The sequence below is a fragment of the Talpa europaea genome (assembly GCF_964194135.1).
Source record: "Talpa europaea genome assembly, chromosome: 7".
Lineage (NCBI taxonomy): Eukaryota > Metazoa > Chordata > Mammalia > Eulipotyphla > Talpidae > Talpa > Talpa europaea.
Genome location: NC_140074.1, coordinates 50,977,448 through 51,265,805, shown reverse-complemented (window position 1 = coordinate 51,265,805; position 288,358 = coordinate 50,977,448). Strand labels below are relative to the sequence as shown.

General features: G+C 40.3%; 3 protein-coding genes and 1 pseudogene across 11 annotated transcripts; 2 read left to right on the top strand and 2 right to left on the bottom strand.

The window, feature by feature from the left end:
* Positions 1 to 17,406: 17,406 nt before the first annotated feature.
* Positions 17,407 to 71,357, bottom strand: MELK (maternal embryonic leucine zipper kinase; the record flags this gene model as incomplete). 7 transcript variants are annotated; one of them, XM_084236607.1, is made up of 17 exons in its annotated part: positions 17,407 to 17,584; positions 19,927 to 20,030; positions 23,385 to 23,553; positions 24,546 to 24,642; positions 27,129 to 27,360; positions 32,140 to 32,262; positions 33,540 to 33,671; positions 38,369 to 38,455; positions 46,152 to 46,250; positions 47,969 to 48,037; positions 57,932 to 58,030; positions 60,463 to 60,555; positions 62,939 to 63,007; positions 63,930 to 64,073; positions 65,183 to 65,299; positions 70,199 to 70,284; positions 71,300 to 71,357. In XM_084236607.1, the coding sequence occupies 17 exons, from the start codon at positions 71,355 to 71,357 to the stop codon at positions 17,407 to 17,409; spliced, it is 1,956 nt and encodes a 651-aa protein (XP_084092733.1). The 7 variants fall into 7 exon arrangements, with proteins under 7 accessions (XP_084092733.1, XP_084092735.1, XP_084092736.1 ...); XM_084236609.1 differs by lacking the exon at positions 32,140 to 32,262; XM_084236610.1 differs by lacking the exon at positions 63,930 to 64,073.
* A 36,964-nt stretch (positions 71,358 to 108,321) lies between these two features.
* LOC311173704 (eukaryotic translation initiation factor 3 subunit K-like) lies at positions 108,322 to 108,943 on the bottom strand (annotated as a pseudogene). The gene has a single exon. The product of its transcript is annotated as a eukaryotic translation initiation factor 3 subunit K-like (transcript).
* A 25,058-nt stretch (positions 108,944 to 134,001) lies between these two features.
* On the top strand, positions 134,002 to 240,304 carry RNF38 (ring finger protein 38; the record flags this gene model as incomplete). 2 transcript variants are annotated; one of them, XM_084239187.1, is made up of 13 exons in its annotated part: positions 134,002 to 134,251; positions 182,925 to 182,995; positions 205,700 to 205,849; positions 217,129 to 217,322; positions 223,571 to 223,784; positions 226,987 to 227,154; positions 228,424 to 228,594; positions 230,857 to 231,018; positions 231,900 to 232,006; positions 233,514 to 233,598; positions 236,796 to 236,917; positions 238,663 to 238,762; positions 240,242 to 240,304. In XM_084239187.1, 13 exons carry the CDS (start codon positions 134,002 to 134,004, stop codon positions 240,302 to 240,304), a joined length of 1,857 nt encoding a protein of 618 aa, XP_084095313.1. The 2 variants fall into 2 exon arrangements, with proteins under 2 accessions (XP_084095313.1, XP_084095314.1); XM_084239188.1 differs by lacking the exons at positions 134,002 to 134,251; positions 182,925 to 182,995 and having other exon boundaries at positions 205,706 to 205,747.
* A 20,498-nt stretch (positions 240,305 to 260,802) lies between these two features.
* Positions 260,803 to 287,074, top strand: GOLM1 (golgi membrane protein 1; the record flags this gene model as incomplete). The annotated part of the gene is made up of 9 exons (XM_084236606.1): positions 260,803 to 260,931; positions 263,898 to 264,077; positions 271,635 to 271,689; positions 274,285 to 274,387; positions 281,102 to 281,225; positions 283,571 to 283,730; positions 284,287 to 284,556; positions 285,782 to 285,892; positions 287,043 to 287,074. 9 exons carry the CDS (start codon positions 260,803 to 260,805, stop codon positions 287,072 to 287,074), a joined length of 1,164 nt encoding a protein of 387 aa, XP_084092732.1.
* Between the last annotated feature and the right edge of the window lie 1,284 nt (positions 287,075 to 288,358).

The following is a 288,358-nucleotide window of genomic DNA, read 5'->3' as shown; positions in this document are numbered from 1 at the left end:
CCACCTGATCCAGCAATTCCACTCCTGGGTATATGCCCAAAAGAAATGAAAGCAGGGAATCAAACAACTGCATATACGCCAATAGTGATAGCAGCATTATTTACAATAGCCCAAATGTGGAAGTAACCCAAATGCCCATCAACAAAAGTGCTGTAGATATGCAAAGGAATATTATTCAGCCTTAAAAAGGAGGGAAATCCTGATACTCTCTGTAACATGGATGAAACTTGAGAATATTAAGTGAAATAAACAAAAGGACAAACATTATATGATTCCTGCTAATTAAGGTAATTAGAATAGGAAAAACTCTTAGAGACAGAAGGTAAGAAGGTGGTTGCCAACAGCTGAGGAACAAAGTCCTAGGCTCAGTATCATATACACAAAGTAGCTTGTGCCTGCCCTCAAGGAGCTTACAATCTACTAGAGCAAACAGACATATGCATAAGGAGCACAAAGAGCTGCAAAATGCTGCAGAGGTTGGGAAATGGCATAGGAAAGGGACAAGGCATCCTTCACATTCCAAGGAAGGAGAGATGGTGCCCAATAGGGGGTTTCTGGTCCTGGTCATGAAAAAAGCCTTTGAACTGAGGAGTAGAGGATCTGTAAAATTTGTCCAGAAAGACACAGGGAAAAGGTTCTCCTGGTAGAGGAAGGAATAGACACAAAGGGTAAGATTCTGGTCAGCAGGACGTACCTACCCATTTGACTAGAGTAGACGATAGATAAAAGAAAATGATGGAAATGAGGTAGTTGAGGTTGGAGGCAGTCATTCTTTATTCATTCACTCTACAAATATTTGTTAACTCTAATGTGCTAGATACTAGGATCTGTGCAAGAGCTCTCTTATTTACGTATAGTAAATAATTTTTTTTTTAATTTGTCAGTCACTGTATTTGGCTTTATAATATCAGAGTTATAAATCATAACCCAATCCCACAACCTCTCTGGGAAAGAAAGACCCAAGACCACTTGTAGGGTAAATGATTGTCAGGCTTTTCTGCCCTCCTGCCATCAGGATAGATGATGGATCCTTGCGGTCCTGAATGCATGCCTGATGGCGTAGGGTGGGGTGTAGGGTGGAATAGGAGTAGGGTGTGGGCATATGTAGGTGGAATTCGCCTGGGCTGAGAGGGGGCTTATAAGGGTGGCATCGCAGAACAGAACAACCAGAAGGAGAGCAAGTGAGAGTGGAAGGGAACCACGGGAGAACGCCGGAGAGCCCAGAAGAATGAAGATTCGCTGGGGCCTAGGAGGCCTGCCAGCCTTCTGGCCCCTCGACACCCCTGCCTGCTGTGTACCTGGTAAAATGGCAATGAAAGCCTGAAAAAATCACTGAGGGCTCCAGGACTCTCTCCTTTACCAGTCTGCATAGGATCATAGATATCCTGCTCTATGCCTCCCGCTGCTACACCATTTTACCTTGAATGCTAACTTCTGCTTTTCACTCCAAGTGAAAGCCCTGCTCCAACCCCTTGTCATGCCATGTGGCCATAAAACCAATTCAGAGAGAGGAGGAAAGAGAAGAATGGCAGCTGCAGCAGTTAGGATGCTCTCATCTGTAATGAACAGGAAGACTGGCAGAGCCAGCTCCAGGATTGGTTGATTCAGAGGATGTTCTGGCCATCACATTTTCAAGTCCTCTGTGTCTGTAGTGGAGACCAATGCCCACAGACTCATTTTCTTTTCCCATAAGACTCAGCTAAAGCACATTTCCCAGCCTCCCTTGCAGCTGGGTGCGACCATGTGACTGAGTTCTAGCCGATAAAATGTGGGTGTCAGTGTGCATCAAGTCCAAGATGGGCACATGGAAATTCCCACACACAATCCTCCATTATGACTTCCCTTATCTTCTCACCAGAGCCTGAGGACCCCAAGGCCCAAGGGGATGGCAGACCCATCTGGATGGAGGCAGAACCTTGACTTCCTGAATTACCACAGGCATGAGATCGCAAGGGCTGCCATAACAAAATGCCACCACCACCTGGGGGCTTTAAACAATGGAAATTCATTTTCTCACAATCTGGAGGCTGCAAGTCTAAAATCAGGTGGTTTGGCTTCTCCTGAGGCTTCTCTCCTTGTCTTGCAGATGACTCCTTCTTACTGCGCCCCACAGGGACTTTAGCTTGTACACACACACACACACACACACACACACACACACACACCCTATCTGTGTCCAAATTTCCTTATCCTATAAGAACATCAAATAGATTCCACCCTAATAACTTTAATGTAATCACCTCTTTAAGTGTCCTCTCTCCAAATATGGTCATATTCTGAGGTGCTGAGGATTATGGCTTCAACATATGAATGTGGGGCGGGGATGGGATGGAGACACCTTTGAGACCATAACACCACATGAAAGGCCTTTTCCAGGCTCCTAATAGGAGTTCACAGGATCAAGAAATAGAACTGTTATTTTGAAGCATTGAGACAAGGGGTCTGTTTGTTAAACAGCTGGCGGTGCTTGCCCTGATGAATCCACTAGCGGTCTGCTCCACAACCAACAGTGAGCTTCATCCTCAGGTTGGTGCAAGTTGGAGACCAGGAGAGTTAATTAAGCCTTTGTGCTTTCCTGTTTCCATCCATTGGTAGAGAGCAGGTCGCTTCTAGAGGGCAAGAATTCTCTACCCCACAGAAGCCTCTAGCAAACCTTCCTTCTGTTTTCATCCAGGCATGTGTCGCACATCCATATTCATCCCCATGACTCGGGGAAGAGAGTTATTCTGATTGGCTTGTATAATTAAGGTGAGCCAAGATTACCCCAGGCACATGGCTATGTGAGGAAGGAAGGGATAGCTGAAAAAAATTGAAAGTTTGTTAGACAAGAGGAAGAACAGATGTTGGGGATGCAAGCGACATCAGTTCCAATATTTTATCAAATCCCTTTTTATTCTAGAGCCTCCAGGGGCCAGACATCTGTAAAGCCCAGCCCTTTGTAGGCAATTTTGTAAAGGACGTGTAGAGTATAAGGGCTGGAAAGACTCTTGAGATCATTTATTCCAAGTCAATCCCTTTGTCATATGGATGGGTGTAGGGTAAGGAAAAAGTATCAGGCTTTTCTGCCCTCCCGCCATCAGGATAGATGAGGGAACCCTGTGGTCCTGACTGCATGCCTGATGGCGGGCACCTGAAGTGGGTACACCTGGGCTGAGAGACAGTTTATAAGGGCGGCGGCGTGGGGACACCAGCAGAAGCCGAGAGAAGAAGAGAAGGAGAGAGAATGCAAGAGAGAGCCCAGATAGAGTGAAGATTTGCTAGGGGCTGGGAGAACTGCCAGCCTCCCGGCCCCCCAGCACCCTTGCTGGCCATATGCCTGGTAAATCTAAATAAAAGACCTGCAAAAACTACTGAGGACTCTGACTCCTCCTTTACCCGGTCTGCTGGATCAGAAAACCTGCACTGTGTCCATTCCTGTCCTGCCTCTACAATGGGGAAGGTGAGAATGTAATGGCGAGACCCACACACCTGGCTTCCCTCATCAGAAACGTGGGAGAGACTTCTCAAAACAGGAATTCCCAGACCCCGCCCCAGGATAACTAAATCAGAATCCCTGGAAATAGATCTAGGCATTGTGTTTTTAAAAATCTCCCTACTTAATTCTAGTACAAACACAGTTTGGGGAACCAGAATACCACAGTTTATCTAGAGAAATCATTCTCCTATTCCAATTTGCCTTGTGGACATAAAATCTTGGGAATGTACTCCATGTAGAAATATTTTCTAAGTCTCCCCAGAAGATTGATCTTCACTTGGGCAAGTCAAGCTTTCCTGGGGGAGGGGAAGGAGGTCTCCGTTTTCTTGTCACCAGATGATTAATAACTCCTGGCCCCTCCACCTCCCAGACTTTTTGTGAGACCTAAATGAGATGAATGGACACGAGCATCCTTTGTAAACTGTTAAGCACTGGTGTCAAATTGTTGCTACATACAGACTTCTAGGCTGGCCAGGAGACATTCCAGGAAACCTACTTCAAGAACTTCATCCATATGGACTGAGCCATCAGTCTGAAAGACACCATGGGTGGGAAAGTCAGGTTCCCACATGGAGACCAGACCCCATCCTCAACCTACCACCCACTTCTGAAGCACCCTGTTGGCCACTGCTGGCTTCATGCATTATTCAGTCACCAGAGTCATCCTGCAGTGGCCCTGAGAGTGTCCTTCACACAGCCTGAGAGGGTGTCCAGGTAGGGAAGACAGGAACAAGAGGTAGAATGACTTTGAACATACTTGCCAAGTGCAGATGAGCCAGGTGCTGCGGCAGCGTGGCGCTGAGTGCTCTTGGCAGGGAAGGCATGGAGGTCTGGGCCTTCAAGGGACAATGATGGCAGCGTCATGATGTTGCCTGTGGTTTGGGATTTTTATAGTCTCTCCTCCATTCCCCAAGAATGCTTATTTTCTTTCTTGCAAAGTCATTCTATTGCAGTTTTCAAAGCACATCTATGCCTCTTACCTCATTTGATCCTCAAGACGATCTTGCACATAAGTAGACGGAATATTTCTTCTCCTGAATCTGACATGTTCTGCTTGCAGCCTAGTTTCCCAAGTCTGAATTCAACTCAGTCCCTCTGCTCACTGTTCTGTATACAATCATGAACACAAATGCCCTGTGTCCCATCTGACTCATGCTCAATAATGAATTCATTTAGCAAATTATATTAGTTAGGATTCACAAGAAGCAGAAAACCAACTCAAATGAGATTAAACAAGAAAAAGAAAGTTATTGTTAGAATAAAAAAGAATCTCACAAAATCTGAGAACTGGAATATAACCAGGCCCCAGGTGAAAAACCTAGGAGCTTAGTTTTGGCACACTTTCATTTCCCTTCTCTGCCTGGGAATCTGTTCTCTCTCTTTCTTTCTTTCTTTCTCTCTCCCACCCCTACCCATACCCCAAGGTCACTCTTCTGCACTTTAGTTGAAGAAGAGGAAATACTGTGGCCAATATCTCCTGAGCTTTATGACTTATGTTTCTAATCACTGAGAAGTGATTAAACATTTTGCACATCAACACTAACTGGGGGTTAGCTACCCACTCCCTCACCAGTCACCAGAGGAACCACTATAGAGATAAAATGTGAGAGGGGAGGATCCTGGAAGAAGATGGTTGGGCAATTAATGGTGGGAAACAAAACACAAGTGGCCACTAATAAACACCTTTATTATCCACCCCATGTGAGGCATTCATTCAAAACTATGTTCTGAGCACCTACTATGCACTAGTCTTTATGGCAGGCAGTGGGGATAAAGCAATGAACAAGACAATACCCATGATTACAGGGAGTAAACTATCTGGCAACACAGAAGATATATAATCATACCCGATCATTTATTGCAGTTAGGGTGCTATAAACTGCACACATTTAGAAAGAGTATCTATCTATCATCTGAACTAGTTTGGATGGATGGGACATCTTCCCTGAGGAGTGAAACTGAGGCTCTGACTGAAGGATGAGTGACAATTATCTAGAAACTACTGGGTCTTATAGGAAACTCAGAGATGAAGACCCTGTCTTCAAGAAACTTCAGTCTAACAAGGTGTGTTAATATGCACAAAATGTCATCAAATACATTTTGGAATCACTGAGTTTAAGTGTTAAACTGTTCTCTTTATTGCTGAACTCATTAGAGATTTTTATATGCCAAGCTGCCCTGAAAATTGCAAAGAGATTCTCTTTTCCAATTAAGACAAACCTTTATAAGTAACATCTTCAAATGCAAGCAAATGTGCTCTTAAGGAGGGGAAGAGACTTGCTCAAGGACACAATGCTCATGAATAATAGAATCTGCACTGTATTGGCCTGCCCACTGGCCTTTCCTCTCCCCCAACTTCTTTGCAATACAGAGTATAGCCATAAGATAACTACTTTCCCAGCCTCGCTTATAGCTGTAGACACCCGTGAAACCCATCTCTGCTAGTGAAACACTATTAGAATTCTACCTGAAGACTTGTGACACTTCATGGGTGAATTATCTTACTGCCCTCCCATCCTGCTTTTGAATTAACAGAAGACAATGTGCCATGAGCTGTTGCAGCCACTTTGTGACCACAAAAGTGGACATCACCACCCTTATGCGTCTTAAAGCATCGAGTAGGTGGGAACAGCCAGAGCCCTTAATTATATTAAGTTGCTGGACCAACTCTGTCACCGTCCACCTCTGGACTTCTTGCCATGAATACCCACTTTAAAGAGGGAGGGTGTTAAGTTACTTGCAGGCAAAAAAAAAAAAAAAATCCTTACTAATTCAATCCCAAAGTTGCTCATCTATCATGTCTTCCTATTTAACATTTTCCTGGTAGAATGCCTCTTAGGATGGGAATACCAATATGTCATAGCCCATACAAACTGTTCAATGCAATATTTCAGCACCAAAAAGAAAAATGTTTGAAAGATTAAAAAATTATCATACAACCTCATTGTGACATTACTTAAAAATAAAACAAGGAATAAAAAAACTCAAGTTATAGCCCAACTACAATTGGTAGATCATCAGAACCACATGCAAAATTGTGGCAAGCACAGATGAAGACCACAAGAAGGAGGAGTGTCTCCAATGGAGCTGGCCCCCAAAGAAGTCTCTTCACTGTGCACACACAACTGTCAACAGCCCCGTTTATCATTTAATGACAAAAGGGATCTTGTAAGACTCGTTAGAGCGTATTGTGATAGTTGGTCGTTTAAATTTATAAAGGCATTTCACTGTGTTTTAGTTAATTTTGGTTGAGGAGTTTGGGTTGCACATAATACAATGAATTTTTTTTCCCATTCAAAAGAATGTAAAATGTGTTCCCAGTTAGTTCTGATGTGCAAAATGTTTGATTTTCAGGAATGGATTACTAAAAGTACAGATGCCTTTAATTTTACATGGCAGGAAAACTGAATTTGAATTGCTTTAAAATCACCTTCACTGAACCACAAATCAATATTCTTCTTATATTAAGAATCAATATGATAATTGGTTGTATTAAGAGTTTCTACATCTTCTGTAGGGCAGCAATTACTCACTTGTTTTCCATAAAGTTCTACACCATTGAACCACAGGCCTGGTTGTGCATCAAACACACTGAGGATCTTTTAAAAATATACGGATGCACATGCCCCAGCTCAGACATATTAAACAGAATCTCTAGTAGTAGGTTCATCTATCAATATATTTTTTTAACTCCCTAGATCATTCTAAAGTGTACTTTAGTTTGGAAACCTTTGCTCTAAGCAATAAATTCCTCCAAGAACTTAGGAGTAGGAAGACATTAATATGACAAGAATTATAAAATCCTCTAGTATCTTTTCTTATCTTGGCTACCAGGAAGGTCAAATTAACTTAGAGTAACTCTCTTGTCCCTGGATCTTACTTCAATTAACTCTCTTCTTTCCCCACATGTCCAGATTCTGCTTCTTTTACCTCAATTCACTTGCATAACTATAAAATCCCAAATCTTCTACAACATATCATCAGATCTTCCACCCACTCTGACCAACCATTTTAGCATACAAGGCACACGCACACACACACACACACACATCAGGGTGTAGCTTACACTAGGAAGTCACACCTCTTGCTATTGACTTCATCTTTTTTTTCCCCTCCCAAAGTTTGATTGCCTTAAACATGTTCTACAGTGGTTAAAATCTTGACTAATCCAATTTTCTGTGAATCAGGGCTATCAAATATTAATATCAACCTACTCTATGTGGCTAAAAAAATATTTTACTTTGGGAACAAAATATCTGGTCTCATTTATGCCTGAGTACATCAACCAGTTAAAATTTTTTGTTGTTCTTTTCATCAGCTCTGACAAAGTGATATGGAATTAGACACCCTGTGAACTGTTTCTTTGCTCTAATGTGTGAGCTGCGCTTCAGTAGAGGGAATAAAATAATCCACTGTCATTTCTGTTTTTATCATATTCATTTTTGGCAGAGAATTTATTCACTCTTCACTATATAGTTATTTATGTGCTACAATCTCGCGTTTTTGCATTCCCCAGAGAACGCACCATTAAAACTCTTAATGTGACACCTCATATTTTTAGTAGACTAGAAAATAGTTACAATTTTAATTTAAATTGAAATGACTATGTAATAGCTGGACAAATCAGTTTGAGATCCCCAGAGCTCTTAATTGTAATTCTCCATTGTTTTCTATGCATAAATTTCTCTTTCAAAGTGCTCATTCTGAAATACTCACTCCTTTTTTTTCAGCTGTTCCATGCTCATTCCAAACTCACTTATTTAATAATTTTCTATGGTTAACAACTTCATGATTAAACTTTAATGTTAAGTATAAATGGTTGAAATAATAAGCTTATTAGAATGTTTAGAAAGGAAAGAAGATTCAACATTTAAGGAATGATGAATTTAAGTATCCAGTGTAAAAATGGGAGAGATATTCAGTCTGGCCAACAAAAAAGCAGAGACAGATTTTGATAGTTTAATATATCTGTATATTTTCTTTATTTCCATATATTAACATCGATGTGAGCTATATGGTGTATGCATGCTCCAAGCAATAGACAGAGGAGCCTTAACATGATGGAATGAATTCATGGTAAGAGCTAGACACAGCTGTGAGAGGACCTAGTCAAACCTGCTTACTTTATAAATAGGAACACAAAGTTCAGAGAAGGGAATGAGTTTTTCAAAAATCAAATTATTTTTTAGCCAAGACCAGTGAACTTAAGGGGAAAGGATTCTGCTGAAGAAGTCAAACAGCCTCTTTTCCAGAATCCCTGCATCCACTAACATAAGCGTTAGATCACCATGCAATAAATATTAGCTTCCCGTTACCTGCCATGCTGAGGACATGTTTGATAGCATCTGATTCTTATTTTAAAAACAAAACCAAAACCTGAGTTACTGTCACATCAGATTTTATCTTAACCAGGCCTGCTGATGTTGAGATGGTGAAAATCTCTCCAGCAGAACACTGGTTAAATGGTTTGATGGCTCTCAAGTAAACCTGGAAGGGGTTGCTCAGCTCCTGTGAACATAGTGGGAGGCAAGACTATTCTTCTCTCTCCATGGCACAGCCCAAAACCCCAAACACACACACACACACGCACACACATACATACCCTAATTAAAACAGACTACTGAGTCGTTTTACTTGATGAAGTTCGAATCTATAAAAGAGCCCCAGCTAGATTCTAGCAGGTCTGGGGTCCAATACTGACCCTGCCACTAACTCACTGTGTGACCTTGATCAGGTACATTCACCATGTTGGATCTCAATTTTCGTATCCATAAAATCCACTTCCAGCTCTAATAAGTGTATGGCTCCTAATTCCATCCCTGAATGCCCTCTTCCTATCCTCTACTTGACATAGAGTAAGCATCTTCTATAGGCCAGACTCTGTGCTTGGCACTGAATAACAAACTGCCAGTCTTCCAGGGACTCATGGTCTACTGGCGTGAGACGAACTGTGTGAGTTAAGCAAGAGGAGATCAGGATAACTATGCAGTTTCTGGAGTAGGCATGTAAATGAGTGGTCATGCCATTGACCAAAATGAATAAAGTGACCATATAATGTATCATTCAAACCAGGACACTTTTTGAGATTGAAAGGAAGAATCATTAATAATTATCCTGGGACACTAGGTTTAAACTGAGACTATCCCAGACAACCTGGGATGTCATAAAGATGGGGACTATAGGAAAAAAAATAAGTTTGGATCTAAAGATGTTAACTTTTAGATGGCTATGGAGCAACCAAATGAAACTGTACATGGGAAGGTTGACACGGGGGTGTGGAATTGAGCAGAGAGGTCTGGATCAGAAGACAGAATTTGAAAGCTATCTTGGGTCACAGAACAGATGAGAACATCTAACCAGAGAAATACTGAGACTAGGAAGAGTCAAAACCAGAAACCTGGAATCCTTCACATCTCAGGGGCAGACAGAGGAAGAGGTTGAAAAGGAGACCCAGAAGGTGTGGTAAGAGAAACCAAAGAGAATAAAATTAAAAGCAAAGAGAGTTCCAAAAGACAGAAGAGGTCAACAGTGTTAGGGATCATAAAAAGATAATGTAGCAGCTGAATTCAGCAACGAGCAAAGCAATGGTGTCTTTAGACACTCTTTACTTCTGGACAGTTTTATCCAGTCGCTCTATAATATTCCCTTTAGACCAAAAGATTTCTGATTTTCCCTTTTAACCTAATTCCACCTGCATAGAATCTTTAAGCCTGAAAAATGGAGATGATATCCAGTCTGTAGTGCACTATTTAAAAGATCACATAGCATCTTAGACATGAAATGCATTTTGCAAACAATAAATGCCACTGAAGTTCTCTTCCTCCTACCTCCCTCTCTTCACCCTTATTTTTCTTTCTCCCCTCTCCCACCCAACATCAGCAACTTCTCCCTCTCTTCACTCTCCTTCTCTTCTTCTCTGCAGTCTTCACCTTCATAGGTCTTACCTATCTATCCTCCACCCCATCGTGCTGCAGCCAAATGCATGAACATGTGATCAAAAACTCTTGCTTCTGCTTCTTAGCAATTCTGTTGTCTTCCTGAAGTCAAGCTTCTACCCCACCACATTCTTGGATCCACTCCTGGTTCTCCTTGACTGATCTAATGCCTCCTTCTCATCCCTTAGCCTCCTTGTTGTCTCTAAAGGCCCTTAGCCTTCTTGTCTTCTCTGAAGCATCTACTAGTGTTGTCTAGACCTCCTTCAAGCTTCTCCTTTTGGCTTCAATGACGTATTGTTTCTTCTCTCATCTCTCACTAGACAATGACTGGGTCCAGCTACAGTGTTCCTGTGGCTTAGATGTAGTTATATAAGCCTGGAGCCAGGGGCGGTACTGGGCCATTGGAAAGGAACTGGCTTACCCTTCCTAAAGCCAGATGCTAGACTCAGCTTTCTCTCAAGCAACACTTGGGGCTCCCTTCTACAATGTAAAATTCAGATCCTACATTCTTATGTCAAAAACCTCCTAGAATGACTGTATGTCAGGGTTGGAAGGGAAGCTCAAGAGGTTTAGTTCAAACATCACCTAATCCTGACAACACTCCTCAACAGTCCCGGTCAAGTGTCTTTCCAGCTCTGCTGAGCACTCCAGGGGTAGGGAACTGGTCACTTCCTGGGCAAGCATCTTTCCTTCCTGTTCAACTAAGAAGAAAATTCTACCTCATAGCAAACCAAATCTGGTTTCCTATTATAACCAGATATTTGGCCTTTTTTATACCCACCATTGGGTCTACCAAAAAAAAAGATCAAATCCCTCTTCCACATATCTTCAGGTTTTGAAGATACCCATTACATTTCCTCCTTAGCCTCATCCATCATTTCCTACATCACAATTTCAAATCCCCTCATTACCCTGACTCACATGTCTGAATATAATTATTTCCAATAGTTAAGTCTTGTGTGTGTGTGTGTGTGTGTGTGTGTGTGTGAACAAAGGGAATTTCTTTTAGTTTTCCTTTAAGTAGTTCATTTTTGCAAACATCAGGAAACAATTTCTGAGAGGCAGCATGACATATGATGACATAGGAACAAGGTTATCCAGAGCCCAGCACATCAGACAGTCTGGAAAACCCTTAAGTGAAGAATGCTTCTCTCCATGAAACCTTTATAATTTAAAAGGGACAATGACTATCTGAAGCAGTCAAGGTCTCCGTTAAATCTGGCAAAGCCAGGCAACTGAAAGGGGGGGCTTCGCATGCAAGGGGACCCTTTGGTCTTTAGCGACATCATTATCTGTGGGTTATTATCATTACTACAAATACTAATACACTTTTATTAAGCACTGGCAATGACCCAGGGCAAGTGAGTTTAAGTTCATATTATATCCATTTTCATTATCAAGAGAAAAGAGGAGAATGAACAAAGGACTATAATGTGAAATTCTAAAGTAGGAAAAATGAAAAAAGGTTAATTAAAAAAAAAAAAAACAGAGTAAAGAGAAAGGCTCCAACTGTTCGTGGTCAGGAGCCATGATGGATGGTGGATCTTGTCACCCTGGACTTGTCCCCTATGATTTCTTTCCATCTTCCTCTCTAAAAAAAGATCCTCCTCTCAGCTAAGGACATGGCAGGGACAGGCCGGGGGTGGGAGAAGGGCAACAGACTTTTATCTCAAGGTCCCCTTTGGCTCTGAAATTCTGCAAATTAAGGTTTCCTAATCCCTATAGCTAGCCAAAACAGAATCAAATTTAACATTAAAAATACATTAAAATGTAAAAAAATAAAATTAAATCCTGAGAGAGCCCCTCTCCACCGAAGACCTTTTTTAGTATCTTTGACAATGAAAAATGCAAGTAGACCACTCTCACTTCCAAGTGTCCTGGCCTTCTGTATAGCTTGTCTCTCAGGACAAATGTAAGAAATTTTCCATTAACAACCAAACTTCTTTGAAGGTCTCCTATGGAATTACATCCTCCACTCTATAATTCTGTGCTTAAGTCATTTGAAATATTTTTCTATATTATTTCTTTCCACCAAGCGAATGCCTGAGGTTTTTCAGTGCATAAACCAGAGTGGAGATTCAGAACACCAAGGTCAGCAGAATGGACACCTAAATATAGAGGCAGTGTGTTGTTCAAGTCAGAGTTCCTTTTAGACGGAGTACTGGATTTCAAGTGTATAATTATATCACAAGGTGAGGTGTTTGTAGCTACCTTGTTGAGCTAATTCTCTTGCCTGTAACTTTAGTCCATCATTCCAAATTATATGACAAACCTGATATCATTTGTGGTGTGAGCGAGGACAAACCCTATGTGTGTGTTTGCCTAACTGAGAGTTAGGCAATGATTTACCCAAGGTCACACAGCAGAACCAGGCCTGGAGTCCAACTGTCTGAGTCCGAGTCTCCAGCACTCTTTCTGCTAAAGTGCATGATACAAAATGCCACAAATGTTCCTAGAAAGACTTTACAATGCCTCAAAGTTAGAATAGGAAACTCATTGCTATGAGAGACGGGTGCTTCTTGGAAAATTGACTTAGAAGAGTGAAAATTGTATGACGACACAAAAACAACCCACGTGTGAACTACTACACACCTGTGTAGAAGTTCTCCCCAGTGTTCCTCACTGAGCCCTTGATGGCAAGATCATAAGTGTGTTCTTTCCCACCTACCACCAAGTGCCAAATATGAAGTTCAAATTCAACAAATGTTGGCTTAGTTACTGAATGAAATGGAGTTGGAAAGTGAGTCAAGAATAAATGTTCAGGGCCTCCCCGGTGGCGCAGTGGTTGAGCGCTGGGTTGCGAAGTTCTGCAGCGCCGGTTCAATCCCCGGCCCCTGAGCGAGGGTCCTACATGGCGCACAGACCTCTCCTGCCGCCCACTGCTCCCCTCAGCAGTGTACTTCATCACTCTGCCTGCTCTGTTCTCCCCTCTGGCTCTGGTGAATTCTCTCACCCTCCCAACTCGCGCTTCTGACTGTACCCAGTGCTTGTATAAATAAATAAATCTTTAAAAAAAAAAAAAAAGAATAAATGTTCAGGGGCCTCCCTGGTGGCGCAAGGGGTAAGACGCAACCAACGAAGCTATCTGCAGCCTCTGCAGCAAGAGTTCAATCCCCGGCCAAGGAGCTACCCACATGGCACAGCAGACCTCTCCTGCCTCGCCCGCAGCTCCCCTCAGCAGTGTATTTTAGTCAATCTGCCTGTTCTGCTCCCCACTCTCTGATAAATCCTCTCACACCCCACAACTCTGGCCTATACCCCAGTTCTTGTATGCCTAAATAAATAAATCTTTAAAAGTGGAAGGGCTGGAGGTGGACATACATATCAGATTTGTGTGCTGTGTCAAGACAACACTGCGCTGAGTGACAGAGACTAGTTAAAGGAAACTTTGTGAAATTCATCTTCTGGGGTGACCCTATAGTGAGCTACACACATATTCTGACAGTTCTTACAACCATCCTCTAAGAAGGCCACTATTTTTCTCATTTTTCAGTTGGGAAACTAAATGAGAGGCCAAGCAATTGCTCAGTCTCTCTGCTAGTATGTAACCAAGACTTTACAATAACTGCCATTTCAAACATCTTAAATATTTTAAAAAAATCTGCCAACAACCACAAGTTCTCCAAAGAGCCCTGGTCCATTTTATTGAAGAGTGATATTACAAACCAAGATCTGGGCATTAGGTGTGCATGTTGCTACCGGGTTATCTTTTAGACCTCATCCGGCAAAGAAATAGGTGTACACTAACTTGTGTATATAGACATATCTATAAACATTTCTATATGGAACCATCTATACATATATTAAGGTGAAGATGAGTTCTTAGTGGTCTCCACTCTAATCCATCATCACATGGATCATTCTAGCCTCCTTCCCTTGTATATCTGTAAAAGCTCCCTCCAGGAATGGTTTTTACCATATGCCATCCATTTGCTTCAATTCTAATGTGCAAGCATCAGAAGTGTTAACCTGTACTGCTATGGGAAACATGTTACCATCTAGAGTACAGTGCTTATGCCTGGTTCCTAGTGCCTTGAGTCTCTCCTCATTTCTACAATTACTTAGATAAACAGTTCCCCACCCGCCCCCTCAGTGAGGTTGTTTTGCACTTTTGTAACAGATTCTACTGTCACAATGCACTTCCCTTTCTGGGATACACAAGCTTCTTAAATGATTTTTTTTCCCAATTCATATATACTCTAGACTGAATGTTTGGTCTATCCCCCAAACAATGAATTTCATACAGTGAAACATAATTCCCAAAGTGATGGTTTTTGGAGCGGCACCTTTGGAAGCTGACTAGGTCATGAGAATGGATTCTTCATGAGATCAATGCTCTGACAAGAGATGCCTGAGAGCTCTCTCTCACTCCTCCCGCCATGTGAGGACTCAGTGAGAAGATGGCTGTCTCTGAAGCAGGAAGTGGTCAACTATCTTCCATATTGTTTTTGAACCACAGGTGCTAATTAGACAAGAGTTTTAGGAAGATTTGTCCAGCTCAATTCTTAAACTCCTTTACGACCTACCCCATGAATGGTGTAACATGTCTAAACTTACTTCCAATGGCAGGAAATCACCGTATTTCTAAGCACCCTTTCCCCTGCCAGGGTAGCTGAGAGATCTCCTGAAAGCTCTTTACTATGAATTTAAGTTCAATATGGTTCAACGTTGTAAGTATATACTGTTGGTGGGTGTTGGATCCCAAAGTAAGATGTGCTGCTTACTAGGTTGATGTTCAGAATTTCTGAATCACTGTTCCAGACCATGCCATCCACCAGAGACTGGAGAGTGATTCTTCTCATGTTTTATAAAAATAGATAAATTGGACTTCAGAAAATGTTTAACTTTTGTTCTTCAAAAGATACCATCAAGACTGTAAAGACAACCCACAGCTTAATATTTGCAAATCACATATTTGATAAGGAATTTATAACTAGAATTCTTATAACTCAACAATAAAAAACAACCGCCCACTTAAAAATAAGCAAAAGATCTGAACACATATTTCTCAAAAAAAAAAAGATATACAAATGGCCAACAAGCACATGAAAAGATGCTCATCATTAGGCATTAGGGAAAAACAAATCAAAACTACAATGAGATACTACTTCACATCCACTAGGATGGCTAAAATAGAAAAGACAATAACAAATGTTGGGGTAATAAAATGGTAAGAGATTGGCAGTTCCTCAAAATGGTAAATGATTCAGCAATTCCTCTCCTAGGTATACATACCAGAGGAAACATATGTCCACACAAAATCTTGTAAGCAGCATTGTTTTTAACAACCAAGAAGTGGAGACAACCCAATGTCCATCAACTGATAGATAAAAGGCATTGTGACATATCAACACAATGGAATATTATTCAGCTGTAGAAAGGATGAAGTACTAACACGGGCTATGACATGGGTGAAAAGATGATGCTAAGTGAAGGAAGCCAGGTCCAAAGGCCACATATTATGATTCCATTTAAACAAAAAATCCAGAACAGCCAAGTCCACAGAGAAAGCAAATTTGAAGCTGCCAGGGACCATGGGATAGGATAATTGGAGTAACCACTAATGGGTACAGGGCTTCTCTTTGAGGTGATGGAAATGTTCTAAAATTACAGCGTGGTGACGGTTGCACATTTTCATGCTAAAGAACACATTAAAGGGATGAATTTTTATGGTGAGATACTCACATATATACTCAGCTTATACACTCACAAATAAGCTGTTACAAAAAAATGTAAAATCCTTTGACAGATCTTCTTTGCCAAGACACTTCAGTAAGTGAAACATTCAAATTTTTTCATCACCTATATCCAGCTAAACCTACAACCTTCATCTCCTGCTATTTTTTTCTTTCTGCCCTAAATTTATCATGCCTTTTTATAATACCATGCCTTTGCACACATTATTCTTGCTGTCAAGAATGCTGCCCCTCTTCTCTTCCTGTTGAACTCATATATTCTTCTAGACCAAATAGTGTTTCCTCTAAGAATCATCCCTTACAAGCTGATCATCCCCTCTAGGCTATAAATACTGGTTTGTGCATCTGCCCCTGTTAATAGACTCTGAACTTCCTAAGTTAACTAGACAGCATCATCTTCAGCCCCAGGATCTAATGCTTGTAAACACTTAGTAAATGTTTACTGAATAAATGAATAACAAAATACTCCCTCACTATGGCTAGAAATAGTGCTATTTTTTCCTCCAACTAGTTTAATTGGTAAAAACCATACAAATATAACTTGAGTTCTGGCCTTTGGAGACCAATAAAATGAGATAATAATACAAATTTGAGGCCAACATAGAGACTTAAGGAAAATTACCATAAAGTAACATTTCATGAGGGTTCATAGTTCAGATACTTATCACTGTTGACCGAACACACTTACCGAAGTCAATACTCTTTTATTCAACATATTAAATGTGTTGTTTAACTCTGGTAACCACAGCTGTGACTTAGTTAACGATCTCAATAAATCCTACTTAAATCAGAGACAGGAAAAAATTATGCAAATGAATTCTTATCTGTTTTTCTGCCCAAGGCATATTTGATAACAGATAAAACATACTCCAAATAGTCTCTACTTAATAGTCAGGAAGCCATTTGAGGCTTTATTTGGATCAAAATCAAACACAAAGAATAGGAGACGCCTGTTACATTCATAAACACTTTTATTTCAGAAAGAAATTACACATTAAAAGGAGGCATAGTTAAGAGCTTACAATCACATATGGAAGTGAATCTAGGAAAGTCAACAGTTATTAATATACAAAGCCACGTGATTAAAAAAGACAGAAACAGAGAATGACAGATGGGCTTGTCTTAGACTGATCCACAAAACAATATCTTTTGCTTAAAAACAAGATACTGGTCTTTAAGACAGTTCTTTAAACAAGAATGTGTCATTCCAAGGGACTTTAAAAATCAAACCATCACCCTGGCCTCCATGTAGGCTGGGTCACACCCACACTCCCCCAGCAGGATGGAAATCACCCATCAGTCACACCTGGCAGCTAGACAGGATGTCTTCCACTAATCTCTTGTAAACCCAGGCATCACCCTTAAGCCGCTGCCTCCTGATGCCCACCACATCGGGTTTTTGAAGCTGGCACACTTCTAGTTCAAACTGCATTGTCACTTTGCCAAAATCTGACTGTGTTTGACACTTCAGTGTATAGCTGTGAAAAAACAAGATAAGAAGCCAGTTAGTAAGAGAACCATGAATATTCTGTATGATACAAGAGATTTCTAAGCCTGTAGGAGGTTGGTGAAGAAAATGAACCATTATTTCATGTAAGTAATGTATCACTGCTTACAGTTTCCAAATGACCTAGCTATGCTTTAGTGGTAGCATATGACCGGTGTTTTCTCAGAAGCTAGGATCTTAAGAAAGAATAAGGATGAAAAGGCTTTACCAGAATTTTCCCTTGCTCCAAAGAAAAGTCCCTCTTTCATAGCTATACATGCCATTCATGCTCAAGAAATCTTCTGGCATCCTTTATGCAATTCTTTCAACAGTGTAATCCGAGAACATTAAGCCATTTCCACAATGTTCACAACAAAAGAAGGCACAGGAAAGATTAAGAATATGTTTTGTATGCACCTCATCAGAAACTTCTGTCTTTCAGACAAATAAATCTGAAGCCACTCATCTGCTAGGACACGTGCTTTTCAGTTATTCTAATAGTAATCAGAGGTTTACAAAAGAAAGTCCAGAGACGCTACATTGGGACGTATGGCATTTATAATTAGAACTGCCACCTTATCTACTTTGACAATGGAAAGGCCCAGTCTAAATGAAGCCTTAAACTCATCTTAAGAAATAGGTGTGTTGGTGCTTCCCTGGTGGCACAGGGGGTTAAGCGCCGCACTATGAAGCAATCCGAAGCCAGGGCAGCACGAGTTCGATCCCCGGCCAGGGAACAACCCACATGGCACAGCAGACCTCTCCTGTCTTGCCTGCTGCTCCCCTCAGCAGTGTATTTCAGTACATCTGCCTAGTCTCCTCCCGACTCTGTCTCTGGTGAATCCTCTTACCCCCCACATCTCTGGCCTGTACCCCAGCTCTTGTATGCATAAATAAATAAATCTTTAAAAAAAAGAAAGAAAGAAATAGGTGTGTTTCTGAAAAGTTGCATAAATTGATTTCATGCAAATTAAATTGTTTTTAATTAGTTCACATTATATTAAAGTTTTATTCAGTTGCCTTGCTGTTCTCCAATAAACAAACACTAGAACAACAGAACTAAAACACTAGAAATGATAGAATTGATTTTAAATGACAGATTCCTAAATAATTAGAGGCACATGATTAGGTAGCGTTATCTAAGAAGTGTGGAGAAGTAACTATGTATCTGTTATATAATATGAGGATTCACAAATATCATTCTTTTTTCTTAGTTATGTGTTTGGGGGTTTGATCTCTTAAAAATATTCAGTATCAGAAATGCTAAGGGGGGCACCCTGATAAAGTTCCTGGTGGGAAGATAAAGCATATTACTAATATGGAAGATTGAAAGTCATTCTTCCTGATTGAAAAAAAGATACTAGTGGAATATAAGCAACATTTCTCTAGTGAAAAATCTTTTTGTTGTTGTCCTGCCTTATTACAAAGAAGGTAAAAACATGGGGGTGGGGGGGCAGGAAGGATAAAGGCAGAGACCTGGTTAATCAGGAAGTTCAACATGATAGAGAGATCAGATGCTAAAGGAAATAATTGAAAGTCTTCTAATACAGATTTGGCTAGAGGTTCTGGAACCTAGAAAAGCCCCAAGCACTAAGACCAGGTCATAGTGCATGAAATATGTTCCAGCAATACCTAGTGAAGGGTTCTCCAAGGTGCACTTGCCAACATTCACAGGGAGTGAAAGCAAAATTACTTTTGCAAAAGACTGCTACTTACATGTTTTTGTTAAATCTATTAGCAACTCTTCACAGTTGCTTTAATAATGAATTTTAAAGACACATTACTAAGTGGATTGCTTAAAAATATGAACATTTTAGGTAACCAGAAAGGTATTAGCTAGTCAGACCAGGAGATCATAACTAAGGAAGTCTGGATGGCAGTTCAATCAACAGTGGGAAAGTGTTTAGGTAAAATAACTTCTTAAAGTACTGAAAATTCAATCCTGCAAAATAGCAAGACATAAAGAGAAGGATTCTATATAAATGGTGAATTTGTTTGAAGTACCCCATAAATTGAATTATAATTTGTAAATATTTTTGGAAAGCAGAATATCAGTTGAGGATGTAAAAGAAATCTGGAAGAAGTTTTAATTTTCTTATTTGGAAAATCTAACATTGAAATTGGCAACAATATGGGTGCTTGAAAATATCTATAGTTCATAAAAAACAAAAGAGAATCAATTATAGTAGCATCGCTTACACTACTATAAAAGTTTTTTAGAACACAGTGGGAGAAATTAATTTTTTTAAGTGGAGAAAGGAATCAACCCGTATTTTCTCAAAGCTGAAAAGATAACAAATTATAAATGCAACATCCTTTAAATGAGCTGCTTACCCCTTTTGTACAAAGTCAACGTGCTTCTTTGGAAGAATAGACATGATTTCATTCAGGAGTTGATCTGGATTCACTAATTTGGTTGTAGTCACATTATAGTGAAGCTTAAAAAAAGAAAAAGGAGTGAGAAATAAATCTTTACAAAGATCATCCTAGCTGAAAGAGAATCCAAAAGCTCCTCAATATAGTTTCAAATGGAAATATTTCAAGAAAAATACTGAAAAGATTTACATTGAACTCTTGGTAAAGTAGATTAAGTTTAATCCAGGTGCACAAATACAATGCACTGAGAAAGCTTAGAGAAATCATATATATTAGTAAGTACATGCAGAGAATTCTTTTTATACTTTCATTTTTCTTTTCTACTAATCTAATCTCAAGAAATTAGTAAATGTTGAATAATATCTATGTTTGAACTTCACGTCTTTCTCCCCTATTATTCCACAATAAAGACATTAAGTCCTGAAATGTAGACTGTGGGAAGAGGAAAGAAATATCCTAGAAAATTTGGTTTGTATATAGTTGGGTATGTTTCCTTAATTCCTTCTTTAATGTTTTCTTAATTCTTTCCTTAATATTAGAGAACTCTAGGAACTGGTTCTATGACAACTGTATTAAGAGAATTAATATAAAAATATTCTTTAAAAAGAAAAGCCACTTCGGAGAAGTTTCTTTTTAGCTTTTCTGCCCATTTTATGACTGGATTATTTTCTTTGTTTTTGTTGAGTCTCATCAGCTCTTTAATGGCCAACAGGCATATGAAAAAATGTTCAACATCACTTGCAATCAGGGAAATGCAAATCAAAACTACAATGAGATACCATCTTACACCAGTGAGAATGGCCATATTAAAAAAACTAGCAACAACAAATGTTGGCAAGGATGTGGAGAAAAAAGAACTCTCCTGCACTGCTGGTGGGAGTGCAAACTGGTCCAACCACTATGGAGAGCTGTGTGGAGATTTCTGGACCTGCTAAACATAGAGCTTCCATAGGATCCAGCAATTCCACTCCTAGGTATTTACCCAAAGGACACGGAAACATCCATTCCAAAAAACACCTGCACCCCTATGTTTATAGCAGCACTATTTACAATAGCTAAGCTTTGGAAACAGCCCAAATGCCCAAAAATAGATGACTGGATCAAGAAGATGTAGTACATATACACCATGGAATATTACTCAGCATTCAAAAAAGATAAACACATGCAATTTGCAGCAACATGGATGGCGCTGGAAGGGATCATGCTCAGTGAAATAAGCCAGAAAGAAAAAGAAAAATACCGGATGGTCTCACTCATAGCAGGAATCTAGAAAACCTAAATAAGGGACCAGGAAAAAGAATAACTATAAGAAAGAAAAAAATCAAAATCAACAAACAACTATGAACCAGAGACATACTATGGGGGTGGGGAGAGGGGAAAGGAAGGTTTGGTGTCAAAATAAGGGGGTTGCAATTGTATGGGGAATATAAAAATAAAAATAAAATAAATAAAATAAAATAAAAAGGAAAGCCAAATAATTTTTTTTCTCATTGAGAGGAAGTTTCATTCCTAGTTGGAATATCCCTCCATTCATTATTCAACAACCATTTACTGAAGGCTCACTGTGCATCTGGCGCCATTTTTAATAAGTGAAGAGAGGGACAAAACCCCTGTCTTCCTACTAGTACCTTTGGTGTCAAATAAAATCAGTTCTTTCCAATTTAAGCTCTTTGATACATAGACACAGCTTCCTCTTAAGTAAATCTAGGGGTTTTGTTTTTTTTTTGCTTTTTTTTTTTAATATTAAATTTTATTTTTATATTCCCCCATACAATTGCAAACGCCCCATTCTGACCCCAATCCTTCCCCTCCTGCCCCCCACCCCCCTAAAAGTGTCTCTGATTCATAGTTTTTTGTTGATTTTGATTTTCACTTTCTTATATTCATTTTCCTGGTCCCTTATTTAAGTTTTCTAGATTCCTGCTATGAGTGAGACCATCCGGTATTTTTCTTTTTCTTTTTGGCTTATTTCGCTGAGCATGATCCCTTCCAGTGCCATCCATGTTGCTGCAAATTGCATGTGTTTATCTTTTTTGAATGCTGAGTAATATTCCATGGTATATATGTACCACATCTTCTTGATCCAGTCATCTATTTTTGGGCATTTGGGTTGTTTCCAAAGCTTAGCTATTGTAAACAGTGCTGCTATAAACATAGGAGTGCAGGTGCTCTTTGGAATTGATGTTTCTGTGTCCTTTGGGTAAATACCTAGGAGTGGAATTGCTGGATAATATGGAAGCTCTATGTTTAGTAGGTCCAGAAATCTCCACACAGCTCTCCATAGTGGTTGGACCAGTTTGCACTCCCACCAACAGTGCACAAGAGTTCCTTTTTTTAAAAAAAGATTTTAAAAATTTATTTATGCATACAAGAACTGGGGTGTAAGCCAGAGGTACTGGGGGGAGGGGTGACAGGATTGACCAGAGATAGTGGGGAGCAGAACAGGCAGATCCACTGAAATACACTGCTGAGGGGAGCAGCGGGCAAGATAGGAGAGGGCTGCTGTGCCATATGGTTCAGCCCCCTGGCCAGCTGAGGACTGAACTCATGCTGCAGTGGCTGGCAATAGCTTGATAGCGCTGTCTTTAACCCCTGCGCCACCCAGGAGGCCTTAAATCTAGGTTTTAAACATCTTGATTGTGGTGATGGCTTGTTTCACAGGTACATATATAATGCTAAAGCATATTAATTGTGCACTAAATATGTATAATTTATAGTACGCCAATTATACCTCTGTAAATCTGTAATTTTTTAAAAGTTGCTATAAAGAAAATACTAGATAAATAATAGCACAGGTGAAATCTGATATGGAGGTGAGTTAAATGAATGGAGTTTGGGGATCCCAAGTTCAAGTAATAAAGGAAAAAGTGGCCCAGCTACGACAGGCCCCTCTTTCCCCTGACTCCCAATCCAGGGCTTTCACCAAACTAAACTGGCTTTGTCAAGATAATAATAAACTGAATTTCAAATCAAAATTTAAGTAATTCCTTATATAAAATAATTTATTTAAATTTCAGATTTTTATGGATTGTTTCCTTAAAAGAACTTAACTACGGGCCTCCCCGGTGGCGCAGCGGGTAAGCGCTGGGTTGCGAAGCTGCCCGCAGCCTTTGCAGCGCCAGTTCTATCCCTGGCTGCTCCGGGCCACCGGAGGAGGGTCCCACATGGCGCGCAGACCTCTCCTGCCGCCCGCTGCTCCGCTCAGCAGTGTACTTCGGTCCTTCTGCCTGCTCTGCTCCCCGCTCTGGCTCTGGTGAATTCTCTCGCCCTCCAGCGCTTCTGACTGTACCCAGTGCTTGTATAAACAAACAAATAAATAAATAAATCTTTATTAAACAAAAAAAAAAGAACTTAACTACATATGATTTGTTACCTTAAAAAAACTAAGAGACTTTAAAGAAATCTAGTCCACTCACCTTTCGTTTTCTTATCCCGTCCTTGGCAGGGCCCTTTCTTTTGTTCCTGGTAAGCACCGTGATAACCTTATCCAACCCCCTTTCAAGGCTCCCAAACACTTTAGTTCCTTTTCTTTTTGGCGTGTCCTCTACATGTACTTGGTTGAGATCCAGTTCCACTGAACGGCACCTTAAAAAAGAAAAAAAACTCATGTAAAGCTGGGCTTCCTGGCTGCTGGGGCCCTCACAGGGTTTTCTGTGCTGTTCTTTAGATGTGCCTCATTCAGGTACACCATGACCTGACCATCCACCTCCTCCTCAGGAGCATGGGCACGATCTCCCACTGGAATGCAGCCATCACCTGCAAGTCACTGCCACTGGGCAGAATTATTTACCCCTACCATTTTTTCAATGTGAAATATACAGAAAAGTCAAAAATAGTATGGTGAACAAATGAACCGTCACATACCCTCTTAGATTCAACAACTGTTAATACAGTGCCATACTTGCTTTCTCTAACTGATAGACAACACATGAAGTGCATGTACAACTAAGCCATTGGAAAGTAACCTGTCTGAAGATATTACAACCCTTCACTCTGAAACACTTCAGCATACAAATCCAATACACAGGGACATTTGCCTATGTGAACATAATACCATTATGACTTCAAGAAATTAATAATGCCATAGTATCCTCTAATATCCTGTTTACATTCTAATTCCACCAACTGTCCTCAAAATGGATCCTGCTTTTAAAAAACTTGCTATAAAAGACAACGAAGGGAGACCTTTCCTGCAGAACAGAAGTAGGTTTTCTTTGAAACACCACTTTGTATCTTTGTTTATAGGTAACAGTGTAAGTGGATGTTTATACCCTACTGGCAGAAGAGTAGGGAAAGATGGACATTAGAGAGGGAACTATGTGGCTAGGGGCAGGACCACTGTTGTCCAGCCTGCCATTAAGATGCTGGTCCCACTGCTGGTGAATTTCACAATTCCACGCCATAGGAAGGCAGTGGCATTCCAGTAATGGTGACAGTCCTCATATAGACAGACATTTCTACAGTCTCTGACAGAACCTATGTGATAGTTTACCTTAATCAGATTTGTCCTACATGACAAAAGAAATCTGATTATAGTAACTAAAGATGAGAAAGTCTAAAGAAAAGGGAACACTTACCGCCTCTCAGGACTAATGACACCTGTCATTAGCTTCTCTTCTCCTGCTGAATTTAATGGTGTTTTAATTGGGGTTTCTCTCAGGCACTGGTTTCTAACTATTAGAAAAACAACAAACACAAACCACATGTAGCTGACAGACTATGACATAAAAATTTCTTATCAATAACCCATATACCACCTCATTCATTGACTCAGAAATATTATAATAAAGAAATATTTCCCTGTAATCAATAATAAAAACAAAACCATTTTACTTTTTCCTCACTGTAAAACTGAGGTAATGCTTATGGTTTTATTATAAATACCATATGACAAATCTAAATAGGTCATATGTATGCTGATGATACTGATTCTCCTCTCTATAAATAAAATTCAATCTATATTTATACAAGAACACAATTTATCCCTTTCGTTGACATATATCAAGAGGTGTTAATTCAGTTCTTAGTCCCATTCAACTCCTGTCAGGCAAAGACAACAGTCTCCTGTGAAAGTTTGAAAAAAGTTATTAAAAAGACATGAGCTTTAGCCATTTTTATATTTCCTTTTCCAGAATTTTGTTTTGTTCTAGATTGGGTTTTCGTATCCCAGATAATTTATCATAATCTTATATAAACAAATCTGTTTAACAGTGATTTAATCATTGTTGTACATGATTAAAAAGATATATACCCTCTGGGGATAATATGCACTTAGAATAAATATTTATCAAGTTTTTAAAAAAGATTCAGCATTCTGGTTTTGTTTATGGCTGTTCAGCACTATTATCACTGATTCTACAAGAAAAAAATAAAACCAATCAAAAACATTTGTGAAAACAGTTTTCATCTTTGCATAGTGAGAGGATCTACTGCCTTACATTGTAACTTGTTGACAAATTGTCACTGACTAGATTGTACAGGATTCAGAAAAATGAAATTAATGCTTATGTCAAAAATGACTAGAGCGAAAGTAAAATGCAAAGCGCTAATGGAAGCTATCAATCGGGCTTCAGTCACTTGCCTCCTGTAGGCGGCTCCTACAATTAAAGGAAAATAGCCAATAATAGTTTTTGACCAACATCTTTTCTTACAGGAACAAGATAAGTAAAACAATGACACTTTTATTAATAATTCCTAACTATTCATATTTCAAAACCTCAGAATTACATAAAAGGTAAAAAATATCAGTAAGAGAAGGGACTATTAAAAAAAAAAAAGCCTGAATATGTGTAGGTGAGCTCAGGTCACTCTTACCTCCCTGTCCAACCCACTTATTCACAAGGGATGTTATAGCTGTATTAGGAAAAGCAATGGGAAAAGATGCTGGGGTTCTACTGCGTCTCACTGAACCTTCATAACAACTACAGGCAAACACACACACACACACACACACAAACATCACCACACCAACTAGCCTCACAAATTTGGGAAGAGTCTGAATTGATTAACACAAGGATGCAATTAACACAACAGGACTTTCAGCAAATGTCTTAACAAACCTTTTCATGATAGCTTTAGGTATAAGTAGACTTCTTAAACCAGTTACCAGCCCCGTCAGCAAACTGAAAGAATAATGTCAGGATGTGGCTGAGCAGCCGTTCGCATGGCACTGTTTCAAAGTTCAGGTTTGTTAGCAATACAACAAAGAGTAAGCCACAATTGTACCTTTAGATACAGGTGTCATTTTAAAAGTGACATAGTTTAGATCACGGTAAATAAAGTTCCTTCAGGCTCTGCCTAATTTATTTACCTTTCATTCAACAACTATGGCCCCTACTATAAACAAGCATTGGGCACCTACTATGTACAAGACAACAAAGATGGCCCCTACTATATACTACACCAAGCGGCAATAAACATAGCAGACAGGGTCTCTACTCTCACAGTGCTCTCTTATCCTCAGTGAGACAGCAGAAAAGTGGGTTCAGTTCTAGGTACTATGCTTTAAGAGGCATACTGACAAAATAGAACGTGTCCTGATGAGGCCAGAAAACAACACACTGAGGTGTCGTAAAGTAAATAGCTTAAATAATGGATGATTAGGCTGAAGAGGAAACCAAAGGAAATATGAGTTGTGGTATGCTGACACACATACAGACAGCATACAGAGATTTATCCAGGCTGCTGAAGTACTGGGGGTAAGCAGAACGGTGAATAGCAGAATCCAACACCAGAATGGAGACCCAGACAAATAAAAAGGGCTCACTGGAGTTTTTGGCTTTCATCATTATAAGCAGAGACAACAAAACAAGCAAAATCTAACCCTGGATAGGTCTAAATCTAAACCTTGGGCAGGTCATTGAGAAAAGGGCAAGAGGATTAAATGAACTCTAGCTTGCCTTTCAGTTTTGATATTCTATGAGGCTATCATTCAACTTTATGAATGTGAAAAAGAAAAAAACTTAATATCCTTTGAGAAAAATTAGAGGTTGGCTTATATGCTTTCATTTCAACTAAAGGAAATAACATGATTTTTCAAAAAGCAGTTTGACTTCACGCAATTCCTGAGAGCAACTGCTAATCAATTTTGACTTGTTGTCAACATGGTAAGACTAAAATTTGAAAGTATTTTACCACTACTTAACACAAATAGCAAATACCTTTTGAGGGTGTAGTGCAATGATTCGGTGTAGTGAGTACTTCTCTTTTATGCTGATTCCTATTAACTGGAGTCTTTGGCTCAGGAAATACAAAGTACTTTTCATTCTTTGCAGCAGACTTAGGAGTATATACATTCTCTTTGTTCTTTAATTTATTGGCAGATGCTTTGCATAATACTGGAGTTAATGATTTAGATTCCAGACCATTTGATTCTGTCCAATGCTTGGCAAACTGGAAAAAAAAAAGTTATTGAATAAAGCACACTGAAGAAGAAAAGTCAATTTCTTTACAACATGCTTAATTATTTGCAGATTACCTTGTACCATCTTTATTAAAATTAAATACTATGCAAAGGATATTATTGGCAATACTAGAAAATTTGAAGATATATCCAGTCCTTTTTAATACATGTAGATCATTTTAGTATGTTCTAATGACAGTTAATTTTCAACATGTTTCAGGGCAAGTGTTTAATCAAACACACCCAGATGCTAGAAAATATTGAGAATAACCACAACTCCCTAAGAATGGCTTCCCACACCTTGATTGATATGGTCTGTACCAAAAAATTAAAATTTAGTCAATGATTAGGGTGGAAAACATGCTCAAATACTCTAGCAAAAATATTGGGTAAAAAATATTTTTTAATCCTTTTGAATTTATTTGCACTTTGAGTTGAGCTTGCAAAGAAAGTCTTTAGAGGCCAAAATAAAAACAGGATCCAGAATCCACAGATATAACCAAGAATGAAACTCAGGCATCTGGACAGCCTAACTACTAGGCAATCTGCAACTTCTTGTGGTGCCTGCAAGCAACTCAAGCCCACAGACCCCTGGCCACTGCTCAAGGCTGAAACTCAGAGGAAAGGCACAGTCAGCAAAACCTGCTGAGATCAGAATTGGACTGTAGCTGAAGGGCCAGTTGCAGTTGGGGCTTTTGGAAGAGCACCACTAGCAGAGTACGCCGTCACCTGCCTGGACTGCATGGTGATTGCATCCCTCCCTCAGCTCAAGGGGCTGCAGCACCAAGGGGCTTTATACTCTTGGCAATCTACTGCAGCAACCTTTACAACCCTCCCGCACCAAAGACCCCACACATTGTCTTCCTATGACAATGAGGTTTCAAACAATACAGCACCCAACACCCACACCTTAGGCCAATACCCTGTAATCTCCAATTCTAATGCAAGACAATCACAACAGGATTGGGCAGGAAAGCAGTTGAGCTCAATCCATAAAAATAATCACAGAATAATCCAGTCAAAAAATGGGCAGAAGAGCTAAAAAGAAACTTCTCTGAAGAGGAAATGCAAATGACCAACAGGCATATGAAAAAATGTTCAACATCACTTGTAATCAGGGAAATGCAAATCAAAACTACAATGAGATACCATCTTACACCAGTGAGAATAGCACATATTAAAAAAATAGCAACAACAAATGTTGGCGAGGATGTGGAGAAAAAGGAACTCTTCTGCACTGTTGGTGGGAGTGCAAACTGGCCCAACCACTATGGAGAGCTGTGTGGAGATTTCTGGACCTGCTAAACATAGAGCTTCCATATGATCCAGCAATTCCACTCCTAGGTATTTACCCAAAGGACACAGAAACATCAATTCCAAAGAACACCTGCACCCCTATGTTTATAGCAGCACTGTTTACAATAGCTAAGCTTTGGAAACAACCCAAATGCCCAAAAATAGATGACTGGATCAAGAAGATGTGGTACATATACACCATGGAATATTACTCAGCATTCAAAAAAGATAAACACATGCAATTTGCAGCAACATGGATGGCGCTAGAAGGGATCATGCTCAGCGAAATAAGTCAGAAAGAAAAAGAAAAATACCGGATGGTCTCACTCATACCAGGAATCTAGAAAACTTAAATAAGGAACCAGGAAAATGAATAACTATAAGAAAGTGAAAATCAAAATCAACAAAAAACTATGAACCAGAGACACTCTAAGGGGGGGTGGGGGGCGGGGAGGGGAGGGATTGGGGTCAAAATCGGGGTTGCAATTGTATGGGAAATATAAAAATAAAATTTATTTAAAAAAAAATCACAGAACATCAAACAGAATCAGGTAGTAGAGGAATTGACCCCAATCAATGGATCAAGAAAAACCCTGGGAAAAATATCAAATACAACAGAATTAACCAAAACCCTGAAAGAAGATTTCAGAGCAAGAGTCTTATTGAGGCTTACTGAAATTAAGAGAACAATGGATGGACAAAACAAGAAATATAACAAGAAAAGACCAAGTATGAAAAAGTTCCCAGTAGAAGTCATAAAGAATATAGTAGCGGAACTAAAAAATACAATATAGGGGTGCAACAGTAGACTCACTGGGGCCAAGGAACAAATCAGCAAGATGGAATACAGAGAGTGGAAAGCATCCAAATAAGACCAGCAAAAGTAAAAGAGAATTTAAAAACATAAAGACAACATAAGAGACAGACAATATCAAGAGGAACAACATTTGCATCACAGGAGTTCCAAAAGGAGGAGCGAGAGAAAGAGGCAGAAATCCTATTTGAAGAAATGATAGCTAAGAAATTCCCTTAGTAGGGAAGAAAACAGACATTCAGATCCAGGAAGCTCAAAGAGTTCCAAGCAAAATAAATCCAAACAGATGACTAAGACACATTATAATTAATTTTAATGGCTTTTTATAAGAATTTGAGAGTTTAGAAAAGTTGTTGATAAAAGATTAATATATAAAAATCAATTTCATATACACTAGCACCAAATGGTTAGAAAATGTAGGCTTAAAAAAGACTATTCCCAACAGCAATAAAAAATAAAAGCACCTAAGAATAAATCAAATAATATGATTTGAAAGTTTTTCAAAGATATGAAAGATCTTATTTATACAGAAATTTATACAACTTTATTCAAAGTAATAAATGGAGAGGCATATTACGTAAATAGATGGGGGAGTTGAGAGTCTAGATTTCAATTTTTCCCAAATTGAATCTTAAATCAGTGTAATTTCAATTTTTGAGTGTATGTGGAATTTGTCAAAATGAATCTAAAAATGTATATGGAAATGCAAAGGGGCAAGAATAGCCAAGATATTCCTAAAGAAAAATATGATGGAAATTGTGACCACATATTAGAACTACGAAGAAATTATAGAAATTAAGGTGTGTGGTATTGGTGCAAATAAACCAATCAAACAAAATATAGCAAGAAACAGACACATCCATATGACAACTTAATATATGACAGAAGTGCCAGTAGGTATGTGGGAAAAGAATGAATTTTTCAACTTCACTAGCACTACTGATTATATGAGGGAATAGCTGGCTCCCTGCATTATATAGGAAAATTAATTTCCAATAAATGTGAAAGGAAAAACTTTCAACAAAATATATGTGGACTGCATTTATGTTTAAGTAAGAATCTTTAAGAAGACAATACAAAACAATAATTTTAAACCATAAAGGAAAATACTGACAACTAACTTCTGTCATTAAAGTAAGGGGGAGGTGAGGGAGTAGGATCAAAACAAGGGGGGTGGGAATTGTATGGGGACTATAACCAATATGAAAATGCATACATTGTGCAAAAATGAAAAATGATGTTAAAAATATACAAAATGAAAAAAAAAAGATAAGTGATAAACTCAGACAATACAATTCTACCATATAACCAACTAAGGATCAGAATTAGAGTTAAATGAAGAACTGCTTTTGAAGAAACAATTCAATAGAAAAATAAGTAAAGAACCCAACAAAACTATTTCATAATTAGGAAAAACCAATGACCAAAGAATATATGAAAAGAAGCATAAATCATCAGAAAAGTACAAATTAAAGCCACAGCGAGAAATCACTTTATACTCACCAGATCAGAAAATATTAAATAGCTAAAAATATCAATTATTGCTAAATATGGAATCAATGAGAAAACTCATATATTATTGGCTGCCATATAATCAATACAACTTCTTCAAAGGAAAAGTTGGCATTATCAGTTAAGGTTCCAGATAGTCTTTCCACTCCTAAATCTATACTTGTTATACTCTTGCACACAACACAGGTAGCAGGTTCTGGCCGGAGCCCAGGAGCTCAGCTTTTAAAAACTCCCCAATTGGGGCCTCCCTGGTGGCCCAAGGGGTTAAGATGCAACCTATGAAGCTGTCCGCAGCCACTGCAACATGAGTTTGATCCCCTGCCAAGGAGCTACCCAGATGGTGCAGCAGACCTCTCCTGTCTAGCCCGCTGCTCCCCTCAGCAGTGTATTTCAGTCAGTCTGCCTGTTCTGCCTGTTCTGCTCCCTACTCTGTCCTCTGGTGAATCTTCTCACCCCCCGCACCTCTGGCCTGTACCCCTGCTCCTGTATGCATAAATAAATCTTTTATTTAAAAAAAAAAAAAAGCCCCCAATGCCGATGAGTCTGTTTGTATGGCTGGAGTACAGAACCCTGCTGCACCAGGTTATACAGACTATACAAACCATGTGATGTATGGTGAACACCTGCTTTCCTTCTGGAAATACAGAATTTCTATGACTGTGACTAATCACACCAGCAAAGAATGTCTGTGTAACCAGCCCTCAATAAGCAATTTGGATTCTGAGTCTCTGATGAGTGTCCAGGAGCAGAAACACACACACACCTGCACCTGCCCTCACTGCTGAAGGCAGGAGTACATTCTTTGTGATCCCTCAGAGTGAGGGAGGAAGAACATTAATTATATATCCAATAAGCTCCACAAACTCCATGTAGGATGAAAAGATTACAAAGGGGAAAGAGGATATTACACCTCATGTTTTAAAAGGAAAGGGAACAATAACGTTTTCCAAAATGGAATCTTGATTTTCTTTAACTTGGAGATAATTGGCTTCCATTTCATTCATATCCCAACAATCTCTCATTAGTTTTTTCACTAGCTTAAGAATTCACATTTGCAAATATATCTGAGATCTCATGTTAAGAGTTTAGATTTTTTTTACAATTAAGACAACATGTTCTGTTTTAAATAGTAATAAAAAGAGCCAACCTGTGGTGTTTGGGGAGTAGCCACACCTGTTGATGAACTTTCTTCACACCATTCATGGTCTACTAGCCCATTTGCATCATTTTCATCATTTGTGGTCATATCTTCTAGACTCAGATTCTTTGACTATTAAAAAACAGAAGAACACTGAGACATCACCACCACGACACAAGTATTAAAATAGTATATTCCAGGCACAGGGCAGAGCCCTGGAGGCAGAAACAATGGAGAGATATTATACTGAAGGAGCTCACCATCCAGTACAGAAAACAGGAAGTCAAAAAATTTTAAACTACTAGATAGGAGAAATCTCTGGCTCTGAAACATTATGTCTTGGAACATTCTCATGTTATGTGACATACAACTTAACAGTACCAAATAATCGCCATCATACCAGACAAATAACTGCCTTGTAAATCTATAAGTAAAAACCTTTGTAAATCTAAAAAATAAAAAACATAGAAGATGGAACAGAAGAAGGGAAAGGACTTTGAAAACCAGATTTCTTGGATGTGAGAACATGAGATTTCCAGTACCGATGAATTAGCCTAATAAAAGGTCTCCTAGAGACAGGATCGCCACAACAAAATTACTAGACTTTTCTCTCAATAGTTTCTATAACATTCTTTATAAATAAGGGAAACTGATTCTCAATAAAAAAGGGAAAACTAGATAGACCCTATACCCTAAGGTTTTGAAATGTAACTGGATTTTTTATTTCTTCTTCCTTCCCTTTCCCTCAACATCTAGTTAACCTAGGTAGGCAATCTTACCTGATTTTCTTGTACCTCATCCTTTCTTTTCCAGTCCCAATACCACTGTTCTAATTCAAGGGCAAATGTGCCCAGACCTGAACTATACAGACAATACAGTTTCTGCCACTAATCCTTCTGCTCCTCAACCAGGGAGGACAAGAATTCTCCAGGATTGCCAATTACCATCAATTAGAATTAGCTATATGGAATGCTAGGCTGAGAAAAATACTAAAGCTAATTCTAGGGTCTATGGGCAAAAGCACAGTGTTGCAGGAATGACACTGCTTGGGTACTGCAGTAGAGAGTAACAGTACACACACCCCTCACTGAGCAATCCTATATACTACTGCATGAATTTTTCAAAATTACAGTCATGTCAGTGACTTATTATGTCTTGCTCACAAATCCATAGATTCCATTACCTACAGTATAAAATCTGATCCCTCTGACATGGCATTTCAAGGTTCTCAACAATCTAACTCCACCTATTCTAGCTCACCCCTCCTTCCTCACCCCTTCCTCCGGCTCCTCCTCCCTCCCTTCTTGTCTTGCCTCTGGATCCTTGTCACCATAAAGTTAACTTGACCACTGGTGTTTTCCACTCATGAGCAAGATAGGCACGTGGCAGGAGCAATAATGGGTGTTTACCTTAATGTGTGTGAATGGAGTAGCGTTGGTTTGTTCACAGGAAAAAGAAGGAAGCCTTAAGCGAACCGGTTTTCCCCGAGTCTTCTTGGTTAGAAGCAGAAGATAGGTAGCTGTGAGGTGATCATATTGCCACTGGAAGAAAATAAAGTCGATGTTTTTAAAGTAATGTTCTATTTTAAATTATTTTTTCCCTCAATGTATGAGAGTCAGAATTAAATTTTTTTTTAGATTTACAGGGCATAAAATGAAAAATAATAGTCCCTTCCCCACACCAAAACATAGGATCTCCTATATTTACAATTAGATAGATAGATAGAGATAGATAGATAGATAGATAGATAGATAGATAGATAGATATTAAAAAATATTTTTTAGCTTCAGATATTCAGCTTCAGATTTCCCAGCATGGAAAATAAGAATTTAACTCTACTATAACTCTTTCTCTCTCCACACATTTCCTCTCTGAATTTCCTTACTGTAATTTTCTTAAAATTTTTAGTTAAATCAGTATTTACCTTACTATGATTCTGTAAATAGTATTTACAACTAAGTAAAGGTAATGTTCAAAATATCAACTTGGTGCCCTGACACCAAACAATAGAACAGAGGCCAAGAGGTAAGTGAGTCCTGGGGGAATCCTGCCATGCCAATGATTAACATTTTAATTGCTAGATGGGGGGAAAGATTGAGGGGAGGTACCCAGGGGCCCTAAGGATATACAAGGGCAACAGGAAGAGTACTTGGGGTTGCAGCTCTTTACCAGTCAGTCTGTAAGTATTCTGGTACCTTAACAACAAGTTTGGTGATGCTGTGTAGCCCTACAACTAAACCACACAGGGTGCTATCTTTACATTTCCTCCTTTTTCTTAACTCTTTTCCCTGAAGTTAAAAATAAAACAGGGCAGTTATTCATGTTACTAATTCAACTCTCCAACACTATTCACACCTCCTCTCAACATGTTCACATACATCAGCTAAACTGTTTCCTCTTCCATCTCCCTTTTGGAGACAATCCACCTGATAATTCTCCACTGAACTGGCACCTCAGCCTGCAACTCAACTGTCAGCCTAGGAATTCCCTTCAACTCTATCCTGCCTAGTACACACTCCCATTTTCCAGGATCCTCAGCGTTCCTCTTTCTTAGTTTCCATTGTTTTTTTTTAAAGATTTATTTATTTATTTGTGCAAGCACTGGGTACAGTCGGAAGCGCGGGAGGGTGAGAGAATTCACCAGAGCCAGAGCAGGGAAGAGAACAGGCAGACTGATGAAATACACTGCAGAGGGGCGCAGCAGGTGTGGCAGGAGAGGTCTGTGCGCCATGTGGGACCCTCGCCAGCGGCCAGGAATCGAACCAGCGCTGCAGAGGCTGCGAGCAGCTTCGCAGCCCAGCGCTCAACTGCTGCGCCACCAGGGGAGGCCCAGTTTCCATTGTTGTTTTGGTGAAACATATACTCCAGTAACTTCTAGAAGGTAAGTGAATGGGAGGTAAATTTTTTGAGATCTTGTGTCTGATAGATGACTACATTCTAACCTCACTCTTGATTTTCGTTTTGCTAAGCATAGAATTCTAGGTCTGTAATTGCTTTTAGTTTTTAAGGCTCTGTTCCATGGTCTTGCTTTTAGTATAGCTTACTGAAAAATCTAAAGTCTTTCTGACTTTGCTTGATTACATCCAACCCTTTAGATAAGATCTTTTGGCTTAATTGTATGGGGAATATAAAAATAAAATTTATTAATTAAAAAAAAAAGATCTTTTGGCTTATATCTCAAGAAACTTTTAGGATCATATCCACTCAGACTTCCTGTGGATCTATTTTCAACCATTTTGCTAAGCTTTGGTTAAGTTCCTTCATTTTTAGTTATACTTAGTTCCTTCACTCTTCCTTATACTAATGACAGCCAACAGAAGACTGGAGACATTGGACAAGGGGCACCCCTGTTCCAGTCACAGCTCAGGTGGGGGTGATGAGCCTCTTGGAAATGGATGCATGGGCACATTTAGTCCTTATAATTGATCAGTGAACCACTGCTTCTAAGTGTCTTCCTTATTCAACTCTGAGAATACTGGAATCAGAATTTTGTCCTCTTGGCAGTGGGGATGGGGAAATTCATTCATATCCTTCAATTCTGGAGTATCTCTTTTTTCATTATTTCTCCTACAGTTTCTTCTCATGACTCTCTGTTTTATCATCCTACAACTTGTTTACCTGTTTGTTACACCTTTCTTATCCCTTTTCTATTTGTGCATCTCTGTCTTTAGGGTTCTACTTTTGAAAGATTTGCCTTTAATTTCATTTTCAAACATTTCTACTGAGCTTTTCATTTCTGTGGTTATATTTATAATTTTCAAGAGCTATCTCTTCAAATGTTCCTGTTTAATCATCTTGTTCCTATTTCAAGAAAGAAATAGGTTCTCTTATCTCTGAGAACATTATCGTTTCTTAGCCATTTTCTTTTACTTCCTGCAGTATCTGTTTCTGAGTATTTTCACTCTTTTCCCCCATCTTCCCTCCAACCCATGCCATTTGTTTCGATTCCTGACTTTCATATGTTAAAGAATTTCCTCAAATGTCTTGTGATCTCTGCTGTCTATTTCTATTTAAAAGTGAAGTGAAGTGAAGAATTACACTACCAGCTAACTAAAGTGTGACTTTTGGCACTGCTCAATACCCTGGGAGCTTTTCCTATAGTGAATAGACAGGAACCTGAGTCCCCCACACTGGTATAGTAGGTCTTCTTGACATTTCCCCCTAGAGATGAATCTTCCAATCTTTCCGCATCACCACTGCCAAGAGGACAAAATTCTGATTCCAGTATTCTCAGAGTTGAATAAGGAAAACACTTAGAAGCAGTGGTTCACTGATCAATCATAAGGACTAAAGGTGCCCATGCATCCATTTCCAAGAGGCTCATCACCCCCACCTGAGCTGTGACTGGAACAGGGGTGCCCCTTGTCCAATGTCTCCAGTCTTCTGTTGGCTGTCATTAGTATGAGGAAGAGAAAGGGACCAAGGGTCCTAGCGTTCCAAATCAGACTTCCAACCAATCTTCCTGTTTTCCACGCGACTCACCTCCCTGACTTCAGAGGTTCCTACTATCTCAGATTCCTGAGCCTTCCTAGAGCTCTAGGGTTCTAATCAATTTGCTAATTGCCTTTTCCTACCGTGGGCACGTAGCTTTAAGCTTTCCCCAAAACGCTACAGCAGTTGCCATCTAGCCATTTCATAATTTTCAAAACCATAATGACACAACTTTTGTCTCCCATTCTCTTCATCTTTGTGAGTATTTTGCCTGTTTATTGCTTTGTTGTTATTTTAGTGAGGTTTTAGGAAATGGGGATGTAAAATATCTGTTCAATCTACTGTGATTAACTGAAAGTTTCTAAATAATATACTCATAAGACTGTGAGACTCTGCCCTCCAAAAGTGTTACATTTAATAACACCGCATAATATTCAGTGCTATGTACCTCCTCATAGAGTAGATGATCCAAAGAGGCCTGCTACCACCTGTTTTTATTAATAAGTTTTGTCAGTTAATATTTTAGATGGCCAAAATTACAGTAAATGCTTTGAAATTTATACAACGGGCATATGAAACTAGTGGGAGTAGAAAATACTATGATAAATTATCATAGTATTTTAATCTAGACAGATTGGAGGTAAGGAACAAAAAGGTTTCACGCAGAAGGTGCTTGGGAGCAAGGTGACAATTACGTAGTCATAACCATTTTCTACTTCCCAAAAACTACATTAAAGAATTTTTTTACATCGTCCACACAAACTTTTTTTGCAGACACCATTTTGGAAAGAGATGCATAAAGGGATTAAAGACAATAGTTTAGAAACAAATTGCCACTTGCTTATCAACAATAGCACAACCAGGTATTGTAAAGAACATAGATAGTTTTCTAGCCATATCTGGGAGTTTTACAGCCACCTTCTAAATCCTGTCTTTCCCTAGACTAAAAAGCATCTTCCATAACTTTTTTTTTTTTGCCATAGCCTCTAAATTTACTATTCATTACAATAAGATGCTCAGACGAGATAAATCAGCATATTAGCTGCACTATCAGGTGATGTCAACCCACTATCTAACACTGCCACTCTCTTCCTTCTTTTCTTTCTGAATTCCTTTTCTCTTCTCCTCACTAAAAAAACCTGTGGCTTAACAAAGCTCTTTCCTTTAAAAAAAAAAAAAAAATTTGCTGAAGTCTACCTTGCGAGTTAGAAAACAAAAGAAACATACAAATCATAGGTAATGAAAGATACGGTAATGAGAACCAGGAGCAAAGTATGGTGCAATCCCTGTCCATCACGTTAGATTACACTCAGAGACAGCTGTGAGTGCCTCTGTTTCTGGGGGAAGTGGGAGAATTTGTATGATCAACAGATTATGCATCTGAAAGAACTAAACTGATCAGACACCAGAAACCATGATAATGATTTCATGGTATTTGGTTCATAAGCTTGAGGGTGATATGATGCCACAGGGTTGCTTTTAGGTAAGAAGAAAACTGCTTTTTGTTTACCTTATTTCTACAACAGAATCGTGGCTCATGTTAAAGAATTTAGAGTAATCAAAATCAGAATTCTGCCAATTCTCTAGACTAGTTTGCTCTGTTTCTTTATTTTTTTCTCTGTAGTTCTCCTTAGTAAATGTCATTTTAAAAAAGGATAACCAGCAGACACCTGAAACAAGTTGAGTGGAAATCACACTTCGACATAAAATAAGTGCAATATTTACAGTCATGATAAAATCATGAAAATGCTATACTATTTTTAATGTACACTTAAGTTAAAGAACAAATTCATGTTGTATTTCTTACCAGTGAAATTAAATCCTCCATTGCCTGTCTGGTGTTTCTGTGATGTACAGAAAGTTCTATTACACAGTCTTCATCAAGGTGAATATGCTACAAAAAAAGTTTATGCTTTATTAATGAAAAATTGTAAATTACTGTTTTGAAATCTTTAAATTAGCATGATAACCTTGTAAAATTAAATATCAATATGTAAAAACAACATGAATCTGTCAAACTCTTGGGTAAAATAAGTATCCTCCACCATTTTTTATGACATCAGAAGATGACAACAGCAGTTCAAGAAGATGAGCTCTTCACCAGCCCTTCACACCCTCAGTCATCATCTGCCCCATCATTAAAATTCTATGGTGCAGGGCCTTCCTGGTGGCACACAAGGTTAAATCTCAGCACTATGAAGCTATCAGCAGCCACCGCAGCACGAGTTCAATCCCCAGCCAGGGAGCGAACCCACATGGCGCAGCAGACCTTTCCTGTCTGGCCCACTGCTCCCCTTAGCAATGTATTTCAGTTGGTCTGCCTGTTCTGCTCCCCACTCTGTCTCTGGTGAATCCTCTCACCCTCCCATACCTCTGGCCTGTACCCCAGTTCTTGTATAAAAATAAATAAATCTTGGGCCTCCCCAGTGGCGCAGCGGTTGAGCGCTGGGTTGCGAAGCTGCCTGCAGCCTCTGCAGCGCCAGTTCGATCCCTGGCCACTGCAGGAGGGTCCCACATGGCGTGCAGACCTCTCCTGCCGCCCGCTGCTCCCCTCAGCAGTGTACTTCGGTCCTTCTGCCTGCTCTGCTCCCCGCTCTGGCTCTGGTGAATTCTCTCACCCTCCCACACTTCTGACTGTACCCAGTGTTTGTATAAATAAATAAATAAAAATGAATCTTAAAAAATAAATAAATATTAAAAACTTGACTTAAAAAAAAATAAATCTTAAAAAAAAAGAAAAGGCAACAAGAAAGAAAAAACATCTTCTCTCTCCCCCATAGCTTCCTGGTTGGTACCTTTACCACAATGTATGTGTGGGAAAAGAAGGGATGCTATCTTCTTTGCGCAACTCCTGAACTAGAAACAGTGAAGAGTGGCATGGACAAGCCTGAAAAAAGCCAGCAAAATATGGCTTATCTCATGCCAGGTTTTCCAGAGAGGCTCAATATTTAAGTACTCTGAATTCTTAGCCACACACATGCAAGTTAAATTAAGTACAAAAATGCAAACCAAAAGCTAGCCAATTATTTTGGATTATCCGTGCCTACTACATTTCCTGTTCAGTAGGGCAGAAAATAGAACCGAATATAACTTCTATTTGATACAAAACTTGGGTACTAGAGCTGTGTTTGAAAATGAGAGAGGGAGATCATGCATAGAGTTATAGAATCACATCTATATCTTAAACATCCAAGTAAATCTGAATTACTTTTTATACTTCACTCTTGATGAAACACAACAGAGAGGGGAAAGCAAATACTTCAAAAAGCAACAATAAATCCTTATAGCTCCTAGCATATAACTCATTTGTCCCCTTGCTGTCTCTGTAAGGCAGACAAGGCAGATGAATGATACTACATGCAAAGGCACCCTATAAATGGCAAAACAAAGCCCAAATATACATAAAAAATTGGTATTAGAATACGCATATAGAGGTAAGAAAGTGAATACTCAGAAAAACTTATGCAATGTGCCCAAGACTGGCATTTTTCATTCCGAGCTGAGGGTTTTTTCTACCACACCACAATGCCTCCTCTCCTTGGCGGCTCCAGTAGCTATTCCAACAGAGACTGGATAACCAATGTTCATCGCAAAGGCTACAGCTACTCAGGCTACAAGCCCTGAGTTTCAATTAGTTGCCCTATCAGATTCATCACATCCTGTAGCTCTTCTGTGTGGATTCAAATCCTGGTTCTACATTTACTGATTGTTTGAGCTTGGAAAAGTCACTAGATGATTCTGTGTCAGTTGCTTCAACTGAAAAATGGGGACAATAATATCTATTATCAGGGAGTTGGTATGAAGATTAAATGAATTAAGAGTTAAAAACATAAAGCCTAAAGAACAATGCCTGACTCTTAAAGATATTATCCTAAGGGTTTTAGCCACATGATGTTATAGTGTAAAATATAGAAATGTATATTAGCACACTACTCTATTATAGCAAATATTCAATAAGCATTAGCAATTATACTAAGAAGTAAGGAAAACTATGTGTTTTTGGATATCACTCAAAACTACATATTTCACTTAGATTGTGCACTAATTTAAATTTTAAATAATTTTTGTGTTATTGAAATGAGAGACTTTCTTCATTTTGGCATCTGCTCTACTGCAAACAGTGGGATATCTGATCCTGGCCTATTAGGGTCATGCCTGAGAAGACACGCAAAGCCCTCCCACACATGGAGAAATGATGACCCCCAATGGCTGAACACAGGCATTGACACCACCCACTCTCTCCACCTCAAGAGGGGCACATCACAGCTCCCTCGTCCTGCTGTCACACAGCTCACACAGCTGCAGGCTTGGTTGTCCTTAGGCTCTTGGCAGTCACAATTACTAGAATTAAGTTGCAGTTCTAAGTTGCATTTGCTCAAGACATTAAAGATGTCAGGGAAGGCTGACATGACGAGAAATTTTAGGAACCGACAGTCACAGCAGAATGAGAATGGATTTCAGTTCAGGTTGTAGGGCATTAACAGTGGGGTAGACTATTTAAGAAGGAGCTAAAAACAAACCACGTCTGTTTTTCCAAGACCAGATGGCCCCTGGGAAATGTATTTTTTTTAAATATTTTATTTTATATAATTCTTACATCTTTTTTCATCTTTGCACAATGTATGCATTTTCATTTTGGTTATATTCCCCATACAATTGCACCCCCCTCCCTTATTTTGACTCTAGTCCTTCCTTTCCTCACCCCTCCCCGCCCAGACACACCCTAGTGTGTCTCTGGTTTATAGTAGCTTGTGGATTTTGATTTTTACTCTGTATTGATTAGAAAACCTAAATAAGGGACCAGGAAAAAGACTAAATTCCTGCTATGAGTGAGACCATCCGGTATTTTTCTTTTTCTTTCTGATTTATTTCGCTGAGCATGATCCCTTCTAGCTCCATCCATGTTGCTGCAAACTGCATGTGTTTATCTTTTTGATTGCTGAATAATATTCCATGGTGTATATGTACCACATCTTCTTGATCCAGTCATCTATTTTTGGGCATTTGGGTTGTTTCCAAAGCTTAGCTATTGTAAACAGTGCTGCTATAAATATAGGGGTGCAGGTGCCCTTTGGAATTACTGTTTCTGTGTCATTTGGGTAGGTAAATACCTAGGAGTGGAATTGCTGGATCATATGGAAGTAGGTTTAGTAGGTCTATGTTTAGTAGGTCAAGAAATCTCCACACAGCTCTCCACAGTGGTTGGACCAGTTTGCACTCCCACCAACAGTACAGGAGAGTTCCTTTTTCTCCACACCATCGCCAACATTTGTTGTTGCTAGTTTTTTTTAAATATGTGCCATTCTCATTGGTGTAATATGGTATCTCATTTTAGTTTTGATTTGCATTTCCTTGATTACAAGTGATGTTCAACATTTTTTCATATGCCTGTTGGCCATTTGCATTTCTTCTTCAGAGAAGTTTCTTTTTAGCTCTTCTGCCCATTTTTTGACTGGATTCTTTTCTCTGTTTTTGTTGAGTTTCATCAGCTCTTTGTAGATTTTTGTGATCAGTCCTTTATCATTAGTGTTGTATGCAAAAAATGTTCTCCCAGTCGGTGGGGTTTCTCTTTGTTTTGGTTATTGTCTCTTTTGCTGTGCAGAAGCTCTTTAATTTGATGCAGTCCCAGCTGTTTATCTTTGCCTTCACTATCACTGCTTTGGGTGAAGTGTCTGTAAAGATGTCTTTGATGTGCATGTTATGTAGTGTTTCGCCTATATTTTCTTCTATGTATTTTATGGCTTCAGGTCTTATGTCTAGTTCTTTAATCCATTTTGAGTTGATTTTTGTGCATGGTGTGAGGTAGTGGTCAAGCTTCATTCTTTTGCAAGTAGTGACCCAGTTTTCCCAGCACCATTTATTGAACAAACTTTCTTTGCTCCAGTGCATGTTCTTTTCTCCTTTGTCAAATATTAGTTGACCATAAATCTGTGGGTTTATTTCTGGATTTTCTATTCGATTCCATTGGTCTGTGTGTCTGTTCTTGTTCCAATACGATGCAGTTTTGATGACTATGGCTTTGTAGTATAATTTGAAGTCTGGGAGTGTGATGCCTCCATTCCCTTCTTTTTTTTTTTTTCAGAAGAGCTTTGGCTATTTGGGGGTTTTGGTGATTCCATATGAATTTCATCAATAATTGATTTATTTCTTTGAAGAATGTCATTGAAATTTTTATTGGAATAGCATTGAATCTGTATATTGCTTTTGGTAGGATGGCCATTTTGATAATGTTAATTCTTAGGAAGAGTATTGTTATTTATTGGTATGATTATACCAGAAAGCAAAACCTCCCAGCAGAACCATCTACACTGTGGCATGTCTGAGCCCTAATTCCAAGTTACTCTGCTAACCAATGCATATATTCTACTCCATTGCTGAAGTTTTGGTGAGTTATCAGAAAATACCCCCAATTATCTGGGGAAAAAAACTATTAAAATATTTCTCTTTTATAGTATTAAAATACTTTTCTACTAACATCTGTGTGAGGCTATCTATATTTTCTTCATATGTTTCAATCAATATAACAAATCAAAACAAAATGAATGCAGTAGCAGATGAGAACCATTGTCTTTTACTAAGCCAAACATTAAAGAAATGTGCAAAGATATAAAGTAATGCCATTCTTATTACTAAATTCATTATTTAAATGGTTGTTTTTATTTCTTGATTTCTTTATCTAAAAATGAGGGTTAAGAATTGTTCTGACACTGAAGGGTATGCATTCCAAAGTGGCTCTGGGCTTTCCCGTGTGCTTTTCTTTCACCAATGGGACATTAGTAAACATGATGCAAGCAATGCCTGAAAGACGCTTGAATATCTGGGCTTGCCCACTTTCTTGCTTCTTTTGCAATCCAGCTACCATATCAAGAAGCCCAGAGTAACTGACTGGGACACAATGTGGCCCAAGAGCCATTTGTGCCCCCAAGACACAAATATCCACAAATATCCAGTTAGACCGTTGGGCCACACGAGTGATGCCAAGAAAGACTCACAGAAGAGCTGCCTAGGGCCTTGCTGGTGGTCTAGGGGGTTAAGTCTCAGCGCTATCACTTTTATGGCCTGAGTTCAATCCTGGCCAGGGAGCTGACCCACATGGAGCAGCATACCTCTCCTGTCTTGCTCGCTGCTCCCCTTAGCAGTGTTTTTCAGTAGGTCCACTTTTTCTGCTCCCCATTCTGTCTCTGGGGAATCCTCTCACCCACTGTACTCTGGCCTACACCCGAGTTCTTCTACACAAAAATAATATTAAAAAAAAAAAAAAAAAAACCTGCCTAGTTGAGCCAGCCTGTTGTATTATGTCATTAAATTTGGGCGTGGTTTTTTAACACAGCAATAGTTAACTAATATTACACAACATATACATATCCTTTAGTAATGTTCACATTTTCTACTAAGTTCAAGTTGTCATTTGTCGCAACATTAATGTAGGAATAATTATTCAAATAAGAGCTTAAAGGACCTAGCACTTTATTACTTAAGTTCTTTCATATACATATGAGACCAGTTCTCAAGGTATGTATGGTCCACAGACCCCAGAGGACTCTCCAAGGTCAAAACTTTTTATAATAATATTGTTTTTCATTTTTCAGTGTTGACATTTGCATGGCTAATGCAAAAGCAATGATGAGTAAAACTGCTGATGCCTTAGTACGAATCAATGTAGAAGCACCAAACTGTACTGAGACACTCTATTCTTTGTCATGCACTCACAGCTTAAAATTTTTTAAAAATCAGTTTCAATTAAAAAAATTGAAATTGATTTTGATGAAGCAGTAAAAAGTCCGAATTTTATTCAATTTTGGTCATTGAATATACACGTTTTTGATATGCTGTGTGACAAAATGGGGAGTATGTATGAAACACTTCGGCATACTAAAGTATGATGGCTGTCTGCAGGAAAAGCACCTGTATGACTGAGCTGGGAGCAGATTCAACCACCTTCTTCACAAAAACACCATTTTTACTTGAAAGAACACTGACAGACTATTGTTATCTAGACTTGGATATCTGGCAGAAATTTTCTCAAAAGTGAACTGTAGGGTAAGGAAAAATGTCAGGCTTTTCTGCCCTCCTGCCATCAGGATAGATGATGGATCCTTGCGGTCCTGAATGCATGCCTGATGGCGGGCACCTGGAGTAGGGTGTGGGCATAGGTAGATGGGATTCACCTGGGCTAAGACTGTGCTTTTTAAGGGCGGCGTCACAGTGACGCTAGTAGAAGCCAAAAGAGAAGACGAGAGAGAAGCAGAGATCACCGATCACCGGAGAGCCCAGATAGAGTAAGGATTTGCTGGGGGCTGGGAGGCCTGCCAGCACCCTTGCCTGCTGTCTACCAGGTAAATCCCAATAAAAGACCTGCAAAAACCACTGAGGACTCTGACTTCTCCTTTACCCGGTCTGCTGGATCATAGAAAACCTGCACCGTGTCCATTCCTGCCCTTACATGAACAAAGTGAAATTGTCACTTCAAGGAAAACAACTGACAGTATTTGTTGCTGTGATATAATTTGGGCTTTCAAGCAGAAATTAGAATGTTGGAAAATTTCTATCTGCCACCATGACCTTGACAGCTTTCCAATTCCTAAAGACTTTTCTGATGAGGTCAATTGATTTTAAGGAAGGTGATTTTTTAAATACTGTATAATGAATAGGTTAAGATTTAAAAGATCTGCATAACTGTGTCAGTCAATATTTTCCAAATGACCAATAATTAAGTTTACATGAGGAAAAGAGCTAATGAGCAAACCACTGGAGTTCAGCGTAATTTATACAGTACAAAAAGTTCACATGTGGTTTCAGATTTCACATGTAACTAAATCTTTAAGAAACTACCACTTGTCAATTTTTAATGGAATATCAGAGAATATCCCCAATTACATGAAAAGCTATTAAATTACCCATTTTCCTGATATACATCTATAGGAGGGTGTATTTTCTTTATACATTTCAATCAAAATAACAGATCAGAAGTAGATGAGATCCAAGCGTCCTCTGTTCAACTAGACTTTAGAGAAATTTACAAAAATGCAAAACAACGTTACTATTGTCACTCAAAATTCATTTTCAAAGTTGTTTTTCATAAAGATATTTACTTGTGATAAAATGTAATGATTTTTTATTACTTTTAAATGAGTCAATAAATATTGAGTCTTCAGAGAGAAACATTCAAGGACTCTATCACTTCATTACTGTTCTGGGAAATAGAAAGAAATCATACCTTTCTTTGTATAGACGAATAAATAGGCTTGGCAATATTAAGTAACTTACCCATGATTCCCAGAGCACTAGTCACAATCCTGACTACACATGAGAAACACCTGGGAACTTTTAAAACTATCCTTTAATTATTCTGGGATGAGTCATGAATTACAGGCTTTTTTTTTAAAACAGTCCCAGTTGATTCTCACATGCAGCCAGGTTAAGACCCACTGTCCTAGCAAATGCATAATTAGGTTACAAGTCTCCAAACACTAATCTGGTATGTCTACAAAATACATTTTGCTTTATATTTAAACACATCACTGTAGGTCCTGAATCCACATTAAGATTACACGCTTAAAAAAAATTCTACTGCATTTCATTTTACTTACAGGATTCTTGCTTTGCCACTCTACAGGACAATTGTAATCTTGCATGATCCAGGGATGGCTCAAAAGATTTTTCATAGAAATTCGTTTCTTTGGGTCCACCTAGTGGCCAATGAGAAGCAGCTAGAGATTACCATTTCAAATAGAGAACATAGAACTCCTTTCCTCCTGAGAACTCAAAATTCATCAGAACAGATGTAAACTTTAACATCACAAAAACGCTGTCAAAAACCTTAAAGTGGCCTTGAAATAAATTCTTTAAAAGAGTCAATAGAGGCAAGAAAACTATAGCAACCAACACAGGCTTAGAAGATAAATGTTTAACAAACATGAACTTCATTGGTATGGACATTATTCATGAAGTTCAGTCAATCTATTGTATGATGTAATAGTCTTTTGCTGGAAAACCTATTCACAGGAAATATTCACCAATTTAATATTCAAGCAGCCACAATGGAGGGCATTCATACTGAATATGCAATCTCTAACCTCCGATGAGCTTACAATTACATAGAACAAGTTGAAAAGCACACCTTTCTTTTCCATTTGTAATTTTCAAATGTGAGGATAGAAAAATTAATCAACAAAGATTAAGTTTTTTGGAGCTTAGAAGAAAGGATGAGGTGTTTTCAATCTCATTATGGAGATTTGGTGGTCTAGGGCCCTACTTAATCAAGGTGGGTGAGCCTGAGGTAAATTTTGAATAAAAAGTGGAGATGGCTTAATAGATGGAAAAACTGAAAGATATGCCGAATATATAATAATAAAAAAATATTGCACTAATAATGTACTCATATCTTCAAAGTGTATCCTCTTAATCTCATTTTATCCTCGTAACTGCAAAGCAGTAAGGTCAGGCTCAAATCCCTATTTAATGCGTCAGAACCAGGTTAAAAGGCATGCCTACTGATTGGTAGATACTTAGACTTCAGCACTCCTATTTTTCGCCCTAAAAGGTCACTCTAATAAATTTGTGGTTCTTAGATTGTGAGCCCAAGACCAGCAGCAGCAGCATCATTATCTGAGAGTTTGTTAGAAATGCAAATTCTTTTTTTTAATATACATACAAGAGCTGAGGTGCAGGCCAGAGGAGGGGGGGATGTGTGAGAGGATTCACCAGAGAGAGTGGGGAGCAAAACAGATGGATCTACTGATATACACTGCTGAGGGGAGCAGTAGGCAAGACAGCAGAGGTCTGCTACACCATGTGGGTTAGTTCCCTGGCCGGGAATCAAACTCATGCTGCAGTGGCTGCCAATAGCTTCACAGTGCTGAGACTTAATCCCTTGGGCCACCAGGGAGACCCAGAAATGTAAATTCTTAGTCCTACCCCAGATCTATTAATCAAACACTCTTGGGGTGGTACCCAGCATCTTTGTTTTAACAAGTCCATCTGGAAATTCTGATACACGCTAGTTAGTGTTTGAGGACCACTGTGCTAGATCTTGGGGCCTACTCACTTGTGCATCAGGTCATTCAAGCATTTATTCAGTATCTACACCTAAACAACACCTACTCTGTAAGAGGAGGAGAAGAAAAGATAGTAGAGTAAGAGTTGGTGAGAGAAAACAAAAATGATCAAGAAAAAAGGAAGAAAAACCACATTACCAAAGACATATGGTAGAGATTTTAAAAATACATTTGCAACATAATTAAAAAGCATCCAGCAGAGGATATTTGCCCAGTACATATAGTGAATAGAATATTTAAGCAAATACATAAATGATGCTTTATCCCCAAATGTAGTAGACTACAAATATCTTAAAATTGGATCAAACAATTGCAATGGACTTCTAGTATTTAAAAATAATAAAGTTTACCTGCAACATTTGTTGAAGAAGCAGAATGCTACTGGGAGAGAGCCACTTAGGAACTTCATATTTCCCTCTCTACAAAAAAACAAAGAAGACATTTAAGAGATTTAGGTTCAATGAATTTCTAAGGTAGCAACATGCTGGAAGTTAATTTCCAAGTTTGAAGGCTTCATCAACTATAAGATTTGGTCACCATTATTAGTAACAAAAAATATAGTTCTTGCCTCAAAGAATGAAAGCTAGTGAATTAAATATGATTGTCACCACTAAACTATCCACATATCAGAGTGGGACTAGAGCACAGAGGATTTAACAGTGAAACATAAATGTTATAAAGCTTTGGAATCTGTGGTAAGAACAGAAAGCAAGTACATACTGTAGTCAATTTTTATACTGCTGAAGCAAATTTTAGTTTATAACCTCAGAGCAATTGTCAGAATGACACAGCAGAAAAGCATATTTGGTGGCAGGACATAAGCTGTGGTTAAATACAGGTCACATATCATCCACAAAACAAAATATAATATAGGTCCATGAAGACAAGGACAAGGTCAAGCACATGTGACATGTCTCACACACACACACACAAACACACATATACCACCCCACCCCCACCCCCACCCCCGCCAGCCGACAGTATTTGAAGATTAGAAAGGTGGAGGCAGGTAGGTGGATAAGCTGTCAACTACTAGCACCAGCATTAGGGTTCTCCGCTCTTATGAAATGTCTAGGACTTAATTCTTATAGACGTCATTCCAGCTTAAAGATGAGAGGGGAAACAGACAGGTATGGGTCACTCAGGGTCCTAAGTCTATATGACAGGTTGATTATGCTTATGCTACCAAAGTAATCAAGAAGTGTTATCAACAATGGATTTTAAAAGAAAAGGTGTTGAGATGTTAAAATCACTCAATCACTGACTTAGTCTCTGAGAAGATCAGTCTGACCTAAAGTCTTTTTCTAGAAAGGCAAGACCTTTCCTTTTACAAATGACATCTAATTTTATTAAATTTTTCATTCTTTTTTAACTACTCGATATTACCCAGAGCCCACTCTTATCTACACCTTGTCAAGTACCTAAACACTTGCCAATATCAGGAACTGACAAAATCCACTTCAAAATAGTGATGAAGCCCCTAGTTCCCTTCTCCTTACTGTCTTTCATCCAGTTAACTGAACCCCAAGCTGAAGAATAGGGTTACCTGGGCTCTAGGCCTATCCCCAGAAGGATTTCCACCTGCTTCAGCCAACTCTCTAGGCCTTGGCAATAAATCCCAGTCACTGGAGGACTGGTCCTGACCTAGTTGGCCACAACCTCATATTTAACCTTTTTCTGATTCCTGAGACCAAGGCCCCTTGTGATTCAAATCCTGGGAACCTCACTTGTACTCAGCTAGGCAAACTGAGGATTTACCTGATCTTTCAAACATTTCAGCTTACTCTTGCCAGGGTCCCCTAGGAAGTAGATACCAGTCTGGGTAAGGACCCTGCAAACTGCTTACACTGATCAAAGGTCTCACCCACCTGCATCTGCACTCACAATCTGCTTCAGGGTGTCCTCTGTTATGTTTCACTCACTGATCAGAACATGTCTCCAGCGGACATCCCTGCACGCTGAATGTCTGCAGTCATTTGCTGCTTGCTCTCTGTGTTGAAAAGAGAGCACTGTATTGAAAAGAACCTACCTCCCATTTCATGGCTGCCTGGAACACGTGAAGGGGTGTTTTTCAGATGTAGTCAAGTTAAGATGAGGTCGTATTGGGTTAGGGTGGGCCTAAATTCAATATGACTAGTACTCATACCAGAAGAGGAAAATTTAGACACAGAGATATAAACACATAATGGAGAAAGTCATTTGCAGACAGAAGCAAAGAAGAGAGTAATACATCTACCATCCAAGGAATGTCATAGGTTGCCAGTAAACACCAGAAGCTAAAGAAGAAGAAGGGAAAAAAAAAAAAAAAAAGCCGAACACAGAAACTATTGACTGAATTAGCAAAGAAGGATTCTCCCCTAGAGGCTTCAGAGAGAGCGTGGCCCTGCCAATACATTGATTTTGGAATTCTAGCTTCCTAAGAATAAATTTTGGCTGTTTTGAGGCACCATCTTTTGTAGCAAAAACTCTAAGAAACTTATATACCATCTACAAGGGTTTAATTTCCCTAAATTACCTCTCTCTCACCAGTGCTTGCCTACCCCATGGGAAAGTCTGGTTCCAGGTACTAGTCCTTTCTGGTCTGCCCCAACACACAGATAATCATACCTATCATAATAAAAGAAATATTAAGCCTTTAAATTCAGAAACTACCATCCAAAACAAACGTACTCAACTAAAAGTAGCTGTATTTTATAGAAACCAGATTTGAAAATAAATATTCAAACGAAAGTTCTGAGTAAGAAGAGCACCACCTGAGTGATTTCATGCTCCTTTCTGCCACTTTCTATCACTCCTTTTATCATCACATCTTGAATTCATGAAGAATATGTTAACAGATTCCTGGTGATGTCTTTATGATATAAGCAATCCTATCTAGAAAGGGGCAGAGAAAATAAGTGATTGAGAAATGTGTTTGGAAACAGCAATGAATAGGAGTCATATATTAGGTTTTAGTCCCAGTTCTGCCTTTTGCTAGCTCCATGAACTTGTGCAAATTATTTAATCTCTTTGACCCTGTTTCCTAAGAGATTAGGCTTCTAGAAACAAATTGCTTAGATTCAAATTCAGGATCTACCACTTACTAGCTGAGTGAATGGGTTATTTAGTCTTACTGCAACTCACTTTCCTCAATCATAAAAAGTATAGTAATAACACCCATTCCATAAATGTTGCTAGGATTGAAGGGATTAATACACATAAAGCACTCAGCACAATGCCAGGCGCACATTAAAAACTCCATGTTTCTACTACTGCTGCCTCTATTACTACTATTACTTCAGCTACTGTTGTTCTCTCTGCACAAGCCACTTAGGAGATTATAAAAGGAATAAAAGAAAATGTATTTGAAAGTACTCACCACAGTACATGCACATAAGAGACAATAGATACGTGTTCAATCTGAACTAAATAGAAGAGGGAGAAGTGGACCAAAGATGTGCTTGTTGGCCAAAATCAAGGCATGCCCAAGTGCTAAATACATAGCATAGTAAGAAAAGCTAAAGTCATTCGGAGGAATGCCACGTGCCTCCCAAGGGAGCTGTGCCTCATTGCACCTGCCTTGGGATCTCAGGCTTGCCCAGTAAGAAATACATCAAGTCCTGCTCACATCTGAAATGCACTTCCCACCTTCCCCATTTGGATTTAACAGGTCTGAAGAGGGCCATCCATAAGTCACAGGTCATCATCACTGTGACTTGACATTCTTTGCTTTCTACTCTGCAGTGAAATACTCAGAGTACAGAGCCAACTTCTGCTGCTCACTTAAATAACCCCACCTCTTATTTGTACACAGTACTTTAAAATACACAAAGCACTTATACCTATATTTCACCCTGTGCAGTAGACTGGGATTATTAACCACATTACAACAACACAGATGAGGAAACTATGTCTTGGCCGGGAAAATCAAGAGCTTGTTCAATATTATCAGGCATTGGTTGTCACCCTGGGATGATCTTCCCCACCCCCCCCACCCCCCCGCCAGGAACATCTGACAGTGTCTTGAGATTTTTTTTTTTTTCAATATGGAATCCTTCATGAATTTGCATGTCATCCTTGCTAATCTTCTCTGTATCATTCTAATTTTAGTATATGTGCTGCCGAAGCAAACACTGGAGACATTGTTATAAGGTGTACAACATAATGATTTGATATATGTGTAAATAGCAAAATAATTACCACAGTAAGTTTAATCAATGCCCATTACCAAATATAGTTGCAAACACTGTTTTTCTTGAGATGAAAACTTTCAAGATCCATCATTTTAGAAACCAGACACATTTTTTATTGCCTTGACCAGGGTAAAGGCCACGAAAGCTGTTAAACATTACAAGTCACGTGATAGCACCCCCACAACAAAATATTATCTTGTCCAAAATGTCAATAGTGCTAAAGTTGAGAAACACCATTATAGAGTAAAACAGGGTACAGATAAGGCTAGAAGAGAGATACAGTTCTTTTTCTGTGGCACTGTGCTGGAGGAGTTAAGGAAGCCTAGCAGCAGACAGGAAGACAGGCTCCTTATTAAAGTATATGTCAAAGGGCCAAACAGGGCTTCCCTGGTCGTGCAAGGGTTAAGATGCAATCTATGAAGCTGTCAGCAGCCTCTGGAGCACGAATTCAATCCCCTGCCTGGGAGCTACCCACATGGCGCAGCAGACCTCTCCTGACTTGCCTGCTACTCCCCTCAGCAGTGTATTTTAGTCAGTCGGCCTGTTCTGCTCCCCACTCTGTCTCTGGTGAATCCTATCACCCCCCACACCTCTGGCTTGTACCCCAGCACTTGTACACATAAATAGATCTTTAAGAAAAAAAGTGGGGGGCTGTAGGGGGCAGGAATGACCACAGTGCAGGTTTTCTGATCCCATGCAGACCGGGTAAAGGAGGAATCAGAGTCCTCGGTGGTTTTTTGCAGGCTTTTATTGGGATTTACCCAGTATATGGCAGGCAGGGATGCTGGGGGGCCGGGAGGCTCTCCGGTGATCTCTGCTTCTGCTTCTTTGCTTCTCTCCAGCTTCTCCTCGGCTTTCTTCTGGCGTCCCTGTGACTCCGCCCTTAAAAGCACAGTCTTAGCCCGGGTGAATCCCATCTACCTATGCCCACACCCTATTCCAGGTGCCCGCCATCAGGCATACATTCAGGACCGCAAGGATCCATCATCTATCCTGATGGTGGGAGGGCAGAAAAGCCTGACATTTTTCCTTACCTTACAGTCCACCCCCTCAGGGTTTTCTGCCATACAATCTACATATATACAATTTTGTTTCTTAGCAAACATAAACAATGCAGCCATAGCCCACAAAAACAAATACATCGCAATATAACAACAAAATACAACAGAACACAAGTAAGTCCAGGCAGGGCCCCAACCTAGTGGCAAAAGACAATTATTGGTACCAGCAGATGAGTCACCAAATCTGCTGCTGAAGGCACTGCTCATACGAGGGAGGGGAACCACTCACGGCATCTACTGTAACACACCAGGCGCCGTCAGGCTTCCTGACCTTCTCTGCCTGTAGTCTCGGCTACAAGCCACTCACCGCATCCACCCCCAGGATGCACTCGCTCTGGGATTGGCGATTCTGTTCTGTTGGGGGTAATCGCCAACCCTCAGGGTTTCTGTCTGCTGTCGCTCCAACATTCAGCTTTCATAGCCACCAATGCGACTCGCAGACCCCTGCACTCAGGCCAACCCACTGCACAAGCACATGGGTCAGGGATCCAAACTCTACATTCGGCTTGGGCTCCACCCCAAGCCACGTTTCCCACCCGTCCCCCAAGGACGGGTTCCTCAGCTCCTTACCCTCACTCTACAACAAGCAGGGCATCACCCACAGGTGATTTTACAAGACTCACAGGTCTTCAGCATACTCAAGGCTTCCCAAACTTAGCATCAGCACCAGCTTTTGCCTTCTCAGTTGGCTTTTCTCCTCTGCCTGGCTGCTGGGCATACACAGGCTGCTTTTGGCCATCAAGGCCCACTGGCCACCCCCAGATTCTCAAAAAAAAAAAAAACATAACCTGCCAAGGTCCTCCACCTTCTGGCGGGATTGTCAGTCCAAGTTCATCAGTCCGAGTCCATCAGTCCAATTCCACTAGGCCAAGTCCGTTGGCCTCTCTCTTCGTCGGCGATTCTGCTGCCTCAGGGGTCGTTGGCTGGTCCTCTTGGGCGTCTCCTCCTCCAGGCGTGATCTTATTCTGTAGCTCCTGGACCTTGTCCACCAGTCCCTCCAGGTCTTCGGAGGGCTCCATACCCATCTGCATGGATCATCTTGCCGACTTACACCAATTGTAAAGGCAGGAATGGACACTGAGCAGGTTTTCTGATCCCATGCAGACCAGGTAAAGGAGGAGTCAGAGTACTCGGTGGTTTTTTGCAGGCTTTTAATGCAGGCCTCCCAGCCCCCAGCAGGTCTTCACTCTGGGCTCTCTGGTGATCTCTGCTTCTGCTTATTTGCTTCTCTCTCGGTTTCTCTTTCGGCTTCTCCTCAGCTTTCTGCTGGCGTCCCCGTGACGCTGCCCTTAAAAGCCCAGTCTCAGCCCAGGTGAATCCCATCTACCTATGCCCACACCCTATTCCAGGTGCCCGCCATCAGGCATGCATTCAGGACCACAAGGATCCATCATCTATCCTGATGGCGGGAGGGCAAAAAAGCCTGACATTTTTCCTTTCCCTGCAGGGGGCCAAACAGAAAAGACCTGAGAGGGATAATTCTGCTGGCGAAGAGCATCTTCACAAAATGCCCTGTATTAAACAGGCCTATGCTCCTTAATCCTGGTTTCTGCTCAGGCTTTGGCCCATGCTTGTTTGTTAAGTGATAATTACATTGCAAATGAGAGCAAGAAATTGATAACAGAAGGGAGAAAGCAAGTGAGAGTGGAAAAAAGGTATGTGGGTTAAGCAAGCTAGCCCTGCGAATTATAGTAGACTTGAAATTGTTTATTTTTCACATGGTGAAATAAGATAGGCAGATGATCTCTCCAACACAGAATCACAGTACTATAGCCAATTCTATGTAAGTAAAATATAATCTTATAAGAAAATAATTTATTTTCTTTAAAATTATAAATCATACTTGTTAGAAAGGAATTTTTACTTTCAAGCTACTTAACTTTCATTTATCAATTTATTTATACTTCCCTAATATTTGTGTACTCAGAACTGGAGTACAGTCATGCTTGTCTTTGAATGCAGAGATGGCAAATGAATACAGGTGACATTAATAAGACTAATGCTCAACCTATTAGTAATCATGCTGGAGACTGCAGCTGAGCATTTTGTTTAAAAGTCAACAAATGCAAAAGATAAACGAAGTCAGCCTCTTAAACAAGAGTTACATACAGTGTGTCAAATATTGCTAGGTTTTTCAATCAAATCAAGAAGAACTGAGGGAAGTGTTATTCCCAAGTGAGGAATTTTAGAACATTCTAGGCAAAGATACATACTGCATGCAAGTGATACGACACCTTAATTAGATTCAACCAGCAGACTGTATTACACTGCGACTCGGAACAATAGTTCTGAGCCAAGATTACAATAAATTTCAAAATCTATAATGTGTGAAATTAAATTCCACAATAATGCATAAAAGTCCTAATTTGAATCAATTTTCAACTTGCAAATACATGAAAAACTAAAAAATGAAATTCAGAGTAGAAGAAACAAAGAATATACAGTGTTAGTAAATAATATTAATTAGGAAGGCTAAATCTCTACTGAACAAGAACTAGACACTTTATAGCATATTCATTCCAGTGTAAAAATATGTGATCTACCAAAGATATCAAAAGTTGAATCTAGCATCTTCTATATGTAACACTTTTACATTATTTTAAGGTAATTCCTAAGGATTAATCCAGGATCCCAATGCACTCATGCACCCAATGCACTTTTTTAAAATTAATAAGTAAATTTTTTAAAAATGGAGAATGCTGAAGTTTGTGTATTGATACATTTACCTTGCAATGGTAAAACAATACCATAATTAATCATTAAAAGCCTTAATTTAAGGGGCTCCCCAGTGGCGCAAAGCGTTGAGCGCAGTGCTGTGAAGCTGTCCACAGCCTCTGCAGCATGGGTTTAATTCCCGGCCAGTCAAGAAGATGCCCACACGGCACGGCAGACCTCTCCTGCCTTGCCTGCTGCTCCCCTCAGCAGTGTCTTCAGTCCGTCTGCCTGTTCTGCTCCCCACTCTGTCTCTGGTCAATCCTCTCACCCTCACTGTACCCCAGTTCTTGTATAAAAATAAATTTTAAAAAGCATTAATTTAATGTCTGCTGTATGAGTGTGAACTTGCAGTAACAAAAAAAGCACAAAACACACAAAGAATTAAGTAATTTAAAAATGGTAAAGCAGTAAAGCTTTCTAAACATTCCATTGAAAAAGTACACCAGGGAACATTCCATACAACTGATAAGGGACTGCTCACAAAGATCTACAAATAACTCACATGACTCAACAAAAACAAAGTAAAAATCTAGTCAAAATATGGGCAGAAGAGCTAAAAAGAAACTTCTCCAAAGAGGAAATGCAAATGGCCAACAAGTATATGAAAAAATGTTCAACATCCCTTATAATCAGGGAAATGCAAATCAAAGCCACAATGAGATACCACCTTATACCAGTGAGAATGGCAAATATTAAAAAAACTAGCAACAACAAATGTTGGCGAGGATGTGGAGAAAAAGGAACTCTCCTACACTGCTAGTAGGAGTGCAAACTGGTCCAACCACTACAGAAAGCTATGTGGAAGTTCCTCAAACTACTAAAAATGGAGCTCCCATATCACCCAGCAATTCCTCTCCTAGGAATCTACCCAAAGGACACAAAAACATTAATTGAAAAGGATACCTGCATCCCTATGTTTATTACAGCACTATTTATAATAGGAAGATATGGAAACAACCCAAATGCCCAAAAATAGATGACTGGATCAAGAAGATGTTGTATACATAATGGAATATTACTCAGCAATCAAAAAAGATAAACTCATGCTATTTGCAGCAATATGGATGGAGCTATAAGTGATTATAGTGAAATGAGCCAGAGGAAAAAGAAAAATATTGGATGGTTTCACTTACAGGAGGAATATAGGGGAAGCAAATAAGGGATCAGGGGAAAAAATACCAACAACAACAAAAAAAATAATAGGCAACTATAAATCAGAGACATTCTATGGGGGAGAGAGAAGGATCAAAACAAGGGAGGGAAGAGCACAAGGGACATTTATGTATAAGGCAATGGTGCACGGTGAATTGATGGTGGAATTTTACAGGGACTACACCTGAGAGGAGAAAGCATACATCCTTTAAAAGTATACCAGGGGAAAGCAATCATAGCAGAATAGCCCAGAAAATTCCAGAGGAAACAGTAATAAAAAGAGGTTAATTCTATCAGACACTGAATAAATGCTATCATACATACAGAAATTAAAACATTTATGTATAAGAACAAAAAAATGCAATAAAATAAAGGATTCAAAAAGTGTCTAAATATGTAATTCTGCATATTACCAAAATTGTCATTTCAAACCAGAAGGAAATGATGGATTATTGAATAATTAACGCTCAGCTAACCAAATTACTTAATATTTATTTTCTTATTAAATAGCTAGTTACCTATGTGAGGGTAACTAGTTTTTTATTAAAATATAAAACCAGATCACCACTGTCTAGTTCCAGTACCCCACTCAGAGTCATTGATAAATTCTTAGAAAGAACAACTTTAAGCAGGTCTGGAATAATGTCATTTTATTCAAGGTCCATGACACTAGATGAAATGTTATCTGAGGAACTTATATATTATACTTCTTCAATAAAAAGTTTAACAAAAGGGAAAGTAAACATATAAGATTATTTTCCTGGTAGGAGTTTTTTATTGTATTATGAAATAACTTATTGAGTTGCTGGGTTAAATCACATTTTCCCATTGACTTATGGTAAAATAAAACAAACTGACTTAAAATTTAGAGATTTGACTTTAAGGTGTAAGAAAAATCACAGTAAAGAGTATTATAAGCACCTGCTGATGGCACTGAGGACTTACTGTACACATAGAAAACTAGACAACTCAGAAGGTTACACCTTGATGAGTTTTCAAAATGTGAATACACAGTATAACCAGCACCCGGATCAATCAGCAAAACAGAAGCCTACATGTCCCTCTTTTAGTCACAACCCACCCCCAAAGAGAACCCGCTCTCCTGACATCTACCATCAATAATGACTTTAACCTGCTTTTGTACTTTTATAAATAGACACAATATGCAGTATAAATAATTCTGCAATAATATTCTATGACTTCTAATACTCACCATAATCTTCTTGTATAAAGTCATGACATTATCATCATCAAATGGTAGAAAGCCACACATAAGTACATATAACAGTATGCCCATGCTCCAAACATCTGCCTAAGAAGGAGAAGGGGGAAAGAAGCATCCAAAAAAATTTTAGAACATACCTATATCAGAAAGGCAAGACACTTAATATAATCACAAAATCTTAATAGAGCTGGCAAAAACCTCAGAGATCATTAAATTTAATCTGGTCTTTCTACAGACTGGGAACAGCTCAAAAATGAAAGCTTGTCCAAAGTCAAGCAGCCAATAGTAAGTCTTCTAATTGCCAGTCCAGTGCATCCTCCTCTTAGGCTTAACAATTTCCATTTGGCTGGGTTGGATTGAGCATGATACAGAAGGAGATGAAGCCAGGTCTCTGATTCTGAAAGACAATTCTACGGTGCTACTGAGGATTATGCATGAGATTGTCAAAACAAGTCTTAAAATTTACTACTGATAATCTGCAAATGTGACTAAGCTGCACTGTAAAGTCGTCTATGTAAAGAAAACTTAATAAGCCCAGCAATTGACTTCTCAAACACAGAGGCTAGAAATTAGCCTGCCAGCACAAATAGCCCTGCGAATCTCAAAATCCCAGTAGGTTTAACCTTTATATAAGATATCCATGTGCCCCAGGAGTCCTAAGCACTAACTACTTGTGTAAGCAGTAGTTGATCTTAATCAATAATGATGCCACTATTGGCTGAGGAGAAGTCATAGCTCTCACTCACATTTGAATCTAAGGAAAATTTTGAGAGGTAGGTAGGGCAGCATCTTTTTTATAAAAAATTGAGGAGAGAGGCAGGGAGGGAAGAAACAGCTAAACTAACTTGAGCAGCATCACACATCTAGGTCGTACCTGCTTACATCTAGGTACAGTAAACCAAATCTAACTTCTAGTCCAGTCTACCAAATCAGCCCAATTATTAGGACTCCATTATGATGTCCAAGTAAAGAATTTACTTTCAAGCAGACACCTGATGTTTCTTTGCAGGAAGTCAGAAATTAACATTTATGCATCAGAGATGTCAATACTAATCTATAAATTGAGCTATCATGGCCTGGCACTCCTGAGGAGGGTGTTAAATTCAAAGCAGAGGTTGCACAGGAAAAAGTGAGCTAGCATAGTTCATCAACCCCATAAGAAGTCAACAGATTTTTGTCTTGAGCTAAACTAAAATATGAAGAAATGCCCACAGAAATCTACCAAAATCTACTAGAGGGAAAAAAGCAAAAAAAGTATTCTTCAGTAACTTATCAAAGCACCATCACTTTGTTTTGAGTGGATGAGAATAATTTAATGAACAAAAATCCTATATCCAAGCAAAGGCAACAAGCTACCAACTGCTAAGGGGTTTGAAATCATTTCATGTGACAAATTACTGAAGGAATTACAGATATTTACCAAGGAAAATTCCTTAAAGTATAATCTGAAACATAAGCAATAGAATCACCTAAAATATTTTCTTAAAACAAGATTCTTAAAATCCAACCTTAGAAAGCAAGGCCAAAAATCTCTATTTACAGCTCTGAGCTTGACATTTTTTAACAAGTACCCTAAGGGATTCCTTGGTATGGTGTCCTGAAGACACTGTACTCTAGAGAATGCGAGGGGCTGACAAACTTGAGGTAGCAAATGGTAAAGCAATGTCCAGGCCTTTACGCCTGGGCCTCCTATACAGGACTATTAGCCTCAGAAAGTTAGCTATGGACTGATTACAGGTTCTCCCTGTGCTAACCAGCATCTCTGAAAATTGGGCTTGCAACCCTGGCCTTGTGCTCTACACAGCTGGATTAAGTAATGGAAATTATAACATTGTTAAACATAAAGACAACCACAATAAGGACACAAATATAATCCTGCTTCAAAAGTGCTCTGTGCATTATTATATTTATTGCAGGCTACTCATTGCATTTATTAGTTTATATATCTCACCCTCTGCAAAGACCTTGATTAGCAAGATTATTTCTTACCTCATCATTTTTTTTTTGTTACTGCAAGCAATTTTAATACAAAAGTGTGTCTTGTTTTTAAGCAGTGGAAGAGCGTCCCTTTCTGCCTCAATTAAAACCAACTGATATAATCACCAAGCAACATGAATGAAACTGCAGAGAAACAGCAGTTAAAAAACAGGCGCCCCGGACAATCCCTCTTCATAATCACTTGTTCACTTGACTTTATTATGAGCAAAAAAATAGGGAAACAAACAGGACTTGTTAAGCGTGCAGGTGAACTCCTTTAAATATGAACAAGTGTTTGCCTCATGTCCATATTTTCAGAACAGGATCATGGAATTCATTCCTCAGTTTGTGCAAGGTTGATCGATCATTCGGTAAACAGTAAAAAAATACAGATAAATCTGTAATTCACATTGTCACCAGGGAGTCTCCCCTTGCCAAGGGCCTGGACCTCATCATTATATCCCCAATGCACAGTGTCTGACTCACAGGTCACCAATAAATGTACATTAATTACATATTGAGTTAATCAATGAATAAATTACCTCTGATCCAAGATATGATTTGCCTTGTATTAATTCAGGTGCTGCATAAGCCAGACTTCCACAGCATGTCTGTAGATGGTAATCCTTGTTACCCTGCCAAAAGATAAAAATGGAACACTATTATAGTCCTCAAGAGAATTAAGCTTTGATAAACCTTATTTCAGCGCAAGCAAAGAGAAAGCAGATGAAGAATTAGCCCAAGTATGAGACTTCTGCAGCCAACTCAATACTCTGCAACATGCACGTATGGTTTCCTCGTTCATGGACTTCCAATACCAGTACAACCTGACACAAACAAACTTCTTCTCCCCTTAGCTCAGTCAAGTCAGGTTCACACTTGCCTAGACATCGCTCAGCATAATACTCAGCATACATTGAAGCACCATGTCTTCTCACACCCAAGTATCCAAGGAAAAGCAATTTATTTTTTTACTGAACTGTCTCCAATATCAAATCTTTATGAATATCCCCTTAGAGGAAAGGAAGCAGTAATTATATAAAACAAGGCTGGGGAGACAGTTTTCTAGATAGACATGACTTAGCTTCCAGATCTATTAAAATACAAATTTGCTAATCCTTCTCTGCCCTCCCATAAAAATATCGATAATGAAAATTGTACTCTTGTCCAATACTTACAGAGAGTTCTACAGCAGGCAGGAATTGTGAAATTGTAAGATTTCATTTACAACTATAACTTGCCCAGAAGTGAGATCCTCAGCAAAAAGCTGACGTAATTCTCTCTTAACTATGCCCTGCTTCTTCAGAAGTGTCTGTGTGGATCAACTCCATTAGCCATAAATAAAAGCTAATGGAGTTTGTCACAAATATTCTTCACTGCCTCATGTGAAGAACATGATGTATACTGGTTTATGTGTTCAAAGTATGTCGTATCTTTATATGTCTGCCTATCAAAAAAAAAAAAAAAAAGCCTTCCCAAACAAAAGTCTCCAATGACAATTTCTGAAGAAGCAAGAGGGGAAAAGGAAAATCAGAAACAATCAGATATTCAGCTAAAGGGGGTAAAATCTGCTTCCCTCTCCAACTAGTTCTTTCTAAACCTGGTGCAGGAAATAATCATAGGACTATGAAGGACAGAGACAATGCTGCAATTTCAGGTTTCTTCCCCCCTACATACCCCAATATATCAGTGTACCTTTTATTTATTTTTTATTTTTTCAATATATTTTTTACATCATTTTTCATTTTTGCACAATGTATGCATTTTCATCTTGGTTATAGTCCCCATACAATGCCCACCCCCCTTGTTTTGATTCTACTCCCTCTTCCCCCTCCATCTCCATAGTGTGTCTCTGATTTATAGCTGCTTGTTGATTTTGATTTTTACTTTATTGTAAGTAGTACTATGGTGGCAGTGCAAACTGGTCCAACCACTATGGAGAGCTGGGTGGAGATTCCTCATTCTGCTAAAGATGGAGCTTCCATATGATCCAGCAATTCCACTCCTAGGTATTTACCCAAAGGACACAGAAACATTAATTCAAAAAGGCATCTGCACCCCAATGTTTACAGTGGCACTATTTACAATAGGTAAGCAATGGAAACAACCCAAAAGTCCCAAAATAGATGACTGGATCAAGAAGATGTGGTATATATACACAATGGGATATTATTCAGTTATCAAAAAAGATAAATTCATGCAATTTGCAGCAACATGAATGGAGCTGGAAGGGCTCATGCTCAGTGAAATAAGCCAGAAAGAAAAAGGAAAATACCGGGTGGTCTCACACATAGCAGGAATTAAGAAAACCTAAATAAGGGACCAGGAAAAATTTCAGCATTCTTAATGAGTGCAGACAGCTCATTTTAAAGACTGTAAGTACCCTCATTAGTGAACTCAGGAGGAAACCTCCAACAGGCAGCCATACAGGAACTCTGCAGAGCTGGAAAGTTCAAAGTCATCTCAAAGAAACGGTATGTGGGAGAACAAGAGTACTTGGCTATGGAGTGCATATTAAAAAACATATAACATTATAAAATTTAAAGTGCATGTGGGTTTTTTCCTTCCATCAAAAAAGGGGTCTTCTCTCAAACTGTAACTGTTAAATATATAACTATTTAGATAACAAGAAGATTTGGATAAAGAAAACTAAATAAGGGATTTGCACTAAATCCTCAAAACTCACACCTAAATAAACAAAGACACCGTCTAATGGCAATGCACACAAGCTGCAAACACGTGGTCAACCCAGCATTCGTGCTGCCATGAACTCAGTCGCTCAGTGCCACAGAGGCAGACCCATGGAGTCTTCAACCGGACCCACCCTGACCCATGGCAGTGGTTCACAATATTGCTATAAATTAGAATTATTTAGAGAACTTAGACAGGGATGAAATGTAACATTCTTCTCAATGGATGCACCAAGATCATTAGAGATTAAGTGGAAGTTAGAGTAAGGTAACACATTAGAAGGTACACTTATGAAGGAAATAAATGGAATTTTATTTCTACACTTACCTTGGGTTTCCCACAGAGACCAAAGTCAATCAGTTTTACTTTATGATATTCATCAAACAACAAGTTTTCCTGGAAAAATAGAGAGTTTCATAACTATATATTAACTTCTTTGAATCACATCCCACTTCTAGCCATTTCTAAAAACAGTGCAAGATTGTTTATTTTTAAAAGCCTGAGCAGAGGTATAGATTGAAAAGCATTTTAAAGGAATGAAGTAGCAAGAAGTCTAGAATCGGAGAGAGGAGGGTTGTTGATTTCCATACCACTTCCCCTCAAGATATATTCGCATAAACCATTTTCTCCTTGGTGCTCTGAGGCTCAACTGCAAGCCAACACAATTTATGCCAAAGGCAAGTTAAAACCAAGAGTGAGCTCAGATCAAAGAGCTGGCTATAAACAGAGAGAAAGGGACAGCAACACTGTCATGTCTTGTCAGACCAATTCTAAGTCCCTGACCTGGTACCAAGTAACATTAAAATCTACATTCACCATCATCCATATTAGTCAGAGCAGACTTAAGAGTATTCCCATTTTCATTTTGTCTTCATAAAGTAACTGTCTGTTCCATTCAATAGTTCCTTTCTGAGGCATAATGCAATTAAAATTCAGGGAAAGTGGAATTAGGAAAAGAGAACTAAATGGAAAATGCACAATGATAACACTCTCAAAGAAAACATCCTATACTCTTCTTTCCTAGAGATAAAATCCTAAGGCTTATATTCCACAGATGATTACAGACATTTATAATGTCACACACATTCTGACCAATAAACAGAATGCTAACATGAAGTTATCTCAAAAAGCCTATCAGAAGTCAAAAGAAGGGGGGAAAAGGACACATTCCTAATGGTACCCAAAAAAAAAAAAAAAAAAAAAGAAAGAAGCAAAGCCAAGAAAGATTCTAAACAGAAAGAATGTCTGGAAAGCTGGAAATAACAAGCAATGATGTTGAACTCTCAAGCGAGCATGTAACGAAGATGCAGTCACTTACCGGTTTGAGGTCCCGGTGAGCATAGCCCTGGCTGTGCACATAAGCAACGGCGGATACTATCTGACGGAAGACGACCCGGGTCTCCTCCTCTGACAAGCGGTCCTGGGAGATTATGTAGTCAAACAGCTCCCCGCCAGGGCAGTACTTTAGCAGCAAGAGTTATATAGATATTACTACTTTAAAAAAGTTGCTTCAGAGCCAGTTAAAATATAAAACTGCATTTAACTCAAAGAAAGTATTAATTCAACTTATAGATCAGGGATCTAAGTGAGGCATGCTCAACAATATACTCTCAGGATCAAAAAGGCAACAATTATTCTCTGAAAAAGAACAACTCCTAGTCTCAAGCAGTTTTATTAATAGCAAACAGAAGTAGAATCAACTACCACTGTAATTTTTAAGGGCTCTGTATTTTTAGAATAATGTATTAAAACCCTTTCTTATCTTAATGAGCTCACATTGAATGGTGGGAAACAAAATGGTGTAATGGTGGGAAACAAAACAAGCCCAGCAGCAACTATTACTTCTCCATCCAGAAGACCAAGGACTTTCAATCTGTACCAGAGCCCCATTGTACTGATCAGAGGCTGCAGGAGAATGGGTACTAGAGCACAAACCTTGGGCTTTCCATGGAACCCTCCTCTTCCAAAGCAGCTCCACTTCTCCGTAAACCAGAGTTTCCAGTTAAGATTTCACTTCACTTTACCAATATCAGTTAAAATTATAAATGTATATATATACTGAGTTCCATATTTAGGAATTGTTCCTACAGATATATTCTCACAACAAAAACAATGCACATTCAAGATCATTCCTACAGCAACACTGCATATTACATGTTTTTGCTGTTACAAACAGGTGAGCCATTTAACATTAATTCTAATCTCTCAGGTCAAGTGTACTTTTCTTTTATCTATTGATAAAGTGACTGCTATGGTCTGAATGTTTGTGTGCACTCAAAATTCAAATTGAAATCCTAACCCCAAAAATGATATTAGGAAGTAGGACCAATGAATGGAATGAGTGTTCTAATAAAAAAGGCTCCAGAGAAATCTCTTGTCCCTTCCATGAGAAATAGGGAGAGGACCCTCATACAACCATGCTGGTACCTTCATGTTGGATTTCCCCAAATCCAGAGCTGTGAGAAAAAATTCTGTTGTTCGTAAGTTACCCAGTCTGTGGTATTGTTATAGCTGTCCAAGCGGACTAAGACAGTGACCAAATACTTTTGGTCTCTAGAACATGCTACTAACCTCAAGAACCAGGAATATTTTGTTGGCTGTCTCAAGCACGTGGTAGAGTTGACATATATGCTGATGTCTCAGGTTCTTTAAGGCATCAATCTCTGTTTTGATCCTGGGCAAATCACTCTGTGATCAAACATTACACTGAATGAGCAGTAAGCCTATTTGGGAAATGTTCCAAGCATCAATATCAACAGCTTTAATACTTAGTAGCAAAAGCTATCAAGTCTCAAAACAAATTGTTCTACAGAAAAATATCACAATAAAACTTATTTGTATGTACATTTAAAGTAAGGCCTTGAGGATTTCATGAAAGACAAGTTCAAAGTGGGTCAACAGTATAACATCCAAAAAAAATTAAAACAATCTCAGACTCCTTTAGAAGATCAGCATTCCAAACAAGGAAAATGACAGAAACATACTCAGTGTGCATGCCTGGGCTACAACTTGGGGTCTTAGCAATGCCTCTTAGGCAGCATGCTGAGCAAAAAACTGGAAAATGTAAGTGAAATGCATGCAGGTATTCACTGACTCATTCTTCCAACTTTTCTAGGAACTTGCAGCTTTTCAAAATAAAAGTTATTTGGGAGGGCCTCCCCGGTGGCGCAGCGGTTGAGCGCTGGGTTGCGAAACTGCGCGCGGCCTCTGCGGCGCCGGTTCAATCCCGGGCTGCTCCCCGGCCACCGGAGGAGGATCCCACATGGCGCGCAGACCTCTCCTGCCGCCCGCTGCTCCCCTCAGCAGTGTACTTCGGTCCTTCTGCCTGCTCTGCTCCCCGCTCTGGCTCTGGTGAATTCTCTCACCCTCCCTCCCGCACTTCTGACTGTACCCAGTGCATGTATAAACAAAACAAGCCAACAAAACCAGCAAACAAATAAATAATAAAGCATGCCTCTATTAAAAAAAAAAAAAAAAAAAAAAAGTTATTTGGGAAGGAGGCTAAGCCAAGTTGAAATAATGTTAAGTCCATATTAAAGGTAGAAATCTTGAGAGCTACAAAGTAACAGATAAAACTTTCTTAATAAAAAAGGATTCAGGGCCTCCCTGGTGGCGCTCCTCTGTGGTGCCGGTTCGATCCCTGCCCACTGATCCCCTCAGCAGTGTGTTTTGGTCAGTCTGCCTGTTCTGCTCCCCACTCTGTCTCTGGTGAATCCTCTCACCCTCCCACACATCTGGCCTATACCCCGGTTCTTGTATAAATAAATCTTTAAAAAAAATCAAAAAAGAAAAAAGGATTCAATCTAATGATCAGTGATTTAAGATTCAAGTATACAAGACCATGCAACCACATGTCAGATCCTGACCTAGAATCAACTGTAACTTTGACTATTTTGATATGATAATCTTGCTTACTTCCTTTTGGGGGTAAGTGGTAATCTAATGAATACAACCCTGCAAATAATCAAAATATTATTAAAATCCTAGGTAGTAGCTAAAATAAACATAATAAATATTATACAATTAAAATATAATATTAACTATAGTTAGTAACACTGTGTTGCTATTTGAAGGCTGTTTAAAAGAGTAAATCTTAAAAGTTATCACAAGTTGGGGCCTCCCTGGTGGTGCAAGGGGTTAAGACGCAACCTATGAAGCTGTTCACATGCAGCCTCTGCAGCATGAGTTCGATCCCCCCCAGCCAGCCAGGGAGCAACCCACATGGTGCAGTGGACCTCTCCTAACTCGCCCGATGCTCCCCTCAGCAGTGTACTTCGGTCAATCTACGTGTTCTGTTCCCCACTCTGTCTCTGGTGAATCCTCTCACCCCCCACACCTCTGGCCTGTACCCCAGCTCTTGTATGCATGAATAAATAAATCTTTAAAAATAAATAAATAAATAAGTTATCACAAGAAAAAATTTTGTAACTACGCCAGATGATAGATGTTAACTAGACTTATTATGATGACCTTTTTACAATGTATACAAATATTAAATCATTATGGTATACACCTAAAATTAATATATTACACATTAATTACACTTAACAAAAAGGAATTAAAAAAAGAAACTTAAAAAAATCTTAGAACTGAGTTAATGAACTAATATATTGATGCTTTTAGAATAAGTTCTGAGTATCAGTGTAGTGATACATTTTGTGATAACAGTTCATATTTTGCTTGTTATATAAATGTTAGAAATGGTCAAGTGAATAAGTCATCTTAAAGTTGTAGCAGAAGTATAAATTGTTCAAGGGAATTAATCAAAGTTGTGAGTAATGATTATATGCTCAAAAAAAAGGTATAATGGCACGTAGACCTCTCCTGCCGCCCGCTGCTCCCCTCAGCAGTGTACTTCGGTCCTTCTGCCTGCTCTGCTCCCTACTCTGGCTCTGGCAAATTCTCTCACCCTCCCGCGCTTCTGACTGTACCCAGTGCTTGTATAAATAAATAAATAAATAAATAAATAAATAAATAAATAAATAAATCTTTTTTTTTTTTTAAAAGATTTATTTATTTATTCATACAAGCACTGGGTACAGTCGGAAGCGCAAGAGAATTCACCAGAGCCAGAGCGGGGAGCAGAGCAGGCAGAAGGACCGAAGAACACTGCTGAGGGGAGCAGCGGGCGGCAGGAGAGGTCTATGCGCCATGTGGGACCCTCCTCCGGTGGCCAGGGAGCAGCCAGGGATCGAACCAGCGCTACCGAGGCTGCGGGCAGCTTCACAATCCAGCGCTCAACCGCTGCGCCACTGGAGAGGCCCTATAATGCCTTTTATTATTGAGTCCCAAAAACATAAATATTGAAAGTGAGTCTAAATTGTCAACTGATACAATTCCACTCCTAGGAATCTACCCAAAGAACACAAAAACATTAATTCAAAAGGATATCTGTACTCCTACATTTATTGCAGCACTATTTATAATAGCTAAGATATGGAAACAACTCAAATGCCCCAAAATAGATGACTGGATCAAGACGATGTATATATACACAGTGGAATACTATTCAGCAATCAAAAAGATAAGCTCATACCAATTGCAGCAATGTGGATGGAGCTGGAAGGGATTATGCTCAGTGAAATAAGCCAGAAGGAAAAAGAAAAATATCGGACGGTTTCACTTATAGGAGGAAATATAGGGGAACCAAATAAGGGATTAGGGAAAAAAAAAATTGAGAAAAATAAATAACCAAAATTAACAAGCAACTATGAATCAGAGACATTCTGCAGGGGAAGGCAAAGGAGAGGGATCACAACAGGAGGGAAGAGCACAAGGGACTATGTTGATGGTGTCTGGTGAATGGGTGGTAGGAATTTTATGGGGGCTAAACTTGAGAGAAGAAAGCAAACACTGTAAAAAAGTGAACAATGAGGGCCTCCTTGGTGGTTCAGGGGTTAAAGCCTCAGCATTATTAAGCTATCACCGACTTCTGTCTCGCCCACTGCTCCCCTCAGCTGTATATTTCAGTAGATCTGCCTGCTCTGCTCTGGTGAATGCTCTCACCCTCCACATCTTTGGCCTGTACCCCAGTTCTTCTACGCAAAAATAAATAAATATTTTTTGAAAAACAACAATGATGCAAAATATATATATAAACTATTAAAAATAATACTCAATTGTCATTTGATAGATTACTAAAAACAATTTCAGCTATAGGTAACTGAGTGATTTTGGCAGCTATTTTGGAAGAAGCTGAAAGAATTGGGTGACATAACAAAACTCCTTACATTTCCTTTGACTTATTTCTGTATGTTAATCTGCATTTACATCCTTAAACATAAAAAAGCAAAAACTGAGGTTAAACTGTCTCATCCCAGCAATGAGGAAAACCAAAAAAGTACAATGTGTCTAATTTAAGAATGCATTTTCAGTAACTTGCTACTTTTTTTTATTTTTTTTTAAAGATTTATTTTTATTTATTTATACAAGCACTGGGTACAGTCAGAAGCACGGGAGGATGAGAGAATTCACCAGAGCCAGAGCGGGGAGCAGAGCAGGCAGAAGGACTGAAGTACACTGCTGAGGGGAGCAGCGGGCGGCAGGAGAGGTCTGCGCACCATGTGGGACCCTCCTCTGGTGGCCGGGGAGCAGCAGGGGATCGAACCGGGGCCGCAGAAGCTGCGGGCAGCTTCGCAACCAGGCGCTCAACCGCTGCGCCACCGGGGAGGCCCTATTTTTTATTTTTGATAATTGTCAACATTTATAAAATGTTTGTGCTGTTTCACTCAATTATATACTACTAACAATGTCAGCTCAATCAATTTAAAAAAAAAAAAAACAATTTTTTAACACTTAGAAATTTTTGGTTAGAGGAAATAAAAGATTTTTAAAATTTTTTAAATTTAGCTTCAAAAAGGAAGCAGTCAGATACTTACTGAGAGACTAATCAATTCTCAATAGGAAATTAGAAAAAGACCAGAAAAAGAAAAGCATAGGAACAAAACTGCATCAGGGATGACAGTAAGAATTAGGAAAAAAAGACAACATGGAGTTATTTTCAAACACAGGGAAGGGATCGAAGTCCCAAAAGAACCATCAAATGAGACAGGTCTTCCCTTGAAATAAAAAGAAAAATCTTTATTTACATTATAGTCAAAGCCACAAATTGAATAGACTACTTTGGGAGATAGTAAGCTGTTCAACCTTAGAAGCATTTATGTAGAGGAAAGAGAGTCTAATTAAGGAAAGGATTTCACTGGAAAACTTCTAAGGTTACTTTCAATAAAATTCTGGTACATAAGATATTTCTGTCTACCTAGCAAAATACTACAAAAGAGATCAACCATTTAGCATATGTATCATGAGAATATAAAGGGTGATATTAAAACCCAGAAATATCTACATGACTACGAAACTAGACAAAAATGGATCCTACAGACTTCAAATATATGCCATAGCCCTACATTAAAGACAAAGCAACTCCTTCTCCAGATTACTTTTTAAAACCACGGATTTACTGCCAATAACTGCCATTTTTTAAAATATTATTATAATAAAAGAGAAATAACTGGAATATCAGAGCAAATTGGAGTTTTAATTCACAAAATTGATCTATAAATATTTTTAAAATACTTTTAAACTTACCCCTAGAGCATTTTTATCCATGATTTTTATTGCTACCATTTCTCCAGTGAGGATATGACAGGCAAGTTTGACCTTTGCAAAGCCACCTAAGAATAGGAAAATATATCATAATGAGATAAGCGAGACTAACCTAATAGTATAGCTCTAATTTTGTAATGAAGAGGAATTCAAATTCAGAAATTTGCTTTACAATTAATATTGCAATTAAGCTAGAACACATTATAAAGTTGTTGAGACTAAAGAGAAATAATATCAAGCTTCCATTCAGTTTTAAAACTGTGATGACAAACAACTATGTCTCAAAACTGGAGCAAAAACTCAATAATGTGTACACTTAAGTATCCTATAAAAAATTCTCTAACTTAACATTTCTAAAAACAAGTTGCTGGTAGTCTTCCCCATCTCAGTAAATGACAACTCCAGTAACTGACCAGGTGCTCTGTCCAAAAACCTGCGCGCCCTTAGCCTTCTTATTTAGTCCTACACCCTATATCAAACCATCAACAATCCCTTCAACTCTATCTTCAAAATATATCATGGTTACCCTAGGGGAAAGTGAGCAGGTACTGACTTGAAATGTTCTATCTTGATCTCAGCAGGCAGAACATGGAGGTATATAACAGAAAATTACACTGATACTTAAGACCTTTGCTTATTTGGCTGTGTTATACCTAATAAATAAATTGAAACACACACACACACATACATCATTTACAGAATTCCACCCCTTCCATACCTTCACTACCATCACCCTTGTCCAAGTCATCATCTCTAGCATCACTCACCTGGAATGACTGCAATCACCTCCAAACAGCTCTCTGCTTTTACCTTTGCTCTCCCTCACCCAATCTTCTCACAACTACACAGTCAGACTGACACTTAAAGGTCACTTTAAGGTCACTCCTTAGCTCAAAACTCTCCAGTGATTTTTATTCTAAATAAAATGACCTACAAATCTTCTCTTCCTCTTCTCTCTCAGTTTTTTTTTTTTTCCCCTACTAGAGCAAGAAGAATTTTGAAACTACATAGGTTAGATTTAAAAACTCATGACAGCCCAAATAGTTGATCTATCCTCTGCCTCCAAGAAAAAATAATAATTACCTGTCCCAATAGTTTCATATAATTCATAATATTTGAGAAGTTCATCATAATCTTTCATAGTCCTGGAAGTTTACTCAAAATTACAAAAAGATCCTAGAAGACAGAAACAAAAAACAAGAAACTATGATGACATTATCTCCTACATTCTTATAACTGTAGATAAAAACAAGTATTAGATATATAAGGGATACTAAAAAACTGATTAGTCATGTTAAACTCGTTCCTCACATCATACATAAAAGTCAACTCCAGATCAAGCAAAGACTTACATATGAAAGATAAACCTCTAAAAGTTTTTTTTTAATTTTTTTAAATAACCTCTAAAAGTTTTTTAAAGATATTGTCATGATTCCAGATTAGAAGACAATCTTTTCAATAAATACAGAAAGTACTGATAATAAAAGATTAATGCATACAACATTACAACTGAAAACTTCTGCATGCCCAATGACATTTTTTTAAAAAACCATAAATGTAAAGATATTTGCAACACGTAACTGAATTTCTATGCACTGATTATGTGCATATAGCAAATAAAAAGACAACCAACAGAAATATAAGCAAATGATATAAAAGGGCATTTCACAAAGATGCACAATGACAATAAAAACATGAAAAAAATGCCCAATTTAATTTGTAAATGTAATGCAATTAAGATTCCAATGACATACAATTTTAGGTTACATATGAGAAATACTATAATTATACTTCACAACTTACATGCTATATATAATCAAGTATGTACTGATTAATACCAAAAGTGTTAAGTAGATCTGATTTGATTATCTCCTTCCTGCATTTTAAAATTTAGAAGAATTATAAAAATAATATTTTTTTAAAAGCTCTTAGACAACAGAATGGTAGTTACCAGAGGGAACGGAGGGAGCAAGGTGAGACAGGCTGGTTGTTGGTGGATGGTGACTGGATATTTGGTTGTGGTGTGGTGTGATATGCAGAGTTGCTGAGGTGAGAAACAGGTATACCTGAAACCCACACAGAGCAGTAAAGTTACCTCCATATATATATATATATATATATATATATATATATATATATATAAAGGTTGAAAAAACATGGGATTTAGTGGGGGTCCTTCTATATACATTAATACGTAAGGTCACACTCATAACAGCTCTGTGAAGAATATGCTCTGCCTGGCAAGAGTCTAAGACCTGCTAATGCAGTCGTAGACTATTAACCCTAAAATTTATTTTATTCATTCATTTAATCATGCAGATATATTTACTGGGCACCTATGATGTGCTCTAACCCTACCAGGGCACTAGGATTATAAGAGAGAAAAGTGGTTCCTATTGGCATGGATTTTGCATTCCAGTAAAGGAGACAAAAATAGCAAATAAATAGCAGATGAAAAATTTTTAACTTACAATCAATACTGGGAAAGAAATAAGCAACCATGTTTAAAATGGGACTACCGAGCTTTAAACCAAGATCTAATTCAAAGGATAGTGAGAAAAAGATCAACCCTGTTAGTAATCACGATCTGAGTAATGTTTCCAACAATACAGAGACATCACCATGTAAATAATATTTCTATAAAAGGCTCTTAAAATGATAATGACTTTGCCTTCTCAACAGTGACATCCTCATTCCTCCCACCTCCTGCTTCCTAAGATACCCCAAATATGCTGAAATACTCCCACTCTTTGACAGTTCCCAATCCAAAACTGGTCCCTGCTTCCCTATCCCTTCTTAAATCACCCAGCACAAACCCAAATCCCATAAACCCCTTTCTTTCAAGTCACTTTTACTGAGTCCTAAGGAATGTGGTTCCTCTTGCTGGAGCAAGTTAAATACACCAATTTTGTTTTTTTCCTAACTACACATGTGTCTTTGATTGGTAGGCCCTCAGTGGAGTTATCAATCCAAAAAGAAAGAAAGAGCATTCCAGAAATAGGGAATTTAGGTTCAAAGATCCCAGAGAAAGAAAATCTGAACCTGCTTATAGAGGTAACAACAAATAGAAATGCAGATTTGAAGCTGGGTGAAATGGTTAGACCTATGGGAAAAACAAAAACACTGGATTCTATCTCCTACCATATACAAAATCAATTACAGCTAGACTTAAAAAGTTAAGGGACTGATTCGCACATCTCGTTGGTCCACAGTAGATAAAGGACAGATCCACCGGTATACCAATCCCATGAAGGGACAGAAAGGGTTTTTTGGGTTTTGTTTTGTTTTTTTTTTTTTCTGATTTCTCACACAAAACACGAGAACAGAAACGAAAATACGAACGAAAAGTTAGGAACAGCGATGTCTAAGCAAAATTCCCAGCACCTCTGATGGCCACCACCCTCTTTCTCCTGCAACCTCCACCATTACCAAAGACCAGCGGAGAAGCTCAAAAACTCATCCTAGGTGCTAGCGACCTGATCGCTTTCTTGGGACACCTTTCTTAGGGAGTGCCCCATTTTCCCACAGGTTTCTCGGGAGCTGCTCTTTTTTTTTTTTACGGCTACAACATTCGGAGCTTATCACCTTTTCTGGGTGAGCCTCTTAGGCCACTACTTAGAGAAGATGAAGGTAGAAGCAGGATTTGAATTCTGAAAAGTGGGCATTTGACTGAACTGCTGCAGTAAACTAAGTTGTATCAACAGGAAAAAAAAACAAAAAACAAAACACCTCGAAACTCTATCTAGACTTCTTTGGCGGAAACAGTCGGGCCATGGAAACTGGGGATGAAATTCACATCCACGGCAGCCCCCTTACTGGCCAACAGCACTCCTGCGCACCCCACCGATGGCCCCGAGGTGGATCCTACCATTATCCCACTAACAGAGGCCAAAAGTGGGGGTTCGGAGGAGCTACAAATCCCATCCAGGAAACTGGGCGCACAAGGTGAGGCTCCAGTGAAATTCTCCAGTGTCCGATGAGTCAGGAGCAAACTGGGGCGCACCGCCTCTCCCCCGGACCCCGCACCCCCGGGGCCCCGCCCCTCCCCTACAGCAGCAGACACTGACCTTAGGGGCGGAGGGTCAGGCGGGATGGGGTCGGGCAGGTGGATCGAACGCCTGCCTGCCTGGCTGCGCACCGGAGCCGGGCAGCGGGTACCGGGACACGTAGGAGCCTTTCGGGCTTGGAGCTGCGGCCGCTTCCGCCCGCCAAGGAATCAAACCTCCCGGGCAGGAAGGGGCGGGGCGCCGCGGGGACGCGCGAAGGGAACCCAGGGAGGGGCGTGCGCGGGGGCGCGCGGCCCCACAGCTTGAAGGGGGAGGCGGGGCGAGCGCGCGCGGGGAGCCCGGCTGCTCGGCGCGCCCCAGGTCTGAGGAAAAGGTGACTCAAGGTGTTGATTTTGAGCTTCAGTCTTCAAATACCAGAGGCCCGCGGAGATTTTTCAGGTAGCGTGACCAGGTGACGTGTCCACATAATCAACTTCCTTACATTCTGCTTCCGAAAATTCACCTACAGAGAAGTCATTATTCGTCCTGCTTCTCGGTTTTGACCCCCGCTTTCCCAGTGACTGTTTCCCACACAATATAAATACACTCTATCCTCTTCAAAGCTTATTAAAATGTGTTGCCAGGAGGACTTAAAAAGGAAAAGCCCGGGCCTCCCTGGTGGCGCAAGGGGTTGAGCACAGCACTGTGAAGCTGTCCGCAGCCTCTGCAGCATGAGTTACAGCCCCAGTCGGCCAGGGAGCTACCCACATGGCGCGGCAGACCTCTCCTGTGGCGCCCGCTGCTCCCCTCAGCAGTGTATTTCAGTCAATCTGCCTGTTCTGTTCCCCGCTCTGTCTCTGGTAAATCATCTCGCCCACCCCCACAACTCTGACTTGTACCCCAGTTCTTGTATGCATAAGTAAATAAATATTAAAAAAAAAAAAGAGGGAAAACCCGGTTAAATTAATTATCCATTAGCTAATGCAAGGTATTGCTGAGGTACAGAGGAAATCATTTCATACCCCTCTGGGTTCTTCCAGGATGGCAAAGCACCAGATTGATAAGAGAAAAAAAAAATAAAAGAATTTTGATAACAACATAGATAATTCCTGTATATGTAGGAGGGACCCAGCTGGTCTCACCCACTTGGCTTCAGACACCGTCTTAAGCCTTCAGGGAAGGACTTCAGGGAAGAGAAAGCGAAGGTTAGCTAGGGAAGTTATGGGGAAGGCACAGTAGATAAAGATAAGCAGATTTAGTTCTCCAGTGAAAAGGGATGAGAGTAGGTCTTCAACATGCATGCCCTTACAGTTTACTTGTAAATATCTTTTTCAAAAACAACCCAGCCTTCAGAGCTGTAACCATGAAACAACCTCTTACCAAAAAGACAGATTGTATGCATAAATAAATAAAATAAATCTTTAAAAATGTGAAATGGAAACATGAGTAATGAGAAAAGGGTGGGGAATAAGTGTTTAAATAGATCGTGTATTTTTTTTTAAAGAATTATTCCTTTATTGTAATATTTTTATTTTATTTATTTTTGTGTAGAAGAACTGGGGTGCGGGCCAGAGGGGGGGGGAGGGAGTAAGAGGACTCACCAGAAACACAGTGGAAAGCAGAACAGGCATATACACTAAGATACACTGCTGAGGGGAGCAGCAGGCTGGAGACAGGAGAGGTCAGTGGTGCGATATGGATTAGCTTCCAGGCAGATCTAACTCTGGCAGCTTTGGGGGAGGGCTATAGTGGTGGTAGCCCTGAGACTCAACGCCCAGGCTACTGGGGAGGCCCGATTGTGTATTTTTAAATGGATGATGATGGGTATCAGTGAATTCTGGTGTTCCTAATCCAATGGATATCTTAAAAGGAGTGATGTTGCATTTTGCCTTTAAGATGTTTATAATAATTTTTTAAAATTTACAGTAGTCCAAAAATGACAAACTGTGATTATTCAAAATTATGGTTTTGGAATCATGAGAAAAATTAGGTGTCTACTTAGATTTTCAAAATTATTTTGAGTGTACAGATTCAAAAGAGTTTGGCTATTACTGAATTAAGGAATGTAATTATAACCCAAGGTAAAAACAGTCCAGTTCCAGGAGGTAGGACTCTGAGCTGTGAGGCATAACAGACATCCTGACCCTCGTGGACTCTTTCTTCATGAAACAGTAGAGGGTTAAATTATGCTTCCTCTTCTCTCTTTCATGAGTCAGTAACGAAGTGTGTCAGGCCTTTTGTGATGCAACATCGCTACCAATAATAACACCATTAGCAATAATAAAACCAACTACAGTATTTTGAGTAATTAATGATCACTTACATGCATCATCTCTATAACAAAATAACTGCCCCTCTGACACAAGGTAATTAGTGCTATTCATTGTTTCACCAGCCACCAGAGTCTATCCTGTACCAGAACCTGTTCAGAGCAATGCCAGAAAAAGGAAGAGGTGACCTCTGCCCAAGGTAATTCAAAGATAGAAGAGTTAGATCCATAAACAACCAGCTCCCCTAAAGAACCAAACAGAACTACTAAAGACAATCGCTATGCGGAGCTTTTTAATTTGAATTAATTCATTTGTTCATTTTTGCTTCCATTTCTCTTGCCTCTGGGGTTGACTACCCAAAGACATCTCTAATGCTGGTATCATGGAGCCTATCACCTCTATTTTTCTTTTATGTATTTTATAGTTTCCAGCCTTACCTCCAAGTCTTTAATCCATTTTGAATCTACTTTCATGTGTAGAGTTAGAGTGATCAATGGCTCTATGGATTCTGTGGTGTGAGAAATTGTCATTCTTTTGCATCTGATTGTCCAATTTCCCAAATACCATTTGCTGGAGAGACTTTCCTTTCTCTATTGTACGGTCATGGCTCCTTTGTCATAGATGAAATGTTGATATGTGTGGGTTTGTTTCTGGGCTCTCAATTATATTCCATTGATTGGTGTGTCTGTTTTCATATTTTGGTATGTTTTGAAGGAAGAACCCACAAGACTTGCTGATGGATTGGTTCTTGGGGAGTGAGGAGAAGTGACAAATCAAGAGTAGCTGGGGGAATGGTGATGCCATCAGCAGAAATGGTTGTGATAAGGCTGGAAGTGGGATGAGGTCTGGAATCAAGAATTCTATTTAAGGTTCATTCATTTTCTAGTGGCAAATAGGTAGCTAGATGGATGATTCCGGAACTCTGAACATAGGTTGGGGCTACAGACAGACTGGGGAGTTATAGTGTAGAGATGGCATTTAAGCTGCTTTGGGATTAGGTGAGATGAATAGGGAAAAAGTAAAGATGGAGATTTGTGAATTGAACAATAAGACATGACACTAAGATGCAGTCAGAAAGAGAAGGAGTGACTGAGAAAGTATCAGAACAAGCACAGGATGAATGGGCCTAGGCAGAAAGTGCTTTAAGGAATGTGTCAAAAGGTGACAGGAGATTAAAAGTAAAATGAGAACTGAGCAGTCACCAGTGGCTAGGAAGGTGGGAACTGGTAACCTTTCAGTAAAGTACTCAGGTGCTGGCCTCACTGAAGTGAACTGAGAAAATGAAGGTGATACAGTGAGTGGAGGTTATGAGAGAATCTCAGCTGGGACTTTTTTAGTGACAGCTTAATAAAGGTACTTTTTATTAAGGTAAGTGGAGTAAGGGTACTCAGGGGGAAACTGAGACTCACAGGGAATGGAATGGAGGAAAGCTGTTAAAACCCTGAGGCCTGAGGAGCAAGAGGAGAAAATTGTATTAAGTGAAGCTGAGGAGAAAAACCACAGAAGACAGCCACCTGGAGCAAAGATGAGGCATGTAGCCTTTCAGAAACAGAGCAAAGTAGGGACAAAGCACAAAAAATAAATTGGGGACTAGAAGCCAGCAGGTATGGTAGCCTGTTGACAGAAGCTACAGAGGCCAAATCCCTGAGCAGGGATGGATGGAGAATGGATTGGAGAGACTGTGGGGGAAACAAATGAACAAACAGAAAGGAAAGCAATGCAGCTGTGAGCTGGAGGTGTGCAAATGGATGGGGTGCATAGCAAGTACAGAGAAGGAACAAGGCACAGAAATGGCTCAAAGAACAAGCAAAGGCATCAAATCCCAACCTCACCACTCTTTCACCAGGGACACAATGATTTAATATTGCTTCATGTTGTGAGAATTAAATAAGACCATATATACACAACCTCTGCGCTCAATAAATTGTAGTTATTCTTATGTGCTATAAAACACAGCATTCATTTATTTTTAAAGTAGCCCTGAGGTATGTTTAAGATTTGATGTAGTGATTTGGTGATTTGATGTAGTTTCAATGAGGACATATCCTGACTCTGGGCTCTCTCAGGAGTGTGTTTCTTACAGCTTGAGCCTGTGGCTATGGCATGTTGTTACCACCTGGTGGCAGCATACCCCAATCATGAGTTCCATTGTTTGGAGCGATGACTACTTTCAAAAGATAATGAACGGAAAGACAAGCAGATATTATGTACCTTGTCTTAGAATTCAAAGTACCACCTATGAAGTAGTAACCTTGCAAAGAAAATAAAGCCTGAATCCCATTAAGGCTCTGGATCAAACTACCAAATACAGGAAGTTGTGAGCAGCAAAACCAGAATATGTAATTCTTTACAGAGCAAATACCTTCCTTTCTTTAGGAAAGAAAGCAAGGAAAAGAAAAGGCTGGAAGTGGAATCTTCCAATTAAAAGAGACTAAAGATACAGATTAACTTATCACGAGTAAAAATTTTGTGACGATCAGAGAGATATGACTGGTGACTAGATATTATTGCTATTAAGAAATCTTTGTTAAATTTTTCTGGGGCTGGTGGTGATGGTGTTATGAGTGTTTTTTCAAAGGAAAACTCTTTAGAGATTCATAGTAAAATATAGGTGTAATGATAAAGTGTCTAAGATTTACTTTAATCTTTACAGGGAGGTGGGGAGGAGAGCTGAAAAGACGGTAGAAGCAAAATTGATCATGAATTAATAATTACAATGGTAATTACCCTTGTGTTATGAATTGTGTGTTTATCCAATATTCATATGTTGAAGTCCTAACCTCTAAAGGGATGGTATTAAGAGGTGGAGTCTTTGGCATGTAAATTGGTTACGATGAGATCACGAGTGCCCAATATGGCATTAGTGCCCTTATGAAGAGAAAGGGACATAACAGCTTCCTCTTTCCTCAAACCAAGAGGGTGTTCTCAACTAAACTTGACCATGCTGATCTTAGTCAAGTTCTGGTGAAAACCCTCTTCTTGGCACCTGATCTCAGACTTCCCAGCCCTCAGAACTATGAGAAATAAATGCCAGTCTGTGTATTTTGTACAGTGGTACAAATATGGCATTTGTGGTCAGCAGACCAGTGATATGTTTGTCATTTGGGAAGTTTTCATAAAAATGCAGAATCTCAGGCCCCACCCTAGACCTACTGCGTTGGAACTTCTAGTTTACCAGGCTCCCTAGGGGAATCATAGGCACACTAAAGTTTGAGAATCACCAAGTTACTTTATTCTTCCTACTTTTGTGCATGTTTGACCTTTCCACAATAAAAATATAAAACTAAATCATTGCAAAAATAAAGTTGATAATGTATAGCAAGTAGTACATAAAAGGTAGTTATTAGTTATTGGTTGGAGCAAGTGTGATGCTGCCCAGGTAGCAAATATTTTGAATATTCTATGATAATTGTATCATAATTATAGTATGCTATGAATAAAAATACAGCTCATATCAACCTATTTAGTCTTTGCCAAAAGCCTTTCAAGTACCCGTCTCAGGTTTCAGGCATGAGTACACTCAAGTTTAGAGAGATCAAGTGACTCATCCAAGATCCCACCCCTTTTAAGTGGGAAAAAACGAGAACTCTAAACCTGGATTTCTGACTCCAAAACTCATTCTCTTCTTACCACTACACTTTAATTCTAAGAACTGAAATGTGTCCCAGACACTTATGGTTTGTTTTTATATAATTTGGTTTGGGGTTTAGTCTTCTATATGTCTATTAAAAAGCTCATAACGCAACTTGTTAAGCCACAGTTACTTTTATTTCCCTCTGAGTGCTACTGACATTCTGCTGGGAAAATAATGCAGTTCTGGCTATTAAATCTTAGTTTATTTAGGAGAAAATTATCTCAACCCTTGAATTTATCTCATTTACAGGTTCTTGAAACTTTAGAACTAAAGAGAGACTGAGAATGGTATCAGGGGTTCATGAATTTATTTGTGAGTTGAAACTTCTTGGAGAACTCTAAAAATTCCTGGTGGTCAGATAACCTCCCAAACCAAATAAACTACATGGAATCTCTGAGAGAGGAACTCAGGCATGGATTCCCTGGGCATTCCCTAAGTGCAGTCTAGCTTGAGAACTAGTGACCTAATGATTCTCAATGGAAGCAATGCTACTACCTAGGGAACATTTTGGAAATTTGTGAGGGGATTTTTATAGTCAAAAAATTAAGAATAGCTAAAATGAAAAATTACCATAATGCCAAATCCTGATGAGCATGCAGAGAAACTGGATCACTCACGCATTGCCAGTGAGAATGTAAAATGGTACAGCTGCTCTGAAAACTAGATGGGTGGTTCCTTTTTTTTTTTTTTAAAAAGATTTATTTTTTATTTATACAATAGCTGGGGTACAGCCCAGAGGCACCGGAGGGTACGAGGATTCACCAGAGACAGAGTTGGGAGCAGAACATGCAGACAGACCGAAAGCACTGCTGAGGAGAGCAGTAGCCACGACAGGAGAGGTCAGCCACGTCATGTGGGAATCTCCCTGGCCGGCCGGGAATCGAAACCTCACTGCAGGGGCTGTGGACAGCTTCACAGCGCTGTGCTCAACCCACTGCGCCACTGGGGAGGCCCTGGGTGGTTCCTTTTAAAACCATAAATGGACTTAACATATGACTTGTAATTACAATCTTGGGCATTTATCCCAGAGAAATGTCAATTTGCTTTCAGATAGAAGCATGTCCATGAATGTTCATGGCAGCTTTATTTATAATAACAAAAAACTAGAAACTATCCATGTGTTTTTCAATAGATGAATGTTTAAACAAACTGGTACATTCATACGGTGCGTGATGGTTAACTGTAGGTCCACTCTGCTGGCCACTGAGTGCCCAGATTAAACCTTATTTCTGGGTATATCAAAAGAGGGTATTTCTGGATGAGATTGGCATTTGAATTGGTGTACTCAGTGGATTCTCCACCCCAATGTGGGTGGGTTTATCCCATCCCTTAAAGGGCTGAATAGAACAAAAGGCAAAGGAAAGAATCCACACCCCTGGGCCTCCCCCGTGGCTCAGCGGTTGAGTGCTGGGTTGCGAAGCTGCCCACAGCCTCTGCAGCGCCGGTTCGATCCCCAGCTGCTCCCCGGCCACCGGAGGAGGGGCCCACATGGCGCGCAGACCTCCTCTGCCGCCCACTGCTCCCCTCAGCAGTGTACTTCAGTCCTTCTGCCTGCTCTGCTCCCGAGCTCAGGCTCTGGTGAATTCTCTCACCCTCCCGTACTTCTGACTGTACCCAGTGCATGTATAAACAAAACAAATAAATAAATAAAAAATGCCTCTATTTAAAAAAAAAAAAAGAATTCACCCCCCTTTTTTGCATCACTGCTTACAAATTTGGGGCAGTTTGACTCATCTTGGATGACTGGGTTTTACACCATACTGTTGGCTTTCCTGGTCCCTCAGGTTTTGCCCCTCTGAGTGATCTACTTCTTTGGCTTTCCTGGGTCTTAAGTTTGCTGGTGGCAGATTGTGAAACTTCTCATCCAGCATAAGTGCATGAGTCACATCCTCGGGATAGATGATGGATAGGATGGATGTATGGATGAATGGATGGATGGATGGATGGATGATGGATGGATGGATGGATACATGGATGGCTATCAAGAGAAATCCTATAGCTACTGTTTCTCTGGAGAACCCTGATTTACTGTTCAGCAGTAAAAAGGAATGAACTATTGATATAAACAACTTGAATAAATTTCAAAGGAATTATGCTGAATGAAAAAAGTTAATGTCAAAATAATATGTATTTTATGCTTCCTTTTATTTAACATTCATGAAATATTATAAGTTGGAAAACATTAGTGGTGGCTGCTTGTGGTTAGGGATGAGGGAGGTGATAGTTTTAGCTATAAATTTACATGAGGGAATCCTCATGATGTGTGTGGTGGTACAGTTATATACCCTGATTGTGATGGTAGTTACAAAATTACAGGTGTGATAACATTGTTAGAACTACACATACACACACACACACACAAATGAGTGTAAAATCTGAATAAACTCTTAGATTGTACCATGTTGATTTCCTGGTTTTGATATTATATTGCAGCTATGGAAGATATTAACAGTGAGGAAAGCTGAGTGAAGGGTAAACAGGATCTCCCTGGATAGTTCTTTTCAAGTTCTTGTGAATCCACAATTATTTCATAATAGTTAGGTTTCAAACATTAAGAGATACTACAAGCACCAATTGGGGGAGGGCAGGGATGTCACACTGTCTCCACAAAAGATAATTGCCCTGTGAACTTCATCATTTTCCACTGTGGCACCAGAGATTCTTTTATTTTTTTTTTTTTTTTTTTTATAAATTTTATTGTTATATTCCCCATACAATTGCAGCCCCCCATTCTGACCCCAATCCCTCCCCTCCCGCCCCCGCCCCCCTAAAAGTGTCTCTGGTTCATAGTTTTTTGTTGATTTTGATTTTCACTTTCTTATAGTTATTCATTTTCCTGGTCCATTATTTAAGTTTTCTAGATTCCTGCTATGAGTGAGACCATCCGGTATTTTTCTTTTTCTTTTTGGCTTATTTCGCTGAGCATGATCCCTTCCAGCGCCATCCATGTTGCAGCAAATTGCATGTGTTTATCTTTTTTGAATGCTGAGTAATATTCCATGGTATATATGTACCACATCTTCTTGATCCAGTCATCTATTTTTGGGCATTTGGGTTGTTTCCAAAGCTTAGCTATTGTAAACAGTGCTGCTATAAACATAGGGGTGCAGGTGTTCTTTGGAATTGATGTTTCTGTGTCCTTTGGGTACATACCTAGGAGTGGAATTGCTGGGTCATATGGAAGCTCTATGTTTAGTAGGTCCAGAAATCTCCACACAGCTTTCCACAGTGGTTGGACCAGTTTGCACTCCCACCAACAGTGCAGAAGAGTTCCTTTTTCTCCACACCCTCGCCAACATTTGTTGTTGCTAGTTTTTTTAATATGTGCCATTCTCACTGGTGTAAGATGGTATCTCATGGTAGTTTTGATTTGCATTTCCCTGATGACAAGTGATGTTGAACATTTTTTCATATGCCTGTTGGCCATTTGCATTTCCTCTTCAGAGAAGTTTCTTTTAAGCTCTTCTGCCCATTTTTTGACTGGATTATTTTCTTTGTTGTTGTTGAGTCTCATCAGCTCTTTGCAGATTTTTGTGATCAGTCCTTTATCATTAGTGTTGGGTGCAAAAATGTTCTCCCAGTTGGTGGGGTTTCTCTTTGTTTTTGTTATTGTCTCTTTTGCTGTGCAAAAGCTCTTTAATTTGATATAGTCCCAGCTGTTTATCTTTGCCTTCACTATCACTGCTTTGGGTGATGTGTCTGTAAAGATGTCTTTGATGTGCAAATCATGTAGTGTTTTGCCTATATTTCCTTCTATATATTTTATGGTTTCAGGTCTTATGTCTAGTTCTTTAATCCATTTTGAGTTGATTTTTGTGTATGGTGTGAGGTGGTGGTCAAGCTTCATTCTTTTGCATGTAGCGACCCAGTTTTCCCAGCACCATTTATTGAACAAACTTTCTTTGCTCCAATGCATAGTCTTTGCTCCTTTGTCAAAGATTAGTTGACCATAAATCTGTGGGTTTATTTCTGGATTTTCTATTCGATTCCATTGGTCTGTATGTCTGTTCTTGTTCCAATACCATGCAGTTTTGATGATTATGGCTTTGTAGTATAGTTTAAAGTCTGGGAGTCTGATGCCTCCATTCCCTTCTTTTTTTTTCAGGAGAGCTTTGGCTATTCGGGGTTTTTTGTGATTCCATATGAATTTCATCAATAATTGTTCTATTTCTTTGAAGAATGACATTGAAATTTTGATTGGAATAGCATTGAATCTGTATATTGCTTTTGGAAGGATGGCCATTTTAATAATGTTTATTCTTCCAATCCATGAGCAGGGGATGTCTCTCCATTTCTTTGTGTCTTCTTCTATTTCTTTTAACAGTGTTTTATAGTTTTCTTTGTATAGGTCCTTTACCTCTTTTGTTAGATTTATTCCCAAATATTTGATTTTTTTTGTTTCAATAACAAAAGGGATGGTCTTTTTGATTTCTTCTTCTTCAGATTTATTGTTTGTGTATAGGAAGGCTACTGACTTTTGCGTGTTGATTTTGTATCCTGCCACTTTACTGAACTGATTGATGAGTTGAATTAGCTTTTCTGTGGAGTTTTTGGGGTTCTCTATGTATAATATCATATCGTCTGCAAATAGTGATAGTTTGACTTCTTCTTTTCCTATTTGGATTCCTTGGATGTCTTTCTCTTGTCTTATTGCCCTGGCTAGGACTTCCAGTATTATATTGAAAAGCAATGGTGAGAGTGGACATCCTTGTCTTGTTCCAGATCTTAATGGAATAGCTTTCAGCTTTTCACCATTGAGAATGATACTGGCTGTTGGCTTGTCATAGATGGCCTTTATGATGTTGAGGTATGTTCCTTGTATCCCAAGAACTTCAAGGGCTTTTATCATGAATGGGTGTTGCACTTTGTCGAAAGCTTTCTCAGCATCTATTGATATTATCATATGGTTTTTATATTTCTTTTTGTTGATGTGTTGGATAACGTTGATTGATTTTCGGATGTTAAACCATCCTTGTGCCCCTGGAATGAATCCAACTTGGTCGTGGTGAATTATCTTATGGATACATTGTTGGATTCTGATAGCTAAAATTTTATTGAGGATTTTTGCATCAGTGTTCATTAGGGAGATTGGCCTGTAGTTTTCCTTTTTTGTGTTGTCCTTGTTCGGTTTTGGTATTAGTGTAATGTTGGCTTCATAGAACGTGTTTGGTATTGTCCCTTCCTTCTCAATTTTTTGGAAGAGTTTGTGAAGGATAGGCACTAATTCGTCTCTGAATGTTTGGTAGAATTCATTTGTAAATCCATCAGGTCCTGGGCTTTTGTTTTTGGGGAGGTTTTTGATTACCATTTCAATTTCGCTAATTGTAATTGGTCTGTTTAGGTGTTCTATTTCTTCTTCATCTAGCTTTGGGTGATTGTAGAGTTGTAGGAATTTGTCCATCTCCTCTAGATTGTTAAACTTGTTTCCATATAACTGTTCATAGTAGTTACTGATTATTCTTTTGATTTCTGCTGTGTCCGTTGTGATTTCTCCTCTTTCATTGATGATCCTGTTTATTTGTGCTTTCTCCCTTTTTTCCTTTGTGAGCCTGGCTAGGGGTTTGTCTATTTTATTGATTTTTTCAAAGAACCAGCTCTTGGTTTCATTGATCTTTTGGATTGTTTTTTTAGTTTCAATTTCATTTATTTCTGCTTTGGTTTTTATTATTTCTTTTCTTCTACTGGTTTTGGGGTTTTCTTGTTGTTCTTTTTCTAGATCTTTGAGCTTCGAGATTAGGTTGTTTCTTTGCGTTCTTTCTTGTTTCTTGATGTGAGCTTCTATTGCTATATATTTTCCTCTTATTACTGCTTTTGCTGCATCCCATACATTTAGGATATTGGTGTCCTCCTTGTCGTTCAATTCAAAAAATTTTTTAATTTCTTCTTTGATCTCCTCATTAGTCCAATGGTCTTCCAGTAGTGTGGTTTTTAATCTCCATGAGGTAGGAAAGTTCCTTGCCTTCTTTTTATGGTTTATTTCTAGTTTGATGCCTTCATGGTCAGAAAAGATGGTTGATATGATTTCAATCTTGGTGTATCTGTTGATGTTTGTCTTGTGCCCCAGTATGTGATCGATCCTGGAGAATGATCCGTGTGCGCTTGAGAAAAATGTGTACTCCGTTTTTTTGGGGTTTATTGTTCTATAGATGTCTGTTAAGCCCAATTGCTCTAGGTCTTTATTTAGAGCTTTGGTTTCTTTACTTATTTTTTGTCTTGTTGATCTATCCATTGTTGATAGTGGTGTGTTGAAGTCTCCCACTACGTATGTGTTTTCTCTGATGTCTGTTTTCAGAGAGGACAACAGTTGTCTGATATATTTTGGTGCTCCTTCGTTTGGTGAGTATATGTTAATGAGTGTTATTTCTTCTTGAAGTATTGTCCCCTTGATCATAATGTAGTGACCATTGGGGTCTCTTTTTATCTTTTTGAGTTTGAAATCTGTTTTATCTGATATAAGTATAGCTGTTCCTGCTTTCTTTTTTGGCCCATTTGCTTGTAGGATTGTTTTCCATCCTTTGACTTTGAGCCTATTTTTATCTTTTGTAGCTAAATGTGTTTCCTGGAGACAGCAAAAGGTTGGGTTTTGTTTCTTAATCCAGGCTGCAACTCTGTGTCTTTTTATTGAAGAGTTTAGTCCATTTACATTTAGAGTTAATATTGATATGTTAACATCTGTATTTGCCATTGTGTTTGTCTTTCCTTTGATTTTATTTATTTATTCTTTTAATAACTTTTTTTTTTTTTTGGCCTTCTTTCATTGTTATTCGTCGCTCTGAGGTTCTGGCTTTAGGACTCCTTGTAGTATTTTTTGGAGTGGGGGTTTAGTTGCAATGAAATTCCGGAGTTTCTGTTTGTCTGGGAAGGTCCATATTCTTTCTTCAAAGAGGAAGGAGAGCTTTGCGGGATAGAGTATTCTTGGTTGGCATCTGTTTTCTTGGAGTCTGTTGACTATGTCCCTCCACTCTCTCCTTGCCCGTAGTGTTTCTTCGGAGAAGTCTGATGTCAGCCTGATTGGTTTTCCTTTGAATGTTATCTGTTTCTTCCCTCTTGCCAGCTTCATTATTTTTTCCTTGTCCTGGATTCTTGGGAGCTTTACTATTATGTGTCTTGCTGTATTTTTCCTTTCGTCGTGGAAGTTTGGTGTTCTTCTTGCTTCTTGTATATCAATTTTCAGCTCCTTCTTCATATTTGGGAAGTTCTCTTCAATTATCTCTTTGAATATTTTCTCTGTTCCTACATCTCTCTCCTCTCCTTCTGGTATTCCTATAACTCTTATATTTCCTTTCCTCATGGAGTCAGATAGTTCCCGAAGTCTTTCTTCGTTCTTTTTCCTTCGTACTTCTCTTTCCTTCTCTGTTTTGGTTCTTTTTATTTCTGTGTCTTCAAGATTACTTATTCGTTCTTCCATTTCATCTATTCTGCTTTCATTGCTTTTCCCAGAATTCTTTAGTTCTTCCATTAATTCTTTGATCTCCTGCATTTCTTTTACTTCCCTCTTTAGGGACTCAATTTCTTTCTTCTGACCATTGTTTTCCCTCTCTAGGGACTCAATTGCATTCTTCTGATCGTTGATTATTTTTCCCTTATCATTGTTTTCCTTTATGACTTCTGTCAGTTTTTTAATCACGGCAATTTTAAATTCTCTTTCTGGAAGGCTCAGAAATTCTTCCAAGTTATTGTCGTTGCAATCTGGGGGCTGGCTTTCTTTTTGTGGTGTGCTTTTTCTCTGGAGAGTTGCTAGGTTGCGTGTGGTTCTTCTCCTCCCTACTGTCTGTTTTCTAATTTGCCGTATGCGTTGGGACACTGTGTTGTTGGGACTTGCCGGCATCTTGGGTGGGCTTCTCTGTTCCCCTCTGGTTCTTCCAGGAGTCATCTGTCAGTTTCAAGCAGCCTTTACTGGAGAAAGGTCCCTGTTCTAAAATGCCGATGTGGGGACACACTCCCCTGTGCGCCTGGTCTGCCCCGGCGGTGGGTTCCTGCTCCCCTCTGGGCTTGGACTGCAGGCCAGAGGGGGTCTGGCGTGGGCGAACTTCCCCCGCTCACCTCTGGCTCCTGGGGAAGCCTTCTGCAGGTAGTCTTTACTGAAGAAATGTCCCTGTTCTAAATTGGTGATGTGGGACACACTCCCTGCGCTTCTGGTCTCAGGCACACTATTCTGCGCGCCTGGTCTGCCCCGGCTGTGGGTGCTCGCTCTCCCTGTGGGCTTAGACTACTTGTTCAGAAGGGGCCCTGTGTGGGCTAACTCCCCAGCTGGCCACTAGCTCCTTCAGTAGCCTGTGCTGGGGTCAAGTCGCTAGGTGGCACCAGAGATCTCTCCTAGAGCCCTTGGGGAGCTGATTTTCCACCCCGTGGGACAGGGAGCAGAGCGGGGATGGTAGGGTACACCTCAACGGCTTTGGGGTGCTGTGTCTGCCTTGTGCCCCACCGTCTTGGGGAACCCACGCCCCTAATTTCGTGCCCCGGGTCTCAGTTCCAAAGCCCTCAGTTCCAGGACGCGGGCTGTAGCCCAGATCAGTGGCGCGGGAATGGCGCCTTTTGAATCCCGCTCCCCTGCCTGGGCGCCTTGTTCCTGCTCACTCAGGGAGGGCCTCCGCTGTCTCCCCGCAAGCCTAGGTCGCAGGCGCAGGGCCCTGGGCAGCTGCAATCCGAGCGCTGCTTTCGCACAAGCTTACCGGGCGGCCGGGGCTGTGTGCTGGTGCTGGTCTCCTCCTGGGGGGCGGGGCTCTTTAATGGCGGCTGGCGCTCACCTCCGCGGCGGGTCCTGCAGGGTTCGCCTCAGCTCCCGTTCACGGGGTGTGGTGGCTGAAATAGTTCCTTTCCACTCACAGTCCCGCTTGCTGCATCCGTTTTTCTTGTTGGGCGTTTTGGTTTGTTGTTTCCCTCGTCTCTGCCGGTCGGAGAGTGCCGCCTCTGTGGGCGGGGGAAGGGAGCAGGGTTCTGCGCTTCCCTCCCTTCTCGTCCTCTTTTATGGCAACTTTCTTCTTCGGGCAGTTTGCTGGAGTCGTCCGTTTATCTTCCGTGTCCCAGTTCTCACTGGGACCTGCCGCTTTTCCTCCCTATTAACTTTTTTTAATGGGAGATCTTACTCGCAGCGTCTCCTCGCCGCCATGTTGCTCCGCCCCCCCAGAGATTCTTTTAAATGAAAACCTGTTTAGCATGATCTGAGCCCAGAATCTGTTTTACATACACCCCCAATAAGTATTTTTGCATGGTTTTAACATGCACTGAATTTTCCAGGAACCAAACTACTATGTAAATGGAGAGAAGACAGTATTTTGTCTTATCAGGAGCTCTGCCAAGGATTATTTTCCATTTTGGAAAATCAAACTGTTTTTCGACAAACAACTAGTTGGAATGGGGTGTCAATGCAAGATCCCCAGTCACTATATTTGTAGCTGTAAATGCACATGCAGTTATGTGATAGAGAAAGTTTGAGACTCCTTCTATCAACTTTAAATCACATATAATATTATTAAGTTGACAGATCAATAAAATGCAAGGATCTTATTGAATTTTATTAATAAAGGTTATTTTATGGAAATTTAATGTTTTGCCAGCTTATAATTAAAAACATTTTGAAGCACAATGATAAAGATATATACTTGAAATGTATATATTACATTATTTATTTTAGGTTTTACATGTATTTCAGCTTCACTCTTACACTTTCTTCATTGGTCTCCTCATAGTTCCTCTACAGCAGTGCTATCCAGTGGAAATATAACCCAAGCCACATGCAAACTGTAAATTTTCTAGTCATATTAAAAATTTCTAGCCATGTATTTTAACCATGTTAAACAAGTAAAAAGAAAAGCTGAAACTGTTAATATATTTTATGTAAATTTAGCATCTTTTATTTAACAGCAGTATATAAAAAAATTACCATTTCAACATGTCATCATTTAGTAAAGTTAGTGATATATTTTTACCTTTTTTTATACCAAGTGTTTAAAATTAGATGTGCATTTTACACTACAGCACAACTTAGTTCAGGCTAGTAATTACACTTTGAGTAGTCAATAGCCACATGTGGCTTATTGCTACTGTGTTAGCCAGCAAAGCTCTATAACTTTATGTATTTTCCCATCCTCTTGCTACAGCTATCAAGAAATAGTTTTTAAAATCCTTTTAAATACCAAAGATCAAACATACTCTTCTACATGAGGTGGGATTTAAAAGATGTAGACATGCTGTCCTGATTGGACAATTTTTAAAAATATTTTTTAAATACAATGACCTCAGTGTGTTTGTAAACAATTATACTTACTCATTTTCTCCACTTTGATATCCAGAGTTTGTCTTAGTTTGTGTTACTTCTTCAATAAAGTTTATTTCTCCTTTTATCAGATACAAATAACTTTGGTCTGATATAACCTAATCCTAGCTCTTCATTCCACTGACCATAATTTTCTGAACAGCTTTACTCAAATGGCTTCTAAATCACTTAGTTCTCTTTATTTGAAATGATTCATAATAAACAAGAGGCAGCATCTTATTTCTGCTAGTGTAGCTGTATTGAAGCACTTGCATCTTTATATACATATTATGCTATTAAAAATTATTTTATCTTTATTTTCCCTCCATATTATAATTAAGACATCTTTTATTTTCTTGAAATTGTATACTTTGGTAGGTTATACTTCCTTTGAATTTTATTTCAGGATAGCAAAAGTAGTATTACCAACATTTGTAACTAAAAGAAAGCAGTGAATTTCATACTGATCTAATTCAAGCTTCTTATCTAATACAGAAACCAGGGGTCAGAAGGAAAAGAACTGAGAATTTATGATTCTAAGTGTTTTCCTTTTATTCTCAGTATTAGCAAAAATGTATGAATTTTATCCCTAAGAAAGGCTAAGGAAAGGATCACCAAGTTATGGCCTCAGGGTCCAATTCACTGCTACTAGTAGTAAATAATGTTTTATTTAAACTCAGTCCTGCCCCCTCATTTACATATTAGCACGTAGTTTAGCAATACAGTGACAAAGTTATGGTATGGCACTTGCTATAGAGACCTTTTGACCTAGAAAGTTGAAATACTTATTGTCTGACCTTTGTTAAAAAAAAAAAAGGTCATTAACCCCTAGACTGGGTTGTACGTGTACCCACAATCCTGAGGGTTCAGCAGCTTACAAGAGCAGTTTATATCTCTTACACTTATGTCCATCATGGGCATCTATAATTCTATTCTATTTTAAATTCATTATGGGAATCCAGGCTGATGTATCAGCATTATGTCTAAAATATGGCTAGTCTGCATTGTTTAATAGACTATAGTAGGAAAATTTCAGACTTACAAAGAGAAATTTCTAATCATAGTGGTATACATTTATATTTCTCCCTTAGAAATGGACAAATCAACTATAAAACTATTAGAAAAATAAATGCCACAATTAGTAAGTGTGAATTAAAGGTTAGAATCTTCTAAGAAATGACACATGAGCCTTTTATATAAACTGAAGTCTAAATAAATTACAAAATATTGATTTTATGCAAACCATGAGTATAATTTCCGTAGTTCATTTAAATGATAAACAATAGAAGACAGTCCCTCCAAAGTCCTAAATGTTTTCAAACTAAGAAGTGTACTTTTGAACTGAAAGGGCTACATATTAAAACTTGTGGAAGAAAGTTAACAGAGTGTTATAATTCAGAGCAGTCCTTACCTCTGGGAAAGAGAGAAACTAGAATGAGTGTATCTCCAGATGCTACATTGTTCTAGTTCTTGATTTGTGTGGTGGCTCCTAGGTATAGTCAGTATTTGCTAATTGATCAAGTTGCACAATTATTGCATGTATGTATATGGTTTTGTATGTGTATTATCCTTCAATAATGGATATCTCTCAATAAATGCTTCACGGGCCAAGCATTTAAAATAAAATAAAATAAAATAGGCTAGTCTGACACAGAGGAAAAAGAAGTTGTGAACAAAAGTGGGTTCTTGGAGTTTCTATCTAGTAGTAACATACACATCATTCCTACTCATGTTTCACTGGCCAAAATTATAAGGTTGAGCTATTAGTATGTGACTAAGGAGAGGCAGGGACCCCAGACTGTTAAGGGATGCATGCTCTGAAAGGGTTTTGACCATCCATGCAAACAGGCAAGGAAGTAGACCCCAAGTGTGAAAGATTTTTTAATATAATTGGTATACATAGAGAAAAGATTTCAAATAATAGTTTTCCAATAAAACTCCCAACATTGTCCCATCCCCCTTACCAGCAAACGCCCAGCCAAATAGGCTTGGCCTGAAGCAGGGCAGCTGAGCCCTGAAAGCTTGCCACAAATCTAAGGTAACTTTTGCCAGAAAATTACAAGAAAAAGGCTTAGGCAGTTCCCAGGGACTGGAACAGGAGAGACTCAAAATTCAAAACATACTATATCAAGATAATGGCTGCTATTGTTCTTGCCAAGGACTGGGAGTAGATTCCCCTCAACCACCTGTCTCTTCCAAGCGTCTCTTCCACTTTGACAATGTCCACTTCTAAGACAGACACCAAGTAAGAATGAAACTACCCTGAAACCACCATGCTATGCACTATCCACATGGGGAAAAAGACCAGGTGGTAGAAATTGAGGCACCAATAACCTAGGCCAACTGCCAGCTGGATGTACCTGAGTGACCCAGTCACTGTCATGTGAAAAAAAATATCACCCCCTCGAACTGGACTTATATTTTGACCCACAGAATCATGAAAATAATATATTTGATTGTTTTAAACCACTTCGTTTTGGGGTGTTGTTAGTCAACAAGTAATAATTATTCTCTGGAGGTTCAAGGCATTCCCTTGAAATAATATTACCATTGAAAAGCAAATAAAATTACCTTTGATTAAAAAGAAAGAAAAAGATTATAATGCCTCCCTGGAAAATTTCCCTTAATATTGATTCAGAAAAAGATTCTCATTTTATCAGACAAACTTTCTAACATATCTATAAAAACTTAAACTTTCAAATTTCAACCACATATTCTGTATCACCCCCAAGACTCTGGTAAATAGACTACAAGCAAGGACTGAGCAAACTGCAAAAAGACAGCCTTAAATAGTTGAGCCATTTCCAGTTTTCGTGATGTACATGCAAACCACATTTTAAAGGACCTTGGGCTTCAGCAGACTCCCAGGCCAAGGTTGGATTCTATATCAGCACATCTATTCCAGCTGGGTGAACTGGGTTCTACAAAAGGAATTCTGGAGAAAGACCTGCCAACCCTATTTATTCAGCCTTATGAAATTCTTTTGACCACTCCCCTGGCTGTACTTTTTACAGACCACCCATGTGGATATACACATCTCCTTGCAAGCTTGCTGGAGAAAAGCCATAGCCGTATTAAAAGCACTGAAAACTAAGTACCCCTGAGCCCTCTGCAAATCATATTTTGGACCGCGACAGCCTGAAAGGGAACTTCTAATGGAAAGAGAATTGATGTCCATAATTAATTAAGAGACACCCACAGTGAAGCATTCCTGGAGAACTATGTGAATATACAGGAGAAATAACATGTGAACAGGGAAACCACTGAGTGAATCCTGCCTGTGGAATTCTTTGCAGCATTTACATTGTAATGGTGATTTGCTGCAACCTACTAAGAAGATCGTTCTTCCCCCGACTCACCTTCTCGATCACATAATGATGATAAATAGTAATAATTTGTAGCAAGGACTATTCCTAGTCCAGTGAATGCATAGGTATGAATGTATGGATTTGTCTGTCCACAGCAAGAAGATTACAATGAGGAAAACAGCCTTTCCATGACAAAACACTGCAAAATCTCATGCAGGCAAAATCTCATTCACCAAAAATATATCTTTAATGTTTTATCCCTCTACAAAATTCTGAAATGCTTTTATAATGAGCGCAACATTTTATTGGAGAAATAACTGTAGCTTCTTTTAATGTTATCTCTCTTTCAAAGTCTTTTTTAAAAAATCAAAACAAGACTTTTCATATTGGAAAATATGAAACATATACAAGAGTGGCCATATAGTATAATGAACCCATATATTCATCACCAAGCTGTAAGTTTTACTAACTTACAGTCAGTCTGGTTCCATCTATATCCCTGCCTACCACTCTCCTACCTCATATTATTTGGAAATACAGCCAAATATTAGATCTTTCATGTAAATACTTTAGAATACATCTCTAAAAAAGAGAAAATAATTTTTTCTTTTTCTTAAGATTTATTTTATTATGCATACAAGAACTGGGGTACAGGCCAGAGGTGTGTGTGGGGGAGCTGAGAGGATTCACCAGAGACAGAGTGGGGAACAGAACAGGTGGATTGACTAAAATACACTTCTGAGGGGAGCAGCAGGCGAGTCAGGAGAGGTCTGCTGCACCATGTGGGTAGCTCCAGAGCTGGGGATCGAACTCGTGCTGCAGTGGCTGCAGATAGCGTCATACGTTGCATCTTAACCCCTTGCGCCACCAGGGAGGACAAAAAGTGAAAATTATTTTAAAGACATAACCACAATGCCATTCTTGCATGTAAAAATAAGTTAATAAAGCTTCCTCAATTTAATCAATGATCCAGAGGGAACTTTTCCTCAATTGTCTCGTATCTTCTCAGTCTGCTTAAATCAGGATTCAAGTAAAATCTTCACTTTGCAATTGGTTACAATGTTTCTTCAGTCTATTAATTAATAGGATTTTTCTTATCCCTTTTTTCTTAAAATATTTTAAAAGAAATGGGGATTGTTTGTAGAGTTTTATAATCAACAGCCTTCTTGAAATTGACTACCTTTTGACTACAAGATGTGTCCACTGCAGACTGTGACAATGTCTCAGAGCAGTCACTGCTGATCAGAGGTGGTTTTGGGAGGAGATTCTGTAGTCTTACTCACGGACAGAAGGAAATCTCTATTTTGAATGGTTGAGGAATTGGAATTTGATAGTCCCAACCTGTCTGGTGAGCACTCCCTTCTTCCCTTCCTTCCTACAATGTAGGTATAAGAAATAAAACTGATCTTTTTAAATTCAGAGTCTGGAATCATAGTTCCACAACAGTTTACTACTGGTTGACTACATGGTGTCTTGAACTATTATCCTTACATTTTGTTTCTAAAACAGCCAGCCATTTACTAAAACCACAGCCAGGACAGTTTTCAGCTCACAAGTTTATATTTCAAGAACCGATACTTTATTCCAAACAAGGCTCTTATATTTTAATGGTTGGCAGGTATTTGAAAAGACATTCAACATCACTAATTAGCAGGAAAATGCAAATCAAAATCACAATTAGATTCCATAATATAGCACCTGTTAAAATGGTTATTATCAAAAAGTTAAGAAATACATGTTGGCAAGAGTGTAGAGAAAAGACAACCTTTATACAGTGTTGGTGAGAATGTAAATTGGTGCAGCCATTAGAGAAATCGTTATGGAAGCTCTTCAAAAAATAACTACCATATGATTCAGCAGACCCACTTCTGGGTATATGTCTAGAGAATTGAAATCAGGATCTCAGAGAGATATCTCACTCCCACATTCCTTGCAGCATTTTCCACAATAGACAAAATATGGGAACAATCTCAGTGCCTGTTGACAAATGAATGGATAAAGAAAAGGTGGTATGTTTTAGTGGACTGAGGTGAATATTATTCAGGTATAAAGAAGGAAATCCTGCCATTGTGACAAGGATGAACCAGGAAGACCTGATGCTAAAGACACAAAAAGACAAGTGCTATGTAATCTTACTTACATGTGAAATCTAAAAACATCCAACTCACAGAAACAGAGTAGAATGGGGTTAGCCAAGGGCAGAGAATTGGGAGAAATGGGGAGATGTTGGTTAAAGGATACAAGATTTCAGTTGTAAGATGAAAAAGTTCTGGGAATCTAATGTAAAACATGGTGATTTGCCAAGAGAGTGAATTTTAAATGTTCTCTCCCCCCTCATAAAAGATATCTATAGTCACATGTCACTTAAGGACAACATCTTCTGAGAAATGCCTCATGAAGCAATTATGTTGCATGAATGTCACAGAGAGCGAACTTACATAAAACCGAGATGGGATATTCCACCATGCACCAAGACTGCTAATGCAAACCACCTTCATATATTCTGGCCATCGTTGACCTAAATGCCATTATTTGGCAGGTGGCTGTATGCAGGTGGTGTGTTCACCAGATGAATTGTGATGATTCTTTCACAGTGCATATGTATGTCAAATCATCACATTGTACACCTTACGTAGGTACAATTCTTACTTGCCAGTTATACTTCACTAAAGTTTGGGAGGGGGAAAGAAATCAAACTTTATTTTTCCTGTACCTTAGATTTGGTTATTTCTGTAGTATGGCAGAAACCACTCTCAGGCACTTGGGAATCCTGCCTCTTCACTCAGCCAGGCTTCTGAGTGTTGCACCATCTGTCCACCTTGGCATCACCAAGATGCGCTTCTCCCTCGCCGATTGTCAGTCCCTGTCCCATGCTTTGCTCTCCTATCTTCCGTCGATCCCAACCATGTCATTTCTTTGAGCCCAGCTCTCTTTCGGCTCCTCTGTGCCCCTCTCAGGTACCTAGGGGTCATTTGGCACCTCCAGTACCATGCAGTCATGGAGACTTCAAGCCACTGTCTGAGGCACAGCCTGCCTCACTTCCCAAACTCCTCTGTGCTTCAGCACCACCAGGGCTTTGTGGGCACGGTTGAGAGCGTGCACCAGTGTGCATTTGTGGAGGTCTGAACCTGTAACCCCCAGAGCAAATCCGAATGATGTTTATTTACCTCAATAAACATAATTTGGAAAAAAAATTTAAAATAAAACACCAAATGCTGAGCCCCACTCCTGAAATTTCTGATTCAGTGGGTCAAGCATGGTTTGAGGAATGGGATTCTGCTACAGGTATGAAGACCAGGCTTTGAGAACTGGGCATCTGGGCTCTGCACACAGCCATTTATGCTCTGGTTTTACTCATACCTGGGGCTCTGCTGGGAAGGAGATCAGCCCTCTGCATTTATAGATTACCCGCACAAATTGGAAGTTTGATTATTACTACTATTTCTTCCTTATTCCCCAAGGTTCCGTCTAGCGGGTAGGTAGATGAGGCTCACTCTGAGAAAGACTCCAAAATCTATACACTCCTCATTTCCTTAACCCTCTCTCCTCTCCATCCATAGGATCTTTTTTTTCTTCTCATTTTTCCATCCATAGGATCTTTATCTAAACTAGGGTCAGCATATCTTTTCTGTAAAGACGAGATAATAAGTAATTTAGACTTTGTAAGTCATATAGTTTCTGTCACAGCTACTCAGTTCTGCCATAGGAATGCAGAAGCAGTCATAAACAATATGCAAATGATGGTTGTGTTCATGTAAACCTTTATGGGCCCTGAGATTTCATTTTGTATTTTCTTAATCTCATTTTGAGATTAAGAGTTGACTTTTTTTCAATCATTAAAAAATGTTAAAACTATTCTTAGTGCGATGGCTTTACAAAAACTGGCAGTAGATTGGATTCAGCCCACAGGAAGTGCTTGGCCTAGTGACCCTGGTTTGCTGGCCCTTGCCCTAGATCATAATTCTGCACAATCTTTTCCAGATTTGAAATCTGGCTTTTGGGGGATGGAACTTGGCAAATACATGGGATGTCTCCACGTCAGCTTAGGACCAAAAAATAAAGATGATTCGTACATATTTTAACTGCTGGGTGAATGTGCTTAGAATTACAACGACTACATCTTTATTTATTTCAAACATGATTATTTTAGAGGAGATGAGGCCTTGGGAGAATTATGAAGCCAGGGAAGAGAAGTAACAGATCACGATCCACATTCTGCGGTTTGATGCTTAATATTGATAAAGAAATAAAAATCACCAACTTCCCCAAACAACTTACCTATATACAAAACACACTAAATATTCTGTTTAAATTAGTTGGATGGTCTAGCAAATTAGCATAGCAGATCCTCAGTAATGGATGAATGTCTTTAATTTAAGAAAAATGATTCTCAACATTGAATACATTTTAGAATCAACTGGAAAGGTTTTAAAATTCCAAATGCCCAGGCTATACCTTTACCAGTTAAATCAGAATCTCTGGGGATGAGAACTTCTTAAGTGATTCTAATTTGTGTCCAAGGATGAGCACCACTACTGCAATGTAATATTCAGAATTTCTGCTCTTTGTCCAGGTGCACTGTGACATGTCCAGTGTCAAAAGATACATCAGTTGTGTTACCTTGTGTAGCCTAACTACTAGATTCATATCCTTTGATTATAGACTTCTTGCCTTTCTTTTTGACTTGAACCTATAAGCCAGGTGGGTTTCCATGTCTGTAATGTTGATGACATGATACTACTGATACAAATCAGTTTTTAAAATAGCCAAAGACTCAGATACTTCACAAAGAAAATATATGAATAAGCACATAATAAGGTTCTCAGCAACTTTAGTCATCAGAGAAATGCATATTAAAGCCATAATGAGATACAATTTCACACCCACTGACAATATCAAAAGACTAACAATACCAAATATTGGCAAGGATAGAGCAACCGGAATGCTCAGACATTGCTGGTAAGAATGTAAAATGGCATAACTACTTATGTGAACTATTAAGCAGTTTCTTATAAAGTAAAACATTCACTGATTATTCATTAACTTGGCAATTACACTCTTAGGAAATAAAAACAAATATCCACTATAAATGCTCGAGAATGCTCATAGTAGCTTTATTCTCAGTAGTTTAAAAGTGAAAACTCTGATGTCCATCAGTAGGGAAATAGTCTTAAATTGGTACAATGGAATGCTACTCAGCAAGAAAAAGAAATGAACACAGGATGAATCTCAGAAACATTATGTTGAGTGAATGAAGCATGACATGGTATATACCTTAGGATTCCATTTATATGAGCTTCAAAAAGAGACAAAACTAATCTACAGTAGTAGATTACAGAGCCACTATTTTCTGGGAGATGGGAAAAGGAGATATACAGGCATTGTCTGGAAAGGGGCAGGGCAATATGGAAACTTTTTGGAGTGAAAAATATTCTGAAGCTTCATTGAACTGGTAGGTACTCAGGTGAACACAATGGCCAAAATTCACAGAACTATACATGATGATCTATGCATTTCATTCTATATAAATAACTCCACTTAAAAGTCATGCTAGAAGAGGGGCCTCCCTGGTGGCACAAGGGGTTAAGCATCACACTGTGAAGCAATCCATAGCCTCTGCAGCATGAGTTCAGTCCCTGGCCAGCCAGAGAGAAACCCACAGTCTGCCTCTTCTGTTCCCCACTCTGTCTCCGGTGAATCCTCTCACCCCCCCACCCACCCCACCCCCGCATCTCTGGCCTGTACCCCAGCTCTTGTATGCATAACTAAATAAATATTTAAAAAAAAAAAAGTCATGCAAGAAGAAAGCTGAAGGCCCTATGACCACTCGTCTTTGATGTCTTTCTCCAGGAGATCTCTCAGTCTTGACTGAGGTGAGAATGGGCCTAAGAGCACTCTGGTCCCAGTGGGGTCCTAAGGTTTCCTCTCCATGAGAGCAAAGGCCCAAGGTGGCAAAGTGAAGGAGAGTTTGGAGAACATCAAGCAGTACAGTTTTACAGCACTGCTGTCTGGCTGGAGGGCAGGGTATGGAAAGGGAAGCTAGGAAACAATGGCAAGGAGATCCTGAAAGTCCACATAAAGAACTTGGTCTTCTTGTAGGCATTGGAGTCTGTGGAGGTTTTGAACAGAGAGTGCTTCTCAAATAAATACCTTCTATTTGAGGGTTTCATTGACTTACGTTTGATTCCTTCTTAATGCCTTCTGGAATTCAGAGGAACTCGCAAAACCTATTCAGGACAGTTCTTCCTCCTGGATTTTATGAAACTCGTAACTTCAGTCCCCTGATGATAAGCAGAAACATGGATGCTGCTGTTTGCTTTGGATTCAGAATTGCTTCATCCTTTCCTAATACCAGATACGTTCACGGAGATTTTCTGGCTCCATTTTGCTCATTTCCAACTCACTCCTCACCTTCTGCGAACTTATTTCCCATTCCACTATTCTTCTTAATCTAATTATATTTTCTTTCACTGTGTAAAATCTTTTTAATTTGAGGTAATCCCAATTGTTTATTTTTGCTTTATTTCCTTTGCCATAGGAGTCGAGTTTCCAAAAACATCTTTCTCATTGATGCCATGGAACATAGCCCCAGTGTTGTCTTCTATACATTTTCTTCTTGCAGGTCTTATATATAAATTCTTAATCTTTTGAATTTATTTTTGTGCTTGGGTTATCATCCAGCTTCATTCTTTTACATGTGACCTTCCAATTTTTCAGACTCTCCTTAAATAAAGAGACTCTCCTTTCCCTATTGTATGGTCATGGTTGCTTTATTATAAATTAAGTATTGCTATGCGCTTGTGCTTGTTTTTTGGGTTTTCTATTCCATTGCATTGATCCATGTGTCTACCTTTACAATAACACGATATTATTTTTATTACTGTCACTTCATAGGTAACATTATGCCTTTATTTCTCTCCTTTTTTCTCAGGATTCCTCTTGTTATTTGAGGCCCTTTATGGTTCCATATAAGTTTCTGTATTTTTGTTCAATTTTTAAAGAATTTTTGTTCAATTTTTATTAGTAGTATTTTGATGGGGTTGTATCAAATTTATATATTTATATAACTTAAGTAGCCTAGTCATTTTGATTATATTGATTCTCCCAATCCATTCTACTATCTGTGGAATAGTGAATATAATAATAATCTAATAGAATTCACATCCATTTCACTGCCTATAACCCACTCTCATATAGAACACCAGTTTTATTAATTAGTATTCTGTATTAGTTTACCTGTGACAGTGGGTAAGCTAATTATAGCATAATTTATTTGCACTAAAACAGTAATAATCTTTCATTATCTTTCACAGTTTTTGTGAATTAGGGTTCAGACAGGGGACCACTAGAATGGCTTGTCTATGCTCCTGGATGTCTCAGGTATCAGCTCAACAGTTGAATCATTAGGCTGGAATCATCTGAAGGCTCATTCATCTACATATGGTGATTGATTCTGGCAGTCAGTTAAGACTGTAGCTATGACTGTTGGTTAGAACACCTACACTGGTCTCTCTTTAGGTTTCCTCACAATATAGTGGATGGGTTACAAAGGCAAACAGAAAAAGGAGAGAGATAGAATTCCTGCCTTTTTATGCCTAAGCTCTACTCTTCTGGTTAGTACAGCCACAAGCCCCACCTACACTCAAGGGGTGTGAACACACCTCTCTTGGTGGGAGGAGAATCAGTCACATTGCTAGAGCATATGCCGTGGAATAAATATATTGATGCAGTCATCTGTGGAAAATATAATCTACTATAGACTCAGTTTCTTGATACAAAAAAAAAAAACCAAGACTAACTGTCTTAAATAAATAAAGAGGGAGTTTATTGATTCCCATATGTGAAAACCCTAGGGGTAGGGCTGACTTCAGATAAGACAACTAAATCTCAGGCTATGGCATCAGAACCCAGTTTTTCTTTTTCATCTCTGGACTCAGCTTTTCTCTGTGCTAATGCTAGTGGCAGACAGTTTCTCCCCTCAGGGAGGCAAGGTGCTGCCACAGCTTCACCCACATATCTTTTTCTTGCTCAGTTACTTCAGGAGAGAGAAGTTTATTTCTCTGATATTTTACACAAACATCCTAGAAGTTGCGTTTGGCTCTAATGATCTGATTTGACTTTTGTGCCCACTGCTGAACAAGTCAAGTTCCATATGAATTGGCTTAAGCCTGAGCCATCTATCCACCTCTGGAACTAGGGGCAAGGTCAACATCACTAAAATCACAAGTCTTCTGCAATAGAGATTAATTCAGCTGCAAGGACATAATTTACATCCAGGTGTTACTTTTCTTTTTTTTTAATTTATTATGCATACAAGAACTAGGGTGTAAGCCAGAGCTGTGGGGGCAGTGAGAGGATTCACCCAAGAGAGAGTGGGGAGCAGAACAGGCAGATCTACTGAAATACACTGCTGAGGGGAGCAGCAAGCAAGGCAGGAGCCATGTGGGTTGCTCCCTGGCCAGCCGGGTATCAAACTCATGCTGCAGTGGCTGGTAATAACTTGATAGTGCTGTCTTTAACCCCTGCACCACCAGGGAAGCCCCCAGGTGTTACTTTTCTTATATCACAAAATGTCTGGGGGCACATAGCCTCTGGTGTCCACCAGTGGATCAGTGATTAAGAGCTAGCAGAGCTGTGATGCTCTCAGTCATTGCACTGTTTTCACAAAATGGATGCCCCAGTTCCAGTCATCATTTCTGTCTCTTTTGTGCATACATATTGCCACTGCTTACTACATGGTATCTGGGAAAGTGAGTGCAGTGAGGCAGGCAAGGGAAAAAAAAGTGGGGATGGAGTTAAGATATTCAACCCACAGTTTGCCACCTTCACTTTACCTGAATCTCATGACTGAAAGTAAGGGTGATTTCCCTGTCAAAATTGATATAGATCCTGGATGGCAAACCAGAAAAATGACCACTACATCAATATCCTTTAATCTACAAGTCTTTTCTTTCTGTGGAAAGCTCAGAAGAAATCCTAGTGCCCTCTTACTAATAATTCACCAGTTCTGTAGAAATTTAAGTAATTTTCTAATGGGATCTCTCTTTTGCATTAGATCCTCCTTTCTGCAACTCATTACCTTTTCATTAAAACTTTGTTTCCTTTGCTTCTGTGATACAGAACTCTTGGTTGTCCTTGAACCTCTCTGATTATATGATATGTGCATTTGAGAAGCCCTTCCTCCTTTCCTTATTCCACACTGATGGACCTGACTACTGTCAAATACCTTCATTCTTTCTGTTCCCTTCTATCTTAATTTGAATGCCAGCTTCAGGTATTTCCATTCTTATTTCTATAATAAGGAAATTTAAGGTTGTTAATCCTCTTGTAAGTAGAGCTTTCTATCTTCACTAACTTTGTTATGTAGTGCTCTCCCTTTGGTAAATATCTAAATAGATTTTGCTTTCCTTGAATTTATTTTGTAATATGAATAATGCATATTCTGCTTTCTTTTTGTTTGCACTTGCCTGTTGTCTTTTCCTAAAGGTTATGTTTAATGTTTCTGCTCATTCATATGTTGCACACACTTGACTTAAATGCACACACTTGACTTCCATCTAGTACACATATGGGCCCTCTTGATTCACCATGTTTGTTAGCTTAAATGCCAATGGATGCACACCCAGGGATTTCTGAAATTGTGGCCCACTACTGAAAGCGCTTTGGATGTCCTTGGTAAACTTCATGGAAGAGATATTCAGGGGGTTAAATTAGGTAGGGTTCTCTGGTTGCAAGCAATAGAAACCAACATTGGCCAAATTCAGAAAAATTATATGGACTAGCTTACAGGGAAAAAAAAATAAAGGAAAGGAAGAACCAATCCTCCATCACTTACAGGGGAACATTCAAATTCATTGAACGAAGCTGTCCGCAGCCTCTGCAGTGCTGATCTGATCCTGGCGGGCCAGTGAGGGTCCCACATGGCACAGCTGATCTCTCCTGTCATGTCCGCTGCTCCCCTCAGCAGTGTATTTCTTCAGTCTGCCTGTTCTGTTCCCTGCACTGTCTCTGGTGAATCCTCTCACCCTCCCGCGAATCTGGCCTGTACCCCAGTTTTTGTATAAATAAATAAATAAATCTTTTTTAAAAAAAGGTTCTAGTTTGGGAAACCTGGCTTATGTTTGAGGCCAAGTGACTTATTTTAGGCATTAGGCAGACTTATTTTCCTTAAAATTAAAATTTTTATGTTATCTCTTGAAATCTTTATTTTAACATTATTTTAAATTGCTTTGTTTTTTATCTTTTAGTTATAGGAAACAGTTTTATTATTAATGATAATATTTTAGTGGGTACCCTGTGATTGAATATATTTTTTAAAGTTTTTTTAATATTTTGTCATACAGAAATTTAAAAGTCTGTTCTCATTTCAGCTTTTTTGAGAGCTTTGTTTTGAGGCTGACATAGCTTAAAAGGTATTTCACAGTGATACATAGATTCCAGACTATAGCAAAACCTGATCCTCTTTCAAGTCCATACTCCCATTGCTTTTTGTTGAAATTTAGTAGGTAAATTTCTGTTATATTAACTAATTTTACTTGCCAACTATTTGGAAGTTGTGTTATTATGATAGTAATTTCAGCAAGTAAGTTTTTCAAAACCCAACTAATGCTCTTTATTGGGAAGATTTTGAAACTGGATAACAATTTTTTCCCATTTTTATGTCTGTATAAATTTTATAGCTATCATTGTTTTTTATAATAAAATCATGTAATTATAGGAAGTACATGCTTTCTGCATTTTTTTGTTTAGGTTTTCCCCCCAGCTTTACTATCGTATAATTGACATATAACAAACTGCATGCATTTACAGTGTACAATTTGATAGTTTTGGTCTTCCCATATACCTGCAAGAGCATCAACACAACCAAGGTAATGAACAAGTTCATCACCACTGACCACAGCTCACATTTTTACAAACTACCTGGTTATGGCTGCCTCCCTGATTGGACCTTGGACTCCTGGAACCCTGAGCCTTGGACTTCCTCCTTTAATGCTGTCCCTAATACAGCAGACACATGAAAGGCTTAAAGAAAGTGCATTGGCTGAAGATGAAAGCCTTCTAATTAAATGAATGAATGAATAAGGGAGGGAGACTGCTAAGGGTATTTCTGAAAAGCATAACAGACCTCAGAATAACCAATATCTAAGGGAGAGACTACTTTCATAGACTAAGAAACACTGTCAAAGACCCTAAACTATTGGGAGTGAGGTGGAGTTGGCAGGGAAGGAGTCTTCAAGTATCACTGCAAGAAGAGATCTCACCTTGGGTAACTGTGGATGGCAAAGCAGGATCAGAGTAAAGTAGACAACTCCCCTGTGATCACCTCTTTATAGCTTAAGTTTCCCAGCAGTCTGGTGAGTCATTCAGAGATGGGATTATAGTTCCATTTTGTGGAAGAGAAAAATTGAGAATCAGAGAAGAAAAAACAACTATCCTGAAGTCACACAGGAAGGAAATAGTCATGGATTGTAAACAAAAACATTGTTGTGACAAGATTCTCCAACATCCCATTCAAAAGGTGGTATTCCTCAGAGAGTTGCTTCAAGCCTACACCCACCAAAGACTCCTGGACCGAGGAAAGGAAGGAAAAAGAGTAATTGCTTTCCAGCTGAAAATGCTTTCAGTCTATTTGCGAGGAGATACCAGCAAACTGGGTGTGAAGGTCAGGACTTACGAAAGGGAAGAGAAATGATTGAGGAAGCTTCTAAACTGCAGAATTCTGCCAAATGTCAATAGGGCTACTATCTTCTCTTAGAAACAGCCAAAGATGACCCCTCCTAGTATGTGTTTAAAAAATAATTAAAGTGGGCCTCCCTGGTGGCGCAAGGGGTTAAGCACCTCACTATGAAGCAATCCGCAGCCTCTGCAGCACAAGTTCGATCCCTGGCCGGCCAGGGAGCAACCCACATAGCAAAGCAGACCTCTCCTGTTTTTCCCGCTGCTCCCCTCAGCAATGTACTTCGGTCAATCTGCCTGTTCTGTTCCCCACTTTGTCTCTGGTGAATCCTCTCACCCTCCCACATCTCTGGCCTGTACCCAGCTCTTGTATACATAAATAATTAAAAAATAAATAAAAAATAAAACAGCAGCCCTTGCTCTGTTCTTTTAAAAAAAAATTAAAGTGATACAATTAATACAAGTTAATACAAATTTTAACTCTCCATGAAGGAGGTAGTCTCCATCCAGAGAATTGCAAAATGTGGTAGAAGGCAGGGAACGTTTATAGGATAAAGAATAAAGAACAAGGAAGAGAAAAATAGGAAATATCAGATTTGTGGGGCCACATAGTCAACCTAATTTGGGGTGTGGGATTGACTGACTAAAGACTGAATTTCTGGTCAAGCAGAGCACTTACAAGGTGAGGAAAGTGATCTAAATTTCAATTTGCTCATGTGGCACCTGCGTAGGAGCATTTCTATCTTGGGTCTAGGTATGTACTTCACAACCTGAAACTTCCACTCCTTTTTGCCGAGCTCATTGTGAATGTTGGGGAGTGATTTGAGGAGTGGGGGTAAAGTAGTGGGAGAAAGCGTACATTGTCTGGATTTCACCAATTTACATCCATTTGTGCCCTCATCTCTGTATTCCTCATGTACTTTATACAGGCCTTTATTATGGGTCTCATCAACCCATCCCAGTCTAAATTATATGACATATTTGACAATGAATGATGGATTTCTGCAGTTTCTTGGGAATTATCCTCTAACTATCAATAGTTGAGATTAAAAAGAACTTTAAATGTATTTACAAATATGTTAAGACTTACAAATAATACAAAAATACTTCTGCCTGCTCTCTCTCCCCTCTAGCAAGGAAAATAACAGAAATTGAGAGCAAGCCAGACTGCCTTTCAGGAGAAAGAATGGAAAAAGGGAAAGAGGAGGAAAGAAGTTGGTAGAAGTTGGGGTGGGAAGAGGAGATGATCAAATGACCTGTCACCCTGAAGAGTGGAACTCTAGGGAGAGAGCTTTGTACCGAGGATTTTCATGAAATTGTGTTTTGTGCTATAATTCCCCTCTTGTTTTCAAGGACATTCTGTAAAGATTTAAACTGCTTTCGGTGCTTTTATAGAGTCCTATTAGTGTTTCTCTTGGATGCATCACTGACCTAATTTTGTCTTCAAAGTGACAAGATACATTTCAGTTAAGTAATAACAAGTTTAGTACTACTGCTAATAGCAATTACTCTTTATTGAGTGCCTATGATATGCCAGGTCCAGACACATTCGTAATCTCATTAATTGCACTTAAATTTTTTTCTAATTGAAGGCAAATAATTTCGTAAGATTGTTGATTCACAGATGATTACAGTTACAATCTCTTTCTGGAGTCATATACTCATTTGTCTACAGGGATTAGGCTGTAGTTAAATGGGTTGTGTTTAACAATTTAAAATTGATATTGACCTTGAGGGTCAGGTGATATATGAGAGGAAAAGATACTGCTCAGCTGGATAGTCCATGTCCCAAGGAGGCAGCTGCTGCTCAGTCCCAGTCAATTTTTGCCCTGAGCAAACGTGGCCTCATTGTTACTGATCTTGCATAACTGGATTTTTCCCAGAAAAGTCAGAAATGACTTTTCTTATGTAGTATTGTTAATTTTTTAAATTTGTCTTCTTTTTCAAAAACGGTAATCTTTAGGGTAACGAGTTCATGGTCTCTATTAAAATGGGCCAAAGAAGAAAAGATAAAATTAGCATCGTTTGCTCAGAAAAACTTAAGCAACTTGACTCTTGAGGAAAAAAAAAAAAAAAAGAGGCCAGAATAAGGACACGGCTTATTGCAAGGTTTTTGTGGAAACTTGGTTTCTTTATTACCCAGTTTGCATATTTTTAAGTCTGTAGTTCTCTAACTCAACTGTTAGATTTCCCAAAAAGGAAATTGGGTACAAGATGGGGATGACACAATGAAATCATAAAGAAATGTGCTCAGGGGGAACAGTGAAAAAGAAAAATAAGGAAAGTGCTCAAATTTAAAAGATAAGCAGAACTCGGGTGAAGTGAGGCAACCATATCGATATGTCGTGGATTTCCCTACAGTGATTTCTTGGGCTGGTTCTTACTGGGGGGTCCAGACGAGAAATTCATTTCTTACAATCCTCTGACCTGCATGATGTAATCTTGCTGAGCACCGCGTTCTAAAGCCAGAGGTAGAGGGTAGGATGGGGGGTGGAGGGAGTGGGAGAGGGAAAGAGGGAAGTTTTAGATCCTCAGACTCAAATAATGTCGAAGCAGAGAGGAAACTTAGCATTCCAGTTGTTTTTAAAGTCCTTTATTTCCTTACATTACAAACTTAAGATATACTTGTGATCATGGATTGCTAAAAATAGAAAGTAGACATTCATACTCCTGCCTTCATTTACAGATGGAAAAACAAACTCATAGACGGAAGTAACTATGCAATATTATCTAGTTAGTGAGTGAGGAAGTCTTCCTGGGGACAGATGCAAGGGATGGAGCAGGATTGTTCCCCAGAGAAAGGAAAGAGGCTGGAATATTGATTATCTTGTTTTATATCTGAGAAGAGACTGAGAAGAAAAACAAAAAGATTAGTGGTGTCTTTTAAAAAAAATAGTTGAATGCTTATTATGGTACTGCACTGAAAGCTTTTTTCCCCCCAAATCAACAAATATTTATTAAATACCTGCACAGCTACTAGACAGAGAAGATAATACTGGACACACTGCCAAAAATGATCTTCTCCACCATGTTCTTGGGCTTAATGCCCTGGAAACAGATAAGGATCTGGCCTGACTGGTTGGCACTCCAGCTGTACTTGCTCATCCACCCTTCAGATCCCTGAGCATCTCTGCCAGCAGCCAGCGATCAATATTCTGATAAGTGATGCCCACAACATGGCAGATAAATTTTCAAACAGAGTCTTCCAAGCCAGTTATACCTTCCAAGAGGTGCATATTTTCATCCAGGGCTTGCCAGAAGACCTGAAAGTGGCAGGTCTTCAGCAGGTCTCTGAGGTACAAATTCTGTCAGATGGGCCACTCTTTCTTGGTGTGCCTGGTCGATCATGCACTTGCACAGCGTGAAGTCAGCATGGAACAGGTTGGTGAGGGCCTTTAAGCAAGATCTGGGCAGAGTGAAAGAAGGCTGGGTAGAACTGATACAGCTTCAGGGCAGCCGGTTGGCTGCCAGGTCACAGGCATTCTCCTTGGCTTGCATCTCCACATAGGCCTCAGGGTGGCCAGGTTCTCAGGTTGTACCTGTTGATACCCTTGAACAACCTGCCCAGATTTGCTCTCCTCTGCTCAAACATGGCCATGACTACTGCAGTCTCCCTCTCCTGGGCTGGAGCCAAAGACTCAGCCCGTTGTGGAATCCTCCAGGAGCAGAAGAGCTGAAAGCTCTATAGTTTTGTTTTGTTTTTTTAACTTAAGCCTTACCACTCCCCTGGGAGGGAGGTATAGTTATTTTCATATTAAAAATGAAGCAACTAGGGTTCAAAGAGCTAATTAACTTGGCCAATGCCATACTAGAAAGGTGGACTAACTCAGAGAACCCAGGTTTCTCTGACCCCCAAATTTCAATCTGGTGTCATCTGCATAAATTGAAAATAGGAGCCTCTGCCTCTGGGTGAAACCCTGCACCAGGGCTCATGAGAAGTACATTCTGTTGCATTTGGGCTGTGCATTCTGCTCTAAGCTCATGACCCTAACCACTATGCAATGTGGTTTATCAAAAGAATGATGACATTTTCATTATGATAAATCTGTACTAATTCTTCAAAGGTATTTTTTTTAAAGATTTATTTATTTATGCATATGAGAAATAGGGTACAGGCCAGAAGTGTGTGTGTGGGGGGGGAGAGGATTCACCAGAGACAGAATAGGGAACAGAACAGGCAGATTGAGTGAAATACACTGCTGAGGGGAGCAGCAGGCGAGTCAAGAGAGGTCTCCTGCGCTATGTGGGTAGCTCCCTGGCCGGGGATGGAACTCATGCTGCATTGGCTGCAGATATCTCCATAGGTTGTGTCTTAACCCCTTGTGCCACCAGGGAGGCCCCAAAGTCATTCTTTCAATTTTCATTCTGAAGTGAGAGAATGGGGAATAGAGATGTCTGCTGAAATACTATATGACATATATGTAAGGAAACAAAGAGAGTCATGTTGCGCAAACACAGTGACACTGCGTCTTGGTCAGCAATGAAGAGTATCCTGGAGATCTGGGCTTAGGGCTTTCTTGTACTATAATCTAGTTATTTGAGTTGGGTCTTAGTTTTTTCATCTATAGAATTATCCAAAGGAGGCATTAGACCAAAGGAATTCTGAGGTCCCATCCAGCTGTGAGTTCTGTGGTTCTAAGAATGGATGTAGTTACCCAGTGGAAAGATGTTCTCAATCATCCAGAAACCATAAAAGCAATGGAGAAGAGACTCATATGAGGAGTAGAATACAGGCAGACTACAGATATAATCTAATTCAGTGTCTGAAACATTGAAAAGGGGATCTAGTCGCTGCTGAAATTAACTCTTGCCCCCCTTGAGATAGGCCATGACATTTCTGGCAGTTCTCATTATTAGAATTCCTTATAGTAAGTCAAGACCTACTTTATTAGTCCTTATCTGTGCCTTGGGGACCATATAGAGCCCATTTCAAATACACTTCCCCAAGATTGTCCTACAAGTACTAGAAAACAGTGAGTATGTCTCACCAAAATGATCTCTTCTCTGGGTTAAATATTCCCCAGACCACCCTTTATCTCTCAAAGGACATGGCTTTAAATCCCTTGACCCAGGCTTAGTCACTCAACATTAACCAAACATTCCATATGTTTTGGGTTCCATAGGAGGAGCTAGGAATACAGAAGGTGAATAAGACATGGGGTTTATTATCTAATGGGAATGACAGACAAACAGAAATTCCAAATCATTGCACCAACTCTAGTAGACAGTGTTTAAGTATAGCATAGGGTCCATGGAAGAGACAGTCAATTCTACCCAGAGGTCAGGAAGACTTCCTGGAGGAGGCAAGGATTCTGCCTCCATAGATCCATGCATAAATCACTTTATAGCCTCTTCATCCAAGGACTTTACCTCCTTCTGTCTTCTTTTCTTGGCATTTCTCTAACACATCCTGTTAGAGTGTTATGTTTCAGGAAAATTTTAAAAATATATTCATCTGCCACCTTAGAAATGTTTTCATAAGAAGAAAATCTAGCAGCTTGTGACAAGAATGACTATTTCAGCACATAAAATCTGAGATAATTTCACCAGCTCCCATTCTTCTTACAGTCCCTCCAAGCTGGCCTCCTCTTTCATCATTATTCTTTTTTTCTTTCTCTTTCAATCCTTTACTCTCCTTTCAAGACATTTTTATATTCTTATAGTTATTCCTCACAATACAACTTTTTTTTTTAAATAAATTCAGAGAGCTAAAGTGACTTGGCAGAGAGCAGAAGCTGGGAAGTGGAAGAAGCAGGACTTGAACCCAGCTCTTCTAACAAATATTCACATTCAACTATAGGAAAATTGGTCACAGGATGTCTACCTGATCTTTTGCTAATCTGAGTTCATATTTAAAAATATCACTGTGACATGCCAAAACTCAGGACTAAATGGACTAAATCTTCATCCAGTTGCCTCTATACTTCATAAATAAATATTCTCTCTTGTCCACTTTTAATCTGTTTCTGCTAAATGTATACATATCCAACTATACAATCATCACTTTCATTAAGATGTTTTCTTCTCATAATGTTCTGTGCCAGTAAATTTGTCAAAGTCCTTTATCTGCTCCTGGAAGGATGTAGCATGATAAAGGAAACACAATGTTTCCTAAAGCTTGGTAATTTGCATACTAATTTCATGACTTTCAGCACAATTTTATACCAGTAGCACTACTTTTTAAACTTTTATTTTAATTTATTCACCTTTTTACCTTTAAAAACCTTTAGATCACTATATAATATCCCTATTCATAAAGTTAAAGTTAGATGTGGTTTTTATGTTTCCTAATACAATAAAGACATACTTATTAGTCACTTTAAACATTTCAACTACTTCAAATAATCTCAGGAGCACATAGGTGAAATCAGAGCTGCTGCATGCAAAACTCTAAGGGTGCTGTGCTGTTTGAGCTGTTCAGGGAACAACTTGTGCTTGTACACATTGGCCCTGACTAAGACCTGAGGAATTTTAGAAATAGTGGAAAATAACAGAAGTACTTGATAGGAAACTCTAAACCTGTGCTCTATTCTTGTGACACTGACTTGTGTGACCAGAGGTAGATCCTTCCACTTCTCTAAATTCCAGCTTCCATATCTTAAAAATGTGGGGTTTGGACTGGAACAGTTATAGAGACCCCTTCCAGTTGTTACAAATCTTCTTTCCAGTAGCTTTTGGATGATTTTGGATATTCTAAGTGTTTCCCTACGTTTTGATTCCAGAGGAAAGCCTTGCTGTTGTTGTCAGCCAGATTCAATGGGTGCTTCTAGATGAGGAAAAGAATTTTCGTTGGTTCTGCATCAGAAGCTAAGGTCAGGGAAGTCTTCCAAGATGGGGTTCATGTTGGGTATGAGAGTAGCTCTGGGAAAAATTGTGGGTTTGATGTTATTGTGCAAAATCAGATGTTATCTCTATGGTTAGATAATGCTATTTGTTATTTTATTCCCTCTTAACTAGAAAGTAAACTCTGTGAAGGCAGGGGCTGAGATCCTAATAGTTAATGCAGTAGGATCTCAGTAAATGTTTGAAAATGGGAAGGGAAAGGAAAGAAAGGGGAAAGGAAAGATGGGAGGAAAAGAAAGGGAAAGAGCAGGTACTGGAGCTTACCCTTTCATTCATTAGAATAAGCTGAATCGGGCCTCCCTGGTGGTGCAAGGGGTTAAGCACCACACTATGAAGCAATCCACAGCCTCTGCATTACAAGTTCAATCCCCGGCTGGCCAGGGAGCTACCCACATGGCACAGTAGACCTCTCCTGTCTCGCCCTCTTCTCCCCCCAGCAGTGTATTTCAGTCAGTCTGCCTGTTCTGTTCCCCACTCTGTCTCTGGTGAGTCCTCTCACCCCCTGCATCTCTGGCCTGTACCCCAGCTCTTGGATGCATAAATAAATAAATCTTTTTTTTAAAAAAAGAATCAGCTGAATCATTTTGTCTTGTCACAGGAGTGACTCCTAGATGAGAAGGTGAATGATTTCACTATTTCAGCTTCCTGTTTTAATTTTCAAGAATGTGTAGTTTCCTATAGTGGAAATGGCATGTAGGATATTTTTTTTTTAAATAATAAATTTTATTTTTATATTCCCCATACAATTGCAGCCCCCCCCATTCTGACCCCAATCCCTCCGTTCCCGCCCCCGCCCCCCTAAAAGTGTCTCTGGTTCATAGTTTTTTGTTGATTTTGATTTTCACTTTCTTATAGTTAATCATTTTCCTGGTCCCTTATTTAAGTTTTCTAGATTCCTGCTATGAGTGAGACCATCCGGTATTTTTCTTTTTCTTTCTGGCTTATTTCGCTGAGCATGATCCCTTCCAGCGCCATCGATGTTGCTGCAAATTGCATGTGTTTATCTTTTTTGAATGCTGAGTAATATTCCATGGTATATATGTACCACATCTTCTTGATCCAGTCATCTATTTTTGGGCATTTGGGTTGTTTCCAAAGCTTAGCTATTGTAAACAGTGCTGCTATAAACATAGGGGTGCAGGTGTTCTTTGGAATTGATGTTTCTGTGTCCTTTGGGTAAATACCTAGGAGTGGAATTGCTGGATCATATGGAAGCTCTATGTTTAGTAGGTCCAGAAATCTCCACACAGCTCTCCACAGTGGTTGGACCAGTTTGCACTCCCACCAACAGTGCAGAAGAGTTCCTTTTTCTCCACACCCTCGCCAACATTTGTTGTTGCTAGTTTTTTTAATATGTGCCATTCTCACTGGTGTAAGATGGTATCTCATGGTAGTTTTGATTTGCATTTCCCTGATGACAAGTGATGTTGAACATTTTTTCATATGCCTGTTGGCCATTTGCATTTCCTCTTCAGAGAAGTTTCTTTTTAGCTCTTCTGCCCATTTTTTGACTGGATTATTTTCTTTGTTGTTGTTGAGTCTCATCAGCTCTTTGCAGATTTTTGTAATCAGTCCTTTATCATTAGTGTTGGGTGCAAAAATGTTCTCCCAGTTGGTGGGGTTTCTCTTTGTTTTTGTTATTGTCTCTTTTGCTGTGCAGAAGCTCTTTAATTTGATGTAGTCCCAGCTGTTTATCTTTGCCTTCACTATCACTGCTTTGGGTGATGTGTCTGTAAAGATGTCTTTGATGTGCAAATCACGTAGTGTTTCGCCTATATTTCCTTCTATATATTTTATGGTTTCAGGTCTTATGTCTAGTTCTTTAATCCATTTTGAGTTGATTTTTGTGTATGGTGTGAGGTAGTGGTCAAGCTTCATTCTTTTGCATGTAGCGACCCAGTTTTCCCAGCACCATTTATTGAACAAACTTTCTTTGCTCCAATGCATAGTCTTTGCTCCTTTGTCAAAGATTAGTTGACCATAAATCTGTGGGTTTATTTCTGGATTTTTTATTCGATTCCATTGGTCTGTATGTCTGTTCTTGTTCCAATACCATGCAGTTTGATGATTATGGCTTTGTAGTATAGTTTGAAGTCTGGGAGTGTGATGCCTCCATTCCCTTCTTTTTTTTTTCAGGAGAGCTTTGGCTATTCGGGGTTTTTTGTGATTCCATATGAATTTCATCAATAATTGTTCTATTTCTTTGAAGAATGACATTGAAATTTTGATTGGAATAGCATTGAATCTGTATATTGCTTTTGGAAGGATGGCCATTTTAATAATGTTTATTCTTCCAATCCATGAGCAGGGGATGTCTTTCCATTTCTTTGTGTCTTCTTCTATTTCTTTTAACAGTGTTTTATAGTTTTCTTTGTATAGGTCCTTTACCTCTTTTGTTAGATTTATTCCCAAATATTTGATTTTTTTGTTTCAATAAAAAAGGGATGGTTTTTTTGATTTCTTCTTCTTCAGATTTATTGTTTGTGTATAGGAAGGCTACTGACTTTTGCATGTTGATTTTGTATCCATGTAGGATATTTTCTAATCTTTTCACCACAGTTAAGACTATTCTGAGATTTCCGTAAGTATCTTTGATCTATTATTTCTCATAAATACACCCTATTTAAATGCAATGTATTATACATTTCCATTCATTCATTCATTCATTCCAAAAATACTTTTGAACCCCTACTATGTGTCAGAAGCCATGCTAGATATTATTGAAAATATAGTGATGAATAAGATATGGTTCATGAATTCAAAGCTTTCATAGACTATTTGGGAAGACAGATGAGGTGGAATAGACCCTTGAAATTTGTGATTTACTCCTCATTATTCTGACAATTCAAATTAAAAAACAGCCTCAAAGAACCATGGCATGAATTTTATTGTAATGAGTATAATTATACTGATATTGTGGGTGTTGAAAGGATTAACTGAGATAATGCCTTTTTAAGCACCTAACAATGTATCTGAATCAGGTGCTCTGTCTGAATCTTATGAGGAGGAAATCACTTGGTTAGCCAAGGCACACATAGAGTGAGCAACTGACATAGGTTTCAAGGAGGAGGAAAATATGGGTGCAATAGCCATTCTCCAAGTTTAGGGGGCAGAAAATGTTTCTTGCAACTAGTAAAAACTTGATAGACCATTTTAAAAGTACAAGAAATCAGCTGTATGAATTGTAAAACATTAATCACAGTCCAAATTCTTGTGTGGCACTATTTTAAAAAATCACAAACTATCAATATTGAAAATTCAGAGTAATGTAAATTCCGTAATGAATTTATGTAAATTCAGTGAAGAACATACCTCCTGCCATCTCTACCTGGATGATGTATCTACTTCCGCCTACTTCCCTGTCTGCACAATATAATTGTTCATATCAATATTTTCACAAGTTTGGATCACTTAAAACACAAATTTATGACTTATCTTTCATTGTCAATCTTTATTAATGCTGATGACATTATTTGAATTTGTCAAAATATTTTTTTTTCGTTTTTCCTCCCTGGCTTCCGCTTAGTGGCTGTGCTATGAGTGAACCCTGTTTTCTGTTTGTTTGTCTCTCAACTCTTACTGTTATTTCTTGCTACTGCCTCTTCCTTGCCTCATCAGAATAGTTTGGAGAGATTGGTCAGGTGGAATTAGTGACTCAAAGACTGGAGAAAACAACGGTGTCCTCGTGCGCTTTGAAGGTTCAGGACCTCGGACAGCAACAAAGTGCCCTCCCCATTTAAACACTCTCATAAATGTGCTTGTCCAGAACCTGCCAAAGACACAACTTGGTGGCGTTATCCTAGCTAAATAAACAAACTCCTGTGGAAGAACCAAGGAGGGAGTGATTGAATTTTCCTAAAGAATGTGGGGAAGTTTCACATAGAAATACAACATGCTAGGATAGAGGAGAATAATAGTAATAAATGCCCAACTGGGGCCTCCCCGGTGGCGCATCGGTTGAGCGCTGGGTTGCGAAGCTGCCCCCAGCCTCTGCACCGCCGGTTCGATCCCCGGCTGCTCCCCGGCCATCGCAGGAGGGTCCCACATGGCGCGCAGACCTCTCCTGCCGCCCGCTGCTCCCCTCAGCAGTGTACTTCGGTCCTTCTGCCTGCTCTGCTCCCTGCTCGGGCTCTGGTGAATTCTCTCACCCTCCCGCGCTTCTGACTGTACCCAGTGCTTGTATAAATAAATAAATAAATAAATAAATAAATAAATAAATAAATAAATAAATCTTTAAAAAAAAAATAAGTGCCCAACTGTTTAAGCTAAAAGGGATCTTAATTGTCCTTTTATGCACTTGTAATTTGAAAATACTTTCGTTTAGTATCAGGATTAGGATTGGCTGCATATAACAACAAATACAAATAAATAATTTTTTAAAAGGTGGAAATTTGTTTCCAGAGAAGTCAATATAGAGCTGATATGGAGACCTCATACTTACTAGAGACTCATAATTCTTATATCATTCCCTTCCACTAACCTTAGTGAATTCAGTTCTAAAAGAAACTCATGGTCCAATATGGTTGTTAAAACTCCATAGTCAAAGAAGAAAGAAGGGGAGAGCAATAATGGTACCTCTGTTATCTAAGTCAGCCTTTTTAAAGGAAATTTCCTTGAAGTCAAACCCTGAAACTCACATTTCACTGGTCATCCCTAGCTGCAAGAGAATTTGGAGGCAACATAATATTTTAGCTGAACACATTATAACTCATCACAAAATTGTAATTTTGTCAGTAAGAAAGCAGAGAAGAACAAATATTAGAGAGGCAACCTGCAGCTTTTGCCACACTTAATAAGCTCTGGAAGGGATCTTTTGGGTCATGTTCTCTGTATCCCAGAACCTCGCATAGTGACTGTAAGCATGCATGAATTAACTGCATATTAGGAAAATTTCAATGTCTCTTGATTTCTCATAAAGGGTTCTCCTCATTGCCCTCTATTTCCCAGAATTCCCTCCCACTGGTCCTCACTCCTTTCTGAAGTCACCCTGAGCAATCTGCCTTTTTCCCACATAACAAACCTTCAACTTTCTAATGACACTTCTCATGTCCTATGCCCTTCCCTGGATATTTGCTTTTTCAGGACAGTGGCTTCCATCCTCCATCCTCTCAACTATTTTGCATAAGACATGACTCTTGGATTCTCCCTTTCAGTTTGGTCTTATGGCAGTTGTTTTGTACTAAACTGAAACCAGAAATGAATGAATCCATTTTGACAATGGGCAGGATCTAATTTCATTTATTGTCTGGAATCAAAACTGGCTAAAATAAGGCTTGATAAACTAATTTTTAAAATCTCTCTGTAATTAAACCTCTTACAAAGAAGATAGGGGGAAAAGAGAAATGCATAAAAAGTGAAGCACCATTCCTGATATTCATTTGACAGTACAAACTATTACCTGCCTTCTTTTGTATTAATAACCCCTGACATGGTGTTTTCTCTTTTGGTTGCTACCTCAGACTTCCCTTCTTTTCTTGGGAGATGAATTTCTAGGTCCCATGCCTCTACTTTTTTTGTCCTCAGAATCTTGTGTCTGTCTAAATGAAATAATGTTCACATATCACCCCAGGCAGATCGCACACTCTACCCTGCCAGATCAATGGGAGCTTTCCTAGAAGAGATAACCTCTAGCCCACACCCCCAAATTTGCCTGACCTCCATTTAAGCACCCCACAAACATACTTTTCTGCTGATGAATTCTCTGAATGACTCTGCCTTCATATCTTTTTTGTATATCAACACCCACTTATGTTACCACCACATAGATCAAAATAGAGAATATTTCTAGCTCTCTGGAAGGCTGCTTTCTGTGCCTTCGTATACAATACCCATCCTTCAGTGATAACCATGATTGTGGATAGTTTTGCCTGGTTTTGAAATTCAAATAAGAGGAATTGTCTGTTCTATACTCTTTTTTGTCTGGCTTCTTCGTATTTACCTCAGAGCGATTTATCCATGTTGTATGTAGCAGTATTTTGTTCTTTTCCATTGTTCTGTCCATTGTGGCTTATGATTTCAATATCATTTCAATTTGTCCAATACACGGCTAAGATTGAGAATCATGGTTCTAGAGTCAGAAAAAGCAGGACTGGAGTCCTGTCTTCAAAACTACTTGACCTGGGCCTCTATGGTGGTGCAAGGGGTTGAGCACAGTGCTGTGAAGCTATCCACAGCCTCTGCAGCATGAATTCCACTCCTACCCGGCCAGGGAGCTTCCCACATGGCACAGCAGACCTCTCCTGTTTTACCCACTGCTCCCCTCAGCAGTGTATTTCAGTCAGCCTGCCTGTTCTGTTCCCCACTCTGTGCCTGGTGAATCCTCTCAGCTCCCGCACCTCTGGCTTGTACCCCAGTTCTTTTATGCATAAATAAATAAATCTTTAAAAAGAAAAAAGAATATGTTAAAAAAAATACTTGACCTCGATTTGCTGCTGAAATGTCTACAATCAGTTGGCCCTTGGGCTCAACTAGGTATTACTCAATTACCATGAATCTCACATGGCATTAAATTAACTCACAAGAGTCCAAGCTAATAACATGTCAGTACAATAGCAGTGGTACTTCTTTGCAGCAGGAGTTCTTATAGTCGTCTAGTGATTAGTCATCTTTGGCCCCTCAGGTGAAAGCTCAGGTACAAGAAGGCAAGATCACATCAGTGAATGTGATAACAACCTTAGTTTAGAAACATCCTGTCCAAAATTGGAATCAACATCTTGCATCCCATGAACTAGCTTTCAGGTTCCCTGTGGGAGATAAGCCTATTTATAAGTCACTGCACTTAGGAAGGCCCAAAGCCATGTTTTCCCACCAGGTGCTTATATATCCTGGCTCACATGCACTTTACCTATCAGGGATTATTTTTATCATGAGCAATACTGTCTAATACTACAGTAGACATTGTGCCTCTATAGACTTCTAGGGGGACAGAACTATAAAATTAACCCAAATTTGTCTTAAGAGAAGGAGGAAAGGGAAACCCTTTATTCATACACCCATCAGCTGACATGCTGACCTTTATAGAGTAACTGACAAGATTAGCTCTAAAAATATCCCTGTTCTGTGAGTCAAAAACTGTATATGGCATATGAAGATAGTACATGACATGCCTAATAAATGTTTGGCAAAGAACAAATTAATGACAAGTTATTAAAGGCCCCGTTCAACTAAAACAAAACTTCTTGACTGCTCTTTTACCTGGGACTAGACTTCCTTTCTCTAAAGTTCATATTATCTCTTTTATAAAAAGGGGAATAATAATAGTTCTCATTTCATTGGGAATCTCATAAGGATTATACAAGATAAGGTATGCAAAAGATATTACAGAAAGCTACACTTTAGTGTCATTATTATTGATGGAGGGAGGAGGCCTCAAGAGAGAAAGGAATTTGGACCAGGTCACATATGGTGGCAGAACTATCCATGTCTCTTGACTGTCAGTACATAGCCTGGGATACCATGTGGCCCCCTCACACAAGTTGTCTTCCTAGTAAATGGTTAGGAAATTAGACATTTCAAACCAGTCAGCATTTTTGTCAAGGAAAGAAAATCTTGTAAGGGTTGCTTCAGCCATCCTTCACTGGATACAGTCCATTTAGGCATGCTTCTCCTCACATTAAGGGTGAAATCAAGATTTTTCTCAAGGGCAAAAGAAAAGTGGAAAATTATGTTCTCAGCTTGCTGCTGATTAGCAGATGAAGGGCAAACAGAACCTCTAAGCATTCATTCTCCAAGGCTCTGATTCCTTTTTCCTTCCCAACAGCCTCTACAGGGAGGGGGATGTGAAAAGCAATATGATAAGAATGTGATGAAGGAACAAATCTCACTGGGAGTCAAATACCATTGTTTAAAAAAAAAAAGGCACCATGGGCAGAAACCCAAAAATCAGAGGCTTCCCCCAGTGTTCTTTGAATCCATTTTTTTTAAAGCTGTTAAAAACACCCTTAAAATAAACCTGCCATCTTGTGAGGACAGGAAGAAGGTTACCATCTTTTCACCACCATCTGCAGGGCTAGCTCAGCTTTAGGCTTCCTTGAGCCACTCCCCCGCCTCTAGCCTGTTCTTCACAACATGTCAGGGTAGGGTTGATTATAGTCTCTTTCCCTAACTTAGCAAAATTCAGTCACAAAATTTGAAGAGACTTGAGGAGGGGCTGTAGAGATTGTAGTTCTCTTCGCAATACATTTTATTCTTGTAATGTCACATTCTCTAATAATTTCTACCATTAGGCTGGTCTACTTGTATTTATCAGTTTGACTTGCATTTACCAGTATGAGTTTGGATCAGGTCATTTTGTGAACAGAGCCAGGAGTCAGCTTACATCTAGGATTAGACTTCAATCTGCTGCAGTGTCATGGCTCAGACTATGGCTGGGATCAGGGTCCACCCTGCAGCTGTGATGAGGTCTCAGACTCTGTTAGGTTATGTGGATAATTTATGACTGGGGAGAGACCTGTCAGTGATTAGCATTAAGGTCCCAGTCTGTGATAGAGATCAGATTATTTGTGGTGAGCACTAAGATTCAATCAGGGGTTGGCCTCATGGCAAAATGGGGGTCTATTCCAGGAAGAAGAGGGAGAAAGCATTGGTCAGTAGCCTGAAGGGTTCATTGAGGAGCTGTCAGACCCACAGGACTGAAAAGATGGGGAACTAGGGACCTTAGAGGAGGTCAAAACAGAGTTGACAGTTCTCTCCACAATGACTCAAATTAAAACGACTGACAACACCAAGTGTGGGTGAGGGTATGGAACAATTCAAACTGTTACAGGATGCGTCACCACAAAAGAGGGAAGAGTGTCGCTGTGGCTTCAGGAATGAGTGGCATTTTCCTAGCTGCCACTTCCATGCTACAACATCTCAGATAGTTTGAATTACAACTCCCAGCCATGAAACTGGACTTTCTGAATGGGGGCAGCTGGGAAAGAGGAAAGAGCTAGGTGAATATTTATTTGAAATGGAACTGGGAGGAAAGAGACTCACATGGAGAGGCTGCTTCTGGGACTCTAACACTTTGGCAGATGGGCAGGACAATGACAGCCATCATCTTGACCTTGTGGTGGATTATATGGTACATTGTGAATTTCAGGTCTCTCCTTCTGTCCCATAATTCTGGAACCTGCCTTACCCTTTCTTATGGTTCCCCACCAGGAGGTGACTTGGAATCATGGCAAGCTTGTGGGCCTCAGCCACACCACTCTGTGCCCAGCCTGTTTTGCTGGGCATTTGTCCATAAGGGGATGGGCAAATAACAAATAACAGGAGTCTGCTATTTTAAATTCCCTCTTCTATCTTTTTCTATATTCTTTGAACTTCACACCAATTAAAGGTTTTTGAGCACACTCAGAGTCTGCTTTCTTTGCTTTTGTGTGCATGGATGAGCAAACCCCCTTAGAAAAGGCAAAGTAAATTGTTTTTCCCTTCACACTTCGGGGTTCTGGGCACCCCTTGGTTTCTCCCAGTTTCAGACCATTTTTTATATTGTAGGTAGGAGTATACATTGTGTGATTACATTGGACAACTGTATGGTAGTATATAAAAAGTTAAATATATATGTATCAGTACTTCTACTCCTGGCAGGAACAAACAACTGCCACAAACAACATGAATAAGTGTCATGAAATAGTGTTAAGTAAGAGAAGTCAGACACCAAAGAATAGATACTATATGTTTCCATTTATGTGAAATTCAAAAACAGGTAAGTTAATCTATGATGATAGGAGTTAGGATAGTGTTTACATTAGGAGGTAGTAAATACTAGGGGGGGCTCAAAAGAACTTTCCAGAAAGGTGGTATGATCTATACTTTGAACTCAGTGGAGGTTACTAAGGTGAACATATATAAAAATTCATTGAGATGAACATTTAATATCTATACACTTTAGTGCATATACGTTATATATCTCAATGGAGAGTAAAGAAAGTAGGTGAAACAATATACAAATGTAGTTGATTAAAGACTGGTTGGGGAGTTAATTTCATAGTCATGACTTTTGGATCCTGGGGGGTAGAAGGGTATAGCTCCCAAAGCATCCGCACTGGTCAGTAATAGTACATGAAGAGTCATGGACTTGGAATCAGAAGTCTTGAGTTTGGATCTCAGCCCTCTGTTTAGTATCTCAAGCAGTTGGAAGCACTGATATGCTATGATTGGTAACGAGGTGAGTTACAAATTATTCACTAGTAATTACAAACCACTGAAGCTTTTAATAATTTTCTCTTAATTCATTTGAATTCATAATACATGGATTTGGTTAAAAACAAATTAAATTTTATAAAAGAGTGTAAAATGAATAGTCTATTTTCCTCCCTTCCCTGATTCCAAATACCAGTCCCCCAGTTCCCTCTTGAGAGGCAACCATGGTCATCAGCTTCTTAAATATCCCTCCAGAGATACTCCATACATATTCATGAATGACTTCCTTGAATAAGATCAGAGCAGATTCAAAGTATACCTACAATAATGTTGTTTGCATACTGAATGTTTTATAATATTTTCAAAATTGAATTAAAATTTCATTATAAAAATAATGCATACTTGTTTTAAAATTGTATAAAGTAAATATGAAAGCTCCCTCTACCTACTCTAATACCTCTCATTCTCAGTTCCATACTTAACCACTATTAACAGTTTCTAGGTAGTCTTTCTGACAATTTTATGCAGGTGAAAACATACATAGAATATTGCTATGAGAAGTAAATTTGCAGCCTGACATTTTTCATATACATCAAGGATATCTTTCCGTATCAATTACTTCACCTTTTTTAAAAAAGATTTGTTTATTTATGCATACAAGAACTGGGGTACAGGCCAGAGGTGTGGGGGGTGAGAGAATTCACCAGAGACAGAGTGGGAAACAGAACAGGCAGATTGACTCTTCTGCTGACCGCTGAGGGGAGAAGCGGACGAGTCAGGATAGGTCTGCTGAGCCATGTGGGAAGCTTCCTGGCTGTGGATGGAACTCCTGCTGTAGTGGCTGCGGACAGCTTCACAGTGCTGTGCTTAACCCCTTGCACCACTAGGGAGGCCCCTACTTCACCTTCTTATGGCTGCATAACATCAAATACTTTCCAGTGGGCAAGAAAGGGATGAAGACATGGCAGGAATTAAACTTATGGGAGTGTGTCCGCCTGAACATATCTGTTATGTGTCCAAGAAACAATTGATTTAACCCACCTGTGACTCCATTTCTCACTTGCAAAATAGAGACAATAATGAAAGCCCAGAGTACTCACAAGATTATTGTGAGGGTGACATAGGAAAATGGAGATCAGAGTACTTTGAAGGCTGAAAAGTGCTGTGCAGATGTGAGACACTGTTGTTCCTGGAGGAAAAGAAGATGGGCAATAATTTTAGGGTCTAAAGTCTAACAACTAGCACATCAGTAATTGCTTTCCCTGCCTTCATGAGCCAAATGAACTGTCCTATCTTTGCATAATAATTGTGAACATCTATTGAGTTCTAAATTTGCCAGATATCATTCAGATAGATAGATAGATAGATAGATAGATAGATAGATAGATAGATAGATACTCTTCATTTAATCCCTCTAGCAATTCTGTGAGATGAAAGTACTCCTAATTTTTTTCATTTAACTGATGAGGCAGCTGCAGATGACAAAAATGGCAGGTGGCAGTCTTCGGAACTGCACTGAACTCTGCTATTCACTTTGGAAGCTTTTGCCATGTTTCAACTATGTGGCTTAAATGGGCAGTTGGGGAACTATTGAGAAAGCAGTGGTTTATTCCACTGGCACTAAAAAATAAAAAGCAACCAAAGACAAAACCTCTGAGTATCATAGGAGCTACATACTGCTACCTACTTTGAGACCCTTTATGACCCTCCTTCTGCTAAATAAAAGTTATGCTTCTCACTCGGTGTTCTGGCCTTCACTAGTACAGTCAAATAACCTTTTCAGGCTCTGGTCTTATATTACTGGAACTTTTAAAATCATCTTTCCCATCATTTCATACCTCTCTGGCAGCCTGTTATGAGTTGAATTGTGTCCCGTTATGTCTTTTGTTTGGCCATAACAATGTGACCTTGCTTGGCAAGAGGTACATAGCACATGTAATAAGTTATGATGAAGTCATACTAGAGTAGGATGGGTCCCTAATGCAATATGACTGGTGTCCTTATAGGAAGTTGTTGGCATGAAGAGACAGAAAGGGAGAATTCCACGTGACTGCAAAGATTGGAGTTGCGCAGCTGCAAGTCAAAGAACACTGAGCATTGCCAGTAAACCACAGAAGCTAGGAAGAGGCAGGTTCCCTGCAGGTTTCAAAGGGGAGGAGGGAACGTGCCTGGCCTTGCCAACACCTCGATTTGGGACTTCTAGCCTCCAGAATCGTGGAACAATAAATGTCTATTGTTTTAAGCCATCCAGTTTCTAATATTTCATTACCACAGTCCCAGGAAACTAATACAGAGCCTTAGCCGTTTAACCTTGACACTACAGATCTGAACACCAGACAAATCTGGCTCTCTTTCTGCTGTCCCATTCCCATTCTCTTAGCTGGCCGAGCATCCTTGGCAGTTTGCTTGCACAACACTCAATCACACCCTTGACGTTCCCGTCTCTTCTGCCAGGCAGCACACCAGTGGTCTGTTTACTTCCCAATGCTTACTGCGCTGGGCCAGTCAGGTCCCCTGCCCCCTGCCTCTTCCTGGCTCAGGGCCAGCCCAGCCTCTCTGGGGAGATGGTAGATTGAAGCCCCCTTCTGGGTTGCCTAGGCGACAGTGCCGTCTGAGTGCCCTGGAGCCAGGCAGCTGTGGCTGCAGGGAAGGGAGGGACTAGGGGGAGGGGGACCGCAGGCCAGGGAGAGGGGAAAGACCCAAGGAGAGTCTTTAAAAGTGGCCTCAGTACAAACCTAGAAGGTGAAATTAAAACTGCACCCTCACCATAACCAGCATATTATGTATGTGAGACTTGCGAAGAAAAGACTTGACTCAGGGGATTCTATATGGAGCTCAGCTCTGTGTGTCTTTGAGTCCAAACCCCACTGAAACCTATGCTTTGAGGGCTTTTGACAGAGGGAGACATCAAAAGATAACAAAATTCAGGCAAATGGGGACTGGCATTTTGCACACCAAGGGCAAGTCATCTATAAACTGCCAGAAGGTGCACAGTAAACGAAGAAATAGATGCTTGCAATTTTTTGTTCACAATAAGCAATGCCTGCTATGTGCAGCGATTATGCTGTGTGTGTGTTGGGGTGGGGGGTGGGAGTATAAGGAGTAACAAGATGTTATTCTTGCCCTCAAGCTCACATAGTTCTTCCTTCAATCATTACTTCAGGAATAGATTCCTCCAGTAGCATGATGGAACACTCTGGGGTAATTCTTCTCTTTCTATGAGTTAGGTAGGGCTTGGGAGCAGGACAGGGAATGGAACTCAGTCCTATTTATTCCGGTCATCGTATTTATTGCCCTGGTCACAGATGGGCACAGAGGTAGACACACATCCAGTCTTAGCGAATGAAGAGTAGTGAGTCTTTTGCAAGGATTGCTGAAAGGAGTACAGTCTGAGAGGGATGTTCTCTCTTCTGTGCCAGGAGCTGCCATCACCATCTTGCCACCATATGGAATCTAGTATGGAGCCAACATGGTGGTGAGCACAGCTGAGAGATGGAGGAAGATTGGGAGCTGATGACATCATCTGAACCCCTGAATCAAGATACACCAAATCCACCCCAGACTTGGGGTAACAGGAGTCAGTATATTCTATGTGATTTATGGTACTTCCAGTTCAAAAGATTCAATAAAAAATACATTAGCAAATCTCCTAACTGATCAACTAGATTAACTGATGCTCTCCATTCCCTATGCCAAATATACCAATTTATGCCTCTGTGTATAAAATTCTCACAACTAATAGGCTGCTTCCTGGTACTTTGTTCCTAAACCTGTTTGTGTTGGTTGCATTAATTAATTCAATTTTGTTATTTAACTAAATATTAAACAAACTACCAAAACACAAGTGGAAAAGAAAGGTAGCACCTGAGTCTATGAAAACCAAAACGCTTTTGGGGCTTTCCCTGTGGTGCAGCGGGTTGAGCGCTGCGCTGTGAAGCTGTCTGCAGCCTCTGCAATGCGGGTTGATGGGTGAGAATGGCAAGAATCCCACAGGGCGTGGCAGACCTTTCCTATCTTGCCCGCTGCTCCCCTCAGCAGTGTATTTCCGTCGTCCGCCTGTTCCACTCCCTGCTCTGTCTCTGGTGAATTCTCTCACTCTCTTGTGCCTCTGGCCTGTACCCCAGCTCTTGTATAAAAATAAATAAATCTTTAAAAAAAGAAAAAAAATGCTTTTAAAAGACTTGATAAAGCTATTTCAAAATTGCTTTTGCGTTAAATATGGATTGAATACATAATTAAAAATGAGATAATAAAAACATGGATGTGCTTTACATTTAGATTTGGGAGCGTCTTTCAGTTCTTTTCCCTCCTTAAAGAAACCAATGCTGTAAATAGTGGATATGATGCATTTTGGGTGAAAAAGGGAGTATTACTTGCTACGTAAGAAGTCTTGCAATTTCCACCTAGGACACTTGGAACATTTGCTTTCAGGGAAGCCAGTTAGCCTATAAGAACTGTAACTATCCTGAGATTACCATGCTGTCAGGAAGCCCAAGTCAGCTACATAGAGAGAGGAAGAGCTGCCCTGCTAATTGCTGACTGTTCCAGCCCTCTCAGCTTAACTATCAAATGAGTGAGGAAGTCATCTTGGAAGCCTATGAGTTCTATGGCAAATTAAAGTTAATTAGGCAGCTTCAGGGACAGTACAGGCAGGGACTTAGGGAAGAGTTAAAAAAGCTTGTGAGATAAGGGCAGAAAAATCCAGGAGGGCTGACGAGGGCAATAAACTTTAAGGCTAAAATTTAAGGCTAACTGGGACTGTAAATTTTAAGAGAACTTGGACAGAGGAATTAAAAGGAGAAACTCTAAGATAAGCGATAGGAAAAAGGGCCTTCCTGGTGGCTTAGGGGTTAAGTCTTAGCACTACCACTGCAATGCCCTGAGCTCCATCTGGGGCCAGGGAACCCACATATAGTGCAGTAGACCTCTCCTGTCTTGCTTCTCTGCTCCCTTTAGCAGTGTATTTCAGTAAATCTGCCTGCTCTGCTCCCCAGTCTGTCTTTGGTGAATCCTCTCATCCCCCACACCTCTGGCCTATACCCCAGCTCTTCTACTCAAAAATAAAATAAATAAAATCTTTAAGAAAAAAAAAAGCTGGGCCTCCCCGGTGGCGCAGCGGTTGAGCACTGGGTTGCGAAGCTGCCCGCGGCCTCTGCGGCGCTGGTTTGATCCCCGGCTGCTCCCCGGCCACCAGAGGAGGATCTCACATGGCGCACAGACCTCTCCTGTCGCCCACTGCTCCCCTCAGCAGTGTACTTCGGTCCTTCTGCCTGTTCTGCTCCCTGCTCTGGCTCTGGTGAATTCTCTCACCCTCCCGTGCTTCTGACTGTACCCAGTGCATGTATAAACAAAACAAACAAACAAACAAATAAATAAAACATGCCTCTATAAAATAAAAATAAAAAAATAAAAATAAATAAAAAAATAAAAAAAAGCTGGGAAAATGAGCACATTTGCCTGGAGGAGTGTGGCCAATAGCAGAAAGAGCCAATCACAAAGTAGGATGATGCTATTTTAGAATAGAGAAAAAAGGTTTAAATATCCCTAGACACAGGCCCATAAGGCATCTTCTGCCCCTTCTTGGCATCGCTGCCTTAGAGTCTTTGCCTTTGTTCTTTCTCCTCTAAGTAAACCTTTCTTTACTCTCTAAATAAAGATTTGCTTCTCTCCATTTATTTATCTGAGGGTTTGTCTATGAATTCCTTTTTCACAGGACAAGGCTTTATGGGACAAGCACCTTGTGGTGGTTCAAGGGCTAAATTAACAGCGCACGCCGGCCTCACCTAATCCAGTCGAACTTTCAGATGACTCCTACCAGAGCCACCCTCTCACTGCAACCTCATAAGAGATTGTGAAAACGACTAACTGAGCCAGGTCTACCCACAGAATCATGAGGAAATAATAATAAATTATCATTTGGAGCCGTTAAATATTAGGTTACTTTTTATATAGCTACAGGTAACATGTCTTTTGTGGATAAGAGTTACAAGAAAAGGGAGGTTGGACGGGGCCTCTAAAGTCAAATACCATAAAAAGATCATGGATGAGAAAAGGCTGTTGTATTGAGAAATTGAGAAATCACCGTTGTCCTTCAGGTATTGCAATTTCAATAGATTGGTGGGAGCAGAAGGCAAATTGGAAGTGTTATAGGGCACATGAGTGGTAGAAAATAGATACAAAGGTAGATAGGTCTTTTTTCTTTCTTTTTTAATAGTCTAACATTCACTGATGATCCTTGGCTGAATCAGTTATCTCATTGGAGATTGCAAAATGGTGATTTTCTAATTCTATCAATCCTACATTTATTAGCTGACATTCTTCTGTAATGAAGAGTTTTCTCTTACCAATGGGGATGAACTCATTTCTTCCTAAAATGGCAGGTTAAGTGCTCCATTCTTTCTCTTTAATTACCAATTTCCTGACAAAGAAGCTAGCGTCATGGTATTTTCATTGGTGGCAAATTAGTTTTTTCTCCTTTCTCTCACTGAGTATCATTATAGACTCATGTGGACCCATGTATCACATTTATTCAATGTGTTAACACTCAATTACAGACTAAATTAGTCTTTAAAGAAGCAATGGAGGACAGGGGTAAGATGTGATCATAAAACTTCTGGAAGAAAGTAGTGGTTAAAGAAACACATTTAGCCTTATCAGTAATAAAAAAATTTAAATCTTGGGAATTAGAATTTTGGTGGTGAACGTAATATAGTGTATACAGATTTTGATTTATAATGTTATAAAACTGATCTATCTATCTAATGTTGAAAAGCAATGTTACTCAAGGAGGCCCCTACTTTAATAAAAAATTTTTAATGAAAATGAAAATTATATAAAAGGAAAAAAACTATACATTTTATTCCATTCTATTACTGTACATATAACTCAAAGAAATTCTCACAGTTGTCCCATTAGTATTAGTTGTGGGAAGTTGGGACAATTTGGGTTTCCATTATGAAGTCTTAGTAAAATGTGGTGGATGGCATAATCTGCAATAGTTAGAAGCAATAGACCATTGCTGCAAGTAGGAAAAAAAAAAGAAAAAATGTATATCTTACAGTACTACTTACATAAGAAAAAAAATTCATGTACCTAAACGCACATATAAGTATATACACACAATACTACAATAATAATTAAATATCTACAAACAAAAGAATATTTGCTAAACACATTAGAATGCTTTCTTTTTTTTTTATAAAGAGGCATGTGTTTTTATTTATTTATTCGTTTGTTTTGTTTATACATGCACTGGGTACAGTCAGAAGCACGGGAGGGTGAGAGAATTCACCAGAGCCAGAGCAGGGAGCAGAACAGGCAGAAGGACCGAAGTACACTGCTGAGGGGAGCAGTGGGCGACAGGAGAGGTCTGTGCGCCATGTGGGATCCTCCTCTGGTGGCCGGGGAGCAGCCGGGGATCGAACCGGCGCCTCAGAGGCCGCGGGCAGCTTCGCAACCCAGCGCTCAACCGCTGCGCCACCGGGGAGTCCCTAGAATGCTTTCTTATGGTAGGAAAGGGGAACGAAGTTGGAGAATTTCAATAAAAGAGAAAAATCAATCAGTCAATCAATAAGTGAAAATCATGCCAGAGACCTTGCAAGTAAGGGAAAGGATCAAGTCCATCTCCTATATTTAAGTAAAAACAAACAAATTGCTATGATCTTTCTAGACAGTAAAACCTTTAAAAACATTGACCTAGCAATTCTACTTTTAGGAATCTAAGGAAATACGAAACTCGGGCTAATTCTTGTTACAACAGTGAGAAAAATGGTCAGCATATGTTCTTTTGCCCTAATCCTTGTCCTGCAATATACGTCCCCAAGTGTATCAGGGAAAGTTTAGAGGCTCTCCAAGGTGTTTGTGATGTGTTAGTTGCATGTTATTGGTGGTTAAATTCATCATCTCCTGCTGAGTCCCTTCCCTTTGGCATTGCTACCTTTGCTGGGCATGGCTGTGACTGCTGTTGAGTTCAGCCTTGTCTGGAATTCATTTGCTAAGGCTGAAGAGTGTTAGTCTGTGGTATAGCTGAGACTATCTTGTTCTGGGTTTTACATACTATTAGAAGTGTAATAGTCTCTGAATTTTTTGTAATCCAAACTGGAAGACAGATATAAGTAACAGACATGCTGGGCTTGAAAGTGAAATAGGAAATGCAAATCAAAACCAAACTGAGATACCACTTCATTCCATTAGAATGGCTAATAAGAAAATAATAATAATAATAAATCACAAAATAAATGGGAAAGTGTTCATAAGATGTGGAAAAATACCATATGATGCAGCAATTCCACTTAAGGGGGGAATTTTAAAAAATGAAAGCAAGGACTTTCGTTACACCAGTGTTCATAGAAATATTATTCATGATGTCAAAAAATGGAGCAACATAAATGTCCAATGATGGATGAATGGATAGGCAAAACGTGGTGTGTATATATATATATATATATATATGATGAAATATTAGTCAGCTTTAATTATATGTTACAATATAGATGAGCCTTGAAAACATTGTGCTAAGTGATATAAACCAAATACAAAAAGTCAAACATTAATGAGGTAACTAGATTAGACAAAGTCATAGAGACAGAAAGTAGAATAGAGGTACCAGGGGTTGGGAGAAGGGAAGAAAGAGGGAGTTATTCTTTTAATAGGTCTAGAGTCCTGTTTGAGATGATGAAAAATTTCTGGAAATGGATGGTGGTATTGATGAACAACATTGTGAATGCAGTTGCTCGTACTGAATTGTCCATTGCCATCCCCCGTACCCCCAGATGTTGAAGCCCTAACTGCCCCTTGTGTGATAGTATATGGATTTGGTGCTTTGTGGAGATAATTAGATTTTGAGGACATGAGGATGGGGCCCTCAAGATCAGATAAGTGTTCTTATAGGTAGAGATACTTAGAAGGCTTGTTCTCTCTTTCCCACCATGGGAGGCCACAGTAAGAAATCCATTACCCACATCAGGAAGAGAACTCTCACTAGAAACCAACCATGATGGTACCTTGATCTTGCACTTCTAGCCTCCGGTACTACCAAAAAACCCCCACATTTTAAGCCACCAGACAATTCAGTCTGTGGTATTTTGTTAATGCATCCTGAGCTGACCAAGGCAGCAGTTAATAAATGCCACTGAATGGCACACTTAAAATGAGGGGGAAATAATGTGTACTTTGCTGTAACTAAGAAATTGGGGGTGGGGGAAGAAGGAGGTGAAATGGGCAGCTCTACTGTCTCACCTTTCCTTTGCAAGTCCTTGGAGCCCAATCTAATAATCATATGAATCGTATTATTAGTAGCCCAACTCTCTTGGTCCTTCTGCCATATATGGATGAGGTGAGGGTTACAGAACTGAAAAGCTTTAACTTGAACCCGAGTTTTCTGTCCCTCACCTGTATTTCCTGTATTCAGGAATGGTACCACCATCAATCAGTCGCCCAAGCCAAAAATCTGTATTACCCTTGATTGTCGTCTTCCTCAACAGCTCTGTCTTGTTGATTCTACCACCTTAATAGTGCTCTAGTTGCTGCCATCTCTGCCTCAGTTCGGGCCATTTTCATCTCTTGCCTAACAATTTTTTAGTCAGTTTTATCGCTCTTCTTTTTGTTCCCCTATTTAATCCATTTTCTGTAGAGTAGCCTTTTCAAAATCCAATCCGATTATGTCAATTTCCCACTGAACTCTCTCCCTTTAGTTACTGGAGGGTTAAGCTCAAATGCTTCAGCACTGCATTCAAGACTCTTCATGATCCAGTCTTTTCCTAATTCTCTGTTCTGATCTCTTCTCACCACCCATCACTCAGGCTATGTTCCTGCCCTGTTAAACTTGTGGTTGTCTAAACACACGATGCTCGTTTCTCTTCCTGATCATTGTAGGCAGATGGAAAATTTGAGACCAAGGTCACAGCACACATGGACACAGTGCATTCTTTTGTACACCTTAACTGGCAAAGTGAGGTGGCCCAGGGACTGGCCTGTTTTTTTTCTCTTGTTTCTTCCTAGCCTGCAAAGCAGCCTTAGTGGGTTTCTTTGATTTCTGGAATAAATGGCTTGCCTACTCTTTTTCTTCTGGGCTGGTGGGCAAGGTATTGGATCAAATTGAAGTTGTAAGAAACTGGGGTTTGGTCTTTGGGGTGGGTAATAGGTCTGATTTTACTCCAGGCTGCCAAGATCTGTGGAAACAGTGGACATTGAGACCTAAACCTCAGCTATTAAGGTGATGTTACCTACTTCCTCTGCCATCAGAAAAAGTCAGGACAGGAAATCCGTGGTTTCTGTATTTCCAGTCCAGGACTATATCTACATTATTGAATTTCCATTGCCTAGCACTGCTGATGATTGTAGGAATGAAAGAGCATGCACTTAGTTCAGGGAGGCATCTGAAGTGTTTGTTGCCAAAAATTCAGCCACACCTTTCTCTTGGGACCAGCCTAGCTCTGTAGCCCTGTGTCTTGTCGACTAGTAGTCTTTACCTCTGCTTAAGTCCCCGACTGGTGACTACATGTGTGGCATGACTAAGGATAATGGGTTATTGAAATGATCTAGTCAGCAATTTAGCTGTACCCTCATTCACATGGCTGTACTTAGAGGCACTCCTAGCACGTGGCTGAGTTTATTTTATCTCACTATGCTTCTGACATAAGACTCAGTGAAACCTGAAAAGGAAATAGGTTCAGTGACCAACATCACTTGCAAGGAGATGTGGTCGCAGGGGTCACGAATCTGTAGAATTCTTCTCTCACTGGAAAAATCAACTCAAAAGCCTTTCCTCATCTCAGAGCCTTCCCCTCTTTGGAGACTAGGTCTGGGAGGGTTGAATGGTTTCCTGTAAGTCTCTGAACAACAAGGGCATTTAAAGTATGAAAGAGGAAGAGAGAAAGTCAGAGAAAGGGGCGAGGGGCCCAGGCGGAGCCATGCGGGCCTCTGCTCAGAATTCAACATGGGTTTCTAGTGCAGAGAAGCGGCTCATCTCCATCCCTTTCATGTCTGCTGCTGCTCTCTCTCCCGGGCCCGCGGGGACGGATTTGTCACCGAGACACATCCCACGACGGGGAGCGCGAGCTTCTTTCCTAAGTGTCTGAAAGGGAAAAACTTTGAGGAAACAGTCATGAGGGAGGGGCGGGCGCGGGGGCCGCGGCCACAGCTGGGAGGACCGGAGGCAGGAAGCCGCGGCGAGAGAGGCCGGCGGGCGGACAGTAGCTCCCGGCCGAGCCCCGGCAAACTCCGCGGCACGGAACCACCGCGCCGGAGGCAGCGGCGCAGCGAAGCCTGAGGCGCAGCCGGGCCTGGTCGCGCGAGGCCAGGCCCGGGAGGCCCGCAGCCGCGCCCCGGGGGCGGGCCCGGGGCGGGGCAGCCCCTGGAGCCGGGCGCTCCCGGCGGGGGGCCCTCGGCCGCCCCACCTCCGCGAGCAGCCGGGGCGGAGGGTGCCCCGCGGCGCCGCCCGCCCGGCCCCGGAGCCGCGGCCCGGGAGCCGGCAGCCCATTGGCGGCGGCGGCGCGGCGTCCCCGCCCCCCCCGCGCCCCGCCCCCTCCTCCGCCGCGGCCGCTTCCCGGCTCCGCCTCCTCCCCCTGCGGGAGCCGCCTCCGTCGCCAGCGCCGCCGCCGCCGCCGCCGCCGCCGGCCGGGGCCCAGCCAGCGCCCGCCGCGCCGGAGTCGAGTCGCAGCCGGAGCAGCTGCCTGAGGCTCCGCCATGAGCGGAAGCGCCGCCGCCGCCGCCGCCTCAGCAGCCGCGGCCGCCGCGCACTTCCAGCCTCAGTCTTCGTCTCCCAGGCCGGGCCCCGCCGAGCTCGGGCCCCCGCGCCGCCCGCGCCCCCCGCCGCCGCCGCCGCCGCCGCCCCGGCCCGAGCCCGCCGCCGCCGGCCGCCTCAGCCCTCCCGGCCACGGGCCTCTCCGGGCGGGCGCCCAGGGAGGCGGCGCTTGCGGCCGAGCGCCCGGAGCAGGTACGGGGTCGCGGGGCGGGCCGGGCGGGGAGGGGCGTGGGTGGGCTCGGGGGTGGGGGGCCCCGGGGCGTGCGGTCCGGCCGCCCGGCCCCGCCGAGGGGGTGGAGCGTGGCCCGGGGCGGCTCGGGCGGGCCGCGGGTCCCCGGTGAGCCCCGAGTCCCGCTCGCGCGGAGCGGCTCACAAAGCGTTTCCCATCCGGCGGGGCCCCCACCCGGGGGTGGCGGGGCAGGACCCTTCTGGGTCTCACTTGGTGGACGAGGAAACTGAGGCTGCGGGGGAAAGTGACTTGCCCAAGGTCACATAGCCCGGGAGAGGCGTAGCCTGGCGGGGACCCAGGGGGCACCCCGAGCCGGCGCGGTCCCCGGGCGGGGGGCGCTGGGAGGCGGCGGAGCCCTCAGCCCTCGAGAGCCCCGAGAGGTTCATCGAGGAGGAGGGGGCGCTAGGCCCCGCTCCCAGGCACGCCCACCCGACGCTTTTTGGGGCTGGATGAGGAGAAAGGATCTCTCGCGTGGTGGGACCGAGGAGCAGGGGCCGCTTCGGGGGCTTCATGCAGCCACCCCGGGGAGCCGATTTGAGGAGTCGCGGGGGACAGACTCCTGTGAGGGGTGCGCTCTCGGGGAGAGGGCTTTCTGGAGTGAGTGGTGCAGAGCGACGAAACTTCTTAACATGGGGACCGTTTGGTCTCTGCCAGGCCACCTTCCTCACCACTGCACGGGCTAAACCAATCCAGCTGGAATTAATAGGAGGGAGGCCTCCTACTTTTGTGGAGACGCCCTAGGTGTCTTTTCCCACGAAATGACCCGAGTTTCCTTCATTCCGCAAACAGAAATGCCTGTGTGGCTCTGGTATAGGCATTTCTGTCACAGAAGGCAGAAGGAGTTTTGTTTGGGTTTTTTTTTTTTTTAAGGTGTTCTGGACCTCTTATACTTGGAGAGCCCCTGGGGAAAGAACAGTTACTCCAGGATTGAAGGGGAAGGAAACAGGGAGGCTTGGGACAAGTCCCGGCCCTCCCTTCCACTCCAACCCCCCCTCCCCCCGGCGCCCCCCACATATAATGCAGGGCCATGTGCTGCATGGGTTTTCCGTTTTTCTTTGGAAAGAGTGATTGGATGGGTTGTTCTTACTGTGGATGTATTTTAGAACGGGAAGGAGGAGAGGACTTACAGATCTTCAGAAGTGGGAGAGACAGCAACTGTTATAGGCAATGAAGAGGGTACCGTGGAGCTAGAAAATAGAAGCTCTGGAATGGGGCAAAGAAGAGGATGTTTAGTCATTGTGGGAGAAGGGAGGGGGTTGCCTAAGGGTGTGTAGGTCTAGAGAAAAAGATTGGAGGGAAAAAAGAGGGAGTCACATGTATGAGTCTATTAGAGGTGGATGGTATCTTGTAAGGTTGAGTAATAGGTTTTGGTCTGCAATTTCTTCATTTTCTTTGAGTAAAAATAGTTGCAAGTACTTTTATATAAATGTTTTAGCATTCCTACCCCTATGTTCTACTGTTCTAAGGCTGCAGCCTTTTAGTGCCCATAGTATTGTCTTGTAAGACTTGACAAAAGAGGGGAGGGAAAGATAATTAGCAAATGCATTAATTAGGCCCTTTGTCCAAGAGGATTCCTTGTTTAAGTCAGCTGTTTGCTTGCTGCCCTCATGCACCTCAGCTTTCCAGCTGTGGTGGTTTGGGAAGAACTGCCCTGATTCAGACAAGATGGGTTTGATTTTTCTTAAAAAACTACTAGGAGCACATATTTGACAGATTATATATGTAAAAGCATGAAAATTCACTTGTCAGAGATTTATAATCAGAGAAATGCAAATTAAAACAACAGTGAGATGCCATTTCACACCCATCAAACTGGCAAAAATTAAATGCTGTGATGACCAAGTGTTAGGTTGTAGGGAAATCAACTTTTATATGTTTCTAGTGGGACTGTAAATGGATATGCAGTTTGCAGGGTAGTATAGTGAAGTCTAATTGAGTGAGGGCAAATTATCTACTCAAAATGTCCATTTCCCTGGTGTATATCCCGACAAATTCTTGCACACTTGTCCAAGAAAGTTAGTACAAAAGCAGTACAAGAATGCTCATTGCAGCTTCAGTGTCCACCAATGGGGGGAATACCTAAATTGTTAGATAGTCCTGAATAATGTAGCAGTGTGAAAAATAAACTATAGCCACATGCCTTAAAATGGTTGAATTTCACAAATATAATATGGGGTGGAGGAGCAAATCACAGATTTCTTACAGAATGCTTCCACTTGTATAAAGTCTGAAAACATGTAAAATATTGTTTGTGCCTATTTACATGTGTATTAACAGTATAAAAATGTGCAGTAACAGCTAACAAAAAATTCAGAGTAGTGACTACCTCTGGGACAAGAAGATGAGGAATTGGATTGAACAGGAGGTACCTAGGGCTTTACTTAATTTGTTTTTTTATATCTGTACTCTATTACTAAAAAAATCTGAATCAGTTGTGAGTTAAGATTGTTCATGTTGGGTGCAGGTTATAGAGATAGTCATGTTATTTAAAATATCTTTTAGATGTTTGAGATATTTCTCACTTGAAAAACATTTTCTTATTTATAGAGCACAGGGTTCCTGTCCTGTAATAATGAAACTCTAGCTGCAGACTCTAGCCCAGTACAGCCTGTTAATCACACAGGCTGGTGATCCTTTTCTTACCCCTTTGTAACCTGCAAAGCCTAGTTTTGCCGTGTGTGACTCTTATTTTGGAACTGCTGATGGGGTGGAGGATTTCCCAGTCTATAGTAACCTTTCTGGTGGACCTAGGTTAACAGTTTGAGCTTTGTCAAAATGTAAGTGCTTTTTGGTGATATTTTTGACTTATCTGAGGTGAGGAGGGGCCCAGAAATCTGATTCTGGAAAAAGTTCCCCAGTAAATTCTGATACCCACTAAAGTTTGAGAACCTTTGCCTTAGGATCCTTCTTACTCTGGGCTGCACTGCATCTCAGCTTTGCCCCAACCTAGCCGCAAGGCAGCCTTCTGTTGCCTCTCCTGTGGGTCTGGGACTGGTTTGGACCCAAGTGATACTTAACTCTTTTGTAGGGCATGAAAGAATGATGGGGTTGGAAACCTGCAAATATTAAAACCTTCTTAGTCCAGGTTGTCTGTTACTCTTAATACCGTGCAGGTAGTTAGGGTGCCCACCAACCACAGGGCAGTTTATGAGGTTTTTTAGACTTTAACCACACGGGTCACTACATGTGGTTTTATCGTTAGGATAAAAGCAAAATGGGGTCTAACAGAGAAGGAAAACTTGCAAATTTGGAGAAAACAAACTCCCTGTATCAAATGGGTATGTGATTGTCCCTTCTTTGCAGATGATGGTGATTGTTAAGTATTTTATCTCTTGACACGCAATTTAAGTTCAGCTGTTTGAGCCTGTAGTGAAACATTTAGGTCTTTAGGAAACAACTGATTATCCCTTTCGGTGGCACCGGGGTTAAAGACACAGTGCTATGAAGCTATTGCCAGCTATTACAGCACAGAGTTCCGTCTGGCCTGGGAACTAACCCACATTAGGCAGCAGACCTCTCCTGTCTCGCACACTGCTGCTCCCCTCAGCAGTGTATTTCAGTAGATCTGTTCTGTCTGTTCTGCTCCCCCTGCTCTGTCTCTGGTGAATCCTCTCACCTCACCTCCCCCGCACCTCTGGCCTACACCCTAGTTCTTGTATGCATAAATAAATAATCTTTTTTTAAAAAAGACTTTCCTTTCTCCCAAATTTGCTGGTTTTCCTTCTCTGCTAGAACCTTTTTGCTCTAGTCCTAATGTGTTTAGTAATGAATATGTATTAACAGACACGAGCATTTCTGGTAATATTTGTGAAATACTTGTTTCTTTGGTGAGGTTCTTCTTTTTAGAAGCCTACCCTGGAGGTGCAGTTTTGCATTGGTATACTTTTGCAGAGCTGTCGTATGGGGTGGTACCTCATATGTAACTGTCTCCTCTGAGAGGGCACCCTGGAGGTTTGGAACTGTTGGTTCAACTTTGACTAACTGTGCCATCCACTTCATCGTTTGCTGTGCAAAGAGGCCTGGTCAGTGCTGGGTCTGGTGCGCCAAAAGAGTTTCTCCAGTGAACTTGCCTTGGGAAGGGATCTGACACTCCTACTCTTCATCAACATATTCAGTTAGAGCACCAAGATCAGCAGCTTAAAACTGTAAAATTTGTTCCTGGGCTAGAGAAATATATCCAGAATAAGCTATTTAGAAAAATACCATCATTTGTAGAGAGATAGAATGAGAGAGAAATCATTAAAAAAGACAAAAGCATCTGGTGAGTGAAGGAGAGAAGGTAGATAGCTCTCTGCCATCTTTCTCTCCACTTTGAAGGCGAAGTACCTGTATTTTTCTCTTTCCATTTCCCTCTGCACCATCATTCCTGAATTTCTTAAGACCTGAGGCTTTTTAGCCAATTTTGAAAATATTTACCCATTTGTATTTTCCATTAAGTGGTTGTTTCTGCTTCTTGCTGTTTCATTTTTTTCTTGGGAGTTGGGGGAGTACCTAACCAAGGACAAGACTGGACTTCCTACTGCTTTTGCAAATAATGGCAGTGTGTTTTTCAGAACAGTTGTCATGGAAGAGTGCTGTTCTGTGGGCTCAAGGGAGAGGTACATTTGAAGTGGTTTCTGTTGTCTTTTTTATTATTTTTTAAAACACGTTTGAGGGTGATGGATAGAGAGTTCCATTGTGCTTTTGCCTGCTATCATGAAGGAATTTTATTTTTTGTGAAGAAAATGTATGTAAATAAAATCACAAATGTTAAACAATGATTATATGCCCACACATGGAGAATAAGCAGTTCTCACCTATAGGCCTAGCCCAAAGCAGTTTTTTTTTTTTTTCCCCCTATTTGCTAAAATAGATATTAGTGCTCTTCTAGGGACTATTTATTCTTAGGACAGTGAACTAGAGTGTTGTTGGACTGGTGGGGGAAGAGAATGATGGATCTATACTAGGGCTTATCAGTAATTGCCTCCAGTTCTACTATGGAAAGCTAACACTGCATTTTGATTTTGTGATAAATTGTGTAGAAATGAGAGAGATTGTGAGTTTTGATTTATAATCATTTGGCTTTTTTGAAAGAAAAAAACAGGGAAGAAGTGGTAAGAGAAAGAAATATATACCTGGATAAGAGCTTAGCAGGCAGTTAAGTAATAGGACATTTTGCAGTGCTTTTGGGATGTTCATTGAATTGAGAGTTAGTTACCTGTTTGTGTATCCGTTCTGCTTCAGCACCTTTGCATTCAGTGTCTGCAAATGGTACTCACTGATCTTCAGTTGAACCTCTTTTATTGTCACGGAGCCAGAAAGTGAGTGGTTTTGAAGACTGGCCTGAAGTAGTAGGGTAAAAGTAAAATGAGTATTCATTTCATAACCACTTTTGCAACTAGAACTTGGTACTCTCATAATAAAAATAATTTTTCAGTTGATTTTTAGGCCGTACATATATTCAATAGATTTGTCTTTCTAAACAGATTTTTGTTGCTGCCTCAACACATATTTGAACACCTATTGGATATCAGTTATACCAGTACTGACCACCTATTCATTGTCAGGTCCTGAGAACAGCACAGGAGCATGCTTTACCTCTTGCTTTCTCTTCTCATTTTGTCGTGCTTCCTTTTGCTCCCTGACTTTCTGGACTTGGTGGTAATTTTTGCCCATCTGTCAGGATAACATCCCCTGCCCCCACCCTCCATGGGAAGGCTGCAGAGGCTTCTTAGAACCTTGACTGGGCACACATAAGTAAAACACCTCTAAATAATATCGAGCTCGAAGTCTCCAAGGACCCCATAGTGGCTTCACTCCTTTTCCTTCACTGCTGCCTGTGTTGCCACCACCCACCCTTAGCGGTGGAGCTTGTAAGACACCCCTCTCACCCCCAATCATACAAAGAGGCTTTGTGCTGTGAGGATGTTCTAAAGGCGGGATCACTGTAATTATAATTCCCTGAGCACAACTAAGTAATGGGGGCAGGCAGGGTAAAGATGGTATCCAAGTACTTGTTGGTAGGGAGAAGTCAGGCGGGGATTAAAAATCATCTGGAGACAGTACCAAAATGGATAATGGAGCGTTGTTGGTAATGCTGACGGGAATGTGTTTAAGTGAATATATTTCAGGGCTTTAAATTCTAATACTTGTGAGATACTTGAAGCTTTAAAAAGCACAAGACAGCCGGAATTTTTTTTTTTTCAGTCTAAAATTGTAACTGGAAAGTACTTTGCAAGAAGGTATGTAGAAATCTGGATTTACTTTTTGCTTTGTGTTTGTGTTGCAGAATGAGATTGCCAAAGAAAGCCAAACACATAACTTGCTAACAATCTAGGGGGGTTCCCACTAATCCTTTTTTTAAAGTTTCTATTGATGAAAGTAAGCACTGACATTTTGGGGCAGCTGATTTCCCCTGACCAGCATCAAAAATAAAAATCAATCAATCTGGGGATATTTGCATAATAAACTCACATCAGTTGTCCTATGTCATGATATGTTTTCAAGCTCTCTTGAAATCTTTTAGTGAACACCTTTTTTCTTACTATGTTAACTATTTGTATATTACTCTTACTAGTGTCTCAAACAAACCTTTTTTTTTTTTAAAAACATGCACCAAACAGTTGACAGCAAAGGTTATCTTTAAACTTCAGGATAGTTTTACTCCAGTCTCCCTTTCTCTGGGTGAGCTGAAACGAGCCCTGTTTTTGTTGTAATTAGCATTGACATCTGGTTGAGTAAGGCAGCCAGGTAGTGTACTCCATGGGAGCCCATAGCTACATGAGTCCGCCCTTCCTGCTGTTACTGGTGGTGTCAGATCAGGAGTTGGACTTTTATTTTGACTGTGTAGCATGGTTTTGTCCTGTTTGAGGAAATGTACCTTTTTTATTGACAAAAATTGAGTATTTTTAAAGATTTGATATGCGCTGAAATGATCACTACAGTCAGGTTTTTAATACATATATATCACCTTACATACTTTTTCTTTTTTCTGGTGAGAATGTTTAATATCTACTCTCAGCAGATGTCACTCTCTACTCTCAGAACTTACTCATTTTATAACTGAAGGCTTGTTTTGATCAACATCACCGTTTCCCCCCACCCTCCAGCCTCTGGTTACCACCAGTCTACTCTATTTCTATGAGTTTGAATTTTTAAATTAAAAAAAGAATGCTTTTTAAATCCACATAGAAGTGAAGTTGTGTGTTTTTTCTCTTTCTGGTTTATTTCACTTAGCATAATCTCCAGGTTCATGCAAGTTGTTGTTGATAGCAGAATTTCCTTCTGTCTTATGGCTGGATAGTATTCCATTGTATGTGGATGCTATATCCTCCTCAGCCCTTCAGCTGTCAAACATTTAGATTATTTCTCTCTCTTCACCAGTGTGATTAATGCTACAGTGAACATGGGAGTAGAGCTGTCTTAAGGAAATCTACCTTAAATTTATTTTCACATTGGAATACTGGGCAGTCCGTTACAAAGATATTGCCCAAATAATCCTTTCAAAAGATAACCAATTAGGTAGCTATACTTTGAGATTTAAAAGTATATACAAGGATTCATTTTATCCAGTTTTAATGAAAAGATTGGTCACTTTCCCCCTACTATTTTAGGCAAATTTAGTTTAATTGTAAACTGTTATTTTGGCTACTTCCTTTAGTGACTAACCTTTGTTTATTGTACTCTCTTGGCCTTTGAAAGTAATGATAAAGCATCTGTTGAATGCCTACTGTGTACCAGGCACAGCGAGGATTTCAGATATAATTCAAATATGCAACAGTTCAGCAATAGATTTGGGAAGTATGTGAGCAGATCAAACTCATTTTTGGGTCTGCTTACCCTTAATAAGAGGTCAGAGAACATCAGAGTTAGTAGAAGTGCTGTGATAACTTTGATAATTAACATTATTGAAGCACAATCTGATCAGATAAAATAAAAATAAAATGGCTGTCTTTTGACTAAAAGAAGTCTGGCATTCAGGGCCAGCATATTGGGCCTTCATTATTTCAATTTCTGCTATTTTCCTCATGAATATTATTCTCCAGGGAAATAGAATGTCCTGTTGCCCTTTTGAGTATAATTTACTCACCTCTGTCTGTCCTTCTGTTACTTCAGCTTGGAATGCCTATCGTCCTTCAGTGTTTACAAATCCTACTTATTTCTTTAATATCTGGATAGTGGTCACTTACTGTGTACTTAATATGTGCAAGACTTTGTTCTAAGTGCTTTTCCTGAATTAATTTAATTTTCACTACAGTCCTTTTAGGTTGGTGCTATCATTGTCCTTATTATACAGATGAATAAACTGGAGCACAGAAAGGTTAAATAATTTGCCATAGATGATGGAGCTATTAAGAGTGATTTCTGGGATATAAATCCAAGCCATCCAGTTCCAGAGTCTGTATTTTTAGCTATCCTGCTTTACTGTATCGCACTTTATAGGTACCTTGAGCAAAATTTGTGGTCAGTTTTGGTAACGGAAGAGTAGACTATAAGCACAGTGATCACTGCTTATGCCCCTGAAGGCAATTTGCAGTCTTGAGTTTCATCATCGCTCTTGAAAAATATCCTTTTTTAAAAAAGTTTTGAATTATTGTGTTAATTTATTATTATATTATTTATTTTGTTTTTCTTTTTTTCTTTAAAGTAATATTTTTATAATAATTCATTATTAAAATAAAAAAATTTTAATCATTCATTATTTTTTCATGTCAGGAGTAGGAGTAAAGTGGGTTCGGGCATATTTAAATTGCTTCTTAGAAAATCCCCCATGTTCTATGATTCTTGAACATTAAGATCTTTACCGAGAGCTTGTTTTGGTGCTTAAATAGATACAAAACTTTCCACAGAAAATTTGACCCTACTCAGAAGAACTTCAGAATCCCACCGTTTCTTTGTGGATATGGGTACCCCACCCTTTAATCTGTGCAAAAGTTGATATTAGATTTCTTTTTAGCCTTCTTTATTTCTAAGATAAACTGATATATCACACGCAAAAGCTTAAACAATCTTTTATTCATTAGTATAGAATATGAACTTTTCAGGCATCACTTGGAGAGAGAGGTGTTGTATTGATGCCACTGAGACTGGGTTGTTTGAGGAAGATAATGTAGCCTAGTAGCTCCCAAATAAACTACTTAAAAATTGATAAAAAATTTTATAAAATGGCCTAAAGTTGAGCTCTAAGATTGAGTAAGTCTTCTCATAAGCAATTAGTAGGTAGTTGTCCTGTTATTGTTTCTTGTATATTATGGACTTAGCAGGCAGTGATGGGCCATTCATTTAGAAAATGTTCTATAAGAAAATGGAATTTTAAGGTCAGTACCAGACTTTATGGATACCTGGAAAGGAAAATGAATTATCCAGCTATCAAATTTCTAAACAGTATGGAATTAATTCATAAGAGACAGATATCCTTTTCATCCAGGCATGGTAAAAAGCTAATTAATCTAGATAATTAACAAATTTCCATCCATTTACTGGTTTAGTTTTTTTTTTTTTTTAAAGATTTATTTATGCATACAAGAGCTGGGTTGTAGGCCAAAGGTGCAGGGGAAGGGGGTGAGAGGATTCACCAGAGAAAGGGTGGGGAGACGAACAGGCAGATCTACTGAAATATACTGCTGAAGGGAGCAGCTAGCAAGATAGGAGAGGTCTGCCACATGGGTTAGCTCCCTGGCCGGGGATCAAACTCGTGTTTCAGTGGCTGCCAATAGCTTCATAGCGCTGAGGCTTAACCCCTTGCGCCACCAGGGAGGCCCTCACCCATTATGTGATTTTTAAAAAGAAAACCAAAAAAACAACAAAGGTAACATGTCAAAAGATTTGCTTTCTTAAAATGAATGTTACTCTTGAGGTTGTTGCTGTCTGTGTTGAGCTCAAAACTAAAGTTAGAATTTCACTTTAGAATGTTTAGATAATACTTAGTTTAAGTCTAACTTTTGGCAGAACAGAATCTTTTTTAAAAAATGAACTATATCAGTTGATATTGTTTGATAGAATGGTTGTATTTTTTCCTGCTGCGATATAATTTAAAAGGCAAGGCCCAAATTTATTTCAGGTCCTGACTATGAACTCTTTGTTTCTATGGTGGAAAAAAAGTTGTCAAATTGAAAAGGGTCTTTAGAACTGTTGGTTCCACGATTATCTTATGAAGGGAGACAAGTCAAATTGGGTAGGGGCCCCACAGAATTAACCATGCTACTTCCTTGGTCAGGAAAGCTCAGAAAAGGGGGGCCTGTCTTACATTGGAGCGAGGCGTAAGCCTGGTAGGAACTAGAAGTGAAACTGGAAGTACCTTTAAAAAGCAGATCGTTTGTTGCATTAGGCGGAGTCAGGCTGAATTGAACAGTGAGGCTATGATTCTCTGGCACAAATAAGCATGTAGTTCTCCTGGAAGGTTTCCTGAGAGAGTCATATTTGTAGTTGATTCAAGACAGACCTAAAACTCAGTGGAGGAAAATGACAGAATAGCAAAAGGAGAGGCTGAGGCAGGAGCTTTAAGGTGCTGGTTTTGGAAGATAGTTCTGAGCCTTTGAGGAAAGTAGTAGGAACTCTGGGGACATTTCCCTTCCCCTCAAGCTGTACAGAGTTGGAGTTGCAGCCTGGAAGTGGTAGTAGATGCACTTGTTAGAACAGGAAAGTTGTTGCTCTGTGGTTTGTTTCAAAATGGATTGCCACTACAATATAAGTGATACAAACAAAGGTTAGCTACCCTTATCTAATTTTATTGTGCCTGGGGTTAAAATTGAAATTCACTTATTTTAAAAGGAAAATGAAAACTTATGATGTAACATTGACACTAAGAGCAATCATTTTCCAAAGTAACTTAATGTTACTTACATGCTCTCTATCAGTGCCAAAGATGACACTGCTAACATGCTTTGTGTAACTAGGGCAGCAGTGCTGTTGTTTTTCCCACAGGAATGATAGATTCATATTCAAAGAGATTAAAAGCCTTTCTGCTCTTTCTGTTGGCCTTCCCCTGTCTCATCCCCAGAAACCACTCATCCACAGTGTGTGGATGGGAACTGGGAAATATGAATTGGGGTTGTGTTTGACAGCTTTGTGGTAGACCAGCACTTCTCACACTTCAGTTATTTATGCATCAACTGGGAATCTTAAAACACAGATTTTCTAGCTATAACACTAGATGCTGTAGTTTTGAGTAGCCAAGTGGTAGACTTTTTAACCTGCATGATACTTAAAGTGACTAAAATTCTTAAAAGGAGATTACTGGGCTCCACCTCCTAAGTTTTTGTTCACTTCATTAGGATGGGACCTAATATTTTGTATTTTAAACAATTTTCCATGTGATGTTAATATGCTGAGGGTGGTGTTGGTATATTTTGAGAGCCACTGAGGTAGAGAATCAAGCCTTCTTTCTTGACTTATTGAGCAGTACTTTATAACTGAAGTAAAAATGGTGGAAAAAAGGTTGCAGGGCTTCCCTGCAGCTGTCCTGGTGGTGCAGCCGGTAAAGTCTCAGTGTTATCAAGCTATCTGCAGCCTCTGCAGCACGAGTTCGATCCCTGGCCAGGGAGCTAACCCACATGGTGCAGCAGACCTCTCCTGTCTCGGCCGCTGCTCCCCTCAGTGTATTTCAGTCAGTCTGCCTGTTCTGTTCCCCACTCTGGTGAATCCTCTCACCACCCCACACCTCTGGCCTAAACCCTCGTTCTTATATTCATAAATTAAAAAAAAAAAAAAACAGGTTGCAGAGATCAGCCATATGCAAAAAAATGAAACTGGACCACTTGCTCACCTCTAAACAAAAATCAGCTCAAAGTGGATTAAAGATTTGAATATAAGACCAGAATCCATTAAACAGGGAGAAGAATTTAGGCAAAATACTCCACACATTAGTTTTACTGTTGTCTTTGGGACTCAACTCCAACCACAAGGAAAATGAAAGCAAAAATAAACAAATGGAACATCAAACTATGTACAGCAAAACAAAGCAACTTATCAGTAAAACAAAAAGACACCTAATGAATGGGAGAAAATATGTGCATGTCATACATCCCACCAGGGGCTAATATAGATCTATAAAGAATTCATCCATGGGCCTCCCCGGTGGCGCAGCAGTTGAGCGCAGGGTTGCAAAGCTGTCCGCGGCCTCTGCGGCGCCGGTTCGATCCCCGGCTGCTCCCCGGCCACCAGAGGAGGGTCCCACATGGCGCGCAGACCTCTCCTGCAGCCCGCTGCTCCCCTCAGCAGTGAACTTCGGTCCTTCTGCCTGCTCTGCTCCCCGCTCTGGCTCTGGTGAATTCTCTCACCCTCCCGCGCTTCTGACTGTACCCAGTGCATGTACAAACAAACAAACAAATAAATAAAAATACATGCCTCTTTAAAAAAAAAAAATTCATCCATTTCAATAAAAAGAGAACAAAAACTCCAATCAAAAATTGGACAGAGGAGCTAAGCAGACCCTTCTCCAAAGAAGACATACAAAATGGCCTACAGGCACATGAAAAAAATGTTGACTATCATGGTCCTCCCTGGTGGTGCAAGGGGTTAAGTCTCAGCACTCTGAAGCTCTCTGCAGCCACTGCAGCATGAGTTTGATCCCCAGCCAGGGAGCTAACACACCTGGCACAGCGTACCTCTCCTGTCTTGCCTGCTGCTCCCCTCAGCAGTGTATTTCAGTAGATCTGCCTGTTCTGTTCCCTGCTCTGTCTCTGATGAATCCTCTCATTTCCTGCACCTCTGGCTTGAACTCAAGTTCTTGTATGTATAAATAAATAAATCTTTAAAAAAATGTTAATTATCACCTATCATCAGGAAATGCAAATTAAAAGCATATGGAGATACCACCTCACTCCAATGAGAATGGCTCATATCAAAACCCCAGAAACCACAAATTTTGGCTAGAGTGTGGAGAAAAAGGAACCCTTGTACACTAATGGTGAGAATGCAGACTAGAACAGCCCCTATGGAAAAAAGAATGGAGGTTTCTCAAAATATTAAATATAGATATACCTACCTTATGATCCAGTAATCCCATTCCTTGCCGTTTATCCTAAGAATGCAAAAACGCAATGGAAGAGTATATATACGCCTATGTTCATTGCAGCACTATTTACAACAGCCAAGTTATGGAAGCAACCTAAGTTGCTAAATTTAGGAGATATGGTGACTAAAGTTAGATTTGGTACATATAGTTGATGGAATACTATTCAACTATAGAAAGGATCAGCTGCAGTTTGCTACATGGATGGAAGTGGAGGGGATTATGCTAAATACGTCAAAGGGAGAAAGACATATAGCAGATAATTTCACTCATGTGGAATATAAAACAAAACAAACTGACAAAATTAAACCAATACAAAGTCTGGAAATGAGTGCTGAATTGAGGCCACTAGAGGGGAGGGGAGTCAGTGGTATATGATACAGGGGTGCTGGTGCTCTGGGTTGGGTATGGTGAGGTGATGCACATCTGAAGAGGTGTGAACCTATTCCTCTGAGTCGTACACAGTGATGTAAACCAGTGTTACCTCAAAAAAAAAGAAAAGTTGCAGAAAATAATAGCAATCTTAATAGCGTTATTAATACTGTTAAGTAAATAACACTTTATGACACAATTCTATTTTATTGTGGTGAGTGTATCTCTCTGTCAAGGGAAAAAAAAAATCAACAACAAACCCTACCAAAATGAAGATAACAAATTAATTACTGCTGGGGAAGGATTTAGGGTTATGGGGGGTGGAATTTTAGCTTTCTAAGCAAGGTTTTAATTTTTAATGATGAGACTGTAATTTTAATTTTATAAAATGTTAGAAGAAATTGGGGCCAGTTATCATTCATTTACTTCTGCAGATCTATCCTCTACCCTTTTTCACCTGACTCTCAGCTGTAAAAAAAAGAATCCCCAGGTTCTTTGGCTTCTTGTTGGGTTCAACTTAGGAGCAGGTTGAAGGGAAGGAGGCAAATGAGGTCAGGATATTTATCCCCTTTCTTAATGGTAGCCTGAATTATATTATCTGGGTTCTGGTAATCATTGTTGCTTATCTGCTTTTGTTCTGCCCTGCGTAGTCCTAGCTCATGTCCTATTTTATAATTATTCCTTTTATGAATAAACCCTCTTTAGGTAATTCTAATCTGAGTTTGCCATCTCTTTACTGTGGGAACCCTGACTGATGTACTCTCCATGATCATTCCTCCCTTACTGCAATCCCAGAGGTAATGACAGTATTATTTTGATGTTTCTGTCCTTCCAGATATTTTCTTTTTTTTTTTTTAAAGATTTATTTATTTATTTATTTATACAAGCACTGGGTACAGTCAGAAGAGCGGGAGGTGAGAGAATTCACCAGAGCCAGGGCAGGGAGCAGAGCAGGCAGAAGGACCGAAGCACACTGCCGAGGGGAGCAGCGGGCGGCAGGAGAGGTCTGCGCGCCATGTGGGACCCTCCTCTGGTGGCCTGGGAGCAGCTGGGGATAGAACCAGCGTTGCAGAGGCTGCGGGCAGCTTCGCAACCCAGCGCTCAACCGCTGCGCCACGGGGGAGGCCCCAGATATTTTCTATATACATGTGTGGCACTCAAATGTCATATATATAAATAACACATAAAGAACATATTGTACTTCCTATTGTATAATTTTTTTAACATGACTGTTTCGTGACCATCTTTATACATAAGTGTAATCTCATTCTTATTTTTTTTTAACTAAAAACAATTTTTCCCTTACCCCCTCCTGTTCCTCATTCTTAATCTGTGCAAGATCCCATTTATTTGATATAAATATACTGCATTTAACCATTTCTTCATATTTTTAACACATTTAAATCATACTGAATTTACATTAATACTTAGTTCTATCCCTGAATTCTGTTCTATTGATCTGTCTCTATTCTGGCACCAGTATTACATGTTCTACTTACTGTAGTTTTATGCAGATAAATGCTTCGTACGACAAATCTATATCATTTTGAAAATAATTTTTTTTTTAAACATTCATTTATTTATGCATTCAAGAACTAGGGTACAGGCCAGAGGTGTGGATGGCGGGGTGAGAGGATTCACCAGAGACAGAGTGGGGAACAGAGCAGGCAGATTGACTGAAATATACTACTGAGGGGAGCAGCGGGCAAGTCAGGAGAGGTCTGCTGCGCCATGTGGGTTGCTCCCTGGCTGGGGATTGAACTTGTGCTGCAGTGGCTGCGGATGGCTTTATAGGTTGCATCTTAAACCCTTGTGCCACCACCATGACTTTTGACTTTCATCACATACTTTTTTCCCCCTTTTCCAGACATGTATTTGAAAAGCTTTTGCCAGAATTTCTAGCAAAATCCCATTGATAAATAGATTTTGGAAGGGCATTAAATTTATTAAATTGGATATAATTGATCTCTTCACACTATTGAATCTTTTCATCTAATATCACAATTCCTTTCCACTTGCTCTCTTTTTACAGTGAGATTTTGTAGTTTAATTCATACTTATTAATTCCATAGGAGTTTACCTTCTTACTTGTATATGACAGTGTGGTATTTTTAATCATACTTTTTGAGTTTTGCTGATGTTAGGAAAAACTATTGATATCTGTGTATTTATTTTAAAGCCTTCCTATTTCCTGAGCTCTTTTTTTTTTTTAAGATTTATTTATTTATTTATTCATTTATACAAGCACTGGGTACAGTCAGAAGCGCGGGAGGGTGAGAGAATTCACCAGAGCCAGAGCGGGGAGCAGAGCAGGCAGAAGGACCGAAGCACACTGCTGAGGGGAGCAGCGGGCGGCAGGAGAGGTCTGCGCGCCACGTGGGACCCTCCTCTGGTGGCCAGGGAGCAGCTGGGGATTGAACCGGCGCTGCAGAGGCTACGGGCGGCTTCGCAACCTAGCGCTCAACCGCTGTGCCACCAGGGAGGCCCTTTCCTGAGCTCTTTTAATGGTTTTAATACGTTCTCATAGATTTTTCTTGGTTATTCTTTATTATTTGCAAATGATGCTAATTTAGACTTTTTCCAGTATTTTTTCCTTATGTTTCTTATTTTGTTGGCTAGACTATACTATCCAGAAAAATATCACAGACTTGACTTTAGTCTCAAGAGGCTGCCTCAGGTGTAGTGCTTTGTGGAGTTGACTGTTCTGAAATCTCTTAAGTTAAAGAAGTATTTTTATTTATTAGACCTTTTTCTCAGAAAGGGTAAGTTTGTCAAATGCCTTTTAAGCCTTTCTGCCCTTAGAGATTGTTTCTTCTTTTGATTTATTTGTATTGAATTATATTAATCAATTTTCAGTCTGGGATTATCCCTAAATTTCGGGAATAAATTTTATGGTACTGGATTGATTTGTTAGTATGTAGGGCTTTGGTGTAACTGCAAAAGAGAGAAGAGCTATAGTTTTCCTTGTTCTCTGATATCAAAATTTTGGTAGCATAGAAAAATAGTCTTTTTTGGGGAGGAGAGTAGAACTTATTTCAATTTTGTTTTTCAGTTTATTGCATTACATTTTCTGGGTTTGGGGGGATGGAATAATTATTTGATTTTGGTGAATTCAATTTTTAAAAAATTAAGTCCTTTTCCAGTTTCAAAAAAGTGTGATTGAGTTCATTGTGGTCTTTTACAAGTTTCCTCTGTAAATACAGTTTTATCCACTTTCTTAATCCTCATAAGCTATATTTTGATCTTTTTTGATTCCATTAAAATCCATCTCCTGTTTCCTTTGTAAAATAGGTTTACTAAAAATTAGTTAATGTTTGTGTCTATTACATAATAAACAGTCAAATAATTTTTAAAAACTATCTTCTAAAGAATCTATTCTGGCATTTATTATTATTCTGTTTTTGTATACTGTTTCAGGAATTTCTGTTCTTATATCAAATTCTTTATGCCTTCTGATAGTTTTTTTAAGTGTATATTAATTGTGTTTGATTACAAAAATGCACATTGCAGAAGAACTCACACCTTAGGAAAAATATGTATCAGAGAAGATAATGGTCCCCTTTCACTTAGCATAATGTTTTTAAGCTCATCCATGTGTAACATCAGCATTTTATTCATTTTTATGGCCTAATAATAATTGTTTATGGAAATACTACATTTTATTTATCCAGCCATCATTTTATGGACATTTTGGTTGCATTCACTTTCACACTATTACAAATATTGCTGGTGTACTAGATTTTGGTGAACATGTGTTTACATTTCTGATATACATATACATCCACACCTAGTCTTGAAGCTCTGTTATCTTCTGAGGAACTGGCAAAGTTTTCCAAGGTGGTTGCTCCATTTTATATTTCCACCAGAAATATAATACCAGAAAGTATTGAAGAATCCCAATTTCTTCACATTCTTATTGACACTTGTTATTTCCTGTCTTTTTTTTTAATTCTTTTTTTTTTATAGAGGCATGTTTTATTTGTTTGTTTGTTTGTTTTTGTTTATACATGCACTGTGTACAGTCAGAAGCACGGGAGGGTGAGAGAATTCACCAGAGCCAGAGCGGGGAGAGGTCTGCGCGCCATGTGGGACCCTCCTCTGGTGGCCGGGGAGCAGCCGGGGATCGAACCTGCGCCGCAGAGGCTGCGGGCAGCTTCGCAACCCAGCGCTCAACCGCTGCGCCACCGGGGAGGCCCTGTTTCCTGTCTTTTTGATTCTAGTCTTCTATAATGAGTATACATTGGTAGTTCATTGTGATTTTGATTTGCATTTCCCTACTGGCTAATGATATTGAGCATTTTTTTTTTCTTGCCTTATTATCCATGTAGATCCTTAAAAGGGACTTTCTTATTTGTTACATGAAACAAATAAATATAAATGTCTTCTGTGTACCAGACCTATTCAGGGTATTCAGTAGTGAACAAAAACAGCTAAGAAGCCTATGTTCTCATGTTGTGAGACAGACCATAAGTAATAAATATATAATATACTATAAAATATGTTCTAAAAAAATAAAATCGGGCAACGCAAGATAAGCAAAAAATGAAAGGAGCTGATGCAATTTAAATCCATTGACACTGACTAAAGAAAGTCTTTATGTTTGGTAACCTTTGGGCTGAGCTCTGAAGGAAGTGAGGAATAAAACTGTGTAAGTGCAAAAGCCCTGAGCCAGACCTGTGCTTGCTGTATTCAAAAAGCGCGGGAATTATGGGTGATTGGGGAGGAGTGTCAGAAAGTAGGGTGGTGATCTAGACCATTCATTGCAGATATTCTTTTTGTTCTGAGTGAGATGCCATCATAGAGCTGAGGAATAATGATGTGAAAGACTTCCCTTTTAGAAGGGAAGCCCTCCTCAGCTTATCCCTTTGTTTCTACTTCTGAAACTGCACTTGTCCCAAGATCTTAAGTGAAGTGAGTTGCTAAGCCAGTGGACACTCAGTCACATCTCACTGCATCTCTTATAAAAATTCTCTATAGAATTTACCCTTTTTTTAAAAAAAAAATTTCATTAATGCATACAAGAACTGGGGTGTAGGCCACAGGTGCAGGGGGGTGATAGGATTCACCAGAGACAGAGTGGGGAGCAGAACAGGCAGATCTACTGAAGTACACTGCTGAGGGGAGCAGCAGGAAAGACAGGAGAGGTCTGCTGCTCCATGTGGGTTAACTGCCTGGCGGGGGAGTGAACTCATGCTGCATTAGCTGGTGATGGCTTGATAACACTAAGACTTGAACCCCTGTGCCATCAGGGAGGCCCCACCCTCTTTCTTGAATCCCGGTCTCTGGGTTTCTGTAATTCCATAATCCCGGTTTTCCTCTCTCTTTTATGTGTCCATTTTGTTTGTTATTTCCTCCCCCTCCATCATTATAGTCTTAACTTCCTCAGGGGTTTTCCTTGTACACTTGTCTCTTTTGTGATCTCTTTCTTGATGATACAATTTGTTTCCAAGGATTTAGATATCATTTATATACTGAGAATCTCCAAATTTGAATTTCTCATGTCTAAAGCTAAAATTATTATCCAGCCAAAATTATTATCCAGTGGGATTGTCCATGCGGCACCCCCTCCCCTGCCCCAGTTTTGTCCATTTGAAAAGAACAGAGCTGATTGCCTAAATCTGGAGCATAGGAGTCATTTGGTACCTTTTCTTTTCTCATACACCTCTCCATATCCTTCCCCAAGTCCTTTCAAATATATCCTTCCACTTCTTTCCATTGAATCCATCTCTTCACTCCCCCCTACCTTCGTAAGCTTTCAGTTGGTCCTTACACTTCTCTGGCTTCTCTTCTACTTTCCCTCTGCACAGCAGCCAGAGAGCTTTAAAGAATGGGTCCTATGACTGCTTAAAACCTTTCATTTGTTTATTGTACTTGAGCTTACCTGGGCTTTTCCTTTCCCTCTGTTAGGCTATTTGCCTCTCGAGTGTCCATCTCCTACTCATCCATTGACTCTCAGCTTTCCTCTGAGCTTCCATAAGTATCTAAAGGAGATTCTATCTCTGCTGTCATTGCACCTTGTTTTTTCCTTCATAGCACTTAGCAGAATTTATAATCATCTGTTTACATATGTGAGCAGACACTTGTCTCTCTTGGTCTTGTAGGACAGAAGAGGCTGCAGATAATTTTTCACTACATTGTGTGAATTTACCTTGTGTGAGTTCTCCTTTTGTAACAGGGTGGTCCCCAAGAAAGGGGGAGGTTCCAGGTTTCCTGCCCCACTCAAGGGAGGGTGGAGCTGAGCAGGAAGAGAAGAAGCTGCAGAAGACACTCAAAAGGAAGGAAGCAGGATAGAGAGCCAGAGGAGACCTGGAGGTGGCACATGGCGCAGAGAGACACGTGAAGAAACTGCACTTGCCTTTTGGTCGTGGACTGGTTGACACAGATGTGTGTGAGAGACCCGTGGGGAGGTGACAATGGCAGCTTTTATCTTGATTTTGATTTCGCTCTTTCCTCCCAGATTTGTCTGGTTGTTTCTGATCCTTTTCTGTGGGTCCCCACTGGAAGGTGCTTTAGACTTGTGGCAGACTTTCAGGCCTTGCTCTGGGCCAATCCTGTTTGGGTGGACTTTTACCTACAAGGGGATGGGTAACTTTGGGTGCTTGATTTAGAAACTGTATTCTTTGCCTTTTCTGCATTGTTTACTAATTGTATTAAAGTTCCTTTTCATTAAAGTCTTATTTGTTTTGTGTTGATGCGGCGGATGGCAGAACCTATTTAGAGCAGGCAGGTTTGCAGGGTCTGGGGTGCCCCTCTCCCTGTAACACTTTGATTTTTCTTCCTCCTTTTTTTTTTAACCTTTCTACTCTGATAACCTTCCTTTTGTTCAAGACTGGAAAGCTCTTTCACAATTTATGTTCAAACCAGTAAGAGTTTTAGATAACATATTTTTCAAATCATCTCTCTCCTAATGGAACTTTGACACATTATCTTAAAGTACCTCTATTTAAAAAAAAAAAGATTTATTTATTTATGCAGATGAGAGCTGGGGTACAGGCATGAGGTGCGTGGGGTGAGAGGATTCACCTGAGACAGAGTGGAGAACAGAAAGGCAGACTGACTGAAATACACTGCTAAGGGCAGCAGTGGGACGAGATAGGAAAGGTCTGCTGTGGGTGACTCCCTGGCTGGCCAGGGATCAAACTCATGCTGCAGACAGCTTCACAGTGCTGTGCTTATTAACCCCTTGCACCACCAGGGAGGCCCTAAAGTACCTCTTTTGTATGAGGAGTTTAGCATTGGGAAGAACAGAGAGATGGAAGGGGGCTGGAGTACCCCACCCACCCACCCCCTGTCCCTCTCTAAAATGCCTTCCCTACTAGACTCTAAGCAGTATGACAAGATGATTTATCTCCTTTGTTCACTGTCCTGATATAGCTGATACTTATATAGTGCCTGACACTTAATAGTTGTTTAGTGCATATACATGGGAAGGGATCTGAGCAAAAGCAGGTGGCTTGTCTTGTGAGAATTTCATCTAAGTGGTATAGGGCTTGATGAAACATCTCATGTCAGCAGCAGGGAATGCCTTTAGTATTCAGAATGTTTTGTGTCTTATTAAAACCTCACCGAGTTATCCCCCCAAACCCGCCTCACCCAGTCTCTCCTTTGGGCAGAGCTATGCGTGACTGGAATTTCATCTTAGAAACTTTCATCTTGAATATTTGCCACTTTCTGGTGATCTTCATATGTGCTCATGTCATTGGTTAAGCTAGTTGCCTTCTCCCAGTCCATTAAATGTTCCTAGGCCTCAGGAAAGCCAGTTTCCTACCACTGTGTTTTGATTTACTACACTTTCTGAATTAATCCTGTTCCTGGGATGGTGTGTGAGGCAGGCATTTGCACTCACATACTTTGTTGTCACCTCTATTTACTCCTGTGTGTCTAAAATAGCTTGAAAAACTAGTGTATGTAAAGGTTTTTTTTTTTAAATTCCTGCTTCTGAATTTCCTGTTTGATTGCTTAAACTTTGGATTAGGTTAGTTTCTGCCTTGTGGTCACTTGCACTAGAGAAGTAATCCATCTGTTTTGCAAACTGAAGACAGTCTATTTTTATTAAAAGATTTCTTTTTATTATGCGTACAAGAACTGGGTTGTAGGCCAGAGGTGTGGAGGTTTCACCAGAGGCAGAGTGGGGAGCAGAACAGATGGATCCACTGAAATACCTGCTGAGGGGAGAAGTAGACGAGATTGGAGAGTTCTGCTGTACCATGTGGGTTTGCTCCCTGGCCAGGGATCAAACTCAGGCCTCAGTGGCTGGCAGTAGCTTGATAGTGCTGCCACTTTAACCCTTGTGCCACCAGGGAGGCCCAGGACAATATATTTTTAATACTCTACTACCTTCTTTGTTTGTTAGACACCTATATGGAGTTGTGAAGATGTGTGGATAATTATCTGCTTATGTCAAACATGCTGTGCCTGTAAATGAAGAATTGTAATTTCTCATATATTTTTTGGTCATTATTGTTTTTAATTCTCAACATTGTCTTATAGATAGTTGATCATCATTTTAAGAAAGTATAAGAAAAAATTTTTTTAATTACATTTGTGATCTCTGTTTGGGAGCACCAGTTTTTGTTTTTATTTATTTATGCATACAAGAGCTGGGGTGTAGGCCAATGTGTGGGGGGTGGTATGGTGAGAAGATTCACCAGAGACTGAGTGGGGAGCAGAACAGGTTGATTGACTAAAAATACACTGCTGAGGGGAGCAGAGGGCAAGACAGGAGAGGACTGCTGCGCCTCATGTGAGCTCGCCATATGTGAGCTCCCTGGCCCGGGATGGAACTTGTGTGGATAGCTTCACAGTGCTGAGATTTAACCCCTTGCACAACCAAGAAGGCCCACCAGTTTTTATTTTTGACTCCAAATGTAGTTTTCACATTTAGGAGGCATGGTTTTGGTGAATGGGTTTAATTATCTGCCTTTTGAGTAAAAAAATTTTTTTGCATTAAGCTGAAATTTTTTTCCCTATAATATTGAGTAGCAGTAGCCCAAAAATATATGGTTGTAAAACAGAGCATTTATGCTGGTATTACTAAATCATTGTGGAGATCTCACATTCACAAGTTTCCTAACTAAGTAGGAAAAATTTTGGATTTTGGAAAAATGTTAAAATCAGCGAAAAACTTTTTAGCACAGTACATGGTTGTAGAAGAGAATAATGAAAATAAAATGTTTTTAAAAATCCACAAACCACCAAAGTGAACAATTAACAATATTTAGTGGTGGTGGAAGGACAGATTTCTGTGTAAAGAATGTATGGCATTTAGAGCTAGTGTTTTATGTAGTCTGTATGTGGTAGAGTATGCACTTTCTCTCCCTTACTTCTCCATCTCTCTCTCATCCACGGTGTTAAATATAAAAGTATTCCTCATTTTCTGAAAACACTTAAGGATATTTGTGATCAAAATTTATAAAACTATGGGGCCTCCCTGGTGGCATAGGGTATTAAGACGCAACCTATGAAGCTGTTTGCAGCCTCTGCAGCCAGAGTTCCATCCGCGGGCCAGGGAGCTACCCACATGGCACAGCAGACCTCTCCTGACTCGCTCACTGCTCCCCTCAGCAGTGTACTTTGGTCAATCTGCCTGTTCTGTCCCACACTCTGTCTTTGGTGAATCCTCTCACTCCCCCACCTCTGGCCTGTATCCCAGCTCTTGTATGCATAAATAAATCTTTAAAAAAATTTATAAGACTATGATAATGGATTTATTCTCAAAATGCTAGCTAACAAAATGAGAACAGTATTCTACCCCTCATGCTTGACAGATGCTTTCTTTTTGAACAAATAGAATGAGTTAGCACCTTAAAATGCCATAGTAAGCTTAACTCCAAGAGGTATTAGTAACAACTGAGATGAAATAATTTCAGTGGGGGTTTCTGTTAGTTCACAGGTGCTGAAGGCCATTTATCTTAGGAACTCCCCCATCACTTCTTTACCCTTTGCCCCATCTTTTCAATGTGTGGCCATGGAGGGCAATCTTGGTATCTTACAAAATATCTTGAAGTTCTACTCCTGAGATCCAGTGCAGCAACGTGGGCAGAAATATATAGTAGACTAGTCTCTCAGTATTGCTCCTGTATTAAGGTTCTGCATGACAGAATGGTTGGTGTGTGTGAAGTGTGCAAACCCATGAGCATTCTGCAGCTAGTAAGCTGTTTTGTTTCTGAAGCCTTAACATTTTGTTTTATAGAAAATAGTGATTCTTAATCTTTTTGATATTCCTATCTCTTTGAGGATACGATAAAACTGTAGATATTATCTCCCAGCCCATGCACATATACAACAGACTTTTGTGTACAGTTTTGGAGTTAACCGGTTTCTGAAAATCCATTGTCAAACTTTTAGGTTCTGTGGACTTCACTTTGAGAATCTGTGCCTTAAATATTCACATATGCAAGGCTTATAAAATTTATACTTGGGGGCTTTAAAGTTATTCTGAAAAAACCCTTAAATTATTGGAATAAACATTAATGTCTGTGCCAACCTGCAGACTTTCATAATCTCATGGTATGAGCAAGACTTCATTGAAAGGATAGTTCTGCAGATAGTTTTAGCTTATGTTTGGTTTAAATGCTATTGATTCCTATGAGTTTATTGTACCTATCTTCTGGGAAAAAAACACCTGTGATAACGCTTAATCCTACCTTAAACGTGTTCAGTTAACAGAAATCAGATTTTAGGGTTTATTATCGAATTCTTTTTTTTTTTTAAGATTTATTTATTTATTTATACAAGCACTGGGCACAGTCAGAAGCGTGGGAGGGTGAGAGGATTCACCAGAGCCAGAGCGGGGAGCAGAGCAGGCAGACTGAGGAAGCACACCGCTGAGGGGAGCAGCGGGTGGCAGGAGAGGTCTGCGCGCCATGTGGGACCCTCCTCCGGTGGCTGGGGAGCAGCCGGGGATCGAACCGGCGCTGCAGAGACCGCGGGCAGCCTCGCAACCCAGCGCTCAACCGCTGCGCCACCGGGGAGGCCCTATCTAATTCTTATGAGGATAAAAAACAGTTATATTGTTTTATCCTTTTAAGTACTTGAGCACATGAATTTTAAAAATTTGACTCGCTAATGGTTTTTTTTAGCTGCATCTTATTGGATGATAATCTTGCCTGCTGTCAGTGTTGATATAAGTAGTGAAAAAAAACAGTTGAACCAGAAACTAGCAGTTCTGACTATTTTTTCTGCACTAAACAACCTACCTTATGACCTAGCATGGGTCACTTCATTTTCCTGGGCTTACTCATAATTTATAAAACAGGAAGATGGAACTCTTACCACCAAGGTTTTAATATCTTATAATTCTAAAGCACCCCCACCATTAAATAGGTAAGCACAGTGGTCAACACTGAACAGTTTGTTGGGCTTCTCACCCGGCACTATGAAGGATGTAGTAATTCTGGAACCAGGGAGGGTGGTATTTGTGTTAGCCGAGAACAAAGACACTGTGGGCCTTCATTAGATTCAGTGAGGCCAGAAAGCTGAGAGCTGACATACAGGAAGAGGCCAAGAGCAGCCCTCAGCCCGGAAGGAGAGACAATTTCACCAGCAAGTCAGAGCTTAGGAATCTATTGAAGAGAAGTGCCATGAATGAGCCTAGCATTCAGAAGAGCAGCTGTCTAGTTCTCCTTTGATTCTACAGCAGCAAACATCAGTTTGTTAGTTGATGTTAGCGATGATTATTGTATCATGAAAAATTTTAAATCATTTTGGATTTAATGTTTTGTAAAGCAAAGGAATGCTTATTACCTTTTTCATATCAGTAAAAATAAAAATTATTTCGTTGGATCAGTTATCAAGAATATTCGTTTGGGTAGAACTCCCTACTATAGTATAAAAATAAAAAAAGTTACTGGGCTAACTTCCCTGTGGTCTAGTTAAATGGCAATTTATGAAAAATAAAAAAGGAAAACAAGTACACTTTTAAAGTGACTTACTTTCCCTTAACTTCTACTGGATGGGAATATTTGAGAGTCAATGACTTTTATTAATACTTAATACAGAAACAAAACCTTTTCAATTGTAGTAAAGTATAATACTGCATTTGCAATTACTCTGATTTAGTTCTGCATACATGTGGGAGTTGAATATTGATAAGCTTAAATTTTTTTTGCATTTGTAGCTAATGAGTTCTATTTGAGAAGAACACAAAATTTTTGTTAAATAGCATAAATATGAAACCTTGAAAATCTACTTATAAAATGTTAGAGTTAGTGTGTAATTGATAGTCATAAAATAATTTCTCAGGTGTCAAAAATCCCAAAGAATATATTATTTGTGCATTATCGACACATAATATAATAGGTATGACATTTTGTTTTTAGGGTGTGAAAATGTGTAAAATAATACTGTGTATTTGTAATAGCATGCTTTTAATACTTGTAATGGAAAATTTGAAACATGTACAGATACAGAGAAACTAGTATAATGAAATCCCTGTGTACCAGTCACCAAGGATCAACATCTTACAGACTGTGGCAATCTTATTTCATCTTTACTTCCAATATGAAACCTTGAAAATCTAGTTACAGATTACTTCCCCCATCCCCATCCCGACCTTGGATTATTTTGAAATAATTCCCACTCTTGGGCAGCCATGACACGCTTTTGCCACCTGGTGGCAGCAGACCATAGTTTAAAAGTTGTTAAGTGCTTTGAAAATATAATTATAAAAAATAAGGGAGGGGGGAATAGGAAGTTACTACTTAATGGCTGTAGGGTTACTGTTTGAGGCAATGAAGGTGTTTGAAGAGAAAACATTTTGAAAATAATTGAAGCCTCTGAATCACATACTTAAAAATAGTTAAAATGGTAAATTTCATTATATATATTTACCACAATAAAAACAAACCAAAAAAGGCAAAACCTCATGACTGTATATGATGGTGTATAAATGCACAAGATTCAGTCATGTGGTTCTTGTGGAAAGACCTAGTAGGTGTGTGTTACACTGCCTTTTTGGGGGGGTAGAGAGACTTAGACTAGCCTTTAAATTAGTGAACTTTTGAAATTACTCCGAAAAGCAAAACCACAATAAATAAAACATGACATTGGAACTCCTCATATCTAGTCAGGGGGTCTAGAAAGCTGCTTCCGTCTAGTTGAGCAACCTCCCCTTATCTCACCCCATTCTCAGGCCCCTAAATGTTTTAAATTATGGTAAACTTCTGAGCAGTTTCTTCATAAATCAAAAAACCTTTACTCATCAGAGCTATAATTAATTGTTGAGGAGCTGCAGATGTCAACTGAACGTTTTAACTGTTTCAGGTCTATATTTCAACCTCAGCTATATACTCAGAAGTTTGGGGGGGGGGGTGTTGGTAAGGGTGGGGAGGAGGGTTGGGAAGACTGTATGCATTTTCTGGAGAACATAACAAATTATAAGAAAACATTTTAGTGTTCTAGAGGCTCTGAATTTCAGAGCTGGAAGGGACCATACATTCTTCAGTTCACCCTCTTTATTATAAGATATGACAGTTGAATTCCAGAGAGATTGGCCTAAATAATGCCACACCGCGGGCCTCCCCTGGTGGCGCAGCGGTTGCCCGCTGGGCTGTGAGGCTGCCCGCAGCCTCTGCAGCACCAGTTCATTCCCCGGCCACCTGCGAGGGTCCCACAAAAAAAAAATAATAATAATAACGCCACACCGCTAGTCAGCCAGTGGTAGGGCTCTGCTGACCACTACTATTTTATGCAAAGTTCTGTCATAAAGAAAATGACTTTTCTACATATGTCCAGGACAGTGCAAGTATTTGTTCATTCTGCCCTTTCCCTTGTTCTCAAGTTCTTTGTCCTGATAATTGTGAGGTTCAGTTATCAAAACCAGTGAAAACTAAATCAACCAGAGGAGTGAGGTTGGGAAAGTTTTGCTGTATTTGATCCTTTCAGTTTGCATTTGCACTTGCATAATACGATATAGTTTATTACTGTGAACTCAGATGCAATAGCTGCAGGGAGATGGTTTGGAGTAGTAGATAACTGGCCTCGACCTTAAAACTTGTTCTACCCTTGCTCTGTCTTTAACTTTCTATGTACCTCGGGGCAGGTCATTTTATTTCAGTCAACCTCAGTTTTATGCTCAGTATAAAATGGTAGAGGTAGATTTGATGAGCTTTAAAGATTGCTTTCACCACTCCATCTAGAGTTGTTGAACTATGTTTAGGCTTCCACATTGCAGTGGAGAATCGCCCTCTTTGCTGTTAGTTAAGAATTTACAGGGTAAAAGCTGCTGCTGCTTTGCCTGTGACAGTAGTCATGCACACAGTGGAAAAAAAACCAATTATGAAATTCATGAGTGAATTTTTATTTAGGTCTCTTAATACAGTTAATATATTTTTCAAGTGTTAAAATCTCAGTCTTTTTCTTGACCTGGGTCTTTAAGACCATTGATTTGAAAAGAAAGGAAATGGTAGTTGGCATTTCCTTTATGTATTTACGTTTCTGTTACTTTTTCTTTTTTTTTTTTTTCAAAGATTTTTTTTTTTTTAATAGAGGCATGTTTTTATTTATTTATTTATTTGTTTGTTTGTTTTGTTTATACATGCACTGGGTACAGTCAGAAGCGCGAGAGGGTGAGAGAATTCACTGGAGCCAGAGCGGGGAGCAGAGCAGGCAGAGGGACCGAAATACACTGCTGAGGGGAGCAGCGGGCAGCAGGAGAGGTCTGTGCACCATGTGGGACCCTCCTCCGGTGGCCGGGGAGCAGCCGGGGATCGAACCAGCGCTGCAGAGGCCGTGGGCAGCTTCGCAACCCAACGCTCAACCGCTGCGCCACTCTTTTTTTTTTTTTTTTTAAAGATTTATTTATTTATTTATACATGCACTGGGTACAGTCAGAAGCACGGGAGGGTGAGAGAATTCACCAGAGCCAGAGCGGGGAGCAGAGCAGGCAGAAGGACCGAAGCACACTGCTGAGGGGAGCAGCGGGCGGCAGGAGAGGTCTGCGCGCCATGTGGGACCCTCCTCTGGTGGCCGGGGAGCAGCCAGGGATTGAACTGGTGGTGCAGAGGCTGCGGGCAGCTTCGCAACCCAGCGCTCAACTGCTGCGCCACCGGGGAGGCCCGAAGGGTGTAACTCTTTACCACTAACTGGATTTCAGTGATAGCAGAATTTTAGTTAAAAATTGTTCTCCTAAATTCATAACAAGTATCATGTATTCCCATTCAGAAGTATTTATTTAATAGCTGCTATGCCATCAGTGCTGTCCTGGGTTCAGATTATTGAAACAAGTATGTTGTGGTTTCTGCCCTTAAGCAACTCTTGGTCTAAAAGGAGAAGCAAAGAGGCATTCTGTGTTGTGACACGTCATGCAAAAAGGTCTGTGGCAGCACATAGGAGGAGTGTCTAAATCAAGCTATTCAATCTCAGTGATGAGGTCTGGAGTCATTTTCTAGCCACATTTAATCACAAAACCTTAATCAGTGTAACTAATGTGTATTTAAACTTAAGTATACACTAACCCATCATTTTTTAAGATTTCATATTTATCTTTTTTTAAAAAGATTTATTTTATGCACATAAGAGCTGAGGTAGGCCAGAGGTTGGGGGTGAGGGGGTGCGAGAGGATTCCCCAGAGACAGAGTGAGGAGCAGAACAGGCAAATTGACAGAAATACACTGCTGAGGGGAGCAGGGGCAAGACCGGAAGGGTCTGCTGCGCCATGTGGGTTAACTTTCTGACCAGGGGATCGAACTCTTGCTGCAGTGGCTGCCCATAGTGTCATAGTGCTGAGAATTAACCCCTTGTGCCATCAGGGAGGCCCAAGATTTCCTATTTATCTTAATGCAAATGAGCAAACGATTGTTTCCAAACCATTTCCCTTTTCCAAATTTTCCAGCAAGCAGGGAGAATAAAAACATTTCATGTAAACTGTTGTACTGAAATTGATTTGTCCTCAAGTCTCAAAGAGTTTGTTGGGAAAATCCTCACTGTGTTTATAGCCTTTTATATTAATTTTATATCAAGCTCTAGGAACGAAAAGTAACTCCACACGATAAAAATCAGTTTAACGCTACCAGAATTTGTACTTGAAAGGCTTTAAGTCCTGCCTGGAGGTTGTTGGCATAGTTAGGATTTTGGCAGGTCCAATCCACAGAGAGGCTCCCCCACATAGAGGAGCCCCATGATGTTGTGTACCACATAGAGCAGCATGAGAGATACATCACAAAATTTGATAGGCTTTCCTGTACAAGAGCCAAAATATTGGGGAAAGGGAAAAAAGAAAGACAAGGATGAGATTGGAGGAGAGTGGATGTGGGATCAAGTCCTAGATGCCGTGGTATGTGGGACTGACTGTCAGGTTCCACCTCATGGTGAAGTGTGTCCAGCCTGGATGAGAGTTGAAAGGAGGAAGACTCTCAATCCATCTCTTTCTAGGCTGTCATTTCAGGTGACACGTTGAAGCTATGAATTGTTTTTGTAAAGGAAAATGTTTATGACTTGTGTTCTCTTGTTTTGTGACACTTCTTAAGATCAGCTGACATTCTGGAAGTATTAAATTGAAAACATGGATGAAGGAATTGTGTCCTTGCTTTCTCAGATCATATGCCTGCTTGCTTCAGGAGAGTGTTCATTGAGGGTAATGTTGATTTACAGCACGTGTATATATTAGGAGTACAAGATCACAGCTTTTCGCATGGATGTTGCTATACTACACCCACCACCAGAATACCAATAACTCTCCACCACAGTCCATTGGGCAGCCTCCTCCCTTTTCTACCTCCATCCCTTCTTGTAACCTCAGTTCTGCAAATTCCAGTGGTTTGCTTTGACTTGGTTTTGTCTGTTTCTTTGTTTACTATCTCCAGGTCTTCTGTTCTGTGATTTTACTTGTCTTAGTATGGACTGTCTTCTTGCACTGCCTCTCATCCCAACTCTATAAGCATCTGTACACTGTGGTGTAGGTTCCACCGCTTTGCTATATATATGGCAACCAGTTATCTAGTCTCAAATGTGCTACTAGTGTATATGTATAAGGTCTGACAAAGGATTTATTTTTTTAATTTATAAAACTATCAATATGAAAAATGAAACCCATCTAATTATACAATTAACAAATAATCATTTTGAAACTATTACATGAAATCATATTTTCTCAAATTTGGGGACACATGGCTGTGATATCTACTTCATATTTCTATTGTTTATTTTCCTAACCATATTCAGTTTTTCTATCATGTTCAAATTTTCTCAGAACGCATTTCATGATTAACTTATTTTCTCCTAATTTTTTCTATTTGCTTGTAATACTTGTTTATTGTTGATAATTGTCTTAAGTGTTCCTAAGGCACTTCATTTGAGTGTGCCATCTAATTTTAAGGGAGAAGCATCAAATCAGACAATGCTATCCCATGGTAAGTAAAGTATGACTGTAGTACTGGGTGGACTAGTGTAATTTAGGAGATTTGAACCTTTGTGGTCTATGCAGAATTTGCTGTGTAGCCTGAGGAGGTTAATGGATTAAATAAAGTAGATCATAAATGATCTCCAGAGATAGCTGTGAAAAGAAAAGTAAATGGCTTTTAAAGGTGCTGTATGAAATAAGGCCAATTTTTCAGGTTAATGAAGACAACGAACAGCATTTTTTTTGTGCAGGATGGCATCCCATTATTTATTCAGACTATATTATTTTTTTCTTCTGAAAAGTTAAACTATGCTATAGTATTCGTAAAGCCAGGGTTTGTTTGATTTAACGAACTATATATAATTTCTTAGTTTAGTAAGATTTTTTAAACTGAAAATTCTTTAAATTCTCAAAAATGGCCATTTATTGAAGTATTTTGCTACAAAGTAGGCAGCAGCTTATTGTGTTTTCTGTGCCTTTATTCCCTGAATAGTTTTTGTTTTGATGATGGATGTTTTTATTGTAAAAATTATATAACATTAAATTTACCATCTTAATCATTTTTAAGTGTATAGTTTGGTATTATATGCACATCGATGTGCAATATATCTCTAGACTTTTTCATCCTTCAGAACTATTACTTTTTTATTTTCTGTATATTTTACATCATTGTTCATTTTTGTACAATGTATGCTTTCTCCTCACAAGTGTAGTCCCCATGAAATTCCCACCACTGATTCACCCATGTACCATCACCATAGCCTATTGTGCTCTTCCTACCCCTGTTTTGATCCTTCTCCTTCCTCCTCCCCTACAGAATGTCTCTGATTTATAGTTGCCTGTTGATTTTGATTTTTAATTTATTATAATTACTTTTTTTTCCTGATCCCTTATTTGGTTCCTCTACATTCCTCCTATAAGTGAAACCATCCCATATTTTTCTTTTTCTTTCTGGCTTTTTTTCACTGAGCATAGTCCCTTCTAGCTTCAACCATGTTGCTGTGAATGGTATGAGTTTACCCTTTTTGATTGCTGAGTAATATTCCATTGTGTATATGTACCACATCTTCTTGATCTAGTCATGGGTTTTTGGACATTTGGGTTGTTTCCATAGCTTACCTATTGTAAAAAGTGCTGCAATAAACATAGTGGTGCAGGTGTCCTTTTGAATTAATATTTTTGTGTCCTTTGGGTAGATTCCCGAGAGTGGAATTGTATCATATGGAAGCTCCATTTTTAGTAGCAGAACTAAAACTCTTGTACCTATTAAAAGTGCTAATTCCTTTCCTACTTTGCAAGCCTTAGTAGTCCCCTTCTATTTTTTGTTTCTATGACTTTGACTACTATAGATACTTCATGAGTGGAATCATACAGTATTTGTCCTCTTGTGACAAGCAGCATAATAAAGATTAATTTTAATTGATGTAGTGTGTGACAAGATCTCCTTTAAGGCCACATAATCATTTTACGTATATGTTATGTTTTTCTTTAACACTGGACATTTGGGTTCCTTTCACTTCTTGGCTATTGTAAGAATAGGTGAGAATTGTAAGAGTAACACTGAACATGCATGTGTAAATCTCTCTTCTAGATCCTTCTTGGATTCTTTCAGGTATAGATTTATCAGTAAAGGGTATGAAGCAACAGCCAGATGAAAGAGATGCTAAAGGTAAGCTGTAGGTAAAAGTTACAGAGCATCTAGGTCCTCTCCAGCTGTGCCTTTCTCTTCTAAACCTTTACATGTTCACCAAGGCTCCCAGCAGTGAATTTCTTGTAAATTAAATTCTTTAGACATTTTCTAATCTTGATATCTAGTTAAACTACCTATTTATCACTGTTCTTAAAATCCTCCCTTTTCACTATTCCTTTTCAGATGGTTTGGTTGCTTTTTCTTTGTTTATGTATCAAATCAACAATGGCAAATTCAAAATCTGTATGTCAAGTCTACTTTGCTGAAGTATCTTGTTTGGCCCACAAGTGTTTTGAAAATGCTTGTAGTAGTTGCCAGTAATGAAAAATATGACATTTTATGTTAAGAATTTGAATGTAGGGGCCTCCCGGGTGGCGCAGCAGTTGAGCGCTGGGTTGCGAAGCTGCCCGCAGCCTCTGCAGCGCCGGTTCTATCCCCGGCTGCTCCCCGGCCATCGGAGGAGGGTCCCACATGGCGTGCAGACCTCTCTTGCCGCCCGCTGCTCCCCTCAGCAGTGTACTTCAGTCCTTCTGCCTGCTCTGCTTCCCGCTCTGGCTCTGGTGAATTCTCTCACCCTCCCGCGCTTCTGACTGTACCCAGTGCTTGTATAAATAAACAAAACAAAACAAACAAAAAAAAAACAAGAGTTCTCCTTTAAAAAAAAGAATTTGAATGTACAGCTATTGGGGGAGGGGGGGACGACATTTCCTAGTCATCCTTGGAGCTGTTCCTCTGGGAAAGGCGTGTATTCACTCTAGCTGGTTTGGCACCATCCATTGCACTGCACTCATTTATTAATCACCTAGTCTCTCTGTCTGTTTGGGTGTGCAAACCCTGTCTTCCATGTTATACTCACCAGGTTCTTTTATTTTCTGTTAAACATTTATTTATTTATACATACAGGAACTGGGGTTTAAGCCACAGGTGTGGGGGGGTGAGAGGATTCACCAGAGACAGAGTGAGGCGCAGAATAGGCAGATCTACTGAAAAACGTTGCTGAGGGGAGCAGCCAGAAAGACTGGAAAGGTCTGCTGTGCCATGTGGGTCACCTCCCTGGCTGGGGATTGAACTCATTCTGCAGTGGCTTCGGATAGCTTCAAATGCTGTGATTTAACCTGTTGTGCCACAGGAAGGCCCCTCACCAGAATGTTATCTGGGATGATTTCTTTTTCTTTTCACATGCTTCTCTGTGAGTATATCTGCTCCTATCAGTTGCAGAAGCCAGGTAGATGAGGCTGTTTGCCATCTTAAGTAATTTTTTTCAGTTCAGTAGTTATGCCTGCCTTTTAAATGTTCGAGTTCATTTCTTCTTTGCATGTTAATCACATTTCTTTTTGTTGCTTTCTGGTCTATATAGTTTGATAGCTTGAAATAATTTTCCACCAATGTATGTTAATTAAGACTTTATCTCCTTGTAGTGATTCCTAATTGCCATTTGAGTATTCTGTGTCCCAACAACTGAGTGGTTATATTGTGCATATAAATGATGTGAAGATTGAATCTCCTTTTTTTTTAACTTTTTAATGTAAACATATAGCAACATTGGCATTTTTCTTATTCTTGCAGCTTTTGTATCATTGCTTTAACACCTTAGGGTAAAAATCTGTCTTTGAATTTATACCTTCTGCCCTTTACCCCTCTTTGTCATCTACTGAAACTCCTGGCAGAGACATTTCTCTCATCCTGCTGCCCTTAGCTCATCAAGTTTGTCATCTGGTTCATAATGCTGCTTGCTTCACTCCAAGTCTTGCCACCACTATTCCTGTGGACATTAAATTCATTTACTATGTCACCCTTTAGATACTCAAAATCTCCTTGAAGATAACATAGTGAGTAAAAACAGTAAAAAACAAAAATAACCTTTTAAGACATTGGTGGAAGAAGTGGCATAGGCCAGTGTTTGATAAATTGCTCATCAAATTTTACAACCAGTTATTTGAAGGGTGGGAGCCTCTTTTGGCCTAATTTCTTGTTTCCTGGTGGAGCGATGTCAACCAGTTCCTTCGCCTCTCTTTGTCTCAGGCAGGAAGTGCCAGATTTTACTGGAGAATTTGGGCAAGGGACTAGTGAGGGCCTAGCACTCAGTCCCTTTTCTGCATAGCCAGACACCTGTAGCCTTTGCCTCCAGGCCATAAGTTTTCTTGAAACAAGCCTCTGTATGGGAAGACCTGTGGTTTTCTAACTGTGACTGTGATTGGGTGGGTGGATTGACTCAATTTTGGGGTACAATTTTAGAAAGCCCATCATTGTTATAACTTTAAGTTACATTTTAAAAAGATAGGTTTTATCTATAATAAAGCAGATAGGTTGATCTTCATATGACTTTTTTGTCTTAAGTGGATAGGAAGAGGATTGGGAGGAAGGGATTTTATTTAATGATCCCCTAAACTCCAGTAGTAATCATTGCTAAAAAAGTTCATAGGGAGATGACCTCTTCTAGCTTTTTTGAAGTTTGAGTTGGATATTGAAAGATTTTAGAATTCAGGAAGGCTTTTAAAGGTGGCTTGAATGGTATGAAAATGGCAGGTAACAGTTCAAAAAATAGGAAGTTGATAGCTGGCTTGTACAAAAGGTTTTGATAAGATGTGGGTAGTGATGAGACTAGAAAGATTGGCCAGAGTAAATAGTATAGGACTTTGAGTGTTTGAATGAGAAATTGGACTTTTTTAACCCCATAAGCAGCAGTGATATATTAGGAAAGAGCGTAATCAATTGATGTTTTAATATGGTATAACATGTAAAAGCATATGTAACCATCAGTGTCAAAGAATAGGCTAAATTCAGTGGTGACAACTAATAGACCTACAACCTAATGTTCGCAATAAGTCAGTTTGAAAGTACAACTGATTTAATATACTTGGAAATAATCTTTCTAGAAGGTAGTCATTTCTTAAGTATCTGTGACTTCTTTGAACAGAAAGGCCCCTCCCAGACTAATTAGTAGATGGACTTGAAAGAGTCCTTGGGCATCAATATTAATGCCCCAAAGCAAGTCTTTTTGAAGGAGTCTGCAAGTTAATTGTTGACGGATGTGTTTATGAATATTATGTTAGCCCATAAGGTCTGATAAAATAAACTGAGAAAAAAATGTATGGGAATCCATCCTAGGGTGAAGCCATTCAATGTTACCAAAGATTTGTCAGAGGAATTTTTTTTTTTTTTGAAGATTTATTTACTTATGCATACAAGAGCTGGGGTACAGGCAAGAAGTATGGGCGGGTCGAGGTGAGAGGATTTACCAGAGACAGAGTGGGGAGTAGAACAGGCAGATTGAATGAAGTACACTGCTGAGGGGTGCAGAAGGGAGACAGGAGAGGTCTGCTGTGTCATGTGTGGGTTAGCTCTCTTGCAGGGGATTGAACTTGTGCTGCAGTGGCTGCTGATAGCTTCATAGTGATGAGACTTAACCCTTCGCGCCACTAGGGAGGCCCCTGTCAGGAATTTAATAACCCTGAGTAGGTTCAAAATCTGGACAATGAAATCATACGTATTTTCTCTTCACTTATCAGCTGACATTCATGGAGAGGTTAACTGCAGTGCATATATACATAGTTGGGTCACCATAGGTGTGTGTCTCTTTGGGCAAAGATCATTCTGTGACCTCAGCCCTATGGTTTTGCTTTGAGTTCTTTTCCCCTTGAACTTTTTTTTTTTAAGGCATAGTTTTTTTGTTTTTTTTTTTTTGTTTTGTTTTTTTAAGATTTATTTATTTACACAAGAGCTGGGGTATAGACCAGAGGAGCTGGAGGGTGAGAGAGTTCACCAGAGTCAGAGCAGGGAGCAGAATAGGCAGACGGAGCAGCGGGTGCAACAGGAGAGGTCTGCTACGCCATGTGGGAATCTCCCTGGCCAGCCGGGAATCGAACCTGCGCAGCAGAGGCTGCAGACAGCTTCACAGCGCTGCCCTCAACCTGCTGTGCCACAGGGGAGGCCCTGAACTTTTTCTTTCTCATCATTTCTTCTATCATCCTCTGCTACCCACATCATTCCTCCACCCCTTATGTTCCTAATTCTTTACTCATTTTTAATGAGGTATACTTGACATGCACCATTAGTTTCAGGTATACTTCATTTGATATCTACATATATTGAAAATGATGACCATTAAGTCATCTTAGAGGCCAGCTTTTTAAAAAATATTTATTTTTATTTATACAAGAACTGGTGTACAAGCCAAATGTGCAGGAGGGTGAGAGGATTCACCAGAGATAGAGCGGGGAACAGAACAGGCAGACTGACCAAAATACACTGCTGAGCGGAGCAGCGGGCGAGACAGGAGAGGTCTGCTGTGATGTGTGGGTTGCTCTGCGGCTGGTGGGGATCGAACCGGCACTGCAGAGGCTGTGACAGCTTCACAGCGCTGCATTCAACTGCCTGCACCACCAGGGAGGCCCCTTAGAGGCCAGTTTTATTCCTTATGATGAAGACTTTCAATTATGCAATACAGTGTTATTAGTGCTAATTTATTGTGATCATTTCCTGTTATTGATTATGCTTCTATCAGAATATTTCCCACACATTATAGAAGGGAAAAAATGGATTGATAATGCTTATTAGAATTAGAATAATAGAATATGTTTACTACTGATACTATAATAATACCATCTTTTATTTATTTATTTATTTTTTAAAAGATTTATTTATTTATACAAGAACCAGGGTACAGGCCAGATGCGCGGGAGGGTGAGAGGATTCAACAGAGACAGAGCGGGGAACAGAACAGGCAGACTGACAAAATATACTGCTGAGGGGAGCAGCAAGTGTGACAGGAGAGGTCTGCCATGCCATGTGGGACCCTCGCTGGCCAGCAGGGATCAAACCGGCGCTGCAGAGGCTGCGGACAGCTTTGCAGCACGGCACTCAACCGCCTGCGCCACCAGAGGAGGCCCAATATACCATCTTTTAGACAAGGAACTGAGTGGTTTAGCTCTTTTCCAGCAGAATTGAGATCTCTCTTCATTTTGATTATGTCTGTTTATTTTTAGCTTTCCCATTGACTTCCATAGACTTTACAGTGCACTTGCCTGATATTTTATGTTTCTCCCTACATTTGATATTTTTGGCACTTCCCTCATAAAAATTAAACTATGTGCTACCACTTAGGAGTGTTAAAAACCTAATTTCAGTGAGAAACTTATTATAGAATGTTATTACATATTAGAAATATACACTCAGAGACTTTCTTTATCATTAGGAGCTGACAGCATCATATGGGGACCTTAACACCTACATGCATTTTTTTGCCATTTTGTACTAAGTGATTTTTTTTTTAAGAAATAAAAATCTACAAGTCCTGAAAAACATAGAAAAACATAGAATTGCAAAGAATTAGATTATATTTGCTGCCTAGAAAATGCCACTCAACAAGGACAAGGCATCAGTAGTTGTGTTTGAACATTTAGGAACCAGAATTTCAGAGATGAATCATCTGGATGCTGTATGATAGAGTAAATACTGTTTAGGGCTTTCTTTAGAAGTGATGATTGGAGAATCACAGCCCAGTGTGAGAAGTTGTAGTGTACCTCTTCCCTCACCTGGTTGATTTCTTTAGTTAGACATGAAGTCAGAATTACTCAGTTGCATTCAGTTGCTCAAAGTCTTATGTAATTTATAGTCAACTTTTCTTTAGTGGGGCCTTCTATGAACAAAATTTGGCATTAGACTCTAAAGTGGTTATAAAGATGAATAAGGCCAACTCCAGAGAAACTGTACTGTCCAGCAGGAGAAATTGAGTTTTTCTGTATTTAACTATTATATACAAGACATATTGTGAGATCTAAGCAACCTGTATGGGAGAAAGGAGGAACGCATAATTAAATCTCACTGCAGAGTGGGGTGGGTAGAGACACAGATTGAAGAGTATCAGAGAAAGGAGATAAACTGGGAAAAATTCCTTCCCTTTCCCATCTCCTTTTTATTTCCCCCCCTTTTCTCTCACTTTTATTTACTTTTTGCCTTTCTATGTTTTTCTGCATTGACATAGTGCCTGCCATGAGCTCAGAATTGTGCTCCATGCTAGAATATGAAAAAATAGGTTAAGTAGATTATGGTCTGATTGGAGAGTCAGACAAGTAACCAAAAATTGCAATATGATAAATGCAATGAAAGAGTTCTAGCAGAAATTAAGGAGTTAGGCAATGTCTAACAGGCAAATCAGCACCCTTGTTTTGATGTGTTAATTATACTACTGTTTCTTGAATTGCTGTGTACAATACACTGTGCTATATTTTCATGTATTTAATTTTAATAATAACTGCCCCCCTCGCCCCAACAACTCTATGAAGTAGATGTAGGTAGATATTACATTCCCATTTTACAGATGAGGGAGGCATGTGATTCGTTAAGTGACTTGCCTAAGGTAAGTCATTTCATAGCCAGTAAATGACTGAATTTTGTCTAGGTCTGACGCTAAGGTTCAGTCTGCTCAAAAACTACTAGAGGGATGCTTGTATATTGCTGGTGGGGTTGCAAAATGATGCAACCACTTTGGAAAACACTTCAGCAGATCCTTAAAAGGTTGAAGAGAGGTACCATATGACCCAACAATTTCACTCAAGGGAAATGAAAAAAACATTCATACAAAGCCTTCCAAGTGACTGTCATAACAGCATTGTCCATAATAGTCCTAAAATGGAAACAACCCAAATATCATCAGTTGATGGATAAAATGGAATTATACATACATAATACAACATGGGTAAATATTACAAACATGCTGGGTGACAAGAGTCAGTTATAAAGACCCTATATTTTATGATTCCATTCATTATTTCATAGAAATTCTGGAATAGCCAAATGCAACAGTGGTTGTCAGGGACTCTGGAAGGGTGAAGTGAGATATAGCCTGGGGATTTCTTTTTAAGATGATGAAAATGTTCAAAAACTATAATGACGGTTGCACAATTTTGTGAATATACTAAAAAATTTTGCTTTTACACTTTAAATGACTGAACTGTGTGGTATGTGAATTGTATAAAACAATTAAGGTTGTTTAAAACAAAACAATCCCGGGGCCTCCCTGGTGGCACAAGGGGTTAAGACGCAGCTTATGGGGCTGTCTGCAGCCACTGAAGCATGAGTTTGATCTCTGGCCAGGGAGCTACCCACATGGTGCAGCAGGCCTCTCCTGTGCCCACTGCTCCCCTCAGCAGTGTATTTCGGTCATTCTGCCTGCTCTGTTCCCCACTCTGTCTCTGGTGAGTCCGCTCACCCCTGACACCTCTGGCCTGTACCCCAGTTCTTGTATGCATAAATAAATAAATCTTTAAAAACAAAACAAAACAATCCCAGTCTGAAATTCAATTTGTTGATTGTTGTTAGCTAAAAGCATTAATTAGATCTTATTGTAATAGTAAATATGCCACTTATCCTTCCTTATAGACTAAGATAGACTTTTTCCTTGCATGTTATTTATCAACATTGACCTGACATTAGTAATTTTTAATGTGTTAGAGCCAGTAGTTTGTCTTGCAAATTTTAAGCAAGATTCCTAAAAACAGTACAGTGTGTTTTGTTGGAAGTTCATTTGGAGAAACATAAGACTCTCAGAATAGATGAGTAATAAAGTTGGATTTGACAAATTGGATGATACTTGAATCTTTGGAGCAGAAATCTGAAAATGATTAATTGATAAGACTTGAAACCCTTCTTAGCACATTTCTTTGAGGCCATCCTATAGATCCTGGTATTCCAGTAGCAGTCTTGAATGCTACTGCAAGTGATGTGATTGTAAACAAACCAGTCAACCCAGACAGATGATGTTCTAGGATTTACTGAACTTTGAAACAAGTATTGGGTAAGGCTTAATATGTTTTGATGTCCTGCTGTAAAATCAGGCATCTAAATCAATTCTTTCTGCCAAAGTGAAAGGAAACGATACCTGAAAGAATAGTAAATTAGAGCAGAACCAAAAAATTAGACTTAAGTGCTGAACCTTAAAAATTGGAATTAGAGTGTAGTTGTAGTGATAGTTACTTAAAAAATGGCAAGACTCCTAGGGCTGGATTGAAAAAAAAAAATCTAAGTCCAACTGTCATTCTTAGTGTAGTATGAACAAAATGTAACAAGTTTGATTACTGATTGAGTTTAAATGTTTTTCTTAGAATCTATATCAACTATATGGATTGTAGTGACTCATAGGCTAATTAAGTTTGCAAAAGGCTGTTTTTGGAAGGGTTAATACCTCAGAAAACAGCAACAGATTTCCAGCCAATCAATTATATATGTATAGGGTACCCCCATGTGAAGGGTCTTTACCAGAGTCCTCAAGGATCTAAAAGCAGCTTAAGACTCTTGTCTAAATCTTAGTTTCCATAGGGGAATTTATAAATCCATGTGCCAACAATGTGTGATTGTATTCTACTTTGTTAGCCTGTTTTTGGATTATCAAGGAGGTCTTGTCTAAAACATGACTTTTGTCTTTGTCCATGTGTGACCCCAAGTTAATCATGTGGCCTTCTTGGGATATATATGAACAATACAACCCTTAGTCATTGGCTTGTGTACTTAATTGAAGCTCTGATTAGATCACTGAGACATGAAGTTCAGTACTTACCTACCTGATGCTGTCCTCAAGCCTGCCTAGGTCTAAGATTCTATTTGTATTTCTACTTCCTATTCTCTGTATGTGTTTGGGAAAAGATGGGATGGATAGGGAAGAGAGTGAGATTTCCTCTGACAGGTTTTATGGACAAACCAAATCAAGTGCTCATAGGTTGGTTTGAGCTGCCTTCTCCAAGGTGCTTTTGTCAGAAAACATTAGGGATTTGGGCTGGAGCTTAATAATAAAATGAATGGAGTCCAGATAACCCTATTTATACTCAGGCTTAACGGTTGTATCTTAACAGAGTCACCAGGATCTCAAAGGAGAGAGAAGGTCATGGATAGCTCGCCTCAAGAATCCTATTCATGTTCATGGAGTGCTTTTGGAGTCCTCTTTCTTTTTTCCTTGAGACTGGTTGTCCCATCTGATTCAGTATTCCTGGAAGCAAGCACCCTTTTTTTCTAGAGTAAAAAAAATAATAAATAAAAATAGATAATTTAAAAAATACTGATGAGCAAAACAAACATTCCTGCTATTACTTACATGGGATTATTACTGTTGTTGATATCTTAGTATATATTCTGAATGTTTCCTTGACATATGTATGTATAAATGTGTTTTTTTAACCACCATAAAATAATACTATTTATAATCTTCTATACTTGCTTTTTAAAGTTAACATTTCAATATTCAGTAATTTCATCTCATCTAATTTTTAAAATACTCAGATTTCTACAGTTCTCTCCCAAATATCTTTTCAACTGGTTTATTCAAACTAATATGCAATCTGGTACTGCACATTCTATCTGATTATTTCCTTAAGTCTCTTTTAATCCAGCACAATTCTTGTCTTTTTCCTTTTAAAGTAATAATAACACTCACTTATTGAGAAATTGAGTCAGTTTCACAGAACAAATTTTCATGAGCTGATTACTTCTTGTGATGGTGTTTGCTTAATGCCTTTCTTTCTTATAAACTGAAAATCATGTCAGTAGTTTGTTGGAATCAAGTGAAGTATTGGACTTGAATGTCAGAGCTTATATCTGAACTTCATACTATGTCATGTCAGGAATCTATTTGGTTGGCCCACTGTTAATGATGCTAAGATTGGGCCATTGGATTAAGATAATGGGAATTGATCTTTCTACTGTGCAGTTAGATTCTCCCTGCAACTACAAGTGACTTTGTAGTTGTAGCATTTTACAAATCTCCGTCATCCATTCACCCAATGAGTGTAGCCTAAATAGATAGTCCTTGCCTCAATAACAGTTTTATGGGGTTTGCAGAAAGTTTTCTAATTCCTTGTACATTTATTAGCAGGCACTCTTTCTTTCTTTCTCTCTCTTTTTTTTTTTTTTAAGATTTTTATTTATTTATGCATACAAGAACTGGGGTGTAGTCCAGAGGTGCAGGGGGTGGTGAGAGGATTTACCAGAGACAGAGTGGAGTTCAGAACAGGAAGATTAACTGAAATACACTGCTGAGGGTAGCAGTGGGCGAGAAGGAGAGGTCTGCCATGCCATGTGGGTTGCTCCGTGGCCAGCGGGGATCAAACCGGCACTGCAGAGGCTGCCGGACTGCTTCACAGCACTGCGCTCAACCACCTGTGCCACCAGCAGGCCCACACACATTATTATTACACTATAAACCCTGCCTCAAATGTGCCCACTGAGGAATAATTCACGCTTTTATGAGAGTTAAACACCTTTAAAGATATATGCATTCTTTCTAAGTCACTGCAGTTGTTTCATGGTTTAATACTTCTAGTTTTTTTTGTACCCAGACTTCAAGGAATATGTTTATGACTCAGAATTGTTTTTCAGCTGATGTTTCTGTAGGATTGTATACTTACATTGAACAAACTCAATGCATTTTAGATATATATATATACATACATTTAATATATATACATTTTAAATATACATTTAAATATATTTTTAAAATATTTATGTATGTATATCAGCATGCTCGACTCAGTTACAACCCAGTTATCCTTGATAGAACATGTCATTTGGAAAGTCATGATATATGTCAACAAAGGGGATAGATGAACCTGGTACTGTAAGCCGTATGACTGCATACAAAGAACCGTTAATGTTGGGTCCCCACTGATGGCCTAGGGGTTAAATCTTAGTGCTATCACCATAATGGCCTGAGTTCAGTCCCCAGCCAGGGAGCTACTGACATATGGCACAGCAGACCCCTCCTGTCTCGCCCACTGTTCCCCTCAGCAGTGTATTTGGTCAGTCTGCCTGTTCTGTTCCCCGCTCTGGCTCTGGTGAATTCTCTCACCCTCCCGCGCTTCTGACTGTACCCAGTGCTTGTATAAATAAATAAATAAATAAATCTTAAAAAAAAATAGCTTATATTCTTAGCAATTGTTCTCAAATTGCCCCCACCATCATTTCAATCTTAACCTTTTAGGGTTCCCTAGTGACTTTAACCCTCATTTCTGCTCTTTTCCCAGGATGTGGCATGTCTCTTTTCCTTTAAAATATTTCTGATCCAGGCAGCTCTTGTTCCAAGACTGCCTACCAAAAGTCTATGCAGGCTACTCTTAAACTTACCCCTTTAAAAATTCAGCTCTCCTCCCAAGACTGCTTGCCTCTGTCTATGCAGGTATCTTTTTTAACAAACCTGCGCCTTCCAAACGAAGCTTTCTTCCTGTTTGTGTCTATGCAAGTGTCCTTTTCTTTCTTCTACTTTTTTTTAATAACAAGCCTGCCCTTTTGGATATTTTAAAAAATATATATATTTCTGATCTATTTGATTCCTCTGGTCCCAGCATCTTCTCTAGGTTTGTAACCAATTTGGGCATGTATCATGAATTCCTTTGGTAAATAGATGAAGTTTATAGGTCCTTTCCAGGAGAATATTTTTATTGCATAAATAAAATACACGAGATCATAAAGGAGTCTAATTATTCTGGTATATGTAGTTCTCAAAATATTAAAAACTAATTTGTGATTAAAATATATTTGCATATTAATTAATCTATTGAATAACATTCTAGCAGTGGACCTACCAAATACCTCTTATGAATTCAAATAGCAAGAAGTGTAAATATTATTTCAATATACTGATAGTAACTGTATTATATGAAAATATTTGTGGTTTTATTAGCATACGTACCATTAACACCAATGTGGTTTTGTTTCTGTATTCGTAATTTGGTGAATTTTTACATTTCAATTTAAAGTTAATGAAAACTTATTCCCATGTAAGCCTTTGGTCCTAGGATAAGAAACCAGGGAACTGTAATGTTGGTATGAGCAGACCACTGAGCTGGTCACCAGGTGGAAGAACAAGCTTTGTCTGCACTTTGGCCCCCTTGGCATCGACCAGGCAACAAGCCCTATGGGGAAAGGATTCAGATAGGACTTTATATCTTAAGAAGTAAGTAGAGTGCAGGTTAGGTTCTTGAGTATGAATAACAAGCAACTTTGTAAAATATATTAGAAAAATCTCAGAAAATTTGTAGTAAACACTGTTATTTAATGTAGTAGTTTCACTTCTATCCTGTACTAGATTCTTTCAAGTTTTAAAGGTCGGCACCCACTTATTTTAGTATAAGGTACTTCTTTTTATGCTGTGTACTTCTTTCTCCAAATAGCTTATCCAAAGCTGCTGTAAGACCTGTATTTTATTCTTTAGAAGTTCATTTTGAGCTTTCTGTCTACATCCTTTATCTTACGGGGCAGCTGTAGAAGAAAGCTGGTGCTTGTGTCCATTTATTCACCTCTAGGATGCTTCTGCCTTGTTCTCCATCAAAGAACTCCTTTAGTGCAAAGGAGTGAGTTTTGATATTCAGAGCAAAAGGTCAAAGGGAAACCCTGCCCATTTTTACATTGTGTTGTATGTTTTCTTATTGTTTTTAGAGTTCTTTGAATACTTTCAGATACCACTTCTTTGTCAGATATGCTTTGAAAAAATTTTCAACCAGTCTGTGGCATTGTCGTTTCATTCTTTTAACAGTGTCTTTTTTGCAGAATAGAAATATTTAATTTTTAAAAAGTCCATCTTACCAGGTTTTTCTTTCTTGGATTATGTTTTGGTATTATATCTGAAAACTAATTGCCTAATTTAAGGGCACTTAGATTTTCTCCTGTTAATCTTCTCTAAGTTTCATAGTTCTGTGTTTTACATTTAAGGTCTATGATCTATTTTGAGTTAATTTTTGTGAAAGGTACAGGGTTAGCATCTAGGTTTTTTTTGTATTTGTGGATGTAATTTTATTTATTTTTAATATTCTCTTTCAGAAAAGGTTTTTGAGGTGCTAAATAGTGTATCTCAACTGTCATCTTTCTAGCACTCATGGAGTCCCAGTTTTTGGTGATGGTTCCAAGTGGTGGTCTCCTACATGGTATTATGTGAACTGTTTCCAGCTCAACCTCATCTTTCTTTAACTGTGTTCACTGGAAATAAATATGACATATGTTAAATGCAGTAGTTTTGTGTAAGAATAAGATTTGTTTTGGTATCTCTTTGAAGGAATCTCATACTCATCAACTCTTAGGGTTTTTTACACTGGCTTAACTTTAGTATTATATAATATTTGATTAGTAAAAGACTGAAAACACTTACTAGCTTTACCCTGAAACACATCTACCTCATTTTTTACACAATACTTTGTTATGATTCTATCCCAGAAGATTTTAATATTTTTTTAAATTTTTTTTTTTTAAAGATTTATTTATACAAGCACTGGGTATAGTCAGAAGCACGGGAGGGTGAGAGAATTCACCAGAGCCAGAGCGGGGAGCAAAACAGGCAGACTGATGAAGTACACTGCTGAGGGGAGCAGCGGGTACAGCAGGAGAGGTCTGCGCACCATGTGGGGATCCTCGCCAGCGGCCGGGCATTGAACCAGCACTGCAGAGGCTGCGGGCAGCTTCGCAGTCCAGCACTCAACCACTGCACCACTGGGGAAGCCCAAAAGATTTTAATATTTTGGGATATTACATTTTCTTCAAAAATCATGGATTTGGAATATGTCAAATGATGTCAGTACTAGAGGGAACTCTATGTTTATATTATTTTTACCCATAATTGTATATTTTTGGCAACTGAACCCGTCCCCTTTCAGCCTGCCCAGAGTTGTCACCCATCAGCAAAAGCTTAAATTGATTAATAAATTTATTTCTGAAAAATAGAAATTGGTAATAAATATAAGTGTATTTTCAGCATCTTTTGATATGATCAAGATTTTTTTTTTTTTTAAATAGGGGCATGCTTTATTTATTTATTTGTTTGTTTGTGTGTTTTGTTTATACATGCACTGGGTACAGCCAGAAGCGCTGGAGGGTGAGAGAATTCACCAGAGCCAGAGCGGGGAGCAGAGCAGGCAGAAGGACCAAAGTACACTACTGAGGGGAGCAGCGGGCGGCAGGAGAGGTCTGTGCGCCATGTGGGACCCTCCTCCGGTGGCCTGGGAGCAGCCGGGGATCGAACCGGCGCCGCAGAGGCCGCGGGCAGCTTCGCAACCCAGCGTTCAACCGCTGCGCCACCAGGGAGGCCCTGATTAAGCTTTTAAAATTTATTTTTTACCCAAATACTTTGTTGACAGACTTTCTTGTATTAAATGGGGTTAGGAATCAGGCTTTCCTTATGTAAGCATGTGTAGATTATGGTGCCACACTATATTAAATTTGCTATCACTATGTTCTACATATTGTTTATGCTGATTGTGTGTAGTATTTTTATTCCCATGTTTGAGTAAGATTAATGTTTTCTTTTTTTAATGCTGTCCTTTTTGTATTTTACAATCAATACCATAAAAAATTAGTTGGCAGACAACAGTTTATATACTGTGTCGGTTAGAAATAGTCACTGTCACAGGGATTATGAATATCTATATAAAGAATTTAACTGATAAATCTGTCTAGTAGGGTTGTATATTTTATTCTTTGTGGTTTTAAAATTTTCTTTCTCTGGTATTGACAATTTAATGACTTACACTTACCTTTTTTAGGAATGCATAAGAATAATATTTGATGAAAACCTACATTTTAACAAGTCTAAAGGAGTTATTTCAATAAGTAAAAAAAAAATTAATTTTAGGAAACATTGTGTCAAGGTATAGTCCACAACATTCTTTCATAATGGAGTATGGAATAATTGGACATTTGATGCATTGTACATTTTATAAAGTATGGTATTTGTCAGTGTAATGTCCACAAGGGTGTTGGGGGGTATATTCTTAGGTTCCAGTAAACATTCACACCAGTAAAATTATTATAAGTCTCATTTGGCATTACTTTATTCAGAAGGATGTAGAACAAAAACTGGGAGTCTTTGGAGTAGTATATGTAGTAATTCATACTTTCCTGAATGTTCAACTGATAGGTCAGGTCCAAAGAGATGATATCCATGTTGGGTGATACAGAGAACTCCATAGTCATTAATTTCCAGAATCCTCTACAAGAAAATGCCTAATAATATGTCACTATAGTCAGAAAACCTCAAAAATATGGCTTACCACTGTCTGTTCTACTTCCAGTCCAGATGTAACTTCTCCATTTGGTAATTCTATCATAAACCGTGTTGACAAGTAACTTAGGTGACATGCTGTCTTAAACAGGTTAATGGGAATAAATAAACCCAAGTTCAAATTCTTATACATAGGAGGAGTATGTAGCTTTGTTGTTGATCCAGTTATTCATGTTGACTATTCATAAGTTGTTTTGTATTGTTTTAGTATCTTCTTTCAGAAGATTTTTTATTCCAAGATTGTGGGAGAGGGGAATCTATATTGTCTTTTAAAACTCTTCTCATGTTTTTAATCTGCCTGGATCTTTAACCCACCATTTTCTGTATGGTGTGAGGTAGGAACCAGACCTTTTTTCCCAAAAGACTAATCATTTGGGGCCTCCCTGGTGGCGCAGCGGTTGAGCGCTGGGTTGCGAAGCTGCCCGCAGCCTCTGCAGCGCCGGTTTGATCCCCGGCTGCTCCCCGGCCACTGGAGGAGGGTCCCGCATGGTGCGCAGACCTCTCCTGCCGCCCGCTGCTCCCCTCAGCAGTGTACTTCGGTCCTTCTGCCTGCTCTGCTCCCCGCTCTGGCTCTGGTGAATTCTCTCACACTCCCGCGCTTTTGACTGTACCCAGTGCTTGTATAAATAAATAAATCTTTAAAAAAAAAAAAAAGACTAATCATTTGTACCAATCATTTGTTTCTCCGTGGGTCAGAAATATCACTAGTATCACAGAGCAATTATTATTAGGAAATAGTTTTTTAAATTAACAAATGATTGAGTGTATTAAGTGTTTATCTTTAAAGTAGCAAGCCTATTTATAATATGATTGTGTATTTGCTAAGAATTTATAGGGTCAGTCTTTTTCTTGAAGAAAGTATGTGTAGTGTGAAAAGAAGTACATTTTTCTTCTAAATAGAAGTCTGCTTTATTCAAGGCATGTGCTTATGTTAAGTGGCCATAGTTTGAAATCTTCTTACGTGAAAGAGGTGAAATCAGGGGTTGAATGGTTTAGTTTTGGATGTGTCACTTTACTGTTACTTTGTATAAGTCAGCCTGCCTATTTTTAGTTTTGCTCAATTAAACTGTAGTAATAATAATCCTTATCCTCCTTACTTAGTATTGTTGAGAATTAGATGGGATAAGAGGGGTATAAAGACAATTTTAATTGGTAAAACCACTTAAATGTAAGGAATTTTTTTCATCTTAACTTTTCCTCCCTTTTTCTTATAGGTAGTGTTGGTGCTTCTTTTCAGTGCCAGTCCATCCATCACGACCACATTTGTCATGATGACAGTGACAAGGTGAGGTCTGTGTTGATGTCTACGATGATGAAAATGCATGCTTCCCTTATATTGTTGTATTCATTTGCATAATTCTGGACATAGGTAGGACAGTTTGACTTTGGGGAAGGGGCACAATGTCAAGTTGCAGAGAGCCTTGCTGGTTTGTGCCTTAGATTATTAAACTGCTCCAGAAAACTTGAGGTTAGCTCCCAGGAGGTGAGCTGGACTTTTGATAAGCCCTGCATTTGCTTACTCCCATTACCATGCTTCCTCTTCTCTGCACAGCCTGGATGAATTATCTTCACATATGAACAAATGCTCCCAAAGTTGATGATTGTCTTAGCAATTTGTGTTGTCTGTTTCCAGTTTGAAATGTCTTAGACATTCCAATTTGCATTTGTTTGTTTTGTTTTTTTTGCAGTTGATTGTGTTAGATTCTGATTTCTTCTCCATTTTCTCTTTTTTGACTCAGTTTCTAAAGTCAAATTTAAATGTTGAGAATTGAGAATGGAACTTGCCTGATTCATGTAAAAGGACCTGCTTTGGGCCCTTCTTTTTGTTTTGTTATTTAAAATCAGGTGAAACTCTTGGTGATTTTGTTTCATTGTATTGTGTTGCTTCTGTTCTTTTATTTCTAAAGATAGTCTTTGGGGGCTTTCCAGTACTCCACTCTTGCTGGCCCTGCCCTTGTAGTAGATACTAGTGTTTGTAACATCTGGCTACTGATGTTGGATAGTCTTTTCCACCAAAAGTTTCCAGTGACTTTCCTCCCATTTCCTGTGTCTTGTGTGCAGGAATGTACACTCCCTTAGTAGTTTCCCCAGGGCGACCAATACAAGTGATCTTTTTCTCTGTTGTTTTAATCAAGATCCTGTTGGACCTCCATCAAGAAATTAATTATTGGGATTTTCCAGATGACTTTATTTGTTTTGTATGTTGAACTCTCTGTCTTTGTGAGCTTTACTCAGATAAACTTCATTCTGTTTACAGAGTGGTATGGTCTTAGCATTCCAGAGTCTCTTTTATTATCACAATAATCCAGAGACAGAGGCTGAATTTTCGGCTTCCATTTTAGAAGCAAGCTGCTGAAGGAGACTTCCAGGCTATATAGGTGGCTCCATAAAATTCATCATACCACAGATTTCAGAAATGATCTTGAAAATAAGAGTGATGAGAGGGAATGGGCAAAATCACTTTAGGTCAGTAATACCACAGGCAACTGTGTTTTGTAATTGTGAAGGTATTCTGAGGATACGTTTTCTTTCTGCTCAGTTTAATATGCTTTTATATAAAATTTACTTTGTTTATATTCACTTATATAAAAATTCATTTGTTTATTTGCTGCAAAGAAGCCAAATTGTGCTGTTCTGTCTCTAGGTGTGTAAGTGTAGAGATTTCTGTCCACCACTGCCAGACACTTTCTATCTACTATAAAGATTGTTTTCTAATTTCTGAACCGTCTAATTGATTTGGTGCTTTTAGGAGATGGGGTTTTTCCAGAAATATATGAGCAGAAGGGAAAAAAGCTTAAGGGATTTTATCACTTGATGAGACCCTAAGAGCTGTCAGGAAATACTCTCCTCTTTTTTCTGCCTCCTGTACATATACTTAATGATTGTTTCCTACAGGGAAATGGAGAGAATGGATTAGGGTCTCTTGATGATGTATTTATAATTTCTCGAACAGATTTAGTCAGAAGATAATATTGATCGTCATCTATGTTGTTTTAGCATTATGGGATACATCATGATGCAAAACAAAGATGACCATTTTTTCCTGAGTTTACCGTCTGTTAGAAACAGACAATAAAAATAAACACAATAGAGCAAACATCGAGCAGATAAGTGGAATGAGAACCAACAAGAGTTGACGGATACAGATTGCAATTGAATAGGATCATTAGGCATCATTCTGGGGAGGAGAGTGAGTGTTGGATAGAATGTTTAAAAATCCTATTTCTGTGTTTGTTAACAACTTCTGATTTCTTCCCTTCCATGATAAAGGGGTACTGGTCTGTTAAAGCAAAACCCAACTGAACCTGCTGCCTGATACATGCCTCTTGGATGTATGTAGGTATACACGTACGTGCATGCACACACACCCCCACACACACATCCTCCTTCTGACAGTCAAAAGGGATTATAGAAAACAGCTAATCCAACCCCTTTTTAAAAATAAATTTGGAAAGTGTTACATCAGTGGAAGAAATGACTTGTTTAAGAATCAGCTGTAGTGCTGTGGCTAGCCCAGATCTTCTATCCCTGCTACTGTTAGACCGAGGCAGACTGAGGGAACACCCCAAAACCCCCCAAACTTGTGTGCTCTAAAGGGGTCTGGCCATGATTATACGCAAAGACACAGCATACTTAGTGTGAAAGAACTTTAATTAAAGATTAGTGTGAATAGGGCCTCCCAGGTGGCGCAGTGGTTGAGCGCTGGGTTGCGAAGCTGCCCGCAGCCTCTGCGGCGCCAGTTTGATCCCCGGCTGCTCCCCGGCCACCAGAGGAGGGTCCCACATGGCGCGCAGACCTCTCCTGCCGCCCGCTGCTCCCCTCAGCAGTGTACTTCGGTCCTTCTGCCTGTTCTGCTCCCTGCTCTGGCTCTGGTGAATTCTCTCACCCTCCCGGCTTTTGACTGTACCCAGTGCATGTATAAACCAAACAAACAAACAAACAAATAGATAAATAAATAAGACACGCCTCTAGAAAATTTAAAAAAAAAAAAGATTAGTGTGAATAGAGGGAGGAGCAGAAAGGGTAACAATTTCCCAATAAAACACCCAAAGTTACCCATCCCCTTGTGGGTAGTGCCCAGTCAAACAGGGTTGGCCTGAAGAAGGACTACTGAAGCCCAAGTCCTTAGACTTCTGGCCGGGAACCATAGGAAAGGGGTGAAAGGAGCCAGGCAAATCTGGAATGAAAGGAACAAAATCAAATTACAAATCAAGGTAATAACCACCAGTATCAGCCTCCTTATGAGTCTCTCCTCCACATGTCTCTTTCAAGTGTCTCTGCATACCTCTCTTCTACATGTTTCTCCCCTGTGAGTCTCTCATGTCTCCTCTGTCTGGTCTACCCGCCTTCCACATTTTATAGCTTCACCTGGCCACTCAGTTCTACCCCTCATTAAGTGGGGTGCGTCATTTCCTTTTTTGGAGATGCCTCTGTTACAAGTTATAAAATATTTACTTAGCTATTCTGAACACAGTGTCAAAGCACATGTTGATGCTTTGCTTATTATCCTCACTTACATTTAAGGTATGGTCCATTTTCAAATTTAGGGATAGAAGGTGGTTTTTCTTAATAGTTGCCTCTATTTTATGTAGTACACCTCTCCTGTTTGACTCAATGCTCCCCTCAGCGGTGTATTTCAGTCAGTCCGCCTGTTATGCTCCTCATTCTGTCTCTGGTGAATCCTCCCCCCGCCCCCCGCCACTTCAGGCCTACACCCCAGCTCTTGTATGAAAAATTAAGTAAAAATCTTAAAAAAAAAAATTGCCTCCATTTTAACTAATTAATGTATGATGGAGGATGGAACTAGGGTTCAGGCAGGGAGAAAGAAGGCCAGTCCATTTGTTGTCATCGTCCCTCCTACCCCCATCCTCCATATAGTTTTGGAAGTGGTGACAATTCCCCCAAATTCTTTGACTTGACCTATTCTCAGCTGATGAACACTGGCTTGTAGCTTATTGTGCTGGAAGGAGGTGATCACAGCTGTACAGTTTACTATTAAATGCTGTCACTTGAAAACTTTCATTATCAGCTTAAGCCGGTCACAGCAATTTATACTAGTCTCCAGCAGTATTTTTACCTTCATTCATAGCGCCATACCCAATTCCAGGTAGCAAACACTTAAATGATTGTGTAATCTAATCTTCTTTCAGTAGGTAACTATTCTCAAAATAGCATTTTCTTTCCTATTTTTCTCTGCATGGTCAAAATGAAACTAAATTATCCTGATTACAACTGTGTAATTAATTACCCTAAAACTTGGTGATACAGACCTGTTGCATCTTTCAAGATGCTGGGTTTTCTGGGCTCATCTAGGTGACTCAAATGGTATGAGTCACTGTGGCCATTTCAAAGACCTCTCTCACATGTCTGATGGATGATACAGATTTCAGCTGGGACTTTAACTGAGTTTCTCAGTCTGGGTGTGCGCATATGCACGCGCGCGCACACACACACACACACACACACATGCTTTTTCAGAATATGGTAACTTAATTCTAAGAGTGAGTGTCCCACAATATCAGGCAGATGCTGTGTGACCGTTTATGACCTAGCTTCAGAAGTCACAAAGCATCACTTCCACCATAGTTACAGACCTGGCCAAATTCAAGAGAAGGAGGGGACATTAATCCCATACTGGGGAGAAATGTCAACATACTGTTAAAAGAATGAAGGGTGGGAGGGCTTATAAGGCCATCTTGGAAAATACAACCTGCGCACTAAATATACAAGAAACTTCAGTTAAAATGACTGCATAATGTTCCATCATAGGATATATGGTAATTTACTGAACTAGTCTTTAATTGTGAAGCTTTCGGTCATTTAAAAAAAAACTCATTTAGCAAATATTTATTAAGTGCCTATTATGCCAGGCACTGTTGAATCACCAGGCTACAGTGGTGAAAAGACTGCCAAGGAAGGTCCTTGCCAGCTTCTGGTTCTTATTTTGTGTGGAAGGGGCCGAAAACGAACCATATATGTAAACCAGTAAATAATCAGATAAGTGCAAGTATTGGGCAGTTGCCTACTTAAAGTATTGGGGAAGGCCTGAAGATCTTTAAGGTAACACTTAGGCTAAGCTGTAAATGATGAGAAGGAACAAACCTTGTGAACAACATGAGTAGGCACAGTACAGATCATGTAGCTCTTGGTAAGTCAGGAGGGGAGGTTAGATTTTTTTTTTTGCCTGTTAGAATCTTTGGACGATTTCAAGCCGAGGAGTCATATAAGAGCTGGTTTGTATTTTTAAAACACACCCTTTGCCTCTGTGATGAGATTTTTTTTTTTTATTGTGTTACATCAGTGGAAGAGGCTAACATAATTTGTTTACCATCTTAACTATTGTTAATGTGCAGTTAGATAGTGTTAAGTACATTCACATTTTTTGTGCAACCAATCTCCAGAACTTTTCAACTTGCAGAATGGAAACTCAGTACCCATTAAACAGTAAATACTCAGTCTCTCCACCTCCCACAGACCCTGGCAACCCACCATTTTCTTTTCTGTGTCTGTAAATTTGAGTGTTTTGTGTACTTCATATAATATTTGTGTTTTTGTAATTGGCTTATTTCACATAGCATTGTTAAGATTAACTGGTGTTACAACATGTTGGAATTTTTTTCATTTTTAAGACTGAATAACCCATTGTATATATATCTGTGTGTATATATATATATCAGAATTTGCTTATTCATTCGTCCCTGCATCATAGTTGTGTTGCTTTCATGGTTTGGCTATTCTGAATAATGTTGCTAGGAACATAGGCATTCATTTTCTGAGACCTTAACTTTCAGTTCTTTTGGATATGTACCCAGAAGTAGAATTGCTGGATCATTTCGATTTTTAATGTTCTCAGGACCCACTATATACTGTTAACCCTAGTGACTGTACCATATTACATTTCCCTTAAAAGCGCACAAAGATTTTTATTTTCCCACACCCTTGCTTATATTTGTGGAGTTTTTTTTTTAAAATAACTATCCTAAAGGGTAGTATCCTAACAGTATCTTATTGTAATTTTTTTTTTTAAGATTTATTTATTTATTTGTTTGTTTTTGTTTATACATGCACTGGGTACAGTCAGAAGCGCGGGAGGGTGAGAGAATTCACCAGAGCCAGAGTGGGGAGCAGAACAGGCAGAGGGACCGAAGTACACTGCTGAGGGGAGCAGCGGGCGGCAGGAGAGGTCTGCGCGCCATGTGGGACCCTCCTCCGGTGGCCGGGGAGCAGCCGGGGATCGAACCGGCGCTGCAGAGGCCGCGGTCAGTTTCGCAACCCAGCGCTCAACCGCTGCGCCACCGGGGAGGCCCTCTTATTGTAATTTTGATTTGCATTTCCTTATTGATTAGTGATGTTGAACATCTTTTCATGTGCTTGTTGGCCGTTTGTATATCTTCTTCAGAGAAATGTTTATTCAAGTCTTTTGCCCATCTTTAAATAAGGATTTGTTTCTGTTGGTTATCGGAGTTCTTTATATATTCTGGATATTAACCCTTTATTAGGCACATGCTTTGCAAATCTTGTCTTCCATTCTGTAGGTTTCTGTTATACTCTGTTGATTGTATGCTTTGAGGTACATATTGTTTCATTTTAAGTAACCCAATTTATTTGTTGTCTGTGTTTGGTGTCATGATTGCCAAAATCACTGTCATGAAGCTTTTTTCAAATATTATCCCCCTAAAAGTTGTGTGTTTACAGTTAGAGCCTTGATTCATATTGAGGTACTTTTTTGTTTATTATGTAAAGTCAGGGTCTATCTGTATTGTTTTGCATTATAGATAACCAATTTTCCAGCAATGTTGCTGAAAGGACTTACTTTCCCACTGAGTAATCTTGGCACCATTGTTGAAATCATTTGGCCACATATATAAGCGTTTATTTTGGGGCTCTGTATTCCATTGACCTATATGTCTGTCTTTATGCCAGTATCACAGTGTTTTCATTACTATAGCTTTGTATTATATTCTGAATGATCTGCTTTTTTGAACCTAACTCACAAGTAGAACTGAATCAAAGGATATGAACATTTTTCTACCTTAGTCTGTCTCTCTAGTTTTATACACATCCATGTGCATCAGTTTATATTTCACCTATACAATATAGGAATGCTTGTTTCAGTCCCTTTTCACATCATTAACTCCTCTATAGTGTCATTTACTTTGTAAGTGATGTTTTGTCTTTTTTAAAAATGTATATTTCTCTGCTTACTACTGAGGTTCTGTAGCTTTTATGTTCACTTATTGAATTGCTTTATAAAATGTTACCTTTTGCACATTTTTCTCTTTTTGGATATTCCTATCATCACTTTGTATGGGGACATTTCTCATCTGTGTCATAGTGGCAAAAAATTACTCAGCTTTTACTTTTTTTTTTTTTAAAGATTTATTTATTTATGCACACAAGAACTGGGATACAAGCCAGAGGTGCAGGGGGGTGAGAGGATTCACCAGAGACAGAGTGGGGGAGGGGCAGAACAGAACAGGCAGATCTACTGAAATACACTGCTTAGGGGAGCAGCGAACCAGATGAGAGGTCTGCTGCTCCATGTGGGTCACCTCCCTGGCCTGGATCGAACTCAGGCTGCAGGGGCTGGTGATAGCTTGATAGCACTAAGACTTTAACCCCTGCGCCACCAGGGAGGCCCCCATCAGCTTTTATATTTTAATGAGTGCTTTCCTATATAGAAAATTTGAAGTTATTTTGGAAACACATCTATTGTTGCAGCTTTCTTTGAAATGTATTTCAGGGCCTCCCTCGTGGTACAAGTAGTTAATTCTCAGCACTATGAAGCTTGTCACCAGCCATTGGTGAATCACTGGTGAATTCACCAGTCTCTGGTGAATCCTCTCACCCCCACACCTCTGGCCTACACTCCAGTTCTTGTGTGCCTAATTTTGGGGCAAAATATTTGAGGTGATTAGAAATATCAGTAATGATAAACATTTTGGCATTCCTTTGTTGGCCTTTAAAATGTTAGTGCCTGCTAAGTTTATTTTGTTTTTATTTATAATATGCTGTTGTGATAGAAACAAGCCAGGGGTATGGGGTGCGAGGACAAGGGGAGAATGAATAAACTTCCCATGGAAGCATAAACGTTATTATTTGCTCTACAAAGAATTGTCCTGCTTTAAAGGTTTTATTTTAGGTTATCATTTCTGTTTTGGGGTGTAAATTGAAATTCTGCTCACGTAACACACTTCTTTCTTTAACTTAGATAAAATCTGGAAAGCTCTGTTGAATGCGGTATAGATAGATAAAGTACAAAATTTGTAGAAATGGGCCATGTATCAGTGTCTGTGCTTGGGCAGGCTCCTAAAACTGTATCATCAGTGGAAGGTACCATGAGAACTCTGAAAGTTTTAGTGAGCTGGTCACATTTTACTATGCAGGATGTTAGAGTTCTATAGGTACGGGTACCATCTAGAGCCAAGTTATCAACTCTGTAGTCACTTGAGCTCCACCAAGGTTCCTAAGAAGTCTGCTCCTCATGACACGTGTTGGGAATTACAAAGACATTTTGTGAATATATTCCTGAATATATTTTTCATAGGGTTATAATTGGGGTAGAGCAAAAACATGACCCCCCCCCCAAAAAAAAAGCATTTAGGTGATTTTTAGGTTCTCTTTTATATATTCTAAGTATATAGCTAAAATTACTGTGTACATGCAAATGATCAAGTTTGTTATTATACACTTTCAAACAGAAAAGTTAAGCATCCTTATGCCAATAACTAGATTTCGTCATGAATATTTTAAAAACTAAAATCCCTAAATTAAAACATTTCATGACCCAAAAAAGGAATTAACTGTGTAACAAAGGAATAAAAACAGTAGGAAGAAATAAAGGAATATTACTATAAATAACAAGAATGATAACAGTAGTGACAAATCTGTATTTAAAAATATATAAGGAATTAAAATGCATGAAACAAGAATAGCACAAAGTTGATTTAAAAACAGATGTTGTGGTTGATTCTGCTTAGAGAACATTCTCATGTTTCTTTTCTTCTTTTTAAAAGTAATGTAGATATTTAATATACATAGGAGAGACCCAGCATCATTGAGTAACTCACCCATGTGGCTTTTAATGCCATCTTAAATAGTTTATTGGTGTTTTTTTATTCTCATATCTTTTTTTTTTAAAAAGATTTATTTATTTATACAAGACCTGGGTACAGTCCGAGGCGCGGGAGGGTGAGAGAATTCACCAGGGACGGAGCAGAACAGGCAGACGGACCGAAGACACTGCTGAGGGGAGCAGTGGGCGAGGCAGGAGAGGTCTGCCATGCCATGTAGGTTTCTCCCTGGCCGGCTGGGAATTGAACCCACACTGCAGAGGCTGCGGACAGCTTCACAGCACTTCACAGCATGGCACTAAACCCGCTGTGCCACCAGGGAGGCCCTGAATCTCAAATATCTTAAGGCCATCTCATTCCCCTGGACTTTTTCAGCAGCTATTTTTTCCCTAAAGTGAAGGAGCCAATTGTCTGTGCTGCTGTTTCTTAAATCAGTGTTTATATCATCATTTATTTTGTTGACACACTAAACTATAGCCCATGTTCATTGGCTTTTCAGGTTATATTTTCCTTTAGTGCGTATTTCTTAATGATTTGGGCCCTTGTTCCTCCTAACTGCATTGACCAGTTTTACCTGACTTTCCTCTGCAGCCATTTATGGGACTCCCTGGGTATCTGTTCTGGCTATTGAACTTCTAGTTAGCCCTTTGACCAAGAACCTTTTGGTCACCTAAATACCGCTATTCTTATTAGTGTCACTTTGGCTCCAGTTTGGGCCTAATTCCTAGACTTTAGCATTTAATAAGAACATAATAAAAGTCTGAGCATTTAACAGGAGGAAATTATAAAAGAGAACTTAAAGATGGATTTGAAATATGGCTGCTCTCAGAGTACCTTGGCCCAGGTTTCATTTTCAGAGCTTCTCTTACCCTAGTCTTCGGCTACTGCTATAGGTGGAGTTGGCCTATTTTCTGAGGGAATGCCTGTTAAACATTGCTGTTTCTCCTCTAGTGTTGACCCCCAATTACTTCCATGAACTGTTGGAGCAAAAACTGGAACAACTTTTTTTTTTTTTTAAAGATTTATTTATTTATTTATTTATTTATTTATTTATTTATTTATTTATTTATTTATTTATTTATACAAGCACTGGGTACAGTCAGAAGTGTGGGAGGGTGAGAGAATTCACCAGAGCAGGGAACAGAACAGGCAGACTGATGAAGAAATACACTGCTGAGGGGAGCAGTAGGCACGGCAGGAGAGGTCTGACACGCCATGTGGGACCCTTGCCAGTGGCTGGGGATAGAACAGGCGCTGCAGAGGCTGCTGGAGGCTTCGCAGCCCAGCGCTCAACCGCTGCGTCACCAGGGGAGGCCCAAAACTGGTACAACTTTTTCGGTGGCAATTTAACAACATTTCTCAAAAATAAAACAAAAGAGGCACATGCCCTTTGATTCAACAATTCCACTATTAGAAATTTAACCTTTATGGCAGTATATTCAAATGCAATCCAAATTATATGTATGTGCAATAATATATCTTTTTATATAATATCAAAACACTGAAAGCAATCTAAATATAATACATGATTTTAAAAATAAAAATTGGTTCATCTCTAAAACAAAAGAATAGGCTTTGTTCAAATGAATAACCTAGATCTGTATTTGTTCAACTCTGCCTGTGGCTGTCCAGTTGAATGTGATAAATTACAGCATCAGAATATGATTTGCCTGGAGACTAAGCTGCTGGAGCAATTTAGAATGAGAGTAAAAGCAGCTAGAATTGCACTCAAGATCACTGTTTTCAGGCCAGAGTGGATAAGGAGCCTTTAAAAATCTCTGCTTCAAAGGGTTCGTGTAAAGTCAGGCCATGCCTCAGAGTCACCTCCTACAGGCATACCTTACTCCACAGATTAAATACGCTGTTTCGTGCAGTACATGTTTTATTTGCATTCTTGCCTCTGCACTTTTAACTTAGTTTAGACCTCTGTTTTTCTATATCTGATGACTTATTTTAACACTTAGGTTTATTCATCTTCCCTCTTGAACTCCTTCTTAGCTCATCGATGACTTTTCACCCTGGGTCTGCTTTAGCCTCATTCCCACCTTCACTGCCCTAAGAGCTTTCTTCCCTGTCATTCTCACTGCCATGGTTCAGTCCTTGTCATCTCACTTGCACTGTAGAAACAGCAGTCTGATCACTCTTGGCATTCCAAGCCTGTGGACTTAAGTTAACTTGGGTTTTGATGTGCCTTTGCTGCCCCTTTCTGGTCTTTAGCAGCTACCGCTCATGGCTGTTGATCAACTTTCTACTCTGACAGGTTGGTAATACTTACAGGTGAAAGGATTTATATTTATTGTTTTGCCTTAGATGAAGTCTTCGTTATACTTTAAGATACAATTTAGCTTGAATAGTGCTAGACTTTTCCCCTGTGTAAACTTCACCTTATTTAGGTCCTTTTATCTGATTTTGGTGAAAGAAGAAAAATGTTTAAGGAAAGAACAAACTAGCTTTAGGAAATTTTGCAATTATTTTTTATCTCTTTGTTACTCTCTTGCACTACCCACTCTTTTTCGTGTGTGTACGCAGTTTTCCTTAGGAATTTACCGGCTGTGAAGTATTTACATATCTGAATTAAACGACTTATTGAGCACTTGTCTTGTGCTCTACCCCTTCCCAGAATCAGTGAGACCTAGTCCTGGGCTTGAAGGAGTTCACTAATAGGCAGCAGAGTCGAGTAAATACACATTTGCAAGGCAAATGATTGTTGTATTTGAACACTGAGTAGAGGCCACTAACTTAGCAGTAGTGCTCCGGTTGGAGTGAGGCTAGAGTTCAGTAAACTTGGCAGTGGATGAGCCGCATTCCTGACAATGTTTGGGGGTGGGGGGCATGGGGGACATGAACTTCCGGTGGGAGGGCCATTCTGTACTCAAACACCTTTGGCAGGACCTAGAAATGTATAGCATTTTTTTACCCCTGATATTTTTCCTTTGTGTGCATGGTTCTTCAGCATCTGAACACGTGATTCTTTATCTGCAGCTCTTTCATCATTCCTTTTAACATCTTAAAATAGGAGATGCTCTTATTTCCTGTTTTGTGCATTCTGTACCAGCCATCACTCTTCTAATATGGAAGTAAGTGGTGTGTGTACAAAGGAAGGAGAAATGGAACCTGCCCTATAGGAACATACAGTTTAATAGAGGAAACAGACATTTACTACTGTACGGTTTTATGATAAAAGTATGTAAAGGGGCAAGAAAGCATATAGCCTCATAGTCATCTTTTTTATTTAAAGGTCCTTCGAATAACCATTATTTAGATATTCTATGATGTCTAGAAATGCCAAGTTGAACACAGAACAAAATTATACACTACTGTTTCAATGACTATTAGCTGTCACTTTGGTAAAATTTGTTTATGATTATTGTTTATGCAGTGCTTGAAAATGTGTTTCTGGCAGTAGTACTCTTCAAATTCACAAGAATAGGAAATGGCTTTCTAGGAGATTGAGTTTCAGAATGAGATCTTCACATATGATCTAAGATTATGGCTGTTTTTCTTTTGTTAGAACTTAGATACAAAATCTGATAAGAAATCCATAACTACTAAAGAAATTTAACTCATAGCTGCTAACCAACAAATTCTACCAAACATTTAAAAAATGCATAACACCATTGTGACAGAAACTCTGCTAGAGATTACAAAAAGAGAACATTCCCTAATTCATTTTCTGAGGTTAGCATAACCTTTGTAACAAAATTTGACAAGGACATTACAAAAATGGAAAATAACACCAGCCCTCATTTAATAATACAGATATAAAAATCTGAAACAAAATATTAGCAAACCAAGTCTAACAGTATATAAAAGTAATACAAGACATAGTTTTACTGGGAATGTAAAATAGGTTTAACATCCCAAAACCAGTCAATGTAATTTATATAGTAACAGAAAAATCATGATTATGTCATAGATGAAAAAAATGTTAATAAAATTAAACATCCATTTATGATGAACTTTTAACAATATGGAAATAAAATAGAACTCCCTTAATTTGCTAAAGGGATCTTTAAAAAAAAACCCTGCAAACATACTAAATGGTGAAATGTTGAAAATTTTCCACTTAAGGTTTGGAATAAGACAAAAATGACTGCTCTCACCATATCTAGTTAGGACTGTACTAAAGGTCCTAGCCAATGCAGTAAAAGTAGGCAAAGAAAAGGACTGTTGGAAAGAAATTGAATAGTCATTATTTTCTGCCAACAGGATTCCATGGATAGAAAACTCAGCAGAATTAAGATAACCATTAAATAATTACATATAAACCATATGTAATTATATATAAAATTATATATGTAAACCTAAAGACAAAAATGTATAAAACCTAGAGGAAAACTGAAGCATTACTGAAAAAAAAAATGACTCAGGTAAATAGAAGAATGTATCTTGCTTATCTATCAGAAGTTTCAATATTGTAAAGATACCAATATTCCCTAAAATTCATCTCTAGATCCAGTGCAGCCCTATCAAAATCTGTTGTTGTTCCCATGAATTAGGATAGACAGTCCTAAAGATCAGGCACATTTGAGGGAATTCTAATAGTGTCTTATTTGGTAAGAAATGTATTGTTGGTATATTTTTATTATAAAGGTGAGTGGTCTTAAATGACCTGGGTACCTAGGAAGAAATTTTTTGGTAGTCATTAATAAATGTGTGATAAATGTTTGTTTTTTTCAAGTCTTGAGTCATTCTCAAAAGCTTTTGCCACAAGAAACTTTTCCTGCAGGTGCTCTGCTGTGCCCTAGCCTATGTGGCTATTCAAGCTGATCCTGGCAATTCAATGATTGCACGAGCACTCTTTCAGGTACTCAGTAACCCACATGTGGCTAATGGCTACCAGCCGGATGGTGTAGGTATAAAACATTTCCATCATTGCAGAAAGTCTTACTGGATGCCTCTCCACAAGACTTTCCACCTCTGTGAACTGACACCAAATGAAATTTTTGGTGGACTGGGCTTGACAACTGCTCTGGTGTTATTTACTCCCTGCCACATCATATAGTTCACAGTGGCCCACTGTGGGGCCCATTCATTCGTGGTGTGCTTATAGTAGGGTACCAGCTTTTCTGGTTAAGAAAATAAATTGCAGTACATATCTCAAATGTGGGATTATGGTTTATGTCTTGACAGACTCCTTGGTTTAAGTCCCTAGAGCTCAATTAGCTAAGACCTTAACCATTTGAGAAGGGTTCTCAAGGAGTCTCCCTCACAAAGGATTGGTTGAAGCCCAGGGGATTTACATAAGCTTAAGGGTTAGGGACCCTGGAGGACAGTAACCATTTTTAACTTTTGATATTCGGCACTTAAGGAATGTGACTCTTATGATTGGACAGCTCCCAAGTGGTGATTTCTGTACCTTTCCCCCTCTCACTGCATAGCTCATATCCAAGTATATAAGAAAATCAGTTTCAAGGTGGTCTATATTACTCTGTAAAGAAAGTAAATGTAGCTCAGGATTCCGGGAAGATCTGTAAATACTAAGTGAATCCACAACAGTGAACTGGGGGTTCTGTGGGATTCAGAGATTAGAAATGGATTAGTGAATCATCTGAAAGTGTGGTTGGGCTTTTGACTCTGTATCATGGAAATGGGAGAATGGAGGACAAGTTAGGCGCAGTCATCCAAACTGGCTGCTTTAGAAGGTTGGCAGAAAGGGGTAGATAACTGAGCTACATGATGGGTGTGGAGTTGGAGGAGATGTATTCACAGGGATCCGTTACCTCATTGGAGCTTCTCTTTGTCTAGGAATGGCAAAAGCCTGTGATGTTATTGCTGGAACTTTGATTTTTGCAGTTGCTAAGCACCTGATGTTGAGTTTCATACTGTAGGTTTGGACTTTGGGGTTACAAAATCAAAACTAAGTCTAGTACTCATTCTGATATGGGAGACAAATATATACAACTAATTACCACATAGTGATACTGATATGTAGAGATTCAGAGGTGCCTGGAACATCATTTTAGTCTGATTGCTTAACTTTCTTCTGGAGGTAGTTGAGGTCCAGAGTGGCAACTAGACTGGGATGTCGAGGAATAAAAGCTGGGTTGATTTTTGTTGTTGATTGGCCCTTAATTTTGTCCCACTGCCCTAAAGTGTAGTCGAAAACCTTTCAGACATAATTTAATTCCTATCTGCTTAAAAATGCCCGCTTCCATAATGTCCTTGAAGACGCTTTTCCTTCCGATATCATTTAATTATCTTAGTATTTTACGGACGCTCGTACTTTTAGTCCTTGAATGTGATTAGGACAGGAACCAAGTCGGCTTCGGTAGTAATACCAGTCTCATTTCCCAACATCACCAGGTTTAATTAAGTGCCAGGCTTAATTAAGCCTTAGATGTGGACTAGTTAGGTTTGAACCAGCTTGTTCCATTGTGAGACGATTACCACCCTATATATCAGTAAAAGTCCCTATCTTTCGTACCAGATGAGTAAATATTGTGAGTTGAGTGAGATTACTGTTTGCGGAGTTGTGCAGGTGGGAGGTACGGACCAACATCCACCACTTCGGCACACTAGTTGGGAGGCGCCTGCAGGCCAGCGCCTTGCGACGGCGGGCGGGGCGGGCGGGGCGGGGCTGCGCAGGGGCGCTGCGCGGCGACTCTGTTGCCGGAACTAGCCCGAGCGCGGCGGGACGCGCGCAGCCCCGCCCCCTCCCCCGCGGGATGGAAACAAAGGGGGCTCGGCGCGCGAGCCCTTTCCTTGGGGGAAAGGGGCGGAGCGCTCGCCCGTCTCGCGTGCTGGGCCTGCTAGGTTTGTTCCGGTGAGGGGCGGGCCGGGGGTCGACCCTGAACCCAGGAGTGGGAGGGCCTCCTGCTCGCTCATTTTGCGGCCCAGCGAGCAGGGTGTCGCCTGCGCGCGCAGCGGAGGGTCGTGCGCCGGCGCGGCTGCCCGTCCGCCTGCACCGGGGCGCGGCGGGGCGGGGCCCCTCGTGCCGCTGTCCGGGACAGCGCGGAGGCCCGGGCGGTTGGGGCGCGGGGGAAGAGAGGATGGCGCCTCCGAGGCGTTAGCCGACTGCTGTCACCTCTGGGCGTGCACTCGACGTTTCCTGGTGCGGCCCGTGTGATGGTGCGGGGAGGAAGGAAGCGCCGTGACAGCGCCTCGGTCGGAGCCTGGGTTCTGGGGGTGAGGAGGCCCGGGGACGGCGGGCCTGGCGAGCTGGCCGCTGGCAGGTCGAGCGGTCACAGTAGGAGGCAGCGGCCCAGCGAGGAGCCGCGGGAGCAGCCCCGCAGGGCGGAGCCTCCCCTCGCAGGTACTGGTCGTTGGCGCCCGCGCGAGGGCGGGCCCGGCCGCGCCGCTGGCCGTTGGGAACCTGCGGGGCCGCGCCCAGCGACGCTGCGGAGGTGTGGCCGCCCTGTGCTCGGCGGGGCGCGGCCGGCTGCCGGCGCTCTTTGTTCCCGGGGCAGCGGCGGGAGGTGTGGGCGCAGCCCCCCGGAGCGCCGGCCCGCCGCCCGGCAGATGGCTTCGCGCTCGCTCCCGCCCTCGCTCCCGCCCTCGCTCCCGCCCTCGCTCCCGCCCTCGCTCCCGCCCTCGCTCCCGCCCTCCGGGCCGCGGCGCGGGTGAAATGATGTCACTGGGCGAACGCGGAACCCGGCCGGAAGGCTGCTCCCCCGAGTCCTGCCGCCGCGGGTTTCTGGACAGGCTGTGTTTTGTTCTCAGGGAATGAAAATTCTTCTTTTCAGGGCTGAAGGATGAGAGAGGTTGGTTTTGAACCGGGAGTTGTTCGAGTTATTGGGACTCGAAAAATAAAGTTTTTGTTTTTGTGTGGATGGCCTATGGCTGTTAAGGAACCTCGCTTTTCTTTGTGCTGCAGAAATCCTGTATGCTATTAGTAAAAGTTGGGTATACTAATTCTGACACCATAAATGGGAAAGAGTATTTGTATGTAGTCATTGCTAGCATCCTCGGAATTGGTGCACTCAATGTAAGAAAATTTAAATGGCTGTAACTCAAAATACAATAGTTTGCTACCTTAGAATGGTGAGCTTTTTCTTGGATCTTTTGGGCCTTCCTTTTGGGTGCTGTTAACACAATTACCACAAAATCCCTTTAGGAAGCAACCTGGGTAACTACGCTTAAATTTAGAAAAAGTCGTTAATGGTTTCTATGAAATCAAAATTTAATAGGGTTCTAGGAACAGTTGGAATCAAAATGAAATTGAGAATGCGGTTAATCAAAGTAATAGGACTTCTATAAAAGTAACAATTTAGACCAAATATAGGTGCCAGATGAAATTACAACTGGATTTTAAGTGGGAGTTGTAGCACTTCAGTTCTTGCTAGCTTAAAAATTTGTTGGCACAATTTATTTTACCTTTTGAAAACCTAGTAAACCTTAAATCTGCTCATTATGGGTTCTGTTTTAAGTTGATTTCTGTATTTTTCTGTAAGAATTATTTCTAAGAGAATCGGGAGGCTTTCCAGGCTGTGGTTGAGTAAGTTGCGCCACAGACCAGTCAGGTGGACCTTACCCTCATCTGTGAAACAGATGTAAATGATCTCTGGTTCCTCTGCCTCTGGTATCTTGTGGTTCTTGAAAGTAGTTTGTGTTTTTGTACTTGGTGAAGTATATATACTCATTCTGTTTTTATAGCCAAACTAAGTTGACAACTACTAATCTGAGCAGATACTCAGCGGATGCTCTCTTAAAGAGCAACCTGATTTTTGACAGAGAGGGACAGATGTAACTGTTAGTGTCATAATGTAGAGTGTAGATCTATTGTCTTTCTGTCAAAAGCTTTGGATAAGGCTTTTACATAGCTACTCTGTATTCGTATTCATTTTGCCTCCCTCTCCCCCACCCACTTTGGGTGGGAAATAATGGGTGAGAAATTCTTAGGTAAGAATCTCTGAAATAATTGATCAGTATGGAAAAATTATTGGTCGATTCCTTTGTATTCTACTTCCACTCTGTTCCATCTTTTATTCTCTCTCTGCTGTCCCAATTTTGTTAGGCTACCACCCTTTTGTAATTCATTTTGCTGGAAAGGTAGTTCTTGGCTGGTCCCATGATTGTTGCTTAATATCTGGGTTTACTTACTAGTTTGCTGGTTATTTTTCGTATTATAACTATGTTAAAGATACCCATTTTCACTTCTGTTTCTATTTTGGTTGACTGACAACTTGCTTTATTTTTCTCTAGAGAGAGCGTATGGATTATAAATTTATGTTTGGACCCTGTAGTTCTAGTCTAGTTATTAATATGGCAAATGTTAAAGTCCTTGTTTGACAGTACCTATTTGGAGAAGACCAAGCAAATGCTTGAATTCTGTGTAGTAAATTAATGAGCAAGAATTTGAGCAATAGATGAAGGACCACATAAACAGTCTTTTTCCTCTCCCCGACCCCCAAACTCCTCATTTCCTTTTTTTAGAAAGGTGACCACCACCTCACCTCTATCTAGGTTAGGTGTCCCTATTATCCTCACTTAGTTCCTTTTGAATTACTCCTCACTAGTCTGAATCTCTTGGAGGCCAAGGGCTTTCCCCCCATAGTATTCACAGTATCTAGCACATGCTTGACATTCAGCAAATATTTGAATTAATTATGATTTGTTGTAAGATCTCAGTCGCACTTCATTTTTTCAACATATAAAAAGTTTTGTACTGATTTGGAGTCTGTCTTTTAAATCCGTGTAATTTTGGGCCTCCCCGGTGGCGCAGCGGTTGAGTGCTGGGTTGAGAAGCTACCCGCGGCCTCTGAGGCGCCAGTTCAATGCCCGGCTGCTCCCCGGCCTCCGGGGGAGGGTCCCACATGGCGCACAGACCTCTCCTGCCGCCCACTGCTCCCCTCAGCAGTGTACCTCGGTCCTTCTGCCTGCTCTGCTCCCCGCTCTGGCTCTGGTGAATTCTCTCACCCTCCCGTGCTTCTGACTGTACCCAGTGCATGTATAAACAAAACAAACAAACAAATAAATAAATAAAAAGCATGCCTCTATAAAAAAAAAAGAAAGAGAAAAAGGAAAACCAACTCAGTTTAAAAAAAAAATAAATCCGTGTAATTTTTAGAGATTAATTTTTTTTAAGATTTATTTATTTATACAAGCACTGGGTACAGTCAGAAGCGCGGGAGGGTGAGAGAATTCACCAGAGCAGGGAGCAGAACAGGCAGACTGACGAAGTACACTGCTGAGGGGAGCAGCGGGCCGCAGGAGAGGTCTGCGCTCCTGGGACCCTCACCCAGCAGCCGGGGATCAAACCGGTGCTGCGGAGGCTGCGGGCAGCTTCGCAGCCAGCGCTCAACCGCTGCGCCACCGGGGAGGACCCCTGATTGAATTTCTTAAATAAAGATTCTATCACTGTTTTATCCCAGAAAAGGCTGAAGTTACCATATCTTTGTAATACTCAACAGTTAGCATAGAATACAGTTGTATCAATTTTCAGATACAGTATAACCTCTGTAATTTTAACTGAGGGCAAATTAGGGAAGTAGTGGGAAATTATTTCAAATAATTTACGGAGACATTAAAAAATAGCTTTAAACAGCCTCGTGGAGCATTTGTTACTAATTCATCTAGATTATAAAGTACAATGTGATTTAAAAAAATTTTAAACTACAAGATGGTTTAGTGGGTTGAGTATAAACCTTAGAGCCAGGTAGACTTGGATTCAAATTTTGGCCCTTGTATTTATGAGGTGTATGACTCTTCAGTAAATCCTGACTTGCTGTATATAAAGACCAGAGAGTCCAGTTGAATTCATAGCATAATGTTAGCTATTATCAGATTGAGGTTTTAAATGTCTCAATTTATATCTTATATGATTAAGTAGTACAGCTAAAATTCTGGAGAGGAAACTTTCCTTGATTGTGGTATAATTTCTACAGTCATATGCATTGTATTCACTTTCTATTGTATGTAACAAATTACAAATTTAGTAATGTAGCAGATCTACCTTTTGAGTTTCCATGGATCAAGAGTCCTGCTTAGCTGTTAGGTTCATTGTCTTAACTGGCTGGGGCTGTGATTTCATCGAAGACTTGATACCCTCTTTAAAGCTTACTGGTTGTTAGATATATAGTTCTTGTGGTTGTAGGGCTGAGGGGTCCCCATTTTCTTATACTAACTTTCATCTGGTGACTCTGCCACGTGGCCCTTTTCTATACCTTTTCACAACATAGCAGTTTAGGCTGCTGCCTTTTAAAGACTTGCTGTGATTAATTCAGGCTTACCCAAGATAATCTCCTCTTTGATTAACTAAAAATCAGTTGACTTGGACTCTTAATTATATCTCAGAATTCCTTTACCTCCATGAAGGATTTGGTGTAACTTAGGTCATAAAATTTATGCTAGTCATGGCACTGTGTTGATAGTCCTACTTATACACTAGAAAGGAATGAATTATACAGGGTATGTACACCAGAAGTGGGAATTTTAGAGGTCCTTTTTAAAGTCTGCCCTCAAACACACACACAAATAATAGTGTGGTTTTTCTGTTGTCCAGTGGAAGCACTGATTTCAGTCAAACCCATCTATCATTTTCTTCCAGATCTGTAGTAAGTACAGGATTTGAATATGGCTTTTTCCCTTTTTGTTGTTTTACCTCCCCTTTTTAGAGGTAAAGGAGCTCTGACCTGTGGGAAATGTTATGGGTAAGAGAGTAATATGCTTGGATTTTTTTTTTTTTTTAATGGGAGAGGTAATCTGGTGGGACAGAGAGAGACATATCCTTTATTGCTGTCAACTGTCCCCCAGCACTCTTTTTTTTTTTTAATAGAGGCATGTTTTATTTATTTGTTTGTTTGTTTGTTTGTTTGTTTGTTTATACATGCACTGGGTACAGTCAGAAGTGCAGGAGGGTGAGAGAATTCACCAGAGCCAGAGCAGGGAGCAGAGCAGGCAGAAGGACCGAAGTACACTGCTGAGGGGAGCAGCTGGCGGCAGGAGAGGTCTGCGCACCATGTGGGACCCTCCTCCAGTGGCCAGGGAGCAGCCGGGGATCGAACCGGTGCCGCAGAGGCCCCGGGCAGCTTCGTAGCCCAGCGCTCAACCGCTGCGCCACTGGGGAGGCCCCATATGCTTGAAATTTTTAACTTGTGACCACAAGGGCATGCATGGCTTGCTAGTTTTTTACTTACATGACTGAAAACTGACCCCTGATTTCTGTTCTCCCAGCCAGCTACTTGTGCTAGCAGTTTTTAAGAGTGCAAGTCATACCGTTTTAGGTGTCATATACTTGAAATCAGAGGTACTTACTGTGCAAATGGTAAGTTTAAGAAGATTTAAAAAATAATATGAAGCCTACGTAAAGGAACAAACCATGTTAAGAGAGGAATTACTTTAAAGTGGTAAAAAAGCATTAGATTGAATGAGGAATTAGGAATGCAAAATACACTTCTTCCTATGAAATCTTTCTTAGCCCTCTGATAAACCCAAGGTTTCTGTCTCTGTTGTAGTTTTTGCCTGTATTATGATACTCAAAACATCTGGGGGCAGCAGCTTGTATCTATTTTTGTTTTTATTTTTTTTACAATAAGCTCTTTGAGGGCCATTCCGTAATTCATCTTCTTTCCTGTGGAACTCTTTGCTTGATGCAGACAATCAGTAAATAGTCCTTGATTCAGCAATTCTTACTTTAGCATAATGGTAAAGGATATTAGCTTGGTTATGTTCCTAGCACAGAAATAAGCTTTAGCTCATGCCCAAAACATTTTGTGTACCCTCAGGTGTTTTGTTTTTATTCTTAGAATGGTTTTGGAAGTAATTTGCTCTTACCAACAGGTATGGTTATCCTGTTTTTCAGACACATAGCAAGCCAGAAACAATTTATAAAGCAACTAAGAAAGATTACTGCGGTGGGATTATTAATATAATTAATTTGCCACTTAATGATCTTTCCCTTTTTGCTGTTTCCTTACTTGCCAGCTGTGCTGAACATTTTGCAATTTCCTGGTTATAGTGCTGTCTATTGTCAGTTATTTATCTTTAGCATCCAGAGCCTACCATTATCATAGAAAGATGATACTCTTATATTGTAAGGTGATTTGCTTTTCTTTCTTCTTTTTTTTTTTTAATAGCATATACTTCTTGAAGGCAGGAATCCATACCTCTTGGTTTAGTACTTGTGACATACTAGACTTTTATATATAAGGGAATGAATGAGGCAGTGCAACTGAAAACAATAACCTTATCGCACATGTTTGATCTTCATTGTATGGACCACCAGGTCCACAGACATTAACCCCCAGGGGCATTTTACTCAACAGCACAGGACAACAAGTAATGCCCTTGATGTCCTTGATTAGAAATGCTACAGATTAAGTATATTTATGTATGAGTTTAAGGGGATTAACCCACAATTAAGTCAAACATTTAAAACATACCAGACATTTACTTTGGGGCTATGATACTGTATTTTTTTAGGAAGGTCAGCAGGTTTGTGTTGACTGGATTTGTGATCCCTCCAGTCAGAGTCTTGTTTTTTTATGCTTGTGATTACTACAGGAGTTTTGTCACAAATGTTCTGAAATCTCTTGCCTTCCTTTGCATGATCATTTGGAAAGCTAGCTAAAAAATAGAAAGCAAAAAAATACTAATCTGAGTCTAGGCAGACACCATTCTTTCTGTACTTAAAATATGTGATTTTTACCTCAGGTTTTCTTAATATAAAGTCTTATCCTTTAGGATTTCAGAATTGATATTGGCAAAACAAATATGGAAAACACAGGGAGGACTTTGCATTCTTAAGCAATGCAGTTTTATCATAAAAGATTTTGTAAGAATGATCCCTTACTAGAGGCAACATTTGCCATCCTTATATTTGTTTTGATGTTTAAGATTAATTTTTTATTTTTTCCAGTATCTGCTGACAAAATCATCAAATACCTAGAAAATCCAGACTGTCCTTCATAGGCATGATTCTCCACATTGGTGCAGCTAGCCATGAACTATCCTTTTCTTCTCCCTCTTTTTCTCAGATATCTCCCGGGGCCAATTCAGCACCTCTACCTGGCCATCCTAACAAGGTGATTTGTGAAAGGGTGAGACTTCAGAGCCTGTTCCCTCTTCTCCCAAGTGATCAGAATACTACCGTTCAAGAGGATGCCCACTTCAAAGCTTTCTTCCAGGTTCTTATATATTTACCCTTTCCCTACCTAGGGCAAAAAGTCACAGATACATTTTAGGTTGTTTCTAGGTAGGCTTGAACCAGAATTCTCACTATCTTCTTAGGGGACTTCTTAACTTTTTAGTCAGCTTTTCTGAAGAATGTTTGTCTTCTTGAGTTGCTGTTTATTATTTTCTTTTGGTCTTAAGCACTTGTTCTCATAGGCCAAGTTGTGTAGAAAAGTAGAAGATACAGAATATGTGAAATCGTGTAGGAAAGGAAAATGGAAGGATGTATTTTTAAAGTCATCATTACTTATTTGCTCAATGCTCAGAGTTGATAGTAATGCTTATTTCAGACAGAAAACATGGTTACTTACATTCTGTAACTTTTGACACCTGTGGGTAAATGTGACTTAAAATTTTGTTACATATAAAATGAAAATAAGATATAAATTGAAAGGATCATTAAGTTATTAATAAGATTCCTAGGATGTGCTCATGTAAATGGCTACTAAATTTTTTATTCATTACTCCTAGAGAAGCATGTTTTAGTAATGGAAGATTACTACAAAGGAAACTACAATACAGAATTGGTAGGATGGTAGGATTGTGGCCAAGGTATTATATTTGGACATGTATATATATAAGCCTGAATAATACGAATTACTAATCAAGGTTAGGATGTTTAAATAGAGCCTGCTTGTTTTTTGTAATAGATTGGGACTTGGCACTATCTCTGAAAGAGAAATGCTTGTGATACATTAAATGGAAGATTTGGGGTTTCTGAAAGAGTTGTGTAGGTGACACAGGACTTTTTAATCGGATATTCCTTGGAATTTGTGTCAGGTTCTCTGCTCTTTTGTTTATAACCCTCACAATAAATGTCACTCATGGTTTTCTAACGTAGAGACAAGTTCAGAAAAGCTCACTGACTGCAATTATAACCCATTACATATCTAGCTGTTGGCAGAGCAAACGCTCAAATCCAGTTTTTGGTATATATCTTGTTAGCTATGTCATACCACCTTTAGATCAGAACAGGTACAGTTCTGTCAACACAGTGCAGTTGAGACATAGGTGTATTTAATTGAATGGCATATTGACCACCGCTTGAAATATGTCATAAATCTACAATGACTTGATATTTAGTAGTAGACTAATGTCAAAGCAAGAAATTGGCTTGGGACCTTCATGCTGCCACAAGTAAACAGCTACTTGATACTTTTCTGTGTTATTTGTACTTCTTTTCAGTCTTTAGGCATGAGCTTGATAATAACTGCAAATTCCAAATAGCTGTCAAATGCAGTAGATATTGGAAATAAAACAAAAAAGGCTAGAGCCATTTTTATTTGAGAATGCAGAGAGGTATGAGGTATTGCTAAATTTTTATTATTCTAATTTATCTTAATCTTACTTTTCTCTAATTTTAGATCACGGCTATCTGTGTACTTTGCTTCCAAAAGGAGGAGATTTTCTTTGCTCATTTACTGTCCTTTCACTTTTCTGCATGAAGTAAAATAGATCCTTATTCTTTCCCCTTTACAATACTGTAAAAAACCTTCAACTAACTGTAATATCAAAATTGGGTGTGATTTCTTAGTTCCTGTTAAGGTTCTCATCCTTGCAACAGTTAGTAACCACATGAAAGAGAACCTACCTAGCCATCTCCTATCCTCACTAAGTTAGTCCCTTTATGAGTTATTTTTTCTTTCTTTTGGCTTTCCCCCTAACATCTTCCTTCCCTATTTCTGCTTTTCCTTTCCTTTGTAATAGTTGCATTTTAAACACTCACCTACCTCTTTCATTTTTTTCTTGAAGCACCCCTTATGCTTTGTTATCTTAACTGAAACTGGTCTCTTTTTCTGAGGACATCATTTACTCTGCAGCCTTCTCTAGGGGTATAGAAATGATTATTTCCCACTCCAGGCATGGGATTGGGTATGGGGCTTGTAAGTGGTCAGAGGACAATGTTTTGACATTCTCTTGGATACTTAATGGGCCCAGGACCCTCCTGCATCCTTGTTTCCAGGCATCAATAATCTTAGAACAAAAAGTTCATCCCATTTTTGAGCTCTTTTGTCATCTTTACTGTCAATTTTGTCATTAACCTTTCACACTTTGCACCTTCTTGACTTATTTCATTTTGGATTACTCCTACTCAAGTGTTTCAAACCTTGCATTTTTAAAAAAATTTTGTAAGTTTGAGGTATTTCATATTGCAGATTATAAAGTATAAAGCAGACATACATACACTTTAAAAGAAAAATCACCATCCAACTTAAGACATCAACCATTGCCAATACTTTTGAAGCCTCCGCATGACTTTACATTTTATTTTTTTTTAAGATTAATTTATTTATGCATACAAGAGCTGGGGCACAGGGCAGAGGTGCAGGGGGTGAGAGGATCCACCAAAGACAGAATGGGGAACAGAACAGGCAGATTACTGAAACATGCTGCACCATGTGGGTTGCTCCCTGGCCGACCGGGGCTTGAACTTGTGCTGCAGAGGCTGCAGATTGCTTCATAGTGCGGTGCTTAACTCCTTGCACCACCAGGGAGGCCCTGACTTTACATTTTATATGCATCTTCTGTGCCCCATACCTGCAGCTTGAGTAAATAGCTGAATTTTGTGTCAAGTATCCTTTTACTTTAATGTGTAGTTGTACCATATGCAGTATATCTCAGTGCTAAACTGTTCATTCATTTCTGAACTTAATTTTTAAAAGTATGGGATCAAACTTTGTATATTTTTGCCATTTTGAGGTTCATCCATATCAATGCATGTGAGTGTGTAGCTGGTTCATTTCCCTGCTTTTAATATTCCCTGTGTATGACTATACTGTATTTTATCTTTTTTTTTTTTTTTTTTTTGATGGGTGTTTGGGTAGTTTTCAGCTTTTTACTATTCTTACACATAAAATTGCTATGGATATTCATTCTTGTATGTGTTTCCCGGTGTAAATTTAGTTGGCATTTTAATGTTTCTGTGAAAGTGATGGCTTTGTGTATTGATTGCTTAGGGTTTTCTTACAGAAGGGTATAGGTTTGCATTGCATCTTTATAAAAATAAGTCTAACGTTAAAAATGCCTCCTTTACTTTTTTTATTTAAAGGTGTAATTATCTTATAGTAAAATTTACCCTTTCAGTGTACAGTTCTGTGAGTTTTGATAAACGCATAAAGATGTGTAACCACCACCACAATCAAGATAGAGAATAGTTTCATCACCCACCTGACTACACTTAAGTATCTCTTGATGTCAGCCTCTTCTTAGTTTGAAAATTAGCAGTTTCAGTACTACCAACTGGCATCAGTGATTGTGATTCAAGATAGTATGCTTTTATAAAATAATCAGGGGCATTGTAGGGAACTTGAATTTCATGTTGGACACTACCCTTGATTTCAGAGGGGTGTGTGCGAGAGAGAGAGAGAGAGAGAGAGAGAGAGAGAGAGAGAGAGAGAGAGAATGACAGCTATGTGATAACTAATTTACTGGTTAATTAGGTGATTGAAATCTTTTTAACTTGTTGATAATTTTTTTAATTTATCTATTTTTAATTTTTTTACATCATGGTTTATTTTTGGACAATATTTGATTTCTCCCCTCAGCTGTAGTCCTAATAATTCTCCCACCATCACAGCACTTGTGAACCTTCATCATAGTCCATTGTGTTCTTCCATCAGTGATTGAAATTTTTACAACTTATACACATAAAGATATAATACTACCTTTCTGAAAGAGACTAATTCTTGTAAAAATATCTATTTTCCAGCAAATTTATAGACAATAAAAATTCCAAGAAAGATATACCAGAGTTCTTTGGTTTTTAGAAATTTAGTTACCCTTAAAATCATATGAAAATTATTTTAAACAAAAGCAGGAAAATAACTTTTTTGAAAATTGTTGTAAGGGGAGTTATACCATAATAGATACTAAATTATGTTATATAAAGAAAGAGCTTTTTGTCAGTGAGCTCAATGTTTTTAAACTCACTAATGTTTTCCAGCCATGACCTCAGTTAAATCCTTGAAATTACCTTCCTTTCTCTTGTTTCCACCACCCACTTCGCTCTCCTCTCATCAGCTAATTAACAAAATGTTGGAGTTTCTCAGGGTTCGCTTTTGGGCCTCTTTTTCATTGCATAAATTATCTGGAGCAACATTGGCTTTGACTACAGCTTTCTTAACCTACCATCTCTCTATAGATGCTCCAGACTCCTAAATCTCCACATCTATTGTCTGAACTTCAGCTGTCTGCAAAGCAGCTCCACCTGGGTATCCCAGAGGGGTCTCATGATTTTTCGGTTGTTTTTACTATCTTTTCTATTTTTAGTGGTTTTCTGGTTTTTGTTGATCTATGTTTATAGCCTAAAATTATAGCTACAGATTTATGATGTATACAATTTAGTGCTATGGTAGAGCTAACTGTAGCATTGAAAACATTGCAATTTAGCATCAAGGTGAACCAGTTTTTGTGAACCAATGTCATTTTGTGCAATTAAAAAAGAACTTGAGGTTATTAATAATGTTATTCAAAATTAGGCATGTATTCTCCCTGCACTTAGGAAGACATTGCTGGACTAGGAATTAGGGCCAGTGATGTTAGTAACATAATGTTTTCACAAGATTCACTATGATAGAATTCTGATAAGTTATATCAGGAGACTCTCTTCTCAAGCACTCTACATACAAAGCTGTTATTTTCCTTTGACCTTATTGTGAAAAAACAAGAAGGTATAAAAAAAGCCAAGTTCTGATTCTTTTTAATGTACACTTAATTACTTTTGAAAACACAATATTCAAAATTTTCTTTCCCATCCTTTATAAGTAACATTAACATCCTAGGAGAACATAATGTGAGACTGGCTATGAATATGGATTTTATCCTGAAATCTTTTGACTTGAGAAATAACAGAACTGTATACTAGTCTTGTGTGAATTAGGTGAAGTGTGTAGTACTGTATCCATAATGTAGTCCAAAGGCAGTATATTCACTGAATTATCTTCAGTTCCTCTTCACTAATACAAACACATTTAAATAGATCTCAATATAGTTTGAACAAAGACTTCATTTTGTAGTGAATTATGAGCTCTGTACAGATTATTTTCTGCTTTATTTAGTAATTCAAAGATAAAATTATTAACTTCTTTCTGTCTCCTCTTTATATCCTTCCTTTGCAAAACAAAGATTTGTCTTGGTGGTTATTCTTTTTTTTTTTTTCTTTTTTTAATTCACCATACAGTTGCAACCCCCTGATTTTGACCCCAATCCCTTCTTTCCCCACCCCTCCCCCCAACAAGTATGTCTCTGGTTCATAGTTGTTTGTTGATTTTGATTTTTTCTTTCTTATAGTTATTCTTTTTCCTTGTCCCTTATTTAGGTTTTCTAGATTCCTGTTATGAGTGAGACCATCCGGTATTTTTCTTTTTCTTTCTGGCTTATTTCACTGAACTTGATCCCTTCCAGCTCCATCCTTGTTGCTGCAAATTGCATGTATTTATCTTTTTTGAATGCTGAGTAATATTCCATTGTGTATATGTACCACATCTTCTTGATCCAGTCATCTGTTTTTGGGCATTTGGGTTGTTTCCAAAACTTAGCTATTGTAAATTGTGCTGCTATAAACATAGGGGTGCAGGTGCTCTTTGGAATTGATGTTTCTGTGTCCTTTGGGTAAATACCTAGGAGTGGAATTGCTGGATCATATGGAAGCTCTATCTTTAGTAGGTTGAGGAATCTTTGGTGGTTATTCTTTATTAGCAAGTTGCTTTATGTAGTTGTTAATTTCCTAAGTGCTTTCACATCTGTTTTCTTTTTTTCACATCTGTGTAAGCAGAATTCAGTGAGTATTTTCTTTCCCTGGACCAGTTTTGAATTTGAGGTTTTTTTTTCTTGATTGGGGGATGAGAGATGTCATGTTTTGCCATTAAGGCAAGTAGAGAAAGTTTGGGAGTTTAAGGATGAATTGGGGACTTGTAAATAAGTCATGCTGTGCTTATTTATGTGTGAGACTGAGATGGAGTGTAGTCTTCTCAGTGTTGATTGGAGAGAGGACCAGGTTAAGTTACTGAAGAGTTTATTCTCTCTTCCCACTCTAGTTGCCTTTTCCTCCTTTGAGTAAGAAGTCTCTGGGCTTCATGAGTGGTTGCTGAAGTCAGAGTCATTTCTATCACCAGTTTTTATCTAGAATTTGTAACCTGTTTCTGCTTGGGGGAAATTTGTCTGGCACTGCATCTCCCATTATCTCCAAGACTTCTGATTGAGCTAGACATGTTTTTTTTTTGTGTGTGTGTGTGTGTGTGTACATATAGACTGTACACATATATGTGTGTGTTTCATAGTATTTATTATGTTTCTTCTTTTGGAATTATGAAGTGCATTCTTATGTCTCCAGAGTGTTTTCACTTATAATAATGGTTTGGTTACAGATGATTTGGTGTTAATACAGTGTAGTCACTGTACTCATTTTGTCTGTAATCCTGTACTCATTTTATCAGATGAGTAATACTAAATATATAAGCTAGCTAGCTGGTTTTCTTCAGATATTCCCTTCATTTCTTCAGACCTCTTGATCCCTAAATCTGCACCAGTATTCTGTGCTGTCATATCTATATGATATTCTGTAGGTAAAGAACTAATACTTGTACTAATTTGAATCAACACCTTTTGAATTTAAGTCATCAGTGTTTGATACTTTCTAAAGTCAGTCACTGGCACTGAGTCAACAAGGAGAGAAAGAGATTTACCTGTCTGAGGATTCAAAAAAATGTAAATTTTTCTGTTACTGTGCGCTTATCCTCAGGGACTTTGCCTGAGAGTCTCTTATTTCTTAGTTCACTGGCCCCCAAAATGTAGCAAACATCACCTGAGATCATGTTAGAAATGCAAATTCTGGGCCCTGATTCAAATTTTCTGAATCAGAAACTGGGAGTGGGCCCAGCAACTTGAGGTTTCTGATAGATAACAAAAGTTTGAGAACTACTTGACCTAGGTAATGTGTCTTCCAGATTCTGTTCTGCTCTTACTTCTGTCAGAAGATCTTATGGTAGCTTAGTTCTAGATCAGCTTTCATATTATTTTCTAAACTTTAAAAGACATGTGTTAAGTTTAGACAATGGCAGGTAATGAAAAATTTTAACTACGATTTTGGTATAAGGAATTAACTTGCAGTTTAAATTCTTGGGTCTGGGACTCCCTGGTGTCACAGGGTGTTGAGGGCAGCTCTGTGAAACTGTCCATAGCCTCTGCAGCGTGGGTTTGAATCCCGGCCAGCCAGGGAGATACCCACATGGTGCAGCAAACCTCTCCTGTCTGGCCTGCTGCTCCCCTCAACACTGTTTCTGGTCCATCTGCCTATTCTGCTCCCTCTGTTTCTGGTAAATCCTCTCACCCTCCCGCACGTCTGGTCTGTACCCCAGTTCTTGTATAAATAAGTAAACCTTTAAAAAAAATAAATTCTTGGGTCTCTGAGTGCTCCTCCAGATAGAGTGGACATATTTTCTTAGTGATTGTATGTTAATTGGATCCCTTTTGTTGGTCTCAGTGATAAGGTCTTATCTTCTGTCCTGGGGGCATCAAAAAACAAACCTGGGGCCTCCACTGATGGCACAGGCAGTTGAGCACTGTGCTGTGAAGCTGTCAAAAGTCTCTGCAGTGCCAGTTCAATCCCATCCTGCCGTTGAAGGTCCCACGTGGCGCGGCAGACCTCTCCTGTCTCGCCCCGTGCTCCCCTCAGCAGTGTATTTCGTCCATCTGCCTGTTTTGTTCCCTGCTCTATCTCTGGTGAATCCTCTCACCCTCCCGCACATCTGGCCTGTACCCCGGTTCTTGTATAAATAAATAAATCTTTTAAAAAAAAAAACCCTGCTATTTTATATAATTCTTACATCATTTTTCATTTTTGCACAATGTATGCATTCTCATTGTGGTTATATTCCCCATACAATCCCCCCCGCAAATTATGACCCTAATCCCTCTTCTCCCTCCTCTCCCCCGCCCCATAGTGTATCTCTGGTTTATAGTTGCTTGTTGATTTTGATTTTCACTTTGTATTAATTAGTCTTTTTCCTGGTCCCTTATTTAGGTTTTCTAAATTCCTGCTATGAGTGAGACCATCCAGTATTTTTCTTTTTCTTTCTGACTTATTTCGCTGAACATAATCTCTTCTAGCTCCATCCATGTTGCTGCAAACTGCATGTGTTTATCTTTTTTGATTGCTGAGTATAATATTCCATGGTGTATATGTGACACATCTTCTTGATCCAGTCATCTGTTTTTGGGCATTTGGGTTGCTTCCATAGCTTAGCTATTGTAAATAGTGCTGCTATAAACATAGGGGTTTAGGTGTCCTTTGGAATTAATGTTTCTGTGTCATTTGGGTGGGTAAATACCTAGGAGTGGAATTGCTGGATCATATGGAAGCTCTATGTTTAGTAGGTCAAAAAATCTCCACACAGCTCTCCATATGGTTGGATCAGTTTGTACTCCCAACAACAATGTAGGAGAGTTCCTTTTTCTCCACAACCTCACCAACATTTGTTGTTGCTAGTTTTTTTAATATGTGCCATTCTCACTGGTGTAAGGTGGTATCTCATGGTAGTTTTGATTTACATTTCCCTGATTACAAGTGATGTTGAACATTTTTTCATATACCTGTTGGCCATTTGCATTTCCTCTTTGGAGAAGTTAAGTTTCTTTTTAGCTCTTCTGCCCATTTTTTGACTGGATTATTTTCTTTGTTTTTGTTGAGTCTCGTCAGCTCTTTGTAGATTTTTGTGATCAATCCTTTATCATTAGTGTTATGTGCAAAAATGTTCTCCCAGTCGGTGGGGTTTCTCTTTGTTTTGGTTATTGTCTCTTTTGCTGTGCAGAAGCGCTTTAATTTGATGTACTCCCAGCTGTTTATCTTTGCCTTTACTATCACGGCTTTGGGTGATGTGTCTGTAAAGATGTCTTTGATGTGCATGTCATGTAGTGTTTCGCCTGTATTTCCTTCTATATATTTTATGGTTTCAGGTCCTATGTCTAGTTCTTTAATCCATTTTGAGCTGTTGTTTGTGCATGGTATGAGGTAGTAGTCAAGCTTCATTCTTTTGCATGTATCGACCCAGTTTTCCCAGCACCATTTATTGAACAAACTTTCTTTGCTCCAGTGCATATTCTTTGCTTCTTTGTCAAATATTAGTTGACCATAAGTCTGTGGGTTTATTTCTGGATTTTCTATTCAGCTCCATTGTTCGGTGTGTCTGTTCTTGTTCCAGTACCATGCAGTTTTGATGATTATGGCTTTGTAGTATAGTTAGAAGTCTGGGAGTGTGATGCCTCCATTCCCTTCTTTTTTTCCCAAAACCTGCTGTATTTCTTATGACAAAAGAGCTATGTGCTTAACTTTTATTAAGAACTTCCAAGGTCTTGATTGTACTGTTTAAAACCACAGTATTTAAGGTATTTTTCTCAAGAGTCCTCTGATGACTTATTCTAACCTAACCTGGACTGAGTACTTCCCAGACTTAACTAGACTGGGATTTTGTCATCTGGGATTTTGATTCATCACACTACTGATTTCTACTGTTTGTTTTTTCTTGTATCATTTATACTTAAAATGTGTAACTATATTTCTATCTTTTCAAGAGGGAGAGACATTCTTATAAAACCAAGTAAAATTTTCTGAAAGGATGTATGAAAAGCAACTTTGAATCTTTATATATCTGGCAAGGTCTTTGTTTTTTATCCTCACACTAGATTAATGGTTTGGTTAGAGTATAAAATTCTAGATTTAATGTTATTTTCCCTCACAACACTTTTAGGATCTTTTGTTTTTCTGTGGGAAATTTAATGCTAATCTAGTTGGTGTTTCTTTGTAGGTTACTTCTTCCTTTTCTGGAAACTGGGGATTTTTCTTTCTTGAGAGTTTTTCCTTAGAATATTACAGTTGAGGAATGTGATGAAACCTTGTTGCATTATAGTAAACTTTTTAATATTTTCCTGTCTTTAAATATGTGTTGTGTTGTGGGGCCTCCCCAGTGGCACAACGTTTGAGCGCTGGGCTGCGCAGCTGCCTGCAGCTTCTGCAGCGCCGATTCGATCCCCGGCCGCTGGTGAAGGTCCCACATGGCGCGCAGACCTCTCCTGCCAGGCCTGCTGCTCCCCTCAGCATTGTACTTCATCAGTCTGCCTGTTCTGCTCCCCTCTCTGTCTCTGGTGAACTCTATCACCCTCCTGCTCTTCTGACTGTACCCAGTGCTTATATAAATAAATCTTTAAATAAATAAATAAATATGTGTTGTGGATCCATAGAGACTTAAAGTTAGTAATTCTACTAAGTGATCCCTACCAATTTCATATCTTGGAAGCAAGATTTAACCCTTGAAAATTTGAGTTATCCCTCAATCTATAATAGGTACAGAATTATCCACCACTCCTGTAATCTTTCTGAAACTCCATGTCTTTCCCAAATGTTATGTCATTCTAATTAGTCTAGAACTGATGATCTAAACTAGTTGACTGTCTATTACATACTGATCATTTTATCCTTGTAAGCTTTATTAAACAAAATAATTGTAATGACCTTAAGCAATAGAAATAGGAGATAGAAGAGTGTGATTTAGAATCAAATCAGGGCCTCCCCGGTGGCACAAAGGGTTAAGTCACAGCACTATGAAGCTATCTGCAGTCACTGCAGCACAGCACAAGTTCAGTCCCTGGCCAGGGAGTTGAGCCACATGGTGCAGCAGATCTCTCCTCCTGTCTTGCCCGATGCTCCCCTCAGCAGAGTATTTCAGTAGATCCACCTATTCTGTTCCACATTTTGTCTCTGCTGAACCCTCTCATGTACACCTTGCACCTCTGGCCTCTACCCCAGCTCTTGTATGCATAAATAAATAAATCTTTAAAAAAAATTAGAATCAAATCAGCGGCCTACCCCATTCTAAATAGATCTTTGCTGAGAATTGATGCCAAAAAGAGTATTAACTGATGGGAAAGCATAGTGGAATTTCTCAGTTAGATTAGGTTTTAAGGAGACAGTCAAATACCATACCGTTGCATGTTACCCTATTTGGTACTATGTTCTTACCTGATGATGAATTTTATGATGATTGATAAGAAATCACTTCTCATTTGGTATTGTTTACTTTGCATCTCCCTCTTCCTCTCATCATCTTTTTCTTTTAAGGTATATAGTTTTGGGTTGATAGTATTCCTCCCCCCTCCCCCCCACACTTAGGTGTAATATACTTAACACATGCTTATACAGGGATAGAAAATCTTAATTGATTGATTTTTGTTGCTTTAGCAGAGTGAAGATAGTCCAAGTCCCAAGCGACAGCGCCTTTCTCATTCAGTCTTTGATTATACATCAGCATCACCAGCTCCCTCACCACCAATGCGACCATGGGAGATGACATCAAATAGGCAGCCCCCTTCAGTTCGACCAAGTCAACATCACTTCTCAGGGGAACGATGCAACACACCTGCACGCAACAGAAGAAGGTTAGTTGATTACAATTGATTTCTCATATTTTCTTTCATTGGTTAATTTGAAAGTCTTTTTTAACACAAGAAAGCATTTTTTTCTCTAGACATTTTATAAACAGATTAACAGAAACCCATACACGCACACAAAAACTATTAAGTTGTCTGTAAAGATTTCCACACTAGAGTTGTTTCGCTTCTGATTGACAAGAAATTGAAAGACTGAAATGATCTACGTAAAGTCAGTCTGTACCATTCATTACTTACGAGCTCAGCTGCTTATGGTTTAAAATTTGGTCGGCTCTCCTGCAATTCTGATCATGGGAAAATGTATTTTGTAGTTCACAAGTATAAGGAAATACAGAGATCCTAGATATAAGCTACCTCTTCACTACATTTCAGTTTCTCCTATGTCCCATAGGCAGTTGGGAACTTAAGTTTCTTAGCAAAAACTGGAGCCTGCAGTCTGAAACTCTTAAGCAACTCTTAAGTCGTCTCTGCCGAGGTGTTTGGCCTTTGGCCTTTTCTTCCCAGAGGAATACATTCTCCTTGAGCTCCTAAGTTACCTCTCTGAGGTCATACATTTCTTCTTCCAGGGAAATAGTCCATCTTTGGAATGAGAAAACTGTGTACATGTACAGGATCAGGATGTTGACAGTCTTAGTAATCTAGATTTAGGTAGGTGTTAATGGATTGTGTCTCCTCAAAATTTATACATTGAAGCCCTAATTTCTCAATGTAGCTGTATTTGAAAATGGGACCTCTACAGAAGTGACTAAGGTTGAATGAAATCATAAGGATGGGGCCCTGATCTAATAGGATTACTGTCCTTATAAGAAGAAATACCAGAGCGCTTCCTCACTGGCATGTGTAGATACATTGGGAAGAAGTCCATCTGCAGCATAGGAAGAGAGCTTCTGCTAGTAACCAACCATGCTGGCGCCTTGATCTTGAACATTTCCAGAACTGTGAGAAAATTAATATTACAGCTATAAGGAGAAAAAGCATGAGAGAATATGGTTGGTTGCAAGGTTACAGCCTGAGCATCTGCTGAATCTTACCTGTTGTCTTATGGTAAAATGCATCATACATCCAGAATAACATAAAACAGGTATACACTTGAAAGGATAATACACAGTTGCACCCAACTCCTAGGTTAAAATTGAACATGAATATGTCAGAAGCCCCCTTCTTCCTCCTTAGATGGTAAACCCTATCATTCCCTTGTTACACATTTTAATATCTAAGAATGTATTCTAAAACTATAATTTTGGTGTTTTGTTTTCATTTAAATGTAATGTTCTTTGACTTTGTTTATTAAACGTTGTTTTTAGTATGGCTAAAAAGAGTTCCTATATCTTAACTAATTTTAGTCTTTAATTATATTAATGTATGTGATTTATGTATCCATCTACTGCTAGGTAATGATCATGCCCAGTTTCTCCTCCTTATAAAGAGTACTGTTAGGAATCTTTATGTTTACAGCTCCTGGTATACATGTGCACCAGGATGTTAAGTGTAGGCACATAATTGCTAGGTCATAGGAAATGCTGTACACCAGAAAGAGAGTATCAGAAGTATTTCCTTCTAGGTGGTAGTAGTAACTAGCTTTGGTTTCTTGGAGCATCATGCTCTGTGTTCATGGTAACACAAAGGAGGTTATAGAGAATGCTTACCTAAAATACTAACTTCAGGCCTATTCTATCCAAAAGTGTATGCTACTCTTTACTCCATTGTTATTTTAGTACTTTAACATTGGCTAATTAAAAGCTTAGCGCCAGATTTCCTCACAGAAGCAGGCTGTGCAAGCACTTGAAATACTTAACAGTAGTCTAGCATAATTTCAAATAAAAAGATGAGCACACAATCAGAAAATTACCAAACATTTGGGGAGAAACCAACAAAATAAAAAAGGGCCCTAAACTCAGTAGTACCAAGAACTTGAAGAAAAAGTTATAAATGGAATTTTAGAGTAAGTAACAGAAATTTGAGTTATTGTATCTGTAAAAGGCAGCTAGAAATATTGAAAACTCAATAAATGAGCAGAAAAAGTATCCTAGTTTCTGGAAGATAAAGTAGACAAATTTTCACATAATGTAGAATAAAAAGGCAAAATGCAAAAAGTATGGGGAAGAAGGCTTAAATATAAGTTAGAGCCATCACTTCTAAATATGTCTAAAATGTTTGCAGATAGAGACAATAGGGAACATTTTTTAATACAAATTCATTTTCCTCAAAGACTGAGTGTTGATGAAGGATCTTGGTGAAATTTAAAACATTAACCAAGGATAAATAAAAATTTACAAGCATTCTTAAAGAGGCAACTTTGAGGGGCCTTCCTGGTGGTGCAGCAGGTTGAGCGCCTTGCTATGAAGCTGTCCACAGCCTCTGCAGTGCGGGTTTGATTCCTGCCAGCCGGCAAGAATCCCCCATGGTGTGCCAGACCTCTCCTGTCGTGCCCACTGCTCCCCTCAGCAGTTTATTTCTGTCATCTGCCTGTTCTGCTCCTTGCTCTACCTCTGGTGAATCCTCTCACCCTCCCGCGCCTTTGGTCTGTACCCCAGCTCTTGTATAAAAATAAATAAATCTTAAAAAAAAAAGAGGCACCTTTGATTTCTAGTAGCTGATTTATCACTTTGTATGAAGTCAAAATATTAAAGCATTTCAGACTTACAGAGACAAAGAAGGCTGACCAGTAAGAGATCCTTCCTGAAAGAATTATTAAATACCATACTCTGGGAAGTAGAAGGAAGAATAAATGCAAGAATTAGGATTTAAGACATTTAAGTTAACAGAGGAAGCAAAAAGGACATACAGCTAAATCTGAATATGCATCTATTGTTTAAAAAAGAGAAATACAGAAGTTTGAACATGAGACGGGAAAAGCAGTGAGAAATAAAAGTATTAAATGTCATTTTATACCCTCAAGGAATGCTGAATAAATCCAGATGTATTTAGAAAAACGGAAATATCTTTTTAGAAGTTTAAGGGCAATCACTAGAACAGAACTAGAATGTATGACTCATAGAATTGAAAAGATGATAAAAAGCATAATTAGAAAACGTAGTCTAATGAAAGGCAGGTGAAGCCACAGGGGAAAAACTTTGTTGTTCACAAAATTATACACCAAAATGACTAAGTATATATCTGTTGTTAATTTAAAATCAACTGAAAGAAATACTACTCCACCTTTTATCACTGTTATTTCTAGATTTTTTTCATTACTGCTCCCTGACTGTACTGTTACAAAGACTCATATAAACAGATTTAATAAGAAGCAATATAGAGGGCCTCCCCGGTGGCGCAGCGGTTGAGCGCTGGGTAGCGAAGCTGCCCACGGCATCTGCTGCGCCGGTTCGATCCCCGGCTGCTCCCCGGCCACAGGAGGAGGATCCCACATGGCCTGCAGACCTCTCCTGCCGCCCGCTGCTCCCCTCAGCAGTGTACTTTGGTCCTTCTGCCTGCTCTGCTCCCCGCTCTGGCTCTGGTGAATTCTCTCACCCTCCCGTGCTTCTGACTGTACCCAGTGCATGTATAAGCAAGGAAACAAACAAACAAAACAAATAAATAAATAAAAACATGCCTCTATTTAAAAAAAAAAAAAAAGAAGCAATATAGAAAAGATAGGAGCCAAAATTGTAAAGTGACTTAGATGTCAGGCCAAGGCCTTAGATTTTGATTTGTGTTTAGTTCGAGTTTTTGAAATTGTTTTTGAGTAGAGAAGTAAGTGTAAGTGGCAACAAGAGACAGTAACAATATTGAGAGGGTCCCTTAAAGTTTGTTACACAGGTTGGGTGTTTTTTGGGAAGGTGAGTGTGAATCTGAGCAAATGTATTCTATTTTGATTTTATGGAGTATGTTTTTGACAACTTGACATTAAATAAAGACTTAAAATTGATGTTATTGTTTAATTAGCAATTTATTTTTCTTTTTAGTGATACATATTGATAAACACATCTGTAGAACATTTGTACAAAGAGAGGTGTCGATACGTGTATTAACATGATTTAGTATGTATATTTTTTTCCCTCAGATTAGAAGCAGTGACATGTAGTGATGAGCACACCTAGTGCCCTGATCTTGACTTCTAAATACCATTCAACAATTAAAAGAGCATGTGGTCTTTGGCAAACTGTTTAATTCCTGGACTGATATAGGGAGGAATAAAAAGATCCTGAGGCATATTGGTTACCAGATATTTAAGGAAGTTCTCAAAAGAATAGGGACAGGGATATTATTCAGCAATCAAAAAAGATAAACTCATGCCATTCGCAGCAACGTGGATGGAGCTAGAAGGAATTATGCTCAGTGAAATAAGCCAGAAGGAAAAAGAAAAATATCGGATGGTTTCACTTATAACAGGAATGAATATAGGGGAACCAAATAAGACGTCACTGTAAAAAAAAAATAATAATAATAGTAAAAAACACAACAAAGCAAAACCAGACAATTATAAACCAGAGACATACTGCAGGGAAGGAGGTGGAAGAGGGATTGGAGGGAGGGAGGTGCACAGGGTACTGTGGTGATGGTGCATGAGTGCCTTGGGGAAGGAAATTCTATGGGGACTCAATGTGAGGGAGTGGGGGGCAGCAAATATCTAAAAAAATTTAAAAAATGATAAATGTTAAAAAATTTACAAAAAAGAAAGCTATTCATAAAATAAACATTTCTATCTTAAAAAAAAGGATAGGGACATATTGAAAAGGGCACAGGAGCCAAACTGAAAGTACTCCCATTGGATAAAATTGTAATAATTTGAACAAAATAAGATATAACCCAGAGAATAAAATAAATATCCATGAGCCTATGCTGATTATAAACAACTGAATAAATATAAATGGGAGAGGAGTGATGATTCTTCCTTTTTTATTATACTTTCTACATGTAGATAAAATGAAATTGAAAATCACCACTGGAATAACATTAGAGTGATTGTTGAAGATCCATTCATGCATGCTAGAATTACTGGCAGGACTTTGAACAAAGGCAGAATATTTGCATGGTCTGAAACTTATCTTCCCACAAATATTGGTAATTACAAAGGAGAGAATGGGAGAGGGTCTTTGCTGATCGCAGTTTAGCCAAGTGGTCAGTAATACTTGCGCACTAGTGGTGCAATTTGGTATCAAGTGCCCCTTAATATGATTCACTGAAAATGGTCTCTTACCCCATGGTAACCTTTCCAGTAATGCATAGTTTCAGGCAGATCTTGAGAAGACATCACACAAACACAGGTTGAAGAATGTACTACATACTAAATGCCTGTCTTCAGAGATAACATGATCGTGAAAGACTGGGGAACGGTCACAGATTGGAGATTAAGGAGATATGTCAACTATATGGGATCCTGCATTGGATTCTGCAAACAGTGAAGGGACATTGGTGGAAAAACTAGTAAAGTCTCAATTTGATAAATAGTATGGTACCATGGTTTACTAATTTTGATAATTTTTCTATGCTTATGAAAGATAATAGCATGTAGGAAATCAGAGAGTGGTATGTAAAGACCATACTGAAATTATCTCAAAATAAAACATTAAAGTAAATTCTGAGGTGGATAACATTTTAAATTCAGTTGAAATACATTATATAGATTTTGAAGCAAAAGAAGCTATACTAAAAATAGCGACAAGGCAGTTAATAAGTGGCGCAAAAACTGGAGGATGATGTGTCAAGAGCAGCATTGAGTACCTATGTCAATTATTTCCAGTCTCAGCATTTCTTCAATTAATATTATATTTGCACTTCTCAACAAGTTAAATGTTTTTCTTTTGTTTCATATATTTTCTACTTTAATTTTTTTTTAAATTGTCATTTGGGCCATACAACAACACTGTCTTTCTGTATGTCTTAACCAAATAGACAAACATCAGGTACCCATTAGGCATATGAGGAATACTGGTAAAATAACTGCAGGTTAAAACTTATTTTGTAATGTTTATAAAATAAAGGGAGCAAAATGATAGATTATATGAAATTGCTGATACATGGCTCATCTTTTTATAGGCAGATTTCATAGTTAACCAAAAAGAGACACTGGCTGGTTGTAGAGTTCTAAATACTTTGAGAACTGATTCCAGTTTTATTTAAACATGTACATTTTATTTAAATTTTAAGTTTTTTAAGTTGATGGGGAACCCCAATTGTTAAAACTTAATATTCAAGTTTACCAAAGCACATACCACTGATGGGTTGCAAAGGATAGAATCCTAATGGATCACAACTGTGAACATTATGATTTTTTGATACTTCCTATATTACAGTCCTCCTGTCAGGCGCCAGAGAGGAAGAAGGGATCGACTGTCTCGACATAATTCCATTAGTCAAGATGAAAACTATCACCATCTCCCTTATGCACAGCAGCAAGCAATAGAGGAACCTCGAGCCTTCCACCCTCCGAATGTATCTCCCCGTCTGTTACACCCTGCTGCTCATCCACCCCAGCAGAATGCAGTCATGGTTGACATACATGATCAGGTACAGTAACACAATGTATGGGAAATAGAGATGCTAAAAGTTGGTGGCTGTTTATTGAAGTGTTTCATTTTTGTTTTACATTTCCAGAATATTTTTACATTCAGGGAAACAATTTTGCCTAAAGTGAAGCTGTTTTAGCTTAGTTCCTAATTTTATACAGCTTCCATTTTCTCCTGGTAGAAGGCAAAGAGGACAGAAATCAAAGACCACTTAAGTTTGATTCCCTTCCTACATGGGATACGATTAGGACTTCAGGGGTCTAGAAAGCATGCATATTCTCCTCAGAGGATGGAATCTTCATTTTAATTCTCAAAGGAGTTCCCCAAATAATTTTTCAAGGCATGTAAACAGTAAACAGTTAACCAAGTTCATAAAGAAAGGACTGTAAATGATAACCAATAGAAATATATGTACAATGAGTTTAGATAACCTGCTTCAGCAGCATATTTAATGGTGTGACTTTGAGCACTATAGTGCTTTATACTTGGAATATGTCAGAATGATCAATACTATCAAATCTCTTCAGTTGATTGAAACCAGACTAAGCCAAGACAGAGGACAGAAGGCAAGAAAAAGATTACTCTTTGTAAGAATAAAGAAAGAGTAAATAACACCATTAATATTTGTGGATAAAATAGATCATATAAACAGAAAATCCTGAGCACCTTAGATAAATCACTTTTAAGACTCATGAACAGGTTGATAGATTACAAAAACACATACATAGCAGTCAGTTTTATTTCTTAATAGTAGAATCAAACATACTGAAAAACTTTTAAATAGATTTACACTAATAAGTAGCCCAGAGTTTTCAATAGATAAGTGGTGGCAGTGAAGGTGATGAGACATGCAAGTAGCAACTATAAATTTAAAAGAGATGTTCAAATTAATTGTAATATGTAAGCCATTTTTGTATGCTGATCAAGAAAACTATTGAAAATCATTTATGATATTGGTGACACAATTGGAATTTTTGAACATTGACTTAGTATTTTAGGTATGATAGTGCTGTTGTGGTTATTTTAAGTGTTCTTGTCTTTAAGAAAAACATACTGAAATGATGGGCACCTGGGATTTGCTTTAGCAAAATATAGGAAAGGGTGAAGTACTAGGGATGGACTGACTGTGGTTTAATGGTTTTAGGGACTAGGTGATGGATTTTGGGGTTCATTGTACTACTTTTAAGCATGTTAGAAATTCTCCATAATAGTCAAATAAAAAAGTGTCATTGAAAAGTCCGTAATAGGGCCTCCCTGGTGGCTCAGCAGGTTGAGCGCAGCACTGTGAAGCTGTCTGCAGCCTCTGCAGCACCGATTTGATTCCCACATGGTGGGAGAGATACTCACATGGTGGGGCAGACTTCTCCTGTCTCGCCCTGCTGCTCCCCTCAGCTGTGTACTTTGGTCCATCTGCCTGTTCTGTTCTCCACTCTGTCTCTGTTGAATCCTCTCACCCACCCCACACCGCTGGCCTGTATAAAAATAATCAATCAATCAATCAATAAATAAATAAATAAATAAATAAAAAAGTCCGTAACAGGCCTCCCTGGTGGTACAAGGGGTTAAGTCTCAGCACTATGAAGCTGTTGCCAGCCACTTAGCACAAGTTCGATCCCCAGCCAGGGGGCTAAATCACATGGCATAGCAGACCTCTCCTGACTCACCCGCTTCTCCCCTCAGCAGTTTGTTTCTGTCAATCTGCCTGTTCTGCTCCTCACTCTGTCTTTGGTGAATCCTCTCACCACCACCACCACCACCCCGACCTCTGGCCTACATCTGAGCTCTTGTATGCATAAATAAATAAATCTTTGGGGGATAAAAAAGTCCATGACAGTTAGACTCAGTCTTTAATAGGCAGTGAACAAAGGTTTTAGATTATTTACAGAAAAGGAACTCTAAATGCCTAATAAACATTTAAAGGATGTACAACCTCTAATCAGAAATGCAAATTTAAGCAAATTTGTTGACACAGTTTTTTCTTTATTCATATAAGTCTATGCTTATAATGCACATACGTCTAGAGTAGAGGTGCTAGAAAAATGGGTCCCTATTGTTATTGTTGGGATTGTGACTTACTCAATCCCACCTTTTGCAAAAGTTTAAAATACAATCACCCTTTAACCCGAGAATCCCTCTGAAATAAATGAAACTGCTACGAAAGGATATGATTTGATATTTTTCACAATTGTGTTTCTGTTGGCAAGAGTGACAACTTGACTGTCCATTGGTATATGAATATAGTTCTGTTTTGAGTTGTACTTGAAATATCTGGTTAGTATCCAAAAAAAAAAAAAAATTAATTGCCTTTATCTCCCTTGAAGAAAAGGCCACACACACAGTATTAACTGGAATAATAAGATGTGGGATAATATGATAACAGTTTTATTAAAAAACCAAAGACAATCCAGCATGACAGCAGTCTGTGGGCAATCATGTTTGGATATGTTTACTTATAGAGAAAGATAAAAGGATATATTAATATTTAAGATTGGCTTAGAGAGGAGGAAGCCTTTTAACTTATTTAATGCATTCTGACATTGTTTCGCTAGTTACCGTTAACAAATTTTTTTCTAATTGGCTGTGACCGGGTATTAGAAGATAAAAGCTTTCAGTTTTCTACGTTTTCTCTTTTAGAAAAGTTTTCTGCTCTGTACGGCACGCTAGAATAGTTAATGCAACAATTCATTATTATTAGGGATTTTTCAAACCTTTCTAAGGGAAGCGTTTACCTCTAATTTGTGTGTATCACATACCACTCTTCAAGCAGTCGGCTTTCCTATTCAGTGACAAAAAAATATTTTGGTTGAAGCAGTTGGAGAAATACATTGTAAAAATCTTTGCAACTTAAAAAGGGAATCAGGGGCCTCCCTGGTGTTGCAAGGGTTTAAGTCTCAGCACTATGAAGCTGCCCGCAGCCGCTGCAGCATGAGTTCGATACCCAGCCAGGTTGCTGACCCACATGGAGCAGCAGACCTCTCCTGTCTTGCCCTCTGCTCCCCTTAGTGTACTTCACTCAGTCTGCCTGTTCTGATCCCCACTCTGTCTCTGGTGAATCCTCTCACCCCCGCACCTCTGGCCTATACCCCAGTTCTTTTATGTATATATGCAATCTTTAAAAAAAAATATTCCAGAAATTTTGTTGATTCCAGGTTTTAATTTTTAGTAGTTATTATACAGCTAATGTTCTGGTTTTCTCCTATTAGCTCCATCAGGGCACAGTCCCTGTTTCTTATACAGTAACAACAGTTGCACCACATGGGATTCCACTCTGCACAGGCCAGCACATCCCTGCTTGCAGCACACAGCAGGTCCCAGGATGCTCTGTGGTTTTCAGTGGACAGCACCTCCCTGTCTGTAGCGTGCCTCCTCCAGTAAGTGTGTACAGTCTCTTTGGAATGGCTGAGTGCATTGTAGAAGCAAACAAAAAAGATAGTTTTATAACAGAATCTCAATAGCATCCTTATAGTAACAATTTAATAAAATTAGCTTTCAAAACTTATTTTTATAGTAATTAACTTATGCATACTTGAATATCCTGAAGGTCTTAGCGCTGTTTATAACTAAAGCTTCTTAACGATTGGCTTTGTGGTATATTGGACTAGTTAATAGTAGTCTCAGAGACTTTAGTGCTCAACAGTAATAGTTTCCGTGCTTACCGGGTTTTAATGAGCACTTTGAGTGCTTGGTCTTAATTTATTCCTCACATAGGATGACTGTGATGACAATGGTATCCCCATTTTCTAGATGATGAAATTGAAAATGGCTTCCTTAATGTCACTGAGACCGTTAGTATGAGAGAGCAGGGATTCACATCCATTTCTTACTATTTCTTACCCTTTATCCTCTTAATCTTTCAACCCTCTGGGCCAACCTCATTTCATAAATGAGGTAGCTAAAGTGGTAGGAGATTCAAATGACTTGTGTAAGGTCAATAATGTCTTCAAAACAAAGTACTTTGCTAAATCTATATATAATCCTAATACCCTATGCTGAAAGTGAGATTAAAATGAATGCACACATACAACAAATACTTATACCAGTTTAGCAGATTAATTTACCGTTTGTTGGTAATAGGTCAAAGAACAACCAGTGTGTTAAATTAGCAGACTAAAATACTGAAAACACATAAAAAGCATTTAATTGTGAATTGGGCTCTTATAAATTTATGTGGATTATATCTCAACGCTGTTTTAAAAAGACACAGACATGCTGTATACTTTGCATAGCAATTTTAGAAATAAAAAAAATTCTACAAGATTGAAAAAGAGAAATTCTTGGAAAGCAGTAGAATCTGCTATATATTAAATTAAGTAGAGATCTCTTTTCCTTTTCTCTGCATCTCTCTTCTCCCATTTCATAGGCGCTTAAGAGGCTAAGAGGAAAGTTAGGTGTTTTGAGTGATTCATAACTAGATATAATACAGTATTTAACTGCATAAGTAAAATACTGGTAACAATTATCTGTATTTTACTAATAATGCAAAATTATTGCTAGTATTTCATTAAATTATAAAAACATTTTGGTATGGTTTTTGGAGTGATACAGTAATGAATATTTCTGTCTCAGTGTATAGTGTTGTTGTTGTTTTTTTTTTTAATTACATAGTCTGATACTTTTAACAAAAACCATTTCTCTTACAGATGCTTCAAGCATGTTCAGTTCAGCACTTACCAGTACCATATGCTGCGTTCCCACCCCTTATTTCTAGTGATCCATTTCTTTTACATCCACCTCACCTTTCTCCTCATCATCCTCCTCATTTGCCACCACCAGGCCAGTTTGTCCCCTTCCAAACACAGCAATCACGATCGGTAGGTATCTATTCTTGTGTCTTTAATTTTTCATATGGTGTTTAGCTATAAAAGGCAAATTAACTTAGTAGATGTAACTTAGTCATTCTTCTGGTTCTTAAAAGAATGAAGGAATCTACAGACATACAAATTAATATAGATACATTCATCTTAAAGTTTCTTAAATCTTTCAGCTTATTTTATGTTATTTAATTTAAAATTGTTCCTTTTTATTTACAGTCCTTCAGGAAATACAATCTGCAGAAAAATTCAGTTGAACTGATTTTCCCTTTCATATATTTCTTAGTTGGAAAGTAAAAATTACTGAGTTGCTTATACTTGTTAGGATTTGTATTCCTTAAATTGTTTTTTCAAAAGAACTTTTTTGTTTTCATTGTGTTCTGATGAAAAGTAGATGTAATCATCTGTTAACATAGTTAAATCTGTTCAGGGATTGGAATGTAGCTGAGAGGCATATTACTGAGGAGTAAGGGCTTGAGGGGGTAGATAAACACTGTAAATTGAAAGGAGGGCACAGGAAGTTTTTTGAACAGACCAAGGTGAACATCTGATGAACCATTAGGCACTGAGAGAGAATAGAAGGGAGACCGTATGGTGGAAATGGTTAGAGTGGAAGTTTTCATCCCTCTGGAAGGAACATGACAACATATTCTAATAGAGTCTAACCATCCTTTAGTAAGGATTTATGCATCTTATTGGGTCTCAGGGAGAGGTGACCTTACCTGGCTGTGTTCCTGAAAATTGTAAAACCCAATTATGACAGAAATTTGACTTATTTGAAAAGCTAAAACTACTTCTGCAAGAAATCTTTTGTTAAAATCAAGATAGGATTCCTTAACTTCCGGTATCTGGGAATTCAAGGTTATGCAAAAATTAGCCATCACTTTTGAATATGGGATTCTTTCTTTCTTTTTCTTTGCCGTGTGTATGTTTTCTTTTGAATTTGGAATTCTTTAAAAGGTCGAGTCACAGAGCCAAATCAGAACTTAGGTTCACTTATGTTGTCATCACATCCTCAGTTTTGATTCCTCTCAATTGTAAATAGACTTACAAACTTACGTGTTAGTAATTATTTACATTGGAATAATGCATTTGTTAGTCTGCCTGCAGGAGGAAATTCAGCCAACATTCATGAGCACATGTTCTTGAGAATATATTTAAAAATGTCAACACAAAGTGTCATCTAATGAATGTATAAAGCATGGTGTATAAAGAGGATTATTATTAAATCATAAAAAGGATTGAAGTACTGATAAACTACAAGGTGGATAAACCTTGAAAACATTATGCTAACTGAAAGAAGCCAAATGCAAGGGCCACATATTATAACAGTCCATATTGAGATGTCCAGAATAGGCAAATGCAATAAACAAAAGGTAGACTAGCAGTTGTCCAGGACTGGATGGGGAGGAATTGATGAGTTGTGACTGCCAGTGGATATGGGACATTTTTGGTGGGAGTGATAAAAATATTCTGGAATTAGATTGTTGTGATTGTTGGACAATTATTACACTAAATTCCATTGAATTATATAATTATATCCATTAGCCAGGTGAATTTTATAATATGTGGATTATATCTCAAAGCTGTTTAAAAAACACATAGACATGCTGTGTGCTTTGCATAGCACTGTGTGCTGCTTGTACATTATCTCAGTATTTGCTGACATTCTTTTGAAGTAGGCTGTAAATATGTCAGTTTTACAGATGACAATACTAAGGTTCAAATTAATTTGTATAATCACATGACTGATTAGTGAGAGGACCAAGAATCTAATGTCAAACAAAGCCCATAAATTTTCTACTATAGCATACTGCCTGCTGTATCTTATCCCAGTTAGCCTTGACCAATTTAGGTTCGGACTTAAAAATACATACCATGTTCAGTTTCAGCTTTTGAAGAAATAAGTATCAGAAAAACCTATGAACATAGTGTGCCATGACAGAGTAATTTTAACTTTCATATATAAGTGGCTTACTCCATGACTTTTGGCCTTTTCTTTCTCTCATTTTAAAGAGAAAGTTCAAAGAGTAAAAGCAATGTATCCTTTAAAGGATAGTGGAAATGTTTATTTCAGAGACTTTTTTATTGAAATTTAATTAAAGGCAGGGAGATTTTAATACAGACAGTATGTCCAGGTGTTTAAATTTAGAGTGATGTGAACATTGAGATGCCTGACCTTAAAGATTGGGGGGAGGGATTGATTATTAAGAAGCACTCTATGTCTAAATGCTGGAAGTTTGCTTTTTTCCCTCACCTCAGCCTCTGCAAAGGATAGAAAATGAAGTGGAACTCTTAGGAGAACATCTTCCAGTAGGAGGTTTCACTTACCCTCCATCAGCTCATCCCCCAACATTACCTCCATCAGCTCCTTTGCAGTTCTTAACACATGATCCTTTGCATCAAGAGGTGTCCTTTGGAGTAGTAAGTGTTGATTCATTGTTATTAATTTAAATTACTTGCTTTGAAAACTTAGTTTTGAGTTGTATCACTGTATTCTTGAAAATATTCAATTGGAAATTGTATTTAGAAATATACCTAAATGGGGCCTCCCCGGTGGCGCAGTGGTTGAGCGCAGGGTTGCGAAGCTGCCCGCAGCCTCTGGGGCGCCGGTTCGATCCCCGGCTGCTCCCCGGCCACCAGAGGAGGGTCCCACATGGCGCGCAGACCTCTCCTGCAGCCCGCTGCTCCCCTCAGCAGTGTGCTTCGGTCCTTCTGCCTGCTCTGCTCCCCGCTCTGGCTCTGGTGAATTCTCTCACCCTCCCACGCTTCTGACTGTACCCAGTGCATGTATAAACAAACAAACAAACAAATAAATAAAACATGCCTCTATTAAAAAAAATATATATTTACCTAAATGTACGTTTTTAGTTAGTTGTGGCAACTATGTTAAATTAACACTTAAGAAATACTAAATACCAGGCCTCCCTGGTGGCACAAGAGGTTAAGTCGCAGCATTATGCAGCTGTTGCCAGCCACTGAAGCACGAGTTCAATCCCTGGCCAGGGAGCTAACCCACATGGCTCAGCAGACCTCTCCTGTCTCGCCTGATGCTCCTCTTAGCAGTGTATTTCTGTCTCTGCCTGTTCTGCTCCCCTCTGTTTCTGGTATATCCTCTCACACCCTGAACCTCTCACCTACACCCCAGCTCTTATATGCATAATAAATTTTTAAAAAAAAAAGAAATCAAATACCACTTGAATAGTAAAGAACTTTCTAGGTATTGAGAAGAGATTTTATCTGACAGATTAAATAATTCTAAAGTTGGAATGATATTAAATTATTTAAACATTTTCCCTCAACAGCCTTATCCTCCTTTTATGCCTCGAAGACTCACAGGACGTAGTAGATACCGATCTCAGCAGCCGATACCACCTCCCCCATATCATCCCAGCTTACTACCATATGTGTTGTAAGTTCTATCTTTCTTCTTTTAATGAGTTCTGGATTTTGACTCCCCTGAAATTCACTTACCTTTTGAACACCTTTTATGTGGTATATAGAGAGTGTTAGATATTTTTATTTCATGTTGAGGGGTTGAAATGGGCGAACTGTTAAAGGTAAAAAGAAAGAGACAGGCCAAGGACATGGGAGATGTGAGGGAACAAGAACTTTATAAGCCAAAAAATAAATTAACCTCAAAAAATGAAAAAGTTTCATAAAGTTTTTTGCCTTACAGCTGGCATCACTTCTACCTTCTTGATTATGCAACTTCTGATGCTTGTTTTTCTCCCAAAGAGAAAAAGAGAATGTTTCTTAAGACAATGTTCTATAAGGATTATGGCCAAAATATTCATAGATTAAATATGATAGTTCTTTATTTCTGTTTCATGTAATGAAGTCCAGAAGTGGATGATTTTAGCCCTATAACTGAGGAATGGATATACTATCTTCAGAATTATATAGTTTCCTCTCCCTGATCTTCCTCTACATTAGATGACTTCTCAGACTCTAGATAATACTTTTCCCATTCCAGCTAACAAAATGGATCTTTCTGCCTATTTTGTCTTCTCTCACAAGTACTTCCTTAAGAGTGTAGATATTGGGCCTCACTGGTGGCGCAGGTGGTTGAGCGCTGCACTGTGAAGATGTCCGCAGCCTCTGTAGTACGGGTTCAATCCCGGCTGGCCAGGGAGAATACCACATGGCGAAGCAGACTCTCCAGTCTCGCCTGCTGCTCCCCTCAGCATTGTATTTCTTCAGTCTGCCTGTTCTGTTCCCTGCTCTGTCTCCAGTGAATCCTCTAGCCCTCCCACGCATCTGGCCTGTACCCTGGTTCTTGTGTAAAAATAAAAATAAATCTTAAAAAAAAAGAAAAGAAGAGTGTAGATAATAACTCCTGCCTATATCTCATTGACCATAATTGACTCATGACTAACTACCTTCTAAGAAGACTAGGAAGTGTAGTCTTTGCATCAGAGGACCGACACACTATTTGAATAATTGCAGTTTTATATAAGTCATAAAAACAATATAAAGTTCTTTGCATAGTCATACACATTTTAAAATCAGTTCCTAATTAATAAACAAAAACCTTCCTGGGATATTGGTAGGGATTGCACGAAATCTGTAAGTAAGTTTTGGAAGAAAATTGAAACAGTGTTGAGTCTTCTGGTCTTCTTATGGTATATTTCTTTATTCATCTTTTTAAAATTATCTGGCAGTAATTTATAGATTTTATTATATAGGTTCTGCCCTACTTTGTTTAAATACATTCCTTGTTTCTTTTTTTCTGCTATTGTGGATGGTATTTTTTAATGTCAGTTTTTAATTGCTTATTGCTAGTGAAAATCACTCTTTTAAACACTGATTACACTGACTATTTCTCATTCCTAATGTAGGGTTGGCCTTGTTGTTGTCTTGTTCATTGAAATAATGTACTAATGTATCAATGCTAGTGTTGGTTATTGTCACTGCAGATCCATGCTTCCAGTGCCACCTACAGTGGGGCCAACTTTCAGCTTTGAATTGGATGTGGAAGATGGAGAAGTAGAAAATTATGAGGTTAGTAGGTGAACTGAATTAATTTAAGAGGTAGTATGTGTATAAAAAGTATTGTTCTACTCATTCATCTGATTAAATATTAATTAGGCAAGTGCTTTATACATTTTAAAATAACAAATATGTCATGAAAGTGTTTAGCATACCCAAGGATATTTCAGCCCTTCAACCCTTATTACACAGCTGTGATAAGATGAGATTGGTGCTCTGTTAGAATTACAGAAAGTTCTTCTGAGAGAATGTAAATGAAAGAATGATGAATTATGATGGGTTTTTCTGAAAAGATGCTGTGGAAGCAGAAGTATTTGAACCAATTCTTAAAGAACAAGAAAGGTCTTTGTAAGACTAAGGCAGGGATGAGAAAGTTGCAACAGAACATGCTCTTAATGTTCTGCAAATGCCTGTGAAGAAACAGAATCAAAGATACAGTTGGTCAAATAGGTGGCATCTTTTAATTTAGATACTGTTATTATTTGAGATTAGGAATAGGTACAGTTTAGGGGTTGGATAGCAAATGTGGATTTGTTTATATATGTTGAATGTGAGTGACGGTATGACTTCTATTTGATGCTGCTAGCTCTCTCTTTTACCCCAGCCTCAATATAAATACTACAGCAGTTTAGGTGAATTGAACCTGGGGACAGGCAAGAGACGCATATAGAAACAAAATTTTAGATTACCTTTGTTTTGTTTTAGTGCATGTGGAAGAGATTTAGCCAAATGCTTTTTATTCTTATGTAGTTTTTCAAAATGCAGTTATATTCCACTCCCAGATATCGCTGGGAGAGGAGAGGTCTCTAATAATTTTTGATTCTATACTGTTTATGTTAGTGTGTACAAAGCAGTAAGAAAAAGTTGGTTATCCTGTAGGTATTTTATATTAAAATCAAGTCATACTGAAAAGACATTCTTCATTAAACCTTTATGTACATATTATAGGAAAATGGTGATAACTTCCCTGTTTAAAAAAAAAAATGTTTTTATATTTGGCATTGAAATCCTTTTCTAAACTATATTTGGAGTTGAACGCTTGACATTCTGCTTTACTCCGATCAGAAAGTCTTACTTGCTTTTCTGGTTTTATCTCATGGTATATATACCTACACCACACCCTACTTCAGAGTACTCACCATTTTCTGAATCTGCTCTATACATTCTTGCCTAATTGCTTTTATTCCTTTTGGTCTTTCTGCCTAAGAAAGTTCCCCCCTCCCTCCACAGTTTGGGTCGTGGACATTTTTCAAGATCCAGCTAAATACCTCTGTGGAAGGCATTTTTAGTCTGTTTCCAGATTTCAATGAGTTACTTATTCCTTTTTGTTCTTATAAAACCAAATATAAAACTAGTGATGTCTTGCCTTTTGGTGTCTGGATTACTAGATCATATACATTTGTTGAGGACTTCATTATAATTACATTCTCTGTCCAGTAAGGACTTAATGAACATTTTTTAATTGAATATAATTGTCACAAATTCTGTTAGTTCACCTTAGTGTCCTATAGTATATGTAATAGTATTGAAAGTATATTAAAATTTTATGTTAATTGCAATTAGCATCAAGTAAACATAACAATTTTCAAACATCTATTTTAGCATTTAGAAGGATTCAGGGACATGGTGAGGGGATAGCAATTTATTTAAATGACCCAATTTTCCAAATAAAGCTGCCCTGAGGCCAGTGTTGTGGCACCATCATATTAAAACACATAGCTACCACAGCATTAATTATTGAGATTTTTGAAAATTGTGTTCCTTTCGTTGTCCATCTTTTATTTGATACCCATCCTCTTAATCCTGTGGCAGCCTTTAAAAGAGGGAAAAGAGGGAAAGCAGCACAGAAAAGACTGCCTGATTGTAGGATAAAACCAGAGTAATCAGAACCATTAAAAACTGGGAGAAAGGAGGTATGATGTAAGGATCAAAGAGCATAATTGCTGCAGTATATTGGAATAAATGTTAAAATCTGTGATTAATCATTTATGTTAAAATCTATGATTAATAATGAAACTTCAAAAAAAACTTTGTTGGTCTTTTACTCTGTCTTCCATATAAATTTTACTAAGTACAGTTTTGTGGGGGGTAGTTGCTTGATATAGAAATATTCCATCTAATAAAAGAATGATAAAATTAGGAGTTACTATTTTTACCATCTTAAATAAATTATGCAATGTTCCATCAGTGGATCTAACATAACAAGTAAACATGATGTGCCTTTTGATGAAAATAGTCAAATTACCAATTTATAGGAAATACAGGGGCCAAAGAATATATTAATTACACAAATCAGAATTGAGGTTCAGTGAGCAGAATTGAGACTGGAAATTTCTTCAGGTCTTGATCTTGTCAACAAATATAAGAACAAAAAGGGTACTTAAGAAACCAAAAGAGGGCACAAGGGGTTAAGTCTCAGCACTATGAAGCTATCACCAGCCATTGCAGCATGAGTTCAATCCCTGGCCAGGGAGCTACCCACATAGCGCAGCAGACCTCTCCTGTCTCTCCTGCTGCTCCCCTCAGCAGTGTATTTCAGTAGGTCTGCCTGTTCTCCTCCCCACTCTGTTTCTGGTGAATCATCTCACCTCCCACATCTCTGGCCTGTACCCCAGTTCTTGGATGCATAAGTAAATAAAATAAATCTGTAAAAAAAAAAAGATTTGATATTGAAGTTTTTTGATATGAAGATATTTGATATTGTTAGTTTTTTAGGTATGATATTGTAGATATTCCTTATTTTTTAGAGCTGTGATTCACAACCTGGGGACAGTTTATTCCCCAGAGGATATTTAGCAATATCTCAAGACATTTTTCATTGCTACAATTTGGGAGTAGGGCGGGGAGGTGTTCTTGGTATCTCCTGACTAGAGTCTGGGAATATTGCTAAGCATCCTATAATGTACAGGACAGTCGCCACAGTAAGACTTTATCTAGCCCAAAATGTCCGAAGTGCTGAGATTAACATACTGTTTACACAGAACTATTTTACCAGTGCTTTGTTTCAAAATAATGTGAGGTTTAGAAAGTAATATATGAAATAAAATTAGTCATGAATGGTGAGCCTGGATAATAGGCTTATATAAGTTCATTATGTTCTTTCTCCACTTTTGTATGTATTTAGGTTTTTTCCTTAGTAGACTTAATAAAAAATCAAAAACCTGTTGTAATAGAAACTTAAAGATAAGATGTCTCCTTTCCCTCTACAGGCCCTGTTAAACCTGGCAGAGAGACTAGGAGAGGCAAAGCCTCGAGGGCTGACTAAGGCAGATATTGAACAACTTCCTTCTTACCGGTTTAATCCTAACAACCACCAGTCAGAACAGACTTTGTAAGTACATCTTTCTCACACATCACTAGTGATAAATTTCTTTTTGTACTTTGTAAGATAAAAGCTCGTAATCAAAAATAACTTGATAAAGATTTAAGTAATCTTTATCTCATATTCTAGGCCTGTATTGTCTAATAAGGCAGTTGCTACTTATGTGGGGCTATTTAATTTAAATAAAAGTTCCGTTTCTTAGTTGCACTAACTAGGAAGGTATAAATGGAGGACTTTTTTATCATCTCATGAAGCTCTGTTAGAAGTGTTCTGGGTTTTTAGGTTACTTAGCAATTTTAGGGTTTCTATTTCAAACTCTAGAGTGCTTTATATAATATTGCTATATATAAAATGTGTAAAGTTTGAGGTTTTTATTTAATGATTCTGCTTATTATACTATCTTCTATATAACAACTCCTTGGTAAAGTGTACAATTTAGTGCCTTTTAGTATATTCATAGAATTGTGTAATGAACACCACAGTGAAATTTATACAGCTTTTGTCATCCCAAAAAGAAACCCCTTATGCATTACCAGCTACTTCCTATTTCTTCCCAATCCTCTGCACCCAGCATAGCCCCACTAATTTACTTTTTTGTTTCTGTAAATTTGCCTGTTCTAAACATTTCACACAAATGGAATCATAGTCTCTTATGTCTGAGTTCTTACACTTAGCATAACATTTTCAAGGCCCCTCATGGTATAGCTTGCTATTATTTAGTGTCAATCATTTTATGGCCAAATAATACTCCATTTTATAGATACAGCAAATTTTATTTATTCTTACATCAGATATAAATTTATTTAGATTGTCCCTACTTTTTGGTTAGTATGAATAATACTGTTGTGAACACTCATGCAGTTTTTCTGTGCATATTTGTAAATTTCTCTTAGGTGTCTAGGTATATTGGGTCATATGGTTACTCTGTATTTAAGTTTTTGACCACCAGAAGTATAAAAAGTTTTCATTTCTCCATATCTCCCAACACTTGTTATTGTTTGTCTTTTAACTTTTGCCATTCTAGTGGGGATGAAATTGATCTCATTGAAATATTAATTCCATTTCCCTGGGAGCTAGTACTGTTGAGTTTCTTTAATGTACTTACTGGCTGTTTATGCATCTTCTTTGGAGAAATGTCTATTCAGACATTGTCCACTTTTAAATTGGGCTATATTTTTATTGTTTTTGTTAAGAGTTATTTGTATATTACATATTTACAAGTTTTACTGAGAGACAGGAATTTTCAAAAATTTCTCTCATTCTATGAATTGTCTTTTTACAATTTGATTATATCTTTTGACTCACCTTTTTTTTTTTAAGTTTACTTATCTCTGTTTTTGGTATCATCTCTTAAAAGGCTATTGCCTAGTCAAAGATCTGCTTCTGTCTAGGCCTTTGATCCAATTTTGAGTTAATTTTTGTATATGTGTTCAGTAGGAATCACCTTCATTGTTCAGCGTGTAATCAGTTGTTTCAGCACTGTTTGGTGAATATTATTCAATAGTAAGACTGGCTTAGATATTAAACCGGATATTTTCTTGATCATCTATTAGTAAAGCACAGCATTCTTCCTAAATGCCTTCATATCGTGGGGTGTTTTTTTTTTTTTAGGGTACTGATGTTTTGCCTTAAGATGTTACTGTGTTTTGACAAGTGAAATGATAAACTGTTTTGTAAGCTTTGATAGTCATAACAAAATGCAAAGGCACTTTGGTTTTGAGGCAAAATGATCTTTTTTCTTTCTTTTTGTCTAGGTGTGTAGTATGCATGTGTGATTTTGAGTCAAGGCAGCTACTTAGAGTTTTACCCTGTAACCATGAGTTCCATGCCAAGTGTGTTGACAAATGGCTTAAGGTAAAGTTATGGCATCTGTAAGGAGAATGACATTGAATTTTCTTTATTATTAAAAAGTCCATGGTTTGGTCGGGTGGTGGGTATGGGAAACAAAAGTGAAACACAGATTTCAAAATATATGCAAATGAAAAGACTAATTAAAATTAACTTTGATCATCATTGTGGGAGTGATTATGGAAAACCATGAAAATGGTTTACCTGCCTTTAGCAATGTGTTTGACTTTCCCCTGAATATGTTAGGCCACAGTTTGCTCTGTGAGTTCCAGAGACCTCACTGGAGCTCCTTTGTCAGCAAGCTACATGGGGGAATAAACCTGTAGTGCTTCCATTTAATTCTCAGACCATTTTCTCCTTTTTCCTATGAAAAAGAAATAAAAAACTGAGGTGACACAAATATAAAGAATATTCTCAGTAGGGGGTAATAATAGTGGGTTAGATCATTTCAGTGTGGTGAGGAAAGCAAGTGAGTTAAAATAGGATCAGTCTTACTCTGTGTGACTAAGAGGACACCCGGTTTAGCCCAAACTGAATCCTAAAGACTAAGCGTCTTTAACTTTTTAGGAAAAAAGATAGATACAAAGCCGTAATACATGAGATCAGAGATAACCAGTGATCTGCTTATTGTGGAGTTACTAGGAAGTGGGAAGGGGGTTGGACATGATCCTGAAAGCAATGGGAAAGGATATGACTGATACTTTTTAGAAAAGATATTTGGCCACTATTTGGAGGCTGGAATAGAAGACAAATTTTCTGAGTCAGGGTGATGGATAAGGATGTTCTGGAGCAGTAGAGAACAATTAGTAACAATTGGGTAAAAAGAAGAGGACTGACTTGAGAGCTGTCATAATGTAGAAATGACAGTGTTTGGAGAATAATTGGTTGAAAGTAAAAGAGCAGGGCCTCCCTGGTGGTGCAAGGGTTTAAGTGTCAGTACTGTGAAGCTATCCACAGCCACTACAGCACGAGTTCGATCCCCAACCAGGGAGCTACCCACATGGCGCAGCAGACCTCTCCTGCCTCGCCCGCTGCTCCCCTCAGCAGTGTATTTCAGTCAATCTGCCTGTTCTGTTCCCCACTCTGTCTCTGGTGAAGCATTTCACCCCCCCACACCTCTGGCCTGTGCCCCAGCTCTTGTATGCATAAATAAATTTTGAAAAAACAAAGTAAAAGAGCAGATTATGCCTGTTTCTGAGTTTCGCAGACGCTCTGGTGCCTTTTGTTGAGATGTAGTTTTAAGCCACTTATTTAGTTTATCTGAAGAGGTGCTAGGTGAACGGACTTAGTAAAATTTCATCCATATGCTATTACATCTTTGAGGTTGTGGGGTATTATTTTTAAAGATAGATTAAATGACTGCTTCGTACTTCCTCAAAGGAACAAAGAATGTAAAAGCTGTATGAGAAGTAAAAATAGTTCCATTGTCATGAACATGTTTCATCACGTGAGCCACAATTCAGGCAACTTTCTCTTGTTTTTCAGGCAAACCGTACTTGCCCAATTTGCCGAGCTGATGCTTCAGAAGTGCATCGGGATTCCGAATGACCAACCTAAGCACAAATTCAGTTTGGGTGTTCCTCATCACATGTATATATGGACTATCCATTGAACTTAATCTGTGTGGCTTCCAGCCCTCCCTTTACCAAAAGGGTCAATGGACCTTTCTTTGCACTGTGTGACTTAATCAACTATAAAAGCTTACAATTAGTCTTCACAATTATGGGATTGTTATACTAACCGTGTGATTGGAACTCCAAAGACTTTTTCTTTAGCTTAATTTCGTGTGTGCACTAACATTCCCTGGTTTTTGTGTGATCATTCCGAGTGTTGCTGCAAGATTACAGTGGACGTGATCTTTTAGCATGTGCTTTTATAAAAAGTGGTAGCTCCAGATGATATAGCAATCTACCTTATATAGAGCCTTCAGAAACTGTGAGTGGAAATGAATGCAGCGTGTGACTGTTGGTGATAAATGTATCCGTGTGTGTGAGAGTATGCAACTATTTGTGTGAGGGCATGGTAGCTAATGTGTGTATGAGATCCTATATACCAGCATGTACCAAGAATGTGTGTGTAGTTTTAATTATGCTGCAATGTATAATCTGGTGTGTTATTTAAACAGCACTAGTACTGTACACTGGTTTTTTTTCCCTTGTGTTTGCTGTTGCACACTGATTGCTAAGGGTGCATCAATTATAAGCATTGAATACTCCCTCCCTTTTCCCCCATCAATGAATGGAATGAGAAAAGCCTTCTTCCTTTGCTTCAGGCAGCTGTCACCTTCTCTTCGTGGTGATCCCCAGTGGGTTACTTAAGAAAAAAGTGTAACAGATTCTCACTCCATGAACCTGATTTTTTGATTCATTTGTGAAAAAAAAATTTTTAAATATCCAACTCGCTGTTTCCTAAAAGAAGGTGCAATATCATACATCATCAGTTAGCAATATAAGCATTTCAATCAATGATTTGAATGTTGATACTTTTTTTTCCTTCACATTTCCAGTAAGCTTTTTACAGGAAGTACTTGTGATTTTTTTTTAAATGTTTAGATTTGTAGTCTATTCTGAAGATATTTGAGTAATATATTTCTAAGAATACCACTGGTCCCATGATGTCTCACCTCCTTGACTTCCATCCGAACAAAATCTATTAACTAACCCTTTTGACTTCTGATACGCATTTGGTTCAGTCTCCCATAGACAAGTAAATTGTTTAGGAAAAGTATTTTTGTTCATGTTAATTAACCTGCCAAGCTCCAGTTCTGAATGTTGTCTAGTTCTTCCCTCAGTAAACGTGCTTCTCATCAAAACTGTTTCTAGGATGGATCAACTGCTGTGGCGGCTCAAGTACCTTAGACCTGATGTGCTTTGATGTCTTATTGCTTTAATTTTTACTTTGTGTTTGGAGAAAAATTTAATATAACAGGTGTCCAGTATGTACTTGCAGTATAAATGAAGATTTGATTTTTGTATAAAAATAATGCTGTAAAACAGGAATTGACCTTCATTTAGTTGGTCTGAAATACATAGCTGTATTGGGTTTCTTTATAGGTTCATTGAGCATAATTCAGATTGTTTAAAGTCATTTCTCCAGCAATGTGTAGGTTTCTCTCTCATTCTTAAAGTGTGTTCAACATTGTCCTGCAGTTGATGTCATTGCTTTGTCTGCAGTAGCGCAAGCTGCATAATTCTAAGCAGGACTGTGATCATTTGCTGCCAGCCTCACTTGACTTTTCAGTTGGCTCTGTGTTAGCTTTCTATTCACACAGTGTTAACTACTTGTTACTGCCATGCTGCTTGCCTTCCCTTGAAGTCGCTATAAGCTCATTACAGCTTAGAGTTCAGTAAAGTCAATTCACACAGAAGCACAATTTTACCCTTTTCCAGACACTCTTGCCTCTATCTACATACAACTAGGATTTTGCATACTTTGTTTGCCCCTGTATTTGTCAGTGCATCAGAACTACATCTAAGCAGTGGCAAAATACGTGTTACTTTCTTAAATCATTAGGATAAACCCCACCTTGTTCCTGATGAATAAAAAGTTTAAGACCAAAATTATTGGCATATTATACATTACAAATCACGTACAGTTTAATCTTTATTTTTATTTTAATGAAAAAAATCATGTTTAAAATGGCAAAAGTCCATCTTATACATACTCTTTTTATATAGCTGCAGAAAATTTATATCTGTACAGATCTAACATAACACTACTACACTCAGTATTCATTTTATTGAAGCATGCAAATAAAGCACTTTTTCTAATTTATATAGATACCTAATTAACAAGGCACATTGTACTAATGACTAGGAAAAGTAGCTTATTTCTTCCCTCCCTCTGACGAATTCTTGACATAATATCCCTTTTCCAGTAAAATTTTGAGAGGCAGTTGGCCATTTAGGAGGCAGCAGGGTCTATTTTAGTGAAATCCTGAATTGTTGCACTCTTGTGACTGATCTCTCTTTGGGAATGACTTTTCTTTGCATGGGGCTCTTAGAGATGTGTGCAGACTTGCTTATTAAGTGGTTAGTGGGTATTAGGAGCATACATGCATGTGTTCTGACCAGCTCAGACTAGCCACCGTGAGCAACTGCATGGCTAGCAAAAGAGAAGGAAGACAGTTGATTGGTGCTCAGCTGTTGTCACCGTGGGTGAGACACCAGATAGCAGGCAGATGTCATTTTGTTGCCTCCTTCCTCTTTCCTCCTAAAACGATATTGGCTTTACCATCTTAACTCTGCTGTAGGGTTTGTTTGTTGGGGTTTTGTTTTGTTGTTGGCGTGAATTACCACCTTTGTTTTTTGGGGGGGCTCTCCCTCCCCCCCAAAAAAAAATTCATGGCCTCCAGGTATCAAGATCTCATGAGGGTTTTTTTTTTTTTTAAAGCAAAATCTGGAAAATGTGAAAGTATATTTAGATTTTTTACACTCTGAAATGTGATTTGTTAAGAACCTTAAATTGGGGCCTCTTACAATATTTTAAATGAGATCTTCCAACTCACGTGAGAATATTTTTCACAGATATCTTTAGGCCTTCGTTAGAAAGCGATTTCCCCCTGTTGGTACATTTGGTTACCTCATTTTGCTGTTTGTTTCAGATTATGAAAGCTTACAGGGGTGATTTTTGGAATCATTTGCCGAGTCATTTCCTCAAATCATATTCCATTGTATCAGTTAACATATAGTTTTAAATGTACGTATTATAAATATCTGTAACCAAATCATTTGAAGGCTTGATAAATTTTTAACAAAGTTTGTACATTTTTTATGAAAGTTACTAGTAATGCTTTACTAAGTAGTGCAATGAATTTTTATTTTTAATCCCTGTGCCCAATTTTGGAGTTGAGAGGGTTGTTGGTAATAAATGTATGATGTACACTTAAGACATTTTGTTGTGTCGTGCTATGTGTTAGGAAGGGTGGGGATGCTTGAGGGTGGAGGAGTATAGGAGGTCTCTAGCAGGAAGATACTGAGCTTCTAGCTGCTAGATTCATTTTTTTATCCCAAATGTACAATTTGATCCATGATCCTTGGATGAATCAAAATCTGATAAGGCAGCTCTTCTACTCACCTGTGACTCTGCAGGTACCTGTCTTTTTTCTCTTTTCCTAATAAACCTGTCCTTTTGAAAACGTTGAAAAAATCTGGGGCCTCCCTGTTGGTGCAAAGGGTTAAGTGTCAGCACTATGAAGCTATCCACAGCCACTGCAGCACGAGTTAGATCCCCGGCCAAGGAAGTGACCCACATGGCGCAACAGACCTCTCCTGTGGCTCCCACTGCTCCCCTCAGCAGTGTATTTCAGTCATTCAGCCTGTTCTGTTCCCCACTCTGTCTCTGGTGAATCCTCTCACCCCCTCACACACACACCTCTGGCCTATACCCCAGTTATTGTATGCATAAATAAATCTTTTAAAAAAAAATGGGGCCTCCCTGGTGGCACAAGGGATTAAGACACAACCTATGAAGCCGAGGCACCACTGCAGCATGAGTTCGATTCCCAGCCAGGGAGCTACCCAAGTGGCGCAGCAGACCTCTCCTATCTCGCCCGCTGCTCCCCTCATTAGTGTATTCCAGTCAGTCTACCTGTTCTGTTCCCTACTCTGTCTCTGGTGAATCGTCTCACCACCCACACTTCTGGCCTGTACCCCAGTTCTTGTATGCATAAATAAATAAATGTTAAAAAATAAACAGCCAGATGAAGACATGCTAAGAAGGCACATGAAGCCATATATCGTATGATTTCATTTATGAAAAATGTCAAAGGCAAATCTAGAGACACAAAGTAGATCGGTGGTTGACTAAGGCTGACAGGACAGGAAGTTTGGGAGTGACTTGTAAGAAGCATAGGATGTCTTTGAGATAATAAAAATGTTCTGAAATTGATGGATGCACAATTCTGTGAATATATTGAAAGCCATTGATTTGTGCACTTTGAGGATTGATTGTATCTTAATGGTGTTTTTCTTTCCCAAAAACATGGCATATGCCCACCAGAATCGCTGTAAAAAGATTAACAATACTATGTTGTGGATGGTATGACAACTGGGATTTTCATACACTGCTGATGGAAATAAAATCTGGAAGAACCAACTTAGAAAACTCCTTGACATTACCTGCTAAAGGTAAACATACCCTGTAACTCAGTGATTTCCCCCAAAAGGCCTGAATGTTTATAGAGTATAACAGCCCAAAACTGGAAACATTTTATACATCCAGAAGGAAATACAACTCCATAGGGCAACATGGATGAATCTTAAATACATTGAATAAGACACAGAAAATTATTCTTTTGAACTAATAGTTCAGAAATAGGGCATCCCTGGTGGCACAGGGGTTAAAGTCTCAGCACTATCAAGCTATCACCAGCCACTGCGGCATGAGTTTGATCCCCGGCCAGGGAGCTACCCACATGGCGCAGCAGTCCTCTCCTGTCTTGCCCACCGCTCCCCTCAGCAATGTATTTCAGTATATCTGCCTGTTCTGCTCCCCACTCTCTGGTGAATCCTCTCACCCCTCACATCTCTGGCCTACACCCCAGTTCTTGTATGCATAAATAAAGAAAAATAAATCTTTTAAAGTTCAGAAATAAACAATGGTTTGTGCCATGAGAAGGTCTGGTAGTGGTTCCTTGGCAGGGATAGAGCAAATGGCATAAGGGGCCTCTCAGTGCTTAATGATTTCCTGTTGACCCATAGGCTTGATTACACAATGATTCCATTTGAGAAATTTACATTTAAGATTTGTTCAGTTTTCTGTATATATAGTTTATAAACCATATATATATATTGTTTTACAAACTAAAGAAATGATCACTACATGACTCATACAAGCACAACTTAAAATTTTTATCCTTTTACATGAGCCAGAGCAGATACTTCGATACCTCCGAATGTTGCATCGCATAAAACCTAAACTAGCTCCCCAAGTCAAACATTTCCCCTGTTCCTCAACAACTGTTTGAAATTTTTAAGTTTAAAGTCTATGCAGCAGTATTTCTAAAATGAAAGTATTTATGCATGATGTGCACGCCAGAGGGCACTGTGGTGCAAAATGAAGCTCCGGATAAAAGCCTTTTAAGGCGTCTGTCAGGACTGATAGGCTATCAGCTTGCAAAAATATGCTCTCCTATTGCTAAGAAATTTGTTTTACAGAGCAGTATAAAGTCAGTACACAGCTCAGCGACTCGGTCCATCCTAAGCATTGTTTTATTTATTCCATATTAACTAGGCATAAATTGTTGACTAGGAATAAACAAGTTTAAATGATTTTTGAATGTATAGCCTACAACTTTCCTTTAAAGTTTTATTCTAAAATGCAACTTCATTTACCTTTAATATCCCACTCTATTGACCAAGACCAGTTCTGCATATTGACTCCCAGGCTCCTTCCCCACACAGGTGCAGTGAGACTGGGATACTGTACCTGCCAAAACTTGCTCCTGCCAGTCACAAGTTTACCAGTGGCTTCCTGAATGTCAAGTACAACAAACACTTCGCAGCATTTGTCTTGCGGTGGTGTAGGAGAAATACTCTAATTTCTCCCCATTCCTTAGGCTCTGTGCCTCTCTGACGTTCATGATAATGCTCCTCATTCCATCCTCCTTGTGTCTCTCTGAATTTTCTTTCTGTTGCCCCCCACCCCCTTTTAAAATTAGGGCTCTCTCTGGTTTTCCGGTTCTTGCATCCTTTCCTACTGATAGCTTCAAGATTCTTATCTATAGTCCCAGCTTCACCCCCTAGAGCTTCTATCTGTATTTCCAGCTTCTGAATAATCTGTGAAGTTCCCCTCTTGAACACCCCATTATCACTCAAATGCAATATATTCTAATATAAACTCATCAGTATCCCTCAAATTTGTTTCTCCCATATTCTCCACCATCCACTGAAACCCTCCAGCCAGGAAAAAAGTCATTATTAATCTGCCGCCCCTGCTTCTACTCAATCCTCACTTTCTCTCCCCTTCTCCCTAATTCCAGTTCCATCATCTGCCTTTTCAAGACCTTGCTTCCAGTTTCATATCACCCACCTTCCCACGTTCACATTGAAGCCTCTCCACAGCATCCAAAGTGAGTCGTTCAAAACACAGCTTTTAATATAACAAAATTTGTATTCTTTACAACTACCTTAGTGACTGACTCCCTGCACCACTCATACCAAAGCCCCAAACCCCTAAATGAATCTTTAGTGCCTATAGGACAAAGTCCTACCTTACTGGTAAGTCCTCTTTTGCAACAAAAGTCTTCCTTTATCTACTCCTGATCATGGTTCCAGGCTCAATACTCGTGTCCACCTTAGCCTTGCACTTGACCCTCTAGCAGACCCGCCTGCTTAACAGTTTCCCAGACACACAGTGCTCTTCATGTATTTCCTCAAGCAGACACCCTCTGCTGAAAGACCTCTTCCTCTGCTCTCTCTCCTTATGACTCAAGTCATTGACTCAGGAAATCTTTTCCTCCCTGTAAGCCAGTGAGACATTCTACCACACCCTTCCAAGTCAGGATCTGGAAGTAATCAAAATGTCCATCAATAAACAATTAGATCAAGGTGTGGTATGTCCTATTCAGTCATAAGGGAAGATGAAATGCAGCCATTTTCAACAAAATAGGAATTGGAGAGAATTCTGTGTAATAAAGGAAGTCAGAATAGAAACAAATACTGAATGTACAATATAATTCAAGAATATAAAATACTTTCAAAAAACCAGTGGACAGAGCTGGTTAAAGAGGGAGGGAAAGACAAGGGGCTTTAAGAGATGGTAGTGGGAAAAAGACTAAAATAAAATACAATTCTTTATACTTACACTCCAAAGATTAAAAAAGTTAAATGTTTGAACCTTTGTAGAACCTTCCTAGAGTTCAGCGTTAGGTATGATCTAAAAGAGATGATCCTAGAGTTGTTTTCAATTCTGGTCATATGTTAGAATTATATAGAAAGCTTTCAAATGAAAGTTCACTGATACTTCCTCAGTGAAGATGTAGTTAATTCAGCAGCTGCCCTATACCCTGACATAGGGACTTGTTGCATAAAGTGTAAAAAGAGTCACTGGCTTAGGGCCTCCCTGGTGGCGCAGGCGGTTGAGCGCTGTGCTGTGAAGCTGTCTGCAGCCTCTGCAGTGTGGGTTCGATCCCGGCCGGCCAGGGAGATTCCCACATGGCGCAGCAGACCTCTCCTGTCTCACCCGCTGCTCCCTTCAGCAGTGTATTTCCTCAGTCTGCCTGTTCTGTTCTCCACTCTGACTCTGGTGAATCATCTCACCCTCCCACATATCTGGCCTGTACCCCAGTTCTTGTATACATAAATCTTTAAAAAAAAAAAGTCACTGGCAAAAGTTGCTGATCAGTAAGAGATACTAATGAGACCTGCAAGTGAGATGGGAGTTAGGGTGCCTCAGTCTAAGAATGCAGAACATAAGTAGGAGTACCGAAAGGAGCAATAAAGGGAATTCATAGCAGTTGTCCCAAAACAGGTGCAGGAAGTAATGCAAATCAAGCCTTTGGAAAGCCCTGGCTGATGTCCAATGCACCCTCCCTCCTGAAAGCCTGGCCTAACCAGGCGGCGCGCTAGCAGTGAATACCACAAATACCATTACAGGGTATAGTAGAATATTACTCTACAGACAGCTTGCATCATAGGTTCATAATTCAGTTAAGAGGTCTTGGCTCATAAAGCTAACTTTCCTGCAGTTAAGGAGACCCTCACATAGGTATCAGTAAGGGAACTTGGTCACCTTTTCCAAGGTAAGTTTTTGTTCTGCTTGAAAACAATTTCACCTGTGAGTGTTCCCTTAGAAGCTGGTGTATTTACCTGTTTTTGTTGTTGAGATTTGGAAGGGGTGAGTGAAGAGGTTCCTCTCCTAGACACCACAGTTAGGTAGAATCTACAAGAGATGATTCTGGAATTGTTCTTAATTCTGGCCATATGTTAGAATTATCTGGGAAACTTTAAAGCAAACAAAAATACCAATGTTTGGGATCAGAACTCTTAAGGGGGGACCCTAACATCTGTATACACAGAAAACTCCCGGGATTATTCTAATGCCTGGCCAGTGCCAAGGCTGTAGAGTTTTCTAGCTTGATTACCGCGTAGATTATTAGTTTCGAGGTCTGACCTAACAATGCTCAAACTTACTTGTGCCCCAGAGTTACCTGGGCGCTGTTTAGAAGGCAGGTGTTCAGCCTTCAGTCTGAGCGAGTCCCAGAAGATCCTGCTTGTTCAAGGCCTAGGAATCTTCATTTTATCAGTCGAAAGTGGCCTGAGAGAAGGCTCGAGAGAACAGCTGCGGGACGATTATGGTCCATGGAGAAGGGCTGTGGAAGAGGGGAAAAGGCAGTTTCATGAGTATAAATCCTAAATGCCGTCTTTCGTGGCTCCTCTACTCCGGGCAGCTTGGGCCGGGGCCCCCGCAGGGAGAGGCGTGAGTGTGGCCAGGTGCCTGGCGGAGGGGGTGACCGGCAGCCGCCGCATCGCCGCTTTCTGCTTTCGGGGCCGCGTCCCCACGAGCGCGCGGCGGCCCTGCAGAGGGGCGGTGGCCGGCGATGGGGGGCAGCGTCGGGGCGGGCGCGCGCACCGTGGCGCTGGGTGTCCGGGCGCGGCCCCGGCCTGGCCTCCGCGCGCTCGTGGCACCGCCTCCTCCCCGCGCGGCCCGCGCTGCCCGGGGCGGGGACTCCGCGCGGCGGAGGCGGGAGACGCTGGCGCTGGACGCGGCGCGGGGCGCACGGTGCGGCGCGGGCAGGAGCCTGAGGCCCGCGGCAGCGGCGGAGTGGCCGGGGGGCCTGCGAGCCGCGCCCGCCGCGCCGAGGGGCCGCCGGAGTCGCGGCCGGAGGTGAGTGGGTGGCGTGGGCCCGGCGCGCTCTCTCGCCGCGCGGCCGCCCAGGCTGCCTGCCCGCCGTGGCCCCTTCTCCGCCCGGGCCGCGCGGGTCCCGGGAGACCCCCCCCCCGTCGGGCTCCCGGGCTGCCGCCTGTGGCCGGAGGGGGCTGGGGGCGGGCGCTCCACCTCCCCGCACCGGATCTCTTGCCCCAGGCGGCCGCGAGCCCCAGGTGTCGCCCCCCGGCCTCCGCGAGGGGTTGGCGAGGCTTTGCGCCTTGGCGAAGGCCGGCCCGGGAAGAGCGGGGGTCCTTTTTGTTCTGAGCTTTGTCACCCGTGTGCAGCCAAAGTCAAAAGCGGGCGTTCCCCAAGTCACACTAGTGCCAGGCCTGCGGGCGTGCTTTGCACGGAGGGAGGGATGCTCGCCGCGCCCCTGTGCTCCCGGCACCCTCGGGCGCGCTGCGGGGGGCTGGGGCCCACGTGTCAGCGCGGGCACCCCGGCAGGTGACGCGGGCACCCCGGCAGGTGACGGGCTGCTGGGCGCCGGGGCTGCGGGCCGCGAGCCTCTGGGGCGCCCTCGGTGTCCGCATGGAGGATGCCCCCAGGACCCCCTGTGCCCGTGTTTGTCTACCCTTGGCCGTGTGGGAATCCACGAAACTTTTGCTCTGCTGGAAAAATAGTCTCTTGGGTTTATATACTTTATCTTCCACGCCGTATTTAGTATTTTTGATGATTCTTGGTAAAAATTGGGAAAAAATATCTGTTTTAATAAATGTACTTTTTAGCAGGGTTTAAAAGCCATTATTTTGATTGTCTGATGATGCCAGTTATTTTCAGATGTTCCATTCCCAAGTTTACATGAGCAAACCTTAAGGTTTTTAGATTTCCTTTGTCTGGTTTGCGTCTCTGGGACTCTACAACCTGAAATTATGCAGATGTGGAACATTGCTAGGGGCAGATTATTAAGCTGTCCAACCACCCCATGAAATATTTAACGGCTCTAGAGTGACTCTGCTGTGGGCTCATGGCTATCAGATTGGCTCTAATTGGGGCACTTTTAATATTTCTGAATTGCTTGGAGCATGGGAGGAAGCAGTGGAATCTCCCCTTCCTTATGGGCTTCCTAAGGCGGTCTAACTCCTATTTGTGTCATAAAAGATTAAGCTGGTCCTATTCAAAAGAATAATTTTACTTTATTTGTATATATAAATCCGTAACTTGCTAACACTAAAGTGTTCTTGGGCCGAACTCAATTTTCAAAGTGTCAGTAGTTAAAACATTGAATTATTGAATTCTAAAAAAAAAGAAAAATTCTAAAGAGTGTGTGCGCACGCACAGGAAAACACATGCACACACTTAGAAAGGCTAAATCTTCAGAGGTGTATTTTGTCTTATGGATAGGTCCTAAGTTTTGCTCAAAAATGAAGTGTCATGAGGGGCAGGGGAAGACATGGGGTGGGGGGTCAGACTGCTGTGACTTTGCTGCTTGACAAGGATGCCATCTGCTTTCTACTGCTGGTCGTTCGTCTAGTTCTTGATGGGGGAAAAAAGATTTTGCGTTTACATTTTTTTCTTTTTGTGGAGGTGGGGAGAGGGAGGGAGGCAGAAACAGTGAGGATGGTTGAGGGGTTCCCCCAAAGCTTCCTTCAGCCCATGTGTATGTCCACCTTCCCTCAGATCTTACAGAGAATCCTGTGCAAGTGCAGTCTGCCCTTCTGCATCCAAGCACAGGGGCAGAAAGGCAGAGGCTGGAGAAGCGCCTCTGCGGGAAGAATTTAAGAATGGAGCATCACTTCTGCAGGCCGTGCAGGGAGGGGAACAGGACCCGTGGTGGCACATTAGGGGAGCTTGAAGGAGTGTGGTCCCCAAGACCAGTCCCATTTCTAAAATGGTGGTTGGGAGGGGTGAGTTGAATTATTGTTGCTATTCCTTGTTTTCCTTAGGAAAAAAGTTGCCTTGGGAAAATGTTAGAAATAACTTTTCAAACAATTTAAAATTTTTTTCTAAACATTTGCAAAAGTGGGAGTTAGAACAGTCTTGCTCTGCTTTTCTCTTACCTTCGAAAATCGTGCGTGAGCTCTCTTTTGCCCTCTCTTACACTGTGGTCATTTTCTTCTCTAGACGTTTAAAGTTACTGATGAAATTACTTGAAAGAGATACTTGGCTTGAAGTTAAAGTATTTCCTAAATTCTTAGAGTCTACTTTGCTTCATACAGAAATTCCTCACAATTTCAGGGGAAAAAATGCCATGCCTTCTCAGGCTCTTTACATTTTTATCCTGTTTTTCTTTAAAACCCTTGAAGCCATGGTAGAAGAGCTTACCTTAGGTAAGATCTTGAAGATTAACTAGTTCCTAATAGCAATAAAAAATACGCACACACACACAAAGTATACATTTAAAAAAATTAAAAATAAAAAGTATAGAGGAGTATAGAGTGTAGTAAAAGTATGCATTTAAATATATATGTACTATATGATTATAGTGATATATCTATATATTTGCCGTGTTTTCCAAACTTTTTAAATCATTCTCATTATTTTGACTTGTTTTATACCAGTTATGATTACTTGATCATAGTTTTTTGTCCTGCCCTGTTGGTTTGCCCACACTTGATGTTTAATAGTATAACTTTAATTTGTGCTTTTTCTAGCACAATTGAAAACTTCCTGTTCTTCATAAGGCTCAGTTTAGTTATGATTTCTCACCCTACCCCACTGTGTACACATGAAGGCAAAGGAAGGGGCCCTCATGCACTCTTGTGGTGGTGAGTTGAGGTCCTCCTTAGGGATGCAGTGAGGGTGCAGACTCAGCTTTTGCTTTTAAAGATTTATTTATTTAGGGCCTCCCCGGTGGCGCAGCGGTTGAGCGCTGGGTTGCGAAGCTGCCCGCAGCCTCTGCAGTGCTGGTTCGATCCCCGGCTGCTCCCCGGCCACCAGAGGAGGGTCCCACATGGCGCGCAGACCTCTCCTGCCGCCCGCTGCTCCCCTCAGCAGTGTACTTCGGTCCTTCTGCCTGCTCTGCTCCCCGCTCTGGCTCTGGTGAATTCTCTCGCCCTCCCGCGCTTCTGACTGTACCCAGTGCATGTATAAACAAAACAAACAAACCAGCAAACAAACAAATAAAGCATGCCTCTATAAAAAAAAAAAAAAGATTTATTTATGCATACAAGAACTGGGATACAGGCCAGAGGTGTGGCTGGGGAGAGAATTCACCAGAGACAGAGTGGGGAAAGAAACAGGCAGATTGACTGAAATGCACTGCTGAGGGGAGCAGTGGGGGAGACAGGAGAGGTCTGCTGTGCCATGTGGGTAGCTCCCTGCCCAGGGATCGAACTTGTGCTACAGTGGCTATGGACAGCTTCATAGTGCTGTGTCTTAACCCGTTGTGCCACCAGGGAGACCCCACAGCTTTTGCCTTTAGCACTGTTAGTCTTTTATGGATGTATAACATAATTGGTGTCATGTGAAATAGTGTAAAATAGTATAATTTTTAAAAAAGATTTATTTATGCATATAAGAACTGGGGTACAGGCCAGAGATGCGGGGTTGGGGATGAGAGGATTCACCAGAGACAGAGCAGGGAACAGAACAGGCAGACTGACCGAAATACACTGCTGAGGGGCACAGCGGGTGAGACAGGAGAGGTCTGCCTCGCCATGTGGGTTGCTCCCTGGCCAGCCGGGGATTGAATCATGCTGCAGAGGCTGCAGATTGCTTCATAGTGCTGTGCTTAACCCCTTGTACCACCAAGGAGGCCCCAAAATAGTGTAATATATCATTTTATTATAGGTATTATTACATTACTTGAATCACAGTTCCTATCTTATTGGGGGGAATCAAAATAATATAATGGGGCCTCCCTGATGTTGCAGGGGTTAAAGTCTCAGCACTATCAAGCTATGGCCAGTCATTGTGGTATGAGTTTGATCCCCAGCCAGGGAGCTAACCCACATATGGCATGGCAAACCTCTCTTGCCTGCTGCTCCCCTCAGCAGTGTATTTCTTTCTTTTTTTTAAAGATGTATTTATTTATGCATACAAGAACTGGGGTGTAGGCCAGAGGTGTAGGGGGTGAGAGAATTCACCAGAGACACAGTGGGGAACAGAACAGGCAGATCTGCTGAAATACACTGCTGAGGGGAGCAGTGGGCGAGTCAGGAGAGGTCTGCTATGCCATGTGGGTCACCTCCCTGGCAGGGGATCGAACTTGTGCTGCAGTGGCTTCGGGCCGGGTAGCTTAATAGTGCTGCATCTTAATCCCTTGCGCCACCAGGGAGGCCCCTCAGCAGTGTATTTTGGTAGATCCAGTTGTTCTGCTCCCCACTTTGTCTCTGGTGAATCCTCTCAACCACCGCACCTCTAGCTTACACCCCACTTCTTGAATGCATAAATAAATAAAATAAATCTTTAGGGGCCTCCCCTGGTGGCAGAGTGGTTGAGCGCTGGGTTGTGAGGCTGCCCGTGGCCTCTGCAGTGCCAGTTTGATTCCCGGCTGCCGGCGAGGGTCCCACAAAAAAAAAAAAAAAAATCTTTAAATGAAAATAAACCTCTAGGCTTTTCTCCCCAACCAGGTATAGTTGTCTATACCCTGTGAAGTGCATGTACCCACCTGGTCTCTTCCTTCACCCTGATGCTTCTTTCCCTTGCTTGTCAGAAGAACTCCCTGAAGATAGATATTATTGATTTCATCCTTTTCTTTAAAAAAAAAATAAATAAATGGGGCCTCCCCTGTTGGCGCAGCGGTTGAGCGCTGGGCTGCGAGGCTGCCCGCAGCCTTTGCAGTGCCGGTTCGATCCCCAGATCCCCAGCCACCGGCAAGGGTCCCACAAGGAGCGCGGACCCCTCCTGCCGCCCGCTGCTCCCCTCAGCAGTGAACTTCGGTCCTTCTGCCTGCTCTGCTCCCCCCTCTGGCTCTGGTGAATTCTCTCACCCTCCCGCGCTTCTGACTGTACCCAGTGCTTGTGTGAATAAATAAATCTTTAAAAAAAAATAATAAGTTAACTGAGACTAAAAAAGGTCAAGTAATACCACACCCATCCCTTCTCGTTAAGTACTTACCTGGTGGCAAGAAAGTACTCTCATTTAATTTTCATACCAGTCTTAGGAGAGACACCAGGACCATGGCTCTGGCAGAACAGGGATGCCCGCCCGGCACTCTCCGCCGGCGTACTTGCCCCAGCTCAAGCAGAGGACCGGGTTTGCTCTTTGTTCCTTGGCAACAGGGCTCTTTCTTGCCACTTTTTGTTGCAGAATAGAAGAGACTTCGAATGTATTTCAATGAGTTCATTGTTTTTAATTGTTTTGCTTTTAATGAGGAAGCTATAAAATACTGTGATTAAATCTGGGACTACTAGAAAAGACAGCTTCAAATTTTGATAATCTGCCATTTTGGATCTTCCTTGCATCTTAATTTTTTGGTACCGTTTGGCCAGTCAATCCATAGAATCATGAGCAATAATAAAATGGTGGTTTTAAGCTTGGAGATGTTTGTGATGGAGCTGCGGGGGCTGCAGTATTTCGAGGCTTCGTTAGGCTGGTCCTTCAAGGTAGCTCGCTGGTTATTTGCAGTTTTAAAAGTGTTGTCTTGGTGAATTATTAGAAGGGACAAAGTTTTAATATACTAATAATTGATGCAGAAATTTTAAACTACATTTCTCCAATTTCAGTGCCCTCCGAACTGGAGGGACTGGTCCATCATTTCTTGCTTTCTGTCACTTGATGTCTGTGCAGCAGATGGGTTATTCCTTATCTTTCTCCTATTTTTTCTGTATCAGCTGAGGAGGGCCCTGTATAAGTGATGCTGCTTTGGAGTTAATGGTCATTTCTTTTGATTAAAGAAAAGATAACCTTTGTCTACAGGTGGAGATGCCAAAAGGACCTTAGATTAAGAAGTTACTACAAATGGGGTTCACTTTAGGTTACTCTTGTCTCTAGGGCGGACAGTAGTAGATAAGGTTTAGGAAAAATGTTTGCAAGATGCAAGATGGGAGACAACAATAGAATAAAACTGAAGGCAAAAAGGCCAACAAAGGGCCTGGCGGAAAACAAAACTGAACCCTTAAGTGGTATGGAAATATAAATCTATCCCCCAAAGATAGCATATCCCCCAATCCAATGTGCCTACTTTTTCTTGAAAATAGATGGGCACAGGGCCTCCCGGTGGCGCAGCGGTTGAGCGCTGGGTTGCGAAGCTGCCCGCAGCCTCTGCAGCGCCAGTTCGATTCCCGGCTGCTCCCCGGCCACCGGAGGAGGGTCCCACATGGTGCGCAGACCTCTCCTGCCGCCCGCTGCTCCCCTCAGCAGTGTACTTCGGTCCTTCTGCCTGCTCTGCTCCCCGCTCTGGCTCTGGTGAATTCTCTCACCCTCCCCCGCGCTGCTGACTGTACCCAGTGCTTGTATAAATAAATAAATAAATAAATCTTTAAAAAAAAAAAAAAAGAAAATAGATGGGCACAGTCAGATCAAGATTCACTGTCAGATTCTTCTTTCGTGATCCAGGAGTACACTGGCCCTCAAGATTGAGTCTGCGTCATCATCATCTGGCGGGCTCTTAAACATGGACAGTAGGTCCTACCCCATGCGAGGTGTGGTCAGGGGTGAGCCAGAAAATTTGCATTCCTAACACATTATCTGGTGATCCTGATCCTGCTGGTCCAGAGAGCACACTTTGCGAACAGAACTGTTGGACTACAGCAGGGACCAGCAACCCTTTTCTGTAAAGAGCCAGATAATATTTCAGACTTTGCAGGTAATGTGGTCTGTGTCATAGCCACTCAGCTTTTGGACCCTGCCAGCCAGACAGTACTTCAGTGAGAGAATGTGTTTGTGACCCCATAAAACTTTATTCATGGACACTCGTAGGGGCAGGAATGGACACAGTGCAGGTTTTCTGATCCGGCAGACCAGGTAAAGGAGGAGTCAGAGTCCTCAGTGGCTTTTGCAGGTCCTTTAGTTAGATTTACCAGGCATATGGCAGGCAGGGGCTCTGGGGGGCCGGGAGGCTGGCAGTCCTCCCAGCCCCCAGCAAATCCTCACTCTAGCTGGGCTCTCTCTGGCGTGTTCTCTGCTTTTCTTCTTCTCTCGGCTTCTGCTGGCGTCCCCGTGACGCCGCCCTTATAAACTGTCTCTCAGCCCAGGTGTACCCACTCCAGGTGCCCACCATCAGGCAAGCAGTCAGGACCACAGGGTCCCCTCATCTACCCTAATAGCGGGAGGGCAGAAAGGCCTGATACTTTTACCTTACCCTACACCACTGAAATTTTAATTTCGTATACTTCTCACTTGTCATGAAATAGTGTTCTTTTGACTTCCTTTTAACCAGGAGAAAATGTAAAAGCTGGGCTTGTGGTAGTATACAGAAACAGGTGGATAGCAGGATTCTCTTTGTGGGCTGCAGTGTGAGGACCCCAGACCTAGAGGAAATTTTGGGGGGCGTCTACCAAGATGTAGTCTTGGCGTCTGTCTACTCTTTCTTTCCAAAATCCCCAGTAGAAAAAACATGATCAAATGTGCTTCCTTTCATGCATTTTCACTCACCCCACTTGCTTTTTGGTATTCTACTAGATAATACTAAATATGCACTTTAATTTTAAAACCATCAGTTTCCAGAATTGGGGAACACATGATGTTTATGATAGGGGTTGGGGATGTGAAGAGATCCTGTGTAATTTCTGGTAAGTTTTTAAAATGACATAAGCGGGATACAATGGACGTGGTCATGTAACCTTAATGGTTTAGAGCAGTTGACAAACTTCCTCCAAGGGGGCAGTCAATGAATCTTTTAACGGGTTTGATTCTCACAGTAAACCCATGAGTCGATCTCTGCATCAGCTGTTCAACTCTGCTTGCAGCTGGACCACAGCTGTGGGCAATACTGAAAGGAACGGTGTGACTGACTACTCAGTGGCACTTTATTTACCTACAGGCTGCCTGTGGCCTTTGGGCCTCGGTTTGCTGACCCCAGGGCTAGAAACATTATTGGGACAGGATGGACAATTTCTAAACTCTCAAGTGTTGATAATAGACTCCTTCCCCACCCCTAGCACTGTGCCAGGGTGTGGTCAGGTCTGTTTGCTCTTTGCAGTGACTTGTGAACTTCCTGCTATAACGCCTTGGCTAACACTCAGGTGAGACCATTTCCTTCTAGAAAGAATCAAGCAGTGGCTTCCTCATTGTTTGGAGAAAATGTATTGTTTCTGCAGTGGTGACGTTTGTCAAACAAGTTCACCTGCTTTGATTGCTCATGTGTATTTGCCTATGTAATTAAAAAAACACTATGTGAAAATAAATGAAAAGAAAGTACTTAACTGGAAGGTTCAAGCATTTGGCACATTCCATTTTCCTATGCTTTTTGCTTTTTTTAGAGTGATTAAAGGTCTCTGTTCACTTAGAAAAATTTTTGTCTTATAAGCAAACAATAGTTTTAACAGTAGGTTGAAATTTTTAATTAAGTCAATTAGAAATGTAAGGTAAATGGAAGTTTTTCCTGCCATTAGCATCTGTGTTCAACACCTGTGGTCTGACACGTGTGCCTGATGGCGGTACCTGGAGTGCGGCGTGGGCGTGCAAGAGTGGGTGCACCTGAGCCAGAAACAAGCCTGTACGGGTGGCGGCAGAGGACAGAGTATGGCAGAGCCATTAGCTCTGCTGCCTGCTCTGCACCTGACGACCTCACTACACATGGGGTGGAAAGAGCATTAAAAGTCTGAAAAAAGCCACTGAAGACTCCAGGACTCTCCTTTGCCTCCTCTGCCCTGTTGCCTGCTGCCACTCCAGAAAGAATCTGCAGTTTTCACATTACTGCTCTAGTTTACCAAGAGACTTTTCATGCGGAAACATACTGGTTAACTTGTACTCCAGATAAGCCTGGGACTGCCCAGAATTGAGCTGATTTCAGTTGGTCATTTTTCAGATATGAGACAAAACACATTCTGAAGCCCAAATTAAAGTGGTTCTTAATATATCTCTGAGCATCTTCCACCCTCTTCCTTGTCCCCTCAGTGCACATAAATTCTAAGGTGGGGAAAAGAATATTTGAAATATTTGACAATTATAAAATCTGGCTCTGTGTTGTTATGATCAGTCATCAGTCTTTGTCATTTCTGCATTTGCCCCTTTTAGTCTAGTTGAATGAGAGCCGAGAGCTCTCCTGATGCACCCTCTGTGCAGTTGCACGTCTTTCACAGTAGCCAGTGCAGGGGCTTCTGAGACCATACTGGTTTTCAGTATCCCTGAACCTGTGTTCTAACATAGTCTTGGTCTGGGGTGTCTGCTGCTGCAGTGGCACCTGTGAATAAGCCCCAGGTAATGGCAGTTGCTGCTATAGAGTGACAGCAGATGGCTGGTTCCTGGAGAGTAGAATGATTATGGATAGAAAACATGCATCGCCTTTTCCCTAGAAAATGGACCGGAGGGGGGTGGCGGTGATTAGATCTAAAAAACGATTTGTGATTCATATTTTCAGCTCTAATCATCATCATTAGCAGCAGCATTTATTGAGCAGTTACTATGTGCCAGATGCAGTCCTAAGCACTTTTCATATCTTAATGTAATCATCTTAATAACCCTGTGAGGAGAACAGTGAGGCATAGATGGGTCCAATTGCTCCTAAGGAGTGGAACTAGGATCTGACACCTGCTGTTGGGTTCCAGAGTTGGTTTTCTTAATACCGTTTCCTGTTTTTTGCATTGCACCTGACTCATGGTGGTTGATCAGTTTAATTTCCTCCTTCCCTTAGCAGGAGGAAGGAGAATATTCAGTGATCCATCTGTCACTAGAGTGGAAAGGGAGGTTTTAACCTTTCATTCTTCTGTACTGTATGATCCCCCTCCCCAATTTTATTTGTAATATTTAAAATATTTAAAAATTTAAAATATATATATTTATATTTAAGATATTAAAATATTTAATATTTTTATTTAAAATACTATATTCAAAATATTAAAAAGTTAAAAAGAGATTGTAATTAAACTCAGATAAAAGTCAGTGGAGATGCATTTTCATCAGATCTATAGAATCTTCTAGAAGTTTAGTATTTGTGAGCATTGCTCTCCTTTAGTATGTAAAGTGCTTGCTTATATCAACTGACCATTGAATTAAAAACATCTTTTCCTCTTTCCTCCGAAGAGGAAGAAGCTGGTATGGAAGGCACCAGTGGGGCATGGAGTCAGCTGTCCCTTCTAGGCATAGGAGTTCTGGTGGCACTTTATTTTAGGTGATTCAATGAGCTTGCTTTCTTATCCCCATGGCCCTCACACAGTCCCCAGCTATTAAGAAAGAAATCATCTTCCAGGAACACCACCATCTTTAGGAACACCACAAGGTTGGAGGCAGCGCTGTCAGCTCTCCTGTGGCAAGAACTTAGCCTTGTGGTGAGTCCCTGCTGGTCTCTACTCCTTCCCTCTTCCTCATTGCTGACCAAACCTGATACAAAAGCATCTTTGCTCTCTGGGGAGGCTGGTTATTACATACTTCATCCTCCTTCTGATAAGACTCTGTTTTATCATCTCAGTAGCCATTTGGAAAAGTCAACTTTACTTCTCTGGGGTCGCCAGTGCTGGACACCAGGTAGGCCTGGTTTTGAGCTGAGCATGTGAACACAACGGCTAGAGCCTTTCCCTGAGGGAGCTCGTGCCTTCGGGCCCGGAGGCACAGAGCTGCAGCCCCAGGTCCGGTTCTGGCTGCGGGAGGCTGGGGCTCTGTCAGGCCCTGTGCCAACAGTCCGGCTGCCGGGGCCACCCCACGGGCTGCGCTCCTGCTTTGCTCAAGAAGCGCTTTCTTTAATTGGGTGTGTGAGCAATTCTGTCAACGAGGAAAAAAAATCCCTTCCTTGTTAGGGATCAAATCAAAAAAGTCTTTTTGGAGTATAATGAGACATGGGTTCTTTCCAGTGTGACGTGGAAGCAAACTCTTTGCCATAGCTGTTTGCAGGGATGATAAAATCTCCAGCTACGCTGGACAGGTAGGTACTCTATTCCCATTCCACAGGCAAGGAAGCCGGGGAGAAATGGTGACTCGCCAAAGGTCTTGAGCCAGTAGTGAAAGGTTTGCGAGGGGGCTGTCGAGGCGGGTATCGGGCTGGGGACAGGCTCTGCCTGTCCTCCATGCCTTTCAAGGACAGAGTGGCCCATCTTAGAGCCAGACACCTTCCCCCTTGGTGGAGACAATGGGGCATGGTAATGCTCGGGGTGAAGCTTGTTGATTTTCTTTTTGGTAGATTCTCCCGCTGAGTCTGTGAGATGATGGGATTGGGCAGCGGGCGTCGCAGCATGAAGTCGCCGCCCCTGGTGCTGGCTGCCCTGGTGGCCTGCATCATCGTCTTGGGCTTCAACTACTGGATCGCCAGCTCCCGCAGCGTGGACCTCCAGGTGCTTATTTTATTTTAGTGTCGGGGTATTTAAAGTCACTGGGTGGGGGGCTAAGGGGGTTGTATTCATCCCCACTAAAGTGTGCTTCTCTGAGGTGGGCAGGTACCTATCACCCACTCAGCCCACAGCCCTGCTGTTGGGTGGGAGGGGACCCCTTCGGGACTTCTGAGGGTTGCTGCCCAACATCCCTTTCTGCTTTTCCTATGAGTTAACAATTTTCGGTGGAGTCCTTTGGGCTGGTTCTGAGAAGACAGCTTGCTTAGAAGTATACCAGCCACAGGGCCTCCCTGATGGCGCAGCGGTTGAGCGCTGGGTTGCGAAGCTGCCCGTGGCCTCTGCGGCGCCGGTTCAATCCCCGGTTGCTCACCGGCCTCCTGAAGAGGGTCCCACATAGCGCACAGACCTCTCCTGCCTCCCGCTGCTCCCCTCAGCAGTGTGTTTCGGTCCTTCTGCCTGCTCTGCTCCCTGCTCTGGCTCTGGTGAATTCTCTCACCCTCCCACGCTTCTGACTATACCCAGTGCTTGTATAAACAAAACAAACAAGCAAACAAACAAATAAATAAATAAAAAACATGCCTCTATAAAAAAAAATTTAAAAAAAAAAAAAAAGAAGTATACCAGCCACAGCCCAGTCCTGCCCTCCAAACCACACTACATCCCAGGGTGGTAGTAGAAATGTATTTGGATGGGAGTGAGCAAGGTGTTTTCAGGGGTATCCATCATCACTTAATGATAAATACTAAGCAAGCTTTCCCCTCATGGCCCAGGCACAGTGCTAAGCAATGAGAGAAGCTCTTGGGCCAAACCAAGGCCCCTCTGCTCTCTCTTCTGCACTAGGCCTCTGACTTAGTCCTCTGACTTAGTCCTTCAGCCTGCCTAGCCCAGGCTTTGTAAAGAATCCTCCTGGGCCTCCCCGGTGGTGCAGCAGGTTGAGCGCAGCGCTGTGAAGCTGTCCGCAGCCTCTGCAGCGCCTGATTTGAAACCCACATGGCACGCAGACCTCTCCTGTCTCGCCCGCTGCTCCCCTCAGCAGTGTCTTTGGTCCGTCTGCCTGCTCTGCTCCCCGCTCCGGCTCTGGTGAGTTCTCTCACCCTCCCGTGCCCCTGACTGTACCCCAGTGCTTGTACAAATAAATAAATCTTTAAAGAAAAAAGAGTCCTCCTAAGTCACCCCTGTATCCTTGCTAGCCCACCAAGAGCCTCACCTGCATCCTGGATCGACCTCAGCAAGAATCCCTCTACTCCTCTTAGTACTCTTCCTTCTACCGCCCCCTTCCTCTGCTCCGTGACTCTAGACTTCACCTGTCTTTGCCATGTTCAGAGTGGAGGGAACCTTCTCTTTCTGCTGCTGTGGTATCCGTGACCTCTACTGCAGTCGTTTTCAATCAAGTGTTCCTTGTTCTGACAGTGTCAGAATGCATCTCCCCTACCCATACCGTACATGCACCATCTTCTTTTGTACACAAGCCCTACAGGGTTGGGGCTTCCCCCTCATTTCACAGGTGGGCAAACTGTGTCACAGAGCGGTTAGGTCCGGGGAAGCCTGGATGGCACTGTTCTTTCCTTTCCCCGCCTTCCCTTCCTCCTTTCCCCAGCCCTCTCCCCCTTCCATCCCATGTCCTTGCCTCCCTGTCTCCCTCTTCTTTTTTCTTTTTCTTTCTCCTACTGTCTGAGCGGTGTTACTGTAACAGAGCATGTCAGATAGCAAAATTTATTCACAATATCCTCATGCTGCCACATCAACTGCTTTTCTCCATTTTCTTTTCTCGTTCCTCCTTACATAACTATCATTGTCACTAAAACGGAGATGCTCTTGTGTCACAGCAGAGATACTTTTGTGCTCTGCTCTTTTTTCCTTGAACATTGTATCACATGTTTTGATTCTTCATCCTTTTGTTTTCACCACTCCAAAAAAAAAAAAAGAGACACCGGGCCTCCCCTGGTGGCGCAGCGGTTGAGCACTGGGCTGCAAAGCTGCCCGCAGCCTCTGCAGTGCCCCTTCCATCCCCGGCCGCTGGGCGAGGGTCCCACAAGGGCCGCAGACCTCTCCTGCCGCCCGCTGCTCCCCTCAGCAGTGTACTTCATCACTCTGCCTGCTCTGCTCCCCGCTCTGGCTCTGGTGAATTCTCTCACCCTCCCGCGCTTCTGACTGTACCCAGTGCTTGTATAAATAAATAAATCTTTTAAAAAAAAAAAAAAACAGTGAAATGAAAAAAAGAGAGAGACATCCTGGGCCTTCTGGATTCCCTGTTGGATGCCCAGGCTCATAACCTCCTGGCCTAGATGTTGACTTCCATGAAGCTCCCTTTAGATGTGGGCGGCGTGCCCCCTGAGAGTGTGTCTCTAGCTGTCTCCGTGACAGCCCACATCCCTCTGATGGCAGAGCTTGGACTGTTAGTCACGGAGCTCCATCCAGTGGACCGCCCTTGTCTCAGGCCTCCTTCTGCCGGGTTTCAGTTCCTTTGTGTAAACGTCTTCCTGACCTCCGGGTTGGTATGGACTTCGTGTCCGGGGTTGGAATACTAAATCATTTCTCCAACTCAGTTTCTTATTTTGGAAATTCTGATAAGTAGTTGTCAAGTGTCCTGTGAGTGAAGAGAAGGAACTAAATATTTGAGCACCAGCTCACACAGGGGAATGTGTGAGACACTCTGTGTGCTTACCTCATTGATACTTCACAGAATCACTGGGAGGGACGCGGTGGTGTTTCAGTTTTGTTGGAGAGACACAAGCTCAGAGAAGTGAATTCTCTTCTTCCATCACCATTTCTTCCATCACCATTTCTCTAGAAAAACCTGTTGAGACTGATACACAATTGACTTAAAGATTGACCCAGGGGAACATGCTGGGTGTGCGAGGCTTGATGCAGCTGTGGACACTGGTGCTGATTTTGCCAGAGGGCCTGCCCTGGCAGTCTGCTCTCTGGAGATGACTGGGATTTGCCCTTACTATGTGGTATCCTTGTAGACACGAATCATGGAGCTGGAAGGCAGGGTCCGCAGAGCAGCTGCAGAGAGGGGTGCCGTGGAGCTGAAGAAGAATGAGTTCCAGGGCGAACTGGAAAAGCAACGAGAGCAGCTTGACAAGATCCAGTCCAGCCACAACTTTCAGATGGAGAGCGTCAACAAGTTATACCAGGACGAAAAGGCAAGGCTTGCTTTGTTTGCCTCAGAATTCTGTGCTGAGTAGCAGTTAACCTGCTGTCACATTCTTACGGTGGGAGGATAAGCAGCTGTGTGTATGTGTATGCAGGGAGATGGAATTCTGTCTGCCCATCAGCCCCTGGGTGGGCTTGTTGTTAAATATTTCACAATGGTGATAGATGGGAGAAAAGCAAAAGAACTATCTTAGCATCAGAGTCATCCTATTGGCTTTTTTTTTTTTTCTTACTTTCTACACACACATATTAAATAGCTGCTCTATGCCATACCCGGGCTGGATGCTTCTCTCTCAAACAGCAATCACATTTGAGCCCTTGAATATCTCACAAGTGAGAGGAGATGTAACCTCTGGAGAAACATTAACAAAGAAAGTAGAGAGCTCATGAGTGCTGGTTTTCAAGTCAAAAAAATCAGATCCTGCAGAGATTAGAGAGGAACTTTCTGTGAATGAACTATATCTAAGCTTTGTATGACTTGCTTTTTCTGACTTCCTTAGGAATGTGTGACTGTACGTCCAATTTATTAAATTGTGTGACAGTGTGAGTTACAGTGGGCCTCTTTATCCATGGTTTCACCTTTCCCTGGCTTGCGTTACCCCCAGTCAACCTGGTTTGAAAATATTATGTATGATAAGATACTGTGAGAGCAAGAGAAAGACCACATTCACTGTACTTTACTACAGTATATAATTCGCTACTTTGTAGCTGTTGTTGCTGTGCCTAATTTTTTGACTTCATCATAGGTCTAGATGTATAGGGAAAAAGATGGAAAGTATAGGGTTGAGTACTCCGCAGTACAGGCATGCACAGGACCCTGGAGCATGTGCCTTGAGGATAATGGGGGCAACTCTACTAAAGTTTCTCTTCTCCGGTGCACAAACCATTAATTACCAAGAACAGTTCAGCTCCCACTTGCACATACACCTCTCAGTGAAATGCTGACTGACTGGGAGCGGCCTGTGTGTTGAGATCCGTAGTCTCTGGGGTTAACTTGGTTTTAGTATCGAGAAAACTTTACCAATGAGCCCTGTACCAGATAATAAATGCTTTCTTATGTAGGGCCTCAGACTTTTTAAAGATAAAACTCATAAAATCTGAGGGGTGGGGTGGGGGTGTGGTGTGGGGTGTGTGTGTGTGCACACGCACGTGTTGGAGAATGCCTTCCCATAATCACAAATCTGTCTTCTCTGGGAGTTATTCTGATTTTAAAGCTGTTACAGTAACGTGCTTCCCTATTTGTCTTCGCTTTTCTTATATGCAGGTGACACTCTTTGAAATACCCTTTAACTGAAGAGAATATGGCTTTTCTCATAGTGGATACATGCAACCCCTTAAAGCACATTTTGGGGGAGGAAGTAGTCTTTATTCTCAAGGAATAGATTTTCAGAAATTCCTTCTGGGCCTTGCAGGCTGTGTAGAGAACACCTGCCCGCAGGTAAGGAGGGACTGAAGAGCCTGGGGGGGGCTGCAGGCGCCTCAGTGACCAGCAGGCCTGGCTTCCCACCTGGCGGAGGGGCTCCGGCTGGCCAGGGCAAGATGGGAAGGACCACTTGTGCCTCTTCAGGGCCTGGTTATGGTGGGTCCAGCCAGAGCACCACTGCCCGTCCGTAGGGAGTGAGGAAAATAAGGTTGTTTGTGAGTGTCTGCTGCTTTTTACCCTTCTTAGAAAAAATTCTTTTCTGCAGTTTCTGACCTGTTTTTTTAATTTATTTTTGCAATGCTAGTGAAAGAAGAGAGCATAGGGGTAGTGTGTCCATGGTGGGATTTGGAGGCTGCCTTTAGGCGTCCTTTTTCTTAACTCCAGCAGTTTACCAAATGCTTATGAAATTCTACTGGCCAAAAATGTCCAAACTTCTGGACTAATATCTACACACTCTTCCAAGCTTCTGATTATTATTATTTTACAGATGGAGGAACTCTAAGGTTCAGAGGGAGTAAGTAACTGGCATCAACTTTGTAATTGTAATTTTAATAATTCCTCTGTGAACATTTTTGTGGACAAGTTTTTGAGTGGACACGTTTCCAGCTCTTGGGTGTAACCTACAGTGGAATTACGGCTCATATGAGAACTAACTTTTTGAGGAGCCACCATACCTTTCCACGGAGGTTACACCATTTTACATTTTCATCACCTGGGTGTGCAGGTTCTTGTTTCTCCACATCCTCACCCGTACTTACTTGCCTGTGGCCGCTGTGTGGTGTGTAAAGTGTGGTGTATTCTTATTTTGATTTGCACTTCTGTAGTGACTAGTGATGCTGAGCATATTTCATGGGTTTATTAGCCTTTGTGTATCTTCTTTGGAAAAAAAGTCCTTTTCCCAACTCGTTTTCTTTTATTTAACATGATTGGCATTCTATTTCTTTTGGATAGCACTGATCTGAAATTGGTAAGGGGGAAAATAAGACTCTAGTGCATAATTCACATTCTTCCCAGGCCACTAACTTTTTCATTTTTGGTTTTTCTTCTGAGGCACTAATAGGAATGTCATTACAAAAATGTTATCCAGGGCCCTGATTGCCAGGGCACTCCATGGGGGAGGTCCTCTTTAAGTAAGGCTTAAAAAGCTAAGGTGGACCCCTTAACCTTCAAGACATGTTGACTATTTTCATGAACTAAACAACGATAGCAGTAAAAATTCCTTCTTGTTTTTATGAATGTAACCGTTACACTTTCAGTGAACTTATCAAAAGCATTTTTAAAAATGTGGTTATTAACATTTTATTAGCTTTCAGAAAGTGATTATTTATTATTGATTTATTGCTTTGAAAATTTACTATGTTATTTTTTTGTAGGAATCTAAGGCAGAAATCATTTGATCAGTTTCTTTTTTTTTTTTTTTTAAATAAATTTTATTGTTATATTCCCCATACAATTGCAGCCCCCCCATTCTGACCCCAATCCCTCCCCTCCCGCCCCCGCCCCCCTAAAAGTGTCTCTGGTTCATAGTTTTTTGTTGATTTTGATTTTCGCTTTCTTATAGTTATTCATTTTCCTGGTCCCTTATTTAAGTTTTCTAGATTCCTGCTATGAGTGAGACCATCCGGTATTTTTCTTTTTCTTTTTGGCTTATTTCGCTGAGCATGATCCCTTCCAGCGCCATCCATGTTGCTGCAAATTGCATGTGTTTATCTTTTTTGAATGCTGAGTAATATTCCATGGTATATATGTACCACATCTTCTTGATCCAGTCATCTATTTTTGGGCATTTGGGTTGTTTCCAAAGCTTAGCTATTGTAAACAGTGCTGCTATAAACATAGGGGTGCAGGTGTTCTTTGGAATTGATGTTTCTGTGTCCTTTGGGTAAATACCTAGGAGTGGAATTGCTGGATCATATGGAAGCTCTATGTTTAGTAGGTCCAGAAATCTCCACACAGCTTTCCACAGTGGTTGGACCAGTTTGAAAATATGGAACGCTTCACGAATTTGCGTGTCATCCTTGCGCAGGGGCCATGCTAATCTTCTCTGTATCGTTCCAATTTTAGTATATGTGCTGCCGAAGCGAGCACTGATCAGTTTCTTTTTTTAAAAAAAAAAGATTTACTTATTTATGCATACAAGAGCTGGAGGACAGGTCACAGGTGCAGGCAGGGGGTGAGAGGATTCACCAGAGACAGAGTGGGGAACAGAACAGGCAGATCGACTGAAATACACTGCTGAGGGGAGCAGTGGGCGAGGCAGGAGAGGTCTGCTGCACCATGTGGGTAGCTCCCTGGCTGCAGATCAAACTCGTGCTGCAGTGGCTTCGGGACAGCTTCATAGTGCTGATGCTTAGCCTCTTGAGTCACCAGGGAGGCCCCTGATCAGTTTCCTGGAATAGAATGGTAATAATAAATGTGTATTTAAATATTTAACATACATATTTATTTACGTGATTTGTCCTAAGGTGGTGTTTAGTTTCCAGTCAAATTCCGGTGAATTTATTGCTTCCTTGTCTACTACTGAGTGTTCCCAGGGTATAGTACACTGATACCAGTAAGTGCAATACCTCCAGCACCAGGAAGTACAGCATCCCAAAGTCACTCTGTATCAAACTGTGAGGAATAACCACCATTTTTAGAGCAGAATAGATAATTCATTTAAAAATAACTCTGTAATGAAGATTTTTTTAATATTGATCCCCCAAACAACAGCATTTTCATGACCATCCTGAGTATGATTCAACAAGAATTTCAATTAATGTAAAAGATCTTGAAAGCATTTTAGGAAACTTTTCCCATTTTCTTAAAGATTTCTTAAATGTTTTTCCATTCATTAGTAAGTAAGTGGGGGAAGATAAATTTTTTTCCTTTGGAAAAATAGTCACATAGCAGACAGAAACCTCTCCGGGTGTTTCACGTTGCAGCTGTCCTTAAACTCTCATGTTGTTGCAAACTCTAACATGGACTTTTTGAGTGGGGGCCAGAGGAGTGATAGAGATGCCTGCATGACAAGTCATATAGTCATATAGTCAGGATTTATATCGCAGTGATTTGCCTAGGAAATGGACGAGTCTTCCAGATAATCAGTGTATAATCATGTCGGTGTTCCTTTTCCTGTTCTGTTTGGTTTCATTGCTGATGTTGAGAGGGATGGTGGTTCTGAGACCTCTGCAAGGTGGAAGCTCCACTGTTGAGTTCTGCGGTGTCGCCGAGTTCACATCGCTGTGCGGCGTGAACTTTCCCTCTTGCAGCTCTGAGACTCTCTGCCTCTTGGACCCTCGTTCTCCTTCTCCCTGCCAGCTCTTGGCAACCTGCTTGCTGGCTTTTTTTTTTTTTTTTAAAAGATTTATTTATTTATGCATACAAGAATTGGGGTGTAGGCCAGGGTAAAGGGATGAGAGGATTCACCAGAGACAGAGTGGGGAACAGAACATGCAGACTGACTGAAATACACTGCTGAGGGGAGCAGCGGGCGAGTCAGGCGAGGTCTGCTGCGCCATGTGGGTGGCTCCCTGGCCGGGGATCGAACTCGTGCTGCAGTGGCTGTGGACAGCTTCATAGGTTGCGTCTTAATCCCTTGCGCCACCAGGGAGGCCCGCTTCTCACTCTTGACTGTTGTGAATAGTGCTGCTGTGAACAAGGGGGTGCAGGTATCTCTTCAAGCTCTTGCTTTGAGGGATTTGGGGATATATACCCGGGAGTGTGAGTGTTGGATCACAGGTAACCGTTGTCTTTTTAATTGAGTGTGTGCAGGCGGGAGCTGCAGGCTGTGGAAACCTGATTCCCCATCATGGGAGTCCTCCTGTCACTTGCACTCTTTTCTCTCCTTCCACAGTGGAGCATATTTATAGGCGTCCTCTTGATCATCTCTCCCTGAGAGAGTAATTGTCTAGATGATAGAATGACTTGTGCCAGGAAATGTTCCATGTCTTTGGACCTCCCAGATTCGTTTGGCCAATTCAGAAGGTGCACACCTCATGCCAGAAGGCTACGTCCGGGCCAAGAAAAGAGGGAGGTGGGGCTGAGAGGACCAGCAAGGGACAGGATGGGGTGTCACCGCCCACCACTGCCGGGGTGGCATCGGGAGGTGTCTCAACATCACAGGCAACATGTCAGGTAGTCGGGTATTTTACAAGCGATTGCAGCTCCACAGTCAGATACTTGCACATTGTGGCCCAGTACACAACTCTCTGTATTTGGTCACAAAACCACCTTTGTGTGGAGCACTTTGATGTTTAGCACCCCAGTCCCGTTTTTCGGAATTTTGTTAGCTTTTAGCACCGATGCCGTCCACTACATTTCCAGGGTCCCCCCCACCCCAATTTTATATATATTTTACATTGTTCTTCCTTTATGTACAGTGCGTGCGCTCTCTCTTCAGGGATCTCCAGGTTTTGATCCCGATTTGGCAAGTGGTGAGGAAGAGCTGGCCGTCGGCAGCAGGCCTGCTGGGCTCCTTCTTTGGCTTTGCTTGTTATTTAGAGAGCCTGTTAAGGGCTCTGAGCTTCAATTTACCTAAAGTGGGTCAGAGCATTTCCCTCCCCATGTGGCAGGTGTGACGATGAATGAGCTCGTGGAGGTGGTGCTCAGAAAGGCCCCTGGATAGGTGGTCGCTGTGGCCCGTTGCTCCTTGTACAGGACGCCACACTCACTCTTCTCATGTTTCACCTCTCTTCATTGTTGAGTCCTGTATTGCATCTACTTTCCTTTTTTATTTATTTTTTTAAGATTTATTTTTATTATTTATTTTTTATTTTTATACAAGAGCTGGGGTACAGGCCAGAGTGTGGGAGGTTGAGAGGATTCACCAGAGACAGAGCAGGGAGCAGAACAGGCAGATGAAAGAAATACGCTGCTGAGGGGAGCAGCAGGCGAGACAGGAGAGGTCTGCCTCACCGTGTGGGTTTCTCGCCAGCCGGCAGGGATCGAGCCCGCACTACAGAAGCTGTGGACAGCTCCACAGCACAGCGCTCAACCCGCTGCGCCACCGGGGATGCCCTCTTCCTTCCTTTTTTTTTTTTTTTAAGATTTATTTATTTATTTATACAAGCACTGAGTACAGTCAGAAGCGCAGGAGGGTGAGAGAATTCACCAGAGCCAGAGCGGGGAGCAGAGCAGGCAGAAGGACCGAAGTACACTGCTGAGGGGAGCAGCGGGCAGCAGGAGAGGTCTGCGCGCCATGTGGGACCCTCCTCCGGTGGCCGGGGAGCAGCCGGGGATCGAACCGGCGCTGCAGAGGCTGTGGGCAGCTTCGCAACCCCGCGCTCAACCACTGCGCCACCGGGGAGGCCCTTCCTTCCTTTTTTTAAAGCTTTATTTATGCATACAAGAGCTGGGGTGCAGGCCAGAGGTGGAGGGGTCAGAGGATTCGCCAGAGACAGAGCAGGGAGCAGAACAGGCAGATCGACAGAAATACACTGCTGAGGGGAGCAGCGGGTGAGACAGGAGAGGTCTGCTGCGCCATGTGGGTTGCTCCCTGGCTGGGGATCAAACTCGTGCTGAGTGGCTATGGATTGCTAATAGTGCTGAAGCTTAACCCCTTGCACCAGCAGGGAGGCCCACTTCTTCCTTCCTTGATCGTTGGCTTTCTGAACTGTGTGTGTGAACCCTGCTGCCCCCAGCTTATAGGATCAATTGACAGAAGAAAGGAGGCTGGCAGCTAAGTGCAGCCGAGACTTCCCTGGGAGACTGGTCACTGAAGTACCTTCTCTTTTTGCTGTCAGCAGCCTGGAGTTCGGTTTACCTTGTGATTGAAGATGCGGCCGTAGCAGGGTTTCCCAGAGAGAGTGCTGATTGCCATTTCAGCCCTGGCTGCTGTCTGAGTGGGAAGTCAGGCCTGGCAGGGCCTTTCCTGGAGGAAGATTAGCTCGTGCAACTGAAATAGAGCCAGAGGATCTATTTACTCCTTCCTCGGGTTACAGGCTGGTGTTTGGGCAGCCAATCTCTAACATGCATGTTCCCGGCAGGCAGTGCATAGCCGACTCAGGGCCGCGGGCCAGGTCCTCCCACAGCTGCTGGGGCGCCGGAGGGCCTGCGCTCTTCCACGCCAACAGGTCCGTCTTAGCAAGGCTCTTCTCAGTTGCTAGGTTGCAGGTGTTTCATTTTGTGTTTCTTTTCCTTGCAGGCGGCTTTAGTGAATAATATCACTGCCAGTGAGAGGCTCAGCAGAACCCTGCAAGGTGAGTTCTGCTTCCTCCTTTACTTGGGATGTTGGCCCTTTCCAGAAAAATCTACCTCTCCTCTGGCTGTCTCTGCGGTTTCTTATTCTAATTGAGTAATGGGGAATATCGTGAGTAATAGTCTTCGTTTTTATTCTCTTTGCCTGAAAGAGCTTTCCCTTTAAAAATACTACTGCATCCATGACTTTGGACTCATTTTTTAATATATCAAGAAATATGTGATTTCATCATTTTACCTGGAATTTAGATTTTCTTTATGAAACTTATAAAAATGATCCAGCTTAGTTTAATTCCATTCCTTTGCTACTCTAATTCAGTTTGGGTTTGTTTGCTCCCCACCATTCTACAGCAGCAGTGGAATTAAGGGGGTGAACCTCTCTGTGGGGTATGCGCCCCTTCTGCCGGGCCTCGAGGATCAACAGGGTCCAGTATGATCGTAGAATGTGATGGGAGCAGCGGGTCCTGCGATTCCTGACCTGACTGTTGTCTCGACTTTGCCCGCAAGTTAGGAGACTCCCCTAAGCCCAAGCCTGTTTCTGCCTGCAAGGGAGGACGGTCAGCCTCGGAGCCTCACTGTCCAGAATGGTGTCCTCGAGCCCTGCGTGGCCAGTGAACATTTACTGTAGCTAGTGGGACAGAAGAACTGTAGTTTTAGTTAATCTTCAGTAATTTAAAAAGGGGATATAGGTGCTGCCTTTCCCATACTTAGTATATTTTCTGAACAGCTTTAATCAGGCACATTGTAAAGTGACAAATGCTGACATTGGTGTATACTTCCAAGAAACCAGCACCAAAATCAAGATAGTGAACATATCTGTCACCCCCAGAAATTTCTCTGTGCCCCTTGGTAAGCCTTCCCGGGCAGCCTCTGATCTGCTTTCTGTCCCTGTAGATTAGTTTGCATTTTTTATTTTTCCGCATACTTGGGATCAGGTAGTACATAGCTTTTTTTTGGTCTGACTTCTTTCATTGACATCATGAATTTGAAGTTCATCCACGTTGTGGTAGATGTCAACAGTTCATTTTTCTTTTTATTGCTGAGTAGTATTCCTTCACCACATACTTGGTTTGATTATGGAATCTGTGTCTTTTTATTTTATTATTTTTAAAGATTTATTTTATTCATTTATGCATACAAGAACTGTATGTGCAGGGTGCGGGGGGGGTGCGGGGGGGTGAGAGGATTCATCAGAGACAGAGTGGGGAGCAGAACAGGCAGATGTATAGAAATACACTGCTGAGGGGAGCAGTGGGCGAGGCAGGAGAGGTCTGCTGCGCCATGTGGGTCAGCTCCCTGGCTGGGGATTGAACTCATGTTGCAGTGGCTGGCGAAAGCTTAATAGCACTCTATCTTTAGCCCCTGCACCACCAGGGAGGCCCAAATCTGTGTCTTTTTAAAAGCTAGGTTTTGTTGCACTTGATCGAATCCATGAACTATTTGACTCAGGATTCTATTGCTAATATTGACACAAAAGAAGATTTTTGTAGTCATAGATCATTGCATTGCCTTACTTTGTATTGTGAAGTACTGGTATGCAATGGGCAAAATATTTGCTTTTCTCTTATTTTGGAAGACTTTGGTAGTGGCTTAACCAACAACCATTTATCCTTCTTTGCTAATAAAACCACTGTATACCCTTTATAGCATATAGTTCTATACATTTTGACAAGTGCAGAGGCCCCTAGATCACCAGTTAGAGGTGGCACAGGCCTATCATCCAGGAACTCCACCCCCACAGCCAGTCCTGTGTAGTCCTGGCCCCTGCCCCACCTTGGCCTCAGGCCTCTTCATCCTGCAGTCTGGTCTTGCAAGTGCTTTTTAGATCCATCCTTGCTGCTACATCAGCAGCTCCTTGACTCCTTCACTTCTGTCCCATTTTACCTTCCCCTCAGAGAGCTTTGTGGGTCAAGTGTTGTTGAGACAGACCTTGGGGATGTGGCGGCTGGCAGCTGTGCTCTGGGCTCCAGGCGCTGCTCTCTGCCCCTGCAGCGTCACCTGCGGCTGCTTTTCCTTCTGCCCCCAGCTTGGCCCTTGGTCACCAAGTTGCTTTATTCTACTGAGAGGCTTTTAGGAGCCAAGTAGTCAGGCAGGAGGGATGGGGCTGTTCCCATGGGGTCTCAGAGAATGGCTTGGCTGTGCCTAAGTGTCAGATGGGTGCTGATGGGTAGCCTGGTGGCTGAGGACAGCGGCTTTTTCTGACCAGATGTGGAAATTGGTGTTTACAGACCAGAGGATATATGGCTGCTGCGTGAGTGTGGCAACAGCTCAGGGCTTATGATGTCTAAGAAACAGGCCAGTAGAACCTCCTCCTCCATTTTGAATGGTGGAAGTCCAGAAGGAGGTTGAGAGCTGTTGGAAACATTTCTAGGGGCAGATTCCGATAGGATTGTTGGTCTTAGAGCAAATTATAGCTTTTGTGGTTGGGGTGTGGTGGCTCCTGGGAAGGGGCCATCTACTTGACTTTTACTTTCCCTTCCCTCTGTCCCTGGTGCGCCACTGCCCTGGCCGAGCCCCCGGTGGGTTTTGCTGTGTCTGCTGCTGTCCTGAGGGCCATGCTGGTGACCTGTGGCATTCATGTCCTTCTCTTGGCTCAGACCAGTTAAAAGCCCTGCAGAAGAAATACGGCAAGCTGCAGCAGGATGTCCTCCAATTTCAGAAGAACCAGACCAACCTGGAGAGGAAGTTTTCCTATGACCTGTAAGTGTGTCTGCACCATGTACACATACCGGGGGCCAACATGCTAAGCCGAGGGCCGTGGTCGGAGTCCAGCAAATGACTGTTTGCCCTTCCTGCTCCGAATCATACGGGGTCCTGTGGGAAAGGCATAGGCCCTGCTAGGAGTCACATCCTTTAGAAATAATGACTTTTAAGTGTCAGCCATGCTTCCGGAAGCCACAGAAAAGTGTCAGCCCGCAGACTCTTAATAGAAAATAAATAAGAGGGCTGTTCTCGGCAGCAGGAAGTGACTTATGCAATGTACCTTACCGCTTACTGTAACTAAAAAAGTGCAAGTGTCCTGGTTAAATCAATAACCTAAAGTCTTTAAAAGTGTGTTCTCAAATGTGACCTAAGCCAAACTCAGAGTAGGAGGCGTTTCACCAGAAGAGCAGTATGATTTATTGCTATTGCATTGTGGCATTTTGTTGTCTTGAGATCTTTTGAGTGTCTTTCTGAATTTCTGCAGTGAGAGTGGAGTGCTTTCATTTTTTCAGCTTTTCTGAGGTGTGGCTGATAAATGACTATTGCATATATTTAAGGTGTACAAGGTGGAGTTTGATCTGCCCATACATTCTGAAAGGTTGCTCCCAGTCGAGCTAACCAGGCATCCAGCACCTCCCATATTGTGTCTGATGTTGGGGGGTGGGGTAGGATGTGGTGTATGGGGGTGTGCTGTGGTGAGAACACTAAAGATCTACTGTTTTGCAACCATCCCAGGCTGCAAAGATTCACTGTCAGTTCTAGCAATTTGAAATTGAATTTGGAGCCCTTGGCATCATCATAGGTCTTAATGGTAAGCAAGGGAAACAAGCCACCAGAGAGGCAGCAGTCCTTTTGATTGGCTATAGCACTGTTTTACTACCAAACTCCTGATGGTAATAGAAATATACAGGGGTGAGAGGCAGCTTCCTTGTAGTTGATCACATCAATACGAGAGTACTCATCAAGATAATCAGGAGAGGCTTAACGATGTAACACTAATCAATCCTGTTAGTGAAGGGACACAGCATGGTGTGTGCACCTGCCAATTTCTAAAGTGTGTGAAAGGAAAAAGAATGAAGATGGATTCCTGCATATGGTATATGCCTCTCAGGAGACATTTGGGATGAAGCTGTGTCAGTATAAGGCTAGAAAAATGCATCTGTCCTAGGATTTTTAAAACCCTGACAAAGGAGAAAAAGGACGTTATCAGCCGAGCTTGATCAGCTCACCTAATCACAGCAGATCAGCACAGCAGTGCTTCTGCCCAGGGGACTTAGGAAGTTGTCTTATGCTTCAGGACAGAAAAACTGAGTCCTGTTCAGCTTTAGAAAACTGTTACTTAACCTCAGCTGTCTTGTTTTCCAGTTTAGACGTTTAAAAATAAAATACTTGGCATTCTAAGTTGCCAAGAAACAACTTACTTTCAGAGCAAATTAGTCACATACAAAACCACTGTACTTCTTAGAGTATTTTTGTGATCAGATCAGTAAACTTTTTAAAAATTAGCTAAACCCATTAGTAAGAGAATAAAAACCAATTTGAAGGGTAGAAAATTAAGTGCTATTCTGTATAACCTCCTCTCCTCCCTGGGCCCTTTTAGCTCATAAAAACAATAGAGCTCAAGCATGGCAAGTGTGGACTTCAGAGCAGCCAGCTGCCCATGGCCTCCGTCCTCTTTTGACTTTCTCTCTCTAGTCCTTGCCCAAGTTCCTCCCATTTTTTGCAGTTGGCTTTAAAATGTTTAAATCGGGCCTCCCCGGTGGCACAGAGGTTGAGTGCTGGGTTGCGAAGCTGCCTGCAGCCTCTGTTACGCCGGTTCGATCCCTGGGTGAGGGTCCCACATGGCGCGCAGACCTCTCCTGCCGCCCGCTGCTCCCCTCAGCAGTGTACTTCATCACTCTGCCTGTTCTGCTCCCTGCTCTGGCTCTGGTGAATTCTCTCACCCTCCCGTGCTCCTGACTATACCCAGTGCTTGTATAAATAAATAAATAAATCTTTAAAAAAAATAAATAAAATGTTTAAATCACTTTTGCATTTACTTACATATTATATATGGTATACGGATCTAAAATGTTTTATTTAAAATGTCTGCTTCATATTCCATACAGTAGAGATACCAAATTTAACTCACCATTTCCCTGTTCGTTGGGTATTTAGGCTACTTCTAAGTTTTGGGGCTTACAACTAGACTAACATCAGTGCATCTAACTTTCAAAAAATTATTTTGGATTCTTTCTTTCTAAAAACAATTATTTCTTTCTAAAAACAACCTAAAAAATTGTAAGTTTAGTTTACGTCACTTGCCATAAATTGTCAGAGTGCCGACTGAAAGGATTTTGTCTGTATAGGTGCCAGCAATATAGGAATAATTTCTTCACACCCATTGACTTCATGGGAATTGTGATGCCCTTCCAAATGATTGTCTTCACATGGCAGTATCTTCCTGATCACTTTAAACCAAATACAACTAGAAACAGGAAGCCCGGGACACACAAATATACGAAGGGCACGCACAGTCAATACCAAGGAGACGTCATCGGAAAACACGCGTGCAGATCCTTACTCCGCTAGGTCAGTGGTTCTCAGCAGATGGCAGTTTTGCTCCCCCAGAGACACTTGGCAATGTTTGGGGCCATTTTTGCAGTTGCAGCTCTGGGGAGAGTGTTACTGGGTGGATAGAGAGAGGGACTCTACCCAGCAGCCCATGATGCTCAAGTCAGTCCCCACCACGGTTTTCTCTGGGCCCAGGTTGAGAAAGCCTGAGCTGGGCTGGCAATCAGCAGGGCGCATTCAGACAAAAAATGCAGTGCACCCGCTTATTCCTCTTGAAAGGACTGTCACACACCCATTTCCCTTGATTGACTGACACACAACAAGCCATCAATGGCCTGATGTAGTAAATGTTGACCTAGCAGATTCTGACCCAGCTGGAAGCCAGCCAGGCCCATTGACAGAGAGGGCCGTGCCAGCTGCGCAGGAGGATCTGACAGGGGCGCAGAGTGCTCCGACCTGGCATGGCTGTGACACAGGATGCACTGTTTTTGTCCTCCGAGGTTGAGAGCGAGAGTGAAAACCCCAACATTAAAGAGTAATAGGGCAAATCAGAGCTTCATTTGCAGGTAGAAAGAAGGCTTTTATTTGGGGTCTGTAGGGAATTGTAATTTGGGGAGACACCACGAGGTAAGGCCTTGTAAGTTTACCCACATGGCTGAAAAATACTGAACTTACACAGGCAGAGCTGCCTCCTCTATGTCAGCTAGTGCAATTTTTGGAAGAGGAAAGAAAAGACGTGCAAAGGGGTGGGGTGTGTGTAGGTGCAGGTGCCAAGCGTCCTTCTTGAAGCCAAATCTGATAGTGTTTATTCATCTTTGTGGGAAGGCTTGGGGCACTCTTTCCAAACTCCCCAGTGCCAGGAGTCAGGATGCTGGTTGGCTGAGGGTGGTGGATGGGCAGACTTTCTACTCTTCTAATGGCACCTGACACCGTTTGGGATATTCTGTCAATTGTAATGCCCTGATTTCTCGGTCATATGTGCGCTGCTGCCTGCATCTGTGTCACTGGTTGTGCTCCCCAGGGATGATGGGTGTTGAAAGATGGAAAGTTAGTTGTCCATAGCTTTTTGGGGATTACAAATCCATTTTGAAAATCTGATAAAGGGTATGGGCACTTTTTAGTAAATTTACAAATGATGTATGCGTTTCACTTGTGGGACCTCTGAAGCATCCCCGCACACCTCTTAGCCACCTCTTATTCTTTCATAAGGCCTCCCTGGTCTTATCCTTTCATAGATGCAGTGCTGGGGAGAACAAGCTGACAGCAGGCCAGGCTCTCTGATGCACAAGTCAGTGTGTGTCCTCAGCCCTGCTTCTTGCCCCCATATCCGTGGCTGACGTTATTGTCATCAATATCGCATTACATGGTCTCCCCAAAGTACGTACTTAGCATTCGTGCCTCAGATGACCTGCTTGACATCTCACCGCCATGCCACGAGGCAGCAGGGTTTGCAGATATTGTGCCTGGAATGTAACAGTAACACTGACAGGTTACGGGGCAATTTCCTGTACTGAGCACATTTTGCAAGTGGCAGCCTGGCCACCAGCTGTGCAGTGACAACAGCGGCTGGTGAACGCATTGTCTACCTTTTAGCTCGTTAGTGCCTGACCATTTACTAGGTAGATGTAAGACAAAGGTAGCCCGAGGCCTTGAGAGTCTGCATGGCTTTTGTCTGGGAGTTTGAGCTCTGTTGTGAGTGTTCATTTTATTGTCTTGGAGCTGGGCTGTGCAAAGCTGGCTTTCATCTGCAAGGCTGAGACAGAGGCTCATTGGATTCGTTTTGGCACAGCTGAGTGCAGGCGAACAGAATTTCTCTTTTGTACATTCAGTGGTCAGGGATGACTTGTACCTACCCACTTGCTAATCCTGAGCTTCTAGGATACTGTTTGGTGACGGTGAATTGGGCACTTTCTGACAGCGTACAGATGTCTTTGTTTTTAAGCTACTGTGTGACATCTTTTATGTGAGGGATAAATATGCTTTTATCCTTTGGCCTGTTTTATTCAGCCAAAACTGATTCAAACTAATCTTTTTGAAAGTGCTTTTTTTTCTTTTTAATATTTTTTTTAAAAGAATTTATTTATTTATTTATACAAGCACTGGGTACAGTCAGAAGCACGGGGCGGGGGTGAGAGAATTCACCAGAGCCAGAGCGGGGAGCAGAACAGGCAGACTGACGAAATACACTGCTGAGGGGAGCAACGGGCATGGCAGGAGAGGTCTGTCACGCCATGTGGGACCCTCACTGGTGACCAGGGATTGAACCAGCTCTGCAGAGGCTGCGGGCAGCTTCGCAGCCCAGCGCTCAACCGCTGCGCCACCAGGGGAGGCCCCTGAAAGTGCTTTTCTTAACCAGGCTAGTTGAGCGCTTATTTACTCCCCTAAATTGGACTTTTGAGAAGACCATTTAGAATTGAGTCCTAAAGAACGGGACGTGGAGAAAGGAGATTAGGACTTGGCGGGAGGGGGGCTGTACTGTTGGGGAGGTCAGTGACTGTTCTGATGGGCTGCAGAATGTGGAGTTCCGTGGGCTTCCCGGACTGCAGCGGCGTGAACGCCAGCTTTTTTGTTAGGGTCAGACAGGTCCCTGACGCTAGAGCCCTTTTTTCCCCTAGTCGGTTTCTTGTCTGCTGTTCAGATTGGGTGATACCTATTGCTTATCTTCCAGCTCACCGATACTTTCCTTTGGAGCTTATTCTGGTGATCACAATTTTCAGTGCCAGAATTTCATCTGGTTCCCCTTTATGTCTTCTATTTCCTTGCTAAGGATTTCTGTCTTTGCTGAGACTATTCATTTTTTTTAAGGATGTGTTAATTGGTCATTGAAATCTCTTTCGGGTGGCTGCTTTAAAATCTTAGCTAATTTTAACTTCTCTGTCATGTAGAAGTTGTCCCTTTTCTGTTGTCCCCTTTCATGCTATTTGAGATCCTCCTGGTTCTTGGTTTGACAGATGAATTTCAATTGAAACCTCGGATGGTGAAGAGAGCCCCAAGTTTTGACATCCTCTGACACTACCCCATCCGGCAGATGGGTGCGGGAATGCCTTCCTGTCAGGTGGGGCTGAAGTGTGGGCGCTCACTCTTCACTCACCTCACTGCATCGCTCTTCAGAGCCTGATGTTCCTTCTTTCCACCGTTCAGTTTTCTTGTGTTTGTTTCCAGTATGATGCCCAGACTGCCAGTTGTGTTTGTCAGGAAGAATTAGGAGAAAATACACCTACTCCCTCTTCTCGGAAGTGGAAGTTCAATTTTAACACTCCATAGTTAGCACAAACCTCACAGGTGAAAGGGCTCAGCCCCACCAGACTGTTCCCACTTCAGACACCAGCCACAAGTTCTGGGTGTCTGCCTGGCTTGCACAGATTCTAGGCTTTCCCTCCATCCCCTCAGGCTCAATATTCTTTAGAACCACTCACAGAATTCAGTAAGGCTCTGTACTTACAATCACCTTTTTTTTTTTTTTTTTTAAGGAGGCAACTCAGGAATAATCAAATGGTAGCGACTCATTAGGCAATGCCTGGGGTGGAGGGAGGGCAGGAGCTCCTGTCCCCATGAGTTGAGCGGATCTTTCTGCTGTGCAGATCTGTTCATCAGCCAGGAGGTACATGGAATCTGATGATCTAGAGATTTTATCTGAGGTCTTATTACATAGGTCTGATTGATTGTATCATTGGTCACAGGATTGAATTCATTTCCCAGTCCCTCCCCGTTCCCTGGGGGGTGGGGGTGGTAAATCCGAATCCTCCATGTGATTGGTTCCTCTGGCCGCCTGTCCCTATCCTGAAACTGTGCAGACTCCAGCGAGTCATTATTAGCGTAAGCTCAGGTGTGGTCTGCTGGGATTCATTATGAATAACATGGGGCATTTTTGTTACTCACGAAACTCCATAGGTTTTGGGAACTCTGCCAATAATAGCAAAGATCAATAAAGTTTTTTTTCCCCCTAACCAATAAGTTCACTTGTTTTAGAAGAATGTGGCAGATTTTTAGTATGTTTCAATCACTTTGGTATTGAACACGTTGCCCTTCCTGACTGCGTCCAGGCAAAGTGCCTGAAGCTGTGTTTTGAAGTGGATTTCACAGTCATAGCAGGGGAATACTTAGTGTGTAAGCACATCCATAAATATTCATCTTTTCTTTTACTTTCTCTCCCCAAAGGAGCCAGTGCATCAATCAAATGAAAGAGGTGAAGGAACAGTGTGAAGAGCGAATAGCAGAAGTCACTAAAAAGGGATATGAAGCTTCCAGAGATCTGAGTGAAAAAAGAGACCAAAGCCAGCAGGTAGTTGCTTTTGCCCCGCTTCTGCTAAGGGTTGCCAGAAGGTATTCCTTCAGGCATTTCTCCTCCCTCCACCCCACCCCCGCCCCACCCCCCATCTGCTGTCTGATTTGCTCTAACCTCTGCCATCCAATCCAAGGGGTCTGGATTGGATGTCCCTGAGAGACAGCAGGGCATCCCTGGTCCAGGATGTTCTAAGTGTGACCAAGCACGCTGCCCCTGGTCCTATGCTCGGGGCCTTACAGGGATCACTTCACTGAAAGGTCCCAACTACCCCGAGAGTTGTTCTCCTGTTTTGAGGGCACTGCAGCCCATGCAGATGGTCAGATACTGTGGCCAGTGCCCAACTGTCAGAGCCAGAGCCTCAGGCTGCCTCCTGCGTGAAGCACATGAAAGCCTACAGGCAACTGTTGGTCCAGGCCTTCTGGGGAAATCTGTTTTTGCTTTTAAACATAGCACATACCATGCAATTTACCCATGTAATGTTTTTAATTCCATGGTTTTTAGTATATACACAAAGTTATGCTAGGTAGAATTCACTAGTGAAGCTATCTGAAGCTATGGTAGTTCTTTGGGGGCAGGTTTTGTTTTGTTTTAAATATTTTATTTTTGCATAGAACTGGCGTGTAGATCAGAGACAGAGTGGGGAACAGAACAGGCAGATCTACTGAGGGGAGCAGCGGGCGAGACAGGAGAGGTCTGCTGCGCCATATGTGGGTTAGCTCCTGGCTGGGGAAGCTAACCCTAGGCCACCGGGAAGGCCCTGGGGAAGGTTTTGAATCACTGACTCAATATCTTGCTATGAGCCTACTCAGATTTTTCACTTTGTGTGTCAGTTTTGGTTGTTTGTGTCTTTCTAGGAACACTTCATATTTCATATACAGTATCACCTTGTTGGCAAATAGTTGCTTATATTCCCTCACTTTTTAATTTGTATATGGTTGGTAGTGTTGTCCCCTTTCATTTTATTATTTCCATAATTGAAGTCTTTTTTTCTCTTAACCTGTTCGTTTTTTAATCTGCCACTGTTGATTTTACTTCTATTTCAAAGTAGTAACTTTTGTGTTCATTGATTTTTCTCCATTAATTTATTTTTAAAGATTTATTTATTCATACAAGCACTGGGTACAGTCAGAAGCACAGGAGGGTGAGAGAATTCACCAGAGCCTGAGCGGGGAGCAGAACAGGCAGACTGACGAAATACACTGCTGAGGGGAGCAGAGGGCGGCAGGAGAGGTCTGCGCGCCATGTGGGACCCTCACTGGTGGCCAGGGATGGAACTGGCACTGCAGAGGCTGCGGGCAGCTTCGTAGCCTAGCACTCAACTGCTGCGTCACAAGGGGAGGCCCCTCCTTCATTAATTTTTTAATAATTTATTTATGCATACAAGAATTAGGGTATAGGCCAGAGGTGGAGGGGGGTGGGGTGAGAGGATTCACCAGACACAGTGGGAAACAAAACAGGAAGACTGACTGAAATACACTGCTGAGGGGAGCAGCGTGAGAGTCAGGAGAGGTCTGCTGTGCCATGTGGGTAGCTCCCTGGCCGGGGATTGAAGTCGTGCTGCAGTGGCTACGGATAGCTTCATAGTGCAATATAACCCCTTGCACCACCAGAGAGGCCCCCTACTTCATTATTGCTCTAATCTTTCTTTCTTTCCTTGTTTAGGTTCAGTTCCCTCTTCTTTCTTCAGTATCTTAAGGTAGAAGATTAGGTTTTCGGATCTTTTTCTTGAGTGAGGCCTGTAAATTTCCCTCTAAGTATTGGTTTGGCTGTCTCCCATAAGTTTGCTATGTTGTGTTTTTAATTTTTCTCAAGGTTATTGTCTAATTTTTCCTTGTGATTTCTTTCAGCCAGTGGTTATTTGGGAATATGTTGTCTAATTTCTACATGTCATTGAATTTCTTTTGTAATCACAATGAAATGACATTACACATTAATAACCAAAACATAATTTTCTGTTGTTTTGAGGCACGTGGCCTGGCACGTCTGTCCTAGAGAATATTCCATGTTCATTTTGAAGAATTTGTTTTGCTTGTTGAGTCAAGCTGTCCACAGACATCTGTTAGGTCTAGTTGATTTGTAGTGTTCCAGTCTCCTTTTTCCTTGTTGACCTTCTGTCTCCTGTCAGGCCTTTATTAAAAGTACATTCTGGGAGCTCTTGACTCAGTGTTAGATTTCCTGATTTATGCCAGGGCATAGGGGACAATTGGGATACCTCATGTCACTCTTCAGGGTTTCACTATTCTCGTTTGTCAGAGGGTCATGGTGGCCCATTTTGTTGGTGGAGGTTATTGGAAGGTTTATGTCATGGAGGTCCTGCCTGGACACCTATGCTCCTGTTTCAGCTTCGAGCCCCCAGTGAACCTCAGCCCAGGCTGCAGGAGGCAGGCCTTCCACAGGCAGAGGTGCCACAAGTGAAAGGAAAGGTGCCTATCAATGGTGAGCTCCAAACACCCGCCCCAGGTTCTGAGGTGGCTTTGGATTTGAAGAGACAAAGTGAGAAAGGTAAGCAATGCTTAGCAAGATTCACGCAAATGAGAAAGAGGCAGTTCATGTCCTCCATTCTCTGCACCTGTTACCGGGGCAGAGTATACTATTTGAGTCAACCAAAGGGCTGGCATGTGAATCTCTCTCTGGACACAAGGCCTTTTTGTTCTTTCTTGTCACGTCCTTATAAACTAAGCATCTTTTCTTTGTCAGCTGTGTAAGGAAAGATACGGGCTATCAGATCAGCGGGATTGTGGGGTTAACGGGAGGCAGCTAAGTTGTAGGCATGTCACGGGACCAGTATGTGTGCAGACTGAGTGAGTTAGCCTGTTCTGGTTCCTGGGTACCTGTCTGAGCTAGAACGATCAGATAACCCCCGAAGTGCACCCTTCTCCACTTAGAGCTCGCCCGCTGTCTTCAAACAACTTTAGTCCAGGTATTTTTTTAAGCCACTTGTCTCTTCATGGGTCTGAAGATGTAATGAGGTGTAGAGTCTGGAGTCATTGGTGTGAGGTCTTGGTTTCAGTTAAGTTAAATGCAAGTGAGATCACGGGCAACTGTGTTCCAGGCACAGCGGACACCAACGAGATTCAGGTTGTTAGTGAGGAGGAAGTTCCGAGGGACAGTCTGAGGCTGCCGCAGGAGCCAGGAAAAGGGCAAGCCCTGGAAGACGACGGACTTGTGGATGAAAGGGGCATTGGAGAAGCTGGTGATGTTCGCGAGACCCCACAGGTGCCAGCTGTCCCATTGGCAAGCCAGGAAAATCAGGAGACGGAGGGCCCTGAGCGGGCCCAACTGGTCATCCGGGATGGGCAGGAGCAGCAGGACGCTGATGAGGACATGGGTGAGAGGCCCCTCTGCTGCCCACTGACACCTTCACCCCAGTCTCTTTCCAAGCCAGGAAAGGCCCCCTGAAGGTTACTGATGGTAGCACACACTTTGGTGGCTCAAGTAGGAGGGAAAAGCAGTGCATTCCCATGTGTCAGTAGTAACTTTTTTTTGCCGCATAGAAGAGAACTGTGGCGGGGGTGGTGGGGTGGTAGGCCAGCGATGCGGGGTTGAGAGGATTCACCAGACACAGTGGGGAACAGAACAGGTAGATCTACTGAAATACACTGTTGAGGGGAGCAGTGGGCAAGACAAGGAGGGGTATGCTGTGCCTTATGTGGATTAGCTCCCTGGCTGGGGATCGAACTCAGGCCATCAAGGTGACAGCGCTGAGACTTAACCCCTAGGCCACCAGGGAGGCGCAGTGTCAGTAATAAGTTTCATAAGGAGTTGAGGGACCTTTTCACATGAAAGCCTTGAGAAGCTTGGCATCAAATATACACAGGTGCCCTGAAAAGCAAGTGAGTAATGGAGTTTTAGGCATTATTTGAGCATTGTGGAGAAGCATCCCACTTTTCTCATCTGGTTGATTTTGCTCTTTTTGAGAGAAATACAGCAAAGAATGGGAAACTGACATGAGCAGAATATTCCGGTATAATTTCCATCCCTTTAAGATGTAGAAAATGTCAGTCTTTGCTGCATCAGGGGCCTTTTTGACAACGTGCTCTGTAACTGACCAAATAAGATGTTGGGGAATGCTTATTTGCGGAAGTCACCCGAGTGCATAAAAATACAATTTCACTTGTTTTTCTTTCTGAAGCATGTTTTTTACAAGTTCTGTTAAAGAACTGTATTTTGTTGCCCTCCCTCCAGAGGTCATGGCTCACCCCCTTCATGTCTATGGCGGGGAAGAAGAGTGGCTCGCCCAGTGATGCTCTGTCTTCTCACCACTCAGCGGCTGGTACAAAAGTGAACTAGCTCTGTATGGGCGGAGTCCTGCTAAGCCTGGCAGACCACCTTGTTCTGGGTGCAGCTGTAATGAGCTGACGTACAGAAAGCTCTGGGGCATCTAGGCCTGTGCTTCGTCTCTAGGTCAGGCTTTTGTGCAGGGAAATAGAACCAGAGTTGACTTTCATAGGTTTGCTTTTTAAAGAAAGATTTTACCTAACTCTGTATGAGAAATATTTTACATTAAACCCCTACAATGTTTCTTGAGTGTGTTTTGTCCTGATCTTTTATAGGGAGAAACCAGCAAAAACTGGGAGATGACGACTACAATATGGATGAAAATGAGGCAGAATCTGAAACAGACAAACAGGCAGCGCTTGCAGGGAATGATAAAAACTTAAATGGTAATAACTGTGATGAAGTCACCTTTCATTTCCCCTTTGTGATCCAGGATCCCCTGCTGTTTAATGCCATACCCCTTTACTAGCCTTTTGCTATCATTTATGACAGTATTTTCTGAAGTGTTCTGATCAGTTGTTTGCTAGAACGTCCCCTTCATTTATTGGGGGGGGGGGGGGAATGGGGGGAGGGAGAGGGGAGGGGAGTGTGGAGAAAGACACCACTAGGTGGAGCAGCAGGCAAGACAGAGGCTCTGCTGCCTCAGGATGTGAGTTAGCTCCCTAGCCGGGGTCGAACTCAGGCAGCAGTGGCTGGCATTAGGTTGCTAGCGCTGAGCCTTAACCCCCTAGGCCACAGGGGCAACCCTTATTTGTGCTTGATTTAACAGTATGTTGCTTTTCAATGAGCCTAGTGTCCTACTAAGTGATTGCCTTAAACAGTTAAGTATTAGGATCTCTCATTCTCTACACCTTGGTGTCCTAAGAATTTGACCTTGTGCAAAGATTCTAAACAAAGTGAGAAGGTAGGCAAGAGGATAATTTCTTAAAGGAGCTGGCAAAGTTTTAACATGAAGAAATACCAGTTTAAGACCTTGTTTGCTTTAGGCAAATCAGAAGCAGCATTAGCTCCAACTTTATATTAGAGACAATATTTAAGGCAGTCAATTTACAATTCACCATGTAATGTGCAATAGCTATAAATGAGAAAACTTTTTAGATTTAATGTGATGTCTTTTATGTCCTTTATATGTCAAAGTAATAGACATACATAAAGAATAAAGTAGGAATCATGGTGATACAGACCTCAGCTCCGTCAAAGAGCTTTGGAGTAGCAACTGACCAAAGCCACAGATGGCTCTTAGGAGGCAGGGTGCTTCCTGTGGAAGCTGCAGTGGCACATTAGGTTTCTGATAAGTGTATTTATGAATATACTTTCTATTGTATGATTTGTAGGACATCTTTTCACTGTTTAAGTAATTATGGGATTTTTAGATGTTTTATTTCTTGCACCTGGTTCGTGATACATGGTCTCTTGCTTGCTTAAAAATGCAATTCCACGTTAGGATTTCCTCCAATAGTTTCCACATACTTAATGTTAAATGGGATATGCCTAGGTTGATTTCTCAACATGCTTTTTTCTTTTTTCCCTTTTTAGTTCTTAATGCTGAAAATCAGAAAGAAACATGATAAATTTACTTGATCAACATGAATAGAGGAATCACACTGAATGAATCAAACTGGAATCAGATACTTCATGTTAGGTCTAAACAGAGATCACTACAAAATATTCATGAGGGGTTGAATACTGTGAAAAGTACCAAGTAAAAAAAATATATATCTAAGGATGATAATTGTGGAGTTTTAGTATGTACTTATCTAGGAAAACTGTCTTTTTTAGGCAGTTTTTGGGGGATACTTTTTAAATGTTTATATTTCACAATTTGTCAAAATTATTTGGCTAATAGGTGTTTCATGAGAAGATCAAGACAAAAAGAGGAAGTTCAAGTATGGTTACAGTGGCGCTTGATTATTTTGGAATATAACTTTTGTTTTTTTAAACAAAGTGTAGGAAGTCTTTCTTCTTAGAGAACGCCTCTTACCTCTCCCTGGAGTCATTTCTTCACATGCTGTGCAGAGTGGCTGGTACCAGCTAATTATTTATTCTCCCAGGTTAGCACTGAATAATTTTATTGATAAGCTTACTCCAGCTGTGACAGTCATTGGCCCAGAGTACTGACAGTCAGCAAAAACATCACTAGGAACAGTTTCAAATGAGTCTAAATACAAAAGTGTTTTGTGCAAGAATTTTGTTAAAAAAAAAAAAAGATTGCTTGTATAATAATACTTGTCATTAATGGACTAAACAGTTTTAAATGATTTGTAATTTGAACACTTGTGATCTATACTTATTTTGCTTAATTGTGTGGGCAAAAGCAGATCTTTTGGAATGACTTCTTATTACTAAGAAAAGCCACTAGTGGATTAGACTTTTGACACAATTGGGGCCAAAGTAGAGCTAAACCCAGGTATCTGGCAGAACAGAGAGAGGGCAGTAGAGCACGGTGGAGGGGAGGTTAATGGTGACAAACCACCTTACTCTACTACTAGAGGAAGATGGTGGATGTTGACAGGGATATACAGTGTTACAAATTTGGGAAGTTTAGAAAGTCAAGAGAAATGCAACAGTTAAGTCTCAGCTTGTAGCAAATTAGATTTGAAAACCAAATATTAATGTTAATTTGAAAATGACTAATCATAATTCACACTGACAAAAGTGACATCAGGTTTGACTTCAGCTGGTTTTTATTTAAGGTAAACTGCTCTTGCCAGTTTTGTGAATGACTGTCAAAGTCACATTGACTTTCAGTGGGGCACAGTTTAGCATGTTTGAAGTCCTTGCATTTGAGATGCAGGGATCTCTGATCACTTGGTATAACCGCCTCCTTTCAGAGAACCAGGACCCAGAGAATT